The 236,611-nt window shown below is 50.6% G+C and overlaps 2 protein-coding genes and 3 long non-coding RNA genes across 9 annotated transcripts; 3 read left to right on the plus strand and 2 right to left on the minus strand.

Annotated features, from left to right (window-relative positions):
* Nucleotides 1–5,108: 5,108 nt before the first annotated feature.
* Nucleotides 5,109–138,629, minus strand: LOC106025279 (uncharacterized). The gene is made up of 65 exons (XM_063226542.1): nt 123,978–138,629; nt 119,771–119,821; nt 118,480–118,640; nt 115,900–115,970; nt 114,332–114,497; nt 114,126–114,257; nt 113,426–113,609; nt 111,189–111,328; nt 104,909–105,012; nt 102,915–103,080; nt 100,262–100,447; nt 99,995–100,147; nt 98,814–98,958; nt 98,000–98,158; nt 93,812–93,936; nt 91,720–91,905; nt 86,638–86,793; nt 85,863–86,047; nt 84,807–84,992; nt 83,893–83,984; nt 81,824–81,987; nt 79,901–80,060; nt 79,621–79,700; nt 75,848–76,034; nt 74,843–74,998; nt 74,475–74,608; nt 73,226–73,384; nt 70,428–70,608; nt 66,038–66,249; nt 63,976–64,164; nt 63,538–63,677; nt 62,652–62,814; nt 62,478–62,564; nt 58,896–59,033; nt 58,680–58,802; nt 55,173–55,390; nt 52,143–52,336; nt 39,346–39,654; nt 38,623–38,852; nt 37,441–37,518; nt 35,691–35,898; nt 34,415–34,581; nt 33,407–33,519; nt 32,352–32,433; nt 30,062–30,199; nt 28,066–28,228; nt 26,137–26,258; nt 25,800–25,940; nt 24,729–24,842; nt 24,507–24,635; nt 23,805–23,966; nt 22,873–23,037; nt 20,769–20,937; nt 20,249–20,433; nt 19,925–20,017; nt 19,574–19,784; nt 18,685–18,848; nt 18,513–18,610; nt 16,798–16,982; nt 15,980–16,185; nt 15,703–15,880; nt 15,039–15,148; nt 14,736–14,852; nt 14,462–14,603; nt 5,109–5,655 (listed from the first exon to the last, which is right to left on the minus strand). The coding sequence occupies exons 1-65, from the start codon at nt 124,108–124,110 to the stop codon at nt 5,510–5,512; spliced, it is 9,891 nt and encodes a 3,296-aa protein (XP_063082612.1). The 5' UTR covers nt 124,111–138,629; the 3' UTR covers nt 5,109–5,509.
* On the plus strand, nt 5,721–31,345 carry LOC134470722 (uncharacterized). Its single transcript, XR_010039846.1, has 3 exons — nt 5,721–5,858; nt 17,682–27,846; nt 29,855–31,345. It is a non-coding gene; the product is annotated as an uncharacterized LOC134470722 (long non-coding RNA).
* LOC134470721 (uncharacterized) lies at nt 31,583–43,194 on the plus strand. Of its 2 annotated transcripts, XR_010039845.1 has the most exons (4): nt 31,583–32,102; nt 33,295–33,344; nt 41,785–41,848; nt 42,730–43,194. It is a non-coding gene; the product is annotated as an uncharacterized LOC134470721 (long non-coding RNA). The 2 variants fall into 2 exon arrangements; XR_010039844.1 differs by lacking the exons at nt 41,785–41,848; nt 42,730–43,194 and adding an exon at nt 40,295–40,662.
* A 173-nt stretch (nt 138,630–138,802) lies between the features above and the next one.
* Litaf (lipopolysaccharide induced TNF factor) lies at nt 138,803–168,504 on the minus strand. Of its 3 annotated transcripts, none has more exons than XM_005007498.4 (4): nt 168,370–168,504; nt 145,307–145,537; nt 143,170–143,323; nt 138,803–140,439 (listed from the first exon to the last, which is right to left on the minus strand). In XM_005007498.4, exons 2-4 carry the CDS (start codon nt 145,530–145,532, stop codon nt 140,331–140,333), a joined length of 489 nt encoding a protein of 162 aa, XP_005007555.2. In that variant the 5' UTR covers nt 145,533–145,537; nt 168,370–168,504; the 3' UTR covers nt 138,803–140,330. The 3 variants fall into 3 exon arrangements, with proteins under 3 accessions (XP_005007555.2, XP_023416560.2, XP_063082613.1); XM_023560792.2 differs by lacking the exon at nt 168,370–168,504 and adding an exon at nt 167,640–167,820; XM_063226543.1 differs by lacking the exon at nt 168,370–168,504 and adding an exon at nt 147,823–148,006.
* Nucleotides 168,505–186,848: 18,344 nt separating this feature from the next.
* On the plus strand, nt 186,849–191,700 carry LOC134470720 (uncharacterized). Of its 2 annotated transcripts, none has more exons than XR_010039842.1 (3): nt 186,849–187,286; nt 188,045–189,569; nt 191,023–191,700. It is a non-coding gene; the product is annotated as an uncharacterized LOC134470720 (long non-coding RNA). The 2 variants fall into 2 exon arrangements; XR_010039843.1 differs by having other exon boundaries at nt 188,321–189,569.
* The last annotated feature ends 44,911 nt before the right edge of the window (nt 191,701–236,611 follow it).

The following is a 236,611-nucleotide window of genomic DNA, read 5'->3' on the forward strand; positions in this document are numbered from 1 at the left end:
CATGAATCTATACAGTGCTCCCTTCCTCCTGACTGCTGGGTAGCATTCCACACATAGTATGGACGTGGTGTAATTTGCAGTTGATGGGAATCCACATACAGGCCTTTGTGTAATGTGTTTTCATTTCTCCTTGGTGGATCCTGGAAGTAGAATTACAGGGCTGTGGCCGGGCCAATGGCTGGGTAAACATACATTTATCTTATAAGAGATCATCAGACCTAGCGTGGTGGTACACATCTGTAATATCAGCATGTTGGGAGGCTGAGGCAGGAGGATTGCAAGTTCAGGCCCAGTCTAGGCAGTTTATTATTGGTTTATTGATTGAGACAGGGTCTTGCTACATAGGGCAGGCTGCCCTTGAACTCACTATGTGACCCAGGCTCTACCATGCCCAGCCTCAGAGTTGGCAGTTTAGTAGTTTACCAGAATTCTGTCTCAAACTTTTTTTTTTTCTAAAAGTTTTTCAGAAGTGTTGGAGATGTAGTTCAGTGCAGATCCCTGGGTCCAATCCCAAGTACTATGACCTGTTTTCCAGAGGAGTCGCGCCATCCTGACATTCCCCTCAACACTTGGGAGAGCTCCATTTCTACACATCCCACCTGGGGTTGTTAGGGACTGAACCCAGGAAGCACTGGGCCACCTCCCTATGCTTTTTAAAGTGAAAGTCTTGCTCAGTTGCCCAGGCTGGCCTCAAATTTGTGATCTTCCTGCCTCAGCCCCCTCAGCACCTGGGATTACATTCACCACCACACCCAGCCCACTTTGCCTTTTTAATGTTGAAGCTTTCTAGGTAAGAATATACAGTGTGGTTTCTATTTTGTTTTGTTTGTTTTTTTTTTGCATTTGAAATGTTTGGGTTTTTTCTTAACAGCTTTAAGAAGATGTCTTCATGTAGAGTGCACATGTTTTAGGGTGTACTCCTGAAATGGGATTTTTTCTTTCACTGTCTTTTCTACGTGTTCTTTGTACCTAGGAAGTCTGTTTGTCTTGGTGTCTTACTTTTGTTCTTAACCCCTGAATGAAATTTCAGTCTGCCTCATTTTTCAGTTGCTTTTCTTGGATTTTTCTAGAGTAAACATGATAGGTTCACCTCCTCTTTTCTTCTTAAATTTCTTACTTTTTTCTTGCCTACTTTCATCAGCTAGGGCCTCCAAAATAATAGTGGTGGAAGAGGGTATTCTTCATGGGTACTTTGTTTTATGTTTTTGGTACCAGGGATGGAACCCAGTAGCTAGAGCATGTTAGACAAGTACTGAGCTACATTCCTAGTCCCTTCAGGTGGGTTTTATTTGCTAATATTTTAAATTTTTTTGCACTGGTTTAATGTTTATTTGTGTTTTTGAGATGGGGTCTTGCTATGTAGCCCAGGCTAGCCTTGAATTCATGGCAGCCCTCCTGCCTCAGCCTCCCAAGTGCTAGGATTACAGTCATGCACCACCATTCCTGGCTTTGCACTGGTTTATACATAAAAGAAATTGATAGCTAAGCCAGACATGGTGCCCCACACCTGTACTCCCTGTGTATTTGGGAGGCTGAGGCAGGAGCATAATAAGTTTGAGACCAGCCTGAACTGCATAATGAAAAGCCATTAAAAAAAAAAAAAAAACCACACACACAAAACAGGAAATTGATATGTGGCTTTCCTTCACGGTGCTGTGATTGTTGGCTCCTGAGATCATACGTCTCCGGTTTCCCTGCAAGGAATGAAGAAATCATTCTGCTTCTGCTCAGCCTGAGCAGTTTAAACAGCCCAGGAACCAGCATTCCTGAGCCTGGGCCGACTATTCCTCCTCTGCCTTCCCTGTCGGCTCCTTCCCAACAGCTTTTTTCTGGTGTGATTCAGCATTTTCCCCTTCGGGGAGTTGTTGTTAGAAAATAAGCCATTTGCTCTAAGTTTTCAAGTTTGCTTGCACAGACAGTCTTGATAGCAATCTTTTGGTCTTGGTTATCTTATCTTGCCTAATAAATCAATTTTTTGGTGAATTTAAGGCCATGGTTTTGCTGGTGGCTGATTTGTGCATTCAGGAAATGCAGGTCCACTTCCAAGTGGGCCTTGGAGAAAGAAGGAGGTGAAGCCATCTCCTTCCCAAAGCCCCTGAGGCCCAGGCTGGCGGGGAGGGTCAGGGGGACAGATTCCAAGCCCTGTGACCTCAGCCCCCACGCTTTATGTTTACAGAATATCGCAAGTCAGATTTTTTCAAGGTGCGCGTGGCCAGGTGGGTTCTCTGTGTGCCTAGTGAAGGTCAAAGGCAAGCAGTTGGTCCTCCTGGGCGTGAGAGAAATGCAGGCCCTAGGTATGGCACCGTGGAAGCCATACCTGAAGGGGACCTGGGGTGCTCCTTCTCCAGGGTCTGGGAAGGACCCTGACTTCCTCTCCGCCATCGCAGGCCTCTGTGCCTCCTCACACCCCTCCCTTCCCCTTGCTGCCCCCAGGATCCCATCCCCTTCTCAAGCCCAGGAACTTCTTTAGGCCTCCAATTTCTTCCTTCTCCTCCACCCCAAATGTGGTAAAGTACACATAGCATAAAATTTACCATCTTAGCCATTTAAAAATGTATAGCTCAGTGGCATTAAGTGCAGCTATCACCAGCATCCATCACTAGAACTCTTTTGACTCAAGTTTATCCTTTCTGGCTGCATAAGACTCCACTGTGTACACTCTTTATCTGTTCATCTGTTGATATCGTATAGTTGTCCCTGAGTTTTTGTTTTGTTTTGTTTTGTCTTTTTGAGACGGGGTCTTGCTATGCAGTTCAGGCTGGCCTTGGGCTCACTTTGTAGCCCAGGCTGGTCTCCAATTTGCAATGATCCACCTACCTCAGCCTCCTTAGTGCTGGGATTATAGGAGTATACTACCTCTCCCGGCTGCTCCTGAGATTTTGGTTTTAACTTTTAAAAATTTTCCAAAAGGGATAATAATTATAAAGAGTTTAAAAAGAAAAATACCTCCAGTGTCACCATCCTTTCTATCTGAACTGTTTCCTTTGTTCTATATCCTGCCAGCTTTCCTCTGCGTGTGGTCATGCTTACATGCAGATTTTTATGCAGTTTTGCTTTCTCGTGGAGCTTAATTTTTTTTCCATTTTAAGTAAAACATTGCCTTAGATTGGACTTTATGACAAATGAGTGCCAAATAATGCATGACGTTACCAGACCATGACTTAAAAATCTCCCAGTTGAGTTCTGTAATTTTTCATCGTTTCAAATAATAAAATTATTTTGAATTTTTTTGGAATAATTTATATTTCTCTTCCTTCCCTCCAGCATTTTGAGTAAATTCCCAGGAATAGGGTTATTGGGTCAAAGGAGAGTAGCTTTAAGACATTCAGGGTACAAACGTGCATTAACTGAGCTACACTTTCTTCCCTTCCTTCTCTCCTGTCCTCTCCTCCCTCTCCTCCTCCTCTGTCGCCTTTTGTTTTTGGTCATACTGTTCTGGGGGTTGAAGCCAGGGCCTTCACCCATCCCCAGCCCTTACTGATTGGGTTTTTGGAGACAGGGTCTCCCTGTGCTGGCCGACTAAGTAGACCAGGCTGGCCTCAAAGTCACAGTGATCCTTCTGCCTCAGCCTCCCAGAGAGCAAGGACCACGGGTGTGTGCCACCACATCTAGCTAATTATTTTTGTTTGTATTTGCTGCCTCCCTCTCACCCCCAAGGTCTGGGGACTGAACCCAAGGACTGCTAAGCTGCATCCTTCTCCTTTTAATTTTTTATTTCAAGACAGAATCTCATTACGTTGCCCATCTGGCCTTGAACTTGTGATTTTTCTACCTCATTGTGGCATGACATATGTGTGCCACTGTGCCCAGCTTGTAGGTATTTGCTCTTCATGTGCTAGAGTTGTGGATTTTGCTGGGTTTTTTTGAAATGGGTCTCATTAGGTTGCCCAGGCTGGCCTTTGACTCCTGGCCCAAACAATTGTCTTGCACCCCATGCCTGGCCTTACTGGTCTTTCCATGCTCTCTTCCCAAGCTGTTTCTTTAAACTCTGTGCTGGATGCACACACCCACAGTTTGTATAGTGTCAGTGTTGCCAGCTCTGCTTTGCCAGGAGAGAGCTTTTCTCAGTGTCTGTGTGGTGCCCAGCCACCATGGGGTTTCTGGTAAATACCTTATTGACTGCAGGTGGGAGCCGGGCTGGGATGGCTCCTCCAGTTCCCTTCCTGGACCTGGATCTGGTAAGCATATTCCCAAACTGATAGATTGAGTGGTTGTGAACAACAGGCACATGGACTCTGAGTTGCCACCTGCATCCCACTTTCCCTTGTGAACTGTTTCTTTCGTACGCATTCCCAAGGCTGAACTTCCCAAAATCAAGCCCAGCATAGCATTTCTGAAAGCTGTGGGTACATTTCCGATCGAACATAACCTGACTTGTGGGGTGTTACGAAGAAGCACTACGTGGTGTTCCTTGTGCCGTGGCCAGAGTTAACTCACTTAAAGTAATCCATAGGCTGTGGCACAAGCCTGTCACACAAGCAGGTGTGAGATCAAGCCTGGGCAACCCTGCAAGGCAGGCAAGCCCGAAGCGGTGCCCACCTGGCCATTTGGCAGCCATGTGTCTGGGGTAAGACTCTTGGGTTCTCTGCACCTCTGCCCATTCCTTCCTTAACCAGGGACCACACACCTCTCACGGGGCTATTAGAAGGTATAAGAAAAGGTTGGGCATCTTGCAGAGCACCCAGAGCAGTTCCTGGACTCCAGGCTCTTTGGGCTGGAGTTTAGGACGGAGCAGGTGTCAGTCAGCTCTGCAGCCCATCGGTCCCCGTGGGGTGTGGCAATGTGTAGCACCCATGTCCTCTTCTTCCTGGACCACCTGGCACCTGCTGTGCACCAGGGACTGACGTGTAGCATCTGCCTTTGCACTTGTGCCTCTTCTCATGGTGTACAGTTCTCCCTTTGTGCTGCAATTTGGACTTTAGCAGCTCCGGTCAAAGGCTTGGTACAGGCCTGGCAGTATAGTTCAGTGACATCGTTTACAAAAAGAAATGAAGGCTCCATGTACAGGAGAAAGGGCTCAAGGGCGCCCTCTACAGGTAGTTGGATTTCACAGCCACCCACTATCCCCTTCCCTGGCTTGATGGGTCCCAGCAATTCAGCCTACACTCTTGGATTCTGCAACTTTATTTCTCAGTAGAAAACTCCATAGAAAAGTCTACTCTTGAAAATACAGTGGAAAACTTGCAATACACCCAGGTAACCCAAGTTCCCTTGAAAAGGGGCTCTGCCAGTCCCTCTAAGACATTCACTTCCAGGTTTCTGATGGAAGGCTCTAACTAAAACCATGGGTTCCCCTCAAGGGAACTCAGGGTTAATGGGGCCTTGGAGTGGGCAGGGGAAGCAGTGCCAAAGCAGGGAGAACCCCGCTTTGTGTCTACCCAGGGCAGCCAGCCCAGGGCTCTGCTGCGGAAATAGCTGTTGAATGAGGGTAGGGATCTTGGCAGGCACAGGGTGGCCTCCTGTGCAGAGGTCCGTCCCCTGAGCAACTGTCCCCTAGGGAAGGTGGGCATCATCCAAGCCAGTGGGGAGCAAGGGGGAGGCGGAGCCCGCAGCTCTCCTTTCCTGTGTCGGGACTGCATGCAGTTCTGCTTGGGGTCCCCTGCATCTCCCGCCAGCTGTTCTGTCCCAGCCAAGAATCTTGACCTTGTTGCGCAGCTGTGATTGGGATGGAAGGTGAAGGAGCTGAAATCTTTGGCAGCCTGCTGTTGGCTCAGTCAAACCTCAGACTGTAAGGAGAAGACACGGAGAACTGTGCCAGGGGCCCCGAGGACAGAACCCGCTGTCTCCTGGAATCCTGCCTGGCCCTCATGCAAGGGCAGCTCCCGCCCACCCCTGCCTACCTCCTGCCCTGCCCTTGGGTAAGTGCTGAAGACTGGCCGGAGGGCTCTAGCACCTAGAGGTAGGGAAGATACCAGGGCAGGCTCACTGGGACACTGAACAAACACTTGTGAGCATTGGAGACGGTGAAGACCAACACACAGCTCCCAGGGGAGGGGCAGCTGGGCCTCAGTGCCCTGGGAGCACAAAGGGGGCCCCCCTCCCAAAGCAGGGAGAAAGGAAATCCTGGGGTGGTGCCAGGTCTGAATCCTGAAGTACAGGAGGTGCCCACTCAGTACAGCAGTGCAGACATTTGGGCAGTTCCAGAACACGTGTGACCTCTACATGATTTCTTTTCGCTTCTATTTGTTTTGGGTTATGTCGTTGTCCTTGGTGGTGGTGGTGGTGTTTTGATTTTTTGAGACAGGGGCTCACTAATGTAGTTCAAGATGGCCTTGAACTTACTATGTAGCCCAGGCTGGTCTCGAACTTGGAACAACCCTCCTGCCTCAGCCTCCTGAGTGCTGGTGTTACAGATATGCACTGCCATGCCCAGTTCCTTTCTACTTTTAGAAAAGATAGCCCTACCCCATGGATTTCAGGATCCCAGAAAGCAGAACCTCCCTGAGGATCCACTCTACAGTTTGTTCCTTCCCAGTCTCCTGTACCTCAGCTCTCTTTCTGGCTGTAGTACCTGCATGGGACCAGCAATTCACCATGCAGTGATTTCAGTGACATGGGCCATCTGTGTCTTACTGTTGGTTTTAATGTGTCACCATCTAGGGTGGTGTTCATATACCAGCACCCCAGATTACCAACTTGCAGATGTTCTAAGCCCTTATTCCCTAATAGAACTGGGCATTTGCTAATAAACTTGGGTGCTAAGGAATTTTATTAAATGTCTTTCCTGACATATTTTTTGAATTTGCAATCTTTCTGCCTCAGCCTCCTGAGTAGCTGGGATTATAGGCATGCACCACCATGCCCAACATGTCATATGTATATATTTGAGACAAGGAAGGTCTCACTATGTAGTACAGGCTAGCTTTGAACTTGAGATGTAGCCCAGGTTTGCATGAGGCTCCCGAGTGCTGGGATTACAGGCATGTGTCACCATGCCTGGCTGGCTGTTTTTTTGAGACAGGCTCTCACTATAATTCAGGCTGGCATTGAACACACAGCCATCCTCCTGTCTCAGCCTCTAAAGTGCTGATTATAGGCAAATACCATGATGCCTGACTCTACTTTATTGTGTTCTTTGGTTTGTGGGGGTACTGGGGATTGAACTCACAACCAGACAGGCGCTCATGCTGCTGAGCCAAATCCCCAGCCCTCTACTTTGGGTTTTTATCTGACCAACTACCCTTGGGATAATTTCACGTTCTTTGCCAGAGTCCACCATTTGTGTCCGATGAACCCAGGCTGTGCACCCCTGGGGTATCTCCCGTCTGTCTCTTTGTAAGCCTCTGTTCTTTAGAATTAGCTCAGCACTGATCACATCACCCTGCCTATCACAGAACAGGTGTTCAGTAAATATGTTATTTTTAATCAATTTTCTTGCCAACAGCACAAGTTTACTCAGTGGTTAAAAATGGAGAAGTGGGAGCCTAGCTTATAAATCAATTTTTCTTGAATAAACTTTTAACATCAAATTTACCATCTTCACCATTCTTCAGTACACAGATCGGCAGTGATAAGCACGTTTGTCATTGCCACCCAGCCAGTCTCTAGAACTCGGTGTCTTGTAACACTGAAGATCTGGACCCACTGAGCAACCTATTTCTGTCTCCCCTAGTGCTGGGAACCATCCAGGTTTGACTGGGTGCCTGAAGTGCATGAAATCACACAGTGTTTGTCCTCTCGTTCCCCAAAGTTCATCCCCATGGTAGCGCGTGTTAGAATTCCCTTCTGTTTTCGGGCTGAGCAGTACTCATCGTGTGATTGTACTACATTTTGTGTACATTCGTGGACATTTAGGTGCTTCCACCTTTTGGCTATTGTGGGTATCTTAGTTACTTTTCTCATTGCTAAGACCAAATACCTGACACCCAAAGTTAAGGTGGGAGGAGGCTTATTTAGCTCACAATTTGTAGAAGTTTCAGTTCATAATCAGCTGGCTCCAAGGCAGAGGGGCAACAGCTCATGGCAGCAGAAGATAGCAAAAGCCACAAGGGGGCTTAACAGTGTCTCTCTGCCCCTTATGTCTTATCCAGACTGCTGGGATTAAGGTGGTGCCAAGCAGTCAGTGATTACCCAGCCATCTCTGAAAAGCCCTGCCTATGACCTCATGAGACTTTGAGGGGACATCTAGACACAAGCCTTAACAGTGGCTAATGCTGCTACAAGTATGCATATGGAACCCTCCCTCCCTCTTTTTCTCCTCCACCCCTTTTTTATCTATATATACACCTAGAAGTAAAAATAGAATTACCATGTGAGCCCGCAGCTGTAATTTCTTTACAAATGGTCACACTAATTTCCCCAGTGGTTATACCATCTTCTATTCCAACCACCAGGTCACGAGGGCTGCAGTTTCTCCCCCACCCGCTTAGTAATTCTTGCTATTTCCTGTTTTGATTATAGCCATCCCAGTGGGCTTCTAATTTAGCTCCTTGGTGGGAAGTAATGCCAAGCATCTTTTCATGGCTTCTTGGCCGTTTATTTATTTATTCATCTTTGGAGATCGGTCTTTCTAAGTCCTTGGGGCCATTGTGAACCAGGTTTGTCTGGTTTCTGTTATAGTTGCAGTGTTGGAGTCTTTGGTGTTTTTTTTTTTTTTTAATCTTTTAGCTAACACCCCCTGGAAGATGCATGATTTGCAATATTTCCTCCTATCTACAGTTGCCTGTTCACTATGTGGGTGCCCTTGATACAGTCTCATTTGTCCATTTTTAATTTTGTTGCTTGTGTCTTTGGTGTCGTATCCAAGAAATCACTGTCAGATCCAATGCTATGAAGCTTTTGCCTCTGTTTTCCTCTAAGAATTTTAGGCTAGACATTTAGGTCTCTGATCCACTGTGAGTTAATTTTTGCATGTAGTATGGGGTAATATTGCATTACCCCATCTTTTGCATTGGATATCTGATTTTCCCAACACTGTCGAAAACTTCTTTGACTGTCTGCGTGAGGGTTTGTCTCTGGCCTCTGTTCCACTCCATCAGTCTAAATGATATCTTTATGCCAGCACACATTTTTATTACTGTAACTTTGCAACAAGTTTTGAAATTGGGAAGTCTGAAATTTCCAATGTTGTGCCTCAAAATTGTTTTGGTTATTTTGGGCCTCTCAAGATTTCATCTGAATTTTAGGATGAATTTTTCTGTTATTGCAGAATGGTTGGGACGTTGCTAGAAAGCAGAAACCTGTAGGTCTGAGTTACACCGCATCTCAATAACCCACATGATGCGCTACCATGACATTTTGTCTTTAGTTTTTCAGCAATAATTTGTAGTTTTCTATGTACAAGTTTTTCGTCTCCTGGTTACACTTATTCATAAGCATTTTATTCTTATTGATGCTATTATAAATGGAATTATTTCCTTGGTCTCCTTTTTGGATTATTTATAGAACACAACTGATTTGTGTGTGGAATTTTGTCTCCTAAAACTTCGAAGTTTTATGGCTTTAACAGTTTTTTGTGGACTATTTATGGTTTTCTACATATATCATGTCATCTGCACTGACATAATTTTCTTTCCAGTTTGAATGATTTCATTATTATCTCTTCTTCAGTATGTTGTTAAATTGAGGCATTATGTTAATAATTGTCTTATTCTTGAATATTGAGGGAAAACTTTGTCTTTTGTCTTTGAGTATGAGTATTTCATATAAGGTTTTTTCGTATTGAAGTAGTTCCTTGTATTTGTACCTTGAGATTTTTTTGAGACAAAGTCTCATTCTGTAGCCCAGGTTGACCTTGAATTCATGATCTCCTGCCTCAGTCTCCCTAATTCTGGTGCTACATATGCCACTACGCCCAGTGTGAGGTACTGAATTTTGTTAAATACCTTTTCAGGATCAGTTGTGTTAGTCACGTCTTTTTCCCCCCTTTACTTAGTTAATGTGATATGTTACAGTGATTTTTACATGTTGAACCATTCTTATATTCCAGGAATAAAATCCACTTGATAATGTGTATAGTCCCTTTATTGTGCCTTTGAGTTCTTTGCTAGTAATTGGTCGCGAACTTTTATATCTATATTGGTTTGTAGTTTTATATCTTTGTCTGGATTTGGTATTGGGTACTTCTGGCCTCGCAGAGTAAGTCTGGAAGGTTCCTAGTTCAGCCGGGTATGGTGGCACACGCCTGTACCTCCAGCATTCAGGAGGCTGAGGCCGGAGGATCACTGCAAGTTTGAGGCCAGCCTGAACTGCATAGTGAGGCCCTTTCTCAAAAACATGGAGGAAAAAAAATCCCTACCTGGTCAATTTTTGAAAAGCACTTGAGGAGGACTGGAATTGATTCTTTAAACATTTGGTAAAATTCACTAGTGAATTCATCAGGTTTTTCTTTGTTGCCAGGTGTTTGATCACTAACTTAGGCTTACAGGTCTATTTAGATTTTCTTTTCTTCGTGTTTCTTCAGTCTGGGTGTTTCTAAGAATTCATCCATTTCATCTAAGGTATGCATATGATAATTATTCATAATCTCTCCTTCTGTAAAACCAGTACCCATCCCTCTTTTGACTTCTGGTTTAGTTATTTGAGTCTTCTTTCTTGTATTAGTCAATCTAGGTACGTTCCCCAGTTTTGGGATATTTTTCCTTCCCCACCCCCTATCCTCCCTTCGTCACTCCTCCCCACCCCACTTACAGAAGCTTTGTTTCTATTTTTTCCTTTTTTTCCTCACTTTTCCCTGCTTTCCTTTTCCTCTCCCTCCCCCCACATTTATTGATGTTTTCAAAGAACCAGATCTCGATTTTATTTTTTTCTCTTGTTTTTCCTAGTATTTCCTATTCATTTATTTTTGCTCTAATTTTTATTATTTCTTCCTTCTACTAGCTTTAGGCTTACTTTTTTTTTTTCCTCTTTCTCTAATAACTTAAAGTGTAAAGTTAGGTTGGTGGCTTGAAGTCTTTTTGTAGTACAAGCATTTAATAAATTTATAGAAGTAATTACCAAGAGGAAAGGACTTATTCTTTGTTTTTTGGAATGTCTTACAGCTTTTTTGTCTTATGTTCAGTTGATCTTTTCTGTAGTGGATATAGTTTAACCGCCTTCTTGCTTTCTTTTGTATCCATTCTATGGATATTTTCTTTGTGGTTACCGTGGGGATTACATTAAACATTCTAAAGTTTTAAGAATTCATTTTTAAACTAATAACAATTTAAGTTCAGTTGAATATACATACTCTTTTACAACTGTGCCCTTAACTTTATTACTGAGGTCAAAATTTGATCTTTCTATGTTGTCTGCCCATTGTCATGGGCTTATAGTGATTTCTATGCTTTTGTCTTTTATGTGTATCTTTCTTTGGGGGGGTTACTGGGGAGGTTACTCACAACCTTGCACTTGCCAGGCGGGCGCTTACACTGCTGAGCTAAATCCCCAGCCCCATTGCTTTTGTCTTTTAAATGCTATAAAAGATTATATTATAATCTTGGTTCAAAATTCTATTAATATAGGTCGGGCCAGGGATATAGCTCAGCTGTATAAGCACCTGCCTGGCAAGTGCAAGGTCCTGAATTCGATTCCTGGTACCAAACGAACAAATTAATTATAATTCAGGTCTTTAGCTCTGTCCACAGAATTACAACTTTAGGACAACTTCGTATTTTCACATAGTATCAGGTTTCTAATAATGTCTTTTTGTTTTGATTTGAAGAGTTTCCTTTATCACGTCTTGTAAGCTAGGTCTAGATGTAATGAATTCTCAGCTTTGATATGGGAATGTCTTATTTTTGCCAGATAATTTTTGAGTCTCAGTTTGGGTCTCTGGGTTTATCCTACTTGGAGTTTGAGGAGTTTTTGACCATTTCTCTTCAAAAAGCTGCCTTTTTCCGTTCTTCTGAGTCCAATAATGTATCGGTCCACTTAGTGGTGTGTGGTAAATGCTTAGTTTCTGTATTTCTGTTCTTTTCTCTCTATTTCAGACTTAATTTCTTTTTTCAGACTTGATAATTTCAAATGACTGTCTTCAAGTTCTTTGATTCTTTCAAATCTGCTGTTGACCCTAGTGACTCTTTCCATTCACTATTTTTTGGCTCCAGAATTGTCTTATTTGTCCTTTTTCCTGAATCCTCATTGTTCATGAATCATTTTCTTGATTTCGTGTAGTCGTCCCTGTTTTCTTTCCGCTCACTAAGCACATATAAGCTAAGATAATGATGAGAAAGCTCTTATCAAGTAAGTCAGAGCTCTGTGTGTCTTTAGGGCTGGTTTCTGGAGATTAGTTTGTTCCTTTGAGTGGGCCTTGTCTTCTTGTTTCTTTGGTGAATATTAGGCATTTGAAAAGACAACTACCACTTCTAGTCTTTGCAGACTTCCTCTGTGTGGGGAAAGATGTTCCCTACTCTCTTGTGAGGTCCTCTTGGGCCTTTTCCGGGCCACGGGGATGCCTTCCCTGACTTACACGTGCGTTCGCTCCAGTGGAGTCTCAGGCCACCTACTTCTCAGGACTTGGACGCTGCTGCGTTGTATTCCCCTGCCTGTGATCGTCTCCCCAGGTCGCCTGCCGTCCTGTAGCCCTGCAGCTCTCTCACAGTGGCATCACCGCTGCTTCCAGAACCTTCCACCTGGAATGTGAACCGCACAAGTCCAAGGCAGACGGGACACACAGCAGCCACCTGTGCTTAAGAAACCACCCGACTCTTGTCCACAGTGGGTGCACCGTTTTACACTCTCGCTAGCAACACTGTCCTGTCAGCATTTGGTCTTTTCACTGTTTATCATTTTAACTGTGCTAAAGGTGAGTAGTGTAGCCTCCTTCCTGCAGGCAGACTGTTAAACACTTTTCACAGGCTTCTTTGCCGTCCACCTATCTTAGGTAAGAGGTCTACGTATTTTGCTCATTTTCTATTTAGATTCATGTTTCACTATTAAGCTATAACAGTCCCACATATTCTAGACAAGTCCTTGGCCTGATGTGCTTTGAAGTTCTTTTTTGTTGGTCCGTAGCTTGCCCCTCCATCCTGGTCACACAGTCTTCACAGAGCAAGTTTTTAACTTAAATGAAGCCCAGTTTCTTGATTTTTTTTCCTTTTATGAGTCACGCTTTGGGAGATGTCTAATAACCCTTCACAAGGTGGACTTGTTTTTTTTAGCAGTTACATTTTTAACTGTAAATTTAGTTTATTTAATAGCTACGAGAGTCTTTAAAGTCAGCACTGTCGAGGCAGTTTAGACAAGCCAGTGATTGAATCGGTGTCTTCAGAGGTATCGGCAAAGCCATCATGTCCCCTCTGGAATTCCGTCTGGGACCGGAGGTTTTGACCCTTGCTTGTTGGCAGCACTGTATCTTCTCCCCTTTGATCATCTCTATTCCTTGTTTCCTATTTCATAAACTTCTCTTAATTTCTTCCTTCTGCTTTCCTTGGATCATACCACAGACCAGCCAACTTTTTCTCTCGAGGAGCAGACAGTAAATACGTTCAGCCTTCCAGGCCACATGGTCCGAGTTGCAAACACTTGGTGGGCGCTGCCAGCGTAGCAGGAAGCAGCCACATAGGGGCCGAGCGGGTGCCGGCTGGGAGTGGCGTTTACAGAAGCCACTGCTGAGAACTTAAACCTAAGTAAGAAGTGAACAGGCACAAAACCTAACTTGGTACTTCTTCTGTCGAGGGTTTTTGCCCTTCTGTCGCTGCTGGCAGATCCTCTCTGCTTGTTCTTCCATGAAAGATCTTCCCTTTCTGTGCTCTGTGGCAGCCTCTGGGACTCCATCTCTCCTGCAGGTCTGTTCCGATGGGTTTGGATTTAGTACCAGGGTTGGGATTCCTCATGCGTCTGACCTGGAGGGGACTTGGCTCAAATGCCACATCTTCTCATTCTGAAACTGTTACACACATTGCATCCTCTGTTTGCCACCTTCCCTGTGTCGTATTTTCCAGTTCATTAATTTTTTCTTCTGCTGTTGAACCTGTTAAGTTTTACATTTCTGTGAAAAGTGCTTCTTGCGGTAGTTGTTTTGGGCATTCTGCTTGTCATTTCTCAGTGTGTCTTTCATTTCTTGAAGGATCTCATGCAGCCACCTGTTCTGGGTCTTGGTGGCCACTACTGTGGTGCTTGCCATTGTCACTTACGCCTGTGCCTGTGACATTGGTGGAAGGTGGGTTTCTAGGCATTGAAGCGGCATTCATTCAGCTCCTCTAGTGGCAGGTCTGTGTTTAGGGGTTTCTTTTTTTGTGACAGGGCCTCACTGCGTAGTTTAGACTTACCTCAAACTTGCAACAGTCTTCCTGCCTCAGCCTCCCCAGTGCCTGGCTTCCAGGTGACGGGATGCTCTAGACACGCAGCATGGGGAAGCTTTAGATTTGTCTCTTTCTGCTATGTGTTTTGCACAGACCCTTAGGGTAGACTCCTGGCTCCCTGTGTGACAATGGAGTGTGTATTCTCCTTCCTTGGCAGGGGTTAAGAGAAAGGAACTGTTTCCCTTTGGGAGGGAAGCAGAGGCCAGATCAGGGTCAGAGTGCCTACAGACCACACTTACCACACTGTGCAGGAGGGTCCAGGGGCACAGCACTCCGAGTGCACAGGTGTATGTAGGCAGCTGCCAGGTTGCAGACAGCTGACAGCCCCTGGCTTTCACAGGTGTCCTGGAGGCAGAGGCTGAGGAATGGTGCAGGGTCCACCTGAAATTGGCACCAGCCCATCACTACTCTTGCTCATTGCACCCTTGGCAGTAGCCCAAGGGATGGGGCAAACGTCTCTTTTTCCTATGGTCCATCTGAGCAGCCTCCCACCAGGCTTGACCTTGCACTCACCACCCGGAAGCAGGTCCCCAGGCTAGACTGGGTGTCCTGGAAGAAGGCCTGGCAGCTGGAGCTCTGTCCCGGGCATGCTTGCTGTGTCCTCTCCGTGTCTCTACAGTCCCCACCCACCTGAGGGCACAGACACAAGACATGAGCCTCCTGCTGCCCATTTCTCTCATGGTCAGACCCCACTACCACCGGTGCATCAGCCTCAGCAGAGACACAAGACGGACCCAGTGGGTGCTTCCTGGGTGAGAGCCCCTTTGGCCCTGAGTCTCCAGCCCTCACCTGAGTCCTGGTGAGATGGAGGCTCACCTGCCAGGCGTGGGCCAGCTCCTCCAGGCTGTGGGCCAGAGTGCCATCTGGCAACATCATTTCGTCACCTGCCTCGTTGTTGTTGGTGCCCAACAGGCCAGCAGAGATACCTGTGGGGCAGGACGGGTGTGTTGGGAAACCCTGTGTCCCTGCTCCTGTAGGATATGTGGGTGGGAAGAGGCTGAAGCACCCTGGGTACAGCGTAATCCTGCCCACTCCACACTGGAGGGCATCACTCAGAGGGGAGGAAGCAGGAGAGAAGGGAAGTGTCTGAGGACAGCTTCTGTGTCCCTTCCTGCTCCTTCTTGTGGCATCCATGGTGTTATTCATCATAAGCTAGTAAAGGGCACCTGTGAGGGCTGATCTCAGCCTGGATCATCTGTAAATGGGTTGGCAACTTGTAGGACTAAGAAGCCAAGAGCAGATGTGCCATGCTAAAGATAGGGCCACTGGTTATGGCCTTCACCCCTGGTGAAGGGACTGTCTCAGCAGAGGACTGGCCAGGGAGGTGCCTCCTACTCTGAACCTCTGGGCTGTGGTCCCCTGGCCGCTTAAACTGTGAACCCCAAGGAGCTGGAGGCCTGGGGTCTCCTCGGAGGTCGGCTGTGGTCCAGCTGAAAGAGGCCCTTCCAGACAGGGCCCATGCTATGGGACCCAAACCCACCATGGTGCCAGAGGCCCAGGGTCAGGCCACAGAGGCCAGCTCGCACATCACAGGAGACAGAGACGCCATCCTCACTGGTCAGCTCGATCCTGGGCACGTCCCTCCTCATCTTGGTAGGGAGTAAGCCAGAGTCCAGACAGCTGTCCCCATCCAGGGAGAGGTCATACAGCCTGTAGGCCTGGAAACCAGGTGGGGACTGAGCCAGATGTGCTACTGACAAGCTCTAAGTACCACCCGTTAGGAGGCTCTGTCCCCTCCACTGTACCCTCCCACTGACCTGCAGACTGGGATAGAGGACGAGGGTTGTGTGGTTCACCGCCACATGCAGAACCCTGAGCCCTGAGCCCAGCCAGCTCAGCCTCAGAGAAAACATGTTGTGAGCAAAGTCCTTGGCCAGCAGGATGCTGTTACAGTGGGCACTGAGGTCCCACACCCTGCCATCGAAGGTCACCACGTGCCGGGCCCTGGCCACCACAGCATGGTCTGGGGAGAAAAGCCAAAGCAGGCTGAACACCAGACAGTCAGGACATGGAGTGCTCCTCCCCAGTGTCAGTGTCCCCACCTTGAGGTCAACTCCCACCGAATAAACTACCCAGCCCAGCCTGGGGCTCCATGGCCTCTCTATGAAGTACCTGGGCTTGTGGCTCATGCTTGTTACCTACACAAGCCACCTTGGTGCCTCCTCCGCTTCACACAGGAGGAAACGAAATCAGTGGTCAGTGGTCAGTGGGCCCTATGGCAAGGCTGAGTAGGATGCAAACTTCCCCCAGGCTTCCTAGAACTGGCCCCAGTCCAGGAGGGCTCTTGGCCCTCGGCCCAACCTGAGCAACAAGTCTGGACCCAATTAGCCTGCTGCAGCTGGAGGTCAGCCTTCCGCTTCCGCAGCGTGGCAGTGGGGGAGAGAGCTGGGCTGGAGCCCTAACGGCTCTGAACTCCCCTCTGCTGGGCAAAGGTCAGGTTCTGCATTCCCCGAATGACCTCGTGCCCTAGCGCACTGATGCTAAACCTTTGCAGGTTTCCTCAACACTGGCCCTGCAGGCTCCTGCTGTTGTGCCCTGCAGTGCAGTATAGAGGGGCTCCCACGGCAGGACTCACAATCCAAGGGGCTCCCCAGCAGGCGGTGGTGGAGCCCGTACCACTCGGCCAGCACACTGGCCCTGTATAGCTCTTGGAGAGGCTGCAGCAGCTTCTCCTCCACCAGGTAGCTGGTTACCCAGACCATGTCCAGGGGCTCGTGTGTTGCAGGCAGCAGTGGCAACATCACCAGCACTGAGCAGTTCCTGGAGGGAACGAGGAGGAGCTGGAGACCTGAAAGCCAGGGTCCTACCTTCCTTTACTTTAGGACGTGACATGGCGGTTCCAAAATAAGGTCAGTTAGCAGGGAGCATCACAGCCCCTCTGCTGACACTGGTTTGTTATCACAAGCCAAGTGGAGGAGGCTGGATGTGGAGGTGGCTGGATGTGGAAGTGGCTGGATGTGGAGGTGGCTGGATGTGGAGGTGGCTGGATGTGGAGGTGGCTGGATGTGGAAGCCAACACCCTGGTATAAGGACCCCACATCAGACCACGTGCTGGGTGGCTGCATGCAATCTGCCATGCGAGGTACAGATTTCAAGGCCCACATCTGTGCACTGTGTTGTGGGGGAAACAGGGGCTGCAAGAACATCGCCATGGAACTGAGGGGCACTAAAAGTTCTGGAGTTTAGGGGGGCCCTATGGAGCCTTCTCGGGTTGTATAACGGGGTGTCGGGCTGACCTCAGCTCACAGTAGGCGGGGTGGGGCATAGGTAGCAGGTGGTGTCATTTACCTTCTCCCAGGAGGTGTCTCAGACCCCTCTCTGCTGCTTGTGTCCCCCACCTGTGGGTGACAGCTCCCACTCTGTCACCAGGTAGCCCCTACTCTGTTTTCACATGACTGCCTACCAAGTCACCCCCCATAATATCCTCCTGATGCAGCTTTATCTGGCCCTGTTTTACAGGTGAGGAAACTGAGGCACAGAGCACTGATCCAGGGAAGCCCTAGTTAGAGGCAAAGCTGGACTCAAACCAGGATTCAGCGCTCAAACTCCCCAGTCCCTGGCCTGGCACAGAGACTGGCTCCGCCCTTCTTCCAGGGCTGATGACTTCTGTCCCAGCACCCGAGGTGCTCGGCAGCCTGGGCCTTGCACGCTGGCTGGCCATCACCTGTTAAGTAGCCCCGTGGCTTCTCACACTGAGCCACCTGTGAAGGAATCCTGTATCAGAGAATGGGCTCTGAAGATGTCCACACCCAAGTCCCCAGACCAGGGGACTGTGACCTTACATGGCCAAAGGAGCTTTGCAGGGTGGGTTAAAGCAAGGCTCTACAGAAGGGGAGACTGCAGACTGTGCAGGTGAATCAGGACAGTCAGAAGTGTCCTCCCAAGGGAGAAAGCAGCAGGAAGAGCAGATGTGGCCACTCCAGAGCCGCTGTCTGCAGCACCAGCTCCTAACCCACCGCTCAGGATCGGAAACAGCCAGTCTGTGGCCTGGTTCTGGCTGGTCTGCAGGCCAGAAGTGGTTTTTACGAATTTAAAGATAAGCTAGAAAATGTACACTCACAGAGCCCAAATGCTCCACAGTGTCCATCTCATTCACTCTCGGCAGTGTCCAAAACACTCTGTGGAGAAAGAACTACAATACCTAAGGAATGAAGACTGAGCCTCAGTTTCCTCATCTGTAAAACGGGGACTACTGATGCTTCCAGGGAAGGAGTAAATGGAATCTAGGTGTCCAGGTGTTCAGCATGGTGCCCCACCTGTGGCAGGGACACAGATGTCACTGCTGGCTACCTGGCTGAGAAGTGGTACATGTGCAGTAGGGGTCTGCAGAGCCGCCTCAGTGCCCTCGAGAGTGTGGCTTCGGCCCAAGACAGCACCTGATGGGCGACCTGGAGTGGGCAGTGAGAGCCATCAGGGCCACTGTCACTGGGCCAGGACCCACCGCCCCCCCATCCCACCTTACCAGCTCCAGGGCTGCCCGAATGGGCTTCGGCCTCCAACCGGCCGGCAGCGTGGGCACCCAGGCCTGCAGCCACTGCAGGGCCTCTTCCGCCTGCTCCTGCCACACCTCATCCAGGGGCCGCAGCGTCACCTCCGAGTAGGCATCCTTCAGAGTGGCCAGGGGCCCTGCAACAGGCCGCCATCACCTGCTGTGAGACACTGGGGCCTGTCCACAGCCCTATTACCCCAGCCAAGGATATGCCCTTCTGTGGAAGAAGGCAGGCGAGAGGTACTGCAGACAGGAGCGGGCACACAGGCCCGAGTGGTGTCCTCTCAAGGCCCTCGTCACAAGCCCGGTGTTTGTCTGGAACCAGGAACCTGACTGGAGCAGCTCACATTGTCCCTAGAACCAAGGAGGACCGGTCCCTGTGCCCCTGCTGTGTGTGGATGGCCTGCACACCTGCCTAAACTACCAGAGTCCATGACCTCGGGATCCCTGTGGCCAGCTCTGATCAACACCCAGGTGCAGGGCTTCCCTGGTGGACAGGGTCTCTCAGGGTGGTCACAGGGCACTCAAGTGCATCCTGTGTGATGGCACCAGGGCCTCCCTGGGCGTCACCCTAGAACAGTGAGCAGGGCAGAGGCTCATGGTGCCCTGAGGGCCTTTTGGCACAGGATGTTTCCTAAGCAGGACAGAGGCCCTAGAATCCTGCAGCAGTGAGCTGGACAGGGGTCTAAGGAAATCACAGCAGTAGGCCTAAAAGAAATCGGGGCCAAAGGCCATACAGCCATGAACAATGAGTGGGTCCACATGAAGTTGGGCTGGAGGCGCCCAGGGAACAAGGTCTCCTTGTGACTGACACAGTGCCTGGTCGTGGTCATGGTCTTGTGTGTAGGGCGCGTCCCACCACACTCACGGTCCAGCTCACGGTGCAGCTGCTCCAGCTCCGCCTGCAGCCACTCCAGGTAGAGCAGCAGGTGGCGGGTCAGCACCTGCTGGACCTGGCTCCGGCCCCACCAGGAGGCCACTGCCTGGCCGCTCTTCTGCAAGGCCCCCAGCCCTGCCTGGGACAGTCGCAGTAGGAAGCCTGCTGTGCTGTCCAGGGTACCCACCGGCTGCACCTACACAGGGAAACCAAGGCAGGAGCTGTGTGAAAGCCCCAGGTGCAGAGCACTCCAGACCCTCTTGCCCGGGTGCAGGGGCACAGTCGGGCTGGAGCGGGCTCCCCACGCACTGCTCTGTTCTGCCTCAGTCTACCCACCAGCTGCTGGAACCTGCTTGCATAGTCGCCCATGCTTTGGAGCTTCTTTTCCAGCTGGGCTTGCACCTGGGACCCAACCGCTGCGATCCTGGACTGTGGGGACAGAGGAACAGGCTGGGTGGGTCTAGGGCCTCATAGGAAGGAAGAGGAAAGAAGGGTCTCAGAGCCAGTTGGAGGGACCCAGGACGGTATGGGTCATGCCCTGGGGTCAGTTGTTCTGGTCTTCTGGGCATGGAGGCCCCCAAAAGACTTGCAGGATCCTGGTGCGCTGGCCTCTGCCTGGAGAGACCAGCAATAGCCCCTGTCCCTGCCCAACCCTCTCACCTCCACGAGGTCCAGCAGGGTCCCTGGGCAGCCATGCCCCTCCAGGCGGAGGCTCTGGTTGGCAGCCTGCAGGGCCAGGCGTCCCAGGGACTGGGCAGGCTGCTCCCCATCCTGCAGCAGAGCCTCCACCTCAGCTGTCTGCCTGTGGGCACACGCCTGCAGTACCACGCTCTCTGCTCTGCTTCCTGGGGCCAGAAAGGGACCTGTGGTTGTACCCATGCCTTCTGCTCCCAGTCCTCCTGCACTGCACAGCCTGCTGTAGCTCCCAAGTGGTCGGGGCAAGGACTTGAAGGCCTTGAGCTGTGCCATCTGAGCTTTCCTGCCCACTTGAAGCTCCCATATACCCATCTTCATTAACTGGACCCCACCCTCTCAAGGTCATCTGCCCAGCAGTTAACACAGGTGACTACAGAGGCGGGGAGGGTGTGCCATGGAGTCCTAACAGAGGGTCCTTGGAGTTCTAAGCACCCATCCCTGTCTTCACTGGTACCACAGCAGGGCCTGGCCACTTTCCACTCACCCTCCTCGTGGGCCACGGTGGCCTGGAGACAGCTGGGGACCTGAGACACAGACAGCCTCACCTTCTCACCCGGTTTGTCCATGCTTCCCTCCAGCTGGGCCAGGGTTTGGGAAGCCGAGGTAGAAAGTCGGCCTTGCAGGCCAACCCACTGGGCTGTGGGGCCTCGGAGCTGCAGGAAACAGGGCAAACAGTGGCCTCTACCCCACCCTGCTGCAGGGTTCAGATTCCCTTCAGAAAGGTGCAGAAGTCCTAAGGAAAAACCCACGGAGAACCCCCCAGGCCAGCAGCACCTGGGCTTTCTTGGTTTGCATCAGAACCACTGCAAAGGTCTTAGCAAGTTCAAGGAGGCCCTGTGGGCACCTCCCGGCATCAGCCTAGGTCACTGAGCAGGGTACCAGGGCCTCGAGGGAGGAGCACAGGGTGGGTTGGTATGGTAGGGGACAGAGCCCCCAGAGAAGATGCCACCCTGCAGTGGAGAGACAAGGGCTAGAGAGAAGCCGTGGTGAGAGGAAAGCCAGCCCTGCCCTCTATTCTGGCTCAGCACTGGTTCAGCATGGGCCTCAGCTTCAAAATCTGTAATGTGATGTAGAACCGTGCTTTTCAAACCTTAGCAGGAAAAAAAAAAAAAAACTTCAGCAGAGACCAGAGAGAGAGAAAGAGACAGACAGACAGACAGGTTGTATTCCTCAGGGGTGGGGTGAAGTTTGAATCCCCCAGGCCTGTTTATGTGATCTCATTTGGAAATAAGTTCCTTGTAGCTGTAACTCAGGAAAGATGAGCTCATCCTGATGGAAGCGGGCTACGGATCCAATGTCCTTACAAGAGCGCCATGTGACAGCTGAGGCAGGCTGGAAGGACAGTGCCCCACGCCAGCTCTGCCAGCGAAACCTGGAGTCAGGAGAGGCGGGGAGCTCCCTCCCCAAGAGCTGCTGCCTCACTGACGATCGTGGGCTTCGGGCGTCCAGAACTCTGACAGAAGTTTCTGTTGCCTGAAGCCCCTCTGTTGGAGATAATCTGTCACACTGGCCCAGGACTCTGATGCAGGTGCTTGGTAGATACAGGTTCCTCCCCCGAGGCCTCCAGGGTGGTAGGGCTGGAGCCCAGGGATCCCCATGAAAACTAACAGGCAGCCTGCTTGGGGCTGGGGGCCCTCCCCCGATGACTGCCACCCACAGCTCTGCCCCACTGCGTAAGAAGGACTCTCTCTTCTGTGGGGCTGAGTGAGGAGCTGCCCTCCCTGAAGCTGACCCTCAGGGAGCACCACACTGGTGCAAGAACCGAACAGACAGGGAGAAGCTGCCGTCCTCTCTGGGGGCCAAGCAACACAGGCAGGAGCCGCCAAGAGGTGCTCGGGATGGAGAGGCTGGAAGAGTGGCACTCGCCAAGGACCCAGCATGTGCCAGGCCACGGGGCCCTCACTCCCAGGCTCCAGGGGGAGGGAGAGAGGCCTCAGGAAGCACGAGTGCCCACTGTGTGTAGACTCTGGGGAGATGTCTGTTCAGCCTAACATCTCTGAAAAGTCGGCCATATCTGTTCCCAACCAACAGAAGGGAAGACTGAGGCTCAGAGAAGAAAAATCAGAACATCGAGGTCACCCAGCCAGGAGACACAGGCTGGGGAATAGCACAGTGACAGACCACCTACGGTTGCTCCCTGGGCAGAAAGGGGAAGCCCCTTGGAAAAGACGCATCGTCAGGTGGGGGAGCTGCAGGCCCTGGGCTGCTGGGGACAGAGGAGAGGGCTGGTCAGTAATGATCATGAATACTCAGTGGCTGTGTCCGGTCAGGCTCTTTCAAAGGTGACCTATGTGCACTAACACTTAACCCTCCCCTTCTCACAGGAGGGGAGAAGGTGTCTGCCTGAAAGAGGCCTGACTGGGCCAATCCACTGCCATCTCTCAGCTACAGCAAGGGTCAGGTGTCAGGGTAACGGAGGAGCTGCCTTGTCAGGGACAGGGTCAGGCCAAGGGGCGTGGCAGCGTCCCCCATAGGTTCTGACTGTCGACTTGGGGTGACATGCAGTTCCAGACATGGCCACTAGATGGCAGGGCAGCCCAGGCGGTGGGGATGGGGTGCGTCTTCCTGGTGCAGTCAAGGACACTCACCTCCAACTCCCCGGAGAAGCTGGACGCAAGGGGACTGCTGCGGTTGCGAAGGGTCAGGCTGAGGTTCAGGCCAGGGTCCGAGTGTGAAGCGAGGCCCAGCTGCCAGCGGGAATGCAGCAGGAACTGCCCGGGGCCCAGGCTATGTTCCCCGGAGACGGAGAGGGTCTGGCGGGACAGCCCCAAGCTGGGGGTCATGGAGCTGCAGAGGTGGCAGCTTCCTCTCCCCAGCACCTGGTCCATGGCCCTCCCTGCTGCCTGGGAGCAGGACAGGCCTCTCTAGAAATGCACGTCCAATCTTTTCCCACCACACAGAGCCTCAGTTTCCCTGCGTAGCAAAGGAGCTGGGCCCACTGCTGGACCAGTGGGCAGCAGTCTCCTGACGGCACCCCACCCTGCCACGTTCTTCACATAGCACACACCCACCCCTGGCCTCTGGCCCCCCTCAGGGCAGGGACCAGTTCCCGGACTTATCACCAAGGCTGCTCTGCTGCTGCAATGGCAGAGCCGAGGAGGAGGAGACCGTGTGGCTCATGCAGCCTGGAACGCTCACCCTCTGTCCCTTTACGGAGAAGGGCTCAGTGGGTGGAGGGGTGGACAGACAGATGAAAGGGTAGGAACGCGGGGGCGGGGGATGGACGGACAGAATTGGCACAGGGGAGGAAGAGGACCCCAGTATCTCCCCATCCGCAGCCCTGTATCGCACCCTCGAACCCTCAGGCGCCCTACACACTAGAACCGAGAGCCTCTTCCGCCCCTCACAAACACGGGAAGCTCACAGACAGGCCCTGCCCAGTCACCCGGACACCAGACAGCAGAGCCACCATGCTGGCATCTGACTGCCTCCCTCAAGCCCTGCCTTCTGCACACGCTGTCCCCCCACTCCCAGAGGTCCCCCCTTCCCTCCAGTGGGCCCTTGCCCAGGGCACACTCACCCTGGGTAGGTCACACAGCTCCGGGTGGGGGGTGTGGTGCAGCCCGAGTGTCGAGTCCCTGTCCACTTCTCCCCGGAGGCTCTGCTGGCCACAGGAGGCCGGGAGGATGTGCCCCAGTGTGGCTTCCACGCGTACTTTGGCTGATTGGGGTGGCTGATGCCTCTGGAATGAAGGGTCACCATGCTAGCTATTTTGGGGGTGCCTTACAGGGACACAGCCAGCATCCCAGCACAGAGCCCTTGTCACAGCCACTACCAGGACTCTGGGGCACTGTGACGCCAAGGGTCTCAGGAACTGGGTAGTGGCCCAGGAGGAAGAAGGGCCGTCAGGACCAACTTTCGTCATTTCTCAATGGCCTGGTTCCTGTCCCTGGCTCTGCAGAACACCCATCTCTGTGATCGGAAGCTCTAGATGGGCAGAGGTGCTGGGGTAACCCATGTCCCCAAGCCTCTGCCCACCTCAGAATCCTCGCCCTCTGATCCTGGTGCAAGTCTGAGGGTTTGCCGTGCACCCACTTTATCCTCCCAGTCCTCACTACAGTCCCCTGGGAAAGGACAGTGTACTCGCTTTGTAGAGAAGAAAACGGAGGCTCCGCACAGAAACGAGGGGGCCGGGATCCCACAGTGCAGCTAGACATGAGCCCCAGACCCGAGGGCCCTGAGCAGCACCTTCTGCAGCAGTGAGCCCAGCTTCTTGGCTCACCTCATACGTCACATTCTGCTGCACCCGGTGTCGGCCCCAGGTCAGATCCAGCTGCTCACTGAACACAGCTGGGGTACGCGCGAAGGCCCCGCAGGCCTGGAGGGTGCCCGGGCCCCAGGGTCCTCGGAGCTGGCAGGGAGGAAGATGGGGTGTGAGTGGGCCAGCAGAAAGGCCGGGAGCCTGGTGGCCCTGCGTGTGACTGGGCTGTCAGCAGGTGCATACCTGCCCTAAAGAAGCAGCCAGGCAGCCGTCCCAGGTTGTGCTGTGCATGGAGCACCTGTGGGCCCAGGCGAGCTGCAGGGTCACAGGCTGTCCCCTGTCCCAGGCCAGCTGCACCTGCATGGAGTTGGGGAGGGCGTGGAGGTGGAGAAGCACACCCTTGTCCCTGTCAGGAACTGGGAGTGGGGGATCTGCCTGCTGCCAAGCTCTGTGAGAACCCAGGGCCCCCCAGATGAAAAGAAGGTACAATTGGAGGAAAACATCCCAGCTCCAACACACACCAGGCATTTCCAGAGCCAGAACCCAGATGAGCCCTTTGTTGGTGCCTTGGGGCCCCGTGTGCTCCTTGTCCTACTCATCACCTGACTTCATCTCTCTCCTAGCACTCTCCCTCTCTTATATCCGGCTCTGCTGCACTGTTCCTAGCTTCCAGCTTTTCCTGACATCCCCTAGTCTTCTGCCCACAGGATCTTTGCACCTGCCACCCGCAGTTCCACGCAGCCGGCTATTTTGCAACCCTGGGTCCTCAGCTGATGAGCAACTTCCCTAGGGACCCTCACTGACTACTGGCCTAACTAGCCAGACCCTCAGTCCCCTTGGCTTGCTTCATGGTGCTTTTTTTTTTCTTGTATTGGGGAATTGAACTCACAACCTCATGCTTGTCAGGCAGGCGCTTATGCCGCTGAGCTAAATCCTGCATAAATTTGCAACTTCTGAGTGTTTCATTTTCCCGTTTGCTTGAGTCTGCCTGTTTTGCTGTCTTGCTGTCATCCATAAATGAGGAAACTGGCTCAGAGAGGCAGCGTGTGCTGCCAGTGCTGCCAGCCAGGTGGGAGGGCACAGCTGCCCTGCTCACCCTCCGCACCCTGAGGTGCCCACAGAGCAGGGAACCGCGTAAAGGACTTTGGAGATCCAGCAGCAAATGGTTCCGTGTTAGGCACGAGGCTGTGCTGCCAGGCGTTGCTGAAGGAACGAGCGAGGCAGGACTCCTGGGCGGCCCCTCAGTAACCCCACGCCGGAGGCCGTGCTGTTCCCCAGCCCACCGGGCCTCCTGCACGGTGTCTCCTCACTCACCCGTCGGCTCTGCCTGCCGTCCCTGCTCCTGGCGAGGACCCTGGCCTCAGCATGCCTCCAGGACAGGGGGAAGGGGTGAGCCAGGGCCTGCTGGGCGGCCAGCTGGCCTTTCCCCAGCTGCGGAGAGGAGGCGACTGCCACCTGGGGAAGGGACAGCTGAGCCACAGTCTCCGCCCCCCTAGCCCAGACAGCCTCCACACCAAGGTAGGGAAGAGAGCAGCCTGCTGGGACGGTGGTTGTTGGGGCAGGTATGGGGTTCATGGGCCGGGGACCGAGGATTCTGCTCAGGCAGCCGGGCGGAGCTCGGCCTTGCCCAACCCCAGCATCCGGTGCCTACCTGGTCGCTGCCGTCCCAGCTCACGGCCAGCTCGTGCTGGTGGCTTCCTCCCTCGTGCTCCGCGGTCAGGAGGAGGCTGCAGTGCTGCGGCAGGGAGAGCAGCAGCTGCTGGGAGAGGGCCACTGGGTGATGGGGACACACAGAGAGCAGAGTGAGCTGAGGACAATGCTCAGGGCACAGGGGCTCAGGGAACTGGGAGCGGACACCAGCGTCAGCTCGGGCAGGCAGCCACAGGCTTGGGCCGGTTCTCCCAAACTCAGACACTGCCTGTCGCTGCTGCCCTGTGGGAGCCCCAGGTCTCCCTCCCCTCACAGGGGATACCTCACTCAGAGGTGGGACCCACTTCCCCAGCCTGGCCTGGTGGTGGCCTCATGCCCTGCTGGAACGTGGCTAGTCCCAAACCTTAGCTATAAGAGGCATTGGCTTCCACTTCTTCTCTTGTTCTCCTGCCCAGCCACCACTGGACAAACCCAGGCTGGACCATGGGACAGTGATGCCATCCTGTTTTAGCTGAGGTTGTTAGATCAGCTGGCAGCCTGCTAGTCCCTCAATAGGTCAGTGAAGCCAGAGAAGCCAACAGAGCTGCCCAGCCAATTTGAAACCAACCTTGGTGCACAAGGAAGACCAGAGCTGCCCAGAAGACCTGCAGCCTCACGAGCACCAATGGTGGTTTTCAGTTACTAAATTCTGGGACAATTTGTTACACAGCAGTAGCTGACAGGTGCAGCCCTGACAGCCTGTGTCACTTAGGTATACCCATAACCCTCAGGAGTACTCCCCCATTCCTCAGATGGGCATCTGCTGCCCTCACTTCTTCTTGGGGTGTGACACAGGAGGTACCCCATAAGCAAAGCTTCCCAGGGGATGGTCTCTCCACCCAGGACTTCATCCCTCATCTCCTAGAGCGAGTTTAGCACTAGACCCCACTAGACAATCTGCTTTCTCACATCCTCAAAGCAAGAGTCTCCCCAGTCCCCTATGCATGTGGGCGGTAACACCTGGGCAGTCTGTGCCCTCTGAATTAGGGTCTGCCTGCCACAGGCCACACACAGGCCCTCACCTCCTCCACACTCTGACCCCAGCCCAGCTCTAGACGCGGTGTGGGACTTCAGGCTGCTTGGCTCCAAAGGACACTGTGCCCACACACATGTGCATGCACAGACTCAACAGGCACACACATGCACACACCCATATGCACCCACGAGCCACCCTGGCTGGCTGAGGATCTGTCATCCCCCATGACCTCCCCGGGACACATGTGGCAAGGGTGACTCTGGGAGAATTCATCAGGCCGCCAGCAAGCTGTGCCCCCCCAGGACAGGGTCTGCACTGTCCCCAAGGATGGGCAGCAGATCAAGCTCTGCTCAGGGCCATGGGGCTCCTCGGCCAGACACTGAGTCTCTGGCTGCCTAGGGCACACACTTCAGAGCACAAGGCACTGTCCTCAGGATGCCTGCTCTTCTGTCTTAAGAGAAACCCCAGCTCCTTGTGTGACTTTGTCCCTCTCCACAGCCTCGCCACACTGGCCTCGCTGCTGCTGCTCTGCCTAGGTTCACTGCCACCCCAGGGCCTTTGCACCTGCTCCCTCTGCCTATGATGCCACACCTTGCTTCTCTATCTGGCCAGCTCCTCCGTCATTCAGGTCTCTGCTTGGACATCACCTCCTCAATGAGGCCTCCCAGTTCACCCACCTAACCCTGCGCCCTCACAGTAAGTCCTTGTCTCCCAGTGCTTGCCCTCTCTCAGGAACCATCACACTTGATGTATTTCCCTGCTCAATGCCTTCTCTGAGTGCCCAGACCTGAGTCACCCTGTGTCCTACTGGATCCCCAGTGCCTGGAACAGCAGCTGGGACAAGCTGCTGTCCACTGATGGTTTGTTGATGTAGCAAGGGAGGATCTGGGCTATCTCTGGCTTGGGGACACTCACCCTGCAGGCGGAGGTTCTTGGTGAGCTTGGGGACTGGCCCAGAGAAGCTCCCATTGAAAGCCACCTCCTGGCCATCCCACAGCATGGTCTGGACCAGAAGCCGGTTCCCCTGGGCTCGCCTGTACACGGTCTGCAGGACCAGCTCCCTGGGCAGGGTGTGGAACTGGAAGAGAAGGGGAGGGGGGGACATCAGAGGGGAACCGGCGGGCACTCGGGCAGGTGGGAAGGAGGACAGGATGCAGAGAAGGCCATATGTGTGGGTCCTTCCCGGTTTACTGAGTGGTCACATATCAGGGGTCACAGAGCCAAATGCTTCCTAATGGCCAGAATTTGGCTGGAGGAAGAGGGGAAAGGGAGGAAGGGGAGGCACCAAGGAGTGTGACCAACAGGAGGTGGCACATCCCTGTGGACAGGACAGCTACCTCTAGGCTCTGTCTACACACTGTGTAGGCCTGGGCAGGCACTGAGCCTCAGTTTCCTCATGTATAAAATGGGGGCATAAATAACAGTGCCAAGCCAGGCATGGTGGCATACATCTACAATACCAGCAGTCTGGGCGGCTGAGGAAAGAGGATCACAAGTTCAAGCCCAGCTTGGCTTAGGGATAGAGTAAGGCTCTTTACCAAAATAAAAAATGGCTTGGAATGCAGCTCAGTGCAAAGGCCCTGGGTTCAATACCCAGAGTACAGGAGAAAACAGAAAGACTACAGTGCTAGGCTCTGAGGAAAAATCTGAGTCATGTGCTCAGCCCGGGGCCTGATCCTGGTTCAGTTTCCCTGGCATTGCGGGAACAGGTGTGATGCCCCAGCCCAGCACCGGACAGACAGCCCAGGCCTGAACCTGGCTCCTAGGGGCCCCCAGGTTGGTGGGGAGGAGTCAGAGACAGGGAAGGGATCAGGGTGACAGTGGAGGCCGCCAGAAATATTCGAGGGAAGGAGAGATGCAGAGGAAGCTGGGAAGCGGGGTGAGATGGGAGAGGCTGGTCCCCACTAGGCGGTGTCCAGGACTGCCAGGGGGTGGTTTTCTCCTTAGTGTCTCAAACACCCATGGCTACCGTCCCCATCCAGGTCCACAGCGCCATTCTCTCCTGCCCTGACCTCTTTCATGATTGCTCAGTGGTCTCTCTGCTGCCATCTGTTGGTCCCTCTCCACACAGCAGCCAGACAGAACATTCTGTCCTCCAAGCCTCCCAGTATCAGACAGAATAAAACCCAGCTTCCAAACAGCATAAAACACTGCCACGACCCCCCACCCCACCACACCCCACCCAGATGCTCGTCTCCAGCCCAGAAGCTTCGTGGCCGTTTCCCAATCTCATTCATGCCCCAGACCCTTTGCACATGTTGCTCTATCTGCCTAGAATGCTCTTCCTCCAGATTTTCAAAAGGCTGATGCTTGTCACTTAGGGCTTATTTATGTGTCATTTTGGGGGTGCCTTTCCTGGGTACCTAGGATAAATCAACTTTAGTACATGGTCACTCACCCTGTTTTTTTCTTTTTTAATATAGTATATATTATATCCCACTATTTGGCACCCACAGTATCAGTACTAGGAACTGAACCCAGGGCCTTTGCACTGAACTGTACCCCTAGCCTTTATTTGTGTATTTTTGAGACAGGACATTGCTAAGGTGCTCAGGGTTAGCTCAAACTTGTGCTCCTCCTGCCTCAGCTTGTGGACCATGCCCACTCATTTTCTTATTTATAAAACATTTTGTGAACTGCTCCCACCTGACTATACCCTTGATGACAGTCAGTAATCTGAATCTTGTTCTATGCCACACCCCAGCTTCTAGAATCATGCTTGGTACCTCTTAGATGCTCAATTAACAACACAGAAGAAAGGAAGGAGAGACAGAGAAAGGAGGAGCCACAGAGAAGCCCAGCCAGCAAGCCTGCCCACTTCACAGGCTGTCTGCACTGGGTCCTCCTCCCAGGAGACTAGCCCAAAGGGCTTCCACGGGTGCCCCTTGGCCTGCCTGGACTGTGCCCTTACCTGGGGGAAGGTCTGCTCCAGCTTGGTGGTGGCAGTGAGACCAGCCTTAGAGGCCCACAGGCTGCTGCTGATGTGGAAGTGATGGTCTCCTACTCCCAAGTCAAAGGTGCCCTGGGCCTCACCCTTAGAGGACTGCAACTGTCAGAGAAGAGTTCACATGAGATTTCATCCGTCTCTGAAGAACATTCAGGCAGAGGCCGGCTCAGGCTGCAGGCCCTGCCTCCCAGAGCTCCAGACTCATGAGAGCCGCAGCTTCTTGCTCTGGACAGCTCCAGTGATGAGGGTCCTGAGCCTCAGGTTAGGCCAGCAGGCGGGGCCAGGACAACACCTCCCTCTTGTGGGCTGTAACACTGCCTTGAAGACAGCCACTGGCCTGGGGCCAGTAGGCAAGAATTCTAGTTGTGGTATGAGTCTCGCCAGCAGGGGGCACTGTATCACAGAGGATAACGCTCAGGGCTGTTCAGAGAGATCACCTCTCCCAGTCTGGTTTTTGCCGTAAGTGGCGGGTGATCTATAGTTGGCTCCTTAGCCACTCAAGCCTTAATCTTCTAATCCAATAAATGAGGCCAATTATACCTCCTTTATTAATGGATTATTGTGAAAATTATATGAACGAATGCGCCAAATTCCAGGCTGACTGTACAGTAGAATCCCTTGGGCTACTAAAATACAGTCTGGCCTCCTATTAAGTCCCACAGAACCCAAATCTCTGGGAAGAGGGCCGAGTTGGTATTTACACAGGGCTGGCCAGACGCATCGGTATTTCCATGGTCACCACGAAAAACTGTCCAACAGCATCTCACCTTCAGCAAGCTATCTGACAAACACAGATGGGCGCGTTTTGCCAGGGAACCACCTGGATGAGTCAAAACTGTCAGCGCAGGAATGTTTAGGCAGTGAACGATAATGAAGTATTTGAAACGGATCCAAAAGCATGATGGGTGAAGATGGGTGATGAGGTAAGATGTGGGTAAGAGATCACTGTAAAAACATCTGAATTTTGTGCTGTCTAAAGTTTCCTAATAAAACGTTGGAGGGGGAGGGGGAAGCCACCCTTCCGGGCAACTTGGCCTGCAGCAGGATTTTGTAAACCCAGTTTGCTTGTCACACTGTCATGTCCATCACTGACACACTGCCCACAGCAGCTTTCGACTTAAAATGACAGAGCTAAGTCGTGACAGAGATGAGATCAGCGGCAAAGCCAGAAAGGTTTTACTGTCTGGCCCTTTGGAGTGAAAGTGTACAGACTTCTGCTCTGGATTAAAGAAACTAGAGTCCTGTGTGGCCCTGGCTGGCATCCTGCATTTAAATCTTGGACTCTATGTTTGAAAGAACATTACTGGGGCCCTGGGAAATGTTATTATAGACTATTCTTAGATAGCAGTACTGTTTCAGTATTAAATGTCCTGGATTTTGAAATATCTCCATGTCCTATTTAAAAAAAAATCCTTTTTGCAGTACTTAGGAGTAGAGCAGTATGATGTCTCCAGAAATGACTTCATCTTAACTCGCAACGATACAGAAAAACACGCAGACGCCTGTACACAGTCACTGTCCTATAGTAACTGCTGCATGGGTTGAAATTACCCAAGATAAAACTTGGGGTGAAACAGAGACGTCCCCTGCGTGATTGTGCAGGGCCACAGGTGCCTGGGGAGCACTCACCCAGCACACCAACCCGGGACATCTACAGCAGCCGCACTATAAGCAAAGGTGTCTGTGGCCATGACACAGGAGGGTGTTTAACAGATCTCGGTGGCCTGAGAAACTGAGGGGGCCAAGTGGCCTGTGTGATAGGGCTCTATCTTTCACCACGCAGCTAGTCTGTGCCAGGCCCTGTGCCAGGGTGTGGGCATACTTGCCAAATTGCCCTGAGGGGTGATTCCTGATCCAGACCCAGGCAAGGCAGATGAGACCAGAGGCAGAGAGGGACCCCGGCCAAGTCAGCAGACCCCCGGGCCACCCCCAGGTCCCTCAGGATGCGTGCAGGGGTGAGGAGTGTGTGTCTGCTCTGCTCTGCTCCAGCTGGTCCAGCTGCCAGGTGTGCCAAGCTGAGGGGTGGCGCCAGCTGCTGGGTGGGTGGGCTTCCTGGCTCCTTCCTGAGGGTCTGGGGCCCAACTAGGGGCTGCAAGGAATGTAAATCTGGGTATGTTTGGAAGAGCAGGAGCCAGGGGTTCCCAGGTCGGCTGCTGGGGCTGCAGACAGATGCGGATGTGCTCATGTGCCAGGCACCCCTCCGCGTTGGACATCTGGAAGGGGTTAGGTGCCTAGCGGTGGCTGGGGCAGTTACCTTGGCAGTGGCAGACACCGTGCTGGGACAGTGGCCCAGGAGGGACGGGAGGTGATGCCGGCCCCAGACCCGCAGCTCTTTGCTGGAAGGAAGGAAAGAGAGGACTGGACCAGGCACCAGACCCAGTCCCATCCTCAAGAGACCCAGAGAGCCACGAGGCCATTGGCAGCTCTGCAAAGGCCTCCTTACACATCTGGGGCTGGGGCTGGGGCTGGGGCTGGGGCTGAGCATCAGGGGCTGCCCCAGGACCCCAAAGTGGCCTCTGCCCAGTTTTGACACCTGGAGCAAATGCTTCTCCAAGCCTGTTTTCCTATCAGTACAGAGGGCCAAGAGACTCTGGGGTTCCCACAGCCCCAGCCCTTGGGCTGCCAGCCAGGCCTGATGGAGGCTTTGCCCTGGCCTGGTCTCCATACAGGCACCTGGCCCTCAGCCCTCCCACAGCAGCTAACCCTCATCAGGCTGCCCTAGGGGTCCCCCCACAGAAGTTGTAAGGGTCTGAGTGCTGGAACAGGCAGGAGAGCCTCCTGCCCTGATGTAAGAGCTCCAGGCACTGAGCCTGCCTGAAAGGCCCCCAGCTTTAACTCCTGAGAACTCCTGAGGGCCCTGGGAGGACTGCGCTAATGGACCAGAGTGCATCTCTGTGCTGCTCCCAGAGGCTGAGAGGTTTTGTTTTGATTTGCTTTTCAGTAGTGGGGATTAAATCCAGGGCCTTGACACCCATCCCCAATCCTTTTTATTTTTTAAATTTTGAGAAGGGGTTTTGATAGATTGCCAAGTTGCACAGGCAGGGATCCAATTTGCAACCCTCCTGCCTCAGCTTCCCAGAGTGCTAGGATTACAAGCAGGCACCACCACACCCAGACAGAGGTAGGAGATATTTTAGAGATTTGTGAGCTTGGAAAATTGACTCTGCCTGTCTGAACCTCCCATTCTTTATCTGCAGCAGGGCTGTACAGAGGGTCCAGGAGATGCTGTGCGTCTGGCTGGTGCACGGTAGGTGACCGATGCAAGGCTCCTCCCTCCCAGGCAACTTCAGAGCCACTGTGAGCACTTACCTGTCCTCCTGGTTCTGGCCAAAGATGTGGAGAAGCAGGCGGTCTTGCAAATCACAGGTCAGCTGCAGAGAGTAGCTCAGCTCTTCCAGAGCCCAGTGTCCTCGGGCTGTGAGCTGAGGAGGGGACAGGAAGAGAGCAAGAGCCTGAGGTCTTCTTGGCCAGACAGGGACAGCAGCATGACCCACAGTCCCAGCAGCCCTGTCCCCAGTCCGAGAGGCAGCTACAGGTGTCCAGCAGGTCCAGCCTTGCCCAGTAGCTGGGTTCTCCCTGCTGCCTGCCTCAAGGCCATTGAAGAGGTGAAGCCCAGGGAGAGAGGGTGCGTGGTCACTCGGCTGCGTGTACAGGGGTTGCTGAGACCAGTGTGTAACGTGCATTTGCCACATTACAGGTACAGTTATCATCCCTATTGTGCAGAGGAGGCTGAGAACACAGAGAGGCTAAGAAATCTGCTCAAGGTCACACAGCTAGCAATGGTGGAGCTAGGATCTTCCAAAGATGAGCTTCATAAAGATTGTGCTATCTTCCCTCTGGCTGGACCACAAGAAAGCAGGACAAAGACATGCACACAAAACCCTGAGAATAGCTGGGCATGGTAGTCATGCTTCTAATCCCAGAATTCTGGGAGGCTGAGGCAGGAGGATCACAAGTTCGAGCCCAACCCAGGCAACTTAGGGTCTTAAATTGGAAGGTAAGTGGGATAAGAATGTGGTTCAGCACAAAGGCCCTGGGTTCGATCCCAGTACCACAAAAATAACAAAAACAAAACCCTGAGAAGACCAGCACAGCAAGCAGGTGCAACCAGGCCCTGAGTTAAGGACTTGGTGAGCAGAAAGGACATGAGGAGGGGCTCAGACTCCAGCTCCTTGGCTGGGAGTAGAAAATTTGCTCAGCGGACACTGAACGCGACTGTGTGTATTGGTAACAGAGCTTCTGCAAACTGAAGGGGCTGGAGAAACGGAAGGTGTGAAGCCCCCTTTGACCACAGAGGGAGCCCCATGTGCACCTCACCTGGCTGAGGAAGGGCAGGCCCAGCCTCTGGAGAGCTGGCATGGTGTGGCTGGCCATCACCACCAGCTCCTGCGTGCTGTCCAGCTGCTGGGCCACCAGGACTGTCACGTTCATGCTTGTGCTCCCGTCCCCATCATGGAGGGCCACATGGGCTCGCATCTGGGCCTCTAGAGACAGAAGAGGACGTGGGCTGCTGGAGGCTCAGTCACATCCCCCTTGCAGGACAGGGCTGAGGCCCATGGACACAGCCGGGAAAGCTCCATGTGGGTGGGGCCGTCTGATCAGCACTGGGCCAGGCTGTCTCCTCCCTGGGCCTCCATGACATCATCTGTTACAGCATCTGTGTCCCAGATCTTGGCCCCCAGGCTCAGTGCTGAAACAACAGCTCCTCCCAGAAGCCCCCTGAATCACCTCCCCACCCCACATCCTCCGTCTGCCATGACACAAGGAGCCACCGCTTAAGAGGCTGCTCCCTCCCACACTAGGTTCCTGGTCCCCGATCAGGGGTTGTCCTTGTCACCCTTTGACTTTAACTCCTCCAGCTGGAGTCCAGCTGACCCCAGGAGCCTCAGGGTAAATGACCAAGGCCCACCAGGTGTCGCACAGGGTCCTGCAGGTGCAGCTCACTACTTAGCTCAGCACGGTGGCCAAGCCTGGTGGCCTGAGCCTCAATTTCCCCAGTTTAACAGCCCCAGAGGACCTGTGGGGGGCACAGGTCTCAGGAAACACATTTCTGTCCTTCACTGTTTAGCATTAACACGTGAGCCTGCTGTGGGGAGGGCGAGGGGATGTGGCCCTCACCCCAGGGACTCCCAGCTGTCAGGGCCACCAGGAATGTTAACACTAGGCAGGCAGCGACCCTCGAGGAGCTGGGACACCTGAACATGGACAGCAGTGGGTCACTGTCACTGGAAGTAGCCACCCTGGACTCCTCAGGCGGGGAAATGGAGCCTGAGGCCAGCTCAGACTGGCAACATCCCTGTGACACAGGGCCTTGTCCCCACAGAGTAGGCTGAGGGTCAAAGCTGGGAAAGTGTGAGGCCAGAGGAAGAGCACTGGGGAGTCACACGGGGTCCTGGTCAGTCAAGAGCCTAGTCCCTGCAATCTACCTGCGATCACAGCGGGACTCCAGAGTCAGATACTGGGCTCAGGCCCTTGCCTCACTGTACCCCAAGCTGGGGGCCAGCAGGGCCTGCACAGTCTGCCTGGGTGAATCCCTGAGACTGTGGCCTGGCCCAGGCATGGGGGACACGGGCTCTGCAGCCAAGTGGCTCACCCTGCATTTGCAGCTCGGCGTCAAGGTGAGCCTCGCCAGGGATTCCAGCCTGCAGCAGGGTGTCACTGTCATGTTGGCCCCATCCGGACAGCACCAAGTTCCCATCGTGGTACCAGTAGCTCAGAGAATAGTTGAGGAATGCAGGGCCTGTCCAGACATGTCCCGAACGCTCCAAGCCAGAGCCACTGCTGCGGACATCCACAGAGACCTGCAGTGACACCGAGGAGATGCTGATCCCTCGTGGGCAGAGATCCAGCTGGCCTAGCTGGCAGTACCCACAAGGCTCAGGAGCCTACAGTGCTACCCAGGCGGGCATGGGAAGGACTCAGACTTCAGAAGAAGCAGGTTCCCTGGCAGAGCCAATGTGAAGAGCTAAGTCAAGAAGAGGCTGGCCTAGGGATGTGGCCACAGAGGAGACGACCAGGAAGGTAAAAATACCCTGGCTGGTGTGAGGCAGACACAAGTCACAGCCTGCACCCACCAGGGACTGCACTTGGTTTTGCAAACAAAGTTTTAGTGGCACACAGCCACGGGCATGCATTTCCTCTTACCAGGGGCTGTTGTCCCCCTATGGTGGCTACGGGGTCCCAACAGAGACCAGAGTCACAGAGCCAGAAACACTGACCATCTGGCCCTTTATGGAAAAGGTTTGCTGACCTTGGTGTGAAACAAACCTCCGTCCCATGCCACTGCCACCCGTCCCAGGGACACCTTCAGTGACATCCCCACCCCCTCTCACCACAAGGAGGGAGGGCACGTGTGATAGGAATCAGGGACACAAGGGCAGGGACAAAGGGTGGGGCAGTGATGAGGGTGGTTGCACAGGGCAGGGGTAAGGGACAGAGATGGGGAGGGGGTGAGGGATGGAAATGAGGGAAGGGACAAGGTATGGGGATGGGGGATGGGGATGAAGACAGGGGTCAGGGACAGAGGATGGGGGGCATCCTCAACCTCTGCTGCCTGTGGTGTGGGTTTGTTGTGTGGCCAGAAGCATGTAGAGCACCCAGAGTATCTGCTGGAAATGCAGAGTCCTGGGCCTGCACAGCCCTGCAGACTCAGCTGCCACACTTGCTCCATAGAGGGGCCCACGCCACAGGCACCACAGGGTCCTGTTCTATGGGCCCTGACCCCGACCTGTCCCGGGAGGGGCAGCAGGGAGCCTCTACTGGTGTCTCCCACTGACCTTGAGGTCAGGAAGAATGAACAGTACATTCAGGGGGCAGGGACACCTCAGTCCCTGCAGGCAGATCCTAGGCTTACAACTCACTGTGCAGCCCCGCCGTCCGGCCAGGCCTTTCCCAGCTGCCTGTGGGCAGCACTCATAAGGTCAGAGGTGGCCACAGTGCAACCTACCTTCAGCCAGGGCCAGCAGCTACAGGGCCAGGAGAGCCTAAGGATCCTGAGTCGTGAGCCAGAGCACACACACAGCCTAGGAGCAACCTCATGCCCACGTGTGCGGAGCCCTGAGCCCTGAGCCCTAAGCCCCGAGCCCACAGTCAGGCTGCTTGTGGCAGAGGCTGGCTTGAAACTCTGGGACTCTGGGTTGCCATGTGGCCTTGCCTATAGAAGGGACTATTCAAGGCCTGGCACACTGAGCCTTGGCACCTCAATCTGAGGACACAGAATGCTCAGGAGAGGACAACGAGGGACAGTGCCTGATGACTTCAGCCCTGGAACACGCTCACAGTCAAACTGCTTGGGCTCCCAGAGATGGACCACCACACACCACTGCCCGTCGTGACCCCTGTACCTCAAGAGGCCGCCCTGGGCTGTCTCCCCAGCACTGTCCTGATAGCTGGGTAGGCGTGGCATCTCCGAGGCAGGTGATCTGTGGAGGCAGCGGGATGCAGTCAGCAAGCTTCCTCCCCACTCTGACCTGGGGCTGGGTGCGGAGAGGGCTGCAGCTGAGAGTGCTGATATTGGCTCCACCGCTGTGGGGACACTACCATGGGAAACTGCTCCCCCAAGTCAGGTCTGCAGAGGCCTGAAAACTGAGTCCCTGTGTCACTGTGCATGGGAGGGACCACAACATTGTCCTGCAGAGCCTCTGTGGGTTAGGTTGTGTGATGTGGTTCCATGTCAGCCTCAGTCACCACAGGAGACAGGGATTATCTATCAACAGCTCACTGTGCAGGTGAGGAAACTGAGGCACAGCAAAGCAACTTGCCTGGGGTTACACAGTGTGTGTGGGATGAGCGGCCTGGCTTTGGACTAGGCCTGGCCACCATTCATATACTCAGCCTCCACACACTGCGATGGCTCTCTTTCTGAGAGCAGCGAGAGAAGATGCAGATGCACCCCGTTCACTGCAGGTCTCTCAGGGGTCGGGGAGGAGCTGGGGGAGAGGACCCAGTTTACCAGGCAAGGCCTAAGAGCCCCAAGTGGCTGTGCCCTGCAGCTCTGCCCCTGGTGGGAGGGTCAGGATGGAAGACAGAGGACGAGGAAGTGGGCAGTGCTGACGGGAGGACAGGAGGACAGGAGGCAGGTGGGTGGATGGGAGGCAGGTGGGGAGGGTCAGGAAAGGATGAGACAAGGTGAGGGTCATAAGCGCAGATGTGGGGAGGTATAGGGAGGCAGGTAAGACTCAGAGGAAGGAGGGTCAGGCAGGCAGGGAAGAGAGGGACGCAGATGGGGAACGAGACAAGTGGACATCTGGAAAAGGTGCAGGGGTGCAGTCTGGCCACAGCCTGGTACTCAGGAGTGCCAAGCTGACTCACTCGCAGCAGGGTGGGCAGGGCCCCCCACAGCCCCAGGCCTGGTCCTAGGGGTCACCCTCAGTGCTCCTCCCTGGGGCTGTAGGGGGCTTCTTGCCATCCAAGCTCACCACCAGCCCAGCCACTAGACTGTCTTGCCACCCAAGCAGAGGAAGAGCTGTGGGTTTCTTCAAACCTGCGGTCCCACATGGAGCCAGTCCAGGCCCCCACCAACCCACCTGGAAATGTTCATGGCCATCCATGAAGAGGGGCAGGCCCTGGTGCCTAAGGCCTGGCAATGTGTGGCTGAGGCTGGTGTGGAGCTGGTGGCCAGGAGAGCTGGGGCTTGGCCCCCGCAGGCCAAGAGCGGTGTCCAGCTGACCCCTTGAGCTCCACAGGGCCAGGTGGGCAGAGCAGTTGGAATTCACCTGGGCTAGCAGCAAGTGTAGCCCTGCCTCTGAGGGGAGTCCTGGGGGTGAGAGGCCAGGGTGGGCTGGACCAGATAGGACCACTATCCAGCCCGTCCCAGAAGCCAGACAGGGTCTGGTCAGCTCCCCTGTCTCTGGGGGTCCCCCAGTGCGGTGCTACCGCATCCCCAAACACAGCAGGTGGGGCCACATTCCACAGAAAAGGCCTAACCTAATCCCCTAATTCCCACGTGCAGCACAGGTAAGATCTTTGACCTGTCTGAGTTCCCTGCTCCTCAGGATAGGGCTGAATCTTGGGAAGCGGGGAACAGGTGACAGAATATCCTCTCCCTTTCGTTGCACCTTGGGGACCTCTGGAGAATGACCCCAAGAAGTGGGACCTGGAGGTGTTGGAGTTATTTTCCAACTGTGGTCCTGGAACACAACCTGGAGGGCACCACTGATTTGGGGCCTAAGGGGGTCCTCTATCCCCTACTCTGGGCTCCAGACCCAGGAGTCTGGCAGAAGCCCACCAGCCTTGAAGGCCCATCCTACCTACATCACTCAGCATGCTGATGTTGTGGTTTAGGCTGCCTGCAAACTGGCCACGCCCAGGGCCCCAAGTGCAGGCCCCGCCCACAGCCAGGCTGGCAGCATCGGCCTGGATGCTGGTCCAGCCCCTGAGGCTCCTGGGCTGGGCCCGCACCCAACCCCTCAGCCGGAGCTCCTCTGGCAAGTCCTGGGTGTGGTTCTGGGAGAGGACACAGGTGATCTTGTACATGCTGGTACTGTTCCCTGCTATCTCATGCTTGTCCCGGAGGAGGAAGTTCAGCTCAGCTGAGTCAGCAGTGACCTGGATGGTGCCTGCAGAGGATGGAGAACAGAGTAGCCCCAGGAATCTGAGCAGCCTCAGACTGGTGAAGAAAATCCCAGGCAGGAAGTTCTTAGCTCCATGTGCTTCTTGTTCATATACGAGACAGCACAATTGTGAAATGGACCAAATTATACAATTATAATTATATCCCCACCCCAGCGTACTCTGAGGACCAAAAGAGCTAAGGAGAATTCTGCAAAACGCACTCAACTCCTGCCCCAGGAGCTGCAGACCAGTTGCAATGGACCCACTGTATAGACACTACCAAGACTGGGGAAGCCCCAGGAATTCAAACTGGAGGCCCCGGCAAGAAAAATGGCTCTGAGGTGACCCCATTCAGGGAAGGACAGCCACACCCTGAGGTCCCTAGGCTCACATTTAACTCAGGAATCTGGGACCTGCTGTTCCACAGGGTTCTCTCCTGCCCCATGGGACCCACACGCCCTTGTAGCCTGCTCCTATCATTCAAGATTTGACTCAAGGGGCCGCCACCTCCGCAGCCCTCCGGCACTGAGGCTGGGTAGGCCCCTGTGTCCCGTGCTTATGGTCACGTAGCTCATGCGTGACCATACAGTCACTTCCCACACAGTCGGAACTTTCTCACAGAGCCCTGCAATTGTCTTTGAACAGACTTCCTGTGACAGCCGGAGCGACCCAGGTTACCAGGGCCTTCAAGATGTGACTCAGTCACCTTGACTGCAAATGCAGATAACAAGAGTGAAATTTCACGAGATTATTGCAGAGACAAAAAGAAATCATGTCAGCCAAACAGACCAGAGCCCAGGGACAGATTCTCCATAGCCAATTGATTTTCAATAAAGGTTCAAAGGTAATTCTGCCAAGGGGGAGGCAGTCTGTCCAACAGACCAGGCTAAAATAACTGGGTATTTCCACATCAAGAAACTGCCCTCACAAGATTAACTCAGAATGGGTCATAAATCTAAATATAAAGCCAAAGACTATATAATTTCTAGAAATAAAAGCATGGGAAAATTTTTGTGAACTCAAATGAGGTGAATTTCTTTTACGTCGATCAAAGCAGGATCCATAAAATGAAAACAAATGATAAATTGAACTTCTTTAAAATTAAAAAAATTATCCTTTAATGTACTGTTAAAACAATAATCCCAGTCACTTAAGAGGCTGAGACAGAAAGATCGCAAGTTTGAACCAGCCTGGGCAATACAGGAAGACCCCATCTCAAAAAACAGAACACAATAACCACGCCCCAAATAAGAGGAAAACAACACAGACCAATCACAGACTTGTATGAACAACGCTCAAGACTCAACAGTAAGAAAGCAAGGCAACTTAAAATGAGCAAAAGATCTGAATACTTAGCTCCTTCACCAAAGAAACACATAAATGACAAACAAGCAGAACAAAAAGATGCTCAAGGTAATCAGTCACTAGAGAAAAGAAGATGAAACCCAAAATGAGACACTGTTCACATCCATTAGAGTGGCAAATAAAACTACACAAAACCAAAAATGTAAGGCTGATAGAGACATGAGATACATCAAGTTTATGCTTCCCAAGACTGAAGAATGAATTTTAAGGAACAGTAGGAAGCAGAGGTTAATAGTAGGAAAAATTTATTGAGGGAGAGAAATAGCTCATGAGAGGCAGGAGGGGACCTGACAGTGCATTGCTGGGGACCCCACTTTACAGAGGAAGTTTTATAGCACAAAATCACCAGCTGGGCACAACAGGGGTCAAAAGTATGATCAACCAATAAGTTTGACTGTAAGTTTGACCACTTAGGTAGTATCAGTCCAGGGGGAAGCAGGTCACACAGCAAGTGTCCATGGAAAGAACAAGGACATTTTTTAGGAAGGGATGGATCAGGAGGTCTTTGTCACCCACCTGGGTGACTGATATCTATTTAGATTTTACTGGACCACGTGATACAGTTATAATGTTCAATCTACTGCTCGTCCCTTGGGGAGGCAGGTAGACCTGGTCATTCCACTTTTATCTCAAGGCCTTCAGTGGAACTGTAATGTGTCCTCATCCTCTGCACTGATCCCCTCAAGAGCCCAGCCTGATTTAGCTGTCTATAGTAACACTAATTGCTGGCATAGGTGCTGAGAAACAATTTGTCACTGGATTTGTTGCAGGTGGGAAGGCAAAACGACACAGTTACTCTGGAGACTGCTGGCACCTGCTTATAACACACATCAGGTACTTGTCATACAACCCCATAATTCCATTTCAGGTATTTTTTTTAAAGGGAATAAAGCAAAACAATAAAATGGGACCAAAAAAAAGTGAGAGCAATATTGGATTTCAAAACCAAGACAGGAGGAAATCTCCCCATAGTTGCTATATTACATACTGTTGTCCACCCTAAATAAATGCTCAGATTACTGACTTTAAGCCTGCAAAAGCAATCAAATAATATAAGCATTAAGTTGTTTTTCTACTTCAGTTGCTGTCATCTTGGCCTGTGTTCCTCTGAATCAGCTGGCTGCTTGGTGGGGGCTCTTGGCTCTCAGCCAGTGCACCAGCTGGCTCACAAGAGGGTGCAGGTTGGCTGCTTGGTTCCCCTCCAGCCCATGATTCTTCACTCTACATATTTACCCAAGAAGAATAAAACTGTGCCTTCCCAGAAGAACTTCTAGGCCAGTGATCACAGCAGCTCTGTTCCTAATTGCCAAATGCTGAGAACAACTCAAACATTCTTCCACTCTAAGGAGACAATCAGTGCTACATTCATACAGCACTCAGCAACCCAGGGGCCACACATGCAGGCCCTGAGTGAGTCTCAGACACAGCATGCTAGCCGAAGACAGTCAGACGCAGAGGCTGTTACTGCATCCGTTCCATTTACCAGACATTCTTATAACTTGGAGAGCTGAAACTCTAAGTAAGCGGGAAAGCACATCACAATTGGCAGGAGGAGAGTGTGGCAGGGGCCAGGACAACAGAGAGAACCCTGGCATGATGGCACGGCTGTAAATCAGGCAGGTAGGCGACGTGTCAAACATACAGAGCTGCAGCCTAAAAAGGGCCCCCTCATATGGAAATTATACCTTAAATGTTTTTGTTTGCTTGTCTTACAGTACTGAGAATGAAACTCGAGGAGTGCTGAGCCATATCCCCACTCTTTTCAGATTTTGAGTCTGTTGCCCAGGCTGGCCTCCAACTTGAGATCCTCTGGCCTTACCTCCCAGGGAGCTGAGATGACCATAGAGGTGTGCGCTGTCACACTTGGCCTGTATCTCCATAGCACAGCCAGGCTCACACACGCAGTGCCAGCACTCTGAAGACCGAGGCAGGAGGATTCAACTTCAGCCTTACCCTTGTTAGCTTAGCAAGACTCTGACTCCGATTAAAAATTAAAAATAATAAAGGGCCGGGAGCCAGATGCCACGGCATATGCCTGTAATTCCAGAACTTCTGGCAAACCAAGGCAGGAGGGTCCCAAGTTCCAGGCTAGCCTGAGCAATTTAGTAAGCTCTACTTAAGATGAAATATAAAAAGGGCTAGGAATAACTCAGTGTGAAGGTCCTGGGTTCAATCCAAGAAACAGAAAAGAAAAGTACAAGAGGGAGAGAACGGGAGTCAGGAGGGAAGGGGAGAGGCGGGCAGGGAAGGAGGGAGGGAAGGGAGGAAAGAGAGGGAGGGAGGGAGGGAAAGAAAAGAGGGAGGGACAGAGAGAGAGAAAGTAAACTGACTTTCAGAAATGAGGCACCGGGCATCCAGAGGCCTGCATGGAGCTGCATGTCAAACGCAAATAAAGAACCTCTCTGTTGTAGTCAGGGGTTGTACACAGAGAACAACTAGGATTAGGACATGGAGTTTATAATATTTTTATAAAGGTCACCACGAGTTAACACAGGAAAATGCAGGAAATCTATCCACAACACCAAAGACATAAATTATTTAGTCAAGGGCCTAAATCCCACAGCAATGTCCCACATGAGTCCAGATAAAAACCCAGAGCTCAGGACAACGCCTCCCACGAGTCCAACTGGAAGTCCAGGGCCCACAAGGACTCACGCCAGTCTCTTTTACGGGTTCGTGCCGGGAAGACCCAAGGGTCAGCGGTGGAAGCCCGAAAGTCTATGCCAGCAGGATGAAGGAACTGTGCTAGTGGGATGAGGGTTCTACATTGGAGCCGAGAAGTCACACCCAGAACAAAGAGCGGGGCTGTCCTGAAAGGCACCACAGCTGTCCTCAGCGATACGGAGGCCCTGAGCTCCTCCGACGACAAGCACAGTCAGGTACGTGCCAGGAAGCAGCGTGACGAGTTCATCCTGGAGACCAAGCAGCACATGGCCTCCCCTCCGGAGCCAGGAAGCAATGCTTGATGTGAGGACCAAAGCTTCTCCAGGAGAACCAACAGCTCAGACAGCAACTCGTAGGAGAACCCACAATGCCTCCTTAACACCTCAATCCCTCTATACCTCCCTTCTTCTCCGCGTATTTATCCTGGCAACTTTCCTCAGGTAGAGCATCTTCACTCAATGCCATGCTGATGTAATCCAGCTGGCATTAAGTTGACCACCAGTTCTCAAACCATAACACTCACAAAGGCCAGATCACAGCTGTAACCCTAGGGGGGCTGACAGTACTCTATTGTGACAATTCTTCTTCAACTGGGCTTAAATTTTCTCAAGCCTATGTAATGTAATCTTTTTAAAAAAGTCTTGAGAAATTTGGTTCTGTCATAACTTAACCAATTAGATGGGGTCGGTTGACATGATCAGTTTCCACATCACCCCAAACTAGAGGAAGAATATCCCGAAAGTCAGTAGAAGAGCCTGCGGGTTGTGCCTGCAGGCTCCCAGATGAGGCCAGGAGAGTGCCAGACTCCAGCCCACTTGAGCGCAGGGTCCCTGTCTGTGTAACTCTGAGTTTTGGAGCCTTCTTCATACCTCAGGTGGTCAAAGAGATACAGGCACAAAAACAACACGGGCAGGAGAAACGTAAAAACAGAAAGCAGACACCAGTGACGCAAACTGAACCGTTTTCACAGGACAACAGCCTCACGCAGGAAGGTCGGGTGGCGGGAAACCCCCCCAGGTGACTGCCGAACACCCTGCAGCTAGAGACAGGAAGAACTTTCCCTTTCTCAGAGGTGTGAGCTTGTAATTCTGCAACTACTATCTATGCGGGAGGGCTGAGCAAGTGAGTAAACATATTGTAGAGCAGAACAGCAGGCGGGAATTTGAAATAGGAATTTGGGAAAAGCCAGCATGAGCCTTTTGATGTAGACGGGTGCTGTGGTTGGTTAGGATATGGTTGCGTGTGTCCCCCGACAATCTGTGCGCCAGCAGCTGGGTGCCCAGCATGATGAGGTTGAGGCGGGGCCCAGTGGAAGGGGGTGTGCTTAGGGGGCCCTGCTCCCAAGAGGACTAGCTGTTCTGTGGCACTGGTATCTCCCCAACCCCCTTTCTGCTCACTGCACTTGCCGCTGCTCCCACACACACGTCCACCACAGTGCTGACATCTGTCACGAGGCCCCCACCAGAACTGAGTTGGCACCATGCTCTTGAACATCCAGCACCATCAGCTGAATAAACTTCTTTTGGGATAATAAAGTAACCAGCCTCGGGTGTTTTGTTGTAGCAAAAAGGAAACAGATGAAGACAACTGGACTGGAGACATCAGCATGAGCTAACAGTTTTAGAGTTTTCTGTCTATACAGACACGTGTATGTAGGCACCAATCATGGCTTTATAGAATGCTTTGTACGCTCGGATCTGTGTAAGCAGACACAGACATGTGTGCTCCTACATCAGCCGTCCAGGCTGGTCGGCAGAGGACCAAGAAAAGTGATGCCCTGTTGGGAGTGAACACACCCAGTGCCCATGTATTTGTTTCTTTTCTTTCTTTTTTCTTTTCTTGTCTTTTCTTCCCTCCCCCCTAGTCTTAGTTTCTAAAAACCATTTTCCAGAGACAGAAACTAAGGAGCGTTTGCAGAAATAGCTTGTTCTACATCAGGGAAAATATGAGATTGGAACACCCTCTGGCCATAAAGGAGGACAAAATTGAAGACAGGGATGCATCAGAAGGACCTGGGAGAGAATCCACTTCCATCAGTGGTGGGAAAACTTGACTGGTCAGCCCTTCAAGGCAGCAGCTAGAAACTGGAGACAAAATACAAGGAAGGCCCTGCCTGAGCCAGGCACAGTGGTGCACACTGTAACCCCAACACTCTGGAAGCTCACAAGTTTGAGCCCAACCCGGGCAACTCAAGGACTTAGTGAGACCCTTCCCTCCAAAGCGACCACCAAGCACAGGGCACCCTGGGGAAAGGACAGGCCACAAGCAGGCTCTGGGTTTTACACTTTGCTGTTGTTATTCAGAGTGGGCAGAACTCTGACGGGAATCTGCAGTCTCGCTGAAGAAAGACTCAGAGGGTAGAGCCCGAGGTGAGGACGGAAGTGGGGAAACAGAGACGGGGCCTCGAGAGGGTCAGAGAAGTATGTTATTCCCACGACACACAATTCGGCTCACTGTTTTCTATTTATATTTCATGCTTGGCTTTCTCTTGTAAAAATTCTGCCTATAGACTCTGTTCAGAGCTAAGGGTATAGCTCACAGCAGTGTGGCCATAGCCTGCATAAGTCTCTGGTTTTGATCCCCAGAACCAAAATTAAATAAACAAATTAAATTCTGTACAAATTTCTGACTGATCCCTGAATTTCTCATGTTGTGGACAGGCTCCAACAAGTACAGTTAGGAATAAGAGAAATGAACTGACTTTAGCTACACTCCACCACAGGGAGCCAGAGTTTAGACTTTGAGTCTGGCCAAATTAATCACCTGTTAAAATATAAAAATAAAAAATTAATATTCCAGGGCTGGGGATTTAGCTCAGTGGCATAAGCACCTGCCTTGCAAGCATGCAGTCATGAGTTCAATCCCTGGTACCAAAAAATAATAATAATATTCCTCAGAAAAAATATGAAAGAATCCAGAGTTTCTATATCATTTAAAATGTCCAGAATACATTTTTTCAATGCTGGGAATTAAAATCTGGACCTCATGCATTCTAGAGAAGCTCTCTGCTACTCACTTAAATCCTCAGCACCTTGTACTCTTTATTTTGAGACAAGACCTCAATAAACTGCCCTTTAAACTTTATCCTCCTGCCTCAGCCTCCCAGGTAGCTGGGGTTATCGGTGGGTGCCACTGCATGCACTTCAGAAGACAGTTTTAAATTACTAGAAAGAAGGTGGACAATGCGGCCCATATTACAAGAGAAAGCAGTCAATGAAGGTCAAGTCCACAACGACTTAGGAGCCAGATACAAAAGAGTGACTGTAACTGTGCTCCAGGTCAAACAGAAAACATCGCATTGGATGCACAGCATGAAAATCCGAGCTGAGAAGCAGAAACGAGAAGGAACCACTTTGTTTTGGAACCACTCTGTTTTGGAGACTCTGAAGAGTCCCATCCTCAACCCTGGGTCACCAGCTCGGCCATGCTGAGCAGCAGAAGTTTAAGGGTCGGGTTGGGGGAGGGGGTAAGAGAGAAACCCTCAGCCCACAGGCGTGAATCCCGGTACCAGCTGTCAGAGGTGGAGCTGGCGTTTTCTCCTGCATCTCTCACTTCCTCATTCGTGTGTGAGCCTCTCTGGCACTCGGCTGCTTCCCTTTCTGCTTCGCTGCCATGGCGTGGTACACCCTCGCCAGAAACTGCCACTGTGCTGCCTGGACCCTCCAGCCAACAATAAATCTCTTTACTGAAAAAGTTACTCAGCCTCGGGTCCTTTGTTATAGCAACACAGACTGCACCAAGACCCAAACCCAATGGTAATTTTAGATCTACACAATCAATAAACAAACATGCTGGGCTACTCAGGAGCTGAGGCAGGAGGATCATTTAAGCTTAAGCAATTTGAAGCCAACCTAGGCAACATACTGAGATACCTCAGGAGAAAGAGTAGCAGGGAGAAAGAAAAAGGAAGAAAGGAAGGAATGAAGGGAAAATTGCTGGCTGTTCTTTTTTTTTGGTGGGGGGATACCAGGGATCGAACTCACGACCGCACACTTGCAAGGCAGGTGCTCATGCTGCTGAGCTAAATCCCCAGCCCCGCTGGCTGCTCTTAACAGGTGTGTAAAGAAGACAATCAGTGAGATAGGTCAAAATACATCTGAAGAGGAAAAAAAGAGACAAAAATGGGTAGCACTTTAAACAGATCAATAGAACAGAATAGAAAACCTAGAAATAGATCCCTCCGCTCAACTTTGATGGCCAACTGATGTGTCCCAAAGTTGCCAAAGCAATTCAACAGGGAAGACGAGGTTTATCAACAGGCGACATCAGGCCCTCTGACATCAGTGTCAGAACGAAGCAGGACCGGTACTTATCACAAGCAAAAACCAGTTCCTGACGACATAAACCCACTAGGACAGAAGATAAGAGAATATCTTTGTAACCTGGGACGATGCCAACCTTCTTAGGACATAGAAATCAACAGACAGGGGCTGGGGATTTAGCTTAGCGGCATAAGTACCTGCCTTGCAAGCAGATGGTCATGAGTTCGATTCCCGGTACCGATAAATATGAAAAAGACAAAAAAAAAAAAAAAAAAAGAAATCAACAGACAAAAAATGAGAAAAAAATGTGTTAAACTTCAGAATAAAAAGCTAAAGCTTATCAACAGACACTTAGCAAAGGAGCAAGCCACAAATGGGAGGCCATATTTGCAAAGCAGAAATCTGTCAGAACCTGGGGTCTAGAATGTGAAAGGATGATTCCGTTCATCCAGGAGTGGTGGCACGCACCTGTAATCCTGGCACTCTGGGAAGCTGAGGCAAGAGGCTTGTAATTTTGAGCCCAGGCTGGGCAACTTAGCAAGACCCTGGCTCAAGAAAAATAAAAAATGACCTGGGTGAAGTGCCCGGTTTAAAAAAAGTCTGCAATTCAATAAAAGACAAATAACCAATTTAATAAACAGATGAAACCATCGATCTGACGCTTTGCAAAGAAGCTGTGTTACTGTGCACGTGAAGAAGTAAGCAACGTTATTAGTCATCAAGGAAGTACAGCCGGGCAGAGTGGCACACGCCTGTTGTCCCAGCACTTGGGAGGCTGAGGCAGGAGAACTGCCGTAAATTCAAGGCCAGCCTGAACTACATAGTGAGCCACTATCTCAAAAAAAAACTACATACTAAAGCCAAGCGAGCTACAACCAGACACCGAAAAATGAAGATCCTTAAAAATAAAATGTTCGTGGGAACCTGGAGCAACCAGGATGTCACAAAGGAGTAACAATACAAAACTGTCTGAAGTGAGACTGGCAGTGTCGTAGAAAAGTTATGTTTAACAATTACCCATAACCTGGTGATGCCATACCTAGGTACCTGCCAGGAGGAATGCAGATCCTAAGTGTAAAGGCAGAACCCTTGGGCTATTGTAGCACTCTATTCATGTTAACCCCAAGCTGAAAATAACCTGTCGGGCGCAGGCGCTCAACACACCCCGCCCGGGACGATAAGACCACGTCAGCTTCCGCAATGCGTTATGTCCCTCTCTAAACTAGCCAACCCGTGCGCACCTCGTGCTCACTCCGTATTCGCCCCGTGCCGACTCTGTGGCAACCCCTGATTGGCCACAGCTGGGTATAGTAGCCAGAGCCTGCGTCCCATTCCCGCCCTGCTTCTTCGTGGCGGCCTGTGATTGGTCACGGCCGAATATATAAACCAGAGCCCGCGTAAATAAAGCGGCAGTTCCTGTTACCCACAAGAGCGTCCTCTGTCTCATTGGGGGGCTGCGCCGGTCAATAACCCAGGTGCCTACCAGGCACCACATGATGGGGAGGTATTTTGCAAACTAAGTCATTAGGTTATTTTTTCGTGTGCTGTGAGCATCACAGAGGGGCATTCCACAAACGAGGATGGCTAGGGTATCCCGGGAAGCATAATTTCGTGGGTCTACTGTTGACCAAAACATCATCACGTGGTGACTCAGTAGTACAAAGGACTGCTGGGAGCCTGGAACAGCGTGGGCCAGTCTCTAAAGCATCTCCTATGGGACAGAATACACAGTCTGTTTTCACTTACATAAAGTTTTACAACAGGCAAAATTAGTCTACAGCAAAGATGCTCAGGAGAGCAGAGGCCTCTGGATGGTGGAGTGGAGGGGGACTGAGGACCTTTCCGAGGGGCTGGCCATGTCCTCTCCTTGCTGGGGTTTAGGTTTCAGGGTACATGCAACTGTCAGAATTCTATAGACACCTTTGCGGCCTCTACATGACACAAAAGGTCCGTGCATTTCACTGTGTGCAATTTTACATGCACTGGTTTTAAAAACTGTAGCATGTTTAAATTTAAAAATTATTACAGTAAAAGGTAGATTGCCATTAAAGTCCCTCGAAATATTCCCCTTCACTTCAAACACATTTATGTCATTCTCATCACTTTCTGGCGTCCTCTTTTTGTGCCTCTATGAGGTGTGAATTCCTCACCGCACCCACCCTACCCACCACACAGCTCCCGGCTCTTCTCCAAAGTGAAGATGAGCAGGAAAGGCCAATGTTCCGAATCCGTTCAGGACTTCAAGACAACTAGCGCACTCAAGAGAGAGCTGCTTCAGAAAGGAGCAAACACCATGGCAGAACTCATTATTCCAATGAATTCTGAAATCTGACCAGTCACCATGTGTTCAGAGCTCACCTCGCACGTCACCAGCAGCTGCCCGGGAAGGAGGAAGGGCGCACCCTGAACACGCAGCCCAAGATGTTTGGGTGTCTGCGTGTCTTGCCACAAAAGCATCTGAAATAGCGCGGTGGCCCGCTGGGCGGGGCAGAGGGGACTGAGGACAGCACCCCCCCAGCACCCGCCACCCTGACACTGAGGGGCACGCGGGGCACTCGTCACTGTGGCCCGCTCTCCTGCGCGCCTGGAGTCTCGGAGATGAAGACATTACACAGCCTCCTTCAGGGGACTCGTGTTGGCCAGTGGGAACACTCAGCTTGGAAATCAGTGGGGACAGTGACAGATCACTGAACAAATAAGAAGAAAACAACAATGTGAGTCCAAACTGACTAACGCAGGGAACAAAAGCATGAAGGAAGGGAGAAAAGCGACAGCTCTTCCTACTGTGTAAGAAACAAAAAACCCCAGGAAAACTGGGGTCACCACTCAGCCCCTCGGGAGAAATGACAGGCTCAGACAGGACTCACCAAGCTCATGGTCGGGGTTTGACGCAGACACGGAATATTTACATGACCTCAACTCTCTGGCCACAGGTTAGTTGTAATTTACACAGGAAAAATCCAGAACTTTACAGTGGAATCACCTAGCAGGCATCACCCAAACAGACCAAAGCCAAGTCACCATCACCAGGACAGCAGGACCGCGGCTTCTCGGGCAGCCCCGGGAAGTGTCAGGCAGGGCTCAGGAAGGGACACTCCACAGAGTGACCACCACCAATGCTTCACAGCCGTAAGCATCCAGCAGTGCTGTGGCGCAGAGGTAAAGTCACCCCTACACACACACCCCACCCGCACGCTCCTGCCCTGGCCTCCATCCACAGCACCTCGAAACCAAACAAAGCCCAAGAAAGAGAAAGAAACACGGAAACCACCCCAGAATAAGAACAGGAGACAGCACGACTGGACACAACTGGTGCTCTGCGGCTGTCTTGTACCATAAAGGATGGTAAGGACATAACGGGACAATGGGCGGAAACGGAGGCTGGTAGACAGAGACAGCATTGTGTTCTTGTGGGTTTTGGGATTTTGTTAGCAGAACTCTGGACTGAAAGAGGAAGCCTAGCTGCAGGAAACAGACACTGAGGTGTTTAGGAGCAAAGAGCCATCGTGTTGGCAACTCACTCAGAAAATCGTGCTTCCGAAATGAAATATCGTATATGCAGTACCAAGTGTATTTAGGTAAGTTGTAGACTGACTCTGTGAACACATAGACGATATGACTACGAGAATGGCAAACCAAGGTACAGTGTTAGTAACCGGTGAACCTGAGTAAAGAGACCACGGGAGTCTCCCCACTATTTATTTACTTCTCGTTTGTCTAAAATTATATCAAACAAAAAAGTACAACAGAGCAGCAGTCTGAAAATCACAAATCCAAAATCCTTCAGGATCTAAAAGTTCTTGAGCACTGACCTGAGACTCAAATGGTTTCCCGTTCCAGAGAATTTCAGGTTTGAGGATTAGAGATATTCAACTGATAAAATCTATGCCAATATTCTAAAATCCGAAAGACGGAAACATGAAACACTGCTGGTCCATTTCAGATAAAGGCTGCTCAACCTGCACTAGGGGAAAAAGTTATGGTACCCAGCTCACCCCACAGGAGTACATGCCTATTAGCACAGAAAGGCTCTGACAAGTCCTGCACAAGGGAACCTGTTCAGTCTGGAGACAGAGGATTTTGTCAGGAGAATCAGGGGCAGCATCTGTATTCCTTTATGTCCACCTGCCTGTTTTGCAGTGTCAATGCACTTGTGCTCACCCAAGACCCTCAGCCCATGCCCCAGGGACCCGCACACTCACCCTCTCGGAGCATCTCCTTCCAGGTCAGCGCCACCCTGAGGCGCAGCAGGCGGGGCAGCGCAGCCCAGACAGTGCCTGAGTGCTGGGCCTGGCTCCACAGGCTCAGGACCCGGCCACTCCTGCGTGCCTCCGACACCCTGAGGGCGAGCTGGGCTGTGCTCTGGTCCAGCAGCACCTTGGAAAACAGCCAGAGCCTAGGAGAAAGGGAAGGGGCAGTGAAGGTCAGCTCCTTTACCCGGGCCTGGAGTTTTTCCACTTCAAGCAAGCAAGCCAGCTCCCAAGAGGCAAGTTCCAGACAGCAGTATTGAGGCTGTCACAGGAGCATTTCTACTGAGTCCTGGGCCCCCAGGGAGGAAGCAAAGTACAGGGGTGGAGATGATGGGCTTTGGGGCCAGGGTTCAAATCCCAGTGGTGCTATGGCTGTGTGTTTTCGGACAAGGATGCAGCGTCTCTGGGCTTTTCTTCTTCCACAAAGCAGGAAATGAAACAGAAGCAGTGAAGTGGACACTGATGCTGGCCTGTGCTAACCCACGGGTGACAGCTTTCCACAGGAGGCTGTCCTGCCTCTGCACTCGTTCACACTATCACTTTGCCACTCCCCTGCGAAGAGCTGGGTCCACTTCCTCTGTGTGAATCAGAGGCCTGGGTGACCACTGGAAGAGTAGGAGCGGGCTGTGTGCCTCCAGGAGGCAGCAGCTCTTGCAGCCTGATGCCCGAGGGCCCCAGCCATCTGCTGAGAGTCTGCCTGGTTCATCCACGCCCACCATGGCAGGGGGAAGCCTAAGCAGCCATGTGAAGAGACAGGACGTGGGAGACACCACAGTGCCAGGGATGTGAGGGAATCCTTCTTGGATCGCTCATCCACCCCAGGAGTCACATACTGGCTGGAAACTGGCTTGGATGAAAACTTACTCAGTTGGAGGTTGACTGCAGAATCTTGCATTAAATGATTCTTACTTAACCATGGTGTTTCAGGGCTGCTTGTCATGCAGCAGTAGCAGACAAGTACACTGTATATTGATACACTGCTACTACCATTCAGATACATTATTTGACTTCTTGCAAAAGCCTTCAGTATTAGATGCCCATCACACAGAGGAAGAACTGATGCACACAGCCAGGAATCTGCCCAAAGCACATATAAGCAGCTAGCAATACCTACTATGCAGTGTTGTTTTCAGACTAAAACAAACTCGGAACTGTAAGTGTTTGCTCCTGACATATCACTAGTGATCAACAGACAGCATCGTGGTGAGGAGTGAGAGAAGAGCACCCCTGAGAAGCTGCTGTTGAATTTATCCAGCTGGCGGAGGGGGTCCTGTCATAGCTGGATGTTCCGTGACACCGTGGGGGACATTCCTGGGAGCACCAACACCAAACAGGCCCCCAGTACTCTTTGGTGCATGGCACACGGCTCTGTGGAGGGTATATGTGCTTCTTTATGGCTGCTACAAACAATGCCACTGGCTGCTTGGTCTTTTTGCATTGGCTTCTAGAAAGCTCAGAGCCAAATCTTTGGCTTAGTTTTGGAAAATGTAGACACCCTTACGACACACTTTGTGTTTACTGGTGCCAGTTCAAACCCTTATCCAATTTCTTTTTCAAGTTTTTCTTTTTCCATTGTCCCTAGTTTCTTCATTTTTAACAAAATTTAGAACAAAGGTTGGCAAACTACCACTTGTGAGCCAAAACTGGCCTGCCGTCTTGTTTATAGTTAAAGTTTTATTGGAACACAGTCACATCCATTCACTTTACGAATAGTCTGATATGTCTGTGCTACAAAGGTGCAGCCGAGTACTTGTGACAGGAACCATATGGCCCGCAGAGCCCAGAATCCTCACCATCTGGCCTGTCACTGAACAACTGCCAATTCCTGACGTAGAATGTGTACATTTTTATGATCTGCCAATCTTTGCTCGATAGGGAGAGTGGGCAGAGACAGATGGGTAGACAGATGGATGAGTGGACAGACAGTGATAGATGGCAATTCTGGAACCAGGCTGTCCAGAATGGGTCTCCTGAGTCCAGGCCACTGCTGGGGACAAAGCTGGGGTGCAAAGGGAACCTCTAATGCAGGCACACTCTGCACCAGGACACAGGGAGCTTATGCCACTGAGACACAAGAAGGATTAGAAATCTGGTCTCTGCCACAGCTCCTGCAGAGACCTCCAGGTCCCTGCGGAGTTCCTTGGCTCTGTCTTTTGCCCTTGGATTTCCAGACAGGGGCTGGTCACAGAAAGACTGCAGCATGGTTCGAAGTTTGGAATCTCAGGTCCAGCTCTCACCCTCTCAAAAGGGCAGCAGGTGGAGGCTGGGTAATCAGCCACACCTCCGTGATTACAACACTCAGGGCTTCTCTTCCCGGGGCCTCCTCTGAGCTGCACCTTTTATAACAAACAGGACCCAGAAGCTAAGTGTGTCCTGAGCTCTGGGACCACCCTAGCAGGGCTGGGTCCCCGGGGCCTCCTATGGACAGTAGGTTGTCCAGGAGCACAGATCACAACCCCGGGACATGCAGCTGGTGTCTGAAGTAGGGACAGTCACCTGAGCCCGAGCCTGTAGGATCTGTAGAGCGCTTCTAGAGGAAGCAGTGACAGAAAAGGGCCTGGACCCCCGTTCTGCCCCTCACATTGTAACAGCTGTAGCAGCATGTGAATATGAGGTTTGGGGGACACTGAGGGGACACTCTCTCCCTGGGACTGTTTCTAGTGACTTTAGTTTCATTCTTTACACACCATTATGATTTTCAAGTTGTCCACATGAATGTGCTCATAAGAATGGATAGATGCGGCCAGTGATGTAGCTCAGTGACACAGCGCCTGCCTGGCAAGCGTGAGGCCCTGAGTTTGATTCCCAGAATGAAAAGAAAAGAAAAATGAATGAAGTAGAAAGTGAATTCCAACATTCCTTCAATGCTCCTAAACCCAGGACGGCCTCACAGAGGTAATGGCCTCAGAGTGGCAGAAGCTAGGCCAGGACTGACGATGTCCCATCTCCCAGCCCCTGGGTCATCTGAAACTGTTATGTTACCTTGCCGCAGTGACCTTGCTGGAGAGCTGCAGCTGAGCAACACGGGGGGCCCCAAGAACAGCCTGGCGGAGGACGGCACTCACAGCTCCACCCTGGCTGCTTCTCCGGGAGTCCCGGTGGGTGCGAATCTCCAGCAGAACCAGCTCCTGGCCAGACGCATGCACATGCAGGGAGCCATTGACACTGCGCTGCTTGTAGTGCCCAGCGGCCACCTGCACCTGAGGAGGTGGAGACAGAAGGATCCGGGGGAGGCCCCTCCTCAGGAAGCCCCCCAGGCCACCAGCTCTGGGAGAGAAACCGGGCGGGATCTGTTCAGTTCAATTTCTCTGTCTCTGTTTCTCTCTCCTCTTCCTTCCCCCATCCCTCTCAGTGATACTGGACTAGAACCTAGAACCTTCCTACAGAGCCACATCCCCATCCCTACTTATCTTTTGAGATAAGTCCTCATTAAGTTGCTCAAGCTAGGTTCAAACTTATCATCATCCTCCTGCCTCAGCCTCCTAGAGTACTGGAATTACAGGTGTACATGATCACTCCTGACCTGTTCAGTTCTTCTATAAACCTAAAAAACCTGCTCTCAAAAGATTAAGTCTGGGGTTTAAAAAAAATACAGAAGTCCTAGAGATACCTTCTACCCTTGACCAGACACCTCAGGATCTTGGGCTGGGACCCAGGAGTGTCCCCAAATTTACCCAGATGATCCAGCAGCTACACTCCTGTTCTGTCTGACTGGTCCCTGTGTGCACCAAGGGTGTGTATGGCTTGGGTCTCACTGGGGACACATGATCTCCACCTAGGCACACTCTGATTTTGGGGAGGAGGTCTTTGTCTCTTGGGTATAAAGCACAGACACGCACATAGCACGTAAAAAGCAATGTGCGGCCCTGTGGAATTCAACTTAGAGAAAGACAATTAGGGAAAATTGTCCAAAAAGGCTTCTGAGAGGGCAGTGAAAAATAAATATGAAAATAAAGATGAATCCACGTATGTAGAAAGATACCCTGGTGCAGGCCAAGGTCAGGAAGGACACCAGTCCTTCTGTGACTAGCACAGTGTGAACAAAGGGGTCCAGTGCTTTAGAAAGGAACAAAATTTAAACCCCTAAGGCTTCCATCCATCCAGGCCCCCAGCGGCCTGAACTCCAATCCTTAATGACTTCAGGGGTAACAAGGGTTCTGGGGTTTCCATCAGGACCCGCCACTTAGGAGTCTGCTGACCCTGAGCAAGTCAAGTTACTTCTGTGTCTCAGAAGCTCATCTACAAAACGGCACAACTGAGGCATCTTCCAGAGGTGTCCGTGAGATGAACCTGCAATGGGCTTAGGACTGAGTCCCGCAGGAGGCAAGCCCTCACGGGAGAGCTGTCCCAGGACAATCGTCACTAGAGCGGCATTTTCCCCAGCCCTGGGAGCTGCGGCTCTCAGATGCAATGTGATTTTACTGCCTGCCTCAGGAGCCTGCTGACTGGATGGTCCACATCAAAGAGTTCAGAGCTGCCCCTGAAAACGTGTGCATCTGAGAACACAGCTCCTCCCTTCTTGGCCATTCTCAGGCTCAAAATGGCTGGCACCAGGCTGGGCACAGCACCCTGCCTCTCTTGCATGCCTGGTCACGAGGATTGCCTGTCTCTATCTCTAGCTCTCTTCCCCCACTGTCAATTTGCATGTACATGACACAGGTTGCCTGCTCCACAAGCCGTGGGGATCTTTATGTCCCAGTAGCAAAACAGAGGCTTGGCAAGATTAAGTAATAACCCAAGGTCACATCACTAGCTAACAGTGGAGCTAGGGCTTGAACGGGAATTTGTTTGCAAATGTGACTAGAGACAGCCAGGCAACAGGATGTTTCTCAGCCCCTTCCTTTTCTCAGAGTGAAACTGTTCTGAGTTTCTACCCAACCCTAGGCAAAACACTCATAATTACAAAAATGCGTGTCTATAGCATCAGCACTCTGGAAGGCTGAGGCAGGAGGATTGCAAGTCTGAGCCCTGTCTCAAAAATAAAAAATATTGATCTCTGGTACCGATAAAAACGAAAAAGACAAAAAAATAAAAAAATAAGGAAAGGACTATAGGTGTAGCTCAGTGGGAAGGCCCTGGATCCAAGCCTCAGTATCACAGCCAGCCAGCCAGGGAGGCAGATAGATCTTTTTGAAGGATCATATGGTTTCTCCCAAGCTTCGATACAGGACGGAGTTTGGAGACAATTTTGTTTCTCTCCATTTGCAAAGGTGAAACATGATCCTTCATCCCCCAGGGAGCTAAAAATCCAGCTGGCTGCACACCGCTTCCAAATGACAGATCTGGACGCCTTCTTGCCATCTGGTCCTGATTCTGCAGGGGCGCCTCATGCTGAGGTCCCTCCCTGGGGCCCCAGCCTCCCCTCCTTCTGCCGTCTCCTGGCACCCTGGCTTCTCGAAGACGCTTGGCAGGCAACTCAAGGTCACCCCAAAGGGAGCGGCATCCGTACATGGAAGTTTAGAGGAAATGGGGGACCGTGGGGAGGCTGAGCTGGAGGAAAAGTGCCAAATGGGAACCAGAACAATTCCCTGACAGGAGACCTGTTGGGGGGTCAGGGAGGCCGGAGGGAGTGGAGGGACGAGCTCCAGAAGGCCCAGAGGCAGCTGGCTGGGCACCGGGAGGGACAAGTCATTCTGGGCTTTGCCCAAAGTTCCAGAAAAGTCCAGAAACCTCTACCTTCCCCAAACACTAGCCTTACATCCTATTCAGGCCACTGTGAAGGAAGTTGGGGAGCGATATCTCAGACGTGGGACTGGGGAGACAGCTCCCAATGAGTCCCTACTCTGAGCAGGCACAGTGCTCCTGGGCTCACATGATCACCCCATTTAACCTTCACACTGCTTTGCTGGGTTGGTGTTATAATGCCTATTCCCAGGTAGCAAAACTGAGCCTCAATTTACCCAAGGTCACACAGCTAGTCAGCAGAGGAGTTGGGAATTGAACTTGAATATATGAAGCTAAATGCCCACTGGATCAAAAGCTCCTTGGAGATGGATTCAGAAACTGAGTCATCTGAGTCACCTCATACAGAGCTGGCATGAAGCAGAGACACAATCTGTAATCGAAGGCAAATGAACAGACACACTTGTGGTGGCTGCCTATGTCCACCAAAATGCATCTCCTTTGCTGCATCACATGCAGCTAAATGGTTTCTCAGCTTCCTTGGCAACTAGGTAAGTCCTCTGCAGAGTTACAGCCAGGAGAAAAAAGGCTGGCATGACAGGTGTCACTTATGTGACCGCCCACAGAAGCACATCCTACAGAATCCTCCACCCCTCCTCACCTGCCTGCACCTGAGCGGCCTTGGGGGACAGAGCACACTGAATTGCAACATGAGTAGGCAGCTCATATTCATGATAGAGCAAACATTTATGACAACAGCACCCAAAATAAGGGTGTGCCTTCCAGAGCCACCCCACCACCTCTGCAGCATCCCACATGGGATTCATTCTAACATCTCTCAGTGAGGCAGCAGAATTCAGCTCTGACCTGGAATGTGGCATTGTGGTTGACAGCAGCTCGAGCATCCACACCAAAGTCAAAGGCTCCTCCTTGGTGACTCCATCTGAAGACAACGTCCCCACCCACGCTCAGGACATGGGGGAATCTCAGCTGGGAAGAAAAAGCAGAACTCTTTGCTCAAGCCAACAGCTGAGCTCTTTGTGCAGGACATAAACCAGTGCTGCTCAGCCTGGGGACAGATACCTGTGAGGAATGGGCCATGTCCAGGGCTACACTATGCCGAACTTCTCTGTGCCGTGATCTGTCGTGGTGCAAACCCTTTAGGTGCAGCATGACTTCCTGGTTGACTTTCAAAGTGGCCTCGACCTCTCTCTTCCTAGCCTGAGTGTGCAAGAACCAGAAGCACTGAGAGAAGTCACTGCCCATCTCTACATGATGGCAGAAGCCACCTTTAGAACCCAGCAGTCGGGAGACAGGATTGATGGGGTGAAGCACGACCCACACTCATTCAGTCACAGGGCAGGAAGCACCAGGACCTTTCCAACAAGGACCGTGGTGAGGTGGGCGTGTAAGAGCAGTCTCCTCCAAAGAGGGCCCTGGTAGTCATCTATTTCTCCTCACTGCTAGATTCCTGACGATCAAGTCGACCCTATAAATATTTTAATGTTACCCCTCAATTTCTCAAAATTCCTTTCATTATTTTACAAATATCATTCAGTTCTGATTTTAAAAAGAGAATGAAGTCCAGGCAACTGCATTTTCATAACCACCCATCACCACCACCCCCAGCTAAACTGACCCAGTTTCTACGATACTGTACTATTACTACTTGCAAGTAAGAAATTAAGGCAATTATCTGTAAATAGAGAAAAAAATTTCAGTGCAAATATTTGCTAGGAAAGAATGTGAGCTGTCCAAATTACTCAGAGGATTGCTGGTATGGTCATCCATTTCCCATCATTCTTTGTGCAGGGAACTCTTACTTAATTGGGACATTCCAGCCTATGTTGAAAGAATAGAGCACCCTACTGAAACCCAAACTCATGACTTGCAAGTCTCTTAGACCACTCACACAGCTTCAAAGCCCAGCTTCAGCATGAGACTCGGTAACCCCTTTCTCACTTTTTTTCCAAACTGAGTGGCTTGCTATTTAGTGAATAAACTTAGAACTCACTTGTTTTATGCTTTTAGGTAACATTTAGTCTGATTAACTATTTTGATGATGACACAATAAATATTTGGACAAATGCAGAATCACTAGTTAGAGCTTGAAGGCCCAGGGTCAAAGCCAAGATGGAGTGGAAGAAGATGTAACCCGCAGGGGTCAGGTGAAGAGTACCCATTCCGCAGTTAAGTCCAGGTCCCAGTCCCTGGACCCTATGAATACATCACCTTCCATGGAAAAAAGACTTTGCAGATATGGGTTGGGTTAAAGATCTAGAGGTGGGGAGATTATCCTGGATTATCTGCTGGTCCAATGTAACCACAGAATCTTTATGAGAACAGACACAGAGGTCAGAATGAGAGACTGGAAGCAGCCACTGTTGGCTTTGGAGACAGAAGGGGGCAGGTGGCTTCTAGAAGCTGGAAACCCTAAGCAAGAAGTTTTCCTTTCTGTCTCTAGAAGGAACTAAACCCTGCTGACACCACAAGTTTAGCGAAGCTGAGAGCTGTTTTGGAATTCAGAAATGAAGAACTGAGAGAAATCTGTGTCGTTCTGAGGAACTTGTAGCAGCAGCAGTAGGAAACTACTACATACAGCTAGTCATTTATGCACACAGCAACCATTTAGCCCAGCACACAGTGGGACACAGGGGCAGCTTTTCCTAGCTGTATTGATTTACAACAGGATTGTGTCACTGCTGGAAAGCTTAAGACAAAGGAATCTACGACTCTGTTTTGGAACTGGAATGCTAGAAGAGCCCAAGAGAGTAGAAAAATGTGTGTCAATAAACACAGACAGTTTTTAAAAAGCACACAGCTGAGCTCCATTACATTAAAGGCTCCCCCACACTCAGTTTCAGCCTGTAATTTTCAGCTTGGATTTGAGGCCCAGTGTGGTAAGAACTTTGGATTTTTTTTTCTTATAGACAGTAGAAACCCAGGTTTTAGTTTCAACCTTCCAATTTTTGAATGCTAAAAATTAATTTAAGTAAAAATTTAGATCCTAAGCAGGCCAAACAAAACACATCTGGAGGTTGGATTTGGTCCTGAGAGCCATCCTGCAATCTCCGGTTGAGGAAACTGTAAACTTGTCCACTGGGAGCTGTGTCTGCAGGTGTTGTGGGCTGACATCCTGTTCTGTATCCTTGCAAAGCTCTGAGGACTTGCTGCCCAGCCTCAAGGGGCCATGCACAGCCTCCTCTGTCAGACAGGAAGTGAGGCCCAGGAGGGCTGGTTCCAGGACTCACCCACCTTCCAAGATGACGGAAAGCACCCTAGTCTTTTGTAGGGCTGAGCACACAGTAGGTGCTCAATAAATGCATGCTGCAAAATACAGTGACCCCAGCATCACTCCCCTGGAGGGATTCTAATGAGGCTGTCATATTTTCCATACTTGGCATGACATCACATTCATGTCTTCCCTCGTAGCCACTGCTGAGGAGTGAGTCTGCTGCCCTACTAGACAGGGAGGGACATTAAGAACCAGAGGTGTGAAACCATTTGTCAGGGACACACAGCAAGTGTGAGTTTCCTGCCTAGAAAGCTAAATGCCAGCCCCTCTGAGCCAGTGGTTGCCAAGCTATAGCCCACAGGTCAAATCCAGACTCCTTTTGTAACTAAAGTTTGATTTGGTTTGGTTTTTGGTAGTGGGGACTGAACCTAGGACCTTCCCAAAGAACTACATCCAGGCCTTTTTTATTGCTTGAGACAAGGCCTCGCTGAGCTGCTAGTGTAGGCTGGGCTGGAATGTGTGATCCTCCTGCCAGCCTCCCAGTGTCCTGGAATCACAGGTGTGCACCGACGTGCCTGCCTGGAATGAGGTTCTACTGCAGTGACGGGGAACCTTTTAGAGCTTGTTATCAGTAATAACAAACAGTTGGCTACAGCACATGTATCACAGGTTCACCACCACTGTCCTACTGATCACAGATGCCCCACTTATTAACCTGCAATCTATGGGGCTTCCCCATAGATTGGGCAAAACCGAGTCATTATGACAGAGGCCCAAGGTTCACAGAGCCTGGAACAGTTACTGTCTGGCTCTTTCCAGAAAGCGAGCTGACCTTGCACTGGATGATGGAAGACAATGGGTTTTTCCTAGTATGAAGGCAACACCTGATTGGTCAGCACCTCTCCTGCGTCAGTCATGAGTATTCAGGCCAGCAGAGCAAACAGAGACTGACCCGACTGTCACACGAAAACCGAACTGGGATCAGGGGAGGACACTGGAGGCCAAAGGTCTGGGTCCTGAGAGGCTGAGAATGGGAGGGGCGTTGAGAGGAGAGTTTCCTAGAAGATGTGATGTTGGGCTTAACCCACAATGGTGAACAGATGGGAGGGAAGCAGGCAAAGCTGGAGCAGCTCCAGAAACAGAATATGCAAAGGTCCTGCAGCAGGAAAGAATCAAGCCAGGGAATGAGGAGGCTGGATGGAGCAAACCCAAACAGCAGAGTCAGCACCACCAGAGGGTCAGCCCAGGAGCAGCTATGAGGGCATTAGGTGAGGTGCATGCCCATGCTGGCACTTTGAGCAGAGCCCCTGACTGAAAAGCAGAAGGTAGCAGGGGGCACTGGGGGGAACCCTTTTGTTAGTCCCAGTGAGGGATTCTGGCTATTGGACTGGTACCTTCTGGGGCCGTGGCTCTGGGGTCTGCTCACTTACGTGGTGCTGATTCCCTGCGACCAGGCATCCCTCCAAGCTCCTAGGTACAGCCATGTCATCGAAGGGGTGGGTCAGGCCTGCACAGACCTGGGGACAACCACACACTGCAGAGCTGGTCGGAGGTGGGGTGGAAGGACTGCCCTGCTCCCGGCCCCCACCCCAGGAGCCACTCACATAGGGGTGCCTGGCCTGGCAGCCCAGGACCACAGTTTGCACTGCTTCCTCCTGACCATTCAGGACCAGCCTTGTCTCCAGAGAGTGACGCTGGTGTCGCCTGTCTGTGGTGAAGGTCCCCTCCAGCAGGAGGCTCTGCGGGACAGGCAGGTGCCAGGGGTGCCTGGCATGTAGAGGGGAAGATTGGCCAAACCCTTAAATCACATGGCAAGGTTGGGCACAGCCAGGACACACAGTCTCAGGCTAGGCCTGTCCCAAGCTTGTAGAGCTAAGCTCACAGAGAGGAGAAGAGCAGGACCCGTGGCAGCCCTGGGCTTCAGGATTCACCAGTGGCCATCTCCCCGTGCCAGTGAGGTGGGTAGAAGGGTTGACTTCTATGCCTCAGTTTCCCCATTCATATGTAACATGAGGCAATGATAATAGCATCACTCATCACACAGTGGTTGATTAGAGACAATGCAGTTGCTGTGAACACAAGCGCTCCAAGGGCAAGGACCCCTTCTCTCTGTTCTTTGCTGCCTCCCCTGTGCCCAGAGGGCTTGGCACACAGTAGATGCTCAGTAGTGCAAATGGAATTAAACACATGAGATCTCTGCAAATGGCAGCTGCTGCCACTTTCATTCACTGCTGCTGTTCTGCTGGGAGGTGATTTGGCCCTGACCAGGAGGAAGAGCCTTTCATCGGCTGTGTGCAAGGACTTGGAAAGACTTCCGCTTCCATTTCCGCTAACCGCTGGGAGTAGGGATGTGGGGCTGTCAGGAGAGGCAGTTTTTCTCCAGGCCCAGGGCTTCACCCACCTGTGCTACTGTCTCCCTCCAGGCTGAAGAAACAGAAACCTGGCCTGTTATCACACCAAGGGGGTCAGCTGGATGAAGGGCACACACACCTGAGGAACAGGGAGCCTCGCTTCTGAAACAGTGTCCTGCTGTGTCGCTGCTCCTCCAGCCCACCCTCCAGCTGTAGGCCATGCAGTGAGCCCCCGGTGCTGGTGCTCAGGGCGGCCAGTGATGCTTGGGTCTTCCAGGGCTGCACGGAGACATGGGTTGTTGATCAAGCTGCCCAGGGAAGGCAGCCTGAGGGTGGTCTCAGCTCTGCCACCTAAGGCTGCTAAGTGAGCTGCAGCCTCTCTCTGTTAGACCCCAAGGACCAGAGCTCCTGCTGTGTCTGGACCTCCCACGAAGTCCTATGGCCACCACCACCTGCACCTAGAGCTCCCTAGGGAGCCAGCGGGGAGCAGGTTGTCTGGGCTTCAGGGCCTGCGCTAATGCGGCTGGAATCCAAGCAGGGAGGGAAGGAGGGGGCAAGTGTGCAGCTCAGGATTCACCCGCTCTGTGTGCCTGTAGGCTGCTGTGAGGTTCAGCTCCCGCCGGGCGCCCTTCAGCCAGCAGTGAAGAATCGTTTGGTTCTGGCTGTTCTCAGTGTGGACCTCGCTCTGTACCGCGGTGCTCCAAATCGACTCTATTTCCACCCAGCTGTGGAAGAGGCTTGGGGCCATGGTTATCAGCATGGAAACCTACAGCAAGGCAGGGAGAATGACCAAATCATGAACACCTCATTTCTTCCCCCTGAAATGCCACATCAGCTCCTTCCTGCTTGGTGAATTCCTACTCACCCTTCAAAACCCATTCCTCCCAAAGGCACTGCCATAGGTCCTATCCTGACTGACGCAGATGAGCTGGTTATCCCTTACAGAAGGAAGAAAAACTTTCTATCACCCCTGACACTAGCAGACCTATCAGGTGTGATAAAAGTATAAGGTAAATGTACAAATAAAAAGTTATTACAGTAAAAGATACATTTTCCACCGTGCTTCACTCATCTTGCCACCTCCAGAAGCTGTTGTGGAAGCCCTCTTTGGGTTTGTCTTTAATTGTGCTATCATGGCTGCTTCAATGCCCTGAATTAATCCCAACACTGACCCTTCAGGGTCAGCTTGTCTCTGGGGAGGAGCCAGAAGTCACACAGTGACAGATGCCGTGAACAAGATGAATGAGGACCCACCACCACGTTTCTGTGAACCTTCCTGTTGGATGGTGCTCAACAGCAGCATTCACTGTGTTTCTGTTCCCTTGTGGAGACACTCAGGAAAGAGGGCTTCCAGTGCTGGTGGCCAGAACAATGGTATGCGTGTGTTCAAAGTGAGGGAAGATTATTAGCAATGTGTCTTTTACTGTAATAAATTTTTAAAATTTGAGCATTTGCCATATATTTCTATCACACCTCATAGCTGTACCTTCTTCAGTTTGGAAAGGAAATATGATCTCACTGGACCACTATTACCAGTGAGAGGCCCTCTGGACACTGAGGGGTGCTTACGGGCAGCGACTTCTCATTGACCCAGGGCTTGTCAGAGCCCTGGAGAGATCTGATGATTCTGCCTTGTACTGGGTCTGGGAAGCAGAGACTTGTGGCCACTGCCCGGCACTGGACCCACACGGTGCCCGGGTCCTATTGGCTGCAGTCTCCTCATTCACACAGAACCGCAGGGGGCTCCAGGGGCCATTGCCAAACCTCTGGTCAAACACTACAACTCAGGGCCACTTTGTTTCTACGTCCCTGACTCTTGGGCATTGCTCGAGTCTCTGGTCTCCCTGCACCGGGTTCCCTATTTGGGAAAACAGCACTTCCTTCCGCCCGGCTGCCGGGGATGAGAGAGTATTCTCTCTCCTGCTCTGCACTCCCTCCCCATAGCCAGCTCGCCAGCAAACCTGGCAGCTCTGGTATATGGACATTGCTGAGCTGCCATCTCTGCTGGCTGGGCCACCTGCAGGGATGGGCCGCCTGCTGCACTGCTGTTCTGGCTCTTCCTGCTGCCCCGTGCCTCCTCCAGTCCTCAGTCAGCAGAAGATCCCACTGCCTGGACCCCACCCTGGCAGTCCCCGCCCTGCCTTGGGAGTAGCTCAGCCTGCCCACCACCCCACCTGTGCGTGTGGCTAGGACCTGGCTCCCAGGAACCCCGCTGGAGGTGGACATAGTCACTTTTCTCCCCAGCAGTGTCAGCCTCTGTGCCAAACACGCACAAAGAAACACGTCAGTGTACTTAGCAGTTGACATAAAGCTGCCTTGAGACCTTGATGTTTTCCTTCTGGTTTTTGACAAAAGTCTAGGACTACTTATTTCCAAGGTCCTCTTTGACCTGCTTTCAAAGTTTTACTTTGCTCCCCGTCAACCTCTACACAGTAACGTGGAAATCTCTGCTCTTTCTAAAGGCCGTTTCTCTCATATATTCATTCAGCAACACTTCTGATGGCTCTCAGCCCTGGGAAGGCCAGAGTGCACCCATCTGCAGGCGGGATCCCCATTCCCACCTTCTAGTTTCCTCTCTGCACAGAGGCAGGGAGCCCGAGGTAGCCGATGGGAGGGAAGGGACCAGCGGCACTGCTCACCCGAAGGTAGGTGGTGGTCCTGGTGTACACCTGGATCGTGCCCTCCCTGTGGAGGCCCTGGCTCCTGCACACCACGCTGACTGCCAGGTCCCTGAGAGTCCACGCCTTGCTCAGGGTCAGCTCCAGGACAGCATGGAAATTGGCTGAGTGGGGCCAGGACAATCTGTGAGACTCAGAGACTGTCAGCCACGGACTGTCCAGGTTCACGGCTCCTGTGGGGTGGGTAGAGTTGGGCAGGCAGCAAGAGGCTCCAAGGTCTCTTCACAAGCACATCTCCAAATCAAGAACCCCTGGGATAGAATGTGAGGAATTTCCCTGCCGCAACCCATGTGGCTCCTGAGGTTCTTGGGGTTAAGAACCCCAAGAGGATGAGAAAAATAAAGGAGAGACAAAGCTGGGGTCAGGTGGAGCCTTATCCTCCTGATGGGAGGAAAGGAACAGCTCATCCAATGCATTTATTTATACCTCCAAAAAAATGATGTCAATTTCTTTTTTTTCTTTCTCATTTTTATCAGTACCGGGGATTGAACTCAGGACTGTCTGCTTGCAAGGCAGGTGCTTATGCCGCTGAGCTAAATCCCCAGCCCCAAGGATGTCGATTTCAACCCCACTGCCTAGCAACTTGTTTGCCTGGCAGGTCTGGGCCCCTTGCCTTCTTGGTGCTGGAACAACTTGTACACATAGCTTGTTTTGGTCTCTGTTTTTTTCTGGGAAGCCCTTGCTTTAGCCCCACACATGTGATCAACCTCCAGCTTCAACAGCTCCTGCCATTTCCCGAGTAAGTAATGCTGTGGATCTTGACAGGAACCTAGAGTACACAGCTCACGCACCTGTCTAAACTCACCCGGTGGCACCCTGGAGAGCTGTGCCTTCACTCCGGTTAATGTTTGGGCAGAATACACCGATGTTTAGATCTTACTTGGAACAAGAAGAGGGATATAGAGGACACAGATGTGGGAGCAGGGGAATAGAGAAAAGTGTGACTGGTAGATTCTAGTTCAAGAGGCTTTTGGGGTCCACTGTGAAATTCTTTTGGCTTTTCTGTATGTTTGAGGTTTTTTTCATAATAAAATGTTAAGAAAAAGAAATACTAAGATGTCAGTGTGGTAGTGCATACCTTTAATCCAAGCACTCTGGGAGGTTGAGGCAGGAGGATTTCAAGTCTACACCCAGCCTGAGCAAGTTAGCAACCAACCTGGGCAACCTACCTCTCAAAAAATATAGAAAGAGATGGGGATGTAGCTCAGTGCAAAAGCCCTGGGGTTCAATCCCCAGTACTAAAAGAAAAAAGAGAGGAAGAGAAAAAGATCAGAACAGAAAAGAGGAGATGAGAACCACAGGAAGGAATCCCTGGAGGTCAAAGGACAGCTGGGTCCCAGATTTCTGCTGACCCCCCCACCTATCACCACGCACATAGCCTCCTCCCAGACAGCTTTGGAAAGTCTCCAGCCTCTCCTGTTTCACTCATGTGTATCAGGATCATACAATCTTATCTCTGTTGATTGATCTCAGCTGGCACCTGACACACTCAGACCTTATAAAAAATCTGGTTGGGTATTCCAGATTTTACAAATGGGTTTTAGAGAAAAAAAGGCTTTCATTAACAAACTTTCAAAAATCTGCTCCAGAACAATAGATCACAAACTCTGCAGAAGTGCTGATCATCATCAAATCCTTGAACAAATTCTAAATATACCCCAAAACATAGTTAACCCTGCTTTAAAATAGGGGAACATAAGCTGGGCGTCGTGGCGCATGCCTGTAATCCCAGCACTTGGGAGGTTGAGGCAGGAGGATTGCTGCAAGTTCAAGACCAGCCTGGAAAACAAAGTGAGCTCAAGACCAGCCTGAATTGCACGGTGAGACCATGGCTCAAAAAGACAAAAATAAATGATAGAAAAACCAGGGGGAACAACGTTTTTGGGTAGTCACCTCAAACACACGCACATGGCACTTGGGGAATGGCTCCACAAGAAAATATAGAAACAGGAAAAAAATCTTAAGAGGAAATAGATAACCTCCATGCAAATTCTTCAGTTTTATATTCTCAGAAAAGAAAGGATAATTCATTCATAGAGAAGGGCATTTTTAGAAACAAGAAGAGCTTTTGAGAAGGCAAAAGAGGCAAATGAAAGATATCCATAGGAGCTGAGGAAGTGAGACAGAACAAAAGGACAAAGAAAGAGAACAAAAGAGAGGAAGGAAAGAAAACTACGGGCTCCGTTTCTGGGAACTGACACAAGTTACAGAACACAGAAGTGAGGAAATCAACAAAGAGACTGTACAGGAAAACTGCCAGAAGGGAGGCACTTCCACAGCGCAAAGTCCTGTGCTAAGGGGCCCGCGGCAATGAAATTTAATGACACCAAGAATAAACAGAAACTCCTGAAACATCTAAGACAGGACCCACACAAGAATGATGGGTCATAAGTAGCTTCAGATTTCTCAACTAATTTGAAGCAAGCAGCAATCAATGACTTCAAAATCCCAAGGGAAAATTATTTCCAGTCTTGATTTCTTTACCCAGTCAAATACTCGGGCAGAATAAAAACATGTTAAACAGTCAAGGTCTCGAAATGTTTACAGCCTACTATGAGTTGAATCCCACCCTCAATAATCCTAAACTAATATTTCCAAATGCGGCTTTACTTGGTTATAGTCACTGCAAACATAATTATTTAAAACAAACTCATACTAGAGTAAGACGGGCCCTTAAATCGCTATAACTGCTGTCTTTCTAAGCAGAAGGAAAACTGGACCAGAAACACCTGAAGGATGACATGAGACAACACAAAGAGATTGCAGACACAGCTTCAAACCAAGAACACCAAACACCGACAGTCACTTCTAAAAGCCATGAAGAGGCAGGAAAAGTTGTTTGTGTGTGCGTCTGTTGTTTTGTTTTTGGAGACAGGGTCTTGCTATGCATTTCAGGCTGGCCTTGAATTCACTTATGTGGCCCAGGCTGACCTTGAACTCAAGGCAGTCCTCCTACGTCAGCCTCCTGGGCGCTGAGATTACAGGTGCACATTACCGCACCCAGTGGCAAGGAAAGTTCCACTGGGCCTCAGAGGAAAGATGGCCCGATGACGCTTTGGCTTCAGTATTTTAAACACTGGGACTGTCATAGAATCACTTCTTGTTTTTCTAAGACTTTCAATTTGCGATCGTTTTCCAGCAGCCGTTGGAAACCGTATGCCCTCTGGAAGCGACTGGAAGATGTGCTTCATCAGAACGAAAGAGTAAACAATGAAAGCAGATAACAAGGGCACAAAATATAGGGTCTCCTCTGTGATTCAGAGAAGGGAAGGGAATGCCCGCCCAGGATGGTGGTGAAGGGGCCCCAGAAGCTCTGGAAAGAGTCTTTGAAGAAACTATCACAAGTGATTGAAGCTGATAAGCCATCTGTGTTTGATCATCTGGAGAAGAGTTTTGCAATGTTGCTAAAAATTCTGGGAAACATTAGTAGGAGGAAAATGGAAAAACAATCAAACACAGAAGGGGGAAAGGCAATTATAACTCCAGGAAAACCAAAAAGTTATACTGCACTATTCCATATGCCTCAGCCACGCAGGATAGAGTCCTTTTATATCCATATTGAATGCTAACAATTTTGAAATATTAATGTTAACAGGATGCAATGCTTTCAAGAAGATAGAGGTAAACAGCTAGATGACAAGGGTAAGAGCTGAATTCCCAATCCTTTCTGCTAAGACATCTACAGGGAATGCCTAAAACAGAAAAGTCAAGAAATAATAGCCTCATTATATTACTTTAAAACATATAACTGAAGAGACACATGAAAGAATGTACAGTGGTTGCCGTGGTCAGCAAGGTTTGGGATATGAAGCTGGGAGGCAGAGGATAATTTTTCATATAAACTTTACTTTTTAAAAATGCATCTTACGTACATACATTAACAGATATAATATAATTAGCCCCTAAGTAACATTAACCCAACGTGAACAGACTCATTCACTTTTACATTTTGGATGGTTTGAATTAAAGTTGATTTTAGAGTAAACTACAGTAAACACATTTTCAGAAGTGAAAAATAATTTTTTAGGGGAAAGGAACGGCAAGCACAAAGAGCCTGAAGTATGTTTGGGGAACATAAAAGAGGTCTGAGGAGCTGAAAAATAATAGTTAATGGGAGAATGAGGTGAGATACGGCTGGAGAAGGAAGCAAGGCCCAGTGATGTGAGCTCAGTTAGCGAGGGTAAGAAATTAGGGTGTAATTCCCAGTGTTGTGAGACACGCACGAGGTCTGAGTTTTGTATTATCCCTGCACATAAAAAAGGTGTCCCACGTGGGGGACACAGCCTGAGTATAGATCTGTAGGTAATAAACATGAACCAATGATCGAGGAGGCCCCGCAGCTGACACTCACCTTCCCATCTCCACAGGGTGGCCTGGGATGTGTCCTTCCACCGCAGACCAGCCACAAGGGGCGGCCACCCGCTGCGCTGCACCTTCAGGTGGGTGCTGCCCTCCCTGTGCGGCCAGCTCAGGCTCGAGCTGTGCAGCTGTGCACGGCAATCCACCTGCTTCTCGGGTACCTGCAGCACAAACTGGAGAAGGGCCACACCCGGGAAGCCATGGACTGTGCAGCTCTGGGCCTCAGGCATTCCGCTGGCTCTCTCCCAGCCAGGCGCAGCTGGCTGGCTAAGGATACACCCCAGCCCACCACTGCAGTGTGGCTCCTGCTGCTCTTCCACACGCTCTTCACCCTCTAACCAGATGGGAAAGCTAATGAAAGCTTAGTGGTGCACGCCTATAATCCCAATACTCTAGTAGGCTGAAGCAGGAAGATGGCAAGGTTGAGCCAAGCTTGGGAAGTTCAGAAATTAAGCAAGTCCTCCCACCTAATCCCCCTGCTATAGAAGAGCCTCTAGGGAATTGGTTACCCCAGATTAATTCCACCCTACTCAGCCCATCCAAGCATTCAGAGGCTGCTACGGCTACAGACCCAAGGGTGCCAGGCTACTGCTCATGCTGGCGGCATACTTTGGTGTCATTCATGTGGTACTGGTTTTGCAGGCATGCAGAATGCAGGAATTACAGGTTCAAAGAAGCTTCCACCCAGATTTTAAAGGAAGGGCCAGACAGTGTGCTCCTGAAAGGGCACTGCATACAGCTGTGAGCCAAAGGTACAGTGGAGACCCCAAGAAATTGGAGACACCAGGAACGTGGAAGAAAGCAACAGGCAGTGAGAGGACCAGGCCAAGACAGAGGCTGGGCTGCAACTGGCAGTGCCATAGTTGGCAAGGCTGCCCAAGATCTTTGGAGCTCGCCTCTCCTACCACATGCCCTGAGTGCAGGACGCAGAATTACAGGATTTAACGTTTGCCATGCTGGGTTTCAATCTTGCATTGGTCCAGTTCCTTTCTATCTTCTTGTCCTCCCTTGTGGAATGGGAGTATTTACCCTATGTGGGAAGTGTTAAATGTTCTCTTTTTTTTTTTTTGGTATGGAGATTGAACTACAACTGGCAATTCTTAGAGATAGGTCGTATGCATTTTGCATAAAGAAACAAGAGGCTTTTGAGACCAGCAGCAGAATGTTAGTGTATCTCAAATGTCTCCTCCCCCAAGTCTGGTGTTCAGAATTAGGGAGGGCTTTTGGAAAGCCCTCCAGGGGTGCTACAATCATCAATGGATGAGTTCCGGGAGTAGTTCTAGCTGACTATGTGGTTTAGAGATGGAGTGCGGTCAAAAAAGGAAGGTGGCTGAGGTGTAGAATTTGATTTGATAAGATTTTCTTGAGTTTTGCATCTGTATCCTAAGAGTCTATAGTCTGCCTTTTGGACACGGCTTTGTCTGGTTTTGATTTCAGAATAACACTGAACTCAGGGTGTGAAGGGGCAAGTGTTCTCTCCTCTTGAGGGGTCACTCAATTGATTATTTTATGATAAACTAATCTAGCACAGCCAGGTCCAGCCACAAAGTAAAGAATACGGGGTTTGCAGGGAGGTGGACTGGAAATTCAATCCCATGCTGACACGAACAGGCTGCAAAGAGACCTTGAACAAGTCCTTTTACCCAATTACTCATTTTTAAAGCAAAGATTCATAATGAGCACCTCCCAGGGGCTAAATGATAAAGCAAACCAAGCAGAGGCCCAGTGGCATGGCTGGCATTGCCCCTCTGCCCTTCCACCTCCACTCACTGCCAGCTAGGGGATAAAGCTCACACTTCAGAAACAATAAACACGGGCACAGGTCCCTAATCCCATCACTAAGACACCGAGGCCAGATATTTTCCAAAAATAAGATATTACCAGCAGGACATAGTGGCACAAGCCTGCAATCCCAGCACTTGGGAGGCTGAGCCAGAACAATCGCCATGAGTTGGAGGCCAGCCTAGGCTACACAGTGAGTTCAAGGCCAGCCTGAAATACATAGTGAGACCCTGTCTAAAATAAAACAAAGGAAAACAAAAACTCCAAGCAAATAAAAGAAATAATCATATTTTAGAGTAGTAGCATGATACAGATCCTGCAGGTATGTAGAGCCTTGCTACTGATCAAAATAAAAAAGCAAATATTTGTTTAGATAACAAACAATACAAAAAAAAAAAAAGCAATTCACAGAAGTAATGTGACTGTCTTACTGCTGCTGAAATACACAATTAAAAATGGTTCCAAAGGAGCCGGGCACAGAGCATTCCTGTAATCTCGGCTCTCTGGGAGGATTAAGCAGGAGAATCACCAATTCAAACCCAACCCAGGCAGTTTAGTGACATAGTGAGACCCTGTCCCTAAAGAGGACTGGGGATGTAGCTCAGTGCAAAGGTCCAAGGTTTAATTCCCAGTACCAAAAGAACAAACAAACAAAAGACAAACAAAAGGCTCAAATAGTAGATTATATATATATATATAATGTATATAGCCACAATTTTAAAATTTAAATTTAAAACTGATTTAAAAGTAAATACACCAAATTATGTGTCTGAGAGAACCCTCAACCAACCATCCTGAGTACCGGAAAGAACCCTCCAGCAAATCCCCAAGCACAGGGGGAAGCCGGCCTGTCCGGGCCCTTGGGGGAGTCAGTCCTAGCACTGATCCTGCCTCTACCTCCCAGGGACACCTCTAAGCCTGCAGTCAGAGTGGGAGCGGTGCGTGGGCTCCCTGACCCAGTGTCCACACTGGGGGAACACAGCCCCCGCCCCCCCGCAGCCCGCTCACCTCCAGGAAGGAGCTGCTGAGCGCAGGCCCCCAGTGCTTGCGGAAGGTCTGGCCGATGTGCACGCGCTTCTGGTTGCCGCTCTCCCTCCACCGCCTCCCGTAGCTCACCTCCAGCTCCGAGCGCAGCCCACCCCGGCTCTCCTGGTGTTGGAGCCGGACCTGGGGACACCCCAGCAGTGAGCCCCAGGAGGCTCTGCCCACTCAGCCCTAGGCCCTCACAGGCCACCAATCCAGGGAGGTCAGCTTGCTTCTCTGGGGAGACACTTCTGTAGGAAGTTGGGAGGTTTTACATTGACAGTGATTGTAAACTTGACATGAGACCAAGATTCACCTTGACTGCTGAATTTGTAGCACCCCCTTAGATTGAGGGACCGAGGAAAGTGCCTCACTTGCTATCGAATTAAGAGTCAGTGCCCCTGCCAGTCATCCTGGAGAAGAGACACCTAATTTGCTTCATACAAACCCTAAGCTGCACGCTCTGTATCTCCCAGGGCGGCCAGGACCCTGCTCCCTGGGCAGAGCTTGGATTCTGCTGCCTTCTCCAGACTGTGATCACTGAACACATTTTTCCTGAGCACTAAGTAGAGACTGGGTGTACCTGGGAAGAATGGACAGGGAAGAAGGCAAGTTCCCAACCCCATACACATTACAGTTGAGAAGGAACAAACCTTAAACAAGTAAATCCACAACAACAACAACAGCAACAACACAGCTCTCCCTTTTATTCACCCTTCAGGCCACTCTGGTAGTCTGGTGATTCCCTAATCACTCCATCCCCACTCTGACCCCAGGCCCTTTGCACTTGTGCCTCTGCTGGAGCACATGTCCATGCGAACAGCAGTGCTTTATATTTTAATTTTCAGTTTCAATGATACTTAATTCCAAAGAAGGTTTCTGCGCTGCTGAACCCAAATCAGTTTTTTGTTTTGTTTTGTTTTGTTTTACCATTCATGGCAATTAAGTTTCCCATGATCAGACTTTTCTCTCATACTCCGTTTCTGCCCAGCAACACGATGCCAGAATCCAGGTGTCACTTTCTCTACAGTCTCTCCCGGGTGGGCACATGAATGGGGTTTATAATGACCAACCGCACTGCTGGAGGCAGAGGCTGAAGTGCCCACCCCGTGTGTTCCCACATAGCTATGTGACTGGGAGCAAATGCCTCTCCCAGAGGGACTAGCGCAGAGCATTCGGACACCCTCCCCAACCTGGCACCCCTCCCCGAGTCCCGTGTGGCCTGCACACCCACCTTGTGGCTGAAGGTGGGGACCTGGGTGCAGTGGAACTCGTGGTCCAGCTCAAACTCGCGGTCGCCCTCTGTGCCACTCCCGGCCCGCAGCTTCTGGCTGGTGCCACACTCGTGTGCTGGCTGCTTCCCCAGACCTGTGTGGCCAGCGCGGTACCTTGACCTCTGCTCGGCAGTTGCCACTGGGCCACAAGGAGAGGGGACCTGCCCGCCTAACCCCCAGCTCAGTACTGCCTCATGTCTCAGCACTGGACCCTGCCACGGAGGCTTCAAGGGCCAGGTCAGAGTCTCCCAACACACACTCATATTTAACAGGCAGGGTCCAATGGGTGCAGACCCCACCCCCGTCCCAGCTGGACACAGCATCTTACCCAGCAGGCTGTACTTGATCCGAAGTGAGCTGCTCCAGTGGTGACCCTGCTGCTGTAGCAGGCCCAGAACACGCAATGCCACCAGTCCTGGCAGCAGGAGCTCAGCACCCAAGACAGCCACCCGCAGCCCGGCCTCCACCTTCTTCTCCAGCTGCCCTGTGGGGACAGCAGGGCGGCATGGGTGGCATGACCCTCAGGATGATACCCCAGCCACAGGTAAGGAGGGGCCACGGGAACCACCTGGGAGGACATCTACCTCCCTGGTGACAACAGGTGGTAGACAAAGCAATGTCCATTTGTGGGCCCCAACCCAAAGCAGATTAAAACCAAACGCATGGGACAGAAGCCAAAGGAAATGATGACACATCACGAGGTCCCCCAAATTGCACTGTTTTTGAGTGCAGGAGATTGAACCAAGGGTCTTCACACTAAACTCCATTCCCATACTTTTAAAATCTTTTAAGTTTTTTTAAATTTTGAAATAGGACTGGGCTTGAACTTATGATCCTACTTCTGCCTCCCAGAGAGCTAGGATGATGAGTGTTGGCCACCAGACCTGGCTAATTTCCCTTTCTGCAGCTTTTGCTTCTACGGCAGTGCTGGGCAGCCAGGACACGCAGCTCCAGCCTCGCTGGCTCTTAGGATCCCAGACACAGCCGCACCCACTGGTCCATGGCCACTGCTCCAAGCGCCCCCAGCCCAGCCCTGGCTTCCCCTGGAATCTTCCAGACCACTACATGAGGAGCAGAGCCACAGCCACTGCCCCGACCCCAGCTCCAGGGCCCAGGCAGGCTGTGTTCAAACTGCACCCTGGATCTTCAGGTCCAAATGCCCAGTATCTTCCTCCTGTAGGTCAGAATCTTAATGGTCCCTAAGCTGCCGCTGCCTCTCAGGTCCTGGGGGGAATGGCAGGTTGGAGGGGCACTAGGCAGACACAGGATGTGAATCCTGAGGGCTCCAGGGTGGGGATGGCTCCTGGCCACTGAGAAGGGGCCCACTCCCTACCTGTCACATAGGCCGGGTCACTCAGAGCCTGACGCAGAGATGCTGAGAAGGCCAGCTTGCTGTCCCCCTGCCACGTGAGGTTCCCCATGAGGACCACAGGGTTTCCTGCTGTCACCAGCTTCACCTCCAGCTGGGCCTCGAGCTGCTGGGCCTCATGACCCACTGCTGGCCACAGGTCACTCCTGCCCTGTAAAGGCCCCAGTGTCACCAGGGGCCAGGCTTGGCCTGGTCACACAAACTGGACCAGAGAGAAGACAGGAGATGTGGCTTAGCCCATGACTTCCACTCTGGTCCTCTCTCACATTTTAAAATTCCCTGTTGTCCAAATAAGCAGCCTGAGTCACAAAGTCACACACATCCCAACCTTGTCCTGCACAGCACATCCACAATCTGACTGCTTCTGCCCCCACCTGCCACCCCAGCCTCAGGCCTGCATGTCATGAGCCCATGTCCCCACATCCTGCTCCTGGCTCCCACCCCAACCCCTTATGAACACACACGACCATGGCATGCTGTCTCATCCATAGGAAAACCTAAGCCTGCCAAGGCCAGCAAGGCTGTGCCTCCTCTGCAGATCAGTGGTGCAGACCAGGTCAAAGTATGACAGGGTCCCACCTGGGGCCCAGGGTGCCACCCCTGCCCAGGGCTGCATGTGAGGTTCCTGGAGAGCTCATCCCAGCAGAGACGGCCCTGCCTACTGAAGACCAGCCCCACAGACCTGGCTGCTGCCGCCTCCTGATCAGTTTATCCAAAAGACATCAAAAGTGTGAAAGCAGAGGTGGGTGATCCAGCACTCTGGGAGGCGGAGGCAGAATGATCATAATTTCAAGCCCATCTAGGACAACTTATCAAGACCTTATCTCAAAATGAAAAATTAAAAAGGTCTAGGTCAGTGCAAAGCTCCTGGGCTCAATCCCCAGTGCCACAATAAACAAACAAAAATACCCAGTGTCAGAGTAATACCCTCTGTTCCTACACAGTCCTTTCTCTTGTGATCTGACCCCTCTCTTTTGCATAAATCTTATTGTTACCTTTGTCCTTTAAAAATAGATGCAAACTACTGTCTTCAGGTTATTCTGCACTAAGGCCAGCCTATCCCCCATCTCCCCGTGTCCCCTCTTCTGTTCTCCTCCAGCCACACAGGACTTCATGCTGTGCTTCTAACGCTCTAGACACATTCCCACCCAGGGCCTCTGCACACCCCAGGGCCTGTGTCCTCACCTGGAATGCTGTCACCAGATCACCACACTGCTTTCTCCACAATGCTGTCCTTGTCTCTAAATGCAGTCTCAGGATGGCTCACTGTTAGCCTGCTTAAAACTGAAGCCAGCCCTAGAGCCCTGCTCTCAGAAGACTCCAGATCCTCAACTCAACTCCACGGTTCCTTTTTCCGCAGCTCTTTTGTCCCCCATATTTAACACAGTGCTGTTTGCTTATTTTCCTTGTCATTTCCCTCTCTGAACAAGTGAACTGCACAAGGAGATGTGTCTTTGCAGCAGTGAGATGTCTCTCAGTGGTGAGCGCATCAAACATACTTGATAAGTGGTCACTGCATAGACACTGAAAAAATGGACTTCAGTTCCATTCCTCGGCCTTCCTGTCCTTTTCCTTAGAGGCAACCAGGGCCCACCCAGGGTCTCGTGCTTCTCAGCAGCTGACACAGTGTTTACCTGAGTATTCACACATGTGTGTGTCTACCTCGGTTTCCTCCAATGAGGTTTCCAAAGGCATGAATGGGGGCCTGGGAAAGTTCCATAGCCCAGCTGTAAATGCCTTTGTGATGATCTGAAGTGGTGACACCCACAATTTCTGCAAAAGCAAATTCTCATTTCCCAGCTGCAAACAGCTCCCTGGGGAGACCAGAAACTACCAGAAGGTACAGGCCATTAGCACTTGCACTTTTGGCAAACAGTGGTTGGAAGCTCAGGCCCCTGGGGATGCTGGAAGGGCTGGGTGAGTCTCAGCACCAGGCTGCAGGGGCTCTCAGAGAAAGAGGGCAGGGCTCTCCTGATGCCAGCTGCTTCCCACCTAACAATGCACGGCCAAACTAGAGACAGCCTTAACGTTCACAGACTCCTGCCCTGGCTCCAGATCCTCGGACTCAGGAGTCTGTGAGAAGACACTGGAAACTGAGGCAGAGTCAAGATTCACCACCACAGGCGCCGGAGCTCATGCTCAGCCTGGGTGAGTCTAGAGTGGCTGTTCTCATCCTTTCTGGAGTCACACACGTTTGAGAACGGGACTCAAGCCCCCAGGACAGGGTACACACAAAACTTACACACACACACAGCTTCAACACCCCTCCATATGGCTGCACCAGGTCCCTGAGAGGCACCTGGCAAAAGTCTTTGCAGGCTTTGACCCAGGAATCCCACTGCTGAGAACACACACCGGAGAGGACCCTAGAGGAGGCACGCCTGTCCAAGCAGGATCGAGCGTCACCCTCAAACCATGCAGGGGGCACTTAATTGTTAACAGAAAAGTGGTCTGGAATATACCTGTCCCACGTGCTGATTGTGGGGAGAATCTAAGAGGACTCACCAGAACCCCTGGTCCTGGTGGCTAAGTGCAACCGAGGAGCCAATTTTTAACGCTCTCTCATTTGAAGTAATTTACATTTAAACAATCAAGAGCTGGCAGCTACTGTATTGGTTGCTTGGCTACAAACTTTTGTATCTTTCTAACTCTGAACTGTTTAAGTATCTTATCCATTTTTTAAAACAAATTAAGTCTGAATTGCGCCAGCGTATGCTGGTATAAAAGTTTGCCACGATATATTTTTGAGTATAGTGTAAAAGCGAGGAGCAAACACAAAATGGGATGTGATCCTTTCGTATTCAAAAACACAAAGCCTGGGGATGTAGCTCAGTGGTAAACCAGCTGTCTGGCACACAGAAGGCCCTGTGTTGAACTCTGGTATCATCAAGGAAACAAAAATCCTAACCTAAAAGGTTTTGCAAAGGCACAGTTCTGGGAGCTGAACTGCGTTCCCTCAAAAGATGCCCTCACCCCTCGTGCCTATGAATGCGACCTTGTTTGGAGACAGGGCCTTTGCCCATGACCCAGTTAAGGAGGCCATCAGCCTTAACTGAGTGTGACTAGGGTCCTTATATAAAGGGGAAATTAGGGCACAGTCACCAAAAGAGGGAGAAATGCCTGAGGCCACTGGAATCTAGGACGGGGATACAAACACATTCTCCCTTTAAACCTCCAAAGGTACTGAGTCTGCGCACATCTTGATTTTGGACTTCTGGACCCCAGCACTATGAGGGAATACGTTCTGCTGAGACCCCAACTTTGGGGAACTTTGTTGCTGCAGCTTCAGAAACAAATACAAGTTTGTTGGTAAGTAGTCCAGTACTTCTCTTCAAGAGATGTGGAAAAATCTTTCTCTACTCTGAATTTTTAAACCTTGTGTTAATTAATATTTAATTAATTAATATTTTTACACGAGTGGTGGGAGTTGAGCCATTTCCTGTCTTCCTCTGGGTAACAAGCACTAACAAACGTGACTTGTGGCAGCAGGGTAAGACTGAGGCCTGGGGGTGCAGCACAGTGGTAGACAGCTTGTTTGTACGTGCTAGGGCCTGGGTTCCAGCCCCAGAAGGAAGGAGGGAAGGGAGGAGAGGAGGAAGGATGGGAAGAGGGAGGAAAAGAAAAGGAAGAATTAGTAAAGGTCCAGAGGAAGTGGCCATTGTTAAGCTAGGACACCGGGCAGGAAACACCCAGGGATGGCAGATGCTGACGCCATGGGCACAGGATGCGGCTCAAACCTTGATGTAGTACACGTCTCTGTCATCCACCACCAGCTCCAGGTGCCCCGCACGGCTGCTCCCCAGAGCCTCTATCTTGCCTATGGGAAAAACCGGAGCTTAGAGACCAGGGTTCCACATCCTGGATCCTCTGGGCCTTGGCAGCCACCCTCCTGACAGTCTCCTGATCCCTGAGCCTTCACATCCCTGACATCAGGAACCCAGGGACAAGCACACTGCAGGGGCCCAGCCAAGGTATGGCACTGTGTCAGGGGGCATTGACCAAGGAGTGTGTCCTCACCATCCAGCTCCATTTTCCTCCTGGGATGGAGCAGCTTGAGGCGGCACCTCCCCCGCAGCAGGCTGTAGCTCACGTCCACAGCCACGTCCCGGGGCACCTCCGACTGGGGTGTGCCCATGAAGAGGCGGGCAGTGGCTTCCTTGGGGAACCAGCTGTCCTTCTGGAAAGACAGCAGACTTTTCAAGACAAAGACCACCCCTGCCCTGCCCTGCGGTAGCCCCTCTTCCCCACAGAAGACTGCCACCCCCACTGCAGAAACTTGAGCTTTTGATCTTGCAAGAAAAAAAAATCCACCGGAGCTTCTCAGGGCTCTGAGCAGCAAGCCGGGTGGGCAGAGCTCTGTGGAGCCGCCCAGGACCATGGCTACAGCGAGTAAATGGCCGAGGCACAGCTGGGAGGTTCCTAGGTAGCTCCAGTCTGGTTTAGATCTAGAATGTGCCCAGAGGCAGGGTGGTGGAAGGTGACCGGATTGTGGAGATGCTATCACGGTCAGGGATGCAGCCACCAACAAGGTCACAGCTGAACGTGGCATTAGGAGAGGGGGCCTGGTCGGAAGAGACGGCCACTGGGGCTGTGACCAGGAAGGGGGCATTCTTGGCCCAGCTCCTTCCTTCTGTTTCCTGGCCAACGTGGCATGAGCAACTTTCTTCTGCCTGGAGCCAGCTGGCTACAGACTGAATCTTTTAAGAACCATAAGCCACATTTAACCTCTTGCCTTTAAATTGTGACTGGCATTATGTCCTAGCGATTGGAAAGTGACTAAGACAATCTCCAACCAGCCCTGTGTGCCACTCCTGGCTGATGCGACCTCCAGAACTCGGCCCTGCAGCCCTGGAGTCAAACTCATAGCTCCCTGGCCTGTGGGTTCCAGCTCAGGGACTCCCTGGGGACCAGGCTCTGCTCTGCCCCCCCCCCCAGGGGCCTGTTCTTGAGAAACCCCCTCAGCCCAAATCCAGGCTCAGGTGCCTCAGGGAAGCACAGCCATAGACTCAAACTGCCTCTCACACAGCGGGGTGCGGCTAAGGTACACAGCACTGGAGAGGGGTTACAGAGCCCCACAGTGACATGCAAGGTAGAGAGTCAGCATGAATTCATGTTCCACGGAGCCCACTTATTGGAGAGACAGGGACACGGTTACCTGATTGTAACCACTGCTGATGGGTGCCATGCTGACCAAGTTGGCAGACAAAGGGACCCCACGGGGAACTGTTCTACACCAAATGATCACGGGAAACCACCTCTGACAGTACATTCGGATGCCTGGGGAACGGTGCCCCTGGCAGAGAAAGCAGCCAGTGCAAAGGCCCTGGAGCAGCAGTATCTGAACAGCAATGAGCTTGGTGAGGAGAGAGGAGGATCTCAGGCATGAGGGGCTGCTGGGCAATGCTTCTCCATTCTCAGGTTAAGGCAAGTCACAGGAGGTTCCTTGGCAAAGGAGGGCATGAGCTGTTTGGGGTCCTAGAAGCTCTGCCTAGCTACTGGTGGTGGACGGATGCTAGGAAGAGAAGATCAGAGCTGGGAGGTGAGACATAAAGCTGCTGAGAGCCTCTTTGGGGCCAGGTGCTGGGATACAGTGACAAAAACAGGCCCTGCTCATGGCCCAGGAGCTGAGCAACTTGGGAGGTGAGGGTGGACATTGCTCATATCATGGTCTAAGACAGAGTCCTGGCAAAGAACCAAGTATGCAATGCATCCCATGGTGACAGGACAAACCTCCTTGTTGAGTTCAAGGTGCTAAGTCCTAGAACCCTAGAGAAACAGCATGTGTGAAGGTCCTGGGGCAGACAAGGGCTTCCAATGGGATCATCCTAATCTGACAGCCCCAGGGTGGAGCCACAAGTCCCATGGGTGAGGCCCAGCACTGTACTGGGGGAGACTCCCAACCTGGCTGGGCTGCAGCAGGAAGGGGCCCCTGGGACCCACCTGAGTGTGGAGGGAGTAGGCCACTTCCAGCAGGTACTGCCGAAGCCCGGGGTCCTGCTTCCTCAGCGTCACAGCTGCAGACACAGGCCCAGGGAGCAGCAAGGGCAGGCCAGGGCCTGGCCAGGCGACTGCCACACATAGCCGCCAGCCACAGGCCTGGGACACTGCAAAGGGAGACAGGGGCCAGCATGACACGGGCAGAGGTCCTGAGCATGAGCCTGACTGTTCACAGCGGTGAGAAAGTGTGTCTCGAATTGCCTCTGTGAGCTTCGTAGACATCAATCCCAAGGCAGCACGGTGTAGACTGTGCTTTCTCAGCCTCTACACTGATCATCTTTTTCTGTGGGGACTATCCTGTATATTATAGGATGTTTGTAGTATCCCTGGCCTCTTCCTGTAAATGCCAGTAGCCCCCACTATCAGTTAGGATAACTGATGATGTCATCAGGCACTAGCAAATGTCCTGGGGCAGAAATGCCCACTTGAGAACCCCTGGTATTGACTCTAAGAACATGAGACAGTGCTATGTGGAACACAACCTCAGTGCTAAGACTGCCTGCTTCAAATTAGGGCTTTGTCCCTCCCAGCTGAGTGACTGGGCAAACCACTTAACATCTTGGTATTTCTCACCTTAAGCTGGGAACCAAAATAGTTCCTGCCTCAGCATAACTGTGAAGATTAACAAGTCAGCAACTGTTCAAAAGCATGCTGACCCCCTGGTAATAAGTTTTAGGTCTAATCACCCTGATTATAAAACACATGTTCATGAAAAAAAACAAAACACATGTTCATGGAAGGAAATTAGAAAGTTGAGACGTTTCTTTGAGTTTTCCATTTTACATAATCCCAGCTACTCAGGAGGCTGAGGCAGGAGGATCAAAAGTTCAAGGTCAGCCCTGACAATTTTAAGACAGCCTGTCTTGAAATAAAAAGGCCTGGGGTGCAGCTCTGAGGATGCAGAAGGCTCTTTAATTGTTGATACACTGTATCAATCTGAGATGTTTAAGCAACTCAGCAGGGAGCCAGGGTCCTCACTTTGTAAACATACTCATCTTGTGCAAGAGGACTCCAGATATAGTGTGCACAGCCTGTGTATAGGGAGAAAAGAGGCTTTTTTGCTCGCTTTTTGCTCTTGCTGCTTTTGCTGTCTTCCGCCGCCTTGACCTGTTGCCCCCGTGCCATCCACCCTGCCTCGGAGCCAGCTGATTACAGCCTGAAACCTCCACAAACTGTGAGCTAAACAAACCCTTCCTTCCTTCATTTTCAGTGTCAAGTATTTTATCCCAGCAACTAAGAGAAAAGCACCTAAGACATCCCCATGTCATAAGGGGAGGGAGGGAGAAGGAAAATCATCTGCAAGAAAACATTACAGCTGTTCATTGAGTAGCTTCTGCATTTACTCCAAAAATAACCGCAAGATCCGCTACTACTTAGATTCCTCCGTATCTTTTTGCTCATATGAAAATCGCATCAAATTCTGTTGCAGCTACTTGATTCCATTAAACAGTTTTCTCATGTGGCCAAAACACGTCATTCACAATAGGGTTGAAAGTTATACAATATCTCAATAATTACATCAAGAGTAGGCAGAAGCTTTCTGCACAGGACCAAGGCCACATGCTCTGTCACGATGACCCCTTGCTACTGCTGAACACCCCACCCAATTTGCAGACGAGTGGGCATGGCTGTGTTCCAGTAAGACTATTTCTGGAGGCTGAAATCTGAATTTCACAAAATCTTCAATTATGAAACACTCTTCCGATTCTTTTTCAACCATTTAAAAATATAAGAACCCACCCTACATTCACAGACTCATCTAAAGCAGCTATTTAGCCCACTGTTAGGTACTTGAGTCATGTTCTGTTTTGGCTCTTGTAAGTAATAATGCAATGGCACCTCTGTGCATAAGCTCTGAAGAGTGACTCCAGTGTTCCCTCTGGTGAGCTGTTGCAGCAGAGGCCCTGAAGGACAGGCTGCAGTAGAGAGCACTTCCAAATTGGGAGCTGGCATCAGACCCTCCACCTGGGGGCCCCTTCTTGGACTGATGTCCTGGACGCCCAGCTGCCTACCTTCCCTGCTTGTGCAGAATCTGGCCTTGGAGGGGTTGTGTCTGTGACTGAGGCTCCTTGTGCCATTGCTGGTGACGAGATACACCTCGGAGCTGGTGGGGAAAGAGGGCAGCCCTGAGCAGTCACTCTTTTTCCCTTACTGGACAAATGACACCTTGCCTGGGCACGATCAGGCTGTAAGCAGTTCGAAGTCTCAGGGACACCCTCCAGAAACATCTCAGCAGAAGGCAAGGACCCCCAGATGGCAGGGGAAAATCTGTCTTGGGAATAGGTCCCATCTCCCCTCCCTGGGGTGAGACTATCTTCAGAGGTAGCCTCTGAGCAGAGCCCCAAAGGCTGAGGAGGAGCCAGCACTGTGGTCCCAGGGAGCCGCAAGTGCAAATGCCCTGTGGTGGAAGGGAGTTGGGTCATCTGAAGGCAAGTGGGAGGCTTTAAACAGCAGAGCAGGTGGCTTGACTTACATTGTAAAGGCCCCCAGCTACTATGGAGAAGAACCCTGAGGGTAAGGATGTGAGTGGGAGTTCAGTTCATTCTGCTCCCTCTGAAATCTGGGGGGAATGAGCTGATCCAGAGAGACCCCAGAAAAGTGCTGAGGAGTATGAGATCCATGCCCCACCCTTGGCACCCCATACCTCCTTCACAGACATACCACCCTTGTGCACACAAGCTCACCTTTACAACACCCACACCTGCAATACTCGCCAGCGTACGTGTTCATGGACACTGACACTCTCGTGGACACAGGAACACCCCACTCACACTCACATGAGTGTTAAATACACACACGCATTCTCACCCACATGATCACCCTCAGATAGAGGCTCATGCACAGAGGTGCCCATGAGCACGCTCATATGCTGGGTCACTGGAGCTCCATCCACAGTGAACCCCTCACCTCTCAGAGCTCCACCCACCTGAACCCCAGCAGCTCCAGCTCCTCTTCCTTGGGCACGTTCAGATGCACCTTGAGGTTTTGACCCCTCCTCACCTCGATCCCACCATCCAGGCCGGCAGCAGCATGCACGCTGGTCACCCACTGCAGCCCAGCCTGCCCCAGGGCACCTCCTGTGCCCATCTGGGCTGAGACCCGGAGCAGGACACTGGTGAGGGAGGCACAGGCTGCTCTGAGGCTCAGGCAGCACCAGCCAGGCGCCACCCCGGTCCTCCTGTGCTGCGTGTGGAACTGGGCAGCGCTCCATGTCCACCACTGACCACATGCACCGTCCAGTGCTTCCTGGTCCTCACCAGTGTCCATCTTACTGATGAGGGAACGGAGGCCCCTCTAGAGGGCTTCCTGCTTGTCTGTGGCGGATACTGGAGACAGCTGAGATGCTGGAACCCAGGTTGTCTGGGTTCAAACCCAGATCTAGTGCTCTAAGGTTCATGGCGAAGCACATCCAATGTACATGTGCAGATTGTCAGGCTCCAGATCCCAAGGACGGTGTGGCTGGGTGATGGCACAAATCCCCAACAAAGCCGTGAAGGGCTACAGACTCGAATGAACGTCATACAAATTCTGCTCATGTTTTCACACTGTGGGCCCCCCCAGGCCTGTGGCCTCTTGTTTTGAGCCTCAGTTCTCTCACTCACAATAGGAATAAGGAAGTGCCGCCTTGCTAGGTGGCCGTCTGGGTTCAGTGGACAGGCGTGGCTCCTCCCTCCCCCTGGAGGCTGAAGAGGGGTGGACGGGAGAGGTCAGCTAGGCAACAGACCAAAAGCCAGGCCTGCAGGGGTTATGCAGCCCTGTGCAAATGACTTCACCTCACTGAGCCTCAGTCTTTTCTACCTATGACATGGGCCCTCAGGAGAACCTAGCATCTCCTCATGGTATTTTGGCACAAAAATCAATAGTGTGATGGGCTGCCTGCAGAGTAGGGATCCCGCCTGGCCCGTGCAGATGTCAGCACCCCCAGGACCCCCAAGACTCTGCAGTCCCTGTCCTGTCTGCCCCAGCTCCAAGGAGCTGCTACCTGGGCCTGATGGAGCTGGTCACAGAGAAGTTCCAGTGCTGCTGGAAGTCGGTGGATCCTCGCACCCGGAGACTGAGGGCAGCAGAGGTGTTGAAGGTCAGTCGGGCAGGGAGACCCGACATGGTGGGAAAGATGAGCTCCCCGGCCACCAGGCTCAGCCTCCGGGTCACCCGCATCTCCTGTCCCTGTTGCCAGAGAACCAAAATGATCACCACACACTCAGGCCTCACTTATCTTTGGAGTACACATCACCCCAGTTTGCAGATGGGGATACTGAGGTCCTGGATGCAAATGGCCTGCTAAGGCCACACAGCTAGAGTGAGTAGAGCTGGGGTGGGATCCCAGACAGTCAGCTTAGGAAAAGAGGCCCAGCCTCAGGGAGACGTGTGAATGCACAAAGAGGCACTCCATTGTCCCCCACATGGTGTATATGCCTCTGGGCTCCCTCTGTGCTTGGAAGCCATGACAACCCCCTCAAGGACATGTGGATGCTGTGATTCTTATTTACTTTCCCCATATCAGGGCTGGGGACATAGCTTAGTGGTAGAATATTTGTCTAGTATGCAGAAGGCCTTGGACAACATTCCCAGAACTGCAAAAAAGAATAAACATCCCCATTTCACAGATGTAAAAATCAAGGCCATGACAAGTAAATAAAAAGCCCAAGGAGCTATTAGGTAATATGGAGATTTGAACTCAGGCAGTCAGAGGAAGCAAAGTGGGCAGGAGGGGACATGTAGAAGAAGAGGGAGGTAAAGGACAGGTTGGGGGTTACCTTGAGGAGCCTGCCAGCGAGCTCGGCCAGGTTCAGGGGCCAGTGCCCCACATGGTCCTCCAGTGCGCTGCAGTCCACAAAGCTCAGCTCGTGCCCAAACACCTTCATGCTGAGCTCACAGCGCAGCCCCCGCCGTGCCTCACGCCTCCGGGCCACCTGAGGGTAAACCCGGACCAAGAACAGGGTTGGGGGCAGCAGGGACAAAGAGTCTGGTCTTTGGGAGAGTGGACAGCCACACAGAAAGGTCAGGGATGTGTGGGGACGGAACAATCTAGGTCCTTGCACAGGCCTGCCTACAGCAGCGTGTGTGTGTGTGTGTGTGTGTGTGTGTGTGGTGTGGAAGATGTTTAATTCTGAAAAACATTACATTTATAGAAAAGATGAGACAAGAGTGAGAAGGGCTCCCACAAACCCCTCCCTTGTCACTCTCTGTTAACAGCTGACATTGCAGGGTGACGTGGGGCAGAATAAGAGGCCCCTGCTGGCGCAGCACTACGACTGAACTCCAGATCTGATTGGATTGCACTACCTGTCAGGAAGACTGTCTCCTCTCTGTTCTGTACAATTTCTTAGTCTTCATTACTTTTTCATGCAAAGTGCATCCTTTTACAAATGGAATTATTTCTAATATTTAAAAACTGGGGGAAGATTTAATATCAAAGCCAGATGTCTGGCTTCTGTGAAAAAGGGAAATATTGGTCTGTCCACTCACTCCACTCTAACAGCAAAGGCAGGGAAGTGACCAGGGCCAGGCAGCAGCTGCCACCCCTGGCTGAGGTGTGTGTGCCACCCACCGTCCCCCCGCAACACTGAGGACAGAGCTGCTGCCATTCATCAACAGCTCAGGGAAATAACGGCACGAATTGACAAATGGGATGATGTCGAATTAAAAAGCTCTGCACAGGGGCTGGAGGTTTAGCTCAGCGGCATAAGCACCTGCCTCACAAGCAGGCAGTTGTGAGTTTGATCCCCAGTACTGATAAAAAAGACAAAAAAAAAAAACTCTGCACTTCAAAGGAAACAACCAACAGAGAGAAAAGACAGCCTCCAGACTGGGAGAAGGTCTTTGCCTGTTACTTTTCCAACAGAGGATTAATATTCAGGATATACAAAGAACTAAAAAATAATCCCTATCAAGAAGTGGGAAAACAAACTGAACGACACTTCTCAAAAGAAGTACAGATAGCCAACGATTATTTGAAAAAACGTTTTTCACCTTTGGCCGTCAGGGAACTGTAAAGTGGATTGCATCTTACCCAGTCGGAGTGGCTATCAGCAAGAATATAGTAAACAGCAAAAGTTGGTGGGGATGAGGGGGAAAGGAACCCTCTTCACTGCTGGCGTGAATGTGATTAGTACAGCCAGTATGGAGGTTCCTCAGAATCTGCCAACATAGCTACCACGGATACAGCTGCAGCATGAAGCACACCCTTAGGAATCAAAGCCAGCAGATGTGGGGACCCCACATGCCCGTTTATCGCACAATTCACAATAGCAAGATACGGAAGCAGACCTAGGTGCCTACCAACAGGTGAATGGATAAAGAAAATGTGGTGATACTCACGCTGGAGTAGTATGCAGGTGTAAAGAAGAATGAAGTTGTGTAGTTTGCAGGAACATTTTTAACTGCTATCAACATTTTTAATCAGTCCAGGATCCTGAGGCAGCCATGAAAAGACACAAAAGAGGATTTCCAGCTGCTTCAAAAGTAACAAGAGTGACGGACAGATGGGTCTGAAGCAAGGGGAGTTTTCTGAGGGGGATTAGTGGCAATGTGACTTCTACTGTAATACATTTTTCAGTTTAAATACTGACCGTATATTTTGACATCTTGTTTTCTCTCTCATGTGAGAGAGACAGACAGACAGAAATGGAGAAGAGAGGAGAGAAACAGTAAGAAAAAGCAGAGATGAAAGTAGAATGGAGTCAGGCAGGCAGGAGGAAGGGACTTAGAGTGGGAAGAAAGGGGCGGATGTGATCACGGTGTGTTTCGCTCAGGTACACGTGTGACACACTGAAAGCCCCTCTTCTGTGTAACTAGCCCTGACGTGAAAAAGGAAATAAGCAGCCCTGGGAACTGAAAAGGACCAAAGATGCACACAGCCTGCAGTCGGCTGCTCCATCCAGGATGTGACTGTGGCACACTGGCCAAAGAAGCGCCCCCAGGGCACTGCTGGTGCCGGCCGGACACTGGAAACCATGCAAAAGCGCATGGAAACAGAACGAATAAGGGAACCGCTGTGCGGTCACACAATGGGATCCTGTGCGGCGAGGAGAACCATCAGACTATAAGGATGTACTACTGCATAGAGGAATCTCACTAACCTAAGCAAAGTCAGACACCAGAAAAGAGGACATAGGTGGCTCATATCCAAGAGCCAATGGTAGAGATGACCCGAATGTCCATCAGCGTACGAGAGGACAAGTGTGCAATACTCACACGGTGGAATATGATGTAGCTTTGAAAAGGAGCTGACTAGTGCTACAACGTGGACGGACCTCAGAAACATGATGCTAAATGAATAAAGCCAGGCACGTGATTCCATTTCTATGAAGCTATCCAGGAACAGGCATATCCACAGACAGAAAGTAGTGTGGGGTTGCCAGGGCTGGTGGAAGCCGGTTATGGAGAGCAGTGGCTCTCGGAGCTAGGGGGGTCTCCTTTAGGGTGAGGAAATGCTCAGGAACTAAACAGAGGTGATGGTGGCACAAGGCAGAATGTGCCAAACGCCCCTGAACTGTACGTTTCAGATTAGTTCCACTGATGTCACCTTTATGAAAGGGGCACAACGTGAAGCCTTCGTTTACAGAAAGCTCAAGGAGGACCTGAGTGCGTTTCCACGGCCAGTGAAAGCGGATGACAGGAGGCAGATTTGCCCTCCACATACAGGAGACCGAGGGTCCCGGGGCAGGCTTAACCCTGCTTCCGGAGATGGTGGCCAGAGAGACGGGAGATCAGCGAGCAGGGGCTCCCTGAGGGCAAGCTGTGAGCAGGGAATGGGAAAGGCGCTGAGCAGGGCGCTCCCTGACTACAGCGCTGCAGGCTGGGGGCACTGCAGTGGCGGGACCTTGGAGGGCAGAGTACCCAGGGACGAGAGCTGCCCAGAGCCTGCAGCCTGGGTTTTTTTAGGGGTCGCCACGACATGACATTAGGCCAAGATTTCCAAATCACAGCACAAAACACTCTCCATTAAAAAAAAATGAATGAACATTATCAAAACTAACAACCTCCACTCTTCACAAAAAAGTCCATCTCAGGCTAGGAGACAAAATCTCCAAACTGATGTGTCTAGCAAAGCATCAGGACCACAGATCATAAACTGAATATAGGAGACATCCAAAGCTAACCTCCCCCTTCCCATCGGACTCAGAGGGCCAAAGGAGGAAATTCCCACTCTCTCCTGGTCACCGCTGGAGCCTGAATGAAAGCTAGTCATCCTATAGTGCTCACAGGGCTGGGTAAGCTCCCCTGAGGGCAATAAGGAGCTCTAAAGCCATGTCATAGCAGTAGTAAAACTTTTCTCCTCCCCAGGTGAAACTGGTTTCCTCATCCTCCGGCTCCCAGTCCTTGAAAGAATGCTTTGTTCTTCTTACCAGCCCACGGCACCTGCCTTGCAAGCAGGCGGTCGTGAGTTCAATCCCCGGTACCGATAAAAATGAAAAAGACAAAAAAAAAAAAAATCATTAGGGAAGTGAAGACTGAGCCACAAAACGCTACCACATGGCATCAGAATGGCCCAAGCTAAAGTCTAAACCAGGCGTGCTGGCACACACCTGTAATCCCAGAACCGGGAGCCTCAGGCAGAAGAATCACAGTGAGTTTGAGGCCAACCTAGGCTACACACCAAGACACTCTCTCAAAAAAAGAAAAAAAAAAAAGTCTAACCATATGAAGTGCTGGCAAGGACAGAAAAACAAACCTTCATACAACGATGGTGGGAATGCCAACTAGCACAATCACTTTGAAAAACAATTTGGCAGCTTCTGAAAATCTCAACACACACATAACCATATGGCCAGCCACTCTTACATATTTATGCAAGAGATTTGTACACAAATGTTCATAGTGGCTTTCATTTTAATAGCCAAACACTGGGAATAATTCAAATGAAAAGCTATTTATCCTCAACTACTGAATAGCTAGATTATGATACATTCCAACAAAGGAGTATTGTTCAGCAATACAAAGAAATACACTATTAGCACTCCCAACAAAACTGATGAATTTCAAAATAACTATAAATGAAACAGCATAAGCAAAAAAATTACATCCTTTAGCAGAACAAAAAGCACATTCCCTATAATCCCAGCACTGAGGGGCTGAGACAGAAGGATTGCAAGTCAGAGCCCAGCCTGAGTAACTCAAGGACTTAGCAAGACCCTGCCACAAAATAGCAAAACAAAACAACATAAATAAAATGAAAGGAGAGCGATGAAATGCTGGGGATGTAGCTCAGCTAAAGGCTTGGGCTCATTCCCAGTGGTGGCACATGTTACATAATCCAATTTCTGTAACATTCTAGAAAAGGCAACCCAATCTCCAGAGGTACAAGACCTCCCAGGAACTCCCGGGGCAGGGACAGGGCAGGGGAAAGAGCGCCAGGAGGAGGAGGAGGTGCTGTGGGTGCGGTGAACAGTCCACTAGCTGTGTCAGGGGATGTTTCACAGAGGGACATGTGTGTCCAAACTTCTCCACCTTCCAGATGTGCTGTGTATAGCTGAACACAGCTGGGTTTTGAAAAGCACTGCTAGTCCGGGATTGTGGTTCCCTCCGTCAGAGACAGGCGCTAACTAGGAAAGTGATACAGGTAACAGCTGATCACCCAGGTGTGCGGAGTAGGCATCTGTCTGTCTTCTGAGGACTTGGGGACTTCTTAAACGTAGGTGATAGTTTGAAAGGAGGCTGGCCAGCAGCTGCCTGTTCACATGAGACCAGCAGCAGCGCTGCTCCCTAAAGGAGGCAGAACCAGAGCTGACTGGCACGTGAGGCTCCATTCTGAAATCCTGAGCCAGCCTAAGACTGTCGCCGGGCAGGGCTTCGCTATGTGTGGTCGAGGGGGCGGCAGTGGCCACATCTCTTACCTTTTGTTGCAGGTCTCTCATCTTTCTGGATCTTTCTCCTGGACACTCAGGGATGGCTGGCCCTGGCTCTGGGCTTCGAGGCTTGTCTGGCTGGGCCTTTCTCTTCTCTTCCTGTCCCCAGTGTGACTTTGGACCAAAGAATAGCCTGTCCACAATTTCCTCTGCGTGCTCCAGTCGAAGCCCCAGCTGGGAAGGGAGGTCAGGGCTCAGGGAGGAGCAACTCAGTCCCATGGTGACCAAGAGCTGCAGCCCTGGACTGGACCAAGGGGTTCCGAAGCCTTGCACAGGGCAATCTGGGCAACAGGGTGCCACCTGGGGAAATCCATCAGGCTCTGTATCTGCTTGGTCTGTGGCACATAGCAAGCATTCCCACCTGTCCTTCCAGCCCAGTTCAAATGCCACCGCTTCTGGGGCCCTGCACTGATCACCCCTTCCCCACACCCCATCGTTCCCTTCCTGCCCCCATTGGCTGTCTCCTCCACCGGGGCTTCCAGCACAAGGTTGCGAGCAGGTGAGAGCAGGTGCTAAGACCCGTGGGGCTCCTTATGGGGTCCTCCATGACAGCAGGGCTCATAGCTCATTCATGAGGTACCCTCAAGACCTAGCCCGGCTGATCCTCAAAACTGGATGAATGTCTCCTCCTGTCCCTCCTTCTTCCCGTCTGCCCTCCATCCCCTCGCTGCTCCTCCATCTTTTCATCCTCCCATCCATCCACCTATAACCCTGTTCATTCACCTTCCATCTATTTTTGTGTGTGGTGCTGGTGATTGAACCCTGTGCCTGTGCCCTACACTACATCCCCACTCCTGTTTGTGTGTTTGTTCGGAGACAGGATCTCACTAAGTTGCCAAATTGCCCAGCTTGGGCTTGAATTTGTAATGCTCCTGCTTCAGCCTCCTAAAATGCTGGGATTACAGGTGCTTGGCTCATCTTTTCTTCCTTTATTCTATCCATCCTTCTTCTCCTTCCACGCATACACCCATCTGCCTCCTTTTCTCCCTCCAAGGCAGACAAGCCTGGCAGCAGACAGGGAGAAACCTGGGGGGCTGCACCCACCACCTGCCTCTGTGTTCACCGGGTCCTGTGCCCTGTCGTTAGGTGACGCTGGGACAGTGTGGAGCACCTCTCTCAGATTCCAGGGATGCAGGGCCAGAAGACAGAGGGCCATAGGACAGTCCACTTACCGAAAACGACCCCTCAAAGATACCCCAACTTCCACTGTCACCCCCAGAATCCATTTCCCACATGACAGCCAGGGCTCAAATCACATCCTCTCCTCCCTGTCCGAAGGCCCTTCCAGGCTACCACTCCCGCTCTGCCTGACTCACCGCCCTCCTCTCTCCCCATCTATCCCTTGAAATGCCACCCCTTGCCCTTCTGTGGAGCTAGGCACTGACTGGTCCCCTGGCCCGAAGGCTCTGCCTCTGCACGGCGGTGCCGGCTCAGTATCGGGTCCAGCACAGGCTTCGCCTCCCTGTGGCGCCAGCCTTGCCGCAGCCTCACCCTGGGCTGGCTCACCACCATCTGCCTCCCTGCAGGATGTGAACAGCAAGGACTGCCTCTGTCCTCTTCATCGTGTGTCATGGTACCCATCTCTCAGTCAGGCAGAGGATCAATGTTCATGCAATGGATGGCAGGAAGATAGAAGGACAAATGTGGGCGGATGGAGGGTGGACCGGTAGGTGAATGACGATGGACATGGACAGGTAGGCGGGTAGAAAGGTGGAGCAGAGGAGCAGGTGGACAGACGGGGATAAGGTATGGGGATGGATGGCTAGGTGGATGGATGGACTGGCAGAAGTTGGGACAGAAAGGTGAGTGTGGGGATGGGTGTGTGGGTGGGAAGAAATGAGAGTACACAGTGACATACCTAAAAGGGGACATGGATGGGTAAGTGATGGACGGGTGAGAGGGCCAGAGGAGGGGTTAGATAGATGGAGAGAGGTGGATGGGGAATGTGTGCAGAGGGCGTGGACGCCATCAGGGTTAGCACAATGCAGGCAAAGGATGGATGGACAGATAGACAGACGGGATCATTTCTAGCTCCAAGTCCAGGGCAGGTCCTGCAAAAACCACAGCGACTCCCTCTTACCTCCAGGAGGCTGAAGGCCCGGCCCAAGGCATGCACGGTCAGGTTCACTGTGGCGGATCGGGGAAGGAAGGAGGCGGGAGAGAAGAGCAGGGTCCTCTCCAGGGTGGCTCCCAGGCTGCCGGACGCTGGAGAAAGTGGGGAATGAGTGGTGCAGACCATCGAGGGCCCGGGACAGACTGGACAGACCAGACCCACAGTGCATCCGCAGGCCAGGAGGGGAAAGAGCCTAGAGCCTCATAGAGAGCAGAGACAAGTCAGGACAGAGGGCCACACTGCTGAAGGCAGAGAAGATGCATCAGAGCACCTTCCCCCACTCCCCAGTGTGGCAGTGGGGTGAGGGGCCTCTGCTGCAACGACTCCCCTTTGATGCTCCATTGAATTGTGACACAGGCAGGGAAAGACTGCTCTCCAAACCCCCAGCCTGCACAGGGCAGCAGGGCGCAGGAGAACCTCACAGAAGCCTCTCGCCAGCGCTCCATCTCCTTTCCCAATCACCTGCTCCCCCACGATAGCATGAGAGCGAGTTTCCTTTTTAAAATCAGTGTAAGTGACTTCCGGGAGAACATGGCGGACAGATAACAGCAACTACCGGAGGCTCTCTGAAAACTAGGCTCAGAAGCCAGGTATGGTGCGGACTAAAGAGACATAAGCAGGTGGAGTTATGCTCTGCTGACTCAGGAACGAACTCGGCTGAGAGAAACCAACTCGGAATGCAGTCCTGGTGCTAAAACAGGAACAGAAAAGCCTCGCTGCTGAGGCTGGACCCCACGCCATTTGGGTTTCCCGCCGCGCGGTGGCTGGCTGCCTCTACATCGGCTCGGCAAGGAGAGAGACGCACGGAAACTCTGAGAACGGGAGTCTGTGAACGGAGTCAAAAACAGGACAGGCAGGGAGGCATGTTCTGACTTGTGGCGAGGTGAGTGAGAGAAACTGACACTCCACCACAGTTTGACTCCAGCGGACTTTCTGGGCCCGGGCAGTCCTGCGGGAGCAGGGCGCGCTGGCGACTCCAGCCACACATTCCCCTGTCGGGCGGGATTGGTGAAAAGTGCCTGGCCTGCGTGACGCTGCCGGCGGACCCCGTAGGCTGGCCCAACCCAGATCCCAGAGCCTGACGGAGGCCGGGAGGGGCGGGCCCCCGCGTAGGCTGCCTGGTGTGCAGCAGTGAGTGGAAACACCTAACTGGCGCAATTCGATCAGGCTGTGGCTGACAGAGAGAGAAGCTAGGCCTCTCATATAAGCTTGCATACATAAGGAACAGAGAATATGGGAAGAGGCAGCAACAAGAAAGGCTCCTCGGCCCCCAATTCTGAGAAACAGGCAATAACAGACACCGCACCATTACACATAAGGCGCCATATAGAGAGCCTCATAGACCAATTCAGGAATGAAGTTATCAACGACCTGAAGCTAGAAGTATGCAAAATAGTTAGAGAAATACTAAGCACCACCCAAGAAAAAACAGATGGTGGAATGGAAGAACAGAAAAAGAGGGGAGAAGTGTTTGATGGAGAAAACAGGGAAAGCATAGAATACGTGAAGCAGGTTCAAAGGGACTACCAAGAAACTAAGAAGTCTATCGAAGACTGGCATAACAGCTTGAAAGAAACTAAGGACAGACTATCTGAACTGGAGGGCAGAATTGTAATATGGGAGAATGAAATGAAAAACTTCTTAAAAATAACAAAGAAACAAACAGCAATAATACAAAGACAAGAAGATGATAAGAGGAGCCATAACTTAAGGATTAAGAACATAAAAGAAGAAGTAGGGACACAAACAAATGAACTACAAAAGCTACTCACAGAAATAATCCAGGAGAATTTTCCTAATTTAGCAAAAGGTAAAGATACTCAGATGTATGAGGCATACAGGACCCCAGCTACCTACAACCCAAACAGAGCAACACCCAGGCATATAATAATAAAAATTCCAGAAATTCAATACAAGAACAGAATATTAAAAGCTGTCAGAGACAAGAAGCAGACCACTTACAAGGGAGCACCCATCAGAATTACAGCAGATTTCTCTGCACAAACCATCAAATCACGAAGAGCTTGGGGGGAAATAATTCAAGCTTTGAAAGATAATAATCTCCAGCCAAGATTGAGATATCCTGCACAACTGTCCCTCGAAATTGATGGAAAAACAAGGTGCTTCCAGGATAAAGAGGAACTGGGGGAATTTGCAACCACCAATTCAACTCTACAGAGAGTATTGCAGGATATTCTAAAAAAAGAAAAATACAAAGAATCCAGAAATAATGGAGGCCACAACGAATGGAGCAGAGAACAAAGTGAAGAAGACAAACTGACAGCTACTGACAGAATAAGAGCTCAACAGAAATGAGGCAGAGAAGATTGGATGATAGGAACAGCTATTTTGGAGAAAATGACATCTTAATAGGTAATACTGATTTAGTATCATCTTGTTTTGAAGTCTCATCTAGCTTTTGTCCTTCTGTCTCCAATGGTCCAAATAGGTTGTATCTTACTGGATTTTATTATGTATGATAGTATAAGCAAAAACCTTTTAAAGACAAGGAGATTATACAGAAACCATTGTTCATTTTCTGTTAGTCGATTCTAAATACTCTGTAATGCTGTCATTCTCTTGAATGGTTTTACATTGTTTTGATATACTTAATGCTACAGTATACGAAGTTGTACTCAAGGATTTCAAGGAAAGAGATAATATGGTAACTACTTTTAGGTCAGGATTATCTGGTGGTGAAACACTATTCTGCTTAAATGGTTATGTTTTGATCTGTGCTGTTTCGTTGTTATGCCCTCTTTTATCTCAATCTCCACTCCATTATTTACTTTTTTATTTTTATCCTTTTAATTAAAGGAAAAAAATAGCAGGATATATTATAGTAACCCACTTTGACTTTCCATTACCTCGATTTAAAGCCCTGTATTACTCTCACCATCTGGTTTTTAACTGATGTTCCCCCATTCTGTTTTGCTGGATAGTATCAGGTTCGAAAATTTAGGCATCAGCTGTGAAGATAATGAGATTCATTATGACGCCCATTCTCATTGACTTTTATCTATTTTTGAAGACCTACAATGTCTCCAATGTTTTGGTTTTGTCGGTTTTATTCTTTACAGTTTTGTTCAATTGTATTGTAACTAACAATATAGGCAATTCTATTAGAGATAGCGGGAGGCATTATGGTAACCATTGTTGATCACCTTGTATTATGTTTTCACATTATCTATTATGTCCACCCCTTTGACTTGACCGATTCTGTTCTGTTATGTCACATTTGGTTTTACTCTCTTCCAAAAAAGTAATAAGAACCATGGGAGCAATGAAACCCAAAATGTGTAATAGTCATTGTACAAAAGAGAGGAAAAGAAAGTGCTCTGTACTATATAACTGCATGTATATTTAAGTGTATAAGATAGAAAATGATATCACAGAGTTTTATTGGATCATTGAACAGAACTGTTTGCAGTATCATTGATGGAATGTCTACTTTACAAGCTTTAATTTTGTGACTTGAACAATTATTTCTAAGATGACAATATGTAATCCATTAACTAGTAATTTCCTACTGTTCATTTTTTTTTCTGCAAATCTGTATAACTTGTACCCTTTCTCTGCTTTTTTTCTTTTCTCCTTAAATAAAATTAAAAAAAAAAAAAAAAATAAAATCAGTGTAAGTTAAAAGGAGCCCATGGAGGGGCTGGGGATTTAGCTCAGCAGCATAAGCGCCTGCCTTGCAAGCACGGAGTCGTGAGTACCAATAAAAAAAGAGCCTATGGAAGACCAGTGTGATGGAAGCATGCCTATAGTCCCCGCACTCTGGGAAGCTGAGGCAGGAGGATCAAAGTTAAAGTCCTGCTCAGGTGACTTAGTGAGAACTTGTCTCCAAATAAGAATTTTAAAAAGTACTGACTGGGGGTATAGCTTAGCGCAAGGATTCAATCTCCAGTTCTGCAAACATAAATACATAAATAGTCAACTGAGAGAGAGGACAGGAGAAAGAATGCAGTTGAGTGCTGTCAAATCACTAATGTGATTATTTGTCACCTTTTCCAACCAAAGCAGCAAGAACTGTGGGGCAACACCTGATTACCAGGCAGGTGCCCGTAAGTACCTGACCCTTGGGAAACCCTTGCGCCCTGGAGAGGGGGCACCCCGGGCTCCGCACACCCTGGGGGCCGCAGGTCAGCTTACCTGAGCGGAAGGTGACCTCAGAGTAGGTGGAGTGTTTCCAGGCCTCGGGGCGGAACTCCCGGCTGAGGACCTCCTCGGGGAGGGAGTCCCGGAGGCTGCGTTTCAGGGGGTCCGCCGTCTCCAGCAGCTGCAGGAGGTGACTCCACACAAAGGAACCCACTGTGGTGGAGACAGCCAGGCTTGGACCCACTGCCAGCGCAGCCCAGAGGAAAGCCCCTGGACCCCACCCAGGCCTCCCAGACACGAGGACTTCTCAGGAGTGGCTCTTCACAGAACGTGGATCCTGGCCTGGGCACGGGGTTCTGATGAGCCTTCCAGATGGGAACGACTATGTGGTGGGACAGTCCTGCTTGAAATTCAGACCCCCTGTCTGAACCCTAGCTGAACCCCAGCTGCAACACTTACAAGCTCAGGATGGTCATGGTATCTGTCTGGATCTCAGTTTCCCCATCTGTGAAATGAGCCAGGTAGGCCTCACTTCAAATCCTACTTTACTGCTTACAGTATGGCCTAAGGTGGCCACTCTGCCTCGTTTAACCTGTGACCTAAGCTGTAAAGAGAACCAATGACATCTCACAGAGCTGCCTGTGAAAATCAGTCAGACCCCGGGCCTGAAAGACTAAGTCTCCTTCAGGCTAGGTGCAGGGGCGACTGCGATCCAGGCTGGGGACCCTCTGAGGGTCCCTGGAGGGGTGAGATGAAATAAGAGCACCAACAGCACAAGTCAGGGGAGATGCTGGGGCCAATGGGGACCACAGTCCTCTCGGCGCCTTAGCCCCTCAGCAGGCCCAGGGGAAATTGCCAGCCTGCTCACCCTGAGTGGACTGCTCGCCCGCCTGCGTCCGCCGCACCACGGCCAACACCTCCTCCCCCGGGCACCGCATCAGGGCCAGGTAGGCGTGGATGCGAATCTCGGCTTCCTCCTCGGGGGATTCATAGAGGCGGGAGAGTGCGGACCGCTGGAAGGGCAGGAGGAAAGCCACGGTCAGTGTCCCCCATGGGAAGGCACTGTCCCCCTCTCGCAGAACTATGTCTTGGTGTCCACCGGTGCCCTTGATAAGCAAGCTACCTCCCCACCCCCTGGTGACTGTCTTATGCACAGCACAATAAGCATTTACTAGGCACCTACTGTGCGCCTACCACTGTGGGATGTGACAGCCCCCAGCTATCTGAAGATCACACTCCAGCAGCGTGAACAAGACTGCCATGTGAAACATATAACACACTAGGTGGTGGTCAGTGCTAAGAGGGGGAGAAAATAGAAAAAAGGGCTGGAGACTCTGGGGACCTAATAGGTTCAATCTCAGGTAAAATAGTCAATAGAGACTCACAATGAACATGACTGATAAACTGATACTTATAAGAGGTGCAGGAGTGAGGCTGGGGACATAAAGGGAAAAAGATTCCAGGAATGGGAGCAGCGTGTGCAAAGGGCCTGAGGCAGCCCTTGGCCTAGTATTTGAGGAACAACAGTGAGGAATATGGCTGGAGTGGGGTGACCATGGAAGATGAGGCCAAGAGGTACAAGTAGATCACTGTAAGGACTTTGATCTGGACTCAGTGAGCGTGAGGACACTAGACCAGGGGCAGCAAACTTCTTCTGTAAAGTGACAGATAAGTGGTATTTTCAGGCCATGAAATGTCCTTGCAAAGCCTTACTCTGCAGCTGTAGCAAAAAACTCACTATAGATACTCTATACATGAGTGGGTACGATTGTGTGCCAGTAAAATTTACTTATAAAAATGGCAGGCTGGGGAATGGCCCCTGGCCCGCGGTTGGCCAATCACTACTCTAGAAGGTCATGTGTGTTTAGTTGGTGAATAATCTCTGTGAGATTGAGGCCTGGACACCTGTTCACAGTAAGGCCCAGGTGGTGCCCAACACACAGTAAGGTCTCAGTAAACCCAGGATGAATGAGCAAGGTGAATTAACAGTGCATCCAAGCCACACCACTCCCCAGTCCTGACCCCATGGAAAAGCACCCAGGATCTCACGTCTGCAGAGCAGGGGACTCTCCGGAAGGCCTGGATGGCGCCCAGCCGGATCTCCAGGGGGCTGCTCCCCAGCATGGCACAGGCACTCAGCATGGGGGCGAGGGCCGCAGCGGCCAGACCAGCATTGCCAATGGCCTTCAGCATGAGCCGGAGCTGGAACAAGGGGGCACAGGGCCATGAGGCCTGGGGGAAGGAACCAGCCCTACCCACTTGCCGGAGACTCACCAGCTAAGCTCGGCCCAGAGCCCACACATAGGCTGTGCTCACCTGGTCAGCATCCGAGGGCTCCTGGGAGGTGCAGTCTGCACCCACAGCCTCACCCAGGATCCTCACGAAGGAGCTGACTCCTGGCAGCTGCCCGCAGGGTTCATCCAGGGAGGCACAGAGATTATGCACCAGGGCTGAGAGGCCAAGGAAGGCGCTGGGGCTGGCTCTGGGGGACTGCAGCAGTGGCTGGGGACAGACACCACCACAGGTTGGTGGGTGGCCCAGCACAGAGCAAGTCTTCAAGGGACGGTTCTAAAGCCACCTGGGGGTCCTTGATTTGCACCCAGATGGGAAGCCTCACTCCTGGACCAATGGAGGGCGGGGCAGGGACACTGGTAACCTCTGCAGACATTTTGGTTGTCACACCGGGGGTAGGGAGGTACCGTTGGCATAGGAAGTGAGGAGGGACTCTGTGAACTGTCCTGTAATGAACCGGCAGCCCCCGTGTCCAGCAAAGAATTATCCAGCCCCTCTGCCGACATGGCCAAGGTGGAGCACCCTGGGCCACGTCACCAGTGGGGGCAGCGGGGTGAAGGCCTAAAGAGAACCAGCAGAGGATCCTCGGCACAGCTTCCGCTGTCAGGATCTGTGAGGCTCACACAGAACAAAACCCAAGTCCTCTCTGGGAGGGAGTGCAAAACGTGCCAGTGAGCCGGCTTGGTTTCCTGCCACAGCACAGGGGGCACCCTGTGATCCCTTAGAGGAGGCCACAGCCTAACAGCATCCCCACCCACTGCAAGTTAGGGGTGGGGCTGGTGGACTCCCAGGCTCCTCACGGGGTGCACGCCACTGCCAACAGGAACCACAGGGCAAAACCACGTGGCGAGGAAACCAGGCAGAGATAACTAGCTGCTACCCTTGTTGCTTGTTTTTTTGTGGCACTAAGGATTGAACCAGGGTCTTCAGACGAAGCTATGCCCAGACCTTTATACACATACACACACACATATATATATATATAAATAAATTTAACCTCGTGATCGTCTTGCTTCAGCTTCTCAGAATATACCTTTGTTTTTAACATAATTTCTCTAAATGCAGGCTTAAAGTCTTTCATTTTTGAAATGGCTAGGTTGAACTAGCAGCTTGCAAACGGCCTTCACATCTACCATCCAGGCTTCTCTCTGCGGCTGTCCAGGTCCCACTCCGAGCGTCACTGCCATCCGGACGTCCAGCTTCTCCCGTCCTCCCCTCCGTGTACCCACTGCAGGGCTCTCTGTTCACACCTCGTAAACCTCATCTTCTTATGTAGCGTTTCCACTTTGCAGGGAGAAAGCTGAGACGGAGAGGGTGCCCCTGGCCTCAGGTCACCCGAACGGAACCAGGGACCGTGGCTCCCAGGCCAGGCTCTCACTGCTCCTCAGAGGCGCACCCCAGGCTCACTCCTGAGAGAACAGGCCCCAGAGCAGGGTGCCCCTGCTGTCCTGCCCGGAGCACAGGAGGTATCCCAGGTCCATATGTGCGCCTCGGTGTGCCTGTGTTCCAGAGCCTCAGAGCGAGTGTGAGTGACTGTGTGTGTGAGTGTGTGTGTGTGTGTGTGTGTGTGTGTGTGTGTGTGTAGGGGAACTTCTATGCACATGCATCCCCTTATGTGTGCATCTCGGGCCTGAGTGCCCCAGCACACATGTGTGTATGTGGTGTGTCCCAGTGCATGTGTACCAACGGGCAGGTGTGGCCACAAGGCCCACAAGGAGCAGAGGGACATATAAGGCAGGGGAAGGGGAGGAGAGGAGGGAAGAAGGAAGGACAAGACATTTTCATGAAGGCCAGCACCAGCTAAGCCCCGTGCAGACTGCAGATGGTGCTGGTGTCTCTAGCCCAGCCCAGGTCCAGCTCCCAGCTGGTGCCTGATTATCCACTCAGCAGAGCCAACCACACCCACTCCTGGGACAGACAGCCCAGCTCACAGCCCTGGACAACAGCCACAGCCCCAGCAGCTCCAAGGATGGACACACGCACGGAGTCCCCTCCACCAGTGTGCCTTGCACCAGCTGAAGAGCATTTCTGCTGCCCACTGTCATCCAGGGACAGCAGGACAAGTAGCAACAGTGATACTTTTGCCCCTAACAATTGAGGATGCAACCTGAAGTCCACAGATGGGCAGAGCAGCTGCCCTGCCTTGGACAAACTGAGTCTCAGTTTTCTTATCTGCAAAATGGGACAGTGAGAGTATGTACTTCACAGAGCTTCTTAAGGGTAAATAAGGCCTCAGGCACTGCTACCTATTTTTGCCCTTGTTACACACAGATTTCCCAATCTCAGGCCTTACTAAATATAAATGTTTATGATAGTAGCAGCAGCCCTAATTTAACACATTCAGATTGCATGCTGGGCATCAGGAGAACTGCTTCATGGATGGTACATCATTGCTCTGAGCCTGAGGTAGATAAACCAGTCCCATCCTCACTTTACAGATCGGAAAACAGGCTCAGGGAGGTAAAGTCACTGGCTGGGTTACACAGCTGGAAGGCACACTGCTGACCCTTGACCAAGCTCACACTGATACCAAATTGTAAATTCAACACAGCAGCCCAGGGAGATGAGGCTCCTGACCTGTTCCCAGGCCACCTGGAAGGACAAGAGCAGGTCACCCCTTCCCCTGCATCCAATCAGCGGGACCGAGGGCTGGGGTGTAGGTGGGGCTCGGGCTCACCAGCAGCGTGTTCACCATGGCGTCCGTGGGCTGCAGGACGAAGGCCAGCGACTGCAGCCATGCCTCTGCCTCATCTGCCTCCACCTCCCCGGATGCGATCAGCTCCTTCATGAAGCCCACACAGGGCTCAGTGCCACAAGAGGGCAGGGCGTCCACCAGCACCTGCCTAAGAGGGCCCCAAGGTGACACCGTGTTCTGAGCATCTCTAAGCCTCACCTTGCTGAAACGGAGGCTCAGAGAGGGCCAGAGGGACATGCCCACACTCAGAGGGGAAGATGCTGGCCTGGCAGCTGGGCCAGGGGACCCTGGTGGGGCTGCAGCTCATTGGCCACAGCAATGGCAGCCCAGGTCGAGCCCCTGGGGCTCTGCCCCCCCCCCGCTCTGCTGGAACCCACAAAGGCAAACTTCACCAACACCCCTTGTGTTGGACAGGAACCACCACCGATCAATCTGTTGATGGCCTCTAACTTAAACCGCTAATACTCTCGGCCCAACACAGAGGTGTTTTACTTCCTTTAGTTTTTGGGATTGCCGAGAGGAGGAGAAACTGAAAAGAGGCTGAGCTGCTGGCCTGTGCAGCCTGGGACATAAAGACCGAGGCTGGCTCCCCAGATCACAGCAGATGGGTGGATTCCGGAGCTCAGGGGCCCTGAGGTAGCAGGTGCCCAGGTGGGGTGGGATGGGGTAGACTGGATCCCTCAGCCCTGACAAGGGCCAGAGGCCCTGCCACTTCATACCCTCACACGTCTCTGTAACCTCGCACGGTCTCGGGGCCTCACGAGGACATTGGTGGCTGGTACTGCCCAGGATGACCATCGCCCTGGGGAGCCATCAGCCACACATCCTCCCTGCTCTTCCTGGATCTCATCTTACTCACTGTCCATCTGGGAAACTGGGCTCCAGGGGAAACGGAGGAGCGGGGAATGGTGACAGAACTATCTCTGGTTCTCTTGGAAAATTTCAGACTTGGAGAGAGTCTTTTCCTTGCTGATGAGACAGACAGATAAGATAGACTCAGAGGCATGTGTAGAAACCCAGAGTGACCAGAAACCATGTCACCAGGAAAGCGGGCAGTTCTACACACAGACGTGGATACCTCTCCCTACATACAGCATCCTTAAAACAGGATCGAGTCAGATACCATTTAAGTTTAAGATAAGAATTGGATAGGAGGTACAGAGCACCTGGGTTCAAATCCCAACTCTGCTGTGTGACTTTGGTCAGTTTCCTAACTGCTCTGTGCTTTGGTTTCTGAGCTTAGGAAGTAGAAATAACAATACCACTGACTCAGTGGGACTATTGTGAGATTAGATGAGCAAATATAAAAGGCTGGAGGAAGTATCTGCACATTTATTCTCATATTGTGCTGTCATTCAACGAAACATTGGACATGGTTGATTTTGCAGAAGAGAGGACTCGTTTCATGTTTTGGAGTAAAAGGTTTCAAGTCTCTGAGGATTTTTGCAAGCCTTTGAAACGCTTGGAAGCCAGAAGTGTGTACCTCAGAGGTCTGGAGGGCGTCCGCAAGATGACCCCAGCCCAGCCCAGGGCTCCCGGAAAGGTCCTTTCCTAGCTTGAGGCTCTCTTCACCCTCCCACAGGCCCCTGCAGGGTGACCGTGGTGGACCCCAGCCCTGGCCTGCCCTTTTTCCTGCATTGGGATGCTAATTTTGGCTCCTACAAGAGGATATGTCTGGAGGAAGGAACAATGGTGTCTTTATCTGCTGGCCCCTCTGCTTCTAGTCTCGGCCAGGGCAGAGCTTGGGCCTCCTGGGAAACCCCAGACCCCCCACTTAATCCCCTTCCTGGCACACATCTCCAGACAGAAGGATAAGTTAGCATCAAGAGGTCAGGAGCAGAATCAACACCCATTCCTCACCAGGAACCCAGGACAGAACTGAGGCCACGGGTCCTATCCAGCAGCCCCCACCCCACCCACACCGCCCCCTGCGTCTCAGCCAGACCCAGTCCACCCCACTGGGACGAGACCCTCACCGGTTGTCTGGGCTTTTGGAGGAAGAAAGTTGCCAGAGTCCCATCAGCTCATCCACAGAAAGGCCTTGGAGCTCAGACACCAGCGTCGGGAACAGCTCTGTGGCCTGGGAATCAGAGGGGGTAGCATAAGGCACTGTAGCATGTGGGAACCCCCAGGTCACCTCGCCCAGCCCTGCTTCCAGGTGGGAACAACACTGAGGAGACATCAGACTCAAGAAGGCGAGTCTGTGCATCAACTGGCCTTAAAGCATCCGCCCTTGGCACCCAGAACCATCTGATTCTTTAACACATATTAGGCACCTGCTGTGTACCAGGCACTGGGCCAGGAATGTGGCATGGAAAACAGACATGAAGTCCACATTTGCAGGCTTTAGAATCTAGTAAATGCTCAGCACCTGTTCAAAATGATAACAGTCGATTATATGTGCTTTACGATTGCACATATTTAATAAAGTAGCAATCTTTTCCAATTTTTTTGGTCCTGGGGATCAAACTCAAGAGGCACTCTACCACTGAGGTACATTCCCAGTCTCTTTTATTTTGACACAAGGTCTCACTGAGCTGCTGAGGTGGGACTTGAACTTAGGATCCTCCTGTTTCAGCCTCCCAAACTGCTGGAATTAGAGGCAGGAATTACTTACAGTTTTCAATTAAAAACTATGCACTTGTTTTTTTCAGAATAACAAACAGTGATGGCTTGAGGACTTTTTGCCCTTATCCGAGGCCTGACAGATAGTTGCAAAGCGTCTAAAAGCTCACAAGGAAGAAAACAAAGGACCATATGCAGCATGCAGCCTGTGGGTTTCAGGGAAACCTACCGCTTCCCTCCCAGCAGCTCTTGGGTTTTGGCTTTGCTGCTGCAGCCTGAATCCAAAGCCACAGGAAGAGCAATGAGGTGGGAGACAGACCAGGGCGGCGTCTGGTCAGCAGCCCATGCTCACCCGCCCCCCTTGGCCTGAAGCGCCCCCAGCCAGGGGTCTGCAGATGTGCAGCATGGGGGTCTCCCTAGCTCTGCAGGCTTTGAACTGATTACTTGTGTTTGCAGTTTGGTCTCAGCAGGATGCGGCTGCAAGCTGGGAGCTTCCTAGCCAGGGGCCACTCCTGAGTTCAGGCAGCCTTCCCGCAGTGCGCCTTTGGGCAGGGCCACAGCTACTCCAGCCCTGATTTCCTTCTGCAGCCCTGATTTCCTCCTGCAGGACACACAGCCTGCGACTGGTGCACGCTGACAGCCACCATCCCAGCAGGCCTGGCTGCTGGTGGCCTCTAAGATTTTATCGCCCCACTTCCAGGAACCACCCCAGGGACTCACAAGCCAAAGCCTGTTTCTTCCCTTCCTGATGCTCAGCTGTGGGTCCACAGACCTGAGGTTCCCCGGGATTAGAATCCCTGCTGTCACACCTGGGGTGACAGATCCACCCTGGAGCACTCCCCACCCACTGCTGTGAGGAGAACCGGGCTCAGCCTCAGCCTTGCAGACCCAGGGACAGCAGAAGGGACCGTGGGGCCCAGACGGTGGTGCCTGCCTGCACTTCCAGCACTTGAGAGCTGGAGCAGGAGAAGCAGCTGAGAGACTTAGCGAGACTGTTTCAAAAAAACACTGGGGAGTCGAGCATGGTGGCGCACTCCCACAATCCCAGCAACAGGAAGCTGAGGCAGGAGAACTGTGTGCAAGTTCGAGACCAGGCTGGGCTACAAAGTGAGCCCAAGGCCAGCATGAACAGCACAGTGAGACCCTGTCTCAAAAAACCAAAAAGAAAAAAAAAGCAGTGGGGATATAGCTAAGTGGGAGGGCACTAGACTCAATCAGTAGGATCACCAGGAAGAAAGGGAAGGGATCACAGGCCAGTCATCCTGGTTCCCTCCCAGCAGCCAGGGAAGGAAGTCAAAAGCAGAAAATCCAGCAGAGCTGGGAGGCTGCAGAGTAGAGGCCCGTCGAGGGTGCCTGGGTGGGAAACCTGCCACATTCCCCGGTGTATCCCCAGTATCAAAGAAACCTGCCACATGAGGCTACCCCAACAGCACAGGAGAACGCGACAGCTGTGGTACAGCCACCCTCTTCTCTGTGAGGCCACACTGCAGGGGTGTGAGACCCCCAGGGATGCCCAGCCCCAGGCTGTCTGTGTTCTCCCCTGGACACACTTGTGATACAGCTAAATTTACAAATGAGGCACAGCGAGAGACGGGTAACTAAAAATAAACAGAATAATTATAACAACTCACTGCAATAGAAGTTATGTGTGCATGGGCTCTCTCAAGACAGCTTGCTGTACATAACATGAGGCCACGGCATCAGACCCTGGGGAAGGTGGCACAAGATTTTGTCACGCTACTCAGAATGGGGCACAATTTAAAAGCTCTGAATTGGGGCTGGGGATTTAGCTCAGCGGCATAAGCACCTGCCTTGCAAGCAGGCAGTCATGAGTTCGATCCCCGGTACTGATAAAAAGGAAAAAGACAAAAAAAAAAAAAAAAAAAGCTCTGAATCATCTATTTCTAGAATTTCCCATCTGATACTTCCAGATTGTGGCTGACCACAGGAAATGGAAACCACAAAAAGTGGAACCGTGGATGAGAGGAGGTGACTCTAATAACCACCCCACTAGGTGTTAAGCACAAGGCCTTACTGTGGGCAGGTTCGTGCCTGAGCATCCCACATACACACCACCCCGCAGCCCTCAAAGTGTCTGTGAGGGCTGTTAGCCCCCATATGGGGGGCTTAAGTGAGGCACAAGGGGCACGATTGACATAGCAACAGAGTGCAGCCGAGTACAGACACAGACCCACACTGCTACTCCTAAGCCCATTAACAAGCATCTTAACAAGCATCTCACTCTCAGAAGCTGAAAAAAAAAATGGATACAGTGATGCACAGCTGTAATCCTAGCCACTCAGGAGGCTGAGGCAGGAGGGTTCAGAGTGCAAATGCAGCCTGGCAACTTAGCGATTTAGCGAGAGCTTGTCTCAAAATATAAAATAAAAATGTAAAGACAAGTAGTGTAGCTCAAAGTGAAGGCCCTGGATTCACCCTCTAGTACAGTATAGTCCCCAACTGAGAACAAGTTCCGCTCCAAGGGATCGCTCCCAAATTGCATTCACTTGTAAGTCTAACAAAGTGAGTCTTACACACCTTTGACACAAATATAAAATATTTAGCATTAAAAACCCCAAACACACAAAGAATGAGCAGTGCCTACCACCTTTTCAGCTTCATCCAACTTCTCAATTATTTGCATTTTTCCCATGGTTATGGCTTGGCACTCCCTTGCAATCCTCTCCACATTACCACTGCTTTTCCTCTCACTTCTAAACACCCTGGGCTCTGACGGAGCACTGCACTGCTGACACTGTCGTACTGTACAGTGAGCATACAGCAGTACAATTGTGACAATGTCCGGCAGACACGTGAGCTACTTCCAGGATCTGGTGCTTCTATAAATGTTCATAATATGAGGTTCCTTCTTATTGGTGAGAGCTCACAGCTCAACTGTTCCTAAGCCAGGGACTTACTGTACTAAAGAATTAAATCAATAATGAAAAATAGAAAGGATTTGGAGTGCAGCTCAGGGGTAATGTGCTTGCCTAGAGCATATGAGGCCATGTTTCCACCTCTAGGGCCACAAAAAGGAGAGCGGAGGGGAGGGGAAGGAAGAGGAGGGGAAGGGAGAAGAGGGGAGGGGAGCGGAAGGGAGGGGAGCAGAGAGCAGAGCAAAGGAGAGGATAGCAGAGAGGAGAGGAGAGGAGAGGAGAGGAGAGGAGAGGAGAGAGGGAAGCCCTGTGGAGCAGCACTTGCCTGTTTCCCTGGGGTGAACACCCTTGCCATGGTGGCTTTTTTTTTTTTTTTTTTTTGGTCTTTTTCCTTTTTATCGGTACCTGGGATCGAACTCACGACTGCCTGCTTGCAAAGCAGGTGCTTATGCCGCTGAGCTAAATCCCCAGCCCCCCATGGTGGCTTTCTAACAGTCAACCTGTACCACTAGAGAGAGACCTGGGCGAAATGCACAGAGCATCTATCTATCACCTTGCTGCCAACCTCAAGGGCGAAGGCAGCAGTGAAAAACCAGGCCGCAGCACCTTGGGCTTGCAGAGCTTTTGCATCTCCACTGTGGTTGACCTGACCTAACTTCCAACAGCAGCTGGGTTCAGCCATCAGGCCCCAGGGCTTCTGGCTCCAACCACCCAGGGCACCAGAGCAGCCAGCTCTACACACTGCTGTGTCTGGACTGTGGAGCTAGGGGACTCAGGGTGAGTGCTTACCTTGGTGCAGAGGCCTGAGGTCCATTCCCAGAAGAGAAAAGGAAGAGCAGAGAGGAGAGAGGAAAGAGAAGGGAAGGGGGGGGGGAACAGGAAAAGAAGGAAAGGCACTTGGCTGCACACAGTCAGCGTTTAATAAATGCCATGGTCTATGCCATGCTCAGAACATCCCGCAGGGCTGTGAGCTGCTCCCTTCCTGGCCTCCTACCTGCTCTCGCAGCCTCCCTGTGGGGTGCTAGCCTCTCCTGCTCCTTGGAGACCCCCCTGCCTTCCTACGCACTGCCCCCACAGCCACCCGGGTGCCTGGAGACCAGGCTGGGGATTTGCTCTCCGTAAAGCATTGAATCTTCCTTTTGTTTCAAGACTGAAAAACAAACCTTGTCTTGTCCCACTGTCTCCTGGGAGGGGTGGGCGTTTCGAGGGGAAAGGGTTAGGGGAAATCAGTCGTCCCCTGGCAACCCAGGTCCTAGGGACCCCGGGGGCTGCTTGCTGTGCACCGCTGTGCATGTCAGGAGCGAGTTCTCTGTAAGGCAACTTCCTACCTTTGGGGCACCATAGCACACACAGTCCTGGGCCCAGCACCTCCAGCCTCTGCAGGGAGACACAGCCCCACAGCATTCTCAGGCCCTGCAGCCTCTACCAGGGGAACAGCTGGCGGGAGTCAGGAAGCACTCTCAAGGGGGCAGGAGCAGGCCTCCCTTTGGTTCCCGTGGTTCCTGAGGCTTGGTGGTGCAATGGTTAGAACACTGCAGATCTCAGATAGGACAACCATGCTCTGCAGTGGGGCATCTAGTTGTCATGACAGTGGGTACAGATGATGCTGGCATCTAGTTGGGCAGAGGCCAGGAATACTGCTTCAGCGTCCAGCCCCATATACAGCCAAGTTCCCATTCACCAAGTGCTTAGGACCAGCATTAGCAGTATCCAGAGAAACCCTGCTGTGGGGCCAGGCTGCTTGGCTAACAGCCCAGCTCTGTAGTTCACTTAGCTAGGTAACTATGGGCACATTTATTAAATTCTGCAAACTTCAGTGGCCTCATCTGTAAAATGGGCCATTATTATTTTTGGTTATTTTTGTACCGGGGATTGATCTCACGCCCTTGCACTCAGCAGACAGGCACTTACGCTGCTGAGCTAAACCCTTAGATTAAATTACTAAGGATTAAATTACATGATAAAAATAAGATCATTACTTTAACATCTAAGTATATGGTATACAGCAAGTGCTTAAGAAAGTTGTAGTGGGTTGAACAGTGGTTCACTAAAAAGATACACCCATGTCCTTGGCACCAAACCCTGTACATGTGGGCCTTACTTGGAAAAAGGGTCTTCACAGATGTAATTACATTAAGATCTTGGGTAGCTCCTAAATCCAATGACACAGTATAATAGTTTCCCAGGGACTGTGCGACACTGTCCCTCTGCGTGTCCCCCTCTTACATACAGTGCAGGGCCCCATCTCAGAGTAAGGCAGCAGGTGCACCATCACGGCACAGCCTCAGAACTCAGCAGATGGCACACAGGAGGAAACAGCCGGATGTGTCAAAGCATCAGGACCCGGCACCTGTTTGACACCTGGGTGTGGAGTGCCCTCAAAGCTGAGGCTGGGCGTGGCTCAAGATTTCAGGCAGAGCACCAGGCTCGGTTAGAGTGAGGATCTAACAGAGCTGCTTTCTGCTTCACGAGCGCAGCTGAGGAGCTGGGGATTTAGCTCAGCGGCATAAGTACCTGCCTGGCAAGTGTGAGGTCGTGAGTTCAATCCCTGGTACCAAAAAAAAAAAAAAAGACCGCAGCTGGGAAAACGGCTTCCCCATTGCTCACATTCAACATGCCCTGGACACTGGCTCAGCACCAACTTCTACATTTCTCATCCTCTGCCTTCACAACCAGCACAACTGTGCCGTGCACAACCCGCCTGAACACATGCAGCAGCCCTGATGCTAAACACATGACCTGGGCAGGAAGAGGCAGACGTCCCCGGCTCCAGGCCCAGGGCCAGCTCTGGCACGGGGCTGGAGAAACCACTTACCTCAAAGCTTGTGATCTGAGCCAGGCACAGCCTTCTCACTAGCTCAGCTGCCGAGGCCGCAGCGGCCTGGGACGGAGTCTCTTCCCACTCGTACTGCAGGCTGCTTGGGGTTACATCTTCATCCTCTTCATCATCTGGATCTGAGGTGGGAAGGACTGGCTGGGATGACACCAGAAAATTCCAGGGTCTCCCGGGAGCCACCCATAGCCTGCCAACACCCCCTTCTGCAGGTTTTTGGGCAGTGGGGGTTAGGGGTTCACACAAGGGAAATCAAGGCAGCAAAAATAGGAAGCAACCTAGGTGTCCAGTGACCAGGGATGGGCAGATAGACTGAAGCCCACTCATGCGAGGGAACAGAGCACCCTTCCATGAGAACAGGACAAAGGGCACCCACTGCCCCAGGAATGTCCTCACCCATGAAGTGGACAGAGAGTGGTACAGAGGAGTGTGATGTGAAAACACACAAAATGCAAACAGAGCTTTGCAGCAGACGAGGAGCTGGTGCACCACAGGTACACCGAACAGATGGGGAGAGCACATGTGACCCAGAAACAGAGTCAGCTTGGGGAGGGACAGGGCTGCAGGCAGGGAGAGGGGGCTCGCTTTTACCTCTGTGTTCTTTTACACAGTCACAAGTCATCTTGGCCAAAAGCGAAATCTCAGTCTCCCTCACGCATTCAGGCCCTCCTAATAAACAGATTCTTGCAGAAATTGACCCTAGCCTTGCCTCACACACAGCCACGCAGCTAACCTGGCCCGGGCCCTGCTCTGCCCAGACCAAAGACCTTCCTCAACCCTTCCCACACCCCTTAGCTCCCTGCTTCCTAGCAAAAGACTGCGCCTTCAAGATACATCCCCACGGGCTGGGCCTCGAAAGTTTGAAGTCAGACTGAGCAACTTGGCCAGGTTCTATCTCAGCAGTAAGATTTTACAAAGGGGCTGGAGATGCAGCTCAGTGCAAGAGCAGCCCTGGGCCCCACCACCAGTACTAAGGTGCCTATGAAAAGCATGGCCTATGGAGCCACCACGCCTGGGGCATTCCTAGGCACTTCTAGCCACAGCCAGTTCGCACAGCTAATGGGGCGCAGGTCAAGCTGGGATCCCCACCCCGCTGGTCTTGGCTGTCCCTGAGGTGACCCAGTGAGTCCATCCTCTGAGGCAAATGCTATTACCCAGCAGAGCCATGGGAGCAGACTGTGGGTGTTAAGAGCCCAACTCTGCCTCACACTCACTGGCTGTTAGCCCTCGACAAGTCACCTTACCTCTTTGAACCACTGCTTCCTTATCCAAAAAGTGTAATCACAGTTACCTTCCTGGTGGGGTCCCCAGGAGAATTAAATGATCCACTTACAGGAGAACACCTATTAACACAGGCTAAGTCCTCCCAAAATGTCAGCAGTACAAATAAACATCCTTATTTCATTATTCAGAGAAATATCTGGTCTCTAAATTTGATGTAGGCCTTGTCTCTCTACATGCAAAATTAGAAGAAACAGTCAAGTCCTACATGTTATCAGGAACTTTCTGGAAAACAAGGGATCCTAAGTCAGTATACACCCAAAACCAGCAGACTGAATTTAAGGTGGATTCTCCCAGTGAAAGCTCAGGACCAGAAGATTCTGTCTCTACTGAAGACGACCCTCCCAGAGAGGAAGGACAAGACTAAGCCCCCTCAGCCAGCAGCAGGAGCCTGGAGAAACTTCTGGAAGGTCGCCTTTGTGGTGGTTAATCTTGACTGTCAACTTGATTGGTTTGAGAGATGTCCTGAAGATTATTAAAGCATATTTCCGGGTGTGCCTGAGTTGGTCATGGGGGAGTGACCTTGGGGAATATGTCTGGTCCCTTCCTCTCTGGTTCTTCAGGGCTCTGCTTCCTGGCTGCCATGAACTAAGCAGCTTTCCTGCCACCATGATGTTCCTCCCTTGTATGTAGCCAGGCAGCCATGCACTGGGTCCCCCAAAACCATGAGCCAAGTTAGACCTCTGCTGCTTTAAGTACATTGGGTGTATAAATTAATGTATTAAGAGTGCCAGGTATTTGTCCCAGCAACAGAAAGCTAATACATCTTCCTGGAGAGGAAAAACTTCTAGAAAACTCTCCTGACAATAACCATTTCCAGAGATGGTTTGGAGGTGGCCAGACTTGAACCCTTCTGGCCACAGGAGGCTCCTCCAGGTGTTCCCACATTCTCATTCAACCTGTGCTAGTTGGTGGCCACCAGGGAAGGCTCGAGTCACCTGTGACAGCTGGATCCTGGGGCTCCATATGCAGTAGCGTGAGCGAGGAGATAACCTGCATCTGTACGGTGCTTGCCTTCTCAGAGAGGGGTCCCACAGTGTGCAGCTCCTCACAGGAGGCCGCCCTCAGCACGCCAGCCTCCAGGCTCTGCAGGCAGGTGAGGTGGGAGGCCAGGGCAGGCTGCTACAGGGACAGGGACAGGGACAGCATGGCTCAGGCCAGGACTCAGCTGCATGTGAACACAGCTGGGACCACGATACCTGCAGCAGCTAGAGTCCGAGGGGAGAGGTTGGGAGCCACAACAGAGCCTAAAGCCCCAACCCTCACCTGACTGGTGAAATAACACGCAAAGGTAAACAGGGCAAGAAGGACGTGGAGACTCAAGCAAGCCCAGCACTGGGAGGCTGAGGCAGGAGGATCACAAGTTTGAGCTTAGCTTGGGCAATTTAGCAAGACTCTGTCTGAAAATAAAAGGGCTGCGTATGTAGCTCAATGCAAAGACCTTGGGTTTAATCTCAAGGAAGAGGACAGGAGAGGGGAGGGAAGACGAGGGGAGGAGAAGGCAGGCAGGCAAACACTAACAGGGAAACAAGTGTCATCTCATGTCCTTATTCACACACAGCTTACAAGACACTTTCTCTCGGGGTGCTGTGAGTAGCTGAGGCAGCAAGGGAGGACAGGGGTGGGGGCCACACTTACCACCCCGGGCAGGGGCTGGGAGTGCAGAGGGGAGTGTGCCCAACGCAGGGAGCACTGTGCCAGGTCCTTGGTCTTGAGCAGCTGGTCCCCTTGGCGCTGGTATGTGGTGGGACACCGGCCCAGCACGTCCACCTGGGTGGGCAGGCAGGTGATGAGCCCCCAGCCCCCCTGCACCCCTTTCCCTCCTGGGCCAACACTGATCTCACCTCCTCAAGGGTCTCCCGGCTACGGATTCCCATGCGGCTCTGTACCAGGCTCAGCACGGCACGCTTCACATTCAACACCCAGCGCGGCTCAGTGAGGCAGGGACATAGGCGGACCACCCGCCCCATGTGCAGGACGAAGCGGAGTGGGTGGCGGCCCAGGGTAGCACTAGAAGGGTTGGTGGCATCTAAGCACCCAGTGCTGTCCCAAGGGCACTCACTGCTCTCCGTGGGAAGGTGCCAGGGACACCTGGCTCCTCACGTGTGCCCATGGGCACCTTGTTTCATGTGGCATCCACAGGGTTGAAGGCATGTCTCTCTCTGCTCCAGAGCCCACTGTGGGGGACTGAGTATTCCCCTCCAAGGCCACCATGACCAGCGTGGTGACTTGCCAAGGTCACAGGTGGGGCCAGCTCTAGCTTCAGAGGATTAAGAACCCTTGGGCTAGAAGCGACCCGAGATTCCATCACTGCTCGGACAGGCAGCAAAGGGTCAAATCCAGAGACCGGGAGCAACTCATGGGGATCACACAGCAATCAGGAGAGGAGCTGGGACCAGAACTCAGACTGAGCCTTCGCACCCACCCACCACCCAGCAGGAAGATCCTCTGTTCAGCATCTGAGGCTGGGCAGGTGAAGCCTGCAGCCTGTGGGAGGAGGCCAACCGAGACGTTCCAAGATCACCAGCCACAAGACAGACCTTTGGATCTGAAGAGTCCCGACTTCTGCCTCTCTGGGTGGTCCCTGTGCACTCAGCTCCAGATGGAGCCTGGGGCCTTCCTACCGCTGGCGCCCTGGGCTCAAAAGTGGTCTGGAAAATGCTAATCGAGTCTCCTCTCCCAGAATAGCATGTGTCAGTCTAGGCTCAAGAAACTGACAAGCCCCAGCCTCCCAGACTTAGCATTTCTGATGAGGGGCTGGGGGACAATAGTCCCACACAGGGCATCCTCCCTGAGCCTTTCAGGGGGATCCATCTGCCCCTGGCCAGCAACCTCCATCCTAGTATCCCTGAACAAAGGCTTTATTTTTGAACAAATGAATTTGCAATAAAAAAGGAAGAGGAATCTGCAGACACTGTTGTGTTCGGGCTGGTGGCTGCTCTGAGCATTGAGACCAACCGAGGCCACTGTCAGGAAGTCCTGGGAAACAAGGCAGACGGACAATTGGCTGGGTCATAAAGAGGGGGGCTTGCTTTGGAGCCTAGTACAGGGGTCGCTGCACCCTGGCAGACTGGGGGAGGGAGAAAGCCAGAGCCTCCCAGAATGCCTACCAGGGAGAGGTGTCCAAGGTGAGGGTCCAAAGGCATGAAACCTGGACATGCTGGGGAATATGGGGTGCACACCTCCCACCAGGCAACTGTGCTTGGAGTCACAGGAGTCAAAGGGCTCCCAGGTCATGACAGCTTCCGGCTGTCCCTATAGCTGCTCTGTGCTTGCCAAAGTTAGAGCACAAAGCTGAAACCCCCTCGAATGATTCCAAGGTGTGTCTCTCTTCTGCAGGGGGTCACCCTTCCATTTTGGATGCCCACAGCCCACACAGAAGAGGGATGTGATTCACAGAGCAGCATCTTACCTCAACCTCTGCGACTCTTTCTGAACCTCCACCTGGGACTCCAGCATTGATGTCACCTGGAAGTCTTGCAGCTGAAGCACAGAGCACCGAGAGTGGTGGCCTCTCCTGGGGCACCACAGGACCTCACCAGCACCCTCATCCACAGAGCAGCACTGGACCCAGCTGCTGGGTGCTGAGTGCCAAGGCTCCCCAGCAGCACAAAAACAGCCAAACCCCTACTGCTCCCCATGGAGAGCTTGAAAAGTTCTCATCCTGCCCCTCAAATCCCGCGAGTTTGGTGACTGCACACCACAAATAAAGCAAACACGAGAGCTGCCCAGAATGACTAGGAGCTGGAGATGGCCCTGGGTCACCCCAAAACCTGCCTTCCTAACACAACTGGTTTCACCTTCTGCAACTTACTATTTTTAAGAGCCCCTTTTTAGGAACGGGGTACGGCCACTTGCTGTCTGTATTCCCAACACCCCCGTCATCCCAGACACCCAAGCTGAAAAATCTGGAATGAAATCCATGTGGCATGAAGGTATTCTCTCAGACAGTAAACACTCGGCTATATCACCGGTACCTCTCACCGTCTGACTTCTTACTTAAAACCCTTCCCTGCAACTCTATCTCAAAAAGTTAAATAGGGAACAAAAGCATAAACCACCATACGCTGTACACTTACAAATGGGTAAGAGGGTAAATTTTGTATTGTGTTTTTAGAACAATTAGAAAAACAAATTTTTAGAAAATTCTGATATACAATACATGGTGAGTTAACTTTGAAAACATTATGCTCAGTGAAAGAAGCTGACACAGAAGGGCAAATATTGTCTCAACTCCTTTAAAAGGAAATTTGTAGAATCAGAAAGCAGAGATCACCAAAGGCTGCAGGGAGCCAGTGGGAAGTTAGTTCTTAGTGTGTAGAGAAGCTGGGCATGGTGATAGATGCCTATAATCCTAGAACTCTGGGAGGCTGAGGCAGGAGGATTGCAAGCTCAAGCCCAGTTTGGGAAACTTAGCAAAAGCTGGGGTGAGGGTGGGATCACTGGGGGTGTAGCTCAGTGCAAAAGTTCTGGTTTCAATTCCCAGCACTAAACACACGTGTGCACGTGCGCGCACGCACACACACACACACACAGTATACAGTGCTGCTGTTTAAGGGGATGAACGAGTACTGTACACTGAGGCTGGTGATGACAACATGATATTGTTTAAGAGTGTACTATACACTGAAAATGATAAATTTTATGCGATGTATATTTTACCACAAAAATAAATGAAAAGGAAACAAACACAAAAGATCACAGCCTGTCTAACCCCATTAAAGAGAAGTTCAAAGACAGACAAAGCAGATCGCTGCTGACAGAGATCAGGAGGGTGGTGCCCGTGGGGGAAGTGGCCAGGAGGAGCAGTGAGAGAGGTCCTAGGGTTATGTTCTGCTTCCTGCGCTGGTGGGGGTTAGACAGGTGTACTCAGTGTGGGGAAACTCACTGTTCTGAGCATTTATGATTTTTATACTGATTACAATAAAATACATTTATTTGATTGGCCTCCCACATGGCTGTGAAATTTCCCTTTTTACCAGAAATCCTTTGAAAAGCTAGTTCTTTATAATCTTGGCATCATTTGACATCAATGTTTTTAAATGCTAAAAACAAAGCAAATGAATAAAACTGCGATGGTACACAATTTGCTTTGTGAAAATAGGCCTCGTAGAAACATCTGGTAATGTTTAGAAGGAAGGCAAAAGCCAGCGCAGGCTCTAATTGAAGTGGCAGCCTTGACCAGGACACAGCCACTTTGGGCAGTCTAAGTACTCGGATGTGACTCAGGCACTCCATGAAACATCCTCCTTCTATGGTCCATATGAAAACACAGCAAAACAGCTTTGAGAAACTCTTATCTGCAAGTGCTCCAGCCAGCTTAAAAATGCTTCACAAGTACAAGGAGAGACTTCAGGAGAAATGAAAAGGCCATTTATGTGCCATGGGAAGGTTCACCCAAGATATATGACAGTCACCAGGAGGGGACAGAGGGAAATGGGGAAGCACTTCCATCTATAAGAACAGAGGGAAACTTGGGGAAATTCAATGCAAGAAACCTGCAACCACTCAGTGAGTCTAACCCACGATTCTTCCAGGACCAACACCACTACACCTTCAACCCAGACCTGTGTTCCCAGGCACAGCAAAGCCCACACCCAGCAGAAAGGAGGCCCGGACAGGCCTGGAGGCCTCCCCGGTCTTGTGTTTCCACACTGGTTTGTTCCTTTGTCTTGGACTTGGTTTGACTTTGGACTTGTAGATTTGGCCCTCATCTTCCTCAGGACACAATTTGCCCCCATCCTGAGGTTCTTCTTGCCCTGAGAAACACCCCCAGCACCCCTTCGTAAAGCCCCGTGGGCCCACAGAGACACCTTGTATAACCAAAATGGTGCCCCTTATCCATGCTCCTTTGTGGAATCCTCACTTGCCAAATTGAGAGCCCTCAGAAGATCCACATCTGCTTATTACACAAACTGGAAATTCAGGGGCCATGGCTACCGCGGACCTTCCCCTGTATCCGTGTGATCTCCAGTCACCCAAAGGCACTCACCCGTAAGACCACCTGGCATGGGCCAAGCACGTCAAGGATGGCCAAGCCTTGGAGGCCAAGGCCACTCCCCTCCTGCAGCGCCCCCTGCAGGCCGGTGCTGGAGTTGGTGCAGAAGTTGTAGATGTATCTGGTGCCCACAGGGAGCTGGGGCCCAGCAGACCCTGAGGGCAGACAGAGGGAACAATGTCACCTGGACTCTCTCTCTCTGGGTGACACCTGAACTACTTAAGGCATCCTTGTTCTCCCCTCCCTCTCGTCATCTTCCTGCTCAGGGAGGCTGGTGGCTCAGGTCACACTGAGGATAAAGACAAAATCCAAAAGATAAGTGCTGAGTCAGGGCTATCCCGGCTAGGTACTCTGTGGAGTGCTTGGTACCCAAGCTCCCTCAGGCTGGGTGCTACTGATATCTGGGGCGGGAGGATTCTGTGGCAAGGGCTGTTTTGTTATTTTAAGGAGGGTTAGCAGCAACCTGGCCTCTGCCCACAAGAGGCCAGTAACACAACCCCATTGCCCTGGTTTGACAATCAAAAATGTCCCTGCATAGCACCAAATGTCTCTTGGCAGGCGGTGGGGGTTTACAACACTCAGGTTAAGAATCATCTATGTACATTTATATTAATTCATTTATACTTCATGAGTATTCTTTATTTTCTCCAACCTACAGAAGAGAAACTGAAGCTCAGAGAGGTTAACTAACCTACCCAAGATCACACACACACTAGCAGACAAACCTTGGCGATCTGCTCCTCACCTACTTACTTGAAGGGCATGGGGTGGGGTGGGGTGGGGTGGGGCTGTCTCACTGGTCTTAGATGGCAAAGCTGTAAGGCTGGCCCGCCTCGGCTGGGACAGTAGATACTCTGGTTAGGGATGACCAGGGAGGTCTGTAACCATACCTCTAACCTTGTGATTGAATTACCATTTCAGGTCAGTTTCATAGAGAGCAAGCACACCTCATGTTCCCAAGATGCCTCTCTCTTCCCAAACTATCTGTTCCCAGGGTTCCACCTTCTCTGCCCTGAGACACAAACAGGTCCACCTTGGCCAAAGACATTCATTCAATCCACGAGGACCATGAGGGGCCAGGCTTGGGCCTGGTGGCCCTGCTGTGGCCGTGCACCCTGGCCCTCCCCACCCCACCTGCAGCTGATCTTTCCGGGACAAGGACAGCACCCTGTGGGGCTCTCCCTCCTCATGGCTTCTCCATCTGCCAAGCCACCCCACTTGGCCCATCCCGGCCCAGGTTCCTGTCACCAGAGGGGCCACTGGTTGTCCTGAGTGGCTTACTCACCAGCACATGCGGTCATGCAGGCCTCCTGTTCTGCTGGTGACTCGGGAAGTTCTGAAAGTGCAAACCAGGTAGAATCAGTGCTGGGCTGTAGAGAGAGGCCTGGGACAGCGAGGCAGCGGGCACTGGCCTGCTGGGAAGAGGACGTGCAGGACTCCAGGGGTCCTGCCTGCTCTTCCCTATCTTGGGCACTGGCACCACTGTCCCTCGGGTTGACTTGGAGATCATCTGTGTATCCACAGCTTCCCTCTTGCAACCCACGTCCCAGAAGTCAGCAAGGTCTACCTGTCCCTTGCGTCCATCCTTCCCCGTTCATCAGTCTGTCTTCCCACACGTGTCTGTCTCCACTGCACTCCACCTAGGCAGAGCCACAGCTTCTCTTGCCTGGACAACTGCAGTAGCCTCCTGACTCCTCTGTGTCTGTAACCCAACTGCCACCCTGCAGCACCCACCCCACCTCTTTCCCAGTGGTGCAGATCAAACCCAGGGCCTCATGCATGCTAGACAAGCTCCTGGCATGGAGTTACACCCTGAGCCTGAGTCATCTTTTTTAAAACATAGATCAAGACAAACATGGTGGCACACACCTGTAATCCAGGCACTCTGCAGAGACAGAAGGATCACAAGCTCGCGACCAGCCTTGGCAACTTACAAGATTCTGTCTCAAAAAATAAAAAGGGGCCAGTGATACAGCTCATGGCAAAGGCCCTGAGTTCAATTCCCAATACTGCAAAACAAATTAAAATTCTTACTTTTATATTTATTTATTTAGAGACAGGGTCTTGTTACGTAGTATAGACTAGCCTTGAATGCACTATGTAACCCAGGCTGGCCTTGAACTCACAGGGATCCTCCTGTCTCAGCCTCCAGAGTGCTGAGATTATAGGCATAACCACTACAGACCTTAATTTGTGTGTGTGTGTGTGTTTTGTTTTTTGGTTTTTGTTGTTGTTGTTGTTTTTTCTTGAGACAGGGTCTCACTACACAGGTCAGGATGGTCTTGAGCTTATTTTGTAGCCCAGGCTGGTCTTGAGCTCATAATGATCCTTCTGCCTCATCCTCTGGAGTGCTGGGATTATAGGTGTGCACCACCACATCCAGCCTTAAAAATTACATTTTTAAAACTTCAGATCATAATACTCTAGTATAAGGGACCAGGGGAATAGCTCAGCTGCACAGTGCCTGTCTGGCAAGTGCAAGATCCTGAGTTCAATTCCCAGTCCCACAAAAGTGATCAGTGTGACAATTCCTGTCTGTCTTACACATACATGCACACATCCACTGTCTCGAACTCTTGAAACCTGCCTCTACCTACCTCTTTGGCGACACCCACTGGCTCTCGGCCTGCAGTCTCACTGGGGTCCCTCCTGGTCCCCCTGGGCACAAGGCCTGGTGCCTGTGGCTCCTTCCTGCCTGAACACTCAACCCTCTCCCCCACCACAGCCCAGCTGCTTTAGGCCTTACCACCTTCTCCCTCTCCATCTTCCCACCTTATTCAAGTCATAATCCTTATAAAACCTGTCAATCATTTAATCATTTCAGTTGACTCATTCTGGAAAAGAGACTGGAAAGAATCTAACGCTTATTCGATACTTACTATGTGCCCAACGCTATTCCAAGAAAGTTACATGTTCAGTTCATCTCCTCTACACCCCACCACCACCACCACGTGCTCTGACTCCTAATTTACAGATAAGAAACTGAGACCTTGAGTGACTTCCCAGGGGCCCAGTGCCGGCCAAACCCACAGCCACACACTGACACTTTCTTGGGGCAGAGTGGAGGGGTGCACAGGTGCAACAAGGGGCCACGGTGCCAAATAGTGCTCTCTCCAAGAAAGGCTTCTCCTGCCAGCTGAGCTGTAGCGGAGGCACAGAATATGACCAGAGGGGGCTGGGTGGCTGCTGGGCCTCTACCTAGGCTGCTAAGGACACTGCCCAGAGGTCCCCAGGCCCTCGACTCTCTCCCATCCCAGACTGGGCCCCACTTCCCTGCCTCTGTCCTTCCCTCCAGCCACTCACCCAGATCCTTCCAGAGCCATCTGTGTGCCCCTTGCCAGCCTCCCCTGTCATGCCAGGGCTTTTCAGTAGCTCTGCCCCCCCCCCAAAGTCACTGCGCCTCAGCTGGTGATCACTGCCCAGCCAGCCTGCTTAATCCCTAGAAAAACAAACTGCTTCCCCACTGGAGGGGCACTGCCTCTTAGACCCTTGGGAACAACTGCCTGTGCTGGGATATCTGGCGGGAGTGTTGTGTCCTGAATATTTTGGCTCCTCTAACAAAACCCTCTTTGCATTAAAGCGGAATGTCAATGGCTAAAACCACATTTCAAAGACATTTAACCCAATCCATTTCCTTTCTACTCTTTATAACTTGGACCTGGGGCACCAAATCCCTCCAATTTATGCACAGTCACTAAAAGCTTCAGCTGTGCACAAACGCAGCATTTTGCTGGCTTGCTTTGCTCAGTCTTTACCCTCGCCATGTGCACCAGCGAGGCTGCAGAGCATGCAAGCCTACATGTAGATCCACTTCTTCCTCTGCACGGCAGGCGCATCTGCCTGAGCCAGGTCCTTGCCTCCGCCATTTCTTAAGCACTGAGAAAGCACACTTTAGCTGGGTGCAGCTTCTGAGAAGCTGTAATCCCAGCTTCTCAGAAGGCTGAAGCAGGAAAAAGTTTGATGCCAGCCTGGGCCACTTAGCAAGATCTTATCTCAAATTAAAAAGGGGACAGGGACGTAGCTCAGTGCTCCCTAAATCCAATTCCCAGGATCACAGCAGGGAAGGGCAGACAGACACATTTTAATTTTGTAAGATGTTTTAGAAGAACAAAGTTCGTTAGATGACAGATCCATCACAGATTAACCAAAGTGGAGAACACGCGGCTTGCTGGAAGGTAATAAATCTTCGTCAGATCTAGTTCACTTCTAAGGAGAGATCAGAAACAGAAAACGGACCGAAATCAATGTCATCTCCACAACCAGAAAATGAAATTGAGCCTCATTTCTGTTTCAATAGATGTCACTTCTGATCACCAAGCCACTCACTCATCAACCAAAGTGACTGACCCAGTCCCTGCAGAGCGGCCAGGGTGTGCTAGGCGCTGAGATTCAGGGAATGAAAGTGTCTGCGGCTGGCTCTGTCCCACTGGTGGCCACCAGCCAGGGCAGCTACTGGGCATCCGAGATGTTTCTGACATTTTAGAAAAACTTTTCATGTTATTTAATTTTAATTAACTGACACAAAAAGCTGATGTTTGGCCGGGCATTTGGCTCAGCCACATAAGCACTCGCCTGGCAAGCGCGAGGTCTTGAGTTCAATTCCCGATATTAAAAAAAAAAAAAGCTGACATTTGATCCCATTATTATTATTATTGCAAAGCTATCAAGCATCTCTGAAACAACTTTGTATTCATCTTGACTCTGAGGAAACCACAGACAGATCAAATATTTGCAAGAATAAATTTGCATCCAAATCAAAATCTATGCACAAAATATCCACTGGATTTCAAAGGAAATACTTTTTATGTGATTATATTTTCTGAAGTTATTTTGGATATATAGGGTTAAGAGAAAATGTTATTAAAATTATTTTCACCTGCATCTTTTTTTTTTTTAATGTGCCAACCAGGAAAGCAAACATCACTTTGGCTTACTCTATATATTTATTGTCTTCTTTGGCAGTACTGGGGATCGAACCCAGAGCCTTTGCAATGAGCTGCATCCCAGCCCTTTGTTTCATAAAATAGGTCTCACCAAGTCACCAAGCCCTCACCAGGCAGAGCTTGAGTTTGTAATCCTCCTGCCTCAGCCTCCCAGAGTACTAGGTTTACAGGCACATATGCACCACCACACCCAACTTTTCACATTATATTTTTATTGTCTAGCTAGACCCTGGAGCACAGTGCAGGGCCGCCTCACACATGGTCCCATGGCAGAGGGCTGCTCAACACTTCAGAAACAGCCTCTCCTAATGCCGGAGACAAACTCCCCGAGGGGCACGGCATGCTCAGACCTCAGTGCTTCCTCCCTAAAGGTTTCAGACCTGGTCTCTGCAACTCCCAGCCCCCCTGGCCTCATTTCCAGAGGATGCCGGAGGTCGAGAGGAGATGGAGATTCACCTGTGAGTGCTCCCCCACTCCTGCACACACCTGGGAAAAGAGCAATAACGGAGAGGGGACAGAGGCAGAGGGAATGCAAGCAGATTTACTTACTCCCCGAGGTCGCTCCTGCCAGTGCCCAGAGCAGGACAGGCCCCAGGAGTCCCATGGGTGCCGACATCCCTGCCCAGCTGGTCCACAGGAGCCCCAAACCACCAGCCTCACTCTCCGGGGTGACTCCCAGCATCCCCAGAAGGACGTCTTTCCTCCTCTGAGAGGAGGGTTCAATTGAGATCCACTCTCCCTGTCCAGCCTAGGGAAGGAGGGGCTGCCTGATAGAACCCAGCCAATCAGAAGCCCACAGTGAAGTTGTTAGCACCCCACCTCTTGGGGGAGAGGGAGGGGCTTCTGCCAACTGGAGTGGGAGGGTCTCTTTTTTGCATCCTCTTGCCTTGGAAGGCCATCTCAGGCAGAGACAGGGCAGTGTGCTTTCACTTGTTTTTTATTTTTGAAATCAAATGTAGACATAAAATCGACCAACTTTTTTTTTTTCCTGAGTCAGGTTCTCACTATTATAGCCCAGAATGGCTTCAAACTTGTAGTGATCCTCCTGCCTCGGCCTCCCAAGTGCTGGAATTATAGGTGTGCATCACCACTCCTGGCTCCATTTTATTTTTTTATTTTCATGTATTTGTTTTGCAACCCAGGGAATTAAACTAAGGACTTTCACACTGAACAACGGTACATCCCCTGCCTTTTTTTTTTTTTTTTTTTTTTCTGTACCAGGAATCAAACTCATGACCTTGTGCTTACCGGGCAGTCACTAATGTCACTGAGCTAAACCTGAGGCCCTCCCCTGGCTTCTTTAGAGACAGGGTCTTGCTAAGTGGCCCAGCTGCGACTCAAGCTTGAGATTCTCTTGCTTCAGTCTCTCTTGCACCACCACACCCTGCTCCATTGTATCCGCCCAGGCATGTCTGCTGCTGTGCTGCTGTCACCACAAGCTAGTTCTCTGTGCAATGTTGACTTGCCCTTCCCACTGCTGGGGGGAGGCAGGACAATGCTGGGGCACACCAGCGAGGTCTTTGGGGATGGCAGGAGGGGTCTGCACAGCCTTGGGTCCAAGGTCTCCAGAGGGAACAAGGACAGCCTTGGAGGAAAGGGCCTGCTCTCTACCCTAACTCACACTCCCAGCTCCTTTCAATTTCCACCCTGAGGGCCAGGCGTCACCGTCCTATGCTGGGCCTCATCCCTTACCGTCCCTCATCAGGAGCACCTCCTTCCCACAACTGTCGTACTGAGGATGGAACCTAAGAGGCCACTGCTGCTGAGTCACATCCCAGTCCTTTTAATTTCTTGAGACAGGGTCTCACTAAGTTGCTCAGGCTGGGCTTGAACTAGAGATCCTGCTGCTTCAGCCTCCCAAATAACTGGAATTACAGGTATGCCCCACAATGCCAGGTTATAAATATGCCTTTATAAACCACTTGATTAAAATATAACAGATCGTATGGTTCTCACATTTAAAATGTACAATTTGCTGGGTATAGTGGCACATGCCTGTAATCCTGGCTATTTGGCAGGCTGAGGCAGGAGGCTCCTGAGCACACAGCCAGTGCCATTATTGAGACTGTCTCAGAATAAAAAACAGAGCTGGGGATGTAGAGCACCCCTGTATTCCTTTTTGTGGTTGAATAATAGTCCTCTGAGTAAACAGACCACATTTTATGTGTCTGTTCATCTGCTGAACATTATATGGCCTTTTAATAGATTTAGACACCTTGCTGGGATATCATGTTCATGGAAACATAATCCTTTATGCTTTTCATCCTGGGCTATTTCTGTTCGTATTTTGAAACCAAAATACGAACCATCTCCCCTCTCCCCTGCCATCTCCCCTCTCCCTAGCTCTAACATCTTCATCATCAGAGCTCCAAGGTGCCAAGAGCTCTTCAGTTGCCTGGGAGCCTTGCATGTGCTGTGGGGTGAGTGTTATATGCATGCCAGGGCCAACACAGAAGGCAAAAACCCCCAAGAAGAATGAAATGCAAAAGATTCAAGCTGGCTAACAGCGCACACCTACATTCCCATTACTATGGGACGCTGAAGCAGGAGGATGATTGATAGAACTGTGGGGGACCAGCGGCAGCTGAAAAGATAAGAAGTATGAAATATAAATGACCTTTATTTTGAGAATGCAAGGAGAGACACCCCCAATCCCCTGGGGCGCAGCATCTTCCCCCGGGGTTGGCGATTTCTCCGTGGAACATGTAGAGTGGAGGCATATATAGCCTAGGTTGGGGGTGGAGCCTGAGGGGCATTAGTGATGCACGGGTAGCCCATTGGTATTTGGCGCCATAGGTAAATTCCTAGGGGAGGGAAAGATGGAGCTCCTTGGTTCTGCCTGAGGCTTTACCTGCTACAATGTCTTGTCTGGGCCAAAACTCTTTCGTATTCCATCTTATGATTATTATTATGAAAAGGGGCAAAGATTTCTCTCTTTACTGTTTCCTGCTGTAAAGGGGCGCTGTACTGGGATCTAGGGGAGTAGACAGGATGATGGTTGATGCCCAGGTAGAAGCTGGTGCCAGGTGTTTTGGCCAAGACAACTTCACATGAATGCACGTATGTTAGACTGGAAAAACAAAGAGACAAGATGTTATGAGGAGGCATGGTACTGTCATATTTAAGGACCCAGGAGAGGTAAAAGGAAAGGTGCCTTTGATTTAGATATGTCATTTTATCAGGACCATGTTGAGGTAGAAACATTTCTATGATAAGGCAGAATTCTGAAAAATAAATGTGGGGTTAGGAGGAGTGAAGTTATGAGAGGTGATTACTCCCCATCTAAAAGGGTAAAGGTTAAGATGGTAGGTAGGGAAGGCTTGTCTCTGGTATGCATGACATTGGAGTCTTTAAGAAATATTGTTGAGAGTCCTGTTGTAAAAAAGGATAAGAGGGGCTGGGGATTTAGCTCAGCTGCATAAGCGCCTGCCTTGCAAACAGGCAGTCGTGAGTTCGATCCCTGGTACCGATAAAAAAACGAAAAAGACAAAAAAAAAAAAAAAGGATAAGAAATTAGAAATCAAATTGGATAACAAAACACGACAGCCTGAGAGTCGTGGCTTTGGGGCCTTGGTAAGGCAGAGATGAGTAGGCAACAGGATGGTTAGATCTAGGGCTGGAAGGGTATCACTTAGCCTGAGTGATGCGAAACCAGAATGGCAGTCTAGCAACTTTGATCATTGTTGAGGTTGCCCACTCTCTGGTGGCTAGGACAGTCCAGTAGCCCTGGGGTAAGGTCTCAAAGAATGCCAGGATGGGGCACTCTCTTGCCCAATGTCTTCTGCTACATTTGAGGCATGGTCCGTGGGGGGCCCAGGCGGCTCCATCTTGTGTCGGTTTACTTGTCTCAGAACTCCAAGTGTCACAAGTGTTGTTGTTATCTCTATTGCTGAAAACATGAAAAACCATATTAAGGTCTCTATGAGGTATGAAGGTCAAGTTTTGCCTTTTTGTTTGGGATCTGGACTATATCTGTAGAATTAAGTAAGTATACAGGAGTCAAATATAATCAAAAGGGCATTTATAATTTTAGTAATGACTTCCCATAAGGAGGACAGGTCCAGAGAAATTTAGGAACTGACACGTTATTTATGTCATTTATATAAGTATCTCTTTATGTTATTAAAATGTCTAATGCCATCTGATTTTTGGAGGATGGCCTGTTTAATTTTTTACCTTTTTATTTAGGAGAGAAATCAGCTATGGTGTTATTTAATATCAGTTGAATATAGTTAATTATGGCTCGGTGGAGAAAGGAATTCATAAATACCTCTTAATTTTAGTTGTTAAACAGGAGATCGGTGACAATACAGTATAATATAAGCAGTAAGCTTAACACAGAACACCACTGGTGGTTTATAGCAAAAGGAATTCATAAATACCTCTTAATTTTAGTTGTTAAACAGGAGATTACTGAAGGCTTTAATTGATAAACAAGGCTGGTAAAATTACCAGGTGGCCATTTTCCCATTTTTCAGCCAAAGTCTTGTCTATTGCCAGCTTATTTAACCTTGATTTAATGGCTTGAGACTGTAAAAAAAATAGCATCTCTGAGCCAAGCTGCCGAGCTGCTGTTTATCTGTGTTTGTGGTCCAGCATGTGGGCGGGGCACACCCAGCATGGGGGCGGGGCACACAGAGTGAAGGCGGGGCAAGTGCTGGGACGTAGTGCATGGGGTGGGCAGGATCTTACACACCGGGACCCCTGGGGCTGCTCGCAGAGCCCCGCCGCAGAGCCTAGCCGCCACGTAGAGGAACCACTCATAGGATGCGTAGATTAGGGTGTGGCGTTAGAGCCGACACCCACGCGGACCTGGAGTGCCGCATGAGAGCCGAGATACCACACGGAGTTGGGCCACAGCATGAAAGGTTAAAGCAACAGTATCTCCCAACACTGTCCGGGCTGGAGCACGCATGAGAGCTCAAAGTAGCCTGCACATATCTCTCAACACTGTTTGAGCTCATTTTTTTCATCTTAACGGGGAATGGGTTGGCACACAGCGAGTGGAGGGAGAGCGGCGAGGAAACAGGGGCACTGGCAGGAAAGGAGACACAGTCTCAAAACAAAGGCTTAAAGTTAGAGAGTTTTGTAAACTTGTCATCAGTGTGATAAACTACAAATAGGTATGGTTTTTTGGGGGGGGACAGGAAGTGGTCCCCAAGATAAAATCTGGTGTGGGGTCTGGCCCACCGAGTTACAGCCAGATGAGGCAACGGGCCGTGGTCTACTAAGTTTAAGTCGCCACTTTTTACTTATTTAGACCGATCAGTATTATATGGTTCCAAAGCTCGTAATAATTGGCCGTCACAAGTATATACAAGTGGATTTCACGTGGGTTTAGTAACAGCTCTGCCCGTGAGAACTTAAAAAGCTCTGAAGGACGTGAGAGTCTTTCAGTGTGGACACAGGCTGGCCCAGGAAAACTCTGCCCTGGGCTATCTAAGGACGTGAGAGCGTTACGGGAACCCACAGAAAGGGGGAGAAAACTCTGGGGCCTGGCCCAGTGGCAATCTCCAGGGGTTGCTCACCTGTGGTAAACTGGGTTGGTGTTGTTTGCGAGGAAGCAGTGACAAGTTTACAGCTCCAGAGTGTAGAAGTGAGGAATTAATGCAGGATGCAGTCCAGTCCTGGTCCTGAACGGCAGGAGACTCAAATTGGGAGAGCCCCAGGAGTCTCTCATCTGCCGTTCCCGGTCAGGGAACCATATAACAGAACTGTGGGGAACCGGTGGAGGCTGAAAAGATAAGACGTATGAAATATAAATGACCTTTATTTTGAGAATGCGGAGAGAGACACCCCCGATCCCCTGGGGTGTGGCATCACCCCCGGGGTCGGTGATCTCTCTGTGGAACAGTGGAGTGGAGGCATATAAGTAGCCTAGGTTTGGGGTGGAACCTAAGGGGCATTAGTGATGCATGGGTAGCCCATTGGTATTCTTTTGGCACCAGAGGTAAATTGCTACAGGTGGGGGAGATGGAGCTCCTTGGTTCTGCCTGAGGCTTTACCTGCTACAGTGTCCTGTCTGGGCCAAAACTCTTTCAATGACGAGTTGGAGGCCAGCCTGGGCCACTTTGTGACACGCTGTCTCAAAGTGGGTTGCAGCTCATCATGAAAGCCCTGGATTCCATCCACTGGAAAGAGGAGAGGGGAGGGGAGGGTCAGCACAACAAAGAGAATCCTGGTTCAGAGAACAGAATGATTACTGTGGCTGCACTCTGTGGAAGCAGTTTGTGAAGGAGAGATTTGCTTGTGCCCTCCAGGAGGACAGCACAATGACAGTACTAACCCTTGCTCTTCAGAAACGGCCTCTGGGCAGGTGGGAGCTTAACGCATTCTGCTCCCCCAGCAACAGTTCTAAAGGTGGAAAAAGCCTTCTCCCCTCGCACAGGCAAAAAAGTTGAGTCACAGAGAGAGTGACTTGCCCAATATGGCACAGCTGGGAGGTTTTACCAGCTGTGGCTCCAGAGTCCCTGCACTTTTTTTTTTTTTTTTTTTTTTTTTTTGGTACCGGGGATCAAACTCACAACCTCATGCTTATGCCGCTGAGCTAAATCCCCAGCCTGTCCCTGCTCTCTTAACTGCAGCAGCTTTGTTCATGACTATTCCTCCTCCTCAGCCTCCCCCCAGGAGACTCAGCCTCTATCCAAGGCCTGGATCCTTCCCCTCGTTCAAAGTCAGGCGCCTCAGCAAATCCTGCCATCCTCGTCATGGTGGTTTCTGGTCATCACAGTGACATCAAGAACCCCAGGCCCCATTCCAGGTCTGTGGTGCAGACTTTTCAGGAAGCATCCAGAGGAGCCTCCTTTGCAGAGCTGGGGAGAGTGGTGTGCGGGACACCGTAGCCCCAGGGTACAAAAGGCCTGGCCAGTAGGGGGAGACACAAGCTCTTCGTGCTAGTAGAAGACCTTCATCCAAAATTTTCTGTTTACCCAGCCCTGTTGCCTCATGTCTTATCTTTGAAATGTTTGTAAAATGTACAAGGGACAAACACTCCCTGCTGATCATGAGTAAGGCTGAAAGGGCCAGGGAGCACGATTCATGACTCATCTCTGCATCCTTCTTCACTAGCTGTGTGACCTCAGGAGAATGTTGACCTCTCTGGACTCACCCATTAGCAACATAAAAGGGCTGGAAACTGAGACAAAGTGTTCTCTGGCTCCAGGCTGTGTTCAAGAGGAAAAGATGTCAGGGAGAAAGCAAGCACAAACAGGAATTATCACGTAACAAAAATAGCATTGCTTGCGCTCGGGGAGACAGTTTATTCAGTAACACCAAGTTCACAGAAAAGAGCCCAAAAGATTTGCATTCTCCTAAAAAAAAGGCTCAACTCAAGCATAAAAGAAATGCAAATGAACATAGCCAAGCAGGTTTCTTCAAAAGCTAAATATACACCTACCAGCGGCCCAGCCATCCCAAGAAGAGAAAGCACACAAAGATCTCTGTGGCAGTGTCACATGAGCCTTGTGTGTAACAGCTCAACGTTGGGTGGAGAAATAAATGGGGCACGACCATCCCGAGGAATACTCTACAGCAGCGAACAGGCAGCATCATGGTCAAGGAGTCCCGGGAAGGGCTCTCCTGGACCCTGAACTCAACCTCTCGGAGTTTTGGTTTCTTCATCTGGTGAATGGGGACAGGGACAAGGACACTCCCTTACATAACCATCCTGGAATTAAACAACAGAACACGGTCTGCACTGCCCATGACCGGCATCCAACATCATCCTCACGGCTACTCTGCCGTGGGAGAGCTGGGTGACCCGTAATGACTGGTTATTACCCTCCCTGCACCCACACACCTCCCTCTCATTCCTGGCTGACACTATGTCACCATCCAGGCTCAGGTCTCACGGCCAAGCACTGCATCACAGAGGGGCACCAAACCCAACTCTCTCACTACCAGGACACGAGGAGGCCGGGGTCCGCACCACCTTCCCCGCTGTGCACACCCTCGAGGGGCCAATGGCTCAGTCTTTTCCTTTTTCTGTCCTCGGCTTTGTGCTGAGGTATCCCTTAGTTGCCTGCTCTCAAGAGGCCCAGAGCGGAAGGCTGTGGACAGCTGTCTGTGCAGAGGAGGCTGGGAGTAACAAGCACAGTGGCTGGATCTATGAGAGGACAAAGGCGTCTCCTTTCCGAGAGGAGATCCCTGCCTAGGGTCGCAGGTAAAAAGCCCTCCAAGTGCAACTACACGCAGGGCCTGCAGCCAAGCCTCCTGGAAGCCCGCAGAAGGCCTGTGTCACACCTGAAAACGCCACACCTGGGCTTTACTGAAAGCCCTTTCCCTTCCTTTCCCCAGGAACTGCGTCCTCCGTGGTGCTATCCAGGACCTGCTGGAATGAGGCAGCTCTTTCTCTCTCCCAGCCCAGAGAAGAGGCATCACAGGTGAGGACACTGCTATTCTATTGTCTGGCAAAGTTGGAAATAGCCCTTTTCATCTTCAAGTGTTCCCACCTGGATTTTTCACATGACTACCTTTAGTAACATAGGAAGCCGTTGTGATGGTGCACTCCTGAAAATGAGGCAGGAGGATCTCTGGTTTGGAGCCCAACCTGTGCAACATAGTAAAACCCTGTCTTGAAATAATAATAAAGGGCTGTTGCCGTAGCACAGTGGACAGCATTTGCCTGGCGAGGCCCTGCATTCAATGAACGGTACTTGAGCTGGGGATACAGCTCAGCGGCACGGCGCCTGCCTGGCAAACACGAGGGCCTGAGTCTGATTCCAGGTATAAAAAAACAAACAAACAAAAAAACCCAGTACTGCTAAATAAATAAAACATAGAAGAAAACTTTAGCATCACTTCACATACAAATAGAACAATGATTTTATTTTTGAACAGCCAATACGATGAGGAGTAATTGTAGATCTACAAGGGTTTCTCTTTTTTTGTCTGTTTTTGTTTTTTTGGTTTTGCTTTTCTTTGGAGGGGAGCCACAGCTTGTTAAAGAGGTAACCTCCAACAGGTGAGTGAGTGAGTGAACGAAGGTCTATCTGTACTGTGAGGCCATCAAAAGGAACCAAGCACAGGCTCACACAGATGAACTTTGAAAGCATTATGCTCAGTGAAAACACCCAGGCCTGAAACATGAGGAAGTGTGTGATTCCATTGCAGGAAATGTCCAGAATGAGCAAATCTGTAGAGACGGGAAGTCCAACAGGCGCCTAGGGGTAGGATGGAGGGTGGTATGTGACAACTAAGGCATACAATGTGTCATTTTGATGTTTTTTCAAGGTGATGCAAATGCTACAGTTGACTCGTGATAGTTGCACAACTTGGTTTATACAGGCTAAATGAAAACACTGCCCTGTATACTTCAGGTGGCTGAACTATGTCCTCATAAAACTATTACAAAAAAACCCCAGTGTTCTGACCTTGAAGCCCTCTGTCCTGGGCTGTTGATAGCAAAGTTCCCAGTGGGGTCGGAAGGCTTCTCCTATTTTTGGACGCCCGCCCTTCCCTTGGCCTCTCCCTGTTTCTCCGCTGGTCTGAGGCCTTCCAGCCCCCTCATCGAGGTCTCAGCTCCCCAGGCAGACAGGCACCACCCGTGTCTCCTGCTGTGGACTCTCAAGCTAACAATAAACGAGCTCGGTGAGGAACATTACCCCACCCCAGATGCTAACTCGGTCCTGATTGTGCAGAGGACACACGTGTCTGACCTCTGAGAACACAGTTGGGCCTACTTCAGCTCCTGCTCGGCAGGGCAGGGGTAGCCCCCAGCAGGGCCCACAGGCAGGGGATACACCTGCAGGGGGCGCCACTTCCCCCTCATCTGAGCCAGGCATGCTGATGGCCGCACTTGGCACCAGACAGTGGGAAGAGGACACAGGCATTTCTTCCTGCAAAACTGAGAGTCACCTGCTTGGCTGGCTCTGCTCCTGCCTTGCCTTGAGACTGGCTCAGAGGTGCCCAACCTGCGTCCCAAGGACTTTCCTAGCTGATCCAAGTGCTTGTCCCTGACAGGCCAAAAGAGCCAGCCCCTGGCATGTTCTGGAATATTCCAGCAGATTCCATATTCTCCCCTGGGCCCATCATTTCTTCACCCAGATCTCTAAAGCTGGAAGAACCAGTCTGCCTCCTTCTAAAGAGGACAGGACTCAGCCTGGGAGGTCTAAACAACTTGGCTAAACCACATAGCAGGTGGCTCAGCAAGAGTCCTAGATGGATTAACTGCCTTCAGCTCGTTTCAGATTCCATAAGTACTGTATCACTCATTCTATTCCAGAACCATACTAGTGACACTGACATCCTGCTCTCAAACCCTACCCTTTCTTTTGAAATATTAATCATATGTTCTGGTCTTTGTTGTTCTTTTGCAGTACTTGTAGTATAGCCGTCTGAGTTAGGTAGAAATTAATGTACAGTCAGAGAAGGACTGGTCCAAGGAAGTTGGTGAAGAATAAAGACATCAGAATGTGGCTGGAGATGCATCTGAAGAAAGTCAGTCCTCATGATAAAAGTGAGATGCCCAGGCCTGCATAGCTCCCTAAGGGATAAGGAGTCCATAACTCAAGTTACTTGAATTATACTATATTAGTATCACCTGGTCCAGTAAAGGCCCGTTAGACATCAGCTGCAGAACATCCAGGTCTGTCCCTTCTCCAAAATGTCTGTGTTCTTTCCATGTATCCTTGCTACGTGACTCGCCGTCTTATTGGAGCAATATTAGCTAAGTGGCTATACTCGTAATCCTATAGGTTGATTACAATTTGACCTGTGTGGTATTCACATTTTGTGACTTTGCTGTGTAAATTACCCCTAATGCAGGGGCTCAGTCACAATTTATTTCTGGGACCCCTCCTGTCTCTCAGAAGTTAGTCCTATTCCCCAATAAACTTTTCCTACCTTAACCTCCTTTGTCCTTTGGAATTTATTCTTCAATTACAGGGAACACAAAGTCAGCACGTCTTGGCATCTACCAAGTTATATTTTTCCCCTGCATCATTTGGGATTGAATCCAGGGCCTTCACTCTGAGTTACATCTTCAGATGCTAACTTCAGCCCTTTTATTTTTTATTATGAGGCAGGGTCAGGTGAAGTTTCCCAGGCCAGGCTCAAACTTGTGATCCTCTTGCCTCGGCCTTCTAGAGTACTAAGATTTCAGGCATTGTAGTCTTATTACCTTTTTTGATGGTTACTACTTCATTTAAATATCCATTCTGATTTACACTGAACTCACAATTTACCCTGCCCCATTTTGCCAATTGTCATAGTAAGTTATGCAAATTAGCATTTTTTTTGAGACAGGGTCTTCCAGTGTAATGCATGCTGGCTTTGAACTCACTATGTGGCCCAAGTTGGCCTCAAACTCCCAGCGATCCTCTTACAGACATGTGCCACCAGGCATGGTGACTAGCATGTGTTGTTTGGGGTTTTTGTTTTTGTTTTTGGTTTGTACGGAGAGTCAAACTCAGGACCTTCCACTTGCCAGGAAGGTGCTTGTGCCGCTGAGCTAAATCCCATCCCAACTAGCATGTTTTTAATTGCGGTGAAATTTGTCCTACATAATTAACTTTGAACAATTCAGTGCCATTTACTATATTCACACTGTCGAGCAAACTTCACCTCTATCTGGCCGCAAACACTTTCATCATCCCTAAAAGAACATCCTGTATCCACAGAGCGGTTACTCCCCACTCCCCCTCTTCTGCCCCAGCAACTACCCAGCCCCAGTCTCTCTGGATTGGCCTGTTTCGTATATTTCATAGAAATGAAATCATACAATATGTGACCATTTATGTCTGGCTTCTCTCACCCAGACACATATTTCCAAGGTTCAAGTACATTGTAGCTTGTGTCAATGCTCAGTTCCTTTTTATGGGAATTGATATATTTTTAACCACATGCTTGAGTCACTGAGGGACACCCAATTACTAAACATGGAAAATGTTGGCTTTGCACAGACTCTGTGGTGCATATCTGTAATTCCAACACTCTGGGAAGCTGAGGCAGGAGGATTGCAAGTTTGAGCCCATCCTGGGCAACTGAGCAATTTAGCAAGACTGTATGTGCACTGTCTCATAGGTGCACACACACACACACACACACACACACACACACACACACACACGTTCAAAATCAGGTCTCAGAAAGGGCGCAGAAGAGTATCCAGGAGGGAGGCATTTAATCAGACAAACTAAGCAGGAAAGATGAAGCCCACTCAGCACCAAGGGTGGCTCTCCGTGAACACGGGGCTGGGCAGCAGATCAGATGCCATAGTGGTGATGTCACTGCGACGGACCTCCCCAACCCTGCCCAGGAGCCCACTGGGTGGTCTCAGGGGCAGGTTCATATGCAGGACGACACCCCTGCCCACCGACTCCCACCAGGCCTTAGATGAGCATTCTTTTCAGCCACTTGAATTTCAGACATGAACAGGAAATGCAAATTATAGCTTGGGAAAGGTCTCTGAAAAGCCTCCTGCCTGTTTGCCACCCACCAGCTGCTTCTTTTTGCTGGTGTTCTTTTGTGTGTGTAGCACTCGAAAGTGAACCCAGGGCCTTTGCACTAAACTATGCCCCCATAGTTTTTTGTTTTATTTCAAGACAGGGTCTCACTAAGTTGCCTGGGCTGGGCTCAAACCTGTGATTCTCCTGCCTCAGCCTTCGAGAGTGCTGGGATCACAGGCATGGCCCACCACATCCAGCTCATATCCACCTCTTTGCTCCAGGATCCCTTGCAGAAACAACACGCTAACGCTGAAAGTGACAGGCAAGCGTTTCCCACTTTCTCTTTCCAAAATATCCTCAATGGGGATGGCAGTCCGCACTACTCCAGGAAGGAGTTTTCCGCTGACTGGAGGGGCAGGGCAGGTACACGGGAGTCCTGTCTCCTTGCAATCCGCCTGTTGCCAAAAGCAAACCTCTCCTTTTTGCTTACCAACAGGACACTGAAGAACAGTGAGCTGGAAAAGACGAGAAAATGACCCATGGGAAGCAGTCAATCCTTAAAAGAACGCAAAAGATCCAGAGCGGAGAAACGCGAATGGTACGACACAGGAATGGAGAATTCAAACTTTCCTAATGCAACTTTGAGACGTCCAGCACGGAAACCTATAACTGTCCCCTCGCCAGGGAAAACACCAGTGACTTGATTTTAAAGAACAAGCTGCCATCTAGCCCTGGCTGCAATGGCTGATCAGGGGCACTTTTCCTCCTGGTTTATATGACCGCGGGTGCAGAGCTGAACACCTGAGTCCCTGGTTCCTCTCAAAGGGTCTGCAAGAGTGCTGGCATGCAGATTCACCTCTCATTCCTCAGCTGCAGAGGAAGGCAGGGCCAGGACCTGTGTCCTGCTCTGACCAGCTAGGAACTGGCACAAGCCAGGTCTGTTGCCATCAGGCTGCCTCAAAATTACTCTTGAACAGGAGATACCCAGGTCCTCCAGGCCAGGGAAGCAGCAATGAGTAAGTATGCCTCAAAAGATGTGGCTTTGCAGTAAGGATACATTTCTTTTAAGACACAAAGGTAAGCAGAGTGAGGCAGGGTGTACATGTTTGTGGTCCCTGCACTGCAGGAGGCTGAGGGAGGAGATCAAAACTTCAAGCCCAGCCTGGTGACTTTGTGAGACCCTGTTTCAAAACGTATAAAAATAGAGCTGGGGCTATAACTCAGTGCAAAGGCCCTGAGTTCAATCCCCAGTAGGGAGACAGTCTGAAAGGGAAAAAGGAGCAGGGGGAAGAGTTCAGTGTGAAGCACATGCTTAGCAGGCACAAGACTCTGCATTTGATCTCCACCAAAAAATCAACAGGTGGGGGCGGGGCGTGCTTGAAATACAGCACCTGTGTATACTCCAGAGAACAATCACTAGACACTTAAATGCAATAAACTGTATGCCTGGCTGTGAAATGATGTGATTTTTCCTTTAAAAAATAAAGTCCTTAAAACTATTCCTGCTTTCTCAGCCTTCACTGGATCTACTTCAAAATTCAGCCCAGTGCCTGTGAAACAGACGACTCATTGTAAACAGAAAGGCAGCAGATAATTTTAGTAAGAATCCAATGTGCAACTCAGAATTTTCCAAGTAAAATTCCAATGTCTAGATTTACTCCTAACAGACATTCTGAGCCCACAAAGTCAGAGAAGGTTTGTTTTGTTTTGTTTTGTTTTGTTTTTGTCTTTTTCCTTTTTATCGGTACTGGGGATCGAACTCACGATTGCCCGCTTGCAAGGCAGGCACTTATGCCGCTGAGCTAAATCCCTAGGTCCTAGAGAAGGTTTTTAACATCCCCAACGTGCCAGTCCTCCCTTGGGGAGACAATGGAGCCAAAGTATGAGGCGATGAAGCCGTATCTAGATAGTCCAGCACCCCAAAAAAGAGCTCTGGGTAGCAACAGGAAAGCCAGTTATCGCTGAGAAACATTTTTAGGCAATGCTATGGTGAGCAAGGAATCTCATGTGCATAAAGCTGGCTTAAAGAGGTGTCAAGTCTGAATACTTTGTTACAAGACATGCACTAACACTTCTTACAACCCAGGTGTATGTAACAGTATGCAAGAGGCAGCTCCTTCTGGTTTGAAATTGGAAAAATTCTTCCAGGTCCAGGAAAGTGAACTGGCTTAAAACTCTTTCATCAATTCTTGACTACAATCCGGTAGGTGTTTGCAACAGGCTGACTGCAAAGGTCCCCCCTGATAGTGGCAGAGGGAAAAAGTCTTTTAATTTGCAAAAACAGATGATCAAGTCCACATTCTGAACATTCAAATAGCATGTCTGATGAATACTTCATACTCCAGGAATCTGACATTGAAGTTCCATATAATATGTATCTTACAGTCCTTGAAACAGTTCCACTTTGCATAAGTAATTAGTAACAGCTTGAGATCATTTCTATACCTCTATCTGAGCACAAATGCTAACTATGCAAAACTTTGAGTTTTGTCAAAAGAAGAAAACCAATCGGGATCCTGTGAGCAGCAATTTTCCAAGACCATAAATTAGGGTTTCAGTGACAATGTAAGCTACACCAAGATGACATTATTTTCCTGCGCCTTCCAAAATGAAACTGTCATCAAGTAGGAAAGAGGCGGGTTATCGATACTCCTGGCATGTTACTGTACGCCCTTCGTCACAGCCACCCTGATCAATTAACAAAGCATGTTTTGTTCGGAAAATGAATGGCAACCGCTTTCTTCTGTGCATTTGACTAGAACTTGAAAGCTGTGGCTTGCTGCCATCCACGCCGCCGCGGCTGGGGTTCCAACGGCCCAACGTTCAAACCTGACTCGTTAACAACCCACTCAGTGCGACATCAGGGGACATTCAGCAAGTCTCAAGTTTGTGTTGTGAAGGATTTTTTTTAAAACCATTACAGAGCAAATAAAGGTTCTTTGTAGCAATGCCTGGAAACACAACATGAGATCTTTCTTCACACCAGAATTGATAAATAGTTCACCGAGTGAACCAAAGACTTTTATTTTTTGAAAAGCAGATAAACACCAAAGTACTATATGGTATCCATAATTCACTGCAAAAATAATGACTGGCATTTCCAGAACACCGGTGAACAAAGCTTAGTCAACGGTTACAAATTTCAACCAATACACAGATTTTTGCCTAAGGTTTAGGTTGGATTTCTACACGAGTATTCATTCGCGGGAGTCCCCTGTGCCAGCTGTGTTTCAAAACGGGGCCTCCGGAAAGGCGAGCCCAGCTCTGTCTCAATTTCAAAGTGACCCAGCAGCCAACCTAGAAGTCTGGCTGCAGCTTGAGTCCTAGAAGTCCTGCTGCTGATATATAACAAAAAGAAGATCTGAAAAAATAAAACCAGACTCTAGATTCCTTTAAGACACTTCTGGCGCCCCAAACTATCAGCACCCGGACGGGCCCAACTGGGCTTTTCATCCTTGATCTGCTGGGAACTCCAAAGGAGCCCCACTTTAAGAGGCTGTTAAGAACCACACTGAACCCACATAAAGGCAGTGGATAAAATTATCCACTTATTTTTCTGTTAAGAAAAAAGGAAAAGAGAACCAGGCACAGTGATAAGCATGGGAAGCCCCAGTTACTTGGGAGGCCAAGGCAGAGGGAATTGTTTGAGTCCAGAAGTTCAAGGCCAGGCTGGGCAACACCAAACAAAAGCAGAGTGTGCACTGACAAATGGGAAAATGATACCCATCTTAGGGTTACAGAAAACAATTCTATAAAATCCCCCTTGCCAAATTAGGTTCAAACGTGTGTAAGATCAAAAGGAGGTCAGGACAGCAGTTAATACTATTAACCACATAAAAAAATCCCTTCATATAAAGTGGTGCTGAGGATCTGGAGGAAACCAGGGAGAGCAACGATGATAAAATCCAGCCCTAAGTTTCTTTTGTTTTGCACTTATGACCTCACAGATCTGTGTCTGGTGGGTGTTAACAGCCCTTCCTTGCACTTAAAAGAACATTAAGAAATTAAAGTGAGCTTGAGTGCCAAAAAACTTTGCAATGACAGAATCTAACTGACAAACCCATAAAGTCTCTAAGGCAAGGTTTTTGTTACGGGGCAGGAAGAGAAGGACAAAATGACAGGTTCGACAGTGGCTTCTGCCGAGGGTCAGGCACAACAGTCTCAGAAATAAGGCAAAGTGTGGCTCCTCAGTTTGAGACCAGCAGAAGGGCCGACTGAGGCAGGAAGGACACTCAGATGGGGCAACATCACAGTCAGGGTGGCTTTGGGGTCCTGGGGAGGCGGGAAACCTCTGAACCCACACTCAAGGTCGATGTCTCTGCACGTCCTGTGTATCTCTCCAAGCAGCGATTTCTGGGATTTGGAGGTTTGTGACTTTTGTGACATTTTCCCCCCAAAAGAAGACACGAAGGTGGAGAGATGGGACTACGGGAGCTGAGCCTGTCCCAGGGGTGGACGGGGGTGAGAGTCAGGCAACTTCCTGCAGCACGCAGCTTCCTCCATGCCTGGCTGTGTCCTACAAGCGCTTGTAGGTGCCCAGGAGAGCTTTACAGTTGGGACAGTAGTGGTCCACGTCCTGCAGGGCGTCCACGCAGAAGGGGATGAAGCAGCAGCCCAAGACACACCTGGGAGGATAAAAGGTCACACAGGGAGCACGTTACCCACTGCAACAGGTTAAATGGTATCCACCAAAAACCTGCATTTGTGTCCTACCTCTGAGAACCTGCAGATGTGATACTACATGGTATGATCAAAAACATACGGCAAATGTTTACATTTTTTAAAATTCATTACAATAGCCAGGCATGGTGGTGCATGCCTGTAATCCCAGCACACAGGAGGCTGAGGCAGGAGGCTTGCAGTGAGCCGGAGGCCAGCCTGAACTGCATACAAGAACCTGTCTCAAAAAAAATTTTTAGTACAGTAAGTGACTCATTACTATTAATCTTCTCAGAATTCTCTCCCTTGCTTCAAACATACTTATCCCACCATTCTTGCCATTTTCAGAGGCAGTTCTGGAAGTCCGCTTTTGGGACTGTCTTTCAGAGACGTGATCTAAAGTACAGTGCATCCATGCCGCTGCTGTCATCCAGCAGAAAGGCAGGCACATATAAACATTACAGTGTGCCCTCATCTGGCTTATTTACCAGGCTTGGCACCCTGTAACTTCTGGCTGTTCCCCCAAAGTCACAATGGTCATGAAAGATCCTGGAATCAATTCATGACATTGAGGCAGCCATGACAGCACAACTAAAGACATGTTATAGCAGCCCGAGGAAAACTTGAGACCACATTAAGTCCACATAAAGCACTAATAGACTGTCCTGAGTATATTTTTGTGTCTGGGGTCATTTGAGCATCCTTTAGTCTTAGATCAGGGTCGGTCCATTTTTTCTGAACAGCTGCACAGTACATATTTTAGTTTTGATGGGCCATGTGGCCTGAGTTTTACCTCCTCAATACTGCCCTTCCCTCAGCTGCAGAGAATTCCTAATCAAATGGGTCTGGCTGGGCTCCAGTAACACTTAACCAAGCGTGGGCTGGATAGAGTTTAGGGTTATAGTTTACAGGCCTGAATCTTAAGATTTCTTTTTCTGCAGAGAAGTTGCTGCTCATAACAACCAAAATGAGTTCCCTAAATGACACCTCTTAGTTACATCATCAGCGCACATAAGCAAGATCATCGTGCATCCCAGAGACCAGCATTGTGCTGTGCAGGTCACAAGATGACAAACACGGTAAGATTTCACCACTATGAGGAGTTAGATTTAGAGACAGCAAGTGGAATGGTGGCTGCCTGATCACCAAAAATGTAGGTAAAAATTCAACATTTTTACAAGAAGGTACTGATTCACATAAAGCGGAATCTAGAAATATTCCAAAGAGGAAACTGTCTTGTAAAAGGCATTTATTTCCTCCTGATGTGTGAGCTTACCAAGTTCAGGTCAGGCAGTGCCACACACACAACACACTCCCTGACCTCATCCTCAACAGCCCCTCAAGTTTATGGATGGGGAAAACAAAGCACAGAGAGGTGAAGTCACTTGCCCAGCGTCACACAGCTGGAGGGAAGAGATCTGATGCCACTCGGTCACATTTAAGGAAGGGGACAGAAGGAGGGGCTGAAAGGCTGCCTCCATTTCAAAAGCCAAATCGGCACATGCTAACCTGCATTATTCCTTTGTATGCTGTCTTCCCCTGATTTCATAGATTTAATATACAGGTATTCAAAGGTAATGACCCTGCATTTAACATTTTCTGGCCAAGGGATAAAAGCAACAGCCAGCATTGGAGCTACAGGCAAGGTAGCAAACCAAGTGTCAGGAAACCTGGTTAAGTCACCTTCTCCACCCCTCTCCCCACTTAATGGTGATCTCCAGGAAGCTAACGAGGTGCCCTGGGGCTCTGAGCCCCTCTTTGAATTGAGGAAGAGAAATAATGTTCCTTCCTGATCTCGCATCACAGGCAGATGGGGACAGCAGGTGCCAGTCCTCAGGAGCAGAAGACTCCTGCAGAGAGGCTCAAAAACCCTTCTCCCTCCAAGGAAAACAACCCAGCCAGTTGGGGCTCCATGGCCGGGAGGGAGGATCCTATCATCACCTGCTTAGGAAAAAAATTCAATCATGTTTCCTTAAATTTCTCTCCCAGAGCAGAAACGATTACTTCTTTAAATACATTGCCCTTGGTACAGACACAAATATAAATGTAATAATCCCCCAGCATTGGGAATAGCAAAGATACTCAAGATGATGAAAGATAAGATGTTTTAAAGAGATTTCTAGGAAGTGTGTCAATGTGCAGCCTGTATTAAAGCTTCCCTCAGAGTCAAGCAAACATTATTACCACGTAGATCATGAAATTCTAGAAGCAAAAGAAACCCTAAGGGTGCCACCTTCCATGGAGGGGAGTGGCTGCTCTACCTGTCCCTACATGCCAGAGAGAGGCTCAGGCAGGGTGAAAAGAAATGAGGAGCACTGGGTTGTGTCTAGTGAGGGGCACTAGGCAGCTGTCCCTGTGCCTAAGAGCAGGGTTCTCCATCATGAGGACTGCACTCTCAGGGGGCATTTTGGGTTACACCATGGTGTGGGGGGACACACATGAGCATCAGTCTAGTGGGGAGGGGCCCAGAACGATGAAAACCATCCTACAGCAGGGGCTGGGGTGTCGCTGTGGCACAGGACTTCTCTAGCATGCACCAGGCTCTCAGTTCGATCCCTAGCAGTGCCACAATAAAATCGCCTACCATGCACAGGACAGTCCCCAGCACAGCTAAGTCCCTGGGCTCGAACACGAACACCCATCCTGCCACATCTGGGAAGCCCTTCAGGGTGCAAAAGGACAGGCAGTGCACTCACCCCAGCAAGCACAGGCTCCCGCACGACAGCCAGGTGAGGGCACCGGCATTGTAGGACAGCTTGGTCACAACCATCTTGTTGCAGGAAGGACAGCACATCTGGACAGGACGGTCAAAAAAGGACACAGGCTGCTGCACAAAGACGGTCTGTACTGCTGTGAAAAGGGAAGAAAAATGTTCCTTCAGAAACAAGGAAGACAGAGTTGGGTAAACCACAGGGAAGCCAGAACAGGGCCTCTGACAGCTATTCCCAGCAACACTAGGCCAGGCACACACTTTGATAGCACACACCCTGGCATTTTGGGAGGCTGAGGCAGGAGGACTGCAAGTTTCAGTCCAGCCTAAGCAACCTAATGAGGCCCTGTCTGGAAACAAAGAACAAAGGGCTGGAGATGGAGCCCAGTGCAGTCTCCAGTACTAAAAAGAAGGGGAAAAAAAAAGATACACCACCACTGTTCATGACACTAAGCAGCTACCCACAGACATGTGGAGAAATACAATGCGGTCTATCTACACAGTGGAGCATTATTCAGCCTTAAAGAGGGAGGAAATCTGGATACTTGCCACACTGTGAATGAACCTCGAGGAGATTACACTCCGGGAAATGAGCCAGACACAAAAGACGGGCATTATCGTCCGCTCCTTCCAGGTCCCTGGAGCAGTCACATTCAGATGCCACAAAAGGTGGTGGCTGGGTCTGTGGGGAAGAGGACTGGAGAGCTCGTGCTGAATGGGGACAATGTCTCCTTCTGAGGTGATGGACATGTCCTGGAGACGACAATGCTGTTCCATCTGCTGTACTTAGGGCCACTGAGCCGTGCTTTGGAGTGGTGAAAGGGTGGGCTTTACATGATGTATTGTTCCACAATGAAAAATGAAAAATACAGAAAATAGAAGAAGACGGAACACTAGCAGATTTCCAGAATTTTGGCTTGAGGCACTCTTAAATCCTCCATGCAGGATGGGGAAAGCTGTTTGTGCCTCAAGGTGTGCAAATTCCACACCCATAGAATCCTGGGCCTGTCCTGAGGGGGCAGTCAGCAGTCCGGGAGGGCTCCCCAAACTGCTTTTCAGACCCCTCTGGTGGTTCCACAGAGGTGGTCCACAGGTAATAAATAGAGAAATGGGGAAAGGGGTGGATTTTGGCCCCAGTTTCCTGCAGTCACAGATTAGTGTTGCCAGGAGGGAGTGAGGGGGGCTCCTCACAGGTTCGGAGTAGATATGCTAAAACCCCTGAACAGGGCTGGAAAAGACTGAACTTTAGGGTATGTGCATAATGTCTCCATAACACGCTTCTTAAAAAATATGGAAATTAACAGAGTTAACTGAGTTAAGACCAGTGACTCAAACAGCCTTGTGCTGAATGTGGTATAAACCACAGACACTGCCCCTGGTGTCACACAGCCTCCTGTATGGGTCGCAGGGCCCCCTGCAGGGCAGTTCACGAGGCAGAAGAAGCAACCTACCTTGGAAGACAATGCTGGTGACTATGTCCAGACACCCAGCCAATGTACAAGCTAATGCCAGGCGGTACAGGACAATGTGCAAGTACATCCGGGCACCACAGTCGGTGGCCTTCCCAGGGTTGGAAATTGTTAAGCACTCGAATTGCTTAAACTCCTATTTCTGTCAGAGTGACTTCCCACCACCCCTCCTTGTTACAGTGGTAGAATGCCAGGCCTGTCATCTGTGTCCTGGGGAAAACATCTACTGCCCAGAGCTCCTGAGCTCAGTAACACCCACAGAAATATGCTCTTCCTGGAAACGCAGCACTGAAGCACACTTGGACACTAACACGTAAGACGCAATGAGAACTTTTTGGTTCAAGAATAAGTTATTTATTTATCACTGCATCATCTTAAAAAGTCTAGTTATCTCATCTTCTTCCAATAACCTCAGGTCAAACTGAGTTCCCACACCACAGTTATTTACTTTTATTGAGTGCTGGCTTTCTCTGGAACAGCATCTCATCTGAACCACCTGAAGGAGTAGGTGTAGGTACCAGCTGAGTTCTATTTCACAGACTGGGAAACTGAGGCACAGGAGATTATGTGAACACAGATGGTCTGATTCACAGGCTCCGTGTATTCTGGCCGTTCCTGGCCCTGAGTCCTCAGGCTGGGGAGCAGGTCACTTACTTGTGTTGGCAGTAGGGTTGAGGACGGGCACTGGCTGGGTATAGTACAAAGGCGGGTTCGCGCCTTTCCCATCTGGGCCTGTCATGAGCCCCGTGGTTGGCCCAGGCACCGGGGCTGGATGCGTCGGGATGTAACTGTTAACTCCCACCGTCTCTTCATAGGAGGGGGGCGCAGTGGGCACCGAGGAAGGCCCAGGGGCCGCCTGGTAAGGTCCTGGAACCGACATTTTACCTAAAGCAAAAACAGAAAATACCAGGTAAGAAATTCGCCTGATCTACCCACCTTAACCTTTCATCTTTCTAAAAAGGGCAGGTCCAACTTTATCTGAAAGTCAGAAAGGGGGGAACTGTCCCTTCAAGACCCAAGAAGGCTCACCTTAACAGAGGCTTTCCTAAGTAAAGATAAAATCTAAGGAATTAGGCCCCCAAACCACCCAAACTGAGAAAACTCCAACCAAATCTGAACAACCAAATCTGAGCAATTTCTTCTTTAGATCTCAAACCAGGAACCCACGAAAACGTTCTCCCCATACCTAGCATCTGTTTTTTTTTTTTTTTTTTAAAGCCAGTGCAGTTTTCATGCATGGTTCTTGGTGACAGAAGCGATGAAGGCATTTGAAAACCAACCATAAACTATGGACAGTAAAGTGCTGAGCCATGCAATAGGAGCCAGGCCCAAAAGATGCAGGCTGCGGGATGCAGGGGCTGAGGGCTCAGGAACAGGGCGACAAGAGCCAGGCTGGGAACATGGGAGGAAAACCTCGGAGCGAAAGGGGGGCTTTTCAAGGGAGCTGTCAGGTTTGTCTCCAACCTGGGGTCTGAGGACCTTGGTTTGTCTGTCTCATGAAAATCTGAAGCTGGGTAAGATGGTGCACTTGGGAGGCTGAAGCAGAATTGCTGTGAGTCGGAGCCTACCCTGAACTATACAGCGAGCCTCTGCCTCAAAGACTAAAAAAGAAAAAAAATCAAAAAATTCATCTGGAACCAGAGAGATCTAGAATAGCAAAGGCAGTCCTGGGCAACAAAGATAAGACATGGGGCATCACAATCCTTGACTTCAAATTACACTGTAAAGCAACTGTGATTAAAAAACAAAACAAAGGGGCTGGGAATTCAGCTCAGTGGCATAAGTGCCTGCCTTGCAAACAGGCAGTCATGAGTTCGATCCCCGGTACCGGTAAAAATACAAAACAAAACAGAGTGGTACTGGTAAAAAACAGACCCAAATCAATGGAACAGATTAGAAGATGCAGAAACAACTCCAAACACAGTAAGCCACCTTATCTTTGACAAAGGTGCCAAATACATTCACTGGAAGAAAGATAGCCTCTAATAAATGGTACTGGAAAAACTGGCTCTACATATGCTTAAGATTAAAACTGAACCTGTATCTTTCACCATGTACTAAGCTAAAATCAGAAAGGATCAAAGATCTTAATATTAAAACAGAAACATTAAATCTGTTGGAAGATAAAAGTAGGTAAAACTCTTGAAGACATTGTTGTAGGCAAAAACTTTATGAACAAAAGCCTGATTGCACAGGAACTGTCACAAAGAATCAACAACTGGGATCCTACCCTGTTGAAAAGCTTTTGAACAGCAAGAGAAACCATCAATATAGTGAAAAAACAACCCACAATGTGGGAGAAAATGTTTGCCATCTATACCTCAGACAAAGGATTACTATCAGAACATATAAAGAACTTTAAAAAAAAAAAATCAGTCAGGGGCTGGGGATTTAGCTCAATGGCATAAACGCCTGCCTTGCAAGCAGGCAGTCGTGAGTTTGATCCCCGGTACCAATAAAAAGGAAAGACAAAAAAAAAAAAAAATCAGTCCTCCCAGATTTAAAGGCCCAACCCAAAAATGGGCATCTGAGATGAACACATATTTCTCACATGAAGAAATACAAGCAGCAAATAACTATGTGAAAAAATGTTCAACATCACTGGTCATTCGAGAGATGGAAATTAAAACAACACTGAGACTCCACCTCACCCTGGAAAGAACGGCTACTATCAAGAAATCAAGCAATAACAAATGCTGTAGGTGCTGCGGGAGAAGGAACCCTTCTCCACTATTGGCGGGAGTGTAAACTGGCGCAGCCACTGTGGAAATCAGTGTGGCGATTCCTCAAAAAGTTAGGACTGGAGGTCTCATTTGACCCAGTTATTCTCTCCTGGGTATCTTCCCAGAAGAATTAAAACATCATACCACAGTGATATATGTGCACCCATGTTTACAGCAGCACAGTCTGTAATAGCCAGATCTTGGAAACAACCTAAATGCCCATCAACTGAGGAATGGATAAAACAGATGTGGTATGTTTATACAATGGAGTACTATTCAGCAACAAAGATTAGCTGAACACTTTTATAGGTAAGTGGATGCAATTTGAGAACATACTCATTAGTGAAATAAATACAACACACATGTAAATATCGGATTGTCTCAGTGTGAGAAGCTAGAAGAAACAACATATGTATATGTATATAAAAAAATAGTTAAGATAGTTACACTACTGATTGCGCTGAGTTCACAGAAGAGGAAGATTTGTGCTGGTATTGTTTGGACAGTCGATGTCTTGTGCTCTGGGTGAATGATTTGGGGCTGACAATGCGTAAAGCACGTAGCACTGTTGCTCCGACTGACATGTTTTGAAGTGTTTAGTTTTTCTTTTTTGTTTTCTTTTCCTCCTTGAAACAAAATGGAATTTCCTGAATTTCATAGTTTTTTACAACAAAAGGAAAAAAACAGTCAAGAACGTTCAGGAAAAATCACAAACACTATTTCCATTCTAATTTTACTAGAGGCACCTTCTTGCTCTGGATTTTGATCCCTTTTTGCCACTTACGAGTTATACAAGTCACAGGTGATGACTGATTTTTTCCTTTGGGGGGCCATTTTTTGACACTATCAAAATATATGGCATTGTCTTTATTACTTCAGGAACTTACTAAGGGTCTGGTAGTTCAATGTGTGGTCCATGTGTATGCGTGTGTAACCAACAGTTAGAACCAAGGGGATATATGTATACATATATGTACATGTATAGTATGAGTTTATGTAGTAACATTTATTTCTGCCTACTTAACCTTCCTTGCTTAACATATTTTAGGTTTGTCAGTTTCCATTGTATTATTTTTCAAACTACCACATGAATTTTTTCTATGTAGCTATATTGTAATTTTACTTAACCAGTACTCTGAAAAGAAAAAAAGAAATAAAATGGATTTGGAAAAAGAAAGTTTGATTTGTGTGATTAAGCTATTTGCAAGTTTCTGTCCTGTAAACACAGGCATGCGGGCAAACACCTGCAATCCCAGCTATTCAGGAGGCAGAGGCACCAGGATGCAAAGTTCAAGCCCAGCCTGGGCAACTTACTGAGACCCTCTGTCAAGATAAAAAATTTAAAAGGGCTGGGGCTATAACTCAGGGGTACAGTACTTGCCAAACATGGGTGAGCCCTGGGTTCATTAACCAACACCTCAAAAGAACCAAAGAGAAAGGGGAAAACAGAGGTGGAACATATCCACACCCACCCTCCTCTGGGAAAGCGAGTCCCAGAGCAGCTGGGCACAGATTTTTTTTTCTGTGAGGGCAGAGAAGTGGTTTTCCTCCCTGGCAGAGCCAGCACCTGCCTAGAGTTACATCCCGTGACCTGGGTGTGTTCCTGCGCGGTGGCACCGGGCAGCTGGGGCACAGCATAGTGGGTTCCTTTGTGTGGCTGCAGCTCCCGCTGCGTTAGGAGAGCCATTCAAACCTTTTCAGGAGAACTGGGCAGTGCCTGGGGAGCGGGGCCGGGCTGCCCACTCTCCTGCCCGGCCTGTGGGCCTCAGGCTCCAGAATTTCCAGAGGCACGGGAGGAAGCCGCCCCGCTGCAGCAAGAGGCTCCTCCGAGGAAGCTCAGCCTCGGAACAGAAGAAAGAGGGAGGTGACTGAGCTAGGGCTGAGTCCTAGGAAACCCGTGAAGATTCCAAAAGCACAGCCTCGACGAGACTGAGAGGTCTACCAGGCCTTCTGGGACTTTGGGGCGGCGGACACGACTTCTATCTGTGCTTCCAAGGAAGTGGCCCAAAGTCACCTGAGGCTGCTCTGTACTAAAAAGTTTTTTAGTTTTTTAGTTTGTTTTTACTTTGAGTTTAAATAATTTAAATGTAAAAACTGGGGCTGGAAAATGTAGCAGATGATCTTGGAAATAACCTAAATGCCCCTGAATCCAGAATGGATTTTTTAAAATGTGATATTTTAACACAATGGAGTACTACTCAGCCATAAAAAGGATAACCTGGAGACTTATAGGTAAATGGATGCAACTTGAGACAATACTCATAAGTTAAATCAGATGCACATGTGTAAACCTCATAAAAACAAAACATAACACTGGGGCTGGGGATGTAGCTCAATGGTCCATCACTTGCCAAGCAAGCATGAGGCTCCCTGGCTCAGTCCCTAGCACCAAAACAAAAAATAAAAACAACTAATAATTTTTTTTTTTGTCTTTTCTGTTTTTTATCGGTACCGGGGATCGAACTCAAGACTGCCTGCTTGCAAGGAAGGCGCTTATGCCGCTGAGCTAAATCCCCAGCCCCAACTAATAATTTTTGATATGCTTGTATGAGGCAACTTGGGTATGTGAACCTAGTTCTGCTACAGCAAATTTGATGAACTCTGAATATGGATCCAAATGTTTCGATACAAAATGTAACATCCAGTTGGGCACGGTGGCATAAACTTGTAAATCTTAGGTACTTGGGAGGCTGAGTCGGGAGGCTAGCCTGGACAATTTATCAAGAATTTGTTTCAAAAGTGTTTAAAAAGGTGGAGGGTGGCCTGTAATCCCAGCCCTCGGGAGGCTGAGGTAGGCGGATCATTCCAAGAAGAAAGCGTCAGGCCAGCCTCAACTGCATAGTGAGACCCTGTTTCAAAAAGACAAAAAAAAAAAGGTGGTGGGTACAGATCAGCGCTAAGAACATTTGCGTAGCACATGTGAGGCCGCAAGTTCCAGTCACAGCATCACAAAAAATAAATAAATTAAAAAATGATTTAAAAGCAGGTGAGAGGGTGCCAATATAAACAAAACGCCCCCTGGATTTTGAAAATTTAGTATAACACATTAATGTAAAATATCCGGTTAATGTTGTGGCGCTTATATGAGAAATAATCCTAGTTTGCATACATGGAGTTAAGCCATGGAAAGTATTCTTAAGGTTTGTGTCGCCTCCTTATGCCTTTCACAATGTAGATATTAAACAATAAAACTCAATGACCCAGGCAGCTGCCCTCTGGTTTACTTACACATCACACTGTGCGAACGGGAGCCGCGGAGGGTTTAGAGGAGGAAAGCTCTGCAAGGAGAGCTGCCACAGGCCGGAAAGGGCAGCACAAGGCCCCGGCTTGGAGGGGAGGGGGGGGGGCTTGGAGTGCACAGAGAAGGGCTAAGCAGGAGGGAAGGGGGTGTCACAAGACCGCAGTTCGGCTCTGAAAACCAGATAAAAATGGCCTGGAGTGTGATGACAGTTCCCTGACACAGGAACCCAACTGCAGAAGAAACAGACACCACAAACGGTCCCTGTCACCCCCAGAGCCAGGAGATGGCGCTCCCTGTGGGCCTGTCCCTGCCCTTTTGCTCTGCACCACCAGGGCTTATCGGCTCTCCCAGCCCAGGGACAACGTGGCCACCCTGCCCCGCCCCCCAGGTCACCGACATGTGCATGAAGCATCAAAACCACGCCGTCCCTGCCTGATCCAGGAAGCCAGACCCAGTCCTGCCTACGCAGTTTCTGGCGAAAACTGCGTCATGTGAACAATTACAGGCCCAGAAAGCATCAGCTGTGGGTGTGTCCAGGAACCCTAAAATAGCACTGCTGGGGGAGGGGAGCGGGGTCCTGGCACGGGAAGCCTGGATCAGGAAGGGGGGCTGCGGAGTGGCAATGTCTCAATGGAATTCCTGGGGGAGGGGACAAGAGCTGTGGAGGAAGCAGGGCCCAGCCCAGCAGCTTGCTCTGGACAGAACCCGTGTCCCCCTCTCCAGCCTACTGACTGGGTATCTCATCCTCCATGGTCACACTTTATCTTCTGGGATTTCAAGGTGCGGCCCCTTGAGAGCCTTGCTTTTACTCAGACACATAAACACATTTATAATTCTGAAAGAAACTAGAGCATCTGGCCAGAATAGTAAAAACAAAACCCTTACCAGCTGGTCTGAAAGTTTTCTAAATTCCACAGTCTTTCTAGCGCAGGCTCCCGAGGCGGGGAAATGCCCCAAAGCTCTCTTACAACCTTTCCCCACCTACACTGAGGGCTGCTTTATTTTCTGTCCCCCACCCCTATTTCTTTTTAGTTTGGCTTCTCCGGGGCTCGGGAGGCCAACCTACCCACCCTATTCCTTACCACCCCTCAGAAGTGAAATCTTCATCCCACACACACAGGAGTGTGCCACACCATCCCCATCAAAGGATTCAGGCCACCTGGGTGCTGATGAGGCGCTAGCACAAATTAGAACTTCTGCTTCCCCTTTATCTGGAACAAACTGGAATCTACAGGAAAGCATGTCTGAGTTTAACGAAACAGCTCAGCTAGTTTTGCGGCGTCAGAGGTAGTCTTGGAGAATCCCTGTGGTAGCCCTGGGTGCTGGGTGATCAGCACACTGATCAGGTCCAGCAGCTCCTGTGTGGTCTGGGTTGTCACAGTGACTGGGCGCTCTGTGGGGGACATAAAGGGATATACAGCGGGGCTCCCTCCTCCCTCCCTCCCCAGTTGTTTAACTTTGTCATTAGGAACCTGCAAGTGGCATTCATTCTGTTGTCCCTCTAAAAGATGGCTCCTTGAAGGAGACTGTACACCCACTTTCCACCCATCCCCAAAGTCCACCAAGAAAATACAAAGGGTTGGGGACTTCTGTTTTCCTCATCTCAGAATGACTCTTTTATTAGCTATTTCCAAATTTGGAGAGGAGAATTCTTTAAAGATGGAAAATGGGACCAGAGCCAGCTTTGTGGCGTGTGACCCTGGCAGCAGCATAGACAAGGTTCTGCATTCAGAAGGTCCCCAAAGTTGGGGGCCCCTCCGCTGACAGTCTCCGTGTCTCCACACATACATGCTGTATCAGAGCACCCAGATGAGACCGCTGGCCACAGAGGAAGAAAGGGAAGTGGCTCAGAGCCACAGAGACGTGACTCCAGCTCAGAAGATGGCCACAAGCAGCTATGTGATCGGGGCCTGGCTTCCTCATCTGCAGACAGAGAGGCTTGGGCTTCCCTTCCAGGGAAGGTCCTGTCCCGTTCCAAGGTTGCAAGCTTCAGTGGCTCACTCTCTCGGGGGAGCTGTTCTCAAAGTGTGCAGGGACGAACCAATGGCCACCGTGGGGCCCCCACAGCAACCCCAACACAAACCAGCCTCCCAGAGCTGGTTTCCAAAGGCTCTGAGCCAACCTACTTAATTAATATAATACCCATCTCTCTCTCTCATGACCCTGCTCACCTGGATTTACAAATGCAGTCCGAGGAAGCCTGGAAGACTCTTCCTTTACTGAAACAGGATGTGCAATTCACCCCCTTACACTAGTCATTAAGACCAGAATTAGTATGATCCTCCCCACAAACGGTGCAACACTGTACCAAGGTGCGGAGGTACACTTTGGGAGGCTGAGGCAGGAGAGGTGCCACAAGATAGCCATTCTGAACTACATGGTGAGACCCTATCTCTAAAACAAAACAAAAAAGACACACAAATAAATGCATAATTTTAAAAATAGGTTTAAAAAAACTGGGATTTCTTGAAAGCAGGCAGTCGTGAGTTCGATAAATGAAAAAGCAAAAAAAAAAAAAAAAAAAAAAACTGGGGTTCAGAGGTTAAACTACCCATCCAAAGTCACACAGAGAGAAAAGAGAAAAGTCTGGCCTGACAGTCACTGAACTCCAGAGTTCTTTAGACCTCATCAAGCATCTCCCAGGCAGGGAGACCCAAACACAATCAGCAGCTTCATTTTGTACAAATCACCCCAAACCCACAAATCCCAAGTGGGAACAGCACACATGAACTTTTGAGGGCTCACCGCCCCCTCTTTGCCTCCCTAATCCACAAGCAGCAGTGTGTATTCCACACCTTGCCACAGCCTAGACTTCAAAAAAACGAAAAACAAAAAAACTACCTGCCAACTAATTTTGTCCACAAGCGCTCTACAACTCCAAACCAGCAGATTCTTCCATAAACAAGGAGCAGGATTTTCATGATCAATCTGGTGTGGATGTTCATGACACTCTTCCCCTCACGGTTGGAAAGAGCTCAGAATTTCTGTGAAATAAAGGAGTTACCAAGCTGCTGTGTCAAGCAGCTCTCCAGGGGAAGTGGGGGTCTCTTGCCAACTTACTTGGTCTGGGTTTTTCCCTTAGTGCTAAGGATTGAACCAAGGGCCTTCACACAGAGCTCTATTCTCAGCCCTTTCTGTTTTTTATTTTGAGACAGGGTCTTGCTAAATTTCCCAGACTAAGATTAACTTGTGACACTCTTGCCTCAGGCTCCCAGAGTGCTAGGTCTTAGACTAGACACCTTCAAAATCTAGGAGAAAGGCCATACCCTCAGGCCTAGAGACATTCACCAACCTGAAATGATAGTAATGAATGGATTCTGAAAACTCAGAAGGCAGAAATAAACTGCCAAGGACCTCATTTCCGCCCCAGATTGGCTTCTAAAAACATCAGACTGGACAGCTCCAGCATTCTTTGCAATAGCCTGGCGGGGGGCTGTCTGTCACCTGCGGGGACTGTCTGTCACCTGCGGTGCTCACCCCCACTCCTGGCTGTCACTTTATGGGGTCTGCAGCAAGGGAGCCTTCTATGTCTGCAAACCCAAGCCCAGCAGAACACTGCCCCAATCTCAAAGGAAAGGATCTAGTTCAGAAAACTGCACTTGTTATCCAGGGTCCTGGCCATGGTAGTGTAATCACGCACTGTCAGGGAAAGGCCAGATGCACAAAGGACTGCAAACTTTGTGATTCTGTTTGTATGAGATGCCCCCAACTGGCAGACCCACAGAGACAGAAGGTGGACGGCTGTGACCAGGGATGACTAAACACCACCACACTGTCCACTTTAACAAGGTTAATTTTAGCCAGCACACACCTGCAATCCCAGCACTCTGGAAGGCTGAGGCAGGGGTATTACAAATTCAAGCCCAGCCTGGGCAACTTAGCAATTTATGGAGACCCTGTCTCGAAAAATAAAAAAGGACACAGCTCATTTGGGACAGAAATAGACAGGAGGGGCTGAATTCATGAATCAGAGAAGACAGTGTTTAAAAGAAGATGTTTATGTATAAGAAGTCTCCATACAGATGGCCTCACAGTTCAGACTGAGGTAACAGGAGGTTCCAAAGCTCAAATGTCACGGCATCACCAAACACGCTCCAGAAGAGAATCTTGAGAGTCTGGGCTCCTTCCGTTCCTCCATGGACCCTCAGGGGTGTGACTGTGTGTCCAGGCAGGAGGTCAAGTCCACGTGTGGGCAGAGACTTGAAGAGGGAGCCAAGCCAACAGCATAAAACCAGCCAGGAACTCCCCAAACTCCCACCCCCAAGGGCTGTGCTTCCTCAGAGCGAGGAGTCCCTGGGGCTGGTCCATCCACACCCTGCACCCTCACCAGGGGCTGTGGTTCCACATCCATCTTTGGCTTACACTAAGAAGGGTGCGGGCTGGGGGCAGAAAGGTGGGTCTCCTTCCTCCTACAACAAAGTCAGCAGGGGAAAATCAAAGCTTATAGGCTGAACCCAAGCTTTACATGACGCAGAAACCTTCTTAAACAAAGACCCGCAGACTCTGGGAGCCTGTGCATTCCTGTGCACAGGTCAGATGGGGCCAGCTCAGGCTCCTTGGAGCCTTCTGTGTGGCGGCCCCTCTTTCCTCCCAGGTGAGGCTCAGGGCCACTGAGTGAGGGTCTTAGGACCTACTGTCCCGTCCATTCCAGTTACAGGTTCTATGACCCCACTGGGAAGAATAATTCTGTTTCCGGAGGACAGTGGGGCCAGAGAGGGCAGGATACTGAAGGGCAGAGAAGGCCAGAGTGACTTCCCAGTATCTGTAGCGTAAAGCACTTAACATACCAAAGTGAGTTCTGAGCCTCAATAGTCTGGGAGCCATTCGAAACTGACCATCAGCAGGCACCTTGCTGCCACCAGCCCATCCAACTCAGAAATGCCTGTCACTCCACACTGACACTGCCTTTTTCATGGGTGTCAAGTCTGAGGCTCCAAGCTGGTTGCACCCCAACATGTCACAAATGTCAGTGAGGGGCTGGAGGTTTAGCTCAGCGGCATAAGCGCCTGCCTTGCAAGAAGGCAGTCGTGAGTTTGATCCCCAGTAAAAAGGAAAAAGACAAAAAAAAAAAAAAGTCAGTGACTCCTGCTGGCAGGCACAGGTAGGGGCCACCACCTGCAGCATTCACTGGTCACACAGAAAGGACAGGGATGCCTTGTTTGGTTCCTGGGTCCCTTTTTGTCCATGTCCCTAACCCCATCTGACAAATGACCAATAGGCAGTCAGGGTCCAAGGCAAGGAGGCTAAGGACAGAGACAGAGCCCAAAGCCAAGCACTGTCCTTGACCTCACAGACAGCATGCAGGTTCACAGCAAAAGCCCACCAGGAACTGGCCCGTGGGGAAACTGAGGCCAACCACAGAGGAGTCAGGGACATCACTGTCTCTGCCTGGTACCCAAGATACTTTAACACAAAGGACTTTCAGACACACCTATGTGTGTTCCCCTCTCACTGGTCAGGGGCTTTGCCCATCAGGCCACAAAGCCTGGCCTGCTGAATACCCAACGATGTTTGGAGAAGACAAGCATGGGGGGTTGTACAAGGGGCGTGAATGGGGCCAAAAGGACAGGGTGATGGATCTTTAGCCTAGGTATTATGTTAAGCAACAGAAACCCTAGGACAGAGTCTCCTCAGTCCAAATCCAACCTCTGTCACTTCAAGACTGTGTGACCTGGAGTGAACTGCTGAGTTCCTCTGGGCCTCGGGTTTCCTGGTCTGGAAAATGGGGCTAACAACAGTATTTAACAGCTCAAAGGTGGCAGAGAGAACCCTGTGCCCAGAACACAGGGTACATGGGCTGCTGTAACGGGGAGCACTGAGGGCTCCCCATGGGGAAGTGGAGTGAGGTCAAGAAGATTTCAGTCCTGAGGCAGCCTGGCCACAGCTGTATGGCTTCTTTTAACCACACCAGTAAAATGGAAGAGGAAATAAATGTACTTAGTGGTGAAATTTACAATTAAAAAAGACGTAGAATGAAGAACTTTAAAAAACTCAGCCTGACCCGGGATGCAAGGAAAAGGCCTCGTTAGGAGAACAAATCAAGGATGGATCCCAGCAACACAGCCTCAAGTCTCTGATGCCCAGATTCTGGTACCCCCATCTCTTGGACACACAGGCCCAAACCAAGTCTGGGTCCCCCCACTCTGTAAAGTGTAAGACATAAACCTTGGCAGCATTCCAAAGGAGACCTGGCAGGCATGGCTTCCGCCACCTACATCTCCAAGGCCATGTGGACCACCTGGGGGCCCAGGCACAGCCAGAGGCCGGGCAATGCCAGGGGACCAGAGAGCAAAACCATCACAGATCCAGATCGAAGGAGCTTCCAGCATGCTGGCAACATGGAACTTTAGAAGTTAGAATTTTTTTCCCTTTAGAGACAAGGGACTCGTCCAAACTCACTCAAGCCTAGGGCATAAGGACCACCCCACGCCTCTCAGCCTGGAAAACATGCAGGTGTGGCAGCCCCAGGACAAGGTCCAGGGGGACGAAACTGGCCCACACACATTAGATTCCCTCCCCACAAGACCAACACCACCTGTGTGGGAAGAGATGCAGATTTGGGTGATGAGGCCCCTGCATTTCTTCAGAGCTAGCTTTGAATAACTCCTTTTTCCTTTTCACCAAAATAAATGGCCTCCTCTGATTTGGTCAGGAGTGAGCAGAGGAACCTGCGTACACAGACCTGGTAGCCAGTAACAGAGCCACGGCCAGGAAGGCTGTAGGCCTGAGACTTCGGTCCAGCGAAGCCTCTAGGGGTGCGGCTGACCAAGGCCTCAGGAAGTGGCGCAAGAAGGAAAGGTCACCCTGAAATCTTAGGATTAATGCCACCAACTCTGCTGGGTTTGGAACTCAGTCGGGACCTGTTTTACACCTTTTCTGCTTGCCAATTTCCCCCTTTAGAAAGGGGCTGCAGGGCTGGGGATTTAGCTTAGCGGCATAAGCACCTGCCTTGCAAGCAGGCGGTCGTGAGTTCGATCCCCAGTATCGATAAAAAAAATGAAAAAGACAAAAAAAAAAAAAAAGAAAGGGGCTGCTTTCTCTTCTTTGATTTCATAGGCTTCTTCCACAGCTGGAAGGTGCTTTGCCTCCAGGTGAATCATGACTAAGCCTCTGACTTAGAAGAGACTCTGGACCTCGGACTTGAGTTGATCTAGAACCAGTTGGGACTACTTTGAGGCCAATGGGCTGGGATGAAAATAACTTGCATGTGAAACAGATGTGCGTTTCAGGGGACTGGAGCAGAATGCCATGGTCTGAATGTATCCCATCAAGTCACTGTCTCTGGCTTCTGTCTCTCTTCCTCTCTCCCCATATCGGACAATGTAAGGACACAAGAAGACCCTCAGCAAATGCCAACAACTAGATGGTGGATTTTCAGCTTCCAGTCCTGGAAGCTAGCAAATTTCTGCTGATCATAAATTACTCATAAATTATTCTTTACTAGTTTTACAACCTTTCTGTAAGTCTGAAGCTCTTCTGAAATAAAAATTTTAAAAAGAATCCCCACAACTGAAGTCATGATACTGTTTTTTACCCAATCACCTGGAAAAGAACAGGATGTCTGACAGCTCACTGAGCTGGCCTGGGTGTAGACACTCAGGCCTCTGGGACCATCTGCTGAAATTTAATGTGCAGGAGCCCTGAGGCCCAGGGCTTCCTCCTCCTCTAGGGATCTGCACTGAGGATAACCCCAAGCCAGGCTTCATTGCACAGCGGCTAATAACGGGAAGAAACACAATTGTCCCAGGATGACAGACAGAAGGCCCATTCACAACGGAAAGGGTGTGCAGCCGTCAAAATGGAATGAGGAAGTTTCACATGTGGGAAGGGAGTGATCTCCAAGCTATGGTGACACAGGAAAAAAGCCTGAATGGTGTTTACAGTAAGCCACCACCCGTTTATTCCCTGTTTCTTCTTATAATATGCATAAATATCCCTAAAGGATACACAAACAGTCCCGTGGGTGTCTGCAGAGAAGTAGGTGGACAGGAGTGGGGTGAATGAACACCTGCTTCTGTTGACCCCTTATCTACTGACCCACAGCAATAGTGACCTCGACAACAAAGAAATTTAAACTCTTTTAGATAAACAAAGTCCCTACCAACCTCCCTGGGCCTCCCACGTCCTTCTGTTCCTGGGTGAAGGTGATGTCATCACAGCCTTTTGTCCCCTGAACTGTGTCCCTGCCCTGCCTGGCCTCAGTCCCTCCCTGTTTGCACAGGGTCTCGTTGGCCAGCCCTCTACATCCGTGTTCCTCATCCGAAAAGTCAACAAACCATGGCTGAAAATACTTAAGGAAAAAAAACTATGGTACGGAACAAGTACAGGCTGGTTTTCTGTTGCTACTAACCCCCAGCCAATACAGCCTAAGAGCTATTTACTTATATCTACCTTACACTATTGGCTACTAGAAGTAATTATCAAAAGCAATGTAGAGGTGATTCAAAGCACAGAGTAGATGTGCTTTCAGTCTATGCAGACACTATAGTAACTGAGGGGTCCTGGATATCAATTCCCAACGACGCCTAGGGACAACTACAGTGTGGGGAGAAGATGTTCTTTCTACCACTCCACTGTGTCACCCCCAGATTCATACTGGCAGCCTCCTGCTAGCCAGCAAAAAGTATTGTTTGCTCATTCTGCAATATGACCCATTTTCACCCTCAGGGGTTCTGAAGTCTGTGTGCCTTAGGGATGGGAAGACAGGGACAAATGCAGTAGACATAAAAGGGAAACTGAGTCAGGATTCTAAGATTAGGCTCTGGGAGGGGATGAAGGCCAAGTGGGAGAAGGGAGCAGGGGGGGACAATGTTCCAAACCCTGTGGCGAACAGGAGCCTGTTGGGGCACACTAGGGTGTGGTCAAGATACAAGAGCCTTGCCACCATCAGGGGCACCAGGCTCCGCCTTCTGGGAACCCCATAGAGCACTTTAGTTCAAAAACTAGGAGGTGGGGCTGGAGGTGAAGCTCCGAGTACAGCACTTGCTAGTTTATGAAAAGCCCCAGGGGTACCATCCCCAGCATAACCAGAAAAAAAAACACCCAGCGGCAGAAGAGCTCCTTGAATCCTCCAGCCCCTGCAAAAAAGTATTCAACTCTTGCCAAGAAGGAGAGTTCAGTTCCTAAAAATATACCTCCAAACCCAGAATACCAGAAGAAGCCACCCACAGCAGAAGCCACCCAACAGCTCCCACCAGTGTAAACACACATCAAAGGCAACAGGCACAGAGCCCAGGAGTCTTCTTGAAGCACAGAAAACCATGTCTCAACAACACACAAGCAGTGGCCGGTGCGGCTGTGTTCTGACCCACAGCCTCTAAACATCCCTCACAAAGTATCTTAACCTTTTCCTGAAATGAATCCCATATTTCTTTCTGCCTTCCTAAAGCCTGGGAGGGGAGGAAAGGGAGGAATAAAGAACAGGGAGAAAAGGAAGTGAGGGAGGGAAGGAGGGATGAGCTCCAATCCACTCTAGGGACACTTAGCCCAGCCCTGGCCCATGGCTGCCCCTCCCCACCTGGCACTCCAGCGTGCAGCTGCAAAGCTGCTGAAGGCTCCTACCCCAGGCAGAACCCAGGTGCATGAAAACTTGCTATGTAACCAAAGTTAGTAGTGTTGGGGCAAAGAAAATGAACCCCTACGCACAGCTCCTCGGCATGCTGAGCTCTCCTGCCTCTGTTCCACTCTCTCCAGAAGCACAGGGAGCTTTCTGTGAATTTGTCATCTGATGTGCAATCAATTCTCCAGCAAATACTCATACCGGAATCCATTGTGAGGACAAGTGACTCACCAGGTGGAGGAAGACCAAAGGTTGGCTCTTCACACAGGAGGACTTTGTCACAGGCTGTTCCACTGGACCTTGTCTCCCAGATCAATCACCAACTCCCTAAATTACCTACTCCCCCAAGAGTCTACAAGGTTCTACATTTCCGTGGGTCCTCCCAAGATGCCCTTGTGCATGAAACAAATCTGTAAGCTTTTTCTCCTGTTCATGTGCCCTATATAGGTTTATTCCATGGACACAATGTATGGAGGCCCCCAAGAGCATAGGCAGAGCTCCCTTGTCCTATAGAACTCCTCAGGAGCTGCTGAGAGTGCTGTGGACAGGTTTGGCCATCTGCTCTGAGACATTCTGCCTTCCTCTAGCCTAGGGTTTGCTTGCTTCATGGGCACTGGCCAAATTGCAGATACTGCAGGATGTTTAACTACTGCTGCCTGGAAAAGGATGGCAACCACTGTCTTGCCTTTAGCAAGGTGTAAGCTCAGGTGCTGTCAGGAGGGAGTGGTCTCAGCATACTCTCCCACCCTCTTCCCTGGCCCACCACTAACCTCCACCCAGGCTTACTGACACCCTCTGTTGCTCACCTCCTAACAGCTTCCTGTGCCAGGCAGTTTCCCTAACAGGAAGGACCAAGGATGCTCCTTGGAGCAAGGGTTGTGCTATGTTTCTCTGGATTCCCTACAGGGACTGGGGAAAGCCACCCCACAGGACAGCTCCAGGTCAGGGGCCCATCTGACACTGCTATTCTGTACACAAGAGGCTATCTCTAGCAGGAGCTCTTTAGTAACATTTTTCTCCCTGCAGCGCTAGGAATTGAATCAAAGGCCTTCCTTCACTCTGAGCTACAGTCCTAGCCAAAAGAAATGTTTTTCTTTTTTCTTTCTTTTTTTTTTTTTTTTTTTGTCTTTTTCATTTTTATCAGTACCGGGGATCGAACTCACGACCGCCTGCTTGCAAGGCAGGTGCTTATGACACTGAGCTAAATCCCCCAGCCCCCGAGAAATGTTTTTCTTGAAGACAGAGTTTAAGTCACAAAATTGCCCTCTGTGCTCAAATTTGTGATTCTCCTGCCTCAGCCTCACAGAGAACTAAAAGGCAGGTGTGCACTAATAATGCCTGAAAACATGTCTATTTTTAGGTCTCGGATGTGGCTCAGTGGTTAAGTACTTTCCTAACACGTATAAGGCACTGGGTTCCACACCTAGCACTGCAAAAGTAGATAAATTCTTTTTTCTTTTTTTGGCGGTGCTGGGGATGGAACCCAGGGCCATCTGTATGCAAGGCAAGAACCTTACCACTGAGCCACATCCCCAGCCCAAAAAGCTCTAGTTTTTAAGTGAGGAAAAAAGACAAATTCCAAATAATATACATGCTGGCTGGGTGTGGTGGTACATGCCTGTAATCCTAGCACTCATGAAGCAGAGGCAGGAGGATCACCATGACTAGAAGGCCAGCCTGAACTACTTAGTGACCCTGTCTCAAATTTAAAAAAAAAAAAATCAAGTAATTCACATAGACAGTCCTCCAGGAAGTAGAGTTTAATGTCTCCCACTCTCTCTTGAGAGGCTGGACTAAAGGGCTCATTCAAAAACTAGTCTGCCAGGCTTGGTGGCACACATCTGTAATCCCAGCAATCTCAGAGGCTGAGGCAGGAGGATCACAAATTAGAGCTCACCTTGAGCAATTTAGCAACTTACTGAAACTCTGACTCAAAACTTTAAAAAAAAAAAGTTGAGGGAGGAGGTGTTGGGGCTGTAACTCAGTGAAAATTAAGCCACAGTGCCACATGCATAGAACTCTACAGTCTGAGAAGATGACAAACACTACCTCACTCCACTCCACCCAGAAGATGAATATCTCTGGAGAGTGATGTGACATGGATGTCACTATCATGTCTCCCGGATGGGGAGGGCTGAGAAAGACACTTCACTGCTGTAGTTTCTTTTCCCAGGACCCACAACCCAGTGTAGTCATGAGAAGGAACATTACACAAACCCAAACTGAGTAACATTCTGCAGACTGCCAGATCAATATTCCTCCAAACTGTTCTGGTTGTGAAAAAGACAGAAACTGTCACAGCCATGAAGTTGCGATGAGCAACTCACTGTGGATAGGATCCTGGCACAGAAAAATGGACATCAGTAAAACAAGTGGTGAGCTCCAAATAAAGCATGGAATTGAATGAGCAGTCACAGACAGACATCAGTTTCTTTGACAAATACCTGATAGTGACATGAGACGCTACCAGAGGGGAAGCTGAGTGGGGATGTGAGGGACTTTTCTGTACTAACTGCAACTTTCTTCGAAATCAAAAATCATTCCAGCTTAAAACTTAGTGTGACGGTTGATTGACTGTGTCGGCTTGAGCAAGATAACACAACTAAATTGGCTCAGCAATTCCACACCCTAGGGTGGCTTCTCACCTGGATGCTATAAAGGGGAACTATGGAAGGACAGATCTGCTTCCGTGTCTTTAGAGGACCTCCAGTCTTCGCCTCGACCTTGAATGCCATCTCCTGGCTTCCAGGGCAGACTCATCGGCCTCCTGATGCGTACTTGCGTAAGACACTGAACACCTTCAGCTGGATCCTTCAGCCTCTAGTATGCAGACACCCTGAGTCTGTGGGTGGCCACTGTGAGCCAATCTTGTAAATCCTTATATATGTGTATATCTTGTGTTGTATCTGGATCTTTGGTGAGTATTGACCGATACAGTATTTAGGGGCTGGGATGTAGCTCAGTACTAGCTCATGCTTACAAGGCCCTAGGTTCAATTCCTAAAATTGAGCCAGGCATATAGCTCAGTAACACAGCACCTGCCTGGCAAGTGCGAGGTCATGAGCTTGATTCCCAGTACCAAAACAAACAAACAAAAAACAATTCCTAGCATCACTGAAAAAATATAAAGTTTAAATATCTCCAGAGGTCACACTCACTTCATAAATGACCACAGTGGAAACTACAGGGTAAACAAGGATAGGCAACTCTCACCCCAAAGCACTCAAGTTCATTTTAAAAATGCAAAATCTTAAAAAATAACCCGATTTGTAAGTATTTTTAAATACATTTTTTGGCTAAATATCAAAAGATGAAAGAAGTGGGGTAGGGGAAGATTTCTAACATTTTCTAACATTTCCAAGTGGGAAGGGGCTGGAGGTGTGGCTCAGTGGCAGAGTTCTTACCTTGCATGCACAAGGTCCTAGGTTTGATTCCCAGTACCACAAAAAAAAAGAAGAAAAAAGGAAAAACTTGAAAATTATACCACAGAATTTCAACAAAAGCACAGTTTCCAAGTTACTTCTCAAGGTGGAATACACATTTTTGCCTGTCTACAAATCTTCAGTCCCTTTAAAATGTATTTTAGAACTCTTACAAAGTAGTTTTAACCATATGTAGGCGGTAAATGCTACTAAAAATACACTCTGCCCTCTACAAACTATTTTCTAGGTTTAGATATCAGATCAACACACAAAAGGGCAAGGCCTTCAGGAAGATACAGCAGCTTTTTAACCACCAACTTAATCCTCTAAAATCAATTCTCCCAGAAAGAACAATATTTAATTCCATTCCCAGATCCACAGCCCTGGGCCCCAGAAAAGAAACACTACACAGAGTTCCATGAATATGTAGATCACAGAATGACCCCCAGAAAAAAAAAAAAGGATTCCTTCAGCAAAAGGAGGGCAACTCACATGCAAATTATCAGATTGCCCCAGAAAACTGTCTAGTTTGTAAACAAGACTGAGAAACAGATGGAAAGGCCAAAAAAGTCTGGTCTTTTGGGACCTCAAGAGAAAAATGCGCTTTATGAAAAACGTAACATGCTAGATCCACACTACCATAAACCCTAAGGATCTTGCACATTTATAAAGCAAATATTGCTTAACCCAAGGGCCACTAGCTGGTAATCTTTAAAATATAAAAGATTTTGCAACACTGTCATAATGGGACTAACTCTACCTATGGCTTTAGAAAATGTCCTCGGGAAATGTGTGGTGCTTCTTCAACCATAAATGGCAAAGAGGAAGGATTTAGACAAAAGGAGAAACTGAGACCTCCGGCCCTCTTTGCAGAAGGAAGTGAGAAACTACAAGCCAAGTTATTCTGACCCTAAACAAATTCAAATTCCGTGTATCTGGAAGTAAAACACAGAAGCTCAGTGGAATATTTCAGAGAAATATTTTCAAATTACATCTTCTGAATTCAGTGTGTTTCCGCGGGGCCACTTACTACACAAGTAGAAGATAAAGTTACCACCAGCTCAAACCCAGGTTCAATATGGCAGAACTGCAAATTACACTGATTGGAAGAATGGAATGGAAAATGCTTCCATCCATCGAAAGCTGAGCTGCTCCCTACAATCAGACAGGGCCATTTCCCGCTGGATTCCTGGAGAAACCACATCCCCGCTTTGTACATGAATGATGGCTTTTGATGAAACCACACAGAGATCATTAATAAGCCTGTGTCAGGATACCAAATTGTATGTACTCTGATTTCAATTACAAGGAAAACAGCCAGTGAAAAAAGCCAGAAACCACCCAATAAGCAAAACTTGTGCTTCTGTGATGAAATGATGGCTGATTTCCATCTCTTTATGCTGGTATTTGTAAATTTTTAAGACATCAGTACATGTCTATGAATAACCTCACTGGACCCAAGATTAAGGTGAGTCAACACTGAGCCCTTAAATTCACCCAAGGAACACTGTCAATTCTAAGGCTACACAGCTGACATTCTCCATCAGTACTGTCTCTGAAGCCTTGGGCTTTGGATCCTGGTGAACTCCCTACTAGAGAGACAAGTAAGTAAAGAATTGCTATCACCCACCGTCCCTCTGTAATAGTACCTTTTCCTAAGATGCCTTAAACCTGCTGGGGTGCAAAAAACAATACTTTGTGATGTGGCACATGGCAGGTATGGACTCTGACCTGGAAGACACAGGAAGGATAGTAAAAACACTGACTCTCTGAGGCCCTCCTGCTTCGTTTCTCTCTCAAGGTAGCCACAGAAACTAGGATTCTTTTTCCCTGGGTGAGGTCACAGAAACCAGACTCCTCTCCCCAAAGCTGGAACCTGTAACTATCACTCCAGCCTGCCGCCCTCCTGTGTGGAAGCTGGCGCTGGCGGAAGGCTTCACCCACCCTGCCTGCAGGTAGATCTTGAGACCCTGGCTCAGGAGGTCCTGGCCCCATGGGGAGAAGAAAATCGCATGACCTCGAGGGCCAGGAAAAACCTGGGCTGGTCTCGTCTGTTTCCCTTAGATCGCATCCTGGGTCTGGTAGCATTTCTACATGGTTATCCATGTCTCACTGGATCTGAGCATAAAAACCAAGTGTTTCCTGGGGTTTTGAGTCTTCATTTCAGAAGATTCCTATGTCTTGTTAAAATTCTGTTCAAATCAACCTGTTGTGCTTTTCTATTATTGATAAATCTTTTGTTACAGAAGGCTCTTGACAGCATGGGAGTGGTCACACTGTTCTGCTCCTACAAAGCCCAATAAAATCAGACACAATTCTTCTACCGAAGTAATTTGTGGCCTGGGGGCAAATACCATTAGATCTAAAGGTATTATTATCTCTGTCCACAGTGTCAACCCAGGCTTAGACAATAAAATAAAATGATGAACCAGGAAAGTACCATTGGACCTCAAAGAACAATTCACCAATCAAGCCCAGATCAAGCCTTGTGTCCAGAGATATCAAAAACATTTGTGGGATAAAGAAATGAAGAATTAAAGGAGTCTATTTACCTAGCAAGACAGGCCACTTGGCTCCCTGGGCCATTTTCATGGTAGTAAAAACAAAAACAAAAGAGAAGACAAGTCACAGTGCCCAGGTCTTCCTCTCACGGATTCTTATTTTTTTCATTCTTTCGGTAGCTACGAAAGATTCATCTTCCAGATAATTTTGTGTCCCTAAGGGGCCGCAGCTCTCCTCATCACCGGTCAGCAGCCATGATCAGATTAAGGGCAGCAAAGCACACAATTTATCATCTTGAAAATCAGCTTAGGTTAGAAATGGCTTCTAGCGCTTTCTTTTCATAGGTCCCCTTTTACTCTCCCTGGCCTTGGGCCTGGCTACACCCCCTCTGCAGTTTTGCTAAGTGAGACTTTATGCTCCTTTAAAAGCGTTTACCCTTCAGCTTTTCCATGAAATGTCCCCTCACTCAGCTCCCTCCTTCCCACTCTTAGGCACTTCCCCAAGTTAAAAGAGCATTAGTAAGTACTACCTTTTCATCTGTGTTCTTACTTTCCACCCATAGCATAAGCCCCTCAGGACCAAGAGCCATTTCCTGCATACCCTTGAAAAGGGTGGCATTTTGTTTCTCCACCATCACCCATTAAAGCAACTGAAAAGACAGCGAAAAACGCATTTGCCAGTGACAAGAGATTGCTTCTGTATAGTATTTTAGAGACTTAAAATTGATCCTACATCAAACACTGAGCCTCTTATGCACAAAAACATTACAACAAAGATACTTTTTCAAATATGAATGAAAGCATCTGTTATTAATGCCTTAAAGTAACAGAAATGAGGAAAGATGGCCCTTTCCCAGAGTAGATCTACAGTAAATGTTTCTTAGAGAATTAAGTGCATTTTTAGATGGGAGAACAAAGCTAGCTGTGAGGAAATTCAGGCATCTATGGGAGTGACTTCATGCCAGGTAGAGCAAGTCACCCTCCCATCAGATCCTGATCCAAATGATAAAATCAAACACTGAAGGGATTCCAGACACCACCTTGCACCTTTCTCTATAGCCATCTACAAGCATGGAGTTAGTCCTAGTCTAAAACAGCCACTCTGAGAAGTCTGGGGTGGGGTGGGCCAGTGGAAGCCATTAAGCACACATTTGTGCCAGTCAAGACTTTCCTGAAAAGGACTCCTGGGTTCCAGGCAAAGGCCAGCCCCAACTCTACAAGCCAAAGGGAGGGATACATTCTCTCTGGGAGTCTAAAGTCGGCTCACAAGGCCTTCTGGATTCCAGAAACTGGATTTCCCAATGACTATAGCTTAATCTGACATCCAGAGACACCAGCCCAACTCATCGGCAGTACAAAGCCAACCAGGAACCAAGGAAGGTCCAGTTGGCTTGATCCCTGAAGCGTGGCCCTTCCAGAACACACCCACGTCCCCATCAACCTCCTATCCATCACCCGAAGCCGCGGGCACAACACCATTGGCCACTGCCACCATGCCCAGATCCACAGTGCCTAGAAGCCAGAAAGGAGGGGACACTTGCTTGGCTTGGCGGGGAGAGGCGATGCCCACTTCTGCCACCGGTCCCGGCCTGTCTCACCAGCATCCAGCCCGCACCAGGAACGGTACCAGGAACTACGGAAGCCTGGGCGCTGAGAGGGCTGCCCCCACGCTGCCGGGAGGGGTCGGCCTGGAGACCGAGCTAACTCCGCCTGGGCTCCAGACGTTCACCCAGCCCCCCCTCACCCCGCCCTGGCGCCCCCAGAGGGTGATTCTAGTTCCAGAGAGCGACGTCCACGCCCCCCTGAAGCCAAGCGGCGGCGTGGAGAAAGACGTTGGGTTTTCTTGCTTGCTTTTTGTTCCTGAATCCCTGGTGACGATTCTGGAAACTCCAACGCGGAAACCTACAGCCACGACAGCAAATCGTGCCTTTTCCTGAAAAGCCCGGGGCGTCCCATTCCCATCCTCGCCCAGAAAGAGGACCCCGCGGACAGACGAGCATGCGATCGCGGGCGACCACTCCACACGTGGCACAGGCGCTCAGCCCGCTCCGGGACGTTCTGGCCGACCCCCACTTGTAATGCAGCAGAACGAGCCCCGGGAGCGCAAACTCCCGCGCCCAGCCTCGCCTCGCTGCCCTGATGTCTCCTGACCTCGCGGCAGCCCCAGCCGAAAACACGGCCCCGGGGCTCTCAACAGGTGCCCGCGAGAACCTCATTCCGGGAGCTCCCCGGTACCCCCCCGCCCGACTGCTCGGCCTCGACCGCACTCACCAACGCCCGCACCGCCTGCCGAGCCGGGAGGTCTGAGCTGGGATCGCCGGATGGCAAGGATAAGAGCCAGGGGCGGGGCCTGGAGGCAGTGGGCGGGGCTGAGTGGATGGGGCGGGGCTGAGTGGGTGGGGCGGGGCCTCCCTCCTCCCGCCTCCGCGCGCTGCCGGGACACACTGGCGGCCACCCAGCACCAGGGTGATCCCCCTCACACAGCTCCCACCCACGTCCTCGCCAGAAGCCACGGGCTCTTCCTGGCATTCTCGGATCGCCCCTCCCTCAGGACACTGCCACGTCACGCCCAGACTCCGCCGGTAAACCTAGAACACCCCAGTTTCACCCCAGGTCCCCTGGCGCGGACTTCTGAGTACCCCCCTCGCCGTGGGTCCCGATGGGTCCCCTGTCGGACTCTGCCTCGGCGCCTCGGTCACTGCCCAGTGTGCTGGACATCCTGCCGCACACCGCCCCCCACCCGATTCCGCGCTTTTCCCGCCCCAAGCCCAGCTGCCGCGCACCTTCCCCTCTTCTGAAGAGGCGCGGACCACCAACCGCGAGCCCCCAGCTTCCCGCGCCACTGCCCCCTGGAGGGAGGCGGGCTCTCCTCTCCCGGACCGCAGCTCCCTGAAGACCAAAACTCCGGAAGCTCTCTGTGCCTTTGAGCAAGTTACCTTTTCTATCTAGTTACCCCGTCTGTAAAAGAGGCGGGAGAACCTGTGCCTCAAAATCAGAATTAGCTGAGCTGGGGTGTGCGCGCAGGGCTTAGCACAGAGGGTTTAATAAAGTATGTGTGCCCCACGGTGGCCAGTAGCGCTTTCGACGGTTCACTCTTCTCATCCCTTCGCCAAAAGCACTGGAAATCTAAATGGTGCCACTTGTCTAACAGCCAAGCGTCCCATCGCTTGGCACAGCCAAAATACAACTGCAAAGTGATGTGGAGCTTTGAGAGCAGAGTGCAGCAGATAGACTCAACCCTTCCTGGGCCATTGAGAGAAAAAGACCATGTTAGCAGGGTGCCTGCAGCTTCGTGGTGAGTCAGAGACCTGGATTTTAGGACTCTGGGAATGGAATCCATTGCCTTTACACAGAGACCCTAAAGATACTGGGACCCAAGCTGGGCATAGTGGCACATGCCTGTCATCCCAGCCGCTCTGGACTGAGGCAGGTACATGTTCAAGGCCAGCCTGGGCAATGAAACAAAACTTCATCTTCCAAAAAGGAGAAAAACATGCTGAAACCTGAGGGATTGTGGATATCCAAGGTCCCGTGACAAATTCACTGAGCCATCCCAGCCCAAAATCCTAAGCACCTTTCAACCTGTCTAGGCAGCCAGCATAGCCTCGACATACTACTAACTGGAGGGGTGGTGTTTCAAGATCCTCTCAAGTATGGGGAGTTTGTTGGATAGATGTTATTAGTGAGGGTAACCCTTCATAATTTTAAAAATATAGAGGACCGGGCATTGTAATCCTAGCACTCTGAAGCTGAAGCACAAAGATCAAAATTTCAAGGCCAACCTGGATTACATAGCTACATAAGGAGACCCCGTCTCCAAAAACAAACAAAAATATAGAGGAAATTGAATTAGCCATGCTCCATTCTCAGAGTGCAATTAGCGTGAGCAAAAGGATTAGTTATCCTGACATTGAACTAGAATATCTCGCATCATTGCCAAAGAGATACGAACCTACAGAGAATCCCCCTGCAAAATGTTAAAGAAGTTGGGCATGATGGAGCATATCTATAATCATAGCATTCTGGGAGGCCGAGGCAGGAGGATGGCAAGTGGGAGCCCAGCCAAAGCCATTTAGCAATTTACCAAAGCCCCACCTCAAAATATTTTAAGGGGCGAGGAGCAGGGCTGGGGATGAAGGCCCTGCACTTGAGCTCCAGCACTGGGCTGGGAGTGGGAGAAAGTTGAAAAGTACAAACAATCTTTTTTCTTCTTTCCTTCTCTCCCTTTCTTCTTTCCTTCTTTCCACCTTCTCTCCTTTCTTCGATGGGGAAACCAATAGCAAGTGCTCATTTGCTTGGCCTCGTACTGAATGCCATCAGAGCTTCTTTCATTTTTCTCCTTCCAATTTCTGAGCCACATGGGAGCTGGCTTTGCTTTTCTTCTGTCTTAAACACCATAACTGTGAGCTTGCAAATATTTATGGAAAGAGCTATAAAACTAACTTTTTAATCCCTGAAAACCCACAAAAATTGAATTTCCAACCCAAAGCTTCCAAGCAGGGAGTAAAGGAGACTGGCCACATGATCATCTCGCCAGGAACAGAGAAAGCGTCTCATAGAATCCGACACGCCTTCATGATGAAAATACTCCAGAAGCTAGAGCAGAAGGAGCTTCCTCCCTCCTGCTTACCAAGGGCATGGAACAGCTCCACGGCCACCAGCACACTCAGCCGGTGAGCTCCAGACAGCCGCAGCATGGCAAATCAGGCCGCTGCTAAGGGTCTAGTGTCCAGATCACATAGAGAACTTTTACAACTCAGCAGTAAAGAGACAAACAACCAAATTTAAAAACAAGCATTGAGCTGAATACAGTGGTGTGTGCCTGTAATCCCTGCACTCAGGAGGCTGAAGCAGGAGGATCCCCATGAATTTGAGGCCAGCCTGGGATACATAATGAATTCAAGGCCAGTTTATACTACATAGTGAGACCTTGTCTCAAAAACCAAACAAACAAAAACCTCACAAAATAGTAATAATAAGTGGCTGGGGATTTAGCTCAGTGGCATAAGTGCCTGCCTTGCAAGCACATGGTCGTGAGTTCGATCCCTGGTACCAATAAATAAAAAATAAAGGCTTAAAATAAAAAGAACTATAAATATCTTTTTTTTTTTTTTTTTTTTTTTTGTCTTTTTCCTTTTTATCGGTACTGGGGATCGAACTCACGACCGCCTGCTTCCAAGGCAGGTACTTATGCCGCTGAGCTAAATCCCCAGCCCCTATAAATATCTTTTAAAAAATAGTAATAATAAAATAAAAACAAGGGCCAGGGATATAGTTCAGTGGCACAGCACCTGTCTGGCAAGCATGAGGCCCTGAGTTCAATTCTCAGTACCAAAGATAAATTAATTAATTAAAAACAAGCATTGAGAACATGAAAAAATTCTGGAGATGAATGGTGGTGATAACTGCATAGCAATAAATGTACTTAACACCACTAAACTATTTAACTGGGCATGGTAGAAGATGCTTGTAATCCCAGGACTCTGGGAGGCTGAGGCAGAAGAAAGGAAGCTTTGAGCCCAGAGTAAGCAACTTGAAACCCTGTCTCAAAGAATAAAAAGGGCTGGGGTTGTAGTTCAGTGCAAAGGTCCTGGGTTCACCAGCCCCACAAAAAACTGGCCTAGACATTTTCCCTAAAGAAGATACATAACTGATAAATGAGCCAGCCATGGTGGCACACACCCCTGTAATCCCAGCAACTTGGGAGAGTGAGGCAGGAGTTCAAAGCCAGCCTGAGCACCTTAGTGAGACCATGTCTAAATAAATAAATGGCTGAAGATGTAGCTCAGTAATAGAGTGTCCCTGCACTTAACTCCAGTACCACAAAAAAAGACAGACAAATAGCCAATGACCGTGAAAAGCATCACTGGTAATCAGGGAAATGCAAATCAAAGCCCCATAAGAACTGGCTTCACACTTAAAAGAATGTGCAGGAGAAACAAATGTCAGAAAGGATACGAAGAAATGAAGCCAGTGAGAAAGAGAGAGGGTACAGGGCCACTTCTCTCCTAGGGACACACAAAACCACTGAGAACAAGCGTGCAAACAGGTGTGCGTGGCTGTGTGTGAAGTCTGCTCAGCACAGTCAGAAGGCAGGAGGAGCCCTGCATCCACCTCCAGACTGATCGGCAGACAGGGCGTGGAGATCCTAGTGTGGAGCTCTCTTTGGCCCTTATAAAGGGATGAAGCTCTGATTCTCATGACAGGGAAGCATCTCAAAAACATTGCACGGGCCAGGCGTGGTGGCACTACACGACTGTAACCCAGGCACTCTCCTATGAGAGGCTGAGGCAGGAGAATTGCAAGGGCAACCTAGTGAGATTCTATCTCAAAATAAAACACTTAAAAAGGGCTTGGGGTGCTATTGTCCAGGGACAGTGACCCAGGACTGCCAGCTTTCATGGATCACTTGCCTTCACCTGAAGCAGAACTTTCAGTGCCCTGCTAGGAAATATGCAATTCCCAGATCCCTGAGGACTTTAGATAAATGGCAGGTGAATTGTAAGCTCAAGTATGTCCCTGGAGGTCCTGAGGATGTTACAAGGCTGCTGCATTTGGTTCACTCAGGCTAAGATCTAAAGTTAATTGAGCGCCCTGTCTGTGTGTCTGTGGTGTTGGGCAGCTGTGCTCCAGGCCTCGCTCTGCTGCAAGCTCACGAGGTTTCAGCCCCATCTTGGCAGTGCCCAAAACAAAGGGCCCGGGCCAGGACAGTGAGCCTCCGCATCCCCATCTGCATCAAACTTTGTGCTTCTCCCTTGGGAATGAACCGTGAGTGGTGTGCAAGCGTGTGTTTTGTCAGTAGAAAGGGGTTGTACAAACACCAGTGCCCAGGTTCACTGTTTTGTTTTGTTTTGTTTTGTTTTTTTTCATTTTTGTCGGTACCTGGGATCGAACTCACGACCGCCTGCTTGCAAGGCAGGTGCTTATGCCGCTGAGCTAAATCCCCAGCCCCAGGTTCACTGTTAATGAGTAACAGGCCAGCTGTTGGATGCTGTTTCAGGCTACCGAGTTCCTTGTTTCGGAAAGTAGTTTCGTTTTGTTTTTTAAATAAGTAATTTGTGTGTGTTCTAGAAGCATTAGAAAATGGGAGGAGGGAGAAAATAGGGGTGAAAACCCTGATTCGATTACTCAGAGACAACCGTTTAAAGCATTCTTTATTCTTGAAAAAGTTGGAAAACTATTTTTCCAGCTATACTGTTTACTTATTGTGGTACTAGGGATTGACCCCTGGGCCTTCACATTGAGCTACATCCTCCGCCCTTTTAAAAAATTGTTGAAATGGTCTTGCTAAATCTTTCAGTTGCCCAGGCTGGGCTTGAACTTGTGATCCTCCTGCCTCGGCTTCCCACGGTGCTGATATGACAGGTGTGTGGTATTTGCACCTGGCTTCACGTCTTACATTCTTTTGGTGACCTGTTTTCCTCCCCTGATTATTGTCACTTCTGGAGTTTCACAATGTACACAGAGCAGTCTTTCCTCTTCCAGTCCATGCCGTCAAGGTCCTCGTGGATCAGGAAAGTTGCCCAGGAGGCAGGCAAAGTGGGGTGGTTCTTGGTCTGCCTGCGTGAGGCCTGTTCCCTGTTTCAGGGAGGGGGCCATAGGGCTCCGAGTTCACTGGACGGAAGAGCTGATCCTCAGTAATGACACCCCTGGTGTCCTTCTCTATGGCACACATGCACACATGCCTCTGTTTCTATGTAACCAAATGTACCCAGCTCGCAGCAAAGGATCCAGTGAAGGGGCCAGGGAGGAGGAGGAGAGCAAGTGGTGATGGGAATCACAAATTGAACCTCACTGGGTGTTGAGGCCTGGAATATACAAGCATTTTTATGCTCTTATTTCCTTTTTTTTTTTTTTTTACAATTCATCTGTTGTACAGCTGGGGAAACGGAGGCCCAGAGAAACCGAGCAACCTGCCCTGAGTCACACAGCAAGCAAGAAAGTGACAAGATGAATCTGAGCCATATCTGCCAGATTCCTGAGTTTGTCCCGGAGCTTTTTCACTCCTTCAGCCTCTGGCACTACCTGGTGGCTAGGTCTAAGGTAACAAGATATGGATTCCTAGTGCCCCAGGTTTACTTCTGGTTAGGAGCAGGGGAGACAGATAATAAATGCATAATAAATGAAGACTGCATGTGAGGCTTAGCAGTAGAGCGCTTGTCTACTACGCACAAAACCCTGAGTTTCACCAAAAAAAAAAAAAAAAAATGGACCCTGGGCTTGCAGGGTCACGTCTGGCTATCTCCCAACAGGGTACCCTCCAGGAAGCACATATCCATGGGATGGCAGAGTTTCATTCCTGAAATGTGTTCCAGAGCCCAGCAAGGATGTGGGAGGGTAGGCTACGAGTCACAGAATCATCTCCACTTAACAGTCACGTGCTCCACAAGATGCTGTGCTCCCAAGACCCAATAAGGAAAACATGATCACCTCCACTTCGCAGATTTAGCAACTGAAGCCAAGAGGGGTTAAGAAAGTCCCCAGCCATCTCACAGCTCATGTGGGGAGCAGTGGGGGACGAGCCCAGGCTGGCTGGCTGCAAGTCCATGCCTAGGCACCAGGCGGTAGAGGACGTGGAGCTTAGGATGGCCTGTCTGGCTGGTCCAGAGCTGTGGCTCCCAGGGCATTGAGCCTCAGGACTTTCGGATCCAGCATCCAAATCTCTGCAGCATGATCCAAAAGTACGGAGAATATTTACATTATTTTTAAAAATTATTATAGTAAAAGACACAGTGCCATTAATCTCTCCCAAATTACTCCCCTCCCTTTGAACACACTCATCCCACCATCCTCGCCACTGTCTGACGCAGTTCTGGAATCCTCTTTCATGAGTGTCTCTAGTTGTGCTGTCATGGCTGCCTCCATGTCCAGCATCCATTCAAAACATTTCCCTCTCGTGGTCATTTTGACTTTGCCAGAAGTGGCATGGCATCAGAGTCAGTGACTAAGACAGAGGAGGACACGCCATCATTCTTCACCCACAGAAATTGCCATGCACATTTTGAAATCGATTCAGGACACTGAGGCACTCAGGAAGAAAACACTCACAAAAGGGGACATCAGAACTGCTTGATAAAGTTGCAGGAGCAAAGGGAGGAGTGTGTTGGAAGTGAGGGAGAGTATTTTGAGGGGGATTAATGGCCGTATGCCTTCTCTGTGACAAGTATTTTTATTTTTATTTTTTTGTCTTTCTCATTTTTTATCGGTACCAGGAATCGAACTCATGACTGCCTGCTTGCAAGGCAGGCGCTTATGCCGCTGAGCTAAATTCCCAGCCCCTATTTTAAAATCTAAACTGCATTGTTTTTTCGGTCACACCACATAGAGGGCAGAAGGCAGCAGTTCCTGGTGAGCTGGAGCCGCCTTGCCTCCTCAGTCTGATGCGAGCTTTGCCAACCTGCCCTGAGATTTTACAGCTGATGCCCAGCACAGGGGTCTTGCAGCCAGTTCCTGAGCTGAGGCAGAGACCCGGAGCGCCAAGTTTCCATGCAGATCCTCCTGTCTGGGAATAACCACTGAAGCCTCAGTGAACCTCTAAGGGGTGGGCCTGCTTCTCCCGGGACACCCCCAAACTTCCACTCATTTCCTGCAGCCTGCAAAGGGACTCCTGTCCGGCTCTCTCCCAGGTGCTCAGCTGCTGGGCCTGGAATTTGCCCCGAAACACCAGTGTTTGTCCATCGCCCTGGGGCACCTGGTGTCAACCACTCAGAGGAGTTCAGGGCCAGTTTCTGTTCCCAAGGCCAGAAGGAGACATGCAGGTGTGGGGCCCTGCCTGGGGCTCAGGGACAAGGCAGATTGGGACACTCCTGGGGGCTGGGGATGGTCAGTGTGGTTTGGCTGGAGGAAATGTTCTAAGAAGTGGGTGTGATCTTTACTTTTAAAGTCCCCATTCCTCTAGCTCCCCTTGCTCAGATGTCCCTCTCTCCTGGAGAGGACATGAGCAGCCTGTAAAGGGAGCCTACCCACCCAGGCCTAGCCTACCGAAGGTTTCCACTGCTCCCAGGCTTCCTTCCACCAAAACAAATGTCTCCCAGACCCCGGCACCAGCCTTGGCAAGAGCCCATTGTATCTGGAATCACAGAGTTTTCTGGTTTGTTTCTTTTCAAGCGCTGGGTGTGGAACCCAGGGCCTGCGCACACCAGACAAGCTTCCACTGCAGAGTTGCTTCCTGCCCCAGGACCTGATAGCAGCAGCCACAGCGTCACAGCAACAAAATGGTCCTGATCAGGCAAACCCACTCCTGGCTCAGCTTTCCCAGTTTATAGACTTGTCCAAGCCCTCCAGAAGCCTCCAGGGAACTGCACAAGCAGAAGCATGATTTCTCTATGCCACATCTATGTCTCAACTGTATTCACAAACCCCAGGCACATGTGCCTCCCTGCTGTCCTGGAACCATCCTGCCACAGGGCCTTTGCACTATCTGTTCTTCCTAGGTGGCCTGCTGGCCATCAAGTATCCACTCAGCTTTCTTCTGCTTTCAGTTATTACTTAAATGTCCACTCCTCACACATGGCCTGCCCCGTGTTCTATTCCCTTTTCTGCATTGTGCCCAACCTGGGAGCATCCTCTGGAGGCTTCCTAGGGCTAGAAGTGCCACTCAGTGGAACAATACTTGCCTAGCATGTGCACCACAAAACAATAAGAATGTTGGTTTCTTGTTTGTTTGCTTGTCTATAGTACTGGGGTTTGAACTCAAACCCTTCATGCTGAGCTACATCCCTAACTTTTTTTATTTTGAGACAGGGTCTCATTAAGTTACTAAGTTTCCCAGGTTGGGCTCAAATTTGCAGTCCTCCTGCCTCAGCCTTCGAGTGGTAGGATTTAGACAGGTGCTACCGCAGCTGGCAGGAAGATTCCTTTTGGGGGGAGTTTCCATAAAGAGTGAATAACTCTGCCTCCTCTTTCACCTGCCTCCAGCCTTCAGGCCACCACAACCAGGCGTGGAAAGGTAGGAGGAGCACTGGAAGCCCAGGGATGAGGCTCAGGATGGTCCTCTCCCCCTCAGCTGACAGAGCCAGGCTCCGCACTGCTTACCAAACCCACCACATCCTGGGCCAGAGTGGCAACTATGGTTTCAAAACTCAAGGTTGTTTTTAAAAATCGAAACCGCAGCTCCATGCATCATCAAACACATCTTCCTCATTTCACCTCCACGAAAACCCGACATCTTGGTAGGAACAGTGGCCAACACAGCCAGGCAGCAGCCTGGCCTTATATTAACCATTTAACCCCCTCGCAACCCTTAAATGGAAGAAACTGTTGTTATCCCCATTTTGCAGATGAGGAGACCGAGACACAGAGAGGTGAGACAGCTTGCCTGTAGCCACACAGCTAGCTGGTGCAAAGCTGAGGCCAGATTCTAGACGGGCTCTGTCTGAAGTCTTCTTCTTTGAACAGAAAGTGTAATCCTCATTTTATAAGTGAAGAAGCAACGCAGACCCAGAGTTTATTTTGCAATACTGGGGACAGAATCCAAAGCCTTTGCACTGAGCTAAATCTCCCACGTTATTTTATTTGTTATTTTGAGACAGGGTTTTCTTCTTCATAGGCCCAGAATGTCTCATGGAGAGGTTTTCCATGGGGTATTTGCTCAGATCTTCTTCAGAGTCATTTGTGCTGTGTACTTTGGGACAGTTACCCCCACAGGGGATGTCCACAATACAGGACATCCACACCGCCATGGATTCTCATCGGAAAGCCAGCCGCTTTCACGTTTCCCTGTTAGGCTGGCAGATCCCATCTCTACCAGCTCATATGCAAACCTCCTGCCTCGGCCTCCCAGAGTGCTGTGATCATGGACATGTGTCCCCATGTCTGGGCTGTTTGCTGCTTATACTGGTGGGGACCAAGACTAGAACGAGAGAGCTGCAAGCAGAGGGGAAACCATCCCCACTACAGCTCCGGGCACATGCTGACAGTTTTCCTTTTATTTGCTTTTTGTATTTGTGTTTGGTTTTGTGTTTGTGGTGCTGGACACGGAACCCAGGGCCTTACGCTTTCCGAGCGTGCTCCACCCCTGCACCACAGCTCCAGCCAGGGACCCAGCTTGTGCCACCTGAGAACTCAGTGTGTCCTCACCAAGCAGGACAAAACTCCTGAGGTCCTGATTTAATGAAAAGGCCTCTACTCTGCGGGTCCCCCTCCACGCCTTCAAGATACAAAAGGGGAAGCCAGAGCAGGAAGGGAACCCAACTAGGAGCTGATTCATGGCTCACCCATGAATGGCTCCAGCATTTCCTGGCACCCTCAGTAGGTTGAAAAACAAGCTCTGTGGGTCATTGGTGGGGGTGCCTGGGTGAGGGTGAGGCCTGCAGGCCTGAGAGGGGCTGGCTTTCTGATCCGCAGGACACTGTAGGGATGACCTGTCCATCCCAAAGCAGAGACAGCTCAAATGAATCTGAAGAGGATCTGGAAAACCAGTCCGAAAGACATTCTGGGGCTAGGAGGAGCCCCGCTGTGGGCTGTGCTATGGACATGCTGTAGAAATCAGGCTGCCTGTGAAGTCCTTGACTGCAAAAGCCAAGTTATAGCTGAAAGGTTTCTGCCCATACTGGGGCAGAAAAGCCTGTATACTATGGAGTGGTCTAGCATGGCGGAAGGCCAAAGCAGAAACATTTACTCTGACGGCAACTTTCTCCTTTTTTCCGTTAGCCCTAATTGCAACTTCCTTTCCCTTGCATGCGAAGAGAATTCCGATCAGTTCCTCACACGTCATCAAGGCCTCCCCATAAGCCGCTTCCAAGCAGAGGTGATGTAACCCTCTGCCCGCTCTGTATCCAGTCAGAGGAGAGAGCCAAAGCCCCACAGGTCGTGGGCTCCTCTTTGCATCCTCAATAAAGGCCTCTTTCTCTCTCCTTCTTCTTCTCCATTGCGCCTCAAATATAAGGTCCGGGGTGCTGCCCTCAATACAGGGAGAGGTAGCCAGTGGAAGCAAACTGCAGACTGAGGGACAGGGAACAGCAAACAACCAAGATCATGAGTCAGTACCTGCAGCCACTGTCTCTGCCCATCTGCAGTCCCCTCTGCAGTGGGACCTGAGGTCAATGGATCGGGCTATGACAGCACTATTCCTTCTAAATGAAATAAAGTAGACGGGACAAGCCAGGTGTGATGGCACATATATGCAATCCCAGCACTCGGGAGGCTGAGGCAGGAGGATTACTATGAATTTGAGGTTAGCTTAGGCTATAGAATGAGTTCAAGGGTAGTTTAGACTACTTAGCAGACCCTGTCTCAAAAAAAAACAAAGTAGATAGAAAAGAGGTGGTCACTCCACGTCCTAAATATGATGCATACAATTTCGGCTTAGTTATGTACAATTAAAACGCAGAGTTGATCGCTATGAGATGGGAAGGAGCCCAGGGATGGGGGAGGCCTCGGAGGGGTGGGGGATGGAAAGAGATTTAAAATGTGCTGGGCTTGTACCAGTTCCCCACAAGGAATTGGCCATTGTGTACTGAAAACGTGTCCTAATAAAAATCTTAAAAATTAAGGGGCTGTAGCTCAGTGGCACAGCACCTGCCTGGCAAGGACGGGGTCCTGAGTTCAATTCCTGACACCAAAATAAATAAATAAACAAACAACATTGTTAAAAGTTTGAAACAAGAAAAAAAAGTCACTGTGGCTGGTAGCTATAAAAAAAGAGTTTGAAAACCCTCAATGTGGAAAACATCTGAAAGAAAAAAACCCAAATAGCCGAGGATGGAGGGGAGGGAGCCCTGTTTCACAGAATTCTGTGCTTCTCTTTCCCTCAAACAATGAGCAGTACTACCCTGCAATAAAATAAAGAGGGTTTAAGACAAACAGTCTGCAGGAAGGAATGTGGAGCCTGCAAGCTTATAACAAGTCAGGAAGGACCACATCCTCCCTACCCCTGGGCTCTGCCCCCAGGGTCCTCCAGGTGCCCCTCCCAGCCCCGAGCTGGCTTTCTTTACAGTCCATCCAGAGAGCCTGCTGGTGCGGTGTTGGGCTGGAGAACCCTCAGCCCAGCTGGGCTCCAGCCCCTGCCAGTCAGACAGTCAGGAACGCCGCGTGTTAGGGACAGACCTCACGGACTTGTTTTTAGGAGTGCCCACCACCACATGGCCATCCATGGCTTTTTTTTTTTTTTTTTTTTTTTAAGATTAGCTACTCCTAGCAAATTCCCACAAGTGCAATTGCTGAGAGAAAAGCTGAGATGCTTCCAGGGCTCAGAAAGTCTCAGCCAAAATACTTTCGGGAAACACCGGACCCATTCTTCCAACTAACTGCCCAGTTGGGGTGACTGAGCTACTGCCACGTCGTCACCCTGTGGGATGTGAAGTGCTTGCTCCTCTCTGTCGGGAACACACACAAGGAGGAAAGACAGGGATTTCCTCTCCCACCCGTCAAATGGGCCACCAGCCACAGGACACACAGGCAGGACGCTCACCTGAGCTGGCCTGGAAAGGACGGAACAGCGCCCCTTCTGCTCTCCACTTGGAAACCCAGGCCCCCCCCCCCCCCCCCCCCGGCCCTGGCCCTCGGCCGCCACCCCGGCTCTGGCTTTGCTGGGCTGACTCTGGCACCTAAAACTTCACAGTCACCTCGGTTCTCCTAATCCCGAGTGCAGGGACCCCAGGGACGCCGCACACCAGGCTTCCTCAGAGCTGCGGATGGCTGCTTCTCCCTGCAGGCAGGCAGGATCCTGTCCACCTCCCGAAGGGTTGGCAGGCAGGCCCAGAAGCAGCCAGCACCCTGCGGGGCTCCCACTGCTACACGGGGTGCCTGTGTCTTTGTGGCCAGTGTGGGCCAGGCAGGAAAGGAGGAGGGTGAGGGCCCAGACACAGAAAGAAGGGCGAGAAGGCGGGAATCCGTGGAGAGGGGAACAGAGAAAAACTAAAAAGAAATAAAGGATCTGGTCCAGGTGGGGTAATACATACCTGTAATTCCATGTATGTGGGAGGCTGAGGCACAAAGATCACAAATTTGGGCCTCATCTGGGCAATTTAATGAGATGCTTTTCATCAAAATGAAAATAAAAAGGGCCACAGACTGATGGGTGTGGTAACCCCAGCATTTGGGAGGCTGAGGGAGGAGGATAGCAAGTTCTAAACCAGTCTTGGCAATTTAGTGAGACTTTGTCTCAAAATTGATTGTTTTTTTGGGAAGAGTTGTTTTGCTGTCTTTGTTTGAGATAGTATCTCACTATGTAGAACAGGCTGGCCTCGAACTCACTGTGTAGCCCAGGGTGGCTTCAAACTCCTGGTGATTCTCTGGCCTCAGCCTCCCGAGTGCTGGGATTATAGGCCTGCACCACCATACCCAGCTGTCTCAAAACTGAAAGGGGCTAGGGATGTAGCTCAGAGGTAAAGCACCCTGGCTTCAGTTCTACACACTGAGACAGAGATACAGCATGTGCCTCTCAATTCTGTTTTGGTTTTGCTTTGGTTTGGAGGGGGTAATGGGAATCAAATCCAGGGGCTTTAGATAAGTGCTGAGCCACTGGCCACACTCTCAGCGCCACCATGAAAATCATACTGTGGCAAAGAACTTAACTGTGTACGAATGTCACCTGATGCCTCCCTGCCTGGGTTCGCCATCTCCGCACGGCCTCCTGCCCAGCGCACTGTCATCACATCTGGTTTGTTGGAAACAGGACTCTGTTCCCCAGTTGCCAGCACCCACACTCAGCCCGAGTGGCCCCACGTGGCTGCTCCCTGAATCCCGTGGGTAAACAATGAAGGAAAAGACTTCCACATGTGGTTCTTTATGGTTGCGCTCAACACTGGTCCCCTCCCCATCAGGACAGCAGCGCTGTGAGGGGGGATCCCTTTGCTCACCCTTGTTTTACAGAGGAGGCCGGTGAGGCTTAGGGACGTGAAGTGAGTCACCCCCGGCACGGAGCTGACAATAGCAGGAGCCAGCCACAGGGACGTGGGTGGGGTCGGGGCAGGCCATTGCGGGGTGCTACCTGGCCACTGCCTGCCATTTGCAAGTGAAATAACATGGAGACAGACCAGGGGATGGTGTTCACTGCCCCACAAGGGCCCTGAGGCCTCCCCTAGCCTAGGAAAGGCTGCCCTGACCCCTTCGGTCCTGCAGCAGACGCCTAGGGATGAGGTGCAGGTGCCAGACATCATGACGGCCACACGCAGTGGAGATGGAGGCCAAGGTGGCGGCGAGGCAGACACTGAATGGGACCATTGCTGGAGTTAGTTTATGAAATCAAGGGAAAGGGTAGGGGGCTGCAGGTGCAGCTGAGGGGTGTCAGGGACAGCTTCCCTGAGGACGGGTGCCTGGGCGCGTGGATGTGGACCCCAAAGCTGATGATTTATAGCAATGATTCTAGCGAGTAACGTGCTGTCAGGACTGGGGTACAGCACCTGCTTCGCTTAGCATGCTCAGGCCCCAGGTTCCAGCCCCACTGCTACAGAACAGACAGAAGAAAGAACAGAAGAAGAAAAGAAAGGAAGGACTGCAGCCCTTCAAGGGGGAGAACCAGCAGCAGCTCCTGAGATCCGCGCCATGTTGGAACTTAGGACACTGGGAAAGCAAACAACCAGCCTGCCTCCCTGCTAAACAATGGTGAACCTGATGCACGGCCTAGAGCCAAACATCCCACTTCCCCTACCCGCCTTCTCTGTCCCCCGTTAGCAAATGGGAACCAGAAATCTGAGCGTCTCCTGGGAGGTTGACCATAGCAAATAAGGGGGATTTCCTTCTACCATCTCTTTGAAGGCAAATATTTTTATTACTGTTTTGCTCTGTTCTGATTAATGGTACTGCTCTATTCAATATTCTGTTTTGATAAGTTTTATAATGTTATGTATTTCATCTCATTTTGATATACGTGATTGAAAGAACAACTATTACAAAGATAATGAAATATACCGTGATACCTATTACTGTTATCCCGATAACCTGCTGTGAAGTTCTGTACCAATTTCACTGAATGATCTTAGTTGACCCTGTTCTGTCTTGTCCTGTTGCATTTTACCACTTTCAAAATAAAATTTAAAAAAAGAAAAGAAAAGAAAGGAAGGAGAGTGGGTGCCCGTGGATACGCTAAGGAGACCAGTGTTCCTCCCCGAGGCCCTGTCTGCGTCTGGGTCCGCTTGCTCCTCCTCGGGCTCAGGGGCCCTTGGCCTCGGCCCTCTGATGCCACAGTAGGAGGACCACACCTCATACAGCCACTCTAGGGCAACACCCAGCTCCTGCAGGCAGGCCAGGGTGGCCCGTGACAGCCACGTCCTACCCTAGGCTGGCACCGAGCAGGCAGAGGTGCTGAAGGTGACCAGTCCCCCGGTGCCACTTCACTGACCCCAAATTGTCAGATAGAGAACTCCTCAGAGTTGCCCTTAGGTTGGGATCAGATTCTCACATCACAGATACGGGTTCAAGGAGGCTGATTCAGTGGCCCAAGATCACACAGCAACACCCCTCCAGGGCAAAGGAGGCAGTTCTGAGGGACCAGTGTGCCTCTCCTGTGGCCAGGAATGGGGAGCAGTAAGGAAAGGGACAGAAGATGGACCTGAAGGAGTGGCAGGGAATCTGAGGCAGGGAGATCTCAGCATGAGCACAGGAACCCAGTGGCTTGCTGGAGAATGGGGCCCTCCTGGGGAATGAAATCTACATCCATATCTCCTAAAAACTGAGCACACATCAATCTACACAAGACCCAAACAGTGGAAACACCCTAGATGTCTAGCAAGAGGGTAAACTGTGCTCCATCCACATACTAGAGTACTATTCAGGCATGAAAAGGAATAGCACTCTGCCGCCGTGGCCAAACCCCAGAGCGACTGCGGTGAGAGGAGCCAAGAGCCACAGGTGTACGAGTCCACGGATAGGGATGTTCACAACAGGCGCAGCTGAGACAGAAAGCGGCTCGGAGGCCATCAGGGCCTAGGGCCCATGGGAGCTAGAAGGGAGACGAGGCGTTTTCATTGTTTCCTGGTGCTGGGGATGAAACACAGGGTCTCTCACATGCTAGGCAAGAGCTCTACCACTGAGCCATAGCTCGGCTCACAAGAAGGCTTCTTTTCGAGACAAGAGTGTTTTAGAACAGACTGTGGGAATGCCCACACACCTATGTACCAAAAGCCCTAAATACTTTAATGGGAGAATTTTATGATATGTAGATAATATCTCAATAAAATTGTTTAAAAGACTTGGGGAGGGAGCTGGGTGTGGTGGCACACACCTGTAATTCCAGTACTCAGGAAGCTGAGGCAGGAGGATTGTTGTGAGTTCAAGGCCAGCCTGAACTACACAGCAAAAGCCTGTTTCGAGAGAAAAAGAAAACAAGGAAGGAAGGAAGGGAGGAAGGGAGGAAAGAAACAAAAGCCAGCACTGTAGGCCAGGCCCTGGACGGCCACCTTGTTTTTTCCTTTTTTCCTCCATATTGGGTATTGAACCCAGGGCCTTTGGACTGAGTTACATCCCCAACCCTCTTTTGTTTTGAGACATGTCTTCGATAAGTCACTCAATTATCTGGGCTGGGCTAGAATTTATGAACCTCCTGTCTCAGCCTCCTACAGTGCTGACATCACGCTGTCTTTGCTCAGAGGGGCCTGTCCAGTCATTGACGGATTTATGACAACAAAAGATCCCAGAGAGCTGCAAGAAGGCTCCCCTAGCCACCAACACTTAGGATCCTTGATTCAGTCCCCACCACTCCTGGTGGCTTTGGGGGCCTCAGGGAAAGTCAAGAGAAGGTAGCAGGGGCCCTGCAAAATAATCCAGCCTGACTGGTGAGATGGGTGGTGGGGGAGCCCACAGAGGGGCGAGTGTGGGAGTCCCTTGTGCGTGCACAATGGTGCCTCAGAAACCTGTCCCGGGGGAAAACAGAGGATCTCTATCGCCCATGCAGCCTAAGAAAGAAAGGCCTGTGCTCTTGCAGGGCCTGGCCCGCGGGCTCGGAGCCAAGAATGTGCGGCAGCCGCCATTAAGTTTCTAAAATTATGCCTGGGTGGGGGTTGGCAAGGGCGAGGACCAGGAAAGGCTGTGGTGGTCGGCTGGCAGGCAGGAAATCCTTCTTCAGCTTCTCCAGCCCCAGCCTGTGAGCCGGGCATCGGGAAGGAGCGCTCCTCCTGCAGCTGTGTCGTTGGCTCTGGGAATCAAAAGCCTGCCTGTGCCCTCCTGGGTGCTCGACTGTTTTTAGACCCTGCCACCGCGCCTTCCCAGACTGCTCGAGTTTTCCTGAGGGTCACAGGAAGAGAATGGAGCCCAGGAGGAAATGGGATGAAGAAATTCCCGGTGGCAAAATCTAGAAGTGGGAACAGGGTCGATGTGTGCAGTATTGCGGATTGTGCACTGCACAACTGCCTGGGAACAACTAGTGTATGTGGCCAGGGCCCTCACTTTTTTTTTTTTTTTCCTGTGGTGTTGGGGATGAAGCCCAGGGCCTATCCTGTGTGAGGCAAGTGCTGACCACTGGGTTACACCCCCAGGCAGGTTTCACTCTTGGTTAAGGCTGAGAGAATGTATTTCTGTGGCCACTTTTGTTTGTGCAGGACACAACACCCAACCACAAATGCTAATCCTAATTAAAATAATCAGTTCCCCCAACCAGCCATCTATCTCTAGGAGGTAGGAGAGACTGCAAAAATCCGGGGATTTCTGACCACCCAGTCACAGTTACCCAACCTGGTTTGAATGTCACCTAGACAATGAAGGATTTCTAGTGTCCGTGGGTCCTAATCATGGCATGGGATGCACTGACACTAAAAGTCACTGTTGGCCTCACATTCAACGGTACCTGGGTGTCCACATGTTGCGTACTAAATCCAGCAGCCCTGTGCCCAGAGCCCACGGGGCACTCTCACACCGCTCCCGCCTGCCTCCCCACTAACTCAGCAGCTGTGGACCAGAGCCCGGCCCACTCTCACTGGCTTCCTCCTCCCCCTTGGCTCCGAAATTGCCTCCTGGCATGCCTGGGAGTGTTCTGTGGGTGCCCGGCGGACTTGCCCCCCAGGAGTCACAAACAAAGTCCCAAAGCCCAAGGCTGAGGGCACTGCCCACGCCAGCCCTGGAACTCAGAGAAGCCGCGAGAAGTCCAGCCTTGCACAGAGCTTGTGGGGCCCGAGCTGCCAGCCAGTGACGCGAAGCACCAAGCCCGGGCCACTTCCGCAGGGCCACCAGGACTCCTGGCTGCCAAGCGCCTGCAGGGCAGTGCAGGGGGCCGGCCTGCAGGAGCGGCAGGTGGAGAACCGGGAAGGAAGGGCCTACTGGACAACTCCACCCCAACCCACACCCCCTGGGTTCCGTGGGAGCGACTGGTGACCTCACAGGGACACCTCAGGCCGGAGGAGGCCGCCTGCGTTGGGGGGCGCTGCCCAAGGCTCGGGGTGGAAAGTTACGGGGTCCAGCACCGCGCACGCCCAGCCAGGCTTCGCCCACTCCGGCTCCCCGTTCCCGGCTGCCCCGCCCCCTGGCTGGTCCGGAGAAGGCGGGCCGGCCCGGAAGGGCTGCAAGATGTCTATCGGATGAGTCAATTCTCTCGGGAACGGTTCCACTTGCAACCCCTCTGGGCTGGGCCCCAGGGCTTGGGCGCCTCTCAATGGTCCTATCGGGCCCCTCTGTTATCCCTGAGTCCTGACCTCTGAGAACGCAGGGGCACTTCCTTCCTCCAAAAGCTGCCCTTCAAGGGTACCCCCTTCCGGTCAGCCCGGAGGCGCCTCCCTCCCCTGCTCCACCTTTTGTAACAGGGATTGAATAGGGTCCTGGCGCTGAACCACACCCCGCCCCCCAGCCTTTTTTTTTTTTTTTTTTTTTTTTTTTGAGGTAGAGTTTTGCTAAAGCCCTAACTTACCCAGGCTGAGGGTGCTGCCCTCCTGCCACGACCTCCTAGAGGGCAGGGTGCTAGGTGGACTAGCTCTGCCAGCTCCTTGACTCTAGCTTGGTTTCTACTCCTGCCCCCCTCCCCCAAAGAGGAGGGCGGGTACTAAGACTGCATCAAGAGAGACCAGAGCTCCAGGTCACCCAGGAACAAGCAATGCAGCCAGATGGCCAGTCCCCATCCGTTGCTCCATTACTCGGGCCATCAGAGCCTGTTCTGCCTGCTCTGACCTGCCTTGCGGTGCAGGCCTCATGATTCACAGGCTTCTCTCCCATGCCTGGCGGGAGAGGGAGGGCCAGCTCTGCTGACAAAGGAGGCTCCTAGGAGAAACTGGGTGGGGGTGGTCATGGAGGGCTTCCTGGAAAAGGCCACTCTGTCCAAGCCACAGGTAAGTGGGAGAGGACGGAAAGGGAGCAACAACACTCAGCAAGGCATTGTGCAGTTCAGGCTGATGGGACCTAAGAGAGAGCGGTGGCTAGGGTGGCCAGAGAAAAAGCTGTACTGAGGGGTCCTAGAACTGTCACATGGTGTCAGATGACCTGGGGCAGGCCACCCTCTTTGCAGTGGGAACAAGGACAGAGATGGAGTTGTGGTCCTGTGGAGTCTTGCTTCCTTCCAGCTCTGGGGCTATACATTTGCACCTTTGCCTGGGAGTCACAGGTGGGGTTGTCACCTTGGTGTGGGGAGCACAGCAGAGGCCAGCAGAGGTTTGTTTTTGAACGCAGGTAAGGCAGTACAAGGCCCTGGTTCTAAGACCACACAGAGGGAGGGGGTTTTCAGTCCTAGGCCATAAAGAGGGTGGCTTAAAGTGAGAGGCACTCATTGTCACAGTCCTAAGAGGTGAAGTCCAGAAAGACCTGCACTCCAGCCCCCACCCCACCTGCTCCAGAGGCTGCTACCACCCCGGGCCTCAGCTCTTAGCCAGGGGCTGGCTCTGCTGCACACCGCCCCTCCCCAAGTTCCATGGCTCCTCCCCAAGCTCTGGGCCTGCTGTCTTCCTACAAGGACCTTTGTAGCCGGATTTCTGGACATCTCAGTAGATGGATCTCTTTGCAAGATCTTTAATTACATCTGCAAAGACCAGTCAGCTAAGGCCACAGCATACAGGGTGCGACAGCCTTAAATAACAAAGTCCTTCTCTCCCAGGAAGAACCTCCAAGCTCCTCACTGGTGATGCTTATGGTTTGGAAGCTGTGCTTCAAGATGCTTAAGGTTTGGAAGCTGTGCTTCAAGAACAGACAGGAGCAGGCCAGTCCTCGGATAATGACATACTTCTCTGGGTCCCTACAGAGACACCCTCCCCCAAACCTGTAGAGAGGATGACATCTAAGGATATGCAGCTCGTCCTGTCCCCTTCCTATGCAGTTTGTCCTCTAACCCCAATCAGCCTTGCAATCAAGCTTTTGTTTTGCTCTTTTGCAGTACTGAGGATGGAACCCAGGGCCTCCACAGTGAGTTACATTTTTAAATTTGGAGTAGGAACTCACTAAGTGGCTAAATTGCCCAGGCTAAGATCCAGCTTGTGATTCTGGTGCCTCAGCTTCCCAGAACGCCGGGATTACAGGTGTGTGCACACCTGGCTTCAGACTCTTTTCTGACCATCAATATTCATGCATCAATATTGGTTTCTGTACACATCAGGCACTTGCCTAACAAGTGCCTTCTGCCTAAGAAGATCACAGTGACGACCTCAAGTGGGCATATCTTTTGGGAAGCTGCAGCCAGCAACCACACTGTCCTTAACTCTGTGGGAAAGCTGTGGCCAGAAAGGACCAGAGACAGGAGTGACGCTGCAGATGCCCTGAAGCTCACCTTCCTAACCCTTTGAGAAAGCTGGCAGCCCAGCCTCTCCTCTGGTTTAATGTGGCAGCTGCCAGCCACACACAGCTGCTGAGCCCTCGAACCGTAGTGGGTGTGATTTCCGATGGCGCTGGAGTCTACTGTAGGCCACATCTTCACAACTTAGTGTGGGACAAAGGCAGTGAAACATCTCGCTCATACGTTTCTGTGGATTTTGTGTTGAAGCAACACTCCGGATATATTGGGTTAAAAAGAAATAGAATTCAAGTTAAATTCTTTTTTTTTTTTTTTTTTTTGTCTTTTTCATTTTTATCGGTACTGGGAATCGAACTCACGACCGCCTGCTTGCAAGGCAGGCACTTATGCCGCTGAGATAAATCCCCAGCCCCCAAGTTCTTTTTTTTTATTTAAAAAAAAAAAACTGCAATGAAATGCACATAACATAAAATTGACCGTCTTAAGGTACACAGTTCAGTGGTGTTTAAGCCGACACCCTGTGCCCACGAGCAGTCATCTCCATCCCCTCGCCCTCCACCCTGGCCACCACCAATCTGCTGCCTGTGCCTGCCAACTGACCTGTTCTGAATACCTCATCCAATAGAAGCACATGATCTTTGTCCATCCGTGCTTGGCTCCTCCTACCGAGCATAATGTCACTAGGGTATAGCCCTGACAGTGGGGATGTCATTCCTTTTGTGGCTCAGTTACACCCACCTGGTGGACACTCCACTCCTCCATGGTGGGCACCCAGTTCTTCCCACCTTTCAGTCACTGTGACCATCTTCTTCCTTTGTCACCATGCGCCCAGAAAGGGTGCCCTGCAACCCGAATCACCTTGGGAGTGGACAAGCTGTAATACAGATGATACCAGGTAGGTCACGGGTCACTTCCTGGCTGTGGACACAGCAGTCAGGGCTCTTGGGCAGCTGCTCACTGGGGCTGGGCTCACTCCCAGCACTGTGTCCACCTGCCTCAGAGCCAGCTGTGTCCTCGGCACCCAGCTTGGCACCTAGTCAGTGACACTCAGTACCCACACAGTGGAAGGAGAAGCCACAGAGGAGGGAACGGATGGACAGACTGACACTGCAAGCTTGGGGACAGGAAAGCCCTCTGGGGCAGAGGAGGAGAGAGAAACAGAGAAAAAGAAACAAGGCCCAGAGCGCCATCCAGAGTCTATTGGGCACAGAAAAGCAAAGCCACATGTGGTATAATAAAAAGTCAGAATTGGTCTTTTCCTCTGGCACCAAGCTCCTAAAACCCTTGGAATTTCCTGAGTGCAAAGTTTCCTTTGTATGCTAATGAGATGCCGCAGGCTTGTGGAGGCAGCAGGACGACGGGCGGGGGGGGGGGGGGGGCACAGGGCTGACGGCAGTGCATCTGTCAAGCCCATGGGGTGAAACCAGGGTAAAAACCACCATCTCGGGCTCAGGGAGCTGCCCAGCTGGCCTCAGTGTCCCCAGCTCTGAGGACAGCACCCTTGCACCCAGAACTCCACCCTCTCCGGGTCCCATCAGCACCTCCATGTGTCCAGCATCCTGAGATGGTTTTTCTCAGTACTGGGGCTTGAACTTTGCATGGACCTTACATCTCTAGACTTTTACAGCTTTTTAAAATTTTGAAACAGTTCTAAGTCTCTAAATTGCCCAGGCTGGTTCAAAGGTGGGACACTTCTGCCTCAACCTCCCAATTTAGGGGCGATTCCATTACTTCTGCAGACTGGAGCTGAACCCCACTCCGGCCCGCTCCCTCCTGGGAGGTCAGGGTGGGGCAGACTGTTCCATCCCTGCAGTGCTGAGCTGGCTCCAGAGGTACCTTGTCTGGCAGGTAGTTAGACATTAGAAAGCCTTGGGGGCAGAGGGGGCTCCATCCAAAGAGCATGCTTTGCCACTTACAGTTCAGTCATGAGACTAAGACCTCTGCAGAATACATACACCATCATTCATTAGTTTCAGGCCTAAAACAACGGCACAGAGCACAGCAGCAGGTTAAGGTTGCACCCTGCACACATCTGGCCACCTGGCTGAAAAGATTTTGCCCCAGATGGGACACTGTAGTCGACGGGAGCCTGGGAGGCGGAACCAAGGGGCTCTATTTTGAGGTCATCTTCCCCGCCCCTAGGCAATTTACCTGTGGTGCCAGATGAATACCAGTGGGCTACCAGTGCATCAGTAATGTCCCTTAGGCACCACCTCAAACCTAAGCTACATGTATGCCCCATATCACGTGTCTGGCGGACAGAATGCCAGACCCCGGAGGGTCATAGAGTTTCTCTCCACATTCTTAAAATAAAGGCCACTTTTAATTCATACTTTTTATCTTTTTAGCTGCACCGAAAATTCTATCAGATGGTTCCCTTCTGCGCTGAAAATTCTATCACTGGCTATTTCCAAAACAACACACCTAATATTCCCAGGAGTCGCAGCTGTATCAGGACATCAGAAGGAGGAACATTCTCTAAAGACCCTCCCTCCTTGGGCTGAGATTTGATTTCAATTCGTACATGATTCAAGACCTCTGAAGGTCCATGGACCCCCAAAAAGGAACAAGGAAGACCTATTGTGGCTGACTTTTTGAGACAGGTTCTTGCTGTGTAGTTCTCAGGGATTCTTTTGCCTCAGCCACCCTCGTGCTGGGATCGCTGTGAGTTTGGAGCCAGCCTGAACTATATATCAAGATGCTGTCTCAGATCAAGTGTTATGGCTTGTTTAAATGTCCCCCTGGAGCCTCGTGCAGTTATGAAGGTGGCAGAGTCTAGCGTGTGGGATTGCTTTGTTGTCTAGCCCTAGGACTGGAGGTGTGAGTGATGCCCCCAACCAGGGACAGGTAACTCCCACGCGACACAGGGGAAGGAAGAAGTGTGCCTTTCCCCTTTTGCCCGTTTTACCCTCGTCGCTTGGCCACCATGAGTGGCTTCCTGAGCCGTGCCACTCTGGCTGGGAGCCAGTTGATAATGGACTGAAACCTCCACAAACTGGAAGCTAAATAAACCTTCCTTCCCCTAATTTTGGGTGTCAGGTATTTTGCCTAAACAACAAGAGAAAAGTAACCAAGACAACAAGACAAGACAAAACAAATACACAAAGAGAGCTCTCAGTACTCCTGCCTCTCAGGAAAATCCAGAGAGGCAGATACTCCTTCAGGACACAGATGTAGAATTATCATGTCACAATACTCCAAGCCACTCCCTGATCCTTAACAGCACAGGATAAGAATCCTGATATGTTGGCACATGACTAAAACCCCTTCCAGGCATTAATTATCACCTGGGCCATTATCCACCCCCCCAAGACGTCTTGCCAGGTGAGGCCACTCCGGTTTATGGCTCTCTGCTGCTCGGCAGCCTGAAGCAGCATGCTTTGGCAGTGCCCACGCTGTTCCTCCAGTGCATCAGTCCTCCCTCAGGGTGTCAGTCACTTACTCATTCTTGTACCACAGACTTTCCTATCTTTGAAGGGATATTTGGTTCTCTATGCAGATGTAGACTGCTGGCAGCAATTCTAGCCACCCTAGAGGGGAGGACCCCAAATCTGTAGCCCCGCAGGCAGAATGCAGGCAGCTTGGTGACCCTGGCCTCAGAAGCGGGAGCAGTCCTGTGGATCAGAGCCCTTTCCCGCAGGTCCAGGTTAACTCGGTTTCATTAGCACTCAGTGAACTCGGGCCCCTGCTGGGGTGAGAGCCAAGCCAGGTCCATGGGAAGGTGAGAGATGGGCTGACAGGGAGACACTTGGGTCTGGCTGGCTCCTCAAAGCCACCACGTCCCCTCCCTGGGCAACAGGGTGCCATCCAGCCCCTCAGGGCCTCCCCTGCAATAGAAATAGGAGAAGTGAGTTGTGTGTGATCACACCACACAGCACCACAACATGTGTGGCTTCTGGGTCCCTTTCTCATGTTTGGAGGTGACATGGAGGACATTCCTTTCCTAAGGAACCAGAGACCCAAGTGTGGTGAGCAGAGGGACTTGGCCTCATGCCCCTGCTAGGGAGCAAATGGGGCAGGGCAGCCTGCAACAACCCGGACAGCAAGGCCCCCGGAGAACAGGCACTGTGGCCGTCCTGACGCCGTCCTGCCAGCGTCCCCCCGGCTGCTGCTCGGGGTCCTGTCTCCTTGTATCCATGCCATGCCCCCTCGCTCTGTGGTTTTGCATTGAGGTTCTCCTCTCAGCCCCTGCGCAGGGTGATCGGGTGCCTCCAGGAGCTGAACCCCCAGATGCCACCACCCACGGATGGCAGACAGGAAGTGTCTGGAAATCCCCAGCTCTCTTGCTCCTCAGGCAGCACCACCCCGAGACACGGGATACAGCCCCTGAGAGGTCCCCAGCTTACAATGATGCCAGGTGCTGGGTCCTTCCGTCTGTCCTCCCCTGCCCCCCATAACTACACTACACCAGACAGAGCCTGTTGTCCTGGTTCCAGACCTGCTGCGGGTGATCAGGGGAATCCGCTGCAGCTTATGGTGAGAAGGTGAGAAGGCAGGCCCAGTTCTGGAGAGACTTCTCTGTTTTTTGCGAGAGAAACCCAAATTCAGAGCTTCCTGTGAATCTTCCAAATTTAAATCGCCAGCTGCAGTTAACAATACATACTGAAATGAAATAGAAAACCCAAACAGCCACAGCCATTCTGGCCCGAGCTGGAGGAGCGCTCAAGGGAAGCTGCAGGCTGAGAATGCACCTGGTTAGAAACAGCGCTTTGGGGAGGCTGAGACTGGAGAGTGCAGGTCTGAGACCAGCTTGGGCCACTGAGTGACTTCATGAGGCTGTTTCAGAATAAAAAGTAAGACAGGCTCAGGAAGCAGCTCAGGGTGCAGGACCTGAGCTCAGTCCCGGTTTCCCACCACCACCACCCTCCAAATGCGCACTTGAAGCCCAGCCGGTGGCTCCGGAGGGGCAGCCGCAAGAGGCCAGCTGGGAGCATCTGGAGCCCACAGCAAACAACCACTGGAAGGTTTCCAAACACGCAGACCCCAGGCCGCCTGTGCTGGCTCCTTGGCGTGGAAGAAACCCCAGGACCCTGCCAGCCACCTGATACCTGAGTTCAAGCTTAAGACAGACAACAGGGTGGAGTGGGGGCCTGAGCGCGAGTGCGCGGGGAGAGCGGCCCCCAGCCAACACCCTGAACTTGGTTTCATTCTGTGCAGGTGAGAAGGCCTCTGTAGCTTTCTACGCCTCCTGGCCGCCCCGCCTTCCTCTCTCAGGAGTGACAGGGAGTCCCTAGAGACTGGCTCAGCACTGGCTCACACGTTATTTAAAACCTGTTTATTTAACACATTGCTTTCCTGCAGCCTTCTCTGAATATCGCTGAACTCAGGGTGTCGAGAGAAGTACAGTGCGCATGCGTGTGTGGAGTCCGGTGAGAATTTTAGGTCCACGTATTTGCTATCATACTTTAGCCAACTGCACCTGTTCCAGGATGCACACGATGCCTGGTGGATTTCCACGCCAGGGGAAAGAAATTCTTGAGAGCTGTTACCTCTATGAATAGATACTTTGTGTATCATTAGTTCATTTGATCCTCTGAAAGACCCAAATAATTGCTTAGTATTACATTGTTAAGATGGCATTTCACTATGAGGAACATCAAAAGGAATTTACTGCAAACCCATGGGAAAGACTTCAGGTATGGCTGGATCCAGGGGCACAAACACCATTATGAAGAATATCTCTCTGGTGTTGGACATGTAGCTCAGGTAGTGTTGCCTGGGATGTGTGAGACCTTGCATTTGGCCCTGGGACCATAACAAAAAGAAGGATTTCTCTCAGACTCTGCTGTCCTCTAAGGCTCTCTCCTTCTTGGATAGGCCTTTCCTATGGCTGTGATGATGGCTGCCAACCATCGCAGGCGCATCTCCCACCAGCTGAGTCATCCTAGTGGACAGCACGGGCCACATGTGTGCTTGACTTGGATCAGTCACCGTTTTCAGTGATAGAATTCCTGACCACATGCCCACCTCTGGAGGTTGACAGCATCAGTCCCCTTAGAATGGAGGTGGCAATGGTGCTTACTGTGCTCAGAAGGGAGGCTGGGCACTGGGCATCAAGAATAAGATACCTCCCACAGCAGGGCATGTGAAATAATAGATGAGTCTCATGGTATCAGAAAGACTGTGGAGGGGCTGGGGATTTAGCTCAGCGGCATAAGCACCTGCCTTGCAAGCAGGCAGTCATGAGTTCAATCCCTGATACCGATAAAAATGAAAAAGACAAAAAAAAAAAAAAAGGTAAAAAAAAAAAAAGAAAGAAAGAAAGACTGTGGAGACGGTTGCATGGGCTGTGCACTGCATGTCTCCAGGGGGTCTATTTACATTCACTCTCCCGTATGTTTGTGTAGTTATCATGATGTATCTCTAACAGATGGCACTTCCGTGTCATAAGGAAGAAAGTGTGACAGATTGAAAAACAAGGTCACAGTATTTTGCAACTGTTCCCAGCAAGGACAGCGTATTTCCTGACACAGCATCTGGACTGGCCTCGTGACGGCGTGGAAACCTTGTCTAGCAGAATGAAGCGACAGAGGTGAAGGTGATGCTGCAGAACTCAGGCCCGGCTTCCCTGTTGGCCTGCAGCCAAGGCCAGCGTGACTGAGGCGCATGACCCAGGCAGGGAGCCCACAGGGCCTCTGGGAGCGCTGTGCTGTGTCCACCGGTCCATGCTGAATTCCCCGGAGGCTCTAAGTCCAAGGCCAGCACAGGAGGATTTGTGCGAGGTCTGCAGATGGAAGCGACACTGTGGACGTGGCTACGGGAAGTCCAGGCGCCAGCTGTGACAGTGCTGCCTGCTGGCATCACCTCCCAAATAAACCACTCGCAGCCGGTTGTCCACTTGGGACCCACTTTCTGGGGACGTAGGAAGGACTGGGTAGGACCCTGAGGCTGCCCTGGCCTCCCATACTGTGTGCTGAGGAATGGGACAGGGAAGCCTACCAGGTGCAGAGATGCAGACCGTAATCCCAGCACTGTGGGAGGCTGAGGCAGGAGGATCACAATTAGACCTTGTGTCAAAATAAAAAGAATTTTAAAAACGGGTGCCGTATAGCTCAGTGAGAAGGCCCTGGGTTCAGTCCCCAATAGGAGCTGGAATACTACGTGGGTCGGTGGTATTGTGCTTGCACAGCATCTGTGAGGCCTTGGATTTAATCCACAGCACCAGAAGGAGGGAGGGAGGGAAAGAGGGCAGGAGGAGGGAGGGAGGGATCCTCCAGTCAGGCTTTCATTCACTGAATAAAGGACAAGCTCTTGCCACCTGCTGGTGCTAGGGACAGAAAGAGCCCTGAGCTGGGAGCCGGCCAAGCAGTTCCAACTGCTCTACAAGACAAAAGCAGTCACTGAACTCTTCAAGGCCGCCCCTCATGGCTACCACTGTCCCATGAGCGGGAAATGTCATCCCTCACTATTCAAACAAGGGAACAGGCCCGGGTGTTCGGCTAGACTGCTCAGCAGCAGAGGCAGGATGGGTCAGTTGACTGACTCATGCCATGCTGAGAACTGAACCCGGGGCTGAGTTACACCCCCAGCCTGTTATTATTTTTATTTTGTTTTATTTTGAGACAGGGTCTTGTTAAGGTGCCCGGGCTGGCCTTGAATTTACCATCCTCCCGCCTCAGCCTCCCAGAGCGCTGGGAATTCCAGGTGTGGGCCACCTCAAGCAGTCTTAGAGGCACATTTCCAGCTGGGAGCTGGCTCCAGATTCACGCTCCTCACTGCTTAAGTGTTCCAGGTTGGACACACAGGGAAAGTCCTAGAACATAAACAGTGTCCTGGTAAATGCCAGGAACTAGTCCCTCGGCGGTGTGAGAAAGATGATTTCCGCAAGTTGGCTGAGGCTGGCATCCTAACCCCTACCCTCCTAGGAACAGGGGTGTAGATCACTGCTCCACCTTGGCAGCCCTCCTGGCCCCTGCCGGGCTCTCAGGGCCACACCTTGCGCATGCTCACGGCCGACCAATGGCAACACAGCCTCCCTAGGCGTAGGCAGCGGCTTCAGATTGGGCACGTGGCCAACCTGAGCCAATAAGACTCATCCCCAAGACTCGCCTGGAGCTCCTAACCAGGCATTCTGTCGTGGCGGTGGCATGGGATCCTGGAGCCGTAAGCACCATTTTCGCCAGCAGGGGGCGAGAACCCATGGGAGAACAAAGTGGTTGCAGTCCCTGATGGCACAGCCTGAGCCCTGGATCCAGCCATGCCTGAAGCCACCCTACTGCCAACTCTCCAGTGACACAATAGGTTCTGCCTCCTGACTAATGTACTTTGAAAAAACCAAAACTTATTGATTCTCCACTGGCCCAAAGCAAAACCAGCCCTTGAGAACACAGGACTTCTTGAAGACAGAGAAAAGGAAGAAAAATGATTTCCCATTCTTTTGGATGAGTCCATAGACTGAGTAAGACAGGGCTGGCTGGCTTGTACCCAGGACACCCTGATCCCGCAGGGGTGGCGGTTGTGACAGGCGTGCTGATGCTGGGGCCTTGTGGACTGCGGGCACTGCATCCACAGGGCAGGATGAGGACAGGATCCAGAGGCTCAGCAAAAAGGAAACACTGGAAACCCAAATGCAGATGTGACATCACTGTAGGTTGGCTCCCCAGAGGACCACCTGGGCTGCAACTCAGCTGGTGCAGGTGGAGTTTGGAGGAGGGGATGCAGCCCAGATGAAGGTCAATCCAGGACAGTGTGACAGTCCACTCCCCTGGGATTCCCTCCTGGTCCCCTCAATGGAAAGATGGGGCTGGGCTGGAATCCTGCATCTGGTTGCCCCCACCTGGACATTCGGGGTTCACAGCTAGGGAAAGGAGGTGATGACTGACACATTGCCCTCCCACAGGGACTGCAGAGGTGCCTAGCATAGCTGGACTTTGTCCATCTGAGTGTCACAGCCTGGGGGCCCTGGTGGAGGTTTACACCTCAGCTGCCAGGTTTTGGCAGAGGGAAGGTTTGGGGTGACTTCCTGGGACAGGCAGTTCATGTCTGAGCCAGGCCTCCCCCTTCCAGCCAAGTGCCAGGCCAGGTCAGGAGAGTAGGCTCAGTGTCAGCCAAAGCCTTGGCTTTGGGGGTGTCCAAACCTCCCTTTGTGCAAGTCAGTTGGGCTCTCCACCTCTCCCTACCCTTGGTCTTGGCATGGAAGAGCACCCCCAACTGGTGTGATTGGTGTATTAGTTTACAAAACACAGCGGGATCCTATCAGTCAGAGAGGCAAGAGAAAGTCCAGCCTTGGCCTTGGCCTTGGTCGGAGTGCCACTTGGAATCTGCTTCAAACCCATCACTGAAGACAAGTCCAGCTACCTTACTGCAAACCACCACTCACCTGTGCCCTAGCTGCTCACAAACAAGTTCCCAATGCGTCCCATGCTTCTGCCCCCAGGCCTTTGCACGTGCTCTTGCTTCCTGGAACACTTCCCCCGGCCTGCTCATCCTTCTCTTCTGGGCTCAGGTCTTCTCCCCCACTCCAGGATGTAACCCCCAGTACCAGCCTTTGGGTGTTCTCTTCCTATCGCCTTCCTCCCCGGCCACCTATGCCATTTCCTCCTTGGTTGCTTGCCTCTCCAACAAGAAAGACCTAGTAGGCTTCAAGACATCCCTCAGCCCAACTGGCTTACTGTCTACGGTGCAAGCAGGGTATCTGACTCCAAAAGATGCTCAGGAGGCAGCAGGGCAGGAATGTGGTAGAACAGGGAAGTGGGTGGGCAGCCACCTCCTCTGGAGGGGCTAATCGAGGGCCTACACTAATTCCACCCAGTGTCAGGCTGAGCACTGTGGCCAGATGGTGACTGTTGTCCAAGCTGGCTGAAATTGTCACTGGCTACCATAGATTCTTAGCTGCAGGTAAGATGGGAATGAGACTGTTTTGTTTTGTTTTTGCTGTACTGGGGATTGAATCCATGGCCTTTACACTGAGCTCATTCCTGGCTCTTTTTATTTTTTTAATTTTGAAATAAGGTCTTGCGAAGTTGCCCAGGCTGGGTTCAAACTTGGGATCCTCCTGCCTCAGCCTCCCCGAGTGCTGGGACTCAAGTGTGCACCACACCCGGTACAGACTTGGTGCTTGAGCCTGCTGATCACAGTGACCATTATCCACCCTATCCACCCGCTTCTTCAGGGTCGTCTGAAGGGGATCCTTCATCGTGGAGATGTCGCCAGTCGGCTGAAGGTTCCTGCTCAGTGCATATAGAAACCATGAGTTAGCAAGAGTAGCTCCTTCGCTGTTAACAGCCCTGGGCTTCAAACGCCAGCAGCTTCCAGCACTTTTGGTGTAAGCCGCCCTCCTTGCCATGTGGAGCCAGCAGTGACCAGCAGGCCTCGGGGACTCTTCCAACTGCACAGATGGCGGCTCCTGGCAATTCCTCGTTGCTCTCCATTTTCTCTGCGGCTGCCCCCTTCAGCGTGACCAGTCCCGGATGCTGGTGGCTTTTGGTGCCGGAGGCCTTTTGTGTTACCAGCTCCTAGTGCACCAGCTCAGCATGTTCTACATCAGCTAGAAATCACGAATAGGAGGAACAGCCATCGGAAGAGGCTTTCAGGACCTAGGCTGCAGCCGAGGGGAGACAGCGCATGTGCAGAATCCATTAAGGGACAAGGCGTGTTTGCGCATGCGCAGAAATGTGTGGTCCCGGGGAGGGGTGGGGCCCTCATGGGACCAAATTCAGGGAGAGGCTGCAGAAGGGGCACCTTTCAGAGAGGCTGCAGGCAGTGTCATCTGGGATAGATGAGCGACTAAAGTCTGGTGCAGCCAAAGCAAACTCCTGAAGCGGGGTGGGAGTGAGGGTTCCAGAAAAATAAAAATACTTTTGGGGAAGTATCGAGTGCTCCTGTCCTGTAAAAATCCTACTTGCCTTTCTCTTGAGACACAGAACCTTCAAATGATATGGGAAAACTGTTATAACTCCCAACCTCTTAAATATGCGATGTGCCAAGTTCATCTTTCCCAGACTGAAGAATAAATTCTAAGGAACATGGGAGAAAGTTAAGAGTAGGAAAAATTTATTAAGGGAGTGAGGATGCTTCTGAGAGACAGAAGGGGACCTGAACACGGGTTGCCAATGGGTCTGCTTCTCAAAGGAAGTCTTACAGAGCCAGATCACAAGGTGGGCACAACGTGGGACAAAATTGTGGTCAACCAATAAGATCTCAAGTACAGCCGTTGGGTGGTGTTGATCTAGTGGGAAAGCAAGCCACACAGCCAGCGTACACGGACAGAAAGAACAAGGACATTTTTTGGGAGTGATGAGTCAGGAGGTCCTGGTCACCACCTGAGTGACTGATGTCTGTGTAGACTTTACTGGACCAGAGGATACCCATTGTAGTACATTGCTTATCCCCAGCGACGCAGGGAGGCCTGGTCATTCTGTGTTTATCTTGAAGCCTGGCCATCAGTGAATGAACCTCCAGCCACACTTGCACAGCTGTAAAGAGTTCTCTTCTTCCGAACTGACCCCCTCGAGGGCCTGGCCCTGTCTGATTGCCTGTAGTACTTCTAGCGAACTTAGCTGTCTATAATATTAGAACACCTGTTATGTTGGTTAGGGGCCCTCCTAAAGCCAGGATGATTTTACCTCAAGGTCTTTAACTTAGCCAGCCAGGTGGTGTACTGTAGGAGGCTGGGGCAGGAGAATCGGAAGTTCAAGCCCAACCTGGTAACTTAGCTAGACTTTGTTAAATACAAAAATTTAAAAAGGTTTTACTGGGTATGCAGCTGAACAAAGAATGCCCTGGATTCAATTCCAGGTCCTGAAACACAAACAAATAAACAAAAAATCCTAACTTAGAACTGCAAAGAATCTGTTTTTATTATGTATTTTTTTAATTTTTATTTTTTTCAGGACCTTATTTTTAAACAAGATCACATTCAAATTCACAGGTTCACATGTTTAGGGGTCACTGTCAGCATGCCTCAGGTGCAGAGGAGCAAGCATCCTAGTCAGCTCTCCGGGGGGACAGGAGGCCTCATGTGACCCGCCCCCCAGCAGCTGCAGAAGGTGAGCCGGCAGCAGAGTGGGGGCTCCCAGGGCTCCCAGCTCAGGGCAAACAGCTGTGTCCAATCCTGTGGTCGCCAGGGCTGCTTGCTGTGCCCGGCCCCATGGGTACCTTGGTCTGATTAGGAGGAAGACAGTGAGGACTGCTCCCCAAGCCTGTGTTCTCTCATATCTGCTGCATAACAAAGAGTCCAGGTTGGTACAGGACTCACAGGGCCCACAGGACAGCTCAAACCCTCTTCTGCCCTGGACAGGTGAATGCCTAGAATTCCACCAGGGTCCTAGCAGTGGAAACCAAGGTGGACAAGGCTGAGCTGGTATAGCTCTTATCTGTGTCCTGGGGGTGCCGGGGTCCTGCCTGTGTGTCTCTTTGCAGCAACTCACACACTCATACACATACTTGTAGGACTCGCAGACAAGTCCCTGCACACCAGACCACACCACAGCTATGAAAACACGGCCTCCCTACACGCAGTGCCCAGGCAGCAGCACAGGTAGAGCCATCCCTGTCCACAGGGCCACCTGGGCAGGAACCCTGTGCAGCCTGTGAGTTGCTTTTGCAGTTTAGATCCTGTTCTGCAGCCTCATCAAATTATTCACCTTTTCTGTGCTTCCTTTCTTCATCTGAAAATTCAATTAATATCTTAGTTACTTTTCTCATTGCTGAGACAAAATTCTCAACACTCAAAGGAGGAAAGGTTTATTTGTGCTACAGCTTATAGCTTATGGAGGTTTTAGTGCATAGTTGATTGACTCCAAGGCCAGGTGGCAGGTCACAGGAGCACTGCAGAAAAGAAACAGTCCCTGGCAGGGTAGGCAGGAGCAGTGGAGTAGCAAGAACCAGCAGCAGCCTGCCTCTCTCTTTTATCCCTTTTGGGTTACCTGGCTTTTGAGTGGTGCCATCCACACCCAGGATGGGCCTTCCTATTATCCACACCCAGAACTATGCTAACCCAATCGGTGGCCTAATTTAGTAATCACATAGCCTTAATCCCAGCATCACACCCTTAATTCCAGGATCACACACCCTAGATCCAGCCAGCCCCAAAAATCTCTACCTATGACCACGTGTGGCTTTGGGGGACCCCTCATCATCAGCTTTCATCTGTGGGAGCAAAGGGCATTTCTGACCCATGACTCGGCCCTGTGATACTTAGTGCCTGTGTCCTGGGCGGCCACACCAGGGTCAGGTTTGATGAAGCAGCGGAGAGAGACACATGCAAGCCATCACAGGCCAGATTCTTCCTCCGTGAGCCTCAATCTACACATCTGGGAAAAAGGAGAAAAGTAGCCATTCACTGGGTACAGTGGCAGACCCCTGGTAACCTCAGCTCCCTGGGAAGCTGAGGCAGGAGGGTTGCAGGTTTGAGCCCAGTATGGACAACCTAGAGAGACCTTATCTCAAAATAAAGAATACAAAACAAAAAGAACTCAGGATACCCCTCTGGTTCAGTTCCCAGTCCTGCATTGAGAAAAAGGAAACAGAGCAGCCATCTGCATTAGGCACTGGCCACGAGCGGGGCTGCACCACTGGAGGGAGACTTGTCTACCCAGGGAGGTTGAGGACACAGGCTTCGTGGAGTCCAGCTGGTATGGTCAGGCCACCTGGTCTCAGACGAGGTGGGGACACACTTACCATAAAGGAGCAAGGCTGTGGCCTCGGGAATAGAGGCCAGATCGGAGTGGGAGATCAAGGCTGCCCTAGAAAGAGGTCCAGTGTGTGGAGGTGCACTGCCAGCGTCCCCTGCACCTGCACAGGGTGGGGAGACTGAGGGGATAGTGAGGATTCCTCTAGTTCTCTCAGCTGCCAGCCTGGCGTGAGAGACGCGCACAGCTGTGGTCCTGAGCTGCCATGCTTCCTGACTTCCTGTGGGAGGTACCTCGGGAGACGAACTGCCAAACTGTCCCTTAAGATACTTAGGAATATTGTGCACAGCTGTCATCCCAGGACTCTGGAAGGCTGAGGCATGAGGATCACAAGTTCAAGCCCAGCCCTCGCTTAACATCTTAGCGAGGCCCTGTCTCAAAATATAAAAACAGAGCCGAGTGTGGTGGCTCACGCCTGTAATCCCAGCACTCAGGAGGCTGAGGCGGGAGGATCATCACTAGTTCCAGACCAGCCTGGGCTACAAAGTGAGCTCAAGGCCAGCCTGAACATCATAGCGAGACCCTGTCTCAAAAGACAAAAACAAACAGATAAATAAATAAAAAGGGATGGGTATGTAGCTCAGTGTGAAGGCCCTGGTTTGGTCCTCAGCACCTTAATAATAATAATAGGTATTTAGGGTTAAAGTAAAATTGTTACGTGATAAATGATATATATATATATTTTTCCAACGTACATGAAATCCAAATAAATGATATATATTTTTGAGGAAATGCCTAGCCATGAAGAACAGAAATAAAATTCAGGTACATCTGAATTTTAGGCACTGGCCACGAGCCAAAAAGTAGTATTTTGAAGGCGTCTGAGGCTTGCCAGGCTGCCAGGGCACCCCAAGAATGTGTCCTGAACTGTGCCCCCTTCTGGCCTGGGAGGTCTGTGTGGTTCCTGTTTGCAGCGGCTGAGCAGACAGTGGACAGCATGCGCCAGTCCCTGACCCGCTGCACAGTCCCCATTTCAGAGGAGCAGGCAGGAAAGAATCAGGGCCAGGTGCAGCCCTGCCCCTCCTGCCCCCTTCTCTGGCACAGAGCGGAGTCACTCGAGCCCTGGCATTCACCCCAAAGACAGCGTAGGCAGCAGGACTCTGAGGCGGGGCTGGGCTGAGCCACGGGCACTGTCGGGGGAGCCGTTTCCTGGAACAGTGCACTTCAGCAGCTGCCACTCCAGGCCTGAGCCTTTCGCTTCCTTGTGAACATGTCTTGCACAGGTTTCCCATGCTGGCAGAGGACAGACGTCAGTCATCTCGCTCAACCCCATGTACCCTCGAGGGACGAGCCACATCATCACACTTCCCCAAGTCACTCACAAGAAAACAAGCACAGAGAGGCCAAAAGAGTGGACCAAAGTTGCATAGCACAGGGCTTAAGCTCTGCAGGGCCACTCTGCTGCCTCGCTGAGGAAGAGCCAGAAAAGGGAGAAGGAGAAAGACCCTGTGCCAGCCCACGAGCATCTTCTCTCACCTTCCTTCCCCTACTCCCCACATTCCCTGACCCAAAGGGCTTCACCACCCACCAGTCACCCGGAGACTACCCCGGGTACCCCAAGCCTGACAGCGTGACCCCCTCTGTTATATCTCTGCCCTCTGCCCTTTGCCCCCAGCACCTCTCCTTAGCGTCGCTGAGTGACCTGAGGTCACTTGACTGCCTGTGTCTTCGTTTCTCTGTCTGTAAAATGGCCCATTACACAAAGTCACCATGGCACTGAAGTGAGATTTTCGAACACACACACTCTTCTTTGTCCAGAGATGCAGATAGCAACAGATCTGAGCTTACCATTGTCTCTGCCACAAAGTATTCAACAACTTTTGTTGTTGCCATTTAACTTATTGGTGTATGTTTGCAATACAAAATATTTACATTGGTTGTAAGGAACTAGTACAGATATTTACCTTTTCAGTTGTTTTGAAACAGGGTCTCGCTATGGAGCCCAGGCTGGCCTTGAACTTGCAGAGTGCAGTGACTGAACATTTGTGAATCTGAATGAATGAATCAATCAATAAGCGCTTTATGTTGGGGTGATGAGTACATGCATGTGATCATGGTGGTGGTGGCACAGTTCTGTGAAGACCTAGTCTATTGTGTGGTACACTTTAAATGGGTGAATTAGATGGCATGCAAATTATGTCTTGTTCAAGTTGGTTAAAAGAAAAAGAAAAAGAAAGGAAAAAAGATGCCAAGGCTCTGGCTGAACAAGGCTGTTTAAGGATATTTTTATAAAATCATCCCGATGGCCAGATGTGGTGGTGACACACATCTGTAATCCCAGCACTTAAGGCAGGAGGACCCCTGCAAGTTGGAGGCCAGCTTGGGGTATATAGTGAGTTTAAAGCCTGCGTGCATTCCATAGTGAGACCCAATCTCAAAAGGTAATTAATTAATTAATTAACCCCTGTGGACTCTAGGCAGCTGTGTTGGGCTGAGAAAAGTTAGGTTGTGTGTGTGTGTGTTTCCCGTGAGTCAACCAACTTACAGAGCTGTAGAGGGTTCATTCTGTGGGTGATGGGCTTTGTTGCTACAGTACATCATGGCAGAGTAAAGCACTCATCTCATGGGAAGAAAGTCCCACAATCCCCAAGAGGTTACATCCCCAGTGACTCAAGGACTTCCACCACCTCACACAGTTCCAAGCTGGGACCAAGCTTACGGCCAGGTTGGCATCTCTAGTGGGTTACAAATCTCTGCCCTTCTGTTGACTCCAATTATCAAAAATCCCAGGGAAGCCTGCTGATTGGCCCGTCCTGGGTCATGCATGTGCACCTCTGAGCCAATCACTGCGTTCTAAAGGACTAACATGGGAAGAACATGTCCCTAAGAAGGGACCTGCTTATGGGCAGTTAGTGAGTGAGAAATCACCCCTGTCTGGAAGAAGGGCTTAGTTACACAGAGTGTGAACTACAGACCTCATCTCTCCATTTCCTCCTTTATAAAGTAGGAATGGTAACAGAACCTGCCTCCAGACTCCCGGGAACCATGAGGTGAGCTATATGCACAGAACACCTAGCTCAGCACCTGGCAGTATTAGCTTTGGTGAGAAGTAGTTACTGTTACTGATTTCCCCATCATCAGGGCAGCTCCGGAAGATGGGTATCATTAGTATCCCCACCCTACAGGAGGGAGAAAGACCCATGCACAGTTTTATAGAGGTCTGTGCTTTTTGGAAAGGAAGACTCATCAGACATAACTTTCTGGAGACTGTCTCAGGGAGCCGAGAGGCTGGGCCATGAGGATCAGGCCTGAACACCCTTGGGAGCTGGAGAACCAGTGATGGGCTGAGTCTGGGGCTTCTCAGCTGCCTAACTGACAGTCGGGATGGATAACGGTAAGCAGGATCTCTGGCCTCCACTCCATCCAAAATCCAGATGCCAGACAAACAAAACTGTCTTCAGACACTGCCAGATGTCTTTGGGTGTAAAACAGAACCCGTGGTCCCGTGAGACCATGTAGGTCACAGGTGGGGAGTGGAGTGCCCGAGGAGCGGAAGAGTCACCGAGCCTCTGCTAAGTGGGTCTCTCCTCATTCACACAGACTGAGTGCTTCGCAGTTCTCGCTGTGAATTGTCCACCACCCCAAGAGGTAGGTGCCCTGCCTTTTGGAAGTGAAGAGCTGGAGCTCAGAGAGGTGAAGTGACTCACAGCAGGCCACACAGCATGCACATGGACATCAGAGTCGGGCACCTTGGCCCCAGCAGCCCCTCTGTTGACTGGTGATTAACAGAATGGAAGGAGCTCGGGTAAACAGGAGGCGACACTGGCAGATGCAAGGATGACATCATGTCCTCAGGTCTGTGGTCAACTGCAAGCAACCCTGCATTTCCGCAGGGATCTGCCCAGTTCCTCTCTGTCCCTACAAACTGTCGGATGCCGGCAGCCCGGAAGGCTTCCAGGCTAATGGGCCATCTTCAGCCCTGTCATTCCATGACTCAGGGAGCAAGGAGCCTGGGCAAATACGTCACCATCTGTCATAGTACAGTTGTAAGTGTCGGGGTGGACACACACTCAGAGTCCACTGGCTCTGGGTCCCACGGTTGGAGAAACTGAGGCCCAGAGAGGTAGAGCACCCCACTGACGGCAGCACAGGAGCAAGCTGCAGCAGGATGGGGAGCTGGGCCCGCTGCTTGTATTCCCTTTTCTTTTCCTTTCCTTTCCTCCCTTCCTTCCTCCTGTCTTTGCTTTGTTCTTTCTCTTGCTTTTTGAGACAGGATCTCACTATGTTCCAGGCTGACCTTGAACTCACTATCCTCCTGCCTTGGCAGCCCAGGGTGCTGAGATTATAAATGGGCACCACTATGCCCAGCTCCCAGGCTTTTCTATTTGGCCTTAAGACAGGGTCTCACTGAGTTGCCGAGTGACCTTGAATTTGTGATCCTCCTGCCTCAGCCTCCTGAGTAGCTGGAGTTATGGGTGTGTGCCACCATACCCAACACTGTGTTTTCTTTATTATTAAACAACTTTTCGAGGATTTTTTGCCCAAACCATTTTATTCATAGATAGAAAGAAAGAGAAGGAGGAGGAAGAAGAAGATGAGGAAGAAAACTACAACAAAATTTTAAAGTATGTCAATTGGGGGACATTAACTTTTCTAAAATTTAAATCCTGTACCACACAATTCGCTCATTTAAGTGACTCTTAGCATATTCGTAGACCTGTAGGGCCATCCCCAGAATCAATTTCAAGACATCTTTATCACCTCTGAAAATCCTGCCCTGCCCCAGTCTCCCAGCTTCTGGTAACCACAGGGTCCCTTTGTCTCTGTGGCTTTGCCTGCTCCCATGCTCCACAGACGTGGCTTCATGTGACAGGGGGTCTCAGTGGCTGTCTTAGTGGCTGTCTTAGTAGCAGAGGCCTCAAGGGTCCTCCCCGTTGCAGCACAGGCTGATGGTTCATCTTTGTCACTGCCATGTAATACTCCACTGCACACACAGGCTGTGATTCTTCTCCTTCATCCCGATGAACATTTCTGTTCTTTCCACTTGTGTGTGTTCCTGCTCACTCCTGCTGACTAAGTATATCTAGGTGCAGGCTTGGATGCTTGGCACGTTGAGAAATCACATAGCCTACTGGTTAGAAAATGCTTCCATTTACAGTTAAGGAAACTGAGGCCTAGAGGAGCCCAGGGATTCCAGCAGATCCAGACCAGATCTACTCCTAGAGGTCTCAAACTTGTAGCCTAGGGGCCGATGTAGAAATCACTGTGTCTGGTTTGGCCTGAGAAGTGTTTAATAGTTTGTGAAACAGCTGCCTGCATAGGAAATTTGGGAGCTTTCCTGTTTAACAAAAACCAGATTTCCAGGTTTTGCAAAACAATAGCTGCCAGATCTGCCACTGAGGGCGGGCCTGTTCCCTTACCAGGAGCTTGGGGTCCGCAGCTGAGGACAATATCCCCTCCAGGCGGGCCTGTGCTCCCCAGGGCCCTCAGCCCCAGTTCCCACCTGGCTGGTGAGGGTGATCAGTTTCCCTGCTTGCCCGGAGCTGTCAGGTTTAAAACTGAAAAGTCATTGCTGCATGACGCAACCAAGCCCAGCACTCTGGGAGGCTGAGGCAGGAGGGTCACAAAGGAAACTTCTTTCTCCCAGGACAAGCAGTCACTCTCTTGTCCCCAAAGCCTCCCATCTGCCATCCTGTCTGCTCTCACCACCACCCCAGTACCTGACACTGAGAATCTGATTTCCAGGACGGGGTCAGCTCGGTCCTCTCTGACCGTTTTTGCTCTGCCCACATTCTCCCAGGTCCACAGGCCCCCGGTGCCAACTCCAGTATCTCCCGGCAGGAAAAAAATAATGAAGAGTCACCATCCTTCCGGCCTGGGTCTGGTTCCAGCCCAGTGTGCAGCCTTTATTCCCAGGGGAGGCCTACTGCTGTCCCCGTCCTTTCTCAGCATGAAACAATGGGACGGGAAACGGTGGTTCCGTGAGGCTTTTAATTCTTCACAGGTTAAAACAAAAAGCTGATCATCTCATGTCTACCCTCCAATTTTAGAATAACCTTGTACTTTTATAATGGTTTTAGATTTGCAGAAAAATTGAGAAAACAGTAGAGTCCCCATATATTGTCTCCCAATTTCCCCTCTCAGCACTGTCTCCCAGTGCAGCTGCTACCAATAATGAATGACACTGGTAAGGATGACACAGAAAATGATACCCTGAAGTATGGCACGTGGCACGCATAGACTCTGACCTGGAGGACACAGGAAGGGCAGCAGACTCTCTGACCCCCCTCCTGCTTCCTTTCTCTCTCAAGGTAGCCAGGAAACTAGGATTCCTCTTCCCTGGGTGAGGTCACAGAAACCAGACTCCTCTCCCCACAGCTGGAACCTGTAACTATCACTCCAGCCTGCCGCCCTCCTGTGTGGAAGCTGGCCCTGGCGGAAGGCTTCACCCACCCTGCCTGTAGGTAGATCTTAAGACCCTGGCTCAGGAGGCCCTGGCCCCATGGGGAGAAGGAAAGTGCATGACCTGGAGAGCCAGGAGGAACCTGGCCACACAGCTCCTGGTCTCCGTGATCTGCTTCTATCAGCTCACACTGTGGGTCGAATCCCATCTCCACACAGCTGTCCACATCCTGTTGCATCGAAATAGACGATTTCCCTAGGGTTTCTGCGTCACCTTTAGGAGGCTTCTTGTATTTCCTAAGACTCTAGTTCAGTAAATCTGTTTTTATTTTGTTTGCCTTTTTGGGACAAGGTCTCACTATGCAGTTCAGACTGGCCTTGAACTCACCTTGTATCGCAGGCTGGCCTCAAACTCACATCAATCCTCCTGCTTCAGTCTCCCGAGTGCTGGGATTACAGGTGTGCACCACCACGCCTGGCTCAGTAAATCTGCTCTGTTCATCTCCTGTTAACCTGTTTTTGTTACCGAGTGTCAGCTGAGACGCTTAGGACAGAAAGAAAGGCATCACGCTTCCTACCCCTACAGTACCTACAGTAATTTATTAAAGACAAAAGGCCACTTGATTCAGATCCCCTCAGTTTCTGCCCCATGCTGTCATCCTGTGCCAGGAGTCCATCTGGGATGCCACAGTTAGCTCTGGGCTCTGCTGGGCTGAGACAGTGCCTCAGCCTTTCCTGACTTGGAGACACCTTGACAGTTCAGAGGATTAGTCCTCCGGGGTTACGGCATGTCACTCGCTTGGTGTGGATTTGCCTGTGTGTCCCTCGTGCTACGACTGGACTAACGGGTTCTGAGGAAGACCTCAGAGTACAGCATCCTCCTCCTCGCCATCCAGGGCACAAGATCTGCCCGTTACCCTCTGTTGGAGCATGTACTTTGATTATCTGGCTGAGCAGGTGAATTATTTGGAAATCTGCTCCAGAGATTCACTCCTTACCCCAATTTTTAAAAATCGCTGAAGCTTTAAATTTTGACTGTCCTGGCTGCAGACTCCACTGGGCAAGTGGGACCTGTCAGAGTTTCCGTGGCATTTGCATCTCACAGGAGAGGCTGCTTTCACATGGTGAAGACAAGGCTCTCTTTGGTAACGTGAGGAGCGCCAGGCCACATGGTTTGCCTGCAACTGTGGGCTTGAACCATCTGCTCCCCGCCAGCTCCAGGCTCTGCAGCCTGAAGCAACCCCCACCCCCACATGAGCAGGGAGGAAATGGGCTCCATGGGCTGCCACCGATCCTAGGGACACAAAACTTCAGAGAGTCTCTCTGCTGCTCCTGGACCTCTGGGGAGAAAAACTGAAAGGTCAGGAGAGGCTGCAGAACACTGGATCTGGAGGGCGCCCTGATGCCACTCGCTCCCCGCGGCCTTCTGCAGTGGCTAGGAAGACGCCCAAGCAGGAGGAAGCCCAGTAAGACACTCGGGACTTGGCTGCGTGGAAATGGGGAACCAGGACCAGCTCCCGTCGGGATCTGGACGTCCTAGACCGCCACTTCTAACCTCCCTCATCTCTGGGCTCCTCAAACCAGAGGAACTCGGGTTGCCAGGCTGTGTCTCCAGAGATGCTAAATCTCCCTGGGGGAAGCTTTTTAGGCTCTCTGGGCTGGGGAGCTCTCCTCTGTAAAGCGGGGGTAACGGCTGTCTACTTGAAGAGGCTCAGGCTTCGGTGCCCAGCCCCCCGGGGTGGGTGGAGGCTCAGCGGGTCACCGCCCCTTGCCCTCCGCCTGCACCAGCGGCGCCCCCTGCGGACCGGGGCCTCTCTGCGGCTCGGCCTCTGCTCTCTGCCTCCCCCTGCAGGCCATCCTGTGAAGGGCCACCAAGAGGGAGGTCAGAGGCAGGGCTCTAGTCTCCTGCCCTCAAGGTGGGTCAGAACCGGGCCTCTAGCTCCACGCCAATCACTGTGCCAAACGCAACCCCAGCCACTTACTAAGAGAGCTTTAAAAGTCCTAGGAAACTTTCAAAATTTACCCCCATGCTTTGCCATTTGTAAAATGTGAAGTGCAAAAAAGTTGAGAAAGAAAAAGAAAGAAAGAGAGAGAGAGAGAGAGAGAGAGAGAGAGAGAAAGAAAGAGAAAGAAAGAAAGAAAGAAAGAAAGAAAGAAAGAAAGAAAGAAAGAAAGAAAGAAAGAAAGCTACATCTGGATTTCGGGGTGGAGGGCATAAAACCCTTGGATAAAATAAAGGCATACTATTGAATGGCCCGGCTCAGTCATCACAAAGTCATCACAAAGAAAACACACTCCTGAAATCCCCCAGGGCGTGAACAGCCCGCAGTGCTCTGGACAGTCACTCTGCCCTTCCTCTGACCAGAATAGAGGCACAGTCCTTATCTTCCAGCATTCTCTGCTCCCCAAAAAGTTATTAGTGAGGGTTCAAATATAGAGTCCTAGAAAACAAAACATAAACAAGAAAGCAAAAAAACAGAGTCCTGGCAGCATTATCCAAACCCCCTTCTGTCCTGGCCCTGGCGCCTCTCTCTCGGCCCTCTTCCTCCTCCTGAGAAAGAGGAGCTCCCCGATGCAGCCTCCCTTCTGCCCTCTGCCTCTCCCACTCTCTCCTAGCTGGGCTCTTGCACGCAACAGAAATCCAGATAGTGTCTGCTCCCAGTTCTGGGGACTGGAAGTCTCTGGGGGAGAATCCTTCCCCTCCAGTTCCCGGCTTCTGCTGGCCGCCTGCCAGCCTGGTGCTCCCGGGCTGTAGCGGCATCCCTGCTGGTCTGCCTCCAGCATCACAAGGCTTCTCCCTGTGTGTGTCATGACTGTCCCATCTTTCCTCTGTGTGTCTGTTTCCTCTTCTTATCAGGATCGCTGTCACTGGATTCGGGGCTGAATCCTACATTCTCAGTTGCCTTCCTAACTTGATCATGACTTTCCAGAGAAGGTCTCAGTCTCAACTTCTGAGGGGACTTCAGTTTGGGGGAGACTCAGTCCAACCCTGTAGCTCCCTTGAGTGCTTACTATGCAGATCGAGGTAGATCCTCACAGGAAATCAGCCTTCTTCTTCCAGGAGGAGCAGCAGGGGGATCTAGCTGCTGGCTCCAGAGTTCCCAAAGTACTCAGTCACACGAGAAGGTGCCCATCCCCGTGCCAGGCACAGACTCTCCTCTGACATCAAAAGGACAAGTGATAGAGAAGCACCCAGGACTACCTACAAAGATGGAGATGGCCAGGCTTAAGGGACCCCCGGTCCAAACTCCATGATCGTCAGAAGAAGAAATGACAGCTCAGAGAGGGACAGAGATCTGCTGAAGCCACACAGGATGACAGGGCCAGGCTAGACCTGCAAGCTGCAGGGTCCTTGTGTATTTCCAGAGCAGGCACACACTCCTGCACATAAATGGTCACATTCACACACACACACCCAGCCCCTGGCCAGCGCTCTGCCTCGCCTAACACACTTTCCCTACACTTATTAAAACCATTTCCTACCACGGTCAGAGAGGATATAAAGTCAGAATTTCCTCTCCTGTGAGCTGATCCTGCTATATTCATTTTATGTGGCTGCTGTAACAAGGGACAGAAAACTCGGTGGCTTTTGTTGTTGTTTTTGGCAGTACCAGGGATCAAACCCTGGATCTCGTGCATGCTAGGCAAGTGCCCTACCACCAAGTCACACTCCAGCCTCAGCAGCTGAAAACAGCCCCCCTTCATTCTCCCGTGGTTCTCAAGAAGCCCGCGGTGATTCTTACGGGGCTCAAACCGCGGTGTCAGGAAGGCCACTCCTGGGGGTACTGAGGAGAATCCATTCCAGGATTCCAACTTCTAGAGGCTGTGGCCTTCCACGGCTTCTGGGCTCCTCATTAGTCCCTTCTGCTGTCCCATCTGCCTCCGTGTCCTCAGCCCTCACTTTGCCTCCCACTTGTGCACCTCTGTGACTATACTGAGTCCACCTGAATAATCCAGACTGATCACAGTCTCTTGTGTCAAGACCCTAATCACATCTGCAAAGTCATTTTGGCCGGGGGAAAAAAACATCTTGAGATAACAATATGCAGTTTAACAACCACTGTTAAATTCCTATCATCTTGTTTTGAAAACCTATAATACCTACTGTTTTGTTTTGTTGTCCTTTTGTTTTTGTTGTGGTTTTTTTAGGTTTGTTACATCTTGATTTTTCTTTTTTCTCTTTAAAATAAAAAAATGTACAATAGATATTGTGAATTGGAAAGAAATTGTTCAAAAGAAAAGACAAACTGTGATAGGGGAAAGGAAAAACAGGTAAGAGGAAAAAATATATGTATACACCAGGGGGTTACACAGCTAGCTCCTGTTTGTTCCTTGAAAAGAATGCTTTGTGCCAATATTGTTTAGACAAGATCTTCTGCCTGTGTCCTGTGCTCTGAATAACTGTTACAAGGCACCGGAATGCAATGTATCAAGTACTGTGACTGTCCTGTTTTGAAACTTGTTTTCATTGTTTATCTGTTTTCCTCTTTAAAATAAAATTTAAAAAAAGAAAGAAAGAAAATAACATCTAGGTTCCAGACATCAGGGCAGGGACCTTCTGGGGCCTACTGCAGACCCCCTTCACTCCCCTCAGTGCCCACTCTGGCCATGACACCTGTGTGCACCTGTGCACATTGCAGAATGCAAAGGAAGCACTGTATTTCTCTGGAAAGGGAAGCCAGGACGCTGAGGCTCCCGGGGAAGTGACTTGTCCAAGGTCACATGGCCAGGACATGGAAGCAGAGCCAGTCACCAAATTCCAGGAAGTCTGCCTGACCCCCATCCCACACCTCACACTATACCACACTGCCCTGATGGCAGAGCCAGGATTTACCAAGTGCTCCGTCTATGCCAGCTGCCAGTTTTAAACATCAGTTCTGTGTCTGCGGGGGCCACCAGAGAAACAGAACCAGGAGGATTTCTTAGGGGAACTGGCTCACACAATCACTGAGGCCAAGGAGTCCTGTTGTCTGCAGTCCGAACATTGGAGACCGAGGTGAGCTGGCGCAGGATTCATTCTGAGCCCAGAAGCCTGCAAACGTGGGAGGAGTGTGGGCTGCTGCTGAAAGTCCCTGTACCCGGCGCCCTGAGAGTTTGGCACTGATGTCCAGGGAAGAGAAGAGGGATGTGCAGCAGATTTGCACACCTGATGGGGTACTTTGTCCCCTCAGCGGACTGACCAATGCCCGCTATATCAGGGCACATCTTCACTCAGTCTCCTGATTCAACTGCTAATTTCTCCCAGAAACATCCATGCAGATACCAGAAATTGTGTTTCACCAGCAACCTGGGGAACCCCAGCCATCAAACTGACATCTACATGAACCATTACAAGCCCTATGAGGCTGGTACAGGTGAAAGCCTGCTTTGGCAGAGGCAGAAACAGAGACCTACAGAAGCGAAGTCATTTGCCCATGGCCACACCGCCTGGCTTCGTGTCAAAGATCATGGGCTGTTCAGGAATTATCTGGTGACAGGATGTGAGGGAGGATGGTCAAGGACACACCATGTCCAAGGCCATCAGCTGGGAAGTCACAGCACGGCACTCAAGGCCTGTGCTCTCGCTGTCTCCATCTCTGCCCCACCCTGAGCCTCACACAGCCTGACCCTGCTCCTCCGGATGGAGCTCCCTAGACCCTCCTGTCCTCCCCAGTGTCCCTCAGTGTCAGGCCAGCTGTGAGGCAGAGCTTTACTGCAGCCCTGGGGACTCAGCACCCTCCTGGGGCAGGGTTCCTAGCAGTCTCCACACATAATCCTGGCAAGGGGCTGGGGATTTAGCTCAGCGGCATAAGTACCTGCCTTGCAAGCAGGCGGTAGTGAGTTCGATCCCCGGTACCGATAAAAAGGAAAAAGACAATAATAATAATAATAATAATAATAATAATAATCCTGGCAAGGGTCTGGACCCTCTCAACAGCAGCTGGGTGAATTCCTCACCCCCACTGCTCACAGGCACCCCTTCCTGCACTGATAAGAAAGCCCCATCTGCCCAGGAAACAGGAATGCAGAGGGTTTGGTTTTTTTTGTACCCAGAATCAAACTCAGGACCTTGTGCTTGCAAGGCAGGCATCTATGCCGCTGAGCTATATCTCTGACTCTAGCTGACCTCTTTTGAGGACTTACTGCGAGTCAGCCTTCTGCCAAGCACTTTCACAGCCTCTGCTAAATTATTTATTTAGCTACTGGGAAGCCAACCCTGGGTTTTGTGTATGCTAGGCAAGAGCTCTCCCACTGAGCTGTATCTGCAGCCCCTTGTGCTAATGTAATATTAATAACAAAACCTCCATGAGGGTGGCTCTGTTACTAGGCAGGGAGATGGAGGCTCAGAGATCTGCTGGGAGCTGGCCACGATCTTAGGCCTGTGACTTACAGGACTGGGATCCCAGTGTGGGCTGCAAAACTCTTTGTCCTCTCAGCCTCGCTTTTGAGGTGTGCAGAGCAGGAGGGAATGAGGCGTGAGGCTGCTGTGCACCTCTGGGTAAATGTATCCCAATATTCCTGACCACCTACATACTGTGTTCTTCAAGTATCCTTGGTACTGGTGGGCTCCCAGCTCAGAGGGGGCATTCAGCGTGAGCTTTGAGATGGGCAGGATAGTAATGGGCAGAGAAGGGGTGGGGTCTGGGCTGGGAGAAGCAGGGGGAGATTCCCTCACACACATGCACACATACACACATGCACACGGGTGTGTGCATGACCATGCGTCCCTGTGAACGGCAGCTTGTCAGTGGTGTGCTCTGTGCATGGCACGTGGGTGTGTGGCACCAGAAACAATCATGACAGCTTTGGAAATGGCCCGGCAGGGTTCTCGAGAGTGTTGCTGGTGCATCCTTCCCAGTTGTCTTGGACTCTGTCATCGTCAAGCTATTTTACAACACTGTGCAAGGTAGACAACTGGTTGGAAATCAGATGATTCTAATCCACACAAATGCAAATGAGTGCGCGTGCAGACAGCACTGATCATTACCCCACGGATACAAACCAGCTGTGCACCTCTGCGTACATGTATCCCAGTATTCCTGACCGCCTACACACCGTGTTCTTCAAGTGTCCTTGGTATCCGTGCTAACAGTTTCTCAGTTCCCCTATTCATTAATGAGTTAAAATCTTTGACTCATGTTCATTTTATACTTGTATGAGTCATGCGTTTACCTTTTTTTCTTTTATTAATTTATTTATTTAAGTACCGGGATCAAACTCATGACCTTGCGATGCCAGGCAGGGGCTTACACCTCTGAGCTAAATCCCCAGCCCCTTTTCTCTCTTTTTAAGCAGGCTCTTGCTGTGTAGCTCAGGTTGGCTTCAAATTCAAGGTATTCCTGCTTCACCTCCCGGCAATGTGAGTATAGATACACATCACTGCACCTGGCTGAGCTTATTTACTTTTTCCCTGGTACTGAAGATTGAACCCAGAACTTTTGCACTAAGCTACGTTTCCAAACCTCCTCCTTCATTTTCTGTTCTTTCTTTCTTTTTCTGTCTTTCTTTCTTCACTCGGCCTAGCTAAGTCATCAAGTTGCCCAGAGTGGCTCTGAACTTGTGACCCTCCTGCCTCAGCCTCCCGAGTGCTGGGATGACAGTTGTGCATCACCATGCCCAGCCCAAGCTTACCTTTAAAAGTGTGATCCTTGTAATGTCTGCCTGCCCTCTCAGAGGTGCACCACACACTCCCCTACCCTTGTGCCCCTCACCTCACTGGCCTGTCCAACTGGCTACAGAGTAGCTCCCCTAGGCAGGGAGGTCAAGACCTTTCGCTGCTCCTCTGTGTTCATCAGCAGTGCTGCCTACAGGCCCAGCGCTCTGAGCTTCCATCATCTTCCCAGCGTCCTTAGGAAACAGTTGGCTTTGCTCCTTCTGCTTAATGGATGGGGAAACTGAGGAGCCAAAAGTCAGAGGCAGAGGCAGAATTTGAACCCAAATGGCCCAGGTCCTGTGCCAATGAGTCCCTTTACTATCTACAAGAAAATGGGCTTTGAGAAAAGCCCGCGCTGGCCATGCAGACAGAAGTCGAACAGCGAAAGCGATTTTCTCTGTAGCACCTGAACCAGGCACTTGGGACCACCCCTAGGGGGAGCAGGGGGCTCACTATGGAGGCCAAGCTGGCTTCAAACTTGCGATTTTCCTGCCTCAGCCTTGCAAGAATTGCATGTGTCATTGTGCTCAGCATGAATTTTGCCTTTTAAAACTTGACTCTTTTGCCTTTTTAAAATATCACTTTGGTGTCTGTCTGTGGCCACCTCCTCTCTAAGCATCCTCCCCCTCAGACTCACCCCTGCAGCGTGGTCCTGGTCATCCTGCTGCTCCAGCTTGGAGAAAGAAGGGACTTCTAGCACATGACGCCAGAGCTGTCGGGGAGCAGCTGAGGGACCCCTGTTGCTTGAGCGCCTGCTGTGTGTGAGGTTCTGGGCTGCAGGCATTTTCAATGTGCTCTCCCGCAGTGTTCACCGTAGCCAGGCAGATCCTGCTTTGTCCCATCAAACAGAAAAGGAGGCTGAGGTGCAGAGAGGTTCCACAACTTGCCCGAGGGCACAGAGCAGAGCTGGAAGTTGAACCCAGATCCGTGTCTCTCAGGCTGAGCCACATCCAGGCTGTACTCCTGGGCCTGAAGGGGGTCACTCTGATGTCTAGCAGGACGCTGAGGGGAAGGGGAGGACAAAAGGGCTCTGAGCTTCCTGCCTGAAGGTGTGACAGCTGGTCCCTTCATGGCCTTTCTTGGGCTACCTCTTCCAGGACACTTTGGGGTCACTCTTATCTTTCCAACCAGCTGAAACTGGATTATAATCAGACTTCATTTTGCCAGTGCCCAAACCACATTTCCCTTGCCATCTATGAGTGCCAAACGCTGGAAAACCTGAGTACAAGGTTAGAAAGACTGCCCTGCCTGGGAGGCGACACTTCCATCCAATGTATGCACAAGCTGATGATTGAGGGGACCGCCTGACCAGCTCACCTCTGCCCTCTGCTTCTTTGGCCTGGCAAGCACAAAGTCCTAAGTTCAATTCCTGGTGCCCTCCCCCAAATATAAAAAGGGCTGCCTTTCTAGCCTAGACAGGTTCTCACTCAGTGGCTAAGTTTCCCAAGCTGGACTCAGACTCGCTGTCCTCCTACCTCTGTCCCCAAGGCATGCACCACTTTGGCCAGCTTACTCATATTTTCAAGAAAAACACAGGAAGGACAGGTGTAGAGGCTAGACTTTTCTGAACATGTCTTTTTTGAGAAGTTCTATAAGTATGAATATTTATAGAATAATAAAATCAAAGACAAAAAGGCAATTCCTTCACATTAAACAAAAACAAATAAGCCTAACTATAAGTCAATGGGTCACAATAACACTAAGAAGGATCATTAGAAATTATTTTATTTATTTATTTTTTGAGACAGGGTCTCACTATGTAGTGCAGGCTGGCCTTGAGCTCACTGTATATAGCCCAGACTGACCTCTAACTCATGCAATCCTCCTGCTTCAGCCTCCCAAGTGCAGGGATAATAGGTGTGCACCACTAAGCCCAGCTGGAAGTGACTGTAAAACATCCCTATGTGCTTGTCTCTGAGGACCACGCAACCGCCAAGAAACAGAGCAGTGGAATCCTGTACTGCCCTCAGTCATCCAATTGGTACTGATTATGCTGGTACTGTTATGTTGGCGCTATTAACTTTGTAATGCAGAGTAGGGATTCGTACTGGTAGGAACCAAGACTTTCTGTGCAGAAGGGGAAAAAAGAGAAAAATAAAGCCAAATAAATTAACTAAAAACTTGTAATCTTTTGCAGCTTCAGGCCTAGTTGCAGTAACAAGCCAGTAGCAATGAGCACCCCAAATGTCTAGATTATGGTTCCTAACTCCCACTTACCTCACTCTTCAAAAGAAGGAGGGCTGCTTAGAGAAATGGCTGCTTCCATGTGGAAAATGTATAAGATAAATGTGGGGTGTGTTGCCACTGAGAGATCAAGAAAACTACCAGGGGTGCTGGCTCCTCCCTGTAATCCCAGCACCTGGGAGGCTGAGGCAGGAGGACTGAGGATTCGGGCCCAGCATGGGCTGCACAGTGAGTTCAAGGCCAGCCTAGACTACATAGTGAGATCCTGTCTCAGAAAAACAAAGTGAGGGGAAGGGGAAGGAAAGAAGGGAGGAAGGAAGAAGAAAGAAAGAGAAATCGAGGAACCGGTCAGGAGATGCCTGAGGTCACGTCAAAGGGCATGGACGGGCAAGAGGGCTCCCGTCTACTTATGTTAAACATGGTTCTAAGCACTTTACAAGTATTAACTCAACATTAGGAAAACTATTTAACCTCATTTAATTTTCACAACATGCCTGTTAGGAGGGTGTGTGCTACATTCATTTTATAGGCGAGGAAACTGAGTCACTGAGCAATGACTAAGAAAATTGCCCAACATGATCCAGCTGGTGGGTAGCAGAGCTGGGATTTGAATCCAGGCAGCCTGACTCTGGAGTCTAAGCTCTGGAACATCTTCTAAGCTGCTTGTTCACTGATGCAGGACATTCAGCATCAAAGCAGAAAGCAGAAATAAGGAAACCCCCAAGACTTGGCAGAGGCCAGCAGGTAGGTAGATTCAGAACCACGGACAGCGCCCCCTTAGCCGGGCTACTGGGACGTGGGCCTGCAGAGGCTGACCCCAGTGCTTCCCAGCCCACCTGGGATATTCTCAACCCCGTTTCTTGGTCAAATACAGACCAGGCTCGCATCACGCTCAGCTTCCCTGCCAGCCACACGTCGCATTCTCCTGCCCTGCTTGGGTCACCAAGGCTGTCTCCAGACACTAAGATCAGGGGTCCCTACTTAGTTCCTGAAAACACTCAGCAGGGAGAGACAGGCATGCCCGCTTGCCAGATGGCACTGAACGGGCCGAGTTCCTGTGACTGGAATGGGCTGCTCTACTGTCCATTCTTTTTTTTTTTATCGGTACTGGGGATCGAACTCACGACCACCTGTTTGCAAGTCAGGTGCTTATGCCGCCGAGCTAAATCCCCAGCCCCTACTGTCCATTCTTGTGATACATGTTCTCTCTTCCTTTTCTTGGCTCAGCCTCCTTGGGAGGGTAAGCATGGGGTGCTGTGGCCCATGAAGAGGAGTGAGTCACCCTCATCTGGTGTGTGTCATCTTCCTAGCTGCAGCTGCAGCACGCGCTGGAGGTAAGGAGCCTGTTTTCCCAGCGGGAAGGGAGCCAGCTCTGTGGAGTGCCCTGTACCTCCACCCTAGCCGCGTTCCCCCTTCCAGTGCCTCTGACCAGGCTCTTTTGGGAGAGCCTTCCCTTGTTAAAGTACTGCCAGGCCAGGCCTCGGACAGCCATTCTCCTGGACCCCAGCCCCTGCTTCCTCTCACCTCCCTCAATCACTTCTGCAAAAGTGACGTAGGCAGATTCCAGACAAGCCTCCACGGGCAGGACTGGTGACTGTGGAGCACGACTCTTCTTGAACGAAGAGCAATTATCTCCATTTTAGCTAAACCTGGCCCTGTCTCCCTGTACTGATATGTACAGAGCTGGCTAGGACTTTTCCTTGTCCCTTCAACAATGTCAACAGGGCTGGCTGAGGTACTGATGCAGAGTCTTTGAAGCAAAGCAACAGTCACTGTTTCCCTATCCTTTGACTCCCCAAAAACATGGTAAGCCAGGGGGGATAAGGAGTCATGCTCCACACTGTTGGCTGTGATTGAGCCTCGAAATAAGAGGCTCTGACTTCCCAGGGCAGAAAAATTTACACATCAGGGAACTGAAGCACTGACCCTCACAACTGTGTTATGCAGATGACTCTGCATCCACTGGCTAGTGCAGAGGTGATCTCAGGCCACCTAGCCAACCCAGCTAACAGCACTCATGCACTTTCCACCAGTCTCACAGTCACTCATCCTCAAACCACTCTTTTCTTTATGAGTTTATAAAACCCAGGTTGGGCCCTGGGTTGAGGCCTTTGACCCAGTGAAGTATCATCCTCCTTGGATCCCCACAATTTCAGATGTAATTATCTCTTTATTCATGCTGTGGATTGCATTGGAAGTGGTAGAGCAGAATTAACCTATTAGAATTCCAATAACTTTTCTGTAGGATCACATATATAAACTTCCCAGACTGTGATGAGGACCAGGAAGGACTCATCACAGGTGACAAAATGGATTATGACTAACTCAGCTGCTGAAGTCAGACTCCCTTTCCTATCCAGGTCTAATGCTCTTCCTTTTAAAATAGCCAGCAAGATAGGGATCTCATGCTCAAGGCCAAGGCTAGGCAAAGCCTCAACGGCCCTACCCCGCCCCACCCTGGTTTCAGCTGGAAGTCGATTAAAAGGCAGCAAATCAATGACTATGAGCAAAGATCCAACACTTTCAACAGTGGCTAATGGGCAACACAATACAGAAGAGGGAACTATTACCGCCTGAAGGGAGCCAGATGATACACTGACCAGAGCAATACGGATTTTGTCTCTTGACTTGAACTGACCAATCACAAAACAGGATTTGGGAAACAATGGGGGGAGGAGTTTTAAAGGACATTAAGGAATCGTGTCAGATGACATGACTCCAGGGACTTGCACAGGATAATCCAGCAAGGGGCAGGTGGGCAAGGGGTAGGGACAGGGCTCCAGGCAGAGATTTTGCTTATCTTGAAAGAGTGCACTTGGAGGTTCAGGCAAAAGGATCAAAAGTTCAAGCTCAGTCTGGACTCAAAGTTTAAAAAAAATAGAAAAAGAAGCTAGAGATACAGCTCCATGCAAAGGGCCTAAGTTCAATTCCCAGTAACACACACACACACACACACCTCCCACATGATCAGAGAAAGGAACAAGTCTGTAGCCTCAGTGGGGGCAGCATTCTGTTGTCAAGAATCTGCTGGACTCTGCTGTGGGCCCCTGAAGGTGCTGATGTTTGATTATTATACTTCTGTGTTTGTGGGAGAGGAAGTGAGATTTAGGTTAAACTGCAGGTCCAAGTCCTGGCTCTGACACTTCCTTCCCTGTGACATTTGGCAATTCTCATTCCCACCATGTGTCTCACTTTCCTCATCTGTCATATGGGCGATGACACTGCTTGACATAGTAAAGGGGACAGTGTGTCACAGGCACTAAAGGAATGTTTGGGGTTTGACATGATTATTTTTTACCTTGTATTTATATGAGCAAGTCACAACCCTCAGCTTTTTACAGGAGACCACAAAGCACCTGTTTTTCATAGGTTTATTTACACATAATTTGCATTTCACGTAATCTACCCATTTGAAGCACACAATCCAGTGGCTTTTGGTGTATCTGTGGAGTCATGCATCCAGTACCACAATCAGTTTAGAATGTCACCCCTGAATGGAGCACTACTGGGGTGAACCCTGAGCCCTTCTGCCGCCTCTCTCGTGGCAGAAGGTGCAGGCCCTGTGGGGCTGCCATCGCCCTATGAATACCGTGGGTGGGGCACCATGTTCATCATTGGCACTGGGAGCTGCCAGCTGGCTGGGCTTGCAGACACACTGCATTTACGGCAACCATGGGAAGTGCATCTTTAGAGAAGGGCGCCCACAGACCTCAGTGTGGCTTTCTCTAGATCAATGATAACCTGCCACAATTTAATTTCCTCCTTTCCTCTCAAGAGGGCAGGAGAAATACGATGTACACAGCAGATGCAAACATTGTTGGAAGGGCTGTGGAGGGGGAGTTGCTGGACAAAAGCAGCGAAGGAGAAGGAGTGCATAGGTCTCGGTCATCCAGTTGGGCCACCAGGAAACTGTCATGGCCATTTACTCAGCTAGGGCAGAAGGGACAAGAGCAAAAGAATTTGAAAGTCACCCTTTAGCAGAGGTCACATGTCTCTGCGGTCAGCCTGCGACTCACCTGGCCCCTGACCTTCCAGCACATGGTCTGGCAGGGGCTGCCCAGGGTCTGGGGTCCTGGTCTGTGAACGGTGCCTCCCACAGGTGGCCCAGAAGGGTCTAAGGACGCAGCCTGCAGCCTCAGCTTGAGGTGTGGAGCACAGGGGGGCTGTGCCCAGGGCCTCAGGGTGAGAGTTCCTTCCCCTTTCTGCCTACAGATTTTCTTTGCTCACCCCCAGGAGGGAGATTCCTACTCAAAATAGCACCTGACAGGCTGCTGAGGGAGGAAGCAGCCCTGGGAAGATCCCAGAAAGGGCCAAACAGGGAAGTGAGGGTGAGGGGTTTTCCTGCTGCTAGGGAAAGGGAGATTCTGGCAGCCGTGAGGAAGGAACCCAGGGCCCCTGCTCCGAGCCCTTGGTGCCTTGCCAGTCACATTCTCCAGAGTCACTCAGCTCCCAGGCTGGGCTGCCCCTGCAGCTCATCCTCCCACCTCATCCCTGCAGGCTCCTCACCTCCTGGTAACATTCCAAGTTTTTGTTTTGTTTTAGTACTGGGAATTGAACTCAGCGTCTTTGCACTGAGTGATATCTCCAGCCCTTTTCTAATTTTTATTATGAGACAGCGTCTCGCTGAGTTGCTAACTTGTCCAGACTAGACTCAAACCTGTGATCCTCCTGCCTCAGCCTCCCAGAGTGCTGGGATGAAAGGATGCACCCCACCCCCATGCTTTGCACGTGTCCTCTTTCTGGAATGCTCTAAGACTGGCTTCTTGACGTCCTTCAGTCTCAGCTCTGTCCCCAGACGATGTCTCAGGGGCCTCCTTGCTAATGCTGCCCCTGTCCCTGTGCAGTCAGTCTCCACCACACAGCACAGCTGCTTCCTTTCCTGATATGATCTCACACGGATCGCCTTACTTACTCCCGGCTCTCGGCCGATCCCTCTACAAGGGCCACTCCATGAAAGCTGGAATCTGGGTCATAGCCCCATCCTCAGGACTTGGCACAAGCTTCCCTAACAGCCAAATACAGATTCCTCAGAGGAGCCTGGCTGTGCCTTCCTGGGAGGAGACTTTGGGAGTGCCTGGTGGCCCCCAGAGCTGGTCACTCAGCTGCCTGAGGGTGGGGCAGCTTCAAACCTGCAGAATGCCTTGGAACCATTTCCTGCCTATTTCCAGGAAGAAGCAGCGTCTCAGCTCCTGGAATGTGTTTTGTGTCAATGTGCCCTGGAGTCCCCTTGTCCTCAGCTCTGCATGGTGTGTTGGTCAGTGGCAGGGGACTTAGGGGCTCCAGAGGGTTCGCAGCTCCCAGGTGGCCTGCCTGCTGCTTGGTCCCTGACGGAGATGGACGTATGAGGTGGAGGCATGCAGCAGAGATAGGCTGAGCCTGGAAGGTCAGGCTACCGCTCCTGGGGGCTGAATGTGCCGCCCAGCCCCGTACCTACACAGGGGCCAGCTGGTCGGGCTTATGCCCTGTTCAGGGCCCTCTGAGTCTCCACAGGAAGAACTCCTGAGAAACCCAGGTAGCTCCAGTACCGTGGGGAGGCATGGACTCACTCCTAGCCCAGGTGGCTGGGTGGCTAGGCCGGGGTACACTTACTGAGCACTAAGCACAGGTGTCACTGCTGCCACAGAAGGAGATAGAGGTTTTGCCTCTGGGGACCCTCAGACTGTGACTCAAGATACATGTTTGCTATTTCATTCCTTTTTCCTTTCTGCCTACCTGTCTGCATTCATCCATTTGCTTTTGATAAACATTTATAGAGAATCTGCTATCCCTGCATACAAAGCTGGCACACACTGGCTTCTGGCACTCAGTGGCGTCCCATGGCCTGGCAGGGACCATAGACTCTGACTGAGACCTGGGTTGGGCAGGAAACACTTGCTGGCTTCCCAGGGCAGAGCCTTAAGTGGTGAGCTGGAGTCTGCAGAGAGGGGGAAGGGATCCTAGCTGTGGGAGCAGCATGTGCAAAGGCTGGGGGACAGAGAATACAGGAGGACACAGTGGCAACAGAGGGAGGGAACAAGGAGACAGGGCACCAGGGCAGGTGCAGAGGCTGAGAGTGCCCGCAGTGCCCCCAAGTGTTGGAGCAGGACTGGGACCCCCAGCCAACCTGCCTGCACCACTCACTTCCCAGCCTCCTCAGCTTCCCAGCCAGGACAGGCAGGGACCTGCTGAATACAGCTCAGCGGCTCCTACCTACTCCCTCGGTAAAGGCAGCAGAGCCAGGCGTGGCAGGGGCACATGGCAGGGCAGGTAGCTCTGTGGTAGGAATCAGCCAGCCGCGGGGACTCTGGCTCAGTTCCTATTTTCTTACTCACTTTACCCTGCCAGAGTTCTAATAAGCAAGTGCACAGTTTGTCTGTATCCCCAGCCCATGCTACAGCTGGAGAAACTGAGGCTCAGAGGGGTTGAGGAGATGGAATGGGCATAGCTCAGGTGGCTCAGAGCCCAGAATGATGTTCCCTAGGCAGTCTGGCCCCTGTCTCCAAAAGACAAAATAAAAACAAAAATGCCTATTTTGAGTGGAAAACTAAAAAATACACTGTCTTGATTGCTTTTCTTTTCTTTTCTTTTTTTTTTTTTTTCGAGACAGGTTCTCATTATGCAGTTCAGGTTGGCCTTGAACTCACTTTGTAACTCAGGCTGGTCTTGAACATGCAAACATCCTCCTGTCTCTGCCTCCCAAGTGCTGGCATTACAGAGGTGCACTACCACCCCCGGCTAATCTTGGTTACTTTCTCTTGTTGCTGAGACAAAATATCTGATGCCCCAAACCAACGAAAGAAAGGTTTATTTAGTTTGCAGTTTGTGGAGGTTTTAATCCATAATCAGCTGGCTCCAAGACAGGATGGTGTGGCTGAGGGGCAGACACAAAAGCAACAAGAGCAAAGGAGCAAAAAGGCAGAGCTAGCTTCCTTTCCTCCCTTATGTTGTCAGCAGGCTACACTCACCCCACCTCAGTGCCATCCTCTTGCACAGGCAAAGGATGTTTACAAAGTGGGGCCTGGCCCCCTGCTGAATCACTTATTTAAATTTCTCACCTTCTCAAATTGACACAGTGAACAACATCATAGAGAGGTAAAGGCTTTTCTTCTACACCCCAGATGGAAAGCTGCTGAGTTACTTAGTTAAGCTTTTAGATTTCTCAAGTTGACACAATGTATCAGCCATAACTTACACAAAGGCTCAGAGGACCACAGAGAAGCCCCCCAACCCTGCCTCATCAGGTCCTGTACTACAAGCAAATCCTTAAGCGCATATCACTTTCCCTGTCGATACGTTAATACATTGCTTAAAATGTAAGGCCTCTTTTTCAAATCAAAGTCACAGTTCCATTATTACACCACATAAAATGTATCCACTTGGTGTTAACAGTTCCTAAATATCAATGTAAAAGAAACAGTTAATATATTCAAATCAGCAGCCAAACCAGACCATACTGCAATCAGCTTGTATGTTAATATGTTGTTTCTCAACTCTTTTTGTTTTGCAGTACTGGGCTTGAACTCTTTGCACTGAGCTGCACATCCAGCCATTTGTTTGTTTATTTGTTTATTTATTTATTTTATAAAGTCTTGCCAAATTGCCCAGGCTGTGCTTGAACTCCGTGACCCTCCTGCCTCAGCCTCCTGGAGTGCAGGGATTTCAGGCACATGCCACCACACCTGGCTCTCAATTCTCGTTTAATATAAACACAAGATTTCTCCAACATCTCCCCCACCCCAACATCTTCCATATTAGTTATCTGTTTGCTATGTAAACAAATCATCACAAAACTTCATAGTTTCAAACAAATATTTATCGACTCCCAATTTCTGTGGGTCAGGCATCTGGACGCCGCAGCTTTCTCAGCCGTGTCTCTGCAGGCTGCTGTCAGCTGTGGCTGGGATAAGAGAAGGACTCACCCGGAGCCCACTTGGTGGATGCAGGGAACATTCACTTCCCAGTGGGCTGCTGGACAGAGGCTGAGCTTTCTTGCTGGCCACTGGTCAGCAGCGCCATAGCACCTCACCACCTGGGCCCCTCCAGCATGGCAGCCTACAAATGGAGATCCAGTCATCAAAGTGCCCAAGGGCGACAGCAAGAGTGAGGGGCTCCCACAGGTGTGTACCTCAAACCCGCCCGAAGGGGCTGCTAAAACATCACTTGCAGGCTGGAGGCTTGGCTCAGTGGCAGAGCACTTGGCCAGAACATGGGAGGCCCCAGGTTCCATTCCCAGTGCCACAAACAAATGCAAATAGAAAGCATGGCCTATTGCCTCAGCTTCCTGGGTCCATAGGCTTGCAGAGGGCCCACAAATGTGACAGCTTCCGGTAAATGACATAGGCCATATTCCTGGCCTACTGAATTCTATGTTCCTCTCCCTTCTTATTTCTTTGTTGATGGCATTCTTCAGATTTCCATGATGGGAACCGTGAGTCTTTCTGTTTCTCTGGTTTTGGGTTTTGTCTTTTTCTTAGTCTTGAATTTGTGATTCTCCTCTCCTACCCTCCATGCTCAGCTTAGAGGACAGTGATTATAACTTTGGCAATAAGTAAGAATTACGTACTTAGAGATCCAGGCATACTGGCACATGCCTGCAATCTGTCAACTTAGGAGGCTGAGGCAGGAGGGTTGAAAGTTCAAGCCTGGGAATTTTAACAAGACCCCATCTCAAAAAATTTTTTTTAATTTAAAAACTGAAAAATGGCTGGGGATACAGTTCAGCATGAAGACCTTGGGTTCAATTCCCAGTACACATCACACACACACACACACACACACACACACACACAGAGAGAGAGAGAGAGAGAGAGAGAGAGAGAGAGAGAGAGAGAGAGAGACAGGAGTTTGGAAAAAATCAGATTCCTGGAGGCTCTTTCAAAGATCTCTTAGATCCTCTGCTCTGCCACCGAGCTACTCCCCCGGTCCCAGGCTATGTTTCTAAAGCTCCTGATGTGAGTCTAATGTGTGTCTAGGAGAAAAGGATAATCACAGTGGTGTTTCCTGAGCGTAACCAACCCCACATGCTCTATACTAGGTGCCATGACTCACTACCCCCATCGCACAGTAGAGAAGACTGGAGCTTGGGAAGTAGGAACTTGCCTAAGGTCACTCAGGGTGGTGCTTTTTCTTAAATTTTATTTTAAAGAGAACAAAACAAAACAAAATGAAACTATAAAGCCAATCAAAACAAAACAATGAAAGCAACACAGGCCAGGATTTAGCTCAGTGGCACAAACACCTGTCTGGCAAGCTCAAGGTGGTGAGTTTGTTCCCCAGCACCAAAAACAGACAAACCAAAAAAGCAATACAGGACTTCAAAACAAGATAATAGAAAATCAACAATGGCTCCCACAATGCCTCATGTTATCTTTAAAATAGCTGCCCATACCATAAGACATAGTAAAATCAAGCAAAACAAAAGAGAACCAATCAAAACAATGAAAGTGATACAGAGTTTCAAAACAAGATAATAGATCAACAGTGATATCTTTGAAACAGTTTCCCGTACTATCAGACATAATAGAATGTAACAAAAGAAACAGAATAAAACCAACCGAAACCAAACAATGAAAATGACACAAGACTTCAAGACAAGGTAATAGGAAATTAACAATGGCTCCCTCCTTGGCTTTTGCTCTTTTTAGACGGTTTCCTCCCCTTTCACCTTCACAGTATCTATTGTACTTTTTGGGTCCCGCTGACTCCTTTTTTTTTTCTCTTGAATTTTAAAGGGACTAAGATAGAGCAATAAAACCATCGGGAAACAGTGATAAGACAGTAGCAAATCTATCACAGTTACTATATTGCCTATTGTTGTCCTCTGAGTAGCTGCTCAGCTTTAGGCTTGCAAAGTCAATCAAACAGCACAGGACCTCAGACCCAGCTGGCTGCTCCAGCAGGCTGTTCTTCTCCCCCCAGCCCACGCAGTGGCCAGCTCACAGGCTGTGGGAGGGGGCTTTGCTTCCATCTTGGCTCTCCCAGTCCACCTGAGGATGGTGATTTTAAATATGTGAAGGGGTAGGGGGGCACAGCTCAGTGGTAGAGCACTTACCTAGTATGGATGGAGCCCTAGATTTGATCTGTAGAACTGCAAAAAATAAATAAAATATAGCATAACCACAGATTCTTTTATAACCCTTCCTTCAAAAGCAGAGTTCAAGGCTAGCTTGGGTGAGACCCTGTCTCAAAAAGACAAAAACAAAAACAAACAAACAGTAGAACTTCAGATGGGGGGCAGGGGTCATGTGCCTGTGACCTCAGTGAGTTAGATCACAGCTTTCTTTCTTTCTTTTTTCTGGTACCAGGGATTGAACTCACAACCTCCCGCTTGCCAGGCAGGCACTTGTACCACTGAGCTAAATCCCCCGCCCAGATCACAGGTTTCTTGACCAGAGGGCAAGCCCCAAGCAGAGGTCAAGGTCCTGTTACTGAAGGAGTCAGAGGGCTGTATCTCCCCGACAGTCACGGAGAGGCACCACTGTCCAATGATCTAAACAGCACAACCTTGTTTCAGGATAGCAGCAATTTCCTCCTGCAAATCCCACAAAAGCCCCTCGACCTGTAGGGGGGGGGTGCTTTTTTTTCTTTCTCATATCAGCAGCCCTTCTCAGGTTTTGTTCCAAAACGCCCGTCCTCGTCTCTGGAGCTCAGTGTCCTTTTCTTTTGTTCGTAACACTCAGCACTTGGCAGGAGGCAGGAGAATTGCAAGTCAGAGCTCTGAGCCTAGCCTGGGCATCTCAGCAACTTAGTAACATCTTGTCTTAAGATTAAACAATAATTATAAAAGGACCAAGTGTACTTAGTAGGCAAAAGCCCTGGTTCAGTACCCAGCACCACACACACAAATGTGGAGCTTGTCCTCCAGCATGCGCTGGGCTTAGGCCTCACTTCTGAGGAACAGAATTTGAGGAATGATGGAGCATGACTTCTTCAGAGTTCATAAAAGGCTTTCTTCTTCTTGTGCCCTGACACATGGTGACACTCCAGTGGTCCAACCGAGAAGCCTTCAGGACAAGAGGGGGAGCCGTCTCCAGATGGGCCCTCTGGCCTCCACCAGGCCCTCCTGTGATGGCAGCCCTGGCCGACACTGTGACAGAACATCCCGAGATCTAAGAACCACCCAACCATGCTGCTCCTGGGTTCCTGCCCCCAGCATCTGCAAGAAATCCATGTTTGCTAAGTGCCGCGGTCATCTGTGATGTGGCAGTAAATGGCTAGGATCTCTCCAAGTCAAACCTGGGCCTGAGGGGCCTCAGAGGTTCCACCCTTAGCTTTGTTCCTCCTCCAGGGCCTCCCCACAAGAAAGAAGGGTCAGGCATGAATTCTGTCAGGCTTCAGGCACCACGTGTGTGTGTCCCTCACCTCCAGCCAGAGCAATGTAGGGCAGTTAGTTCCATTTTATATGTAAGAGAAGGAACCTGAGCTTCCCAGGGCCACAGAGCTGGGAAGCTGGAAGCCGCATGTCCCTGGTCTTCGAGCCTGTAGCTCCACCTGGGTTCTCAGGCTCAGCCATGGACAAAGCCCTGAAAGATGGGCTAGGGAGCCATTCCTGCCTGACTCCAGAGCATGCTCCCCAGGCTGGGGAGGGAGGGTGGCTGTGAATAATGCATGGCGACTGGGTCACCTGGGGAATTTATCCCCAAGGGCAGCTTCCCACAGAGGTGAGGGGCTGATGAGCTTTCTCCTGGGGGCCCTGCGCCCCCCCCCCCGCCCTGAGCCTCAGAGCCAAAGGGAGGACTGGGTGTCGAGCCCACTGATCCCTATTCCCACATCTTGTCCAGACCCTTCACCCTGGAGAGGACACCACTGCTCCTGCCTCCCTCAGGCCAGGAGGTCTGGATCCTGGAGGAAGCGAGGAGGGCAGGGTATGGCTTTGATGTGTGGTGCCTGAGGATGAGGACGCTGTAGCCAGACTGGCAAGGCTGGAGTCCTCTGACACACGCTAGCTGTGTGTCTTTGAGGAAGAGATGAATCCTCTTTGCAACTCAGTTTCTTCATCTGTAAATTTGGAAAATATCCTCTATTTCAACGAGCTGTCAACGGGGTCAAGTGAGTTAATAAATCATGTAAAGTATCAGTGCTAGTGTTCTCCTGCTGTGTGCCACGAAGTGTGGGCAGCACTATGCACCCTGCACCTGAAATCCTCATGGCAACTTAGGGGATTATCTGCCATAATTCCCACTTTACTGAGGAAGAGCCTGAGTCTCACAGAGAGGAAGGGTAGGAGGTACAGGAGTCCACGGAGATACGGAACTCAACACACAGTAAGCAATTTCCACTACACTCAAGAGTCTCAGCTAAATATTCTGTCCTACTGTTTCCAAAATACATTTGTCTCCCTATAAAAGCTCCTAAGATTATATAAGCAATGCCTGCCTCACATCATATAAAAAAACTCAATTTCAGATTAAGGATTTACACGTCAAAATGAACCATTTAAAAATCTTTAGTAGAAAGTAAAGGTAAATACTGACTGATTACAGGCAAAACCAGAGCTTCAGAATTCTTCATAGAAAATACAGGTGGATATACAGACATACAGACTTTAAGGAACGTTCAGCATCAGTGATGATTAAGGAAATGCGAATCTAGAGCTGTTAGCAACAATTTTGTACTGAATTGGCAAAACTGAAAACTATTAACAATACCAAGTGTCGGAGAGGAGGTGACTTGTGGACACAGCCGGCAGAAAAACACTCAGGGCCACTCTGCTGTGCTCTCCGGAAGCTGGACATCCCAGGTCCTAGCACTCCCGAGTAAACTACCAGAGAAGCCTGCACTAAGAGCTATTTGCAAAAAGGCCTGCACAGCAGGGAGAGGGACGCGGGTTGGATTCTTCCCGAAGCCTTCAGTGGGAATATGGCCCTGTCAGCACCTTAACTTCAGACTTCCGGCCTGCTGAGCTGTTTTAAAACACCCAGTGTTTTAAAATTTGTTGTTTTTAAAACACCCAGCTTCTGCAGTCGTGCGTTTGATCCCCAGTACCAAGCCCCCACCTAGTTTCTGGTAATTTGTTACCTCAGTCCTAGAAAACTAATACAGTCCTTTATTTGGAGATAGGATTTTGTTATGTAGTTCAGACTGGCCTTGAACTCTGCAATCCTCCTGCCTCAGCCTCCTGAGTGCTAGGAGTACAGGCATGTGCCACCAGACCTGCCTGAAATACACCTTTTTTTTTGGTACCAGGGATCAAACTCACAACCTTGTGCTTTCCAGGTAGGTCTTTATACCGCTGAGCTAACCTTCCAGCCCATCGTGTCTATTAAGTTTGCTAAGTTGATTTTCAGATGTTGACTTTGTATTAAGTTACACTACAGAATTTGCTTAGTAAATCTTTAGTGGACTTTTTGGGGTCTTCTATGTACAGTATCATGTCATCTACAAATAATGATAATTCAACTTTTTTTTTTTTGTCTTTTTCCTTTTTATCAGTACCAGGGATCGAACTCACAACTGCCTGCTTGCAAGGCAGGCGCTTATGCCGCTGAGCTAAATCCCCAGCCCTAACTTCTTTTCTTATCATTATTCCTTTTCTTTCTTTTTTCAAATTGCTCTGACTAAAGTTTCCAGAACTCTGTTGAATAAGTGGACACCCTTGTCTTGTCCTGACTTTATTTTACTTTATTTTGGTACCAAGGAATTGAACTCACAACCTCGTATTTGCCCAACAGGCACTTATACCTCTGAGCTAAGCCCCTCGGCCCCCATTCCTGACTTCATAATGAAAGCTTTCAGTGTCTGTCCATTTAATATGATGGTGGCTGTTGTTTTGTTATAGCTGGCAAATAAGCTTAGTAAGAAGAAACTAAAAATGTACTTTTTTAGGAGATGGGTATAATAAAAAAAAAAAAAAGCACAGAAAGCCAAGCAGCGAGTAATGAAGCTGGCATGTAAGGTGATGGGGGCTCGCGCGGGGAAGGAATGGGCCCCCCAGTTTGGGGGTTAGCCACTGCCAGGGTTCTGGTTTTTGCTGTGATTGATGGGCTACAGGACACGAACTGAAATAACTAAGGGCTGGGGTGCAGCTGAGGGGTGGAGCACTTGCCTAGATGCACAAGGTCTTAGGTTCTATTCCCAGCGCTTCAAAACTAAAACTAAAACAGAATACCTCAAAACTCAAAACAACTATGCAAAATGTTTGTAAAGTCAGGCAAAGGCCAGAGCAGAGAATACACCATGGCATGGATTAAAATCTGTCCATAACGTCTGATATCTGATGTTCACAAAAAATTACCTAAAAATAAAATCAACAGGTGCCCTGCTCAGTGCCAGCTCATCACTTGTCCCAGCCCACAAGCACCACTGGTGCCAGGACTGGGATGCACTGGGGTCACCTGCCCCTTCCTCAGTGAGGCCCACCCCACCCTGCACCTTCCACCCATCAGACACATCAGGTGTTGGCCTGGTCTCTGCACCCAGCATCTGTCTTCACCCTCAGAATGTAAACCCCTGAGGGCTGGGTGCCACTGCCTAGTTTGCACATCTCTCCCCAGCACCTCGCATGGTCCCTGGCACATTAGAAGTTGCTCAGTAAAGATGGGTGTAATGAATGCTGGATGATTAGCAGACTCCCCATTCCCCTTGGAGTGAGGGCACTGCATTTGGAAATGCACCGCCAGCTGGGGCAGGGAGCACCTGGGTGAGGCGTGCTGTTCCTTATCACTACCCCACAGTCTGCCCTCATCACCCCAACCCCACAGATCCAGGAACAAATCCAGAGCAACCCAGGCCCCATCGGCCACAACCACCCGGATGGACTTTTCCAGCAGACACAGGGGCCGTGTTCAGCTGAGGGTTCTGCTGGGCCCAGCAGTGAGAGGACTGGAGGTGCCTGGCTGTGATGGGTCACCTACCTGTCACTTCAGCCGTCTGTCCTCTGTCTTCCCATTCCTTCCATCGCCCCATGACCCCCTCTAGGCACTTCCTTCATAGTTTAACTTTTTTTTTGCTATATACACTGATTTTAAAAGGAATCACAAATGGAAAAGCAGTATCTGGGCCATAAACAGAAGGGAACTGAAAGCCAGGTTCAGAGCCTATGCTGATAAACCCAGCTACTATGGGTAGGCAGGCTGAGGCAGGAGGACTGCAAGTTTGAGAGCGGCCTGGCCACAGGGGGAACACTCGCCTAGATGCATGAGGTCCTGGGTTTCCTCCCCAGCACAACGAAACACCTCAAAATTCAAGCAATTATGAAAAATGTTAGTAAAGAAGATCAGGCAAAGGCCAGAGAAAAGAAAACACCACGGTGAGACACTGTCTCCACAATTTAAAAGGCCAGCCTGGGGAAGTAGCTCAGTGGTACAGTGTTTGCCTAGTATGCAGAAGACTAAGTCAGTCTCCTGCGAAGTTGTAAGGGTGCTGAGCCAGCTTCTGGGAGACGTTAAAGCCACATTAGTAGAGCGGGTCTTTCTCTTTGAAAGAAAATTGCTGTGCATCTCAGATTTAGGGGACACCTTCTCTGCGTCCTACCTAGCCTCGCTCTGCAGAATTAACCAGTAGGTCCCCCGCCCCCTTCTGGAAACTCCCTCGTGGAGAAGCAGTTTTCATTTTGCAGGTCTGGGACTCTACGGGGAAGCCCTGGGTAAAGGCACCTTCTTCAGCCTGGTGGACTCTGGCTAGGTGAGGAGCCCTGTTGCAGGCCATTTCCTCTGAGCTGGCTGGGAGCCTCTCCACTCTTAGGCCCAGCAAGGCCCTGTTTTGTTCCCATCCCTCCAGCACCCCGAGAAAGGGGGCACTGGCCTGGCTGACACAGCGAAAGCCCCAGGGAGCTGGGTGAGCTCACCCTCAGGGCTCTTGCTGGCTAATGAACATCTGAGAACCTCCAGCTCATCTGACTGAGAGGACCCCAGGGACGCTGGGCCAGATGTCACTGTGGAGGGAGGGGGCAGGGGCCCAGAGAGAGGAAATGGGTTTGGGGGAGGGGAACTCTACTTCCTGCCTTTTTGTTGGGGAGAGAAAGCTGGGGCTGGGGCAGGCATTAGGGTCACAGCTAAGCCCATGACTCTGCAGCTAACTTTGAGGGCTCAGCCACAGGTGTGGTGCCCACTACCTTGTGGCCTTCAGCAAGTGACAGCCCCTCACTGTTCACTGCGGTCCTCAAGTTACCAGCTTCCCCAGGGAGGCGTGCGAAATGTGGAGGCTCAGGCCCAGACCCAGTCACTGTACATTTTGCCACATTTGCCCCCGGAAGTGACTTGAGAGGCAGGCGCAGGGGGTTGGGTGTTAATGAGCTCAAACACCTGCAGTGACTAGAACAGTTGCTGGGGAAGTGCTGGAGAGGTGAGGTGTCTGCCGCTATTTTCACCATTTACTATTATTGAAGCATTCTTTTTTTTCTTGAGGGATGGGGGATTTGGAGACAGGGTTTCACTATGCAGTTCAAGGGGCAATTCTCCAGCCTTTGCCTCCCAAGTGTGGGGAATTCAGGTATGCGCCACCACACCCCACTAGTGAAGCATTCTGGGCAAGGTGATGGCTGGGCCAGGTGAGTTACTGCCAGCCTTGTCACCTCTTAGCATCCCCAGAAACGGGTTTCATGAAACCTAGTGTGAAGGCAAGGAGGCTGCGGCTCAGAGGTGCGGCAACTTGCCCATGGTTCATAGGAGAAAACCTGGCCAGCCCCAATCCTATTACCGATTTGGGAAGTGGGGAAGTGGCACTACGGCTTCTGTGCCCAGCACTTTTAAGCACTCACATCCCTATGCGGTGAACTTGCTGGCAACTCCATTTTTCAGAAGACTGAAATGAGGCATAGAGGGGTAGCTTTTCCAAATCCAGCCAGCAGAAAAGGGCAGTGTGACTCAAATTTCAATGCCATGCTGTGCACCTTTCACCATTTCCCCCAGAATCTTTTCCTCCAACGCAGCTCTGCCTTCCTACCATTGTGCTACCAGCCGCAACTCTGGCTGGGGTAGATTCTGCCTCTCCCATGTCCTCACTGCTAACAAGGTCTTGGCTGACCTGAGTTTGGGACGGGAGGCAACTAGAACTCAGAACTTGTTTCCTTCCACTCTGCACTCCCCAGTGCAACCCAGGTGGCGGGAGCTTTCAGGGCTGTGCAGTTTGGAGATTCTTGACTCTGGCCTCTGGGCGGGCAACTGGCCTGGAGCTGGGTCTCCTTCTGCCTCTCTGTACCCCACATGAGCTCAAAACCCTTGCTCCCCTTTGGGCTTGACTCCCCTTTCTGGCTAGAGCACAGCTAAGCTGCTTTATCTGCAGTCAGGTCACTCACTCCACATTTATTCAGCACCGATATGTGCCAGGTACCGTTTCTGCAGAACCAGCAGTGAACAGGAAGACCCAGTCCTGGGGAGACATACAGTACAAAAATTGATCACACACCCAGGAAAATGCACAATTTCCCAAAGGACAGGAGAAATGACTTTTGAACAGGAGATCAGTGAGAGCCCTCCTGAGCAGGGTGCTGGGATGTGAAAGATGAACAGTGCTCTAGCTGCAGGAGCCTGGGTGTTTACAAGTGAGGTGGGGAAATATAAGCCCTACCCGATGGCTAGTGCCGAGGGACTGCCCGAGGGGCTGAGAAAGACAATTCCAGCCAACATCCCTGATGGACTTGGCCCCAAGTACCCTGTCTCCCCAAGTACCCCGGGCCAACAGAGACCTTGAGGGAAACTTCTTTACCGTTCTTTCCAACTCTCCTGGCCCCAGGGGCGTGTCCCCTGGATGACCCCATCTTCTGGGGCAGAGGAACTATGCCAACTGGAATTCTGTGCTACCATGCCGACAGGCCTGGCCTCAAATCCTGCCTCCACCCACCGCAGGCCGGTGGTATTTCAGTTCCTTGGAGCCTCAGATTCTTCATCTGTAAAATAGGACAATTCTTTGGGAGTTGTTTTGATAAAAGTGTTCAGCGGCTAGTGCACTTGGTGGGGGCCTAACCAAAGGTTAGTATGTTAAAAATGACTGTGATTATAAGCCATTTAAGGACCGCAAATTCCTCCTGGCCCCACTCCAAAGTGCAAAGAGAGGTCTGAGGAAGAAATCTTGTTGGACCGGTTCGTGGCAGTTTCCTACTGGCACTGCAGGCACAAGGTCCGTCTTCCCTAGGTAAGGGACGATGGACACGGGTGAATGCACTAACGTACGAATGAAGCTCTTTTCCCAAGCAAGGTCATTCAACTTATTGGTGGCACCTCTAGCCCGGCC

The sequence above is a fragment of the Cavia porcellus genome, unplaced genomic scaffold, assembly GCF_034190915.1.
Source record: "Cavia porcellus strain 051 isolate PalLab524CR breed Dunkin Hartley unplaced genomic scaffold, mCavPor4.1 scaffold_16, whole genome shotgun sequence".
NCBI lineage: Eukaryota > Metazoa > Chordata > Mammalia > Rodentia > Caviidae > Cavia > Cavia porcellus.

Excerpts from the sequence above, each read along its gene's own strand:
- LOC106025279 (XM_063226542.1), bottom strand. The coding sequence starts at position 124,110 with ATGCTGGGAGTCACCCCGGAGAGTGAGGCTGGTGGTTTGGGGCTCCTG. Across the intron at positions 19,785-19,924 it reads CAAGCAGGTTCCAGCAGCTG|GTGCAGCCGGTGGGTACCCT; the intron begins GTGGGTAGACTG and ends TTCCCTGTGTAG. Across the intron at positions 18,611-18,684 it reads TTCGGGCAGCCCTGGAGCTG|GTCGCCCATCAGGTGCTGTC; the intron begins GTAAGGTGGGAT and ends TGCCCACTCCAG.
- Litaf (XM_005007498.4), bottom strand. The coding sequence starts at position 145,532 with ATGTCGGTTCCAGGACCTTACCAGGCGGCCCCTGGGCCTTCCTCGGTG. Across the intron at positions 143,324-145,306 it reads CAACCCTACTGCCAACACAA|CAGTACAGACCGTCTTTGTG; the intron begins GTAAGTGACCTG and ends CCCTTTTCACAG. Across the intron at positions 140,440-143,169 it reads GGGAGCCTGTGCTTGCTGGG|GTGTGTCTTGGGCTGCTGCT; the intron begins GTGAGTGCACTG and ends TTATCCTCCCAG.